The 284,749-nt window shown below is 47.6% G+C and overlaps 2 protein-coding genes and 2 non-coding genes across 4 annotated transcripts; all 4 read right to left on the bottom strand.

Annotated features, from left to right (window-relative positions):
- Nucleotides 1-31,262: 31,262 nt before the first annotated feature.
- On the bottom strand, nucleotides 31,263-31,354 carry LOC148443088 (Z30 small nucleolar RNA). Its single transcript, XR_015875750.1, has one exon. It is a non-coding gene; the product is annotated as a Z30 small nucleolar RNA (small nucleolar RNA).
- A 12,569-nt stretch (nucleotides 31,355-43,923) lies between these two features.
- LOC148443087 (Z30 small nucleolar RNA) lies at nucleotides 43,924-44,015 on the bottom strand. The gene has a single exon (XR_015875751.1). It is a non-coding gene; the product is annotated as a Z30 small nucleolar RNA (small nucleolar RNA).
- A 16,192-nt stretch (nucleotides 44,016-60,207) lies between these two features.
- Nucleotides 60,208-96,505, bottom strand: SDHB (succinate dehydrogenase complex iron sulfur subunit B). The gene is made up of 8 exons (XM_088463217.1): nucleotides 96,357-96,505; nucleotides 70,847-70,986; nucleotides 70,490-70,575; nucleotides 70,273-70,409; nucleotides 69,900-70,016; nucleotides 69,346-69,447; nucleotides 67,747-67,869; nucleotides 60,208-60,633 (listed from the first exon to the last, which is right to left on the bottom strand). Exons 1-8 carry the CDS (start codon nucleotides 96,420-96,422, stop codon nucleotides 60,556-60,558), a joined length of 849 nt encoding a protein of 282 aa, XP_088319343.1. The 5' UTR covers nucleotides 96,423-96,505; the 3' UTR covers nucleotides 60,208-60,555.
- An 18,817-nt stretch (nucleotides 96,506-115,322) lies between these two features.
- Nucleotides 115,323-173,546, bottom strand: LOC148443085 (protein-arginine deiminase type-2-like). Its single transcript, XM_088463248.1, has 16 exons — nucleotides 173,352-173,546; nucleotides 154,040-154,223; nucleotides 153,660-153,732; nucleotides 148,805-148,866; nucleotides 148,510-148,627; nucleotides 148,301-148,426; nucleotides 146,183-146,346; nucleotides 143,688-143,791; nucleotides 143,417-143,528; nucleotides 127,094-127,201; nucleotides 122,208-122,359; nucleotides 119,655-119,799; nucleotides 117,777-117,870; nucleotides 117,486-117,562; nucleotides 117,166-117,291; nucleotides 115,323-117,059 (listed from the first exon to the last, which is right to left on the bottom strand). The coding sequence occupies exons 1-16, from the start codon at nucleotides 173,447-173,449 to the stop codon at nucleotides 116,823-116,825; spliced, it is 1,980 nt and encodes a 659-aa protein (XP_088319374.1). The 5' UTR covers nucleotides 173,450-173,546; the 3' UTR covers nucleotides 115,323-116,822.
- Between the last annotated feature and the right edge of the window lie 111,203 nt (nucleotides 173,547-284,749).

The following is a 284,749-nucleotide window of genomic DNA, read 5'->3' as shown; positions in this document are numbered from 1 at the left end:
ACTGCACACAGTCACCACACTGCTGCCCTCCCCTTATACACACTGACCCTGTACAGTCACCACACTGCTGCCCTCCCCTTATACACACTGACCCTGTACAGTCACCACACTGCTGCCCTCCACTTATACACACTGACACTGCTGCCCTCCCCTTATACACACTGACCCTGTACAATCACCACACTGCTGTCATCCCCTTATACACACTGACCCTGTACAGTCACCACTGCTGTCCTCCTCTTATACACACTGACACTGGCCCTCATTCAGAGCCGCTCGTTAGCGGCAGTACGCTCGTTCCGAGCGATGTTTGCACATCTGCGCATGCGTACGGTTTTTAGTACGCATGCGCGAACCAGTCAGTGCGGCCGAAAATCGTTTGTACGCTATATAGCGAGTGCCTGCTATTTTGAGTGACAGAATGAGGCGTATGTGGGTGGTAACAGGGGAAGGTGCTTGAAAACGGGGAGTGGAGATCCGAACGCAGGCGTGCTTAAAGGTCAAAACGGGCGTTTTATGGGTGTGCATATTTAAAACAGCAGCGTCAGTGACCACATCACTGGGTTATTTTAGAGCCAGAACTGCTCGCAAATTTGTGGTAGCAAACACCAACCACAAGAATAGCGAGCAGTTCATACGCTGGTCGATGTACTCGATTAATCTAATAAATAGCGGACATGACGTATGGTGCGAGCGGCCAGGGGGCGTTTTTAACAAATAAACGAGCGTATGTTTTGCTCGCTCGTTCAGACTTAGAGGTGTGAACAGACTGCAATGTGCGTACGGATCATTTGAATAGCCACCCCTTGTTTTTAAACGAACGACCGCAAATAGCGAACGGCTCTGAATCAGGCCCTCTGCACAGTCACCACACTGCTGTCCTCCCCTTATACACACTGACCCTGCACACAGTTACCACACTGCTGCCCTCCCCTTATACACACTGACCCTGTACAGTCACCACACTGCTGCCCTCCCCTTATACACACTGACACTGCAGTCACCACACTGCTGTCATCCCCTTATACACACTGACACTGCACACAGTCACCACACTGCTGCCCTCCCCTTATACACACTGACCCTGTACAGTCACCACACTGCTGCCCTCCCCTTATACACACTGACCCTGTACAGTCACCACTGCTGTCCTCCTCTTATACACACTGACCCTGTACAGTCACCACTGCTGTCATCCCCTTATACACACTGACACTGCACAGTCACCACACTGCTGCTCTCCCCTTATACACACTGACCCTGTACAGTCACCACACTGCTGTCCTCCCCTTATACACACTGACCCTGTACAGTCACCACACTGCTGCCCTCCGCTTATAGACACTGACACCGCAGTCACCACACTGCTGCCCTCCCCTTATACACACTGACACTGCAGTCACCACATTGCTGTGCTGTCCTCCCCTTATACACACTGACACTGCAGCCATCATCACTGCTGCCCTCCCCTTATACACACTGACACTGCAGTCACCACACTGCTGTCCTCCCCTTATACACACTGACACTGCAGTCACCACACTGCTGTCCTCCCCTTATACACACTGACACTGCAGTCACCACACTGCTGCCCTCCCCTTATACACACTGACACTGCAGTCACCACACTGCTGCCCTCCCCTTATACACACTGACACCGCAGTCATCATCACTGCTGCCCTCCCCTTATACACACTGACACCGCAGTCACCACACTGCTGCCCTCCCCTTATACACACTGACACTGCAGTCACCACATTGCTGTGCTGTCCTCCCCTTATACACACTGACACTGCAGTCACCACATAGCTGCCCTCCCCTTATACACACTGACACTGCAGTCACCACACTGCTGCATTATACAGTCTGCACACAGTCACCACACTGCTGCCCTCCCCTTATACACACTGACACCGCAGTCACCACACTGCTGTCCTCCCCTTATACACACTGACACCGCAGTCACCACACTGCTTTCCTCCCCTTATACACACTGACACCGCAGTCACCACACTGCTGCCCTCCCCTTATACACACTGACACTGCAGTCACCACACTGCTGTCCTCCCCTTATACACACTGACACTGCAGTCACCACACTGCTGTCCTCCCCTTATACACACTGACACTGCAGTCACCACACTGCTGTCCTCCCCTTATACACACTGACACTGCAGTCACCACATAGCTGCCCTCCCCTTATACACACTGACACCGCAGTCACCACACTGCTGCCCTCCCCTTATACACACTGACACCGCAGTCATCATCACTGCTGCCCTCCCCTTATACACACTGACACCGCAGTCACCACACTGCTGCCCTCCCCTTATACACACTGACACTGCAGTCACCACATTGCTGTGCTGTCCTCCCCTTATACACACTGACACTGCAGTCACCACATAGCTGCCCTCCCCTTATACACACTGACACTGCAGTCACCACACTGCTGCATTATACAGTCTGCACACACTGCACACAGTCACCACACTGCTGCCCTCCCCTTATACACACTGACACCGCAGTCACCACACTGCTGCCCTCCCCTTATACACACTGACACTGCAGTCACCACACTGCTGTGCTGTCCTCCCCTTATACACACTGACACTGCAGTCACCACATAGCTGCCCTCCCCTTATACACACTGACACTGCAGTCACCACACTGCTGCATTATACAGTCTGCACACACTGCACACAGTCACCACACTGCTGCCCTCCCCTTATACACACTGACACTGCAGTCACCACACTGCTGCCCTCCCCTTATACACACTGACACTGCAGTCACCACATAGCTGCCCTCCCCTTATACACACTGACACTGCAGTCACCACACTGCTGTCATCCCCTTATACACACTGACCTGCACACAGTTACCACACTGCTGCCCTCCCCTTATACACACTGACACTGCAGTCAACACATAGCTGCCTTCCCCTTATACACACTGACACTGCAGTCACCACACTGCTGTCATCCCCTTATACACACTGACACTGCACACAGTCACCACACTGCTGCCCTCCCCTTATACACACTGACCCTGTACAGTCACCACACTGCTGCTCTCCCCTTATACACACTGACCCTGTACAGTCACCACACTGCTGTCCTCGCCTTATACACACTGACCCTGCACACAGTTACCACACTGCTGTCCTCCCCTTATACACACTGACCCTGCACACAGTTACCACACTGCTGTCCTCCCCTTATACACACTGACCCTGCACACAGTTACCACACTGCTGTCCTCCCCTTATACACACTGACCCTGCACACAGTTACCACACTGCTGTCCTCCCCTTATACACACTGACCCTGCACACAGTTACCACACTGCTGTCCTCCCCTTATACACACTGACCCTGCACACAGTTACCACACTGCTGTCCTCCCCTTATACACACTGACCCTGCACACAGTTACCACACTGCAGTCCTCCCCTTATACACACTGACCCTGCACACAGTTACCACACTGCTGTCCTCCCCTTATACACACTGACCCTGCACACAGTTACCACACTGCTGTCCTCCCCTTATACACACTGACCCTGCACACAGTTACCACACTGCAGTCCTCCCCTTATACACACTGACCCTGCACACAGTTACCACACTGCTGTCCTCCCCTTATACACACTGACCCTGCACACAGTTACCACACTGCTGTCCTCCCCTTATACACACTGACCCTGCACACAGTTACCACACTGATGTCCTCCCCTTATACACACTGACCCTGCACACAGTTACCACACTGCTGTCCTCCCCTTATACACACTGACCCTGCACACAGTCACCACACTGCTGCCCTCCCCTTATACACACTGACACTGCACAGCACAGTCACCACACTGCTGCCATCCCCTTATAAACACTGACCCTGTACAGTCACAACACTGCTGCCCTCCCCTTATACACAGTCACCACACTGCTGCCCTCCCCTTATAAACACTGACCCTGTACAGTCACAACACTGCTGTCCTCCCCTTATACACACTGACCCTGTACAGTCACCACACTGCTGCCCTCCCCTTATACACACTGACACTGCACAGTCACCACACTGCTGTCCTCCCCTTATACACACTGACCCTGCACACAGTTACCACATTGCTGTCCTCCCCTTATACACACTGACCCTGCACACAGTTACCACACTGCTGCCCTCCCCTTATACAGTTACCACACTGCTGCCCTCCCCTTATACACACTGACACTGCACAGCACAGTCACCACACTGCTTTCCTCCCCTTATACACGCTGACACTGCAGTCACCACACTGCTGTCATCCCCTTGTACACACTGACACTGCAGTCACCACACTGCTGTCCTCCACTTATACACACTGACACTGCAGTCATCACCACTGCTGTCCTCCCCTTATACACACTGACACTGCACAGCAGTCACCACACTGCTGCCCTCCCCTTATACACACTGACACTGCACAGCACAGTCACCACACTGCTGCCCTCCCCTTATAAACACTGACCCTGTACAGTCACAACACTGCTGCCCTCCCCTTATAAACACTGACACTGCACAGCACAGTCACCACACTGCTTTCCTCCCCTTATACACGCTGACACTGCAGTCACCACACTGCTGTCATCCCCTTATACACACTGACACTGCAGTCACCACACTGCTGTCCTCCACTTATACACACTGACATTGCAGTCACCACACTGCTGCCCTCCCCTTATACACACTGATACTGCACACAGGCACCACACTGCTGCCCTCCCCTTATACACACTAACCCTGTAGTCACCACACTGCTGCCCTCCCCTTATACACACTGACCCTGTACAGTCACCACACTGCTGTCCTCCTATTATACACACTGACCCTGTACAGTCACCACACTGCTGCCCTTCCCTTATACACACTGACACTGCACACAGTCACCACACTGCTGCCCTCCCCTTATACACACTGACCCTGTACAGTCACCACACTGCTGCCCTCCCCTTATACACACTGACCCTGTACAGTCACCACACTGCTGCCCTCCACTTATACACACTGACACTGCTGCCCTCCCCTTATACACACTGACCCTGTACAATCACCACACTGCTGTCATCCCCTTATACACACTGACCCTGTACAGTCACCACTGCTGTCCTCCTCTTATACACACTGACACTGGCCCTCATTCAGAGCCGCTCGTTAGCGGCAGTACGCTCGTTCCGAGCGATGTTTGCACATCTGCGCATGCGTACGGTTTTTAGTACGCATGCGCGAACCAGTCAGTGCGGCCGAAAATCGTTTGTACGCTATATAGCGAGTGCCTGCTATTTTGAGTGACAGAATGAGGCGTATGTGGGTGGTAACAGGGGAAGGTGCTTGAAAACGGGGAGTGGAGATCCGAACGCAGGCATGCTTAAAGGTCAAAACGGGCGTTTTATGGGTGTGCATATTTAAAACAGCAGCGTCAGTGACCACGTCACTGGGTTATTTTAGAGCCAGAACTGCTCGCAAATTTGTGGTAGCAAACACCAACCACAAGAATAGCGAGCAGTTCATACGCTGGTCGATGTACTCGATTAATCTAATAAATAGCGGACATGACGTATGGTGCGAGCGGCCAGGGGGCGTTTTTAACAAATAAACGAGCGTATGTTTTGCTCGCTCGTTCAGACTTAGAGGTGTGAACAGACTGCAATGTGCGTACGGATCATTTGAATAGCCACCCCTTGTTTTTAAACGAACGACCGCAAATAGCGAACGGCTCTGAATCAGGCCCTCTGCACAGTCACCACACTGCTGTCCTCCCCTTATACACACTGACCCTGCACACAGTTACCACACTGCTGCCCTCCCCTTATACACACTGACCCTGTACAGTCACCACACTGCTGCCCTCCCCTTATACACACTGACACTGCAGTCACCACATAGCTGCCCTCCCCTTATACACACTGACACTGCAGTCACCACACTGCTGTCATCCCCTTATACACACTGACACTGCACACAGTCACCACACTGCTGCCCTCCCCTTATACACACTGACCCTGTACAGTCACCACACTGCTGCCCTCCCCTTATACACACTGACCCTGTACAGTCACCACTGCTGTCCTCCTCTTATACACACTGACCCTGTACAGTCACCACTGCTGTCATCCCCTTATACACACTGACACTGCACAGTCACCACACTGCTGCTCTCCCCTTATACACACTGACCCTGTACAGTCACCACACTGCTGTCCTCCCCTTATACACACTGACCCTGTACAGTCACCACACTGCTGCCCTCCGCTTATAGACACTGACACCGCAGTCACCACACTGCTGCCCTCCCCTTATACACACTGACACTGCAGTCACCACATTGCTGTGCTGTCCTCCCCTTATACACACTGACACTGCAGCCATCATCACTGCTGCCCTCCCCTTATACACACTGACACTGCAGTCACCACACTGCTGTCCTCCCCTTATACACACTGACACTGCAGTCACCACACTGCTGTCCTCCCCTTATACACACTGACACTGCAGTCACCACACTGCTGCCCTCCCCTTATACACACTGACACTGCAGTCACCACACTGCTGCCCTCCCCTTATACACACTGACACCGCAGTCATCATCACTGCTGCCCTCCCCTTATACACACTGACACCGCAGTCACCACACTGCTGCCCTCCCCTTATACACACTGACACTGCAGTCACCACATTGCTGTGCTGTCCTCCCCTTATACACACTGACACTGCAGTCACCACATAGCTGCCCTCCCCTTATACACACTGACACTGCAGTCACCACACTGCTGCATTATACAGTCTGCACACACTGCACACAGTCACCACACTGCTGCCCTCCCCTTATACACACTGACACCGCAGTCACCACACTGCTGTCCTCCCCTTATACACACTGACACCGCAGTCACCACACTGCTTTCCTCCCCTTATACACACTGACACCGCAGTCACCACACTGCTGCCCTCCCCTTATACACACTGACACTGCAGTCACCACACTGCTGTCCTCCCCTTATACACACACTGACACTGCAGTCACCACACTGCTGTCCTCCCCTTATACACACTGACACTGCAGTCACCACATAGCTGCCCTCCCCTTATACACACTGACACCGCAGTCACCACACTGCTGCCCTCCCCTTATACACACTGACACCGCAGTCATCATCACTGCTGCCCTCCCCTTATACACACTGACACCGCAGTCACCACACTGCTGCCCTCCCCTTATACACACTGACACTGCAGTCACCACATTGCTGTGCTGTCCTCCCCTTATACACACTGACACTGCAGTCACCACATAGCTGCCCTCCCCTTATACACACTGACACTGCAGTCACCACACTGCTGCATTATACAGTCTGCACACACTGCATACAGTCACCACACTGCTGCCCTCCCCTTATACACACTGACACCGCAGTCACCACACTGCTGCCCTCCCCTTATACACACTGACACTGCAGTCACCACACTGCTGTGCTGTCCTCCCCTTATACACACTGACACTGCAGTCACCACATAGCTGCCCTCCCCTTATACACACTGACACTGCAGTCACCACACTGCTGCATTATACAGTCTGCACACACTGCACACAGTCACCACACTGCTGCCCTCCCCTTATACACACTGACACTGCAGTCACCACACTGCTGCCCTCCCCTTATACACACTGACCCTGTACAGTCACCACACTGCTGCCCTCCCCTTATACACACTGACACTGCACAGTCACCACACTGCTGTCCTCCCCTTATACACACTGACCCTGCACACAGTTACCACATTGCTGTCCTCCCCTTATACACACTGACCCTGCACACAGTTACCACACTGCTGCCCTCCCCTTATACAGTTACCACACTGCTGCCCTCCCCTTATACACACTGACACTGCACAGCACAGTCACCACACTGCTTTCCTCCCCTTATACACGCTGACACTGCAGTCACCACACTGCTGTCATCCCCTTGTACACACTGACACTGCAGTCACCACACTGCTGTCCTCCACTTATACACACTGACACTGCAGTCATCACCACTGCTGTCCTCCCCTTATACACACTGACACTGCACAGCAGTCACCACACTGCTGCCCTCCCCTTATACACACTGACACTGCACAGCACAGTCACCACACTGCTGCCCTCCCCATATAAACACTGACCCTGTACAGTCACAACACTGCTGCCCTCCCCTTATACACAGTCACCACACTGCTGCCCTCCCCTTATAAACACTGACACTGCACAGCACAGTCACCACACTGCTTTCCTCCCCTTATACACGCTGACACTGCAGTCACCACACTGCTGTCCTCCACTTATACACACTGACATTGCAGTCACCACACTGCTGCCCTCCCCTTATACACACTGATACTGCACACAGGCACCACACTGCTGCCCTCCCCTTATACACACTAACCCTGTAGTCACCACACTGCTGCCCTCCCCTTATACACACTGACCCTGTACAGTCACCACACTGCTGTCCTCCTATTATACACACTGACCCTGTACAGTCACCACACTGCTGCCCTTCCCTTATACACACTGACACTGCACACAGTCACCACACTGCTGCCCTCCCCTTATACACACTGACCCTGTACAGTCACCACACTGCTGCCCTCCCCTTATACACACTGACCCTGTACAGTCACCACACTGCTGCCCTCCACTTATACACACTGACACTGCTGCCCTCCCCTTATACACACTGACCCTGTACAATCACCACACTGCTGTCATCCCCTTATACACACTGACCCTGTACAGTCACCACTGCTGTCCTCCTCTTATACACACTGACACTGGCCCTCATTCAGAGCCGCTCGTTAGCGGCAGTACGCTCGTTCCGAGCGATGTTTGCACATCTGCGCATGCGTACGGTGTTTAGTACGCATGCGCGAACCAGTCAGTGCGGCCGAAAATCGTTTGTACGCTATATAGCGAGTGCCTGCTATTTTGAGTGACAGAATGAGGCGTATGTGGGTGGTAACAGGGGAAGGTGCTTGAAAACGGGGAGTGGAGATCCGAACGCAGGCGTGCTTAAAGGTCAAAACGGGCGTTTTATGGGTGTGCATATTTAAAACAGCAGCGTCAGTGACCACGTCACTGGGTTATTTTAGAGCCAGAACTGCTCGCAAATTTGTGGTAGCAAACACCAACCACAAGAATAGCGAGCAGTTCATACGCTGGTCGATGTACTCGATTAATCTAATAAATAGCGGACATGACGTATGGTGCGAGCGGCCAGGGGGCGTTTTTAACAAATAAACGAGCGTATGTTTTGCTCGCTCGTTCAGACTTAGAGGTGTGAACAGACTGCAATGTGCGTACGGATCATTTGAATAGCCACCCCTTGTTTTTAAACGAACGACCGCAAATAGCGAACGGCTCTGAATCAGGCCCTCTGCACAGTCACCACACTGCTGTCCTCCCCTTATACACACTGACCCTGCACACAGTTACCACACTGCTGCCCTCCCCTTATACACACTGACCCTGTACAGTCACCACACTGCTGCCCTCCCCTTATACACACTGACACTGCAGTCACCACATAGCTGCCCTCCCCTTATACACACTGACACTGCAGTCACCACACTGCTGTCATCCCCTTATACACACTGACACTGCACACAGTCACCACACTGCTGCCCTCCCCTTATACACACTGACCCTGTACAGTCACCACACTGCTGCCCTCCCCTTATACACACTGACCCTGTACAGTCACCACTGCTGTCCTCCTCTTATACACACTGACCCTGTACAGTCACCACTGCTGTCATCCCCTTATACACACTGACACTGCACAGTCACCACACTGCTGCTCTCCCCTTATACACACTGACCCTGTACAGTCACCACACTGCTGCCCTCCGCTTATAGACACTGACACCGCAGTCACCACACTGCTGTCCTCCCCTTATACACACTGACACTGCACAGTTACCACACTCCTGTCCTCCCCTTATACACACTGACCCTGTACAGTCACCACACTGCTGTCCTCCCCTTATACACACTGACCCTGCACAGTCACCACACTGCTGTCCTCCCCTTATACACACTGACCCTGTACAGTCACCACACTGCTGTCCTCCCCTTATACACACTGACCCTGCACACAGTTACCACACTGCTGTCCTCCCCTTATACACACTGACCCTGCACACAGTTACCACACTGCTGTCCTCCCCTTATACACACTGACCCTGCACACAGTTACCACACTGCTGTCCTCCCCTTATATACACTGACCCTGCACACAGTTACCACACTGCTGTCCTCCCCTTATACACACTGACATCGCAGTCACCACACTGCTGTCATCCCCTTATACACACTGACACTGCAGTCACCACACTGCTGCCCTCCCCTTATACACACTGACCCTGTACAGTCACCACACTGCTGCCCTCCCATTATACACACTGACACTGCAGTCACCACACTGCTGCCCTCCCCTTATACACACTGACACTGCAGTCACCACACTGCTGCCCTCCCCTTATACACACTGACCCTGTACAGTCACCACACTGCTGCCCTCCCCTTATACACACTGACACTGCAGTCACCACACTGCTGCCCTCCACTTATAGACACTGACACCGCAGTCACCACACTGCTGCCTTCCCCTTATAAACACTTACTCTGTACAGTCACCACACTGCTGCCCTCCCCTTATACACCCTGACTGCACAGCACAGTCACCACACTGCTGCCCTCCCCTTATACACACACTGACACTGCAGTCACCACACTGGCTGCCCTCCCCTTATACACACTGACACTGCAGTCACCACACTGCTGCCCTCCCCTTATACACACTGTCACTGCAGTCACCACACTGCTGCCCTCCCCTTATACACACTGACCCTGTACAGTCACCACACTGCTGCTCTCCCCTTATACACACTGACCCTGTACAGTCACCACACTGCTGCTCTCCCCTTATACACACTGACCCTGTACAGTCACCACACTGCTGTCCTCCCCTTATACACACTGACCCTGTACAGTCACCACACTGCTGCCCTCCACTTATACACACTGACACCGCAGTCACCACACTGCTGCCCTCCCCTTATAAACACTGAGCCTGTACAGTCACCACACTGCTGTCCTCCCCTTATACACACTGACCCTGTACAGTCACCACACTGCTGTCCTCCCCTTATACACACTGACCCTGTACAGTCACCACACTGCTGCCCTCCACTTATACACACTGACACCGCAGTCACCACACTGCTGCCCTCCCCTTATAAACACTGACCCTGTACAGTCACCACACTGCTGCCCTCCCCTTATACACCCTGACTGCACAGTCACCACACTGCTGCCCTCCCCTTATACACACTGACACTGCAGTCACCACACTGCTGCCCTCCCCTTATACACACTGACACTGCACAGTTACCACACTGCTGTCCTCCCCTTATACACACTGACCCTGTACAGTCACCACACTGCTGTCCTCCCCTTATACACACTGACACTGCAGTCATCACCACTGCTGTCCTCCCCTTATACACACTGACACTGCACAGTTACCACACTGCTGTCCTCCCCTTATACACACTGACCCTGTACAGTCACCACACTGGCTGCCCTCCCCTTATACACACTGACACTGCAGTCATCACCACTGCTGTCCTCCCCTTATACACACTGACACTGCACAGCAGTCACCACACTGCTGCCCTCCCCTTATACACACTGACACTGCACAGCACAGTCACCACACTGCTGTCCTCCCCTTATACACACTGACCCTGTACAGTCACCACACTGCTGTCCTCCCCTTATACACACTGACTCTGCACACAGTTACCACACTGCTGTCCTCCCCTTATACACACTGACCCTGCACACAGTTACCACACTGCTGTCCTCCCCTTATACACACTGATCATGCACACAGTTACCACACTGCTGTCCTCCCCTTATACACACTGACACTGCAGTGACCACACTGCTGTCCTCCCCTTATACACACTGACCATGCACACAGTTACCACACTGCTGTCCTCCCCTTATACACACTGACACTGCAGTGATCACACTGCTGCCCTACCCTTATACACACTGACACTGCAGTCACCACACTGCTGTCCTCCCCTTATACACACTGACACCGCAGTCACCACACTGCTGTCATCCCCTTATACACACTGACACTGCAGTCACCACACTGCTGCCCTCCCCTTATACACACTGACCCTGTACAGTCACCACACTGCTGCCCTCCCCTTATACACACTGACACTGCAGTCACCACACTGCTGCCCTCCCCTTATACACACTGACCCTGTACAGTCACCACACTGCTGCCCTCCCCTTATACACACTGACCCTGTACAGTCACCACACTGCTGCTCTCCCCTTATACACACTGACCCTGTACAGTCACCACACTGCTGTCCTCCCCTTATACACACTGACCCTGTACAGTCACCACACTGCTGCCCTCCACTTATACACACTGACACCGCAGTCACCACACTGCTGCCCTCCCCTTATAAACACTGACCCTGTACAGTCACAACACTGCTGTCTTCCCCTTATACACACTGACCCTGTACAGTCACCACACTGCTGTCCTCCCCTTATACACACTGACTCTGCACACAGTTACCACACTGCTGTCCTCCCCTTATACACACTGACCCTGCACACAGTTACCACACTGCTGTCCTCCCCTTATACACACTGATCCTGCACACAGTTACCACACTGCTGTCCTCCCCTTATACACACTGACACTGCAGTGACCACACTGCTGTCCTCCCCTTATACACACTGACCATGCACACAGTTACCACACTGCTGTCCTCCCCTTATACACACTGACCCTGCACACAGTTACCACACTGCTGTCCTCCCCTTATACACACTGACACTGCAGTGATCACACTGCTGCCCTCCCCTTATACACACTGACACTGCAGTCACCACACTGCTGTCCTCCCCTTATACACACTGACACCGCAGTCACCACACTGCTGTCATCCCCTTATACACACTGACACTGCAGTCACCACACTGCTGCCCTCCCCTTATACACACTGACCCTGTACAGTCACCACACTGCTGCCCTCCCCTTATACACACTGACACTGCAGTCACCACACTGCTGCCCTCCCCTTATACACACTGACCCTGTACAGTCACCACACTGCTGCCCTCCCCTTATACACACTGACCCTGTAGTCACCACACTGCTGCTCTCCCCTTATACACACTGACCCTGTACAGTCACCACACTGCTGCCCTCCCCTTATACACACTGACCCTGTAGTCACCACACTGCTGCTCTCCCCTTATACACACTGACCCTGTACAGTCACCACACTGCTGTCCTCCCCTTATACACACTGACCCTGTACAGTCACCACACTGCTGCCCTCCACTTATACACACTGACACCGCAGTCACCACACTGCTGCCCTCCCCTTATAAACACTGACCCTGTACTGTCACAACACTGCTGTCTTCCCCTTATACACACTGACCCTGTACAGTCACCACACTGCTGTCCTCCCCTTATACACACTGACCCTGTACAGTCACCACACTGCTGTCCTCCCCTTATACACACTGACCCTGCACACAGTTACCACACTGCTGTCCTCCCCTTATACACACTGACCCTGCACACAGTTACCACACTGCTGTCCTCCCCTTATACACACTGACCCTGTACAGTCACCACACTGCTGTCCTCCCCTTATACACACTGACCCTGCACACAGTTACCACACTGATGTCCTCCCCTTATACACACTGACCCTGCACACAGTTACCACACTGCTGTCCTCCCCTTATACACACTGACCCTGCACACAGTTACCACACTGCTGTCCTCCCCTTATACACACTGACACTGCAGTGACCACACTGCTGTCCTCCCCTTATACACACTGACCATGCACACAGTTACCACACTGCTGTCCTCCCCTTATACACACTGACCCTGCACACAGTTACCACACTGCTGTCCTCCACTTATACACACTGACACCGCAGTCACCACACTGCTGCCCTCCACTTATACACACTGACACCGCAGTCACCACACTGCTGCCCTCCCCTTATAAACACTGACCCTGTACAGTCACCACACTGCTGCCCTCCCCTTATAAACACTGACCCTGTACAGTCACCACACTGTTGCCCTCCCCTTATACACCCTGACTGCACAGCACAGTCACCACACTGGCTGCCCTCCCCTTATACACACTGACACTGCACAGCACAGTCACCACACTGCTGCCCTCCCCTTATAAACACTGACCCTGTACAGTCACAACACTGCTGCCCTCCCCTTATACACAGTCACCACACTGCTGCCCTCCCCTTATAAACACTGACCCTGTACAGTCACAACACTGCTGTCCTCCCCTTATACACACTGACCCTGTACAGACACCACACTGATGTCCTCCTCTTATACACACTTACTGCACACAGTCACACACTGCTGCCCTCCCCTTATACACACTGACACTGCACAGCACAGTCACCACACTGCTGCCATCCCCTTATACACACACTGACACTGCAGTCACCACACTGCTGCCCTCCCCTTATACACACTGACACTGCACACAGTCACCACACTGCTGCCCTCCCCTTATACACACACTGACACTGCAGTCACCACACTGCTGCCCTCCCCTTATACACACTGACACTGCACACAGTCACCACACTGCTGCCCTCCCCTTATACACACTGACACCACACACACAGTGACAGTGCAGACACACTATTGCCCTCCCCTTATACACACTGACACTGTATAAGTGGAGTGTGGATTCTGTGTGCACACAGTGACACTGCCCACAGAGGGCCTGATTCAGAGCGATGTTCGCACAACTGCGCATGCGTATGGGTCGTAATGCGCATGCATCAACCAGTCATTGCGGTCGGAAATCGTGCGCTCGTAAAACAGCGAGGGGCTGCTAATTTGATTGACAGAATGAGGCGTTTGTGGGTGGTAACAGGGGAAGGTGCTTGAAAACGGGGGAGTGGAGATCCGAACGCAGGTGTGCCTAACGGTCAAAACGCCGTTTAATGGGAGTGCATAATTAACACAGCAGCGTCATCGACCACGTCACTTGGTTGTCTTTTAGCCTGAACTGCTCACAGTGATAGCGGGAAGTAAATCCTTCCACAAGCACTGCGAGCAGTTCAGATGCCTTTCGATGTTCCCGATTAATCTAATAAATAGCGGAGATGCCGTATGATGCGAACGGAAAAGGGGCGTCTTTAGAAAATAGCGAGCGCATTTTTCGGACGCTCGCTCAGACATAGAGGAATCCACAGACCGCAAAGAGCGAGCGCTTAATTTAAATAGCTAGCCCCTTTTTCAGAACGACCGTCCGCAAATAGCGTCCGGCTCTGAATCAGGCCCAGACACCACACTCCCCTATACACACACACTACATGACTACTGCCCTCGCCTTATACACACTGACACAGACACCACACTGCCCTTATACACACTGACACTGCACTCAGACACCACACTCCTGTATACACAGTGACACTGCACACAGACACCACACTCCCCTATACACAGTGACACTGCACACAGACACCACTCTCCTATACACAGTGACACTGCACACAGACACCACTCTCCTATACACACAGGGACACTGCACAGACAACACACTGACCTCTTCCCCCCCCCCACACTACATGACTACTGCCCTCCCCTTATACACACTGACACTGCACACAGACACCACATTCCCCTTATACACACTGACACTGCACAGCCACCACATTCCCCTTATACACACTGACACTGCACACAGACACCACATTCCCCTTATACACACAGTGACACTGCACAGCCACCACACTACTGCCCTGCCCTTATACACACTGGCGCAGACACCACATTCCCCTTATACACACAGTGACACTGCACACAGACACCACATTCCCCTTATACACACAGTGACACTGCACAGCCACCACACTACTGCCCTGCCCTTATACACACAGTGACACTGCACAGACACCACACTACTGCCCTCCCCTTATACACACTGGCGCAGACACCACATTCCCCTTCTACACACAGTGACCGTGCGCAGACACCACACTGCCCAGAACTTTCTTCTAGGGGACTGGTTTATTCCCAAAAAGGGATATGTATAACCGTTGTCAGTCTCCTCCAGAGGGCTACAGATAGTTATTAGTTACCAGGCTAGTGTCCTCTGTCTGCGCCTAAGCTAGTTACCCCATCCCCCCATCGCTACAGACAGGACACCCAGCCAGGTTACACTATTAGCCACTGTTTTCTTCCCATGCCCAACAAAGACATCACATTATAAGCTCCTCCAAAGTTATAACCTTTTCACACAGGCTTAAAAAATATATGTAGCCTGCACCCCTGGGAGACTCTCCTAAAAGTATGTGTCAAAAAAAGTGTAAAAAAGCATTCAGGACACCTCAAAATAGTTGTTTTTTTTAAACCCCAAAGTTTTAAAGTACCAAAATTGATTCAAGGGGGGTCCCTATGTATGCGGCAGGTGTTTTGAAGAATACGGGTAGTAGCGGCTGGTACATTTTGAAGAATTTTAAAAATTCACTTTAGTGACTTAAAAATATGCTTGCAATCATTTTCATGTACCCCAAATTTGATGCAACTAGTTTTTTTTTTTTGCAAAAAAACCTAAGTGCTACTCTTCACCCCTTCTTCATAGGCGCATTTATGCTCCTGCCGCGGCTATTTAAAAACCCTGACTCCCTTCAGCAGGCAAAAAAAGGGGGTACCCGTAGTGATCCCCCATGTCTGGACATCTTTAGGGGGGGTCCCAGGAACATTTACCAAAAATTCCCTATTTTTTTCAATACCTACCTTTCCGCCGGGTCCCATTTTCGCTCCAAATTGAATACAGAGTCCGTGCTGGACTTTTCGCTCCACATCGGAGGTTTGACAGGGATAAAGTATCGGACGCGTTCCCGCTTTATCCCCGTAAAACAGCTAAAAACAAAACCCGGCGAAAAGTTATCGAAAAAAATAGGGAATTTTTGGGAAATGTTCCTGGGACCCCCTAAAGATGTCCAGACATGGGGGAATCACTATTGGCACCCCCCCCCCCCTTTTTGCCTGCTGAAGGGAGTCGGGATTTTCAAATAGCCGCATAAATGCGCCTGGAAGAAGATGGTGAAGAATAGCACTATTTTTTTTTTTGGGGGGGGGGGGGAAGGAAATAACTTTGGCCATCAAATTTGGGGTACATGAAAATTGGTGCAAGCATATTTTTAGTTCCTGAAATGATTTTTAAAAATTCTTCAAAAATGCACCAACCGCTATCACCCACATTGAAGAAACATACCTGCCGCAAACTTTGGAACCCCTCTGGATTTAATTTAGCTATTTTAGAAGTGTGTTCCCTATCTTTTTTTAACCCATAATGTAAAATTATTTTTTGGGGTGTCCCTTTTTTTTTTAACACACATTAATTTTAGGGGATATTCCCAGGGGTGCAGGCTATTTTTTTTTTTTTTTTTTTAAGCCTGCACCCCTAAACCCCAATTCTGCACTTTTTTTCGCCACTTATTCTGTGGTGAAAAGTTATCCCTGTTTTTTTACAAATATTTTTCGCACCGGCGAAAAGTCTTAGTAATTGAATACGGGGATAATTAAAATAGGTGAAAATGACGTCATCAGCGATAAATTATCGCCAATAACCGGTTTTCGCCTGTAATTGAATACGGCCCTATGTGTGAAAGGGGCCGACCCGCATCCCTGCTCATTTGCAGGGTTATTCCCTGGTTTACCCGGGTCGCCTGTAATATGAATCAAATGCCCGGGGTCATGCGTATAAGGCTCAGAGTGGCCATCTCAGTGGAGCTTGGAGATGACATCATCTCCAAGCTCCACTGAGACGGCCAATCAGAGCCTTTTAGGCATGACCCGGGTCATTGCATTCATGCTACAAGCGTCCACTGCCTGACGGAAAACCCGGGTCGTCACCCATGTGTGAATGGGGGTAAGTACAGAAAACTCTGGCTTCAACCTGGTCCGAGTCGGCTTAAAGGTACAGAAAGTTGACAGACAGAAAAAGGGAATTACAAATGCACTCAGCACCTTCTAAAAAATGGATATAAAACTACTTAATTGCTAATTCCCCAATTAACTTACAAAGTATCAGCTTAAAGGAAGTTCTGGTTACTATAGAGCAGATGTTCCCAAACATGGTCCTCAAAGTACCCCAATAGTTCAGGAGTTATGGCCCCCATACACTAGCGACGTATTCTCGCGATGCTCCAACCCGGCATCGCAGGAACGCAGCATCGGTGAAATCCAACATGTTGAAATATGATAGTGATCGGTGAAATTTAACCGGTCCTCCGGAAAACCCATGGCCGCTGGTCGGCATTTCCAATCCCATTGCAGGATGTGGCAATCTGTTGGCTTGTGTACGGGGGCCTATAGAGCTCTTCATGGTTGAGCACAGGTGGTTAAATAAAATGGACTGAGGTACTAATTAAGGGTTTGATTTACTATGGACCGCACTATTGCAACGATTGCAAGCCAAACCACTGCGATCGCAATGCACCTCAGCACCACATAAGGACGTCCACTTTACCATACGCACTTCCGTAATAATTAGCAGAATAGCAAAACCATCGGTACAATAGAGTACCATCGGGCACACTTGCACAAGCCCTGACCTTACTCAGAAGTTGCTAACAGCCACGCACACTATGAGTACTGCGTATGGCTTCGCAGGGGATAATTTATGCACGCCTCTGAAACGGCGTGCGAATGCACTGGCACGCCTGCATTTTAACTCACAGATATCGCATCGGACGGGCATGCTGGACAATCCGGCATGCCCGACCGAAGTTTAACCCTCGGTCACCCACACACATGCTACAATTATCGGGGTGACCCGCAGATATCGGGCAGATCTCCCCGATAATTGTAGCGCGTATGGCCAGCATTAGGAATATACAGTGCATCCGGAAAGTATTCACAACGCTTCACTTTTTCCACATTTTGTTATGTTACAGCCTTAATTCAAAATGGAATAAATAAATTTTTGTCCTTCAAATTCTACATACAATACCCCATAATGACAACGTGTAAAAAGTTTTTTTTGAGATTTTTGCAAATTTAATTAAAAAGAAAAAAAAAACAATAATCGTTAAAAAAATCATTGTGTGTGTATGCACCTTAAGAAATCACACATACATAAGTATTCACGCCCTTTGCCTTGAAGCTCAAAATTGAGCTTGGGTGCATCCTGTTTCAAACTGATTATCCTTGAGCTATTTCTACAGCTTAATTGGAGTCCACCTGTGGTAAATTCAGTTGATTGGACATGATTTTGAAAGGCTATATAAAGGTCCCACACTTGACAGTGCCTCTCAGAGCATAAACCAAGCATGAAGTCCAAGGAATTGCATGTAGACCTCCGAGACAGATTTGTCTTGAGGCACAAATCTGGGGAAGGTTACAGAAAAATATCTGTTGCTTTGAAGGTCCCAATGAGCACAGTGGCCTCCATCGTCCGTAAATGGAAGAAGTTCGGAACAACCAGGACTCTTCCTAGAGTTGGCCGGCCATCTAAACTGAGCGATCGTGGGAAAAGGGCCCTAGTCAGGAAGATGACAAAGAACCCGATGGTCACTCTGTCAGAGCTACAGCATTCCTCTGTGGAGAGAGGAGAACCTGCCAGAAGGACAACCATCTCTGCAGCAAACCGCCAATCAGGCCTGTATGGTAGAGTGGCCAGACAGAACCACTCCTTAGTAAAAAGCACATGGCAGCCTGCCTGGAGTTTTCCAAAATGCACCTGAAGGACTCTCAGACCATGAAGAGAGACAAAGATTGAACTCTTTGGTATGAATGCCAGGCGTTATGTTTGGAGGAAACCAGGCACCGCTCATCACCAGGCCAATACCATCCCTACAGTGAAGCATGGTGGTGGCAGCATCATGCTGTGGGGATGTTTTTCAGCGGCAGGAACTGAGAGACTAGTCAGGATAGAGGGAAAGATGAATGCAGCAATGTACAGAGACATCCTGGATGAAAACCTGCTCCAGAGCGCTCTTGACCTCAGACTGGGGCGACGGTTCATCTTTCAGCAGGACAACGACCCTAAGCACACAGCCAAGATATGAAAGGAGTGGCTTCAGGACAACTCTGTGGCTGTCCTTGAGTGGCCCAGCCAGAGCCCAGACTTGAATCCGATTGAACATCTCTGGAGAGATCTGAAAATGGCTGTGCACCGACGCTTCCCATCCAACCTGATAGAGCTTGAGAGGTGCTGCAAAGAGGAATGGGCGAAACTGCCTAAAGATAGGTGTGCCAAGCTTGTGGCATCATATTCAAAAAGACTTGAGGCTGTAATTGCTGCCAAAGGTGCATCAAGAAAGTATTGAGCAAAGGTTGTGAATACTTATGTACATGTGATTTCGTAGTTTTGTTTTTTTGTTAAATTTGCAAAAAAATCTTTTTACACATTGTCATTATGGGGTATTGTAGAATTTTGAGGACAAAAATAAATGTATTCCATTTTGGTATAAGGCTGTAAGTGTAACATAACAAAATGTGGAAAAAGTGAAGCGTTGTGAATACTTTCCGGATGCACTGTATGCAGGAATTTACCAACATGTAATTGACAAACATTGGGGTTTTTTTTCTGGTTCTCTAGATGAACAAATTCTTATAGGGTTAGCAGTATAGTGTTGTGCAGTTAATCGATTCTGTCTGAAGATTTATAACTCTGGGCCTGATTCAGAGCCGGACGCTCTGACAGCGCTCGCTCTGAATCAGGGCCGGCCCTCTGGTTTTTTTGAGCGGCCTCCTGGCCGCTCGCATAGCTGTGAGCGGCCAGGAAGATGGTCGCGATGGTCAAGACCATCGGACTTGCGACAAGACCCTTGTGGTAGGGTCTCGTTGCCGCAAGCCGCAGAGTGCTTTCTGCTCTAACAGAGCCGAAAGCACTCCCACTGACATCACTTGTGATGTCAGTGGGGCCGGCCCCAGACGGTAGACGTTCCCATGGGAACGCCTCCGTCTGGACAGCCACTCCCCCGGCCCGCCCACCAAAGGGGGCATGCTGTCACTCAACATCGACAGCACGCCCCCTTTGGTACGAGACCCGGAGCGACGGAGTGCCCGTCGCTATCCGGGTCTCGCGCATGCACACGACGGAGTCGGCTCCGTTGTGCGCATGCGCACTGGGCCACCATCGACCCGCCTGCTAGCGCATAGCGCTTGCGAGCGGGTCTGAATCAGGCCCTCTGTCCTCAAGGCAAAATTGTATAGGCATCCACTATACAATTTTCTGTCAGATATCAGTCCAATCTGGCTGGTTGGAATGAAAACCTGGTAATGTATGGGAGCAAATGACAGTCGATCATATGGTTTTAAACATTGAAAAAAAAAAAAAAAAAGGACAAAAAAAAATAATTTATTCAAATTGGTTAAATTCGTTTGTTTTAACCAATTTGGCTGAACATCCATTTTTGTCTGTTTTCCAGTTTTTGTGAGCAAACGGTCGATTGTCATTTCATCACATACATTACCAGGTTTTCATTCCAACCAGCCAGATTGGACAGATAATTGTATAGTGGATGCCCAGCTCTAAAACATCGCGCCACACTTGTACATCTGGCGGGGTATCACAGCTGTACCAAGCAGGGCCTTACTCTGATCTCATTGCTCCGCCTACAGCTCACATAACTACGCCATTACATATATCCAGGTAATTGCTTGTAAACATTATATATTGGTGTCCCTGTCATGTTGTTACTACATCTATTGTATTTGTATAATTGCCACTTACGGTGTGATGCAGAGCTTTGTGGCATCCTATAAAATAATATCTAGTAAATGGACCCAGTATATGCCAGGTCACCTCAACCATATCTGACCTATAACAGTAATATCTGTCCCTCATGTCTCCAACCGGTGCAGTATATATCCTATATAACAGCAATATCTGCCCCTCCTGTCTCCAGCGTGTGCTGTGTATGTGTCCTATATAACAGTAATATCTGCCCCTCCTGTCTCCAGCCTGTGCTGTGTATATGTCCTATATAACAGTAATATCTGCCCCTCCTGTCTCCAGCGTGTGCTGTGTATATGTCCTATATAACAGTAATATCTGCCCCTCCTGTCTCCAGCCTGTGCTGTGTATATATCCTATATAACAGTAATATCTGCCCCTCCTGTCTCCAGCCTGTGCTGTGTATACATCCTATATAACAGTAATATCTGCCCCTCCTGTCTCCAGCCTGTGCTGTTTGTGTCCTATATAACAGTAATATCTGCCCCTCCTGTCTCCAGCCTGTGCTGTATGTGTCCTATATAACAGTAATATCTGCCCCTCCTGTCTCCAGCGTGTGCCGTGTGTGTCCTATATAACAGTAATATCTGCCCCTCCTGTCTCCAGCCTGTGCTGTGTATGTGTCCTATATAACAGTAATATCTGCCCCCCGTCTCCAGCCTGTGCTGTGTTTGTGCCCTATATAACAGTAATATCTGCCCCTCCTGTCTCCAGCCTGTGCTGTGTTTGTGTCCTATATAACAGTAATATCTGCCCCTCCTGTCTCCAGCCTGTGCTGTGTATATATCCTATATAACAGTAATATCTGCCCCTCCTGTCTCCAGCCTGTGCTGTGTATATATCCTATATAACAGTAATATCTGCCCCTCCTGTCTCCAGCCTGTGCTGTGTATATATCCTATATAACAGTAATATCTGCCCCTCCTGTCTCCAGCCTGTGCTGTGTATGTGTCCTATATAACAGTAATATCTGCCCCTCCTGTCTCCAGCCTGTGCTGTGTATGTGTCCTATATAACAGTAATATCTGCCCCTCCTGTCTCCAGCCTGTGCTATGTTTGTGTCCTATATAACAGTAATATCTGCCCCTCCTGTCTCCAGCCTGTGCTGTGTATGTGTCCTATATAACAGTAATATCGGCCCCTCCTGTCTCCAGCCTGTGCTGTGTATATATCCTATATAACAGTAATATCTGCCCCTCCTGTCTCCACGCTACCCTGTGTATCTGACCTATAAAGTTAGTGTCAGCGACTAGAAGACTATTGTCAGTCAGCCAAAACACGGCAGCAGCCACCTCACTCGCTAGTCACATGGGGATGTGGGAATAATTACAATACATTCTCTGGGCTGAACTTCCCTAATTTCAGCAGCTGAGAGCTGGAAGCAGCACAGAGGGAAGCTGTGTGATTATCTTTGAGACATTGACTCTAAAGCCGGGTACACATTAGACATGTCGTCCACATCGGCCAGTGTGCATCAGCTCTGTCGCTGACTATGCACGCGTGCCCAGGCGCCATCAGCAACATTGTCCATCAGACCTACATGCAGGTCCGACGGGCGATATAGTCAATGGGACTTGCCGATGCTGGCACCCGGCCGAGTCCCGTAACTAACGAGGTCAGTACACACTAGACATGGTCTAGTGTGTACCGGCCTTTATTGCGCTGAAAAGGCGCACAAATATGCCCGCTCAGGTAACTAATCTAGTGCCAGTCAGAACGAGGACTTTTGACACTTCAACAGTTTCATCAATAACTCCGTCCCCGAAATAATAGAAAGGTGGATGATCACAGAAATAGAACACAGCTACACGGGCAGATTGAGATCTTAAAGTGGCCCTGCAAAAAAAAAAAAAAAAAAAAAATCAGTAAGATATTAATGTTAGACTAAGCATCACAGTGCCCACCTTACAGTATTGTGACCATCCCAGTGACCGCCATAGAGTACAGTGAGCATCCCAGCGACTGTCATACACTCTAGCGAGCATCCCAGTGACTGCTCAACCGTATGGTGAACATTCCAGTAACCACCATATGGTACGCCGAGCATCACAGTGACAATACAATACACTGAGTATCCCAGTGACAATATAGTACATGGAGCATCCCAGTGACCACCATTGCTATACAGTATGATGTTCAATACTCACCATTTAATCATGGAGACATTGTTACATTATAACTTACAACAAAGCTCTCCTGTTTAAGTGGGGACTTTTGAATTCATGTCGGTTATTACTCAATGTTAATTTATTACGGTTTTGTTCACAATTGTAAAGTCGTTAATAATAATTACCTAACAGTTACTTATATAAGAGAGGTGTCAGACGGGCATCTTTAATTGCTGGAATGGTGCTGGGCTCTTACAGGTCACATATCATAATGAGGACTTACAGCCCTTTATGCGACAGATCCCGCTCATTTCTAACATATTTCTATCGGAGAGTTATTCATTACGCACTTTCCTGTATTCCTCACCTGCCTCCACCCCTCCCCCCACACACACGCCTGGTAGTGTCTATCTTAGGTATTGGCATCTGGAGAGTTGATAACAGATAGTCACTAATGATGGTTTCACCCCCACTGATGGGGATCCCGGCCCCCTGGGATGTATCAGGGGCCGGAGCTAGGAGAAAAAAAAAAATAGAATAATACAAAACCAGATTGAGTCACACTTATTTGGAGCCTTGCAAAGTTTCACAGCACAGCCCCTTCTGGGTGTATAAATAGGCTGCCAGAACCCCTTCTGGGTGTATAAATAGGCTGCCAGAACCCCTTCTGGGTGTATAAATAGGCTGCCAGAACCCCTTCTGGGTGTATAAATAGGCTGCCAGAACCCCTTCTGGGTGTATAAATAGGCTGCCAGAACCCCTTCTGGGTGTATAAATAGGCTGCCAGAACCCCTTCTGGGTGTATAAATAGGCTGCCAGAACCCCTTCTGGGTGTATAAATAGGCAGCCAGAACCCCTTCTGGGTGTATAAATAGGCAGCCAGAACCCCTTCTGGGTGTATAAATAGGCTGCCAGAACCCCTTCTGGGTGTATAAATAGGCTGCCAGAACCCCTTCTGGGTGTATAAATAGGCTGCCAGAACCCCTTCTGGGTGTAGAAATAGGCTGCCAGAACCCCTTCTGGGTGTAGAAATAGGCTGCCAGAACCCCTTCTGGGTGTAGAAATAGGCTGCCAGAACCCTTCTGGGTGTAGAAATAGGCTGCCGGTAAGCTTCACCCTTTTTCTCACCACGACACAGGAAACGGAAGTCCCCGGCTATATAAGCATGGCTTCTGCATACTGTACTTGCAAATGATCAGTTTAATGTGCAGAAGTGTCTGACAATAGCCCCTATTTATGTGCAATTCTGTTTTTATTCTATTGTTTTTTTTCTTTAAATCACACCGCTATATATAGGTGCCTACACCTACCATCTGTGCATTTCTATACAAGTGTTGCGCTGTAAATTAGCTGTTAGAATGGAGAACTACAGAACGTGAACAAGCAGAGGGTGAATGAACGGTGGGATATACACAGTAGGCAGCAACTGACAAGCACAACTGACATCTCCTTGGTTGCCCACCAGCTGGCACCGTGCTAGGACGGGTGAGAAGAACACAGAATACAGCTGTAAGGATTTAACTGATGAACTTTATTTAATACTCAATTTCCATGATGACTTTGATGTTAAGCGCGACCTAATTCTAATACATACATTACGAATACCTTTCATATCTGAATGCCGGGTTACACCTGGGATTTTGTACACAAGTCAATCCCGGCCAAGACTTCTTTCAGACTGGCAGCCAGACCCGGCTTATTGCCGGGCCGATGACATCAACGCCATCACGTGCTGAGCCGCCTGAAATGCCAGGTCGCTCAACCCGGCCCTTTCACACTGCACAGTAACCCGGGTTATCGCTTGTCGTATAATAATATAAAAGTATCGTAAAAGCAGAATACTCATTTATTCTTTTAGCCACAACAGCATTTGAACGATATTTGCACCACTACCTCAGGGAATAAGGCACTATAGTTTAATAAAAAAAATCCATTATAATCTAGATAAGGAAGGATAGCAAGTCCTGAGATGGACATGCTTAGTAGTAGGGGGATACAGCTCCCACTGTGGGTTGGGGGTGTGGGGGGGGTGGGGGAGAAGAGAACCTGGACCAGAGCTGGCCAAGGTTGGCAGAGAGACCCCCAGTTGCTGGGTCCAATATACTGTACCAGTGTATGTAATTTGATAGGCTTTGTGTATACGGTTTACATGATACAAATGAATTTCATGTATGTACACTAACTATAAGGCCCAAATTATTGAAAATATTGTATTCGATGATCTGCAGGCTGTGTGTATAAGGTGTATATAATACATACATGCATTCTGGGGTTAGATTTGGGTTCCCATTCCCATGATATATCATTATGGTATGCTAATATTACAAAATACAGACTATTCCAATATCCAAAATACCCCTGGTCCCAAGCATTTTGGATACGGATGCTCATCCCGTCATGTAATTGATCTCACGGGTCTGCACAGAATCAGGTCATGCACATTGTGGCCCCCTGCAGCGATGGCTTGATGCACTCTCACACCTCCTTGAAGAAGGCACCTGTGCCGAAACACGTTGGAGACCCTCACATCAAACCCAACACCGATCCAGGCTGACCTCCACTAAAGATCCCCATCCCCACCAGTGCAGAAAGCTCTCAGCCCACCCGCCTGCTGGGCCGCACCGCTCACACCTCCAGTGACCGGCTCCACCCCGGACCAGCCTCTCTCCCCCCCCATGCTCCCAGGCGTGCTCAGCAACTCACTCCTGGCCAGGGGTGTCTCCACCGTCGATCCCCATTCCCACGAGGGACAGTCAGTGATAAGAGCATCCCTCACATCCGGCCGCAAGTCCGCCCAGCCAACATCGCCAGTGACCAGCTCCATCCCGGTCACACTTTCCACATCCCCCCTCCTCCCTGGCTTTTTTTGAATCAGTACCCCGGGCAGACCACCCCCCCAGGGGAGGTCCCAGCACACACGCTGCAACCCAGCCTCCCAGCGGCTCACCCATCCACACCTCTGGCTCCGCACCACCAGCAGCACGACCAAGAGCCAACTTCAGCTGCATACTCCGGTCGCTGACCTCCGCAGACCAATCAGAACAGCCGTGCACCTGCAGCACACCAGCAACACGCTGATCCAGCTCACCAACAAACCTGCAGCTTCCAACCTATCTGCAACGGCCGCAACGTCGACCTACATCACCATAACAAAAAACCTACCAGTAGGTAAGTACTGCCAAGACTCACACCAACACGCGGGAAGCCGCACAGGTGTTCCAACCCACTCTGCAAATCCCCCCACCCCCCGAGACTTCCTAGACTGTCAACCATAGGTCCAGCAGGGGTGACGTGCAAGGTCACTGAACCACACGGGAAAGAGCCCCCTAAAAGGGTCCACCTACCTCCCCAGTCTCATCACCACTCATCACTGAACCCCACCCACCTGCCCGGGATCTTAACAGAGCAGCATTGTGACTACTCAATAAAAGATTTTGCCCCAAATTACTGTGTCTCGTTGGCGTCATTTTTATCCTATTCCATTCCCCTTTTCACATTACTCCAAACTACACTCCATACCAAATCACACCCTCCTCACTCCCAAAACATCACCACCACCAGAAGAAACATTCTAATTAACACCACTCACAAACACACACAAGGCATCACCACTACTAGCAGGAAGAGCGCACCTTACCCCCCCCCCCCCCCTACGTTTTCAGTGCGGGAAAGGTACTCCCCACACAAAGGTGCAGCACCCCGAAACCACAACACACTACCCCCTGGTCAACGAGAGCGCAGTTCTACCGCCCATCTTTGATGCACTGGACGCCATCTTTGATCTGCTCCTGCATTACATGTCCTGTGCCAGTGCCCGTCTAAGAACGGCTATAAACTGTGGCTATTGGAAGCACAAGTAGACAACACACCTTACATAGGAAGAAATACCAGAAGTCCCTGCTGCCAGTGCTGCTCGTACCTTATCTATGGGAGGAGAAAGACTAGTCTATTCCATAAGCGATGCTCTATAGCTATTCTGAAATCTCATCCATTTGTGAAACACAGTCTTGGAAAGGCAGATTTCTGTTTTATCAGCACCGATCTAATCTGTGTAACACAAGGAATTGCTCAGTTGCAGTACAGCTTGCGGGGCTGACACTGGAAGACCACCATTTGTGCCTTGCTGTGATAGATCCGGCAAACATTCCAATTCCGTAGAGAAAGACGAGATCTACAGCCTAAATGCTAATAACTTTTTTTTTTAAATGAATCTTTACTACACAAAAGTCTTTTTATTGAAATACATATTTATATACTCATGTGTTCGAGAGGAATCTTTTGTGTCACTAGTTAAAGGGAGGCTGCGATTTATTGCCGCCCTGTCTTTGTGCGGTCTCAGCATGCAGCTAGTTATGTGGACAGTAAGAAGCAATGTACAGCTTACCAAACTCTTGTCATTTACTGGTTTTGACGCTACAAAAAGTAAATTAAGGGATTGATAAATATGCCGAAATGCACTTTATTTCAGCTAGATGTCATTAATTGTAGACATTTGTACAAGCCTTAATTCCAGGGGTTTTAGCTTATTTCAAAGACCAGAAACTGTTAACCCTTCCTTACTTCAACTTTTTATATTTATTTTATCCTAAAAGGTTCCTACCCATGTAACAATATTGCTAACGATCCGACAGATTCGAGCGATAAATCAGCAATATTGTTCAGTGTGTATGTACTATATCGTGCATTGCGCGCCCCTGCGGTGTCATCAGTTGCTTCGCCTGATCTTTCTGCATGTTCAAAAGATCAATACTTAGAAAAGATAGCCAATGGCGCTAATTAGAGTAAGAAGTGAAATAAACGACCCTCACGCAGCTGTCAAAATCAGGTGGCAAGCCAATAAAAAAAAAAAAAAAACTACAGAATAGAAGGCATAGACAGTGCATATAACCTAAACAAAAATAAATAAGCCCATATGTATAATAAAATTAACTAACATTAAAGTGACAAATTACTGTTCTAACAAATATAATGCTAAAATGTGTAAATACAGTTCACATTAAAAAAGAGAAAAAAAAAAAAAAAAAAAGGAAACATGACCTTTATGCAATTTTTACACATATACAGTATAATACATTGAATATACAAAAAAAATAATTTTTTGAGATAGCCACAACAGTATTAATAGGAGATTTATGACATTAAGGAAAATCCCTCAATATAATTATTAGACACACTGAGCTTAATGCCAGCTCCAATAGGCAGTAACAGTTGAAATACTCGGTCCCACGATGTGGACACACCAGATTTTATGGCAATATAATGTCTCGGTTTATATAGAAGTAGTGAACAACTGAATGTTCCATATAAATTTAGCCGTTAGACCGGAAAGGCAAAATGTTGTTGAAATTGTAACAATGTTCCAGTTTTTATGATTGGGAAAAACAAGCTGTTTATTATGCGCACTGCTGATGGTTATTAATAACAAACTACAGTATATGACGATGGGAAATGCTGAGGAAACCAGGTCTGTATCAGCTTGTGTTTAAATGAAAAAAAATTGCAGTTAGTGGTTATTACCTCCGTCTTTTATACGAAGGGAGACGCCTGAGTTAAACACTCAGTGTGCCTCTTATTCTCCGTTTCCGTCTATTCGGAGGAAGTAATTGACGGGACTCCTAATCTCCACGGATGTGTGGGGTGGTGGAGGGCGTCAAATAAGCCTTTATTTTAACAAGTTCCCAGTTTTGACAATTACTTTTAAAAGGGGCCTATTCATTACCCGACTTTGTGAACAATCCGACCGAAACCAGGAGGTTTTGGGCGCATTGTTCACAAAGTCAGGTAATGGATAGCTGGCAAGGACCAGCGATGCGCGTGCACGCTAGGTCCTTGCCGACCCCGACTATCTACTGAACAGGTCCGTCAACCTTACGACGCTTGTCAGGTTCGGCATGTTCAGAGATAGGAGGTCGGGATCCTGCACTGAAAGAGGTTGAGTGAACGCCATTCAGTGTGGGCACTGCACCTCGGCGACCTGAAGGTCTGAACGCTAGACATGGTCTTTCAGGTCGCCTAGTGGATAGGCCCCGTTAGCTGCGCCATAACTTTATTACTGGATTAAAGGCATTTTCCACCTTTAGACAGAATCTTGGTTGGATGATAACAGAGCCATATAAATTAGGAGACGGCTATCACTGTCTGCAGTTTATCCGATAACCTTCTCTTTATGACGTCCCCCTCCAAGCAAGTGTCGGAATAAGCTGCAATAAGGTGGAATCTCATTCATTACACTTCTACGTGATAAAGGAGTAACAAAAGGTTATATAATTAAACTGTTAACATACACAACATAACATTTTAAACTGAATTTCAATGTTAATATGTACAACATAAAGTAGCTTTTTCAACCTATTACAATAGCATGTATACTGTAAATTATTATCTATCTTCCCATCTCTCTCCCAATCTCCGGCCGGAGGAGAGAGCAGACATTGCGCACATGTGTAGTGTCAGCTCCCCCCTGGAGGTTCCTCCAAAATGCCGGGGAAGCAACTCGCAGGGGCAACCGTTTCCGATACAGCTGCCCTGTAAGTTTCACTTACTACATAGTGGGGCGATGTTAATTAAAATAGTCGCCACAAAACGGATACTTAATAATAGCAGTTCCATGATTACTAATACATAGGCCCCTAAATGTGTTAAAGTCCTCACCTGTTAAACAGACAATACAGGGTACACATTTACCTGTGTGACATTTATTACAACCACAAATGGATTTATCTGCAGTTAAATATCAGTTAACAGGTAAAACAGACTTCAGAGTCTAACATGCTTTTTTGCATGTCATCTACTATAGACACATGAGGAAAAAGCATACTGTACATATATTATCACAGCTCATTACAATTAGGTGTAATTGCCAAAACTACCCAGCAGTGTGCAGCAACGTGACCTTCAGGGTGGTATGTTATACAGAGACCACCAGATGGCGCACACACTGCCTGGACATCATTAATGAAGCATATTTCATCATCATAAAATTCTAGTGGGCAGATAATAGATACACAGGCCTACTTCCAGATTCCCAATAACTGCATGTGGTGAGGTTACCCAAACGTTGAACAAAGGGGATAAAAACCCTCACAATAACACATTAGTCCATTAAGGATTTAAAATCACGCACCCCACTCGCTTCCATGGTCCTAAATGAGAACAGACTCATACATCAGCTTTGTTATGTACATCCTCACCCACAGTCCATGTACAGACCCCCAGCCCATCTATACAGAGGGAATACAGCATTATACACCACAGGCCCCACTAATGGCGTTCCCAGCTCAGAGAGAAGATTATTAGATCATCTCCTGGTCAGAGTAGGCGCTGACGCTACAGTACCAGGTCACAATCATCTCACTCATCACTGCTGGGGCATTGCAGGGGCCGCTGCACTAAGGCGCATTACATCACTGCTGGGGCATTGCAGGGGTCGCTGCACCAAGGCACCTTACATCACGGCATTGCAGGGGCCACTGCACCAAGGCACCTTACATCACTGCTGGGGCATTACAGGGGCCGTTGCACTAAGGCGCATTACATCACTGCTGGGGGATTGCAGGGGCCGCTGCACCAAGGCACCTTACATCACTGCTGGCGCATTGCAGGGGCCGCTGCACTAAGGCGCATTACATCACTGCTGGGGCATTGCAGGGGCCGCTGCACCAAGGCACCTTACATCACTGCTGGCGCATTGCAGGGACCGCTGCACCAAGGCACCTTACATCACTGCGGCATTAACACCTTCTGCCCCAATAACCCACAGAACATTTATTCACCACACACCCACTGCCCATCACCCACAGGTAGGTGTTCTACATGCCAAGTACAGGAGAGGTGACCCCGTGCTCCTTCTCTTCCCTCTGAGCTCAGAGAGAGATATATATATATATGAACTAGTGTCACCGTAACAGCCCACCGCTGGCCCCCAAGCCTCTCAGCCAGAGATCTCAGTGCCCACCACCCTTTTAGCCATCAATGACAGGGGGAGCCCGGGTCCACCCCCAGAGATCTCACACCCTGAAAGGCAAACGGATAGGTGCGGGGCATAGAATGTGGGGTCTGGTAGCAGGAAATACATATATGCGCCAAGCTGCAGCTCCCAGAATGCTGTGTGTTAGACTACCCCATCTGTATCTCCCCCGTTTGTCTGCCCCTCCCCTTAAGAATGTAAGCTCTTACAAGCAGGGTCCTCTACACTCTTGTGCTTCTCCCAACTTTACTTTCATCTACTTCTTATCCCGCACTAGGGCACCTAACACTTGGTGGCTTATGCTGTTGCTTATCTGGGTGATATGGTCGCTAATGTAGCAATATAGATTATCCATGTCCTGTATTGTACTGTAAGTCACTGGTCAACTTGTTAATGTACTGTGTAAGGAGCTGCGGAACACTTGTGGCACCATATAAATTATTAATACTATTAGCTCACTGGATAAGTTACAGTCCTGTTAGAATAATCAGATATACAGTTTAATATCCAACAAGAAAGAAGAAAAAAAAAAAAAAAAAAAAAGGTTATAGCCACAGGCGCTGAAATTAGGATAACTGCTATACTCAATTATAATGACAAGGGGTAGAATACCACGCTGCTGTTTAAAACGTTGCGAACCAGAAGTGGAAAAACAAAAAGAAAAAAAATAAATGAAAAAACAAACAGCGCTGTGGACAACCCAAATCAATAACTATACACAATTGTGGTAATATATAGATGACCATATGCCAAACACAATATGTTAAGAATGATAAATCACCTAACATATGAAGAGAGAAAATTATAACTGTAGGTTTAGTAGAACAAACAATTATGCCATAAAACAATCAATAAATATATCAATTTAATAATGTGATATCCGTGTCAATGCAAATGAAATATTAAACAAACATAAAATAAAATAATGACACTGATGTGAAATGAATCGAAAATATTTGTACAATGAGAACAGCACAATGAATAAACAAAGGATAGTTCTATCGGAATGATCAGTCCATATCCAATTAGGCAAGACTGACAAAGATGATAAAAAGAAACAATGTTAATTCTTCATTATAATTAGCTGGTTTAGATGGTAAAGTTTCGTCAGCAAATAATAGTCTCTTTATAATTTGTTCTGATCCGCATAATAAAGGGAGACAACAGACTTGGGAGACAGTTAAGTTTGTGTCCAGATCCAAATCAGGCGATACCTGAATAGATGGTTGTTTATGGTCAGCGCTCAAAATGTTACCACCAGGTACAGTGATGTAGTATATCTAATCCTGAGTATTAACAATCACTGTGCCCCACACTCTCACTGGGGGCCAGTGGAATGTTTGGTAGGTGGGAAAAAAAAATTAAAAAAATATGAGATATGGTAAGAACTTACCCTTGTTATCTTTATTTCTACGAAGTCCATAGGGTTCCACAGGATATCTTGGGGTATAGGCGATGGCGGCAGACATCCAGGCACCACAGAGTTAAATTTTCAGCCTCCCAGGATGCACTGGGGTCCCTCTCCTATACCCCGCCCCCGAGCCTCAGGCCACTCAGTTTCGTAACAAGCCATAGGCCGGAGCAGGAGCAAAAAAAGAGAGAAGACAGTCTGGAACACACAAGAATCACATTCTCACCAGAAGGAGACGGAGAAACCGGTGACCAGATCAAAGCCCATCTGCAGTACAGGTGCGACAGGGCGGGAGTCCTGTGGAACCCTATGGACTTCGTAGAAATAGAGATAACAAGGGTAAGTTCTTACCATATCTCATATTTTCTACTGCAGTGTCCATAGGGAATCCATAGGATACCTTGGGGATGTCCCAAAGCAGTATCCTTTAAGGGTGGGGACGCTCCAGTGCTGTAAGGAGAATCCGCCGCCCGAAGGAAGCATCCTGAGAGGCGAAGGTATCAAAAACATAATACCTTACAAAAATATGGACAGATGACCACGTGGCAGCCAATCACCGCTGAAGCGCAACGTCGAGCTGCCCACGAAGGACCCACAGACCTAGTGGAAGAGCTTTAATAGAGGATGGAACAGGAAGACCTGTGAATCCATCTTGCCAAAGTTAGCGCAGTGGCAGGCCAACCCTTTTTATGGAAACCAGAAAAGGACAAAACCGAGAGTCTGATTTCCTAAAATGGACTGGTACGGTCAACTTAAATTCTTAGAGCCCGTACCACATCCAAAGAGGCCTCATCAGCAGAAAGGACTGGGGAAGTAAAGGCAGGTACTATAATTTCCTGATTGATGTGGAAACTAGACACCACCGTAGGTATAAAACCAGGGCAAGTGCGAAGCACTGCCCTGTTCCTAGGAAAGATGAGAAAAAGGGAGGTCTACATGACAGAGCCCCCCATTCTGAGATCCTACCGGCCAAATCAATGGCCAGAAGGAATACATTCCTAGCCGTAAGCCATTTAAAATCCACTGAGCCCCGTAGATCAAATGGCGGTCCTCAGAGAGCCCTAAAGACCACAGCCAAATCCCAAGGAGCCACAGGTGGAACAAAGGGATGCTGAATATAATGTATACCCTGCACAAAGGTGCGAACATCAGGAAGAGTAGCAATCCTGCGATGAAACCAACAGGGCAGAACCTGCACCTTCAGGTAAGCAAGGCGAAGACAGTTATCTAAGCCCACCTGTAGGAAAGCCAACACTCTGGATATCCGGAATACCAGAGGAGCAGAGCCTGTAGGGCGACAACTGAAAGAAAGTATGCCATACCTGATGGTAAATTCTTGCAGATAAAATCTTCCGAGCTCTTAGCATGGACATAGGCCCTGGTAACTATAGAGCTGGAAAAACTCCTAGACCTTAAGAGGGCAGTCTCCACCACCACACCGGCAAGGACAGACAACCCAGGTCTGGGTATCAGCCAGGATCCTGAGACAACAGGTCCGGTCGTAGAGGTAACAGCTTCGGAGTGTTAACTGAAACACTCCAAAGATCTGAGTAATAGTGTCGTCTGGCCCACGCACGAGCTATCAGCAGGAGCGCGCCTCCTTCTTGCTATTACTGGAGGAAGAAGGGATAACGGAGGGACGAGGTACACAACTTAGAAGATCCACTGGACCAACATACGTCTACCATAAGAGTCTCATCTCTGAAGGGCTCCACTTGTTCACCAGAAGATTGAACACCTCCTGATGAAGAGGACATTTCCCTGAATGCACGTCCTGACGGCTGGGAAAGCCTGCTTTCCATCTGAGGATTTCTGAATGAACACTGCCGATGACGGCAGGGATATAGCCTTCCACCCAAGCCAGAATTCGGGACACCACTGTCAGTGTCGTCTGACTTCGGGAACCACCTAGGTGGTTTACAGAAGCCATCATGATGGCGTTGTCAGACTGTACCTGCACGGTATTTCCGTGGAGGACCTGTCCTGCATGCTGGAGAACCTTGAATACTGCTCAGAGTTCTCAGATGTTTATGGGAAGTGCAAAAACTACTGGTGTCCACCTGCCCTGGAACAAGTGTGGACCCGTCACTGCTTCCTAGCCACGGATACTGGCGTCCGTTGAAGGACCCTGTCCGCAATCCCAAAGGGGGTGCCCCTTGTTTAGGTGAGCTTTCCGCAGCCACCAGGCCAGAGAGAGACAAACCTCCGGGGAAAGCACTATTGACTTTATCCTATGGGGCAACCCATCCCATCCGAAGATCAATTTTTCTAGAGGTTCAGAGTGACACTGGGTACTCTCCACCATGTCGAACAGCGACACCCTGGAACCCAGGAACCACATTGCCGAGTGAATAGACACTCGGCAACTCTGCAGGCAACTGCGTACCTTTGCCTGTAATGCAGAGATCTTTTCCTCAATCACAAAGATCCTCAGATGTTGGGATATGGAGCATCCTCTGAAGAATCAGAGAGGACCATTTCCAGTGTATCAGTCAGCCCTAACGTAGTAACGCAGATATTGTCCGTTGCAGATGGCACTGAAGTATCTCTGGAGACTCTGGTAACACCAGGAGGTCGCCCGGATTGGGTAACAAGCGGACCCCCTGCATCCGCAGGTGGGCTGCCATAACTGCCATGACCCTGGTAAAACTGGAAATGCTTATCGACCACTGCAAACCTGAGGAAAAACACTGGTGTTCGAAGAAAATAGGGACATTCAGGTAGTCACCCTGAATATATCCAACGACACCACAAAATTCCCAGGCTCCATTGAATGATGGAATGCAGGGTCCCCCTCCTGAACCAAGGAACCCTTAAGAATTTGTTGAAGGATTCGAGGTTGAGGATGTCCAGGTAAGACCCATTGGGTTTCTGTACCAGAAAGAGGATGGAGTAATACCTTGTTCCCCTTTGGGGCAACGGAATAGGTACTATAACTCCTGCCTGGAGCAGAGAGTGCAACACCCTCAAAAATTACAGGGCCTGGTCTTGAATTGACAGAAGACCTGTAACGAAAAACCGTCTGGGAGGCTTTTACCGGGAGGAGAGGACATACCTTCAAGAAAATACTTCTTACCCCAGTGTCCGTGGAGGTCAGACACCAGCACTGGACGAACTGGAGAAGCCGGCCTCCAACTCTGGGGTCCCCCGAGAGGAGGCCCGTCCCATGAGGCTGAAGGCTTATAGTCCAACTTGGGAGTAGGACGTCTTGTACTCCAAGCCTGTTCTTATGGTTGAGCAGATTTCCTGGCTACTGACTGTCTTGGAAAGCTATATTTTAGACTTACCCTGGCCTCACAGGGCCGAAAAGACGAAGCCCCAGACCCCGATGGGACTGTAGCCGATGGCAGACACGCAGACGTAGCTGCTGCCTGCAGGGCCACAATTGTGTCCAGATGAGGGCCAAACAGGACCTGTCCCGTAAAAGGCAAAGCATTCCAAATGGAATCTGCGTCCTCTTTCCAAGAGCGCAACCACAGGGAGCGGCGAGCCGCTACTGCTGCCGAGGAGATTCTGGAAAGGAGTAGGCTATATGCAAGACTGTCTCATTATGAACGTGGCTAAGTCTCTGAGAATTTGCCACTATCCACCTGCTCTGCTGGAGAGTCAGTGTGCCCAGCGCTCCATGGCTCTGGCCCCCCCTAGCCGGCCTGGAAGCCCCTCCAGCAAGGGAATAATTGGATTTTAGATATATTTGCACCTTGCAATGTGTAACCTCCTTCAAGGAGGGCCTGGACAACGTAGCACTCCTCACTAGGCGTGTAACATGAGAATCTACCCGTAAAGGTAACTCCCAATCCGCAAAGGGGTATGCAAAAGGTCAACCGTTTTTTTGAGGCTGGAACCGCTTACCCGGATTTTCCACGCCTCCTCTAAATGATCCACCTGACCAGATAGAGGAATTACAGTGGCAACACCCTTATCCTTAAAGAAGGCATATTTGGATTTAACCACGGGGGATATGTAATAACCAAAGCCGCACGGACTGCCCGTATAAGGCCAGGCATATAGACTTGAGAGAGATAAATGTATTCCCCAGACTTTAGACCCAGACTACGCCTCCTTTGCACTAAGGGGCACGTGTCTGAAAAAGTCAATAATGTCACCGTCATCAGACATCATGTCCTTACCCGTCTGAGACCCGTAAGGCCGTTTAGAAGGCCGAAATGGTGACTCCCCCTGTAAAACGTCCATCAGGTGCTATACCATTTGGACAATAAATTCACCCACACAGGCTCCTGCGAGACCTGGGGGGGCGAAAAACAGGATACACTGGGGAACCATCAACTGCCCAGGGACCCCTGCATGTGATGAGACCACCACTCGCTGGAATAACCCCTATGGGGAAACGCAGGGGGCGTTGCCCACAAGGGCTGTAAGCATCTTAGCCAGCCGACGGCAGTCCCCTTTTTGTGCAGGCACAGTGACAGAAATGGGGCGTGATATATAATACAACATGCCCTCCATAAACCCTCAGCGTCTACATATCCCTCCGCTAACTGCACATGATATCAGTACATTATAGCTGGAAGAGGATATCCTCGTTCACTTTCAGACATGAGGAGTGTGAACGGAGCGTATGTGACTTCCCACACAGTAAAACCACGTTTACTGTGAGGTAATAAACACCCTGCAACACCGCACCGCAAGGGCTGTAGCAGAAGAACAGGGATAGGAAAAAGGCTGACAGTCAGAAATGAAAGTACAGGCAAACAGCGCTAGCATTTAAGTCACATACAATGCACAGATAACATCCTGCATTACAAGCACTGCGATCAACTACACAGACCAGAGCCTGGTAGGAAACAGTGCTGCATACACTGACCTTAATTGAAGGAGAGGTATGCGGGGGACCCGGACCGCAATGGCATCTGTATCAGCTTCCAGCAGAGTGTCATTCCCAGTGAGAAAATGGCCACCGAGGAGCAGGGCCCGGGGGAGGAGCGCTGACACAGCCCGCTCAGACCGCTGTGGAATGGCACTGGGCAGCGGGGGAGACGCCGGCTGTGAGACAGGGAAGGCGTTCTCCCCTGGCCTGCCATTAACCCCTGGGATGCCGCGCTGTACCGCACATGCTGCGGTCCGCTGTCCCTGGTGGTCTAGTGGAAGGCGCAGGATCAGTACCTGGCCCCACGCGCAGCCGGTCCCCAGGGAGCCCCCCTGCCTGGGGACCAGAAAGGACTGTTACCTGCGGTGCCCACCCCGGATCGGTACCGGCGTTCTGGTACCGGCGGGGTGTAGGAGTGACAGCATGGACGTCAATACTGACTGTCCTATGCTGGAGCACTCTAGTTGTGCAGCCACAGCTGCTAAGAAATCTTCAGGGTCTTGAAAAGACCCCCCTCTGTACAGTGCGACTGGTCCGGCCAGGCACCGACGAAAACTGAGTGGCCTGAGGCTCGGGGTATAGGAGAGGGACCCCAGTGCATCCTGGGAGGCTGAAAATTCAACTCTGTGGTGCCTGGATGTCTGCCGCAATCGCCTATACCCCAAGGTATCCTGTGGATACCCTATGGACCCTGCAGTAGAAAAAAAAATAAAAATTACACTCGCCGCTGCAGCAGCAGCAGCTTATAAATAGAGGTCACTACCTCTCCAGGTATGCGGCCGGGAGCTCCCAATCTAGCCGGCAATATTTTTTCTCTCACCTTCTCTCTAGTGGAAGCGGTGGGGTGCGGGGAATCCCGCCTCCTCGTGTGGTAGTGTCCGCCAGCTCTCACCTGATCTCCAACGGTGGAGCAATGATAGGGGTCTGGTCTCCCGTAAATGACAAGGTCTGTCCATACTCACTGCGTCCTCAGACAGACTGCCAGTGTGAGGCGCCTGCCGTAAGTGGCCAGGCTACGTCCTCAATTAAATAATAGAGCAGTTCATAAGTCCATCTATATTACCACAATTGTGTATAGTTATTGATTTGGGTTGTATACAGTTTAATATGTCTGATCATTTTTAATATTTTAAAAGGAAATCACTTACACCACAAACTAGTAGTGTCATGTTGAGCTCTGCAAAGTTAATTAAATTTTATTTTTTACTTCCATAATATCCAAATGAAAGACTCAAATTCAGTATTTTTAAAATGTAAATGTGTGTGGATAGTTGGGCTCACACATACATACAGTAAGAGGGAACTGTACTCAGTAAGACGTTTCCACTGTATGACAGCTGGGACAGGCTGGATTTCAGTTCTTTAAATACAAAAAGGTTATTAAACACAAAAAACACACTCGAGACCATTGTTCCAATAAAAGGTTATTTATTATGAAAAGATGAAGTAAATGATTACAAACAACCGATTATATAAAATATAAGTAACCCACTAAAGATTATGAAGTATAACTGAAAATAGCAGGGTCAGCACGGGCGCCATCCACAGTGGGCGCGCTGATTTCCCCGCTGCCATTTTCCCTCTTGACTTAAGTGACCGGGAAGCGCAGGGCAGGCATGACCCCTTAAGAGGTAGCGTGTGATGTCACACACCGCGGCCGTCCCTGTCCGCGCACAGCGAGTCTGAGCCACCTGAAGCATGCATGGTGTGAGAGGGGTGGTCAGACAGTGTCAGTAACAGTGGCAGCAGGTGCGGACACTGACTACAGCGGCTAGCGGCGGGTGTGGTGCGGTCCACAGGACCAGCGGACTGTGCTGGACTGGTGAGTAGTAGCCTGACTGACTGCTGGAGAGGGGCCAGGAGGAGACTGAACTGGGGAGGGGGTAACTTATGGACGGTGGCGAGAGATGCCTGGAGAGCAGCATGTGTGTAGTCAGCAGCTCAGCTAGTCAGCAGGTACTGAGTCTGAGGTGGGAGGGGGGCTAGCTGAGGAGCACTGTGTGACTGCATTGGGCATTTGCTGAGTCTGAGCGCTGGGTGGGGATGGGGGGGGGGGGGCTAGCTGAGGAGCACTGTGTGACTGAGGTGAGCACCTGGAGTGTGTGATGGTGTGTAAGGTGAAATATAGATGTGACCCATCCAGATCAATCTATATATATTTCAGATTAATGCCCCTTTTCCACCGAGTGAAAAACCTGTGTTATTGCAGAGTCAAACCTGGTCGGGTCTCAGTTGAAGCTGCTCCCCAATAAAATAACCCCGGAAGCAAGCAGGGCTGGACACAGGTAGGACCTGGGTTAAGGGGGCAGTGTAAACGGGTGACCCGGGGCCCAGTTTACAGTATGGGGAAATCCCCATGATGATGCCGCCATCTCCAAGCGTTGGCAGAAGAATTACATGGTACGTGGGTGCAGTGTGAACGCGGCCGAACCGGCAATAACCCTGGTCAAAGTGCAGTGGAAGCGGAGTGTGAAGCCGGATCCGACCCAGGTTGGACCAGTGTTCAAAACCCTGGCTCGAACCCGGGACTTTAGTGTAAATGGGGTATAAAGTGTCCTCCATGATCGGCAAGGAGCAATAGACAATTGAGCTTAGAGGACAATGTGTGTATTATTTTTTCTGTGGGAGCATTTATAATTCATGGTGTTTTGTTATTATTCCTGGGGAGGGCATTAATAATTCATTGCATCAACGATTTGTCTTTTACCCTGAAGGGGCCAAAGTGTGTGTTTGTTTGTTTTTATCCTGTCAGCGTCAATGTGTGTTTGTCTTTATCCTGTGGGGGCCAATGTGTAGTTATTTTGTCCTGGTGGGGTTAATGTGTGTGTGTATGTTTTTTTACAATGTGGGGGCCAAAGCATTTTAACATTTTTTTTCTTAAAAATTGATTCCTTTGTTTGTTTGTTTTGTTTTTTTGTGTATTCATTTCTTTAATTAAAAAGATAGGAGAGGTTTTATTTTTGTTCAGTTAACAAAAGTATTACCGGGTGGGGGCACTGCAACATTACTGGCACAGGGTGCGCGTGGAGCTTGAGCCAGCCCTGGAAAATAATATCAACTTATTTATATACATAAATATATTGTTAAAACAAGTAAGAGTATTAATGAATACAAGTAACCCACTAAATATATTGTAACGATATTAGTAAAGCTCAAACAAAGAGAAACAATGCATTAACATAGATATTAATGCAAATATAAAAAATGTACAATGCCCAAAAACACTTACTCTGCTCTCCTCTGGGCACCGTGTTACTGCAAGTCACATGCTGGGTGCCCTCCGCTCGCTATGAGACCAGAGACCTCAGGCAGGAGATACACTGTGCACCAACGCTCCCCCCCCATAGGGCACTAACGATGACTCCAGGGACCCCTATTCCTGGCAACGGGCTAGAGATTCAAATGAGACACACTTAGTCCGATTACGCTCTTCCCACCAGGCCAAGTGGTTACACCTGTAAGACTAGTTTATACCCTGTGTAGTAGGAGTGTCAGGGATATCTCCCTAAACACGGTCCATGTGTTGGTACCCTACTACATCAACAGGGGGCGACATTGCCTCATTTATTAAGGGAATTTACTACTGGATTCTAGAGCTTCATGTATGACCTACAATGTGTACTAAAGGCTTATTGTTCTCTGTGCAAGAAAAGGTGTGTGAATAGCAACATTTAGTGCAGGGATGGGGAACATCCCCCCCCCCCCCCCCCCCCCCCCCCGAAATCATTTGGTCTGGGCCTCGGAGCTTTTTTTCTGCTAGCCTTATCTGGCGATCAGGGTGCCTAGAATGAGACACTGCAGCCAGAATCTATGCAGCAGCGCCACATGGAGCATCCTTAGGACGCTTCAGACAGTCACACGGCTGCCCTTACAGCTCCCCGGAGCATCCACAGGATACGCCGGTATTTGCTGTAATCACTGGCGATTGTGGCCTCTACCTGTGTGACATCACATGGAGGGGTGTGGCCTGCACCGGGCCCGCAAATGGGCCAAAGGACACATTCCCTCGCTGGTACAATTCATTTCTGTTTATATGCTTCTGAATGCGGACACATAAGTATGTCTCCTTGGCAGCCATTTTGTTACCCCATAACATCTAGAGCACAGGTTCTCAAACTCGGTCCTCAGGACCCTCACAGGTCATGTTTTCCAGGTCACCCTGCAGGTGCACAGGTGTAGTCATTACTCACTGACACTTTAAAAGATCCACAGGGGGAGCAAATTCACTTGATTCTGTGAGGAAACCTACAAAACATGCACTGTTTGGGGTCCAGAGGACAGAGTTTGAGAACCTCTGATATAGGGGAACATAATACTTGCTCTAAAGCTAACAAATACCTCAGAAAGGAGGTACCCATCGCTACTAACACCATGGCACCTACAAGCAAACTGACTAGCTAAGCTGCTCTGCGCACACACAGACTAGGCCAGAGCTTCCCAAACTACGCTATTACAGTGCAGGTTTTAAGAATATCCATGGTTGAACCCAGATGGTTAAACCAAATTGGCTGAGGTACTAATTAGGTCATTTGTGCTTGTAATGGCGGCGTTTGGGAAGCTCTGAACTAGGCTCATGTGTGAATAGATTTCTACTTGCACCATTTGCTGCTCTGATCAAAGTTATCTGCCAACACTATTCATTCTGATTAATACAAAATTACACTTTATATTATCCTGTGATTATTCCCAATGAGGAATACAAACCTGGCACCATAAAAGGTAATTACAGCAGGTAGGATAAATAATCATTCATACATTACATTTAAACCATCCTTCAAAACCCTTGGGACAAAAAAACTGTTTACTAGCGTTATATTTCTGTGCTCGGACATTCAATAATCAGCTGTGACCTACAAAGACTTTCCCCGCCGGGCAGATGCTGAATCCAGATATACTGTAGAATAAGAGACGTCCGTGCTTAGTATCTGCATCCACGCCGGGTAGCACACGCTCCAGTGATGAGAATATCGCAGCCACAAAGGACAGACCTGAAAGCAAACAAGTATTTATTAAGGCTACATATTATGACCTATGCAAAGTTACACTTTCTATTGCCGTTCTGTGTGTTACATCTTCATCTGCTAAACAGAAACAATACAGGATCCACATTTACCTGTGTGACAATTACAGCCTTAAAGAGGGATTTATCTGCATTTAAAAATACCAGTTTACAGGTAAAACAGCGGAGACTAATATGCTTTTTTTCCGTGTTAAGTACATTGTGAGTGGGAAACACTGTACATATATAAATTGCACATCTTATTAAAATTAGGTTTAATTGCCAAAACTACCCAGCAGTGTGCAGCAATGTGTCAGGCAGTGACCTGCATAGTGAGATGTTATATAGTGACCACTAGATGGCGCACACACTGCCCAATACATCATTAATGCAGTATATTTCTTCGTTATAACATTCTAATGGCCAGATGATTACACAGGCCTACTTCCCGCTACCCAAGAAACTGCATGTGGTGAGGTTATCCGAAAGTTGGACAAAGAAAAAAAAAATAAAAAAAATTAAAATACCCTCACGCTAAGGATTTAGAATCATGCACCCCTACTCTTTCCATGGTCCTAAATATGAACCAACTCGTACATCAGCTTTGTTATGTACATCCTCACCCACAGTCCATGTACAGACCCCAAGCCCATCTATACACAGGGAATACAGCATTATACACCACTGCTGCCCTGTATGTGTCACAGTCAGGCCCCACTAATGGCGTTCCCAGCTCAGAGAGAAGATTATTAGATCATCTCCTGGTCAGAGTAGGCGCTGACGCTACAGTACCAGATCACAATCACCTCACTCATCACTGCTGGAACCGCTGCACCAAGGCACCTTACATCACTGCTGGGGCATTGCAGGAGCCGCTGCACCAAGGCACCTTACATCACTGATGGGGCATTGCAGGGGCCGCTGCACCAAGGCACCTTACATCAGTGCTGGAGCCGCTGCACCAAGGCACCTTACATCACTGCTGGGGCATTGCAGGAGCCGCTGCACCAAGGCACCACACATCACTGCTGGCACATTGCAGGGGCTGCTACACCAAGGCACCTCACATCACTGCTGGCACATTGCAGGAGCCGCTGCACCAAGGCACCTCACATCACTGCTGGCACATTGCAGGAGCCGCTGCACCAAGGCACCTTACATCACTGCTGGCGTATTACAGGAGCCGCTGCACCAAGGCACCTTACATCACTGCTGGGGCATTGCAGGGGCCGCTACACCAAGGCACAGTACATCACTGCTGGGGCATTGCAGGGGCCGCTACACCAAGGCACCTTACATCACTGCTGGCACATTGCAGGGGCCGCTGCACCAAGGCACCTTACATCACTGCGGCATTAACACCTTCTGACCCAATTACCCACAGAACTTAATCAGCCCACATCCTTTACCTAGAGCAGTGTTGGCTAACCTTGACACTCCAGCTGTTATGGAACTACATAACCCAGCATGCACTGCTACAGTTTTGCTATTAGGGCATGCTAACACAGTGTGTGTGTGTGTGTATGGGGCCCCGTCTACTTAACACAAAACTGACCTGGTTAGAGAACATGAACGAAGGGAGAACGGGGGTAAAGTAACTTGCAATGAATTCGGCATATATTGTGACATCAGCGTTTAGGAGAGCTATAGGCCCGTGCTTCCTCAACTCAGGAGGGATCTTGGGTCACTATTTGGGCCACTGGGTGGTTTGGGTCACTATTTGGGCTTCTGGCATTTCTCAGGGAAAAGAACAACGTGCTGTAGTTGTAACTAATAAAGCTGGGTATATTCAGAAAAAAAAACATTAGCTATGTCCGGAGGTTAAAGGAGTTTCGAGCCTTGGTGGTCAGATAGGTACTTAATTATTCTGCTAGCAGATTGGGCTGTAATTAAGCAGCAAAACGTCTGCGACATGATAAAGATTTTCCCCATACACAAAACACACCCATGTTACTGTCCTCACGATGGTCACCTCATACACACACACACACAGTACCCATCACACCTACCCCCATGTTACTGTCCTAATGACGGTCACCCCATACACACACACACACAGTACCTATCACACCTACCCCCATGTTACTGTCCTAATGATGGTCACCCCATACACACTGTACCTATCACACCTACCCCCATGTTACTGTCCTAATGATGGTCACCCCATACACACACACTGTACCTATCACACCTAGCCCCATGTTACTGTCCTAATGATGATCACGCCATATACACACACTGTACCCATCACACCTACCCCCATGTTACTGTCCTCACGATGGTCACCTCATACACACACACACTGTACCTATCACACTTACCCCCATGTTACTGTCCTAATGATGGTCACCCCATACACACACACTGTACCTATCACACCTACCCCCATGTTACTGTCCTAATGATGATCACGCCATATACACACACTGTACCTATCACACCTACCCCCATGTTACTGTCCTAATGATGGTCACCCCATACACACACACTGTACCTATCACACCTACCCCCATGTTACTGTCCTAATGATGGTCACCCCATACACACACACACTGTACCTATCACACCTACCCCCATGTTACTGTCCTAATGATGATCACGCCATATACACACACTGTACCCATCACACCTACCCCCATGTTACTGTCCTCACGATGGTCACCTCATACACACACACACACTGTACCTATCACACTTACCCCCATGTTACTGTCCTAATGATGGTCACCCCATATACACACACTGTACCTATCACACCTACCCCCATGTTACTGTCCTAATGATGATCACGCCATATACACACACTGTACCTATCACACCTACCCCCATGTTACTGTCCTAATGATGGTCACCCCATACACACACTGTACCTATCACACCTACCCCCATGTTACTGTCCTAATGATGGTCACCCCATACACACACTGTACCTATCACACCTACCCCCATGTTACTGTCCTCACGATGGTCACCTCATACACACACACACTGTACATATCACACTTACCCCCATGTTACTGTCCTAATGATGGTCACCCCATACACACACAGTACCTATCACACCTAGCCCCATGTTACTGTCCTAATGATGGTCACCCCATACACACACACAGTACCTATCACACCTACCCCCATGTTACTGTCCTAATGATGGTCACCCCATACACACACACACTGTACCTATCACACCTACCCCCATGTTACTGTCCTAATGATGGTCACCCCATACACACACTGTACCTATCACACCTACCCCCATGTTACTGTCCTCACGATGGTCACCTCATACACACACACACTGTACATATCACACTTACCCCCATGTTACTGTCCTAATGATGGTCACCCCATACACACACACACACAGTACCTATCACACCTAGCCCCATGTTACTGTCCTAATGATGGTCACCCCATACACACACACAGTACCTATCACACCTACCCCCATGTTACTGTCCTAATGATGGTCACCCCACAAACCACATTACGTCGTTCCACATATTTTCCCTACACATTGGCCCGGGGTAGGTGACCATTGGTTCCTTGACTCTTTGAGCCATGCACAGGGCCGGGCACCGGGTGTTACACGCTATAATGCCATAGTGCACCGTGCGGGCGGGTACACAGCGCCTCTGTCCCCAGCAGCCGCCGCTCCCTCCCCAGCCACACACAGGGCAGCTCTCCCGTCCCCGCTGCTTCTACTCACCTACTGCTGCCGCCGGGGGGAGGTGACTCATGCGAGCCCGGGAGCACAGGACATCATGCTGCTGCTCAGAGAGCGGCTCTGGAGTAAAACCGGAAGCTCCGCAGACACACACCGGAAGCACTTTATGCGGTCCAAGGGCAGGAAGTGACTCCTCCGCGGCCGTGTCACTAGGATAGATCCTCTTCAGTAGATGCACCCTGACGTCATCTATTACTGGGTCACTAGGGTAGAGGATAGGTCCTCTTCAGTAGAAGCACCCTGACGTCATGAGTTACAGGGTCACTAGGGTAGAGGATAATTTCACTTCAGTAGATGCACCCTGACGTCATCTATTACTGGGTCACTAGGGTAGAGGATAGATCCCCTTCAGCAGATGCACCCTGACGTCACAAGTTACAGGGTCACTAGGGTAGAGGATAGTTTCATTCCAGTAGAAGCACCCTGACGTCATCAGTTACTGGGTCACTAGGGTAGAGGATAGTTCCCCTTCAGTAGATGTCATTAGTTACAGCAGGGGAGGGGAATCTTTTTTCTCCCGAGGGCCATTTTAATATATATAATACTATTCGCGGGCCCAGTGCAGGCCACGCCCCCTTCATGTGATGTCACTCGGGGACAGGGCCACAATCGCCAGTGATTACAACAATGCCCAACAATGCCTGGAGCATCCTGAGGATACTCCGGAGAGATGTAAGGGCAGCGATGTGACCATCTGAAGCAACCTAAGGACGCTCCAGGTGGCAGTGCTGCATAGATTTTGGCTGCAGGGTGCCATTATAGGCACCCTCCTATCCAGATGAGGCTAGCAGAAAAAAGCTCAGAGGGCCAGACCAAATTATCTTGAGGGACTTATATGGCCCCAGGGCCTAAGGTTCCCCATCCCTGAGTTACAGGGTCACTAGGGAGCCCCCACAGCCTTCAGTAGTGAGGGCGGAAGTGCAGTTATGCTGGCCATACACTAGGACGATTTTGGGCCGATTGCCCAATTTTCAACGCGCCGTACGATGAATCGTGTACAAATCGTATTGTTTTTAAAGAGGATACGATCCGATGCGCGCTCCCGCAGCTCCTAAAACATATCGTATGATCAGATGTGCAGCCCATATGATCCATCGTATTCGTATGCTGATCGTGCCGTGTTCTGCAGCATGCGATGCATCGTGCGTCCGAGCAACGTCATTTGTAAAAACAAAAAACTGATGCACGCAAGGGGAGATCCGTAATGCATTCATCTGTCTGTAATAAAATAAGCAAAGATGCAGGGATGGTTCAGTGAGAACCATTCATGCATCTGTGAAAAAAAAAAAAAAAAAAAGTTTAAAAAAAAAACACGTCATGCCCCCCCACCCAAAGAGCAACCAGCCCCGGGCTTGAGTGACCCAGTGCTGGTTGGGCAAACATACAGGGGATAAACGACGTAGGAGTCCCCCGTATGTGAGAACAACTAGCACCGGGTTAGTCAGAACCAGCCCTGATTGCCAAAATACGGGGGATAAACGACGTAGGGGTCCCCCGTATTCTGCGCAACCAGCACTGGGCTCTGATCCAGTCCTGATTCTGGAAATACAGGGCAAAAAAATTAGTAGGGTTCCCCTGTATTTTCCAGAACCAGCACTGGACTTTTTCTAACGGGGGGCTATAAAGGGCACGCTGGTACCTGTAGTTCACCTGTAAAGAAATGTTTAAATAAACACAGGGAGCACACACTGTACACAGTATAAGTTTATTAAACATACAGTACATGCACTCACACATGTACACACACATATACACATACTCTCCTATGTGTCCCTATAGCATCGGTTCACTTGTCCATGTAGAATATCCATAGGGTAGGTACCTATGAAAAAATATCCATACTCACCGTCTCCTATGTGAAGTTCAGGTCCTCTTCGGCCCAAAGTAGGTATCTCCGGACTTGGTAAAAAAAAAATAAAAAATGGAAATCGCGGAGCCACGAACTGAGGTACCGTTCTATAGAATAGAATGATAAATGGTGCTCCAGCTCCCAACTGCACAGACTTTTGACAGACAGAACTGGTCGCGGGTGGCAATGCCGGGCAGTGCTAGCGCCCCCCCGCACCGGCCGGCGCCCCTTGCAAGTGCCATCCTGGCCAATAGGAATATACGCCCCTGCATGCATGTGTATACTATGTGTATGTATACTATGTATTTGTATGTATGTACCATGTATGTGTATACGATGTATATGTATTGTGTACATACTTGTTAGTCTAATAAAAGTGGCATCAATTATTGCTACTATCAGGGGTGGATTGGGACAGCGGGTAAGTTCCCGCTGGGCTGGTCCCATAGTCATATACAGAAGTATAGACAGCGCTGGTAGACAAAAATTATTTAATACAATATATAATGAAAAATATAATCAACAAATCACAAAATTATAAAAAGTGCACTAAATAGAACAAATATGTATACAGATTAAAAATCTAAATATTAATTATAACAACCCCATATAAAAAATCTATAAAAAATCAATACAGATCTGTATATTATACGGGAGCATTTTATATCCTTTGCACACATGTGCTGCTTATATCACCTCCACTTTGGAGATATGGTATAATCTAAGCTCCAGGAATAATGGTCCCATAGTCCCCTCAGCCAGGCCAGCTCGCACTGCCACTAAATTACGACATCGTAATCGTACAGTCGTTCCTGATCCCCCCCTGTTGTGCCTGCACTGAACGATATGTCGCTCAGTGCAGGCACCCTCCATCATTCCTGAACATGGCCAATCTGTCGTTATTGGCAGGTTGTTGGCCGGCATGTTCAGGTGGTGAGAGATGTCGGAAACGACCAGGGGAAGCGCGCATCGCTGGTCGTTTCCGACATTATAGTGCACGATTACTGATCGATTGCATGATTACGATGTCATAATCGTGCAATCGCTCAGTAATATCGCCCAGTGTGTACGCACCTTAAGTCTCCTCTCCCCACCCCCTTCCCGAGTCCCCACCCCTTCCCTCTCTCTCCAGCTCTGCCCGGCCGGTCTGTTTCCCTTGCACGCTGCGACAGTATGTGAGGACTTCTCTTCCCTCACCCGTCCTGTCCCCAGTATTAATGTTATGCCCCACAGTGCCCCTAGATTGTAAGCTCCTAGGAGCAGGGTCCTCCTCCCCACTGTCTCACAGCCCTCTTCTCTAGCACTTATATGACAGCTGTCACCTTCCCAGCTGTACTGTGTGTGGAGAATTGTGTTGCTAATTGTTACTTGTGTTCTGTTTATAAGTTGGTTACTGTATTGTAATGTAATGTTCTGTGTACTCTTTACTGTATGTACGGCGCTGCAGATCACTTGTGGCGCCCTATAAATAAAATGTAATAATAATAATAATATTTGACACAATGTCCCCATTAATAATATTATGCCCCCACTATGCCACACTTCCTCTAGTATTAAATATCATGACCCACAGTGCCCACTTCAGTATAAAATATTATGCCTCACAGTCAGGACCACCGCCTTGGGGGGGGGGTTTGGGGGGGACTGCCAGGACTTGAGTCCCAGACTTGGAGAGAGGGGGGCCCTGCCTATTTTGTCAGTCCCAGGTCCAACAATTTCTAATGGCAGCCCTGGCTGGAACTGGAACTGAGGACCCCCTGACCTGCTACAAGTTGTGCGGTGCAGTTGAAATGTCCCAGAGCCCAGTATATCAGCAAGTGCTGCAGACAGGTCAGTCTTCTGTGGAAGACTGCGGAAATTATGTATGTTTTATATTTTTCCTGTGAGGGTTAATGTGTTTTTTTTCTTCTGTGGGGTCCTATGAGTTTTTTTTTCTCCTGTGGGGTCTAATGTGTATTTTTTCTCCTGTGGGGTCCAATGTGTGTATTTTTTTTCCTGTCAGGAGCTACTGTGTATGTTTCCCTATTGGGAGTCAGTGTGTTTTATTTTTTCCTATGTGGGACAATGGGGGTCATTCAGACCCGTTCGCGAGCAAAGGACGCTCGCAAACGGGTCGATGTTGCCCCACTGCGCATGCGCACAACGGAGGGAGCTCCGTCGTGCGCATGTGCGAGACCCGGACTGCGACAGCCAAGCTGTCGCTCCGGGTCTCGCACCAAAGGGGGAGTGCTGTCGATGGTGATTGACAGCACGTCCCCTTTGGTGGGTGTACCGGGGGCGTGGCGGCCAGACGGAGGCGTTCCCATGGGAACGCCTACCGTTTGAAGCCGGCCCCACTGACATCAGTAATGATGTCAGTGGGAGTGACTTTGGCTCTGATAGAGCCAAAATCACTCCTGGTCTTGCGGAAGCGAGACCCTACCGCAGGGTCTCATCGCAAGCCCGATGGTCGCGATGGTCTTTTACCATCGCGACCATCATCATGGATGCTCGCTATAGCTGTGGGTGGTCACCCACAGCTATACGAGCGTCCAGGAGGACGCTCTATTTTCATGGAGGAGGGCACTGATTCAGATCGAGCGCTCTGGTCAGAGCGTCCGGCTCTGAATCAGGCCCTATGTGTTTTATTTTCTTCTGTGGGGCCCAATGAGTTGTTTTTTTCCTGTCGGGGGCTAATGTGTTTTTTTTCCTGTCGGGGGCAAATGTGTTTTTTTTCTCCTGTGGGGGCTAATGTGTTTTTTATTTTCTTGTTGAGGGCTAATTTGTTTGTTTTTTCCTGCCAGGGGCTAATGTGTTTTTTGTTTCCTGTCGGGGACCAATGTGTGTGTTTTTTTTCCTGTCAGGAGCTACTGTGTATGTTTTCCTATTGGGAGCCAATGTGTTTTCTTTTTTCCTATGTGGGACAATGTGTTTTATTTTTTTCCTGTTCGCGGCCATTGTGTTTTATTTTCTTCTTATTGAGGCCAATGTGTTTGTTTTTTTCCTGTGAGGGCTAGCGTGTTGTTTGCTGTAGGGGCCAGTGTGTTTGCTTGTTTTTTTTTCTGTAGGGGCCAACGTGGGTTTTATCCTATGGGGACCAAACTGGTTTTTATTCTTATGTGATGTTATTAGTGCATGCGTCTGAGTTGCACCGCGCATGTGTCCCGATGGTGCTCATACAGAGTTACAATACAAATTCAGACAGATGCACTAAGAGGTGTATTAGAAATGCGTTGGGTATTCTTATGCTGGCCATACACCTACGCGATTTCGGGCCGATTCCCCGATTTTCGACGCGCCGTACGATGGATCGTGTGGAAATCATGTGCTTTTTAGGTAGGATGTGATGCGCGCTCCCGCAGCCATCAAAACATATCGTGTGATCAGATGTGCAGTCCATCTTCTCCGTCGTGTTCGTATGCTGATCGTGCCGTCTTTTTCAGCATGCGATGCATCGTGCGTCCTAGCAGCTTCATTTGTTACAAAAAAAAAGACTGATGCACACACGGGTAGTGAGAACCATCCGTACATCTGTGAATAAATAAAAATGTTGTGCACCAGACTTTTTCTAGCGGGGGGACTGATGCCACAGCCAGGAGAGCCCTATCACTGGACCCCCCCAGCGGCAGCATCAGCCCTGACCGCTAGTCAGCCCAGGCCGGGGATTCCTGTAGAGCTGGGGACCCCCCAGGCTGATAGCCCGGGGCTGTCCCCGCCACCTCTGGTGATCATGGGTGGCGGGTTAATAGTGTATAGGTGTTGTGTAAAAATAGATGTGTAAACATTGTCTTTACAAGTAGAACTGCAGGTCCCAGCAAGCCTCCCCCGCATGCTGCTACTTGGAGAACCACAAGTACAAGCATGCGGGGCATTAAGGGCCAGCTGGTACCTGTAGTTCACCTGCAAAGAAATGTTTAAATAAACACAGGACACACACCGTACACAGTATAAGTTTATTAAACATACATGCACTCACACATGTACACACACATAAAACATGTACACACAAAACTGTTTTGATCCTATGACTAAGCATTAGATGCGAAACGCGCGTCAGGAGACATGCGGCACTCGCTTGCTAGCGTGTGCTATGTTTTTAATACTCATGTGTTGAAACCACTGTTTGTTTGATAAGTGATGACATAGACGGAGGGTGTCTGTTAGACATAGGGACCTGCCAGAGTTAGGAGAGTAGAGGACACATTGTGTCAGCATGAGTGTGCTATGGATGCCTTATGATACACTGTTTCACATGATCTGACTCGATCCAACAATCAAGGTTTATTCTCACCCTTAGATGGAATAGTGGGCAATATATTCAGTATATAAGCCACAAACACATAATATCGGGGTATTAAACCCATATCCATGCAAATAATATCTTCTTTCTCATGATAGTGACAGTGAAAACACACTTTGGTTATGTCACACCGTGTTAAAACACATTACAGGGCATTTTCTAACATCTCCTTTAACCTCGTATGATATTACTGTAATCTATCAGAGCTAATAAATGAGGATATAAACTGCGTCAATATTTATATTAGGGAACGCCTAATAACACAACATTTTGAGATATATATCTCCCTTACCTTGATGATCAAAGGAGATAAATATATTCTGCTTTGAAAGACTAGGAAATCCTGGTAGCTATATAAGCACTGTCTTATACTACAGATCTTATTCAACAGATTCTATCTTTGAAATCATATGTATTCATATTGTCAGGCTGTGAGTGAATACAGTTGCTCTTTTATATCTGGAGTTTGATATTTACGTTAGATACACAATATTATGGGGTCTATTTACTAAGCAGTGTTAGGAGACAGAGTGAAATGAGATAAGGTGCCAGCCAATCAGCTCCCAACTGTCATCTCACAGGCTGTGTTCGAAAAATGACAGTTGGGAGCTGATTGGCTGGCACCTTATTATTATTATCCTTTCTTTATATGGCGTCACAAGTGTTCCGCAGCGCCTTACATAGCACATAAACAAATAATTTGACAACTTACTTACAGTACAAAATAGGACAAGGACATGGATAATATACATTGCTACATTAGTGACCATAACACCTAGATATGCAACAGAGCGTAAGCAACCAAGTCCTACAAACCACATATCCAGAGCCTCTCAAAATCCTGACGTTTCCATCTCAAAAATATTTCCAAGATTAGACCCTATCTCTCCCAGGATGCCACCAAAACCCTCATACACTCACTGATCATGTCAAGATTGGACTACTGCAACCTTCTTCTATCTGGCCTCCCCAACTCCCATCTCTCTCCTCTCCAGTCTGTGCTCAATGCTGCTGCTTGGCTCATCTTCCTCTCCAAACGCTCTGCATCTGCCTCCCCTCTCCTACAAGCCCTCCACTGGCTCCCCTTCCCTTTTAGAACCCAATTCAAGGTTCTCACACTCGCTTCCAAAGCCCTCACCCATTACTCTCCCATTTACATCACTGACCTCATCTCCCTCCACTCTCCTGTCCGCCCCTTCGCTCAACTAATGCACGCCACCTCTCATGCCAATTGATTACTTCCTCCCACTCCCGCCTCCAAGATTTTGCCCGTGCTGCTCCCGACCTTTGAAACGCTCTCCCTCTCACTATCACTCTCCTCCTCTTTACAATCCTTCAAACGGGCTCTCAAGACCCACTACTCCATCATAACCTTCCAGCTCTCATCCAAACTAGCTGCATCATGCTCCTTCCTCCCTGCCTACCCCATCTGTGTCACACCTGTTTGTCTGCCCCTCCCCTTTAGAATGTAAGCTCTTACGAGCAGGGTCTCTACCCTCTTGTGCTTCTTCTTACTTTACTTTCACCTACTTCTTATCCCCTATCACTTTTCACTCTGGGCCTGATTCAGAGCCGCTCGCTCTGAATCAGGGCGTGTTTTTTTTGTTTTTGTTGCGGCCTCTTGGCTGCTCGCATAGCTGTGGGTTACCACCCACAGCTTATGCTAGCGGCCATGATGATGGTCGCGATGGTCAAGACCATCGGGCTTGCGACGAGACCCTTGCGGTAGGGTCTCCTTGCCGCAAGCCCCAGTGGACTTCCTGCACTATTAGAGCAGGAAGTCCACCTACTGACATCACTAGTGATGTCAGTAGGGCCGCCCACAAACGGCAGGCGTTCGCATGGGAACGCCTCCGTTTGTGAAGCTACCCCCCCTGCCACGCCTACAAAATGGGGCGAGCTGTCGATCAACATCGACAGCCGCCCCTTTTGTAGTGAGCCCCGGAGAGAGTGCTTTTGCGCTCACTCTGGGGCTCGCGCGTACGCACTGGGCCACCGTCGACCCGCTTGCGAGTTGGTCTGAATCAGGCCCACTGTCTCCTAACACTGCTTAGTAACTAGACCCCACAGATCTCACTAACCTGGAAGAAGTGAGTGTGTGTTTTTGTCCCTTATAATACTGACACTCCATTGTGATAAACTCACAATAAGCTACTAAGCCATATGATGATGAATATATAATTAATGGTATAATTCAACATAATCAACAGTGGTCACACAATTTTTATTTACATATATATTTTCTCTTTCTTTTTCATTATATTTCGCAATACTTTATTTTAAACAATAGTCCTGATCCGCGAGTGCCCCATTTAAGGAATTTCTTCTCTCTTTTGTTCGGTGTTCCCATGCAAGGGGCAGAGGAGAAGGACATACAATGTGGTCCTTATCCCCTCAGCTGTTAAAAGCCCTGAGCAGATCTATGAAGCGGGCTCAGAGGAAATGCAACTGGAGGGGGGATTAGAGGAGACTCTGACCCGCTGGGGGATCAGGAGGACCCCACGGGCAGTATGCGGAACGAGGAGTTTGCTTAGAGCCAACCACAAGAAGCCCAGGAAGACTCATCGCTTCCCAGCTCTGTGCAGCTGAGGGATGAAGGATCAGGGGCAAGGACCGAGATACCAGTTGTCCAGCCCTGCGGTTATATCCCACCAGTCTCTCAGCCGGCTGGGCTGGGGGAGGAGACGGCGACAGAGAACCAGATGGAGAACACTCCAGGTAAGGCTCAGTTATTAATCCCCGAGGGGGTAGCAGAAGTAATTGGCCCATGGGAGGGAGTAGAGGCATTTGAGGGGGGAGCATGAGGAGAAGTGCAGAAACTCCCTGCTCCCCTGCTATTAATTGCAGAGCGAGACCCCCAGTCATGGCCTACCCCTGACAGGTTCCCTGATGCGGGCCTGGTGCCACCAATTATGCTCCTCTCTGATGCGCCAGAGGCGAAGGGAATGAGGTTCCCCAAAGAGGAGGGGGAGAAGGGACGAATCTCTGATGATGTGGGTTGCCCACCACTGAGGATATTACCCAGGGCAGAGGATTCTGGAGGGAGTTGTAATCAAAACTGTGAACTGCTGAGAGTCCAGACCCCTCCGAACCAGAAAAAGGAGAGGTGGGCCCAGATGGCAAATTGAGCCAGCAATTGTTTGACCGGAATCGGTATGCAAATACAGACAGCGGCAGCCCGGCGGGTACAAATCCTGACAGCAGCAGATAAGTACCCTAACCCTCCCTTCTGCCCCCAACCCTCCCTTAGGGGTGCCTAACCCTAACCTCCCCCCCGTTAGTGCCTAAGCCTAACCCCCCTCCCCGCACCCTAAACCTTAACCCCCCCTAGTGGTGCCTAACACTAAGTCCTCCCGGGGTCCATAAACCTAACCCTCCCCCCCACGGCTAGATGCTAAGACACCCGGCTTACCTGCGCTCAGTATGCCGGGTGTCGGGATTTAGTAGTGGGGCTAATGATAGGCATCAGGATTTCGACGCCTATCCTTAGCCCCATGTCGGGATATCGGCGGGCGGGATAGCGCCCACCAGTATCCTGACTGCATCCCGTTTGACCCAGGTGGACAAGGTGTGATCTGTACTCATGCCAATGGGGTAGAGTAATTTTTGGGACACTTACAAGCGGCGGCTGGAAAAAGTGGGGGAGGTATATGCGATGACCCAAGTGCCCCCCCCCCCCTAGCTTGTTATGGCTCGTCCCAAAACTGTGTACTTTATACAACGCGTTACTGCTTTCCAGTGTATAAGGGCAGATAATCAGAAGATTGCCCAGCTAGGGCGGCTCACTCTGAGCTCGATTCAGACCCACTCGCTTGCTGCAAAGGTATGCCAATCCGCAATCACACAGTAAGACATCAGCATGCCCACTATGTACTGGCATGCGATCGCGCTGTGTATGCAGACGCCCACCAGCCTGTCTTAAGAAGCCCACTTTCGCACGTCATCTCCAGGGAGAGTATGCAACCATCGGTAACATCGAATGCATACGCAGCACTTGTGGTTGACCATACCCTACCACCGCAAGCGCTTCAGGTGTGTAATTCAGCCAAGTGACGCTGCCTCTTAAATAATGAACACCTCAGAAACGGCGTTAAGACGCTCAGGCACGCCTGTGTTCGCACCTCCAATTCCCCCCGTTTCCACCGTCCAGCCCGTCACCACCCACAAACGGCTTTTCCTGTCACTCATTCTAGCAAGGTGGCTATGCTCAGCGAGTGATCGCATGGACTGGTTTGCGCATTGCTATGTGTACGCAGAATGCAAACATCGGCAGGCTGCGTGCGAACGCCTCCTAGTGAGCGGGTCTGAATCGGACCCTCGGTGCGAGTGGAACTTGGCCCATTATAATGCAGATGGGCTGTTTGCGCATCACATACCGCTGTGCACAGAACTGTGTATTGGACAGTAATAGGACCTTATATCAATGAGCCTGATCTTGTTGTATTACTGTGTGTGATAGGTAAACTGCATATACAAGTGTTTGTGCCTATCAGTGTATAATATCTCTATAGCCTGATATGTTACTTACAGGGCGCATACCATATGACATATATAATGATGTTATAATGTGTGGTAAGGATGCAGGGGGAGACATCCCCCCCCTCCCACTGGAATGTAGAGGCAGCCAGGTAACTCTGTATGCCTGCTAGTATCCCCCCACAGGAAACCATGGCCAGCTGAATGGGATGTGACTGGTTTTATTGCCCCGATATGCTAAATCCTCTTGTCAATGTGATGGAGTGGTCTTTGTCCAAAGGGATCTGTACCAGACACATGGGCACCGGAATCCTCACCTCTGGAGTGAGGCAAGACATGATCACTAACTGTATAGAGGACTCAACTCACCCAATAGCAGGGCCCAGGGGTGTCACCTCACGGTGGAAAATTCAGAGGCTTTAAAATAACAAACTGAGGGTTTTTAGGGAGAGATCAGAGATCTGAGTGGCAGGACTGGGCATAGAAGTCGGGAGATCCTTCGAGCCTGCCATCCACAGATCTGGCGATACAGAGAAGGTCTGGCGAAAGATACGCAGCCAACGTGTATGCTGCCACCGGGAACGGTCCCAGGTGTGCGGCTGGTGTGTGAGCTGGAGCTAGGTGAATGGCCGGCACGCCCAGCTCTTGGCGAGCAGAGGACAATCAGGCCGAGCGGCCGGGATCAGCAAGTCCAGGACGGAGAAGCCATTTCCCTGAGGAGCGTGGAGTCGCACAGCAGCCTCTCACAAGCGTAGTTTCCCCCAGCCCAGGCGGGTAAGCGAGACGGAGTGACTATCCACATTTCTAACACTAAAGGGCCCTCTGCTGTGTGTGGGGTCCCCAAAGTTCAGCTAAAACTACTGGCATTTCTGTATATACTGTATAATAGTCTGTACTTGCTGTTTTTACAGTGTGTATGTAAAATAACCTTGTACCTTTGCTATTGTGCCATTTCCTGTGCGTTCTAAAGGGACTCAGATAAAGGACCCGGGATACCGTCCGAGAGAGCAATAACCATTGTCATTCTCAAGGCATCGAACGGCGAACAGCAAAAATAACGCACATATACATCAAGTTTCTTCACATTATGTACATCACTGTGTATCCTATTATACGTCACCCTGCTCTCACTAACAGCACCGGCTCTATTCTCTGTACACACGTATAATAGAATACACAGCGATGTACGTGTGTACAGAAAATAGAGGCGGTGCTGTTAGTGAGAGCAGGGTGACGTATAATAGAATACACAGCGATATACGTGTGTACAGAGAATAGAGGCGGTGCTGTTAGTGAGGGCAGGGTGACGTATAATAGAATACACAGTGATGTACATGTGTACAGAGAATAGAGCCGGTGCTGTTAGTGAGGGCAGGGTGACGTATAATAGAATACACAGTGATGTACATGTGTACAGAGAATAGAGCCGGTGCTGTTAGTGAGGGCAGGGTGACGTACATCACTGTGTATTCTATTATACATCACCCTGCCCTCACTAACAGCACCGCCTCTGTTCTCTGTACACACGTACATCGCTGTGTATTCTATTATACGTCACCCTGCTCTCACTAACAGCACCGTCTTTATTCTCTGTACACACGTACATCAGTGTATTCTATTATACGTCACCGGCTCTATTCTCTGTACACACGTACATCGCTGTGTATTCTATTATACGTCACCCTGCTCTCACTAACAGCACCGGCTCTATTCTCAGTACACACGTACATCGCTGTGTATTCTATTATACGTCACCCTGCTCTCACTAACAGCACCGCCTCTGTTCTCTGTACACACGTACATCGCTGTGTATTCTATTATACGTCACCCTGCTCTCACTAACAGCACCGCCTCTGTTCTCTGTACACACGTACATCAGTGTATTCTATTATACATCATCCTGCTCTCACTAACAGCACCGGCTCTATTCTCTGTACACACGTACATCGCTGTGTATTCTATTATACATCACCCTGCTCTCACTAACCGCACCGGCTCTATTCTCTGTACACACGTACATCAGTGTATTCTATTATACATCACTCTGCTCTCACTAACAGCACCGGCTCTATTCTCTGTACACACGTACATCAGTGTATTCTATTATACATCACCCTGCTCTCACTAACAGCACCGCCTCTGTTCTCTGTACACACGTATATCGCTGTGTATTCTATTATACGTCACCCTGCCCTCACTAACAGCACCGGCTCTATTCTCTGTACACACGTACATCGCTGTGTATTCTATTATACGTCACCCTGCTCTCACTAACAGCACCGGCTCTATTCTCTGTACACATGTACATCACTGTGTATTCTATTATACGTCACCCTGCCCTCACTAACAGCACCGCCTCTATTCTCTGTACACACGTATATCGCTGTGTATTCTATCGTTCAACCGTTTGCAAAAATGATAGACATCTATCATCGGGCAAACCTGCTGGACAACATGACGATAACATCACGTTCAGCACGTTTGCGGATGATTGATGAGCCTGCACTGAATGATCAAACTACTGCATGATTATAATGTCTTAATCGTGCAGTCTTTTGCCTGTCTTCTAGTGGATGGGCAGAATTAGACATGTGGCTGTTTAGGAGTCAGTCAGTCACTCTCTCTCTCTCTCTCTCTCTCTCTCCCCCCCCTCTCTCCCTCTCTCTCATAGATGGGATTTAAATAAATGTTTAATTGACAAACCATTTTAATAGTCATTCCAGGTTTATATATTAATTAGCAGAGAAACACAGATGTTAACATATATTTTAGTTCAAGTAATCACGTCGCCGTGTCCCCGATCACAACATGACAGTGTCCATCCCGGTAACACAACCCCCTCTCAGTTAGAACAGAACGGCAGACTGACCATTTTAATGATGCAAATAATACAGAAGTGTACAATTCAACCAATGACTTCTTCATATCCTTATAGCGCAGCATATTAAGAGGCTTCAGAAACGCCTTGCAATTCACAACAGCGTAATGGGCGGAGTTCAGGAAAGTCCAGCATTTTAGGAGATAGGCTCCGCTATGCTGCAGCAGCTCTCTCCTTGTAGGTCGCCATCATTTTCTTAATTTCAGCAATAGCTTTGCCAGGATTTAAGCCCTAAAACAGAACAAAGCCAGAATCAGCCACGCAATATCGGCTATTTAAACCTCACCGTCACGGCTTCCTTATACCAGGGCAAGGAGTACGTCACCGAACAAGGAGCCGGTGGCCTCTAACAGACCAGTCAAGCACGTAGTTAGAGCTTTATTTCCCCCGATTAACGAAAAATAGACAAAAAAAGTTCTCCTGAATTTTTGCCATAGTCCCTTTTAGACAATTCGTACAGGCGGAAATATATGATCCCATTATGTTATCTCCTCAGTGATACCCGAAATATGTACTTTTCAAGTTTTGGAGCAGTTATAGAGTTGGGAACAATGACGTAAACTCCCCACACCCTTCGCACACAATGGTAAGACACCCCCATTTTTGGGTAGCAATAACAAGAGATATGGTAAGAACTTACCGTTGTTATCTCTGTTTCTACGAAGTCCATAGGGTCCACAGGGTTGACCTTGGGGTATAGCTGGATCTGGATCCACGGGCACCACGCAGTTAAAGCTTTGCTGCTCCCAGGATGCACTTGGGTCCGTCCTCCTCTATACCCCGCCCCGGCCACAGGCACCTCAGTTGGTAAGCAGCTAAGGCCGGAGGAGGAGACTAAACAGAGAGAAGGAAGACTGGAACACACAAGAAACCATACTCACAGAAATGGGAGACGGAAAACCGGTGACCAGCCACACAGCCCATTTGAAGCCAGGTGCGTCAGGGCGGGCGCCCTGTGGACCCTATGGACTTCGTAGAAACAGAGATAACAACGGTAAGTTCTTACCATATCTCTTGTTTTCTACTTCAGGGTCCATAGGGGGTCCACAGGGTTGACCTTGGGGATGTCCCAAAGCAGTTCAACTAAGGGCGGGGACGCTCCTGTGCTGAAAGGAGTACCCGGCGCCCAAAGGATGCATCCTGAGAGGCGAAGGTGTCAAACGCATAAAACCTCAAAAACGTCTGAATTGAAGACCAAGTAGCCGCCTTACACAGCTGAACAGCGGAGGCGCCACGTCTAGCAGCCCAAGAGGGACCCACAGAACGAGTGGAATGAGCCTTAACAGAGGCTGGCACAGGTAAACCCTCCTGCGCATAAGCCTCACAAATAACTGAACGAAGCCAACGGGCTAACGTTTGCTTGTTGGCAGGCCAACCCCTCTTGTGAAAACCGAAGAGGACAAACAAAGAATCCGACTTCCTAACCGAAGCAGTCCGGTCCACATAGATTCTAAGTGCCCGGACCACATCCAAGGAAGCCTCACCAGCCGAAAGATCAGGTGACTGAAAAGCTGGCACAACAAGTTCCTGATTAATGTGGAACTTTGAAACCACTTTGGGCAAAAACTCAGGACGCGTGCGGAGCACTGCCCTGTCCTGGTGAAAAATCAGAAAAGGAGGGCGACAGGAAAGCGCCCCCAATTCTGAAACCCTCCTGGCCGAAGCAATTGCCAGGAGAAAAATGGTCTTAAACGTCAGCCACTTGAGCTCCACCGACTCAAGCGGCTCAAAAGGAGGACCCTGCAAGACCCTCAGTACCACCGTCAAGTCCCACGGAGCCACCGGAGGCACGAAGGGAGGCTGGATCCTGAGAACACCTTGGAAAAAGGTGTAAACATCTGGCAGTGTAGCAATCCGTCGCTGAAACCACACGGACAGAGCAGACACATGAACCTTCAGAGAGGCCAGGCGTAAGCCGAGGTCCAAACCCGATTGAAGAAATTCCAAGATTCTGGAAACCCGGAACACCTGCGGATCATAGTTTCTGGATTCACACCATTGAAAATAAGTGCGCCACACCCTGTGGTAAATCCGCGCGGAGGCAGGCTTGCGTGCCCTAAGCATGGTACCAATCACTGAACTGGAGAAACCCCTAGACCTCAAGACGGCTGTCTCAAGAGCCACGCCGTCAAAGACAGCCGACCCAGATCCGGGTAAAGGCAGGGCCCCTGAGACAACAGGTCCCGACGCTGAGGAAGAAGGTACGGAGCGTCGATGGAGAGGCACCTCAGATCGGAGTACCAAGGACGTCTGGGCCACGCCGGAGCCACCAGCACGAGCGTGCCGCCGTCCTGCTTGAATTTCCGCAGAACCCGAGGAAGTAAGGATATCGGAGGAAACAGATACGCCAGGTGAAACGTCCATTTCACCGACAGAGCGTCTACCAGACAGGCGCCTGCGTCTCTTGTCCTTGACCCGTAAACGGGCAACTTGTGATTGTGACGGGAGGCCATCAAGTCCAGCTCCGGCAGCCCCCACCTGTCCACGAGTAGCTGAAACACCTCTGGGTGAAGCGACCATTCCCCGGGATGCACATCGTGACGGCTGAGGAAGTCCGCCTCCCAATTGAGGACTCCGGGAATGAAGACTGCCGAGATCGCTGGAACGTGACACTCCGCCCAAGCAAGAATGAGAGACACCTCCGACATTGCTGCCCGACTGCGAGTTCCCCCTTGGTGGTTGATGTACGCCACCGTGGTGGCGTTGTCGGACTGCACCTGAACCGCCCTTCCGTGAAGAGCGGGGCCGGACGACTGCAGGGCCCTGTACACAGCCCGCAGTTCCAGGATGTTGATGGGGAGAAGTGCTTCTTCCGCGGACCAACGACCCTGAAGCGATAATGAGCCGGTCACTGCCCCCCAACCCCGAAGACTGGCATCCGTCGTGAGCAGGACCCAGTCCGGGATCCAAAAGGGGCGCCCCTCGACCAGATGCACCGTCTGAAGCCACCAAGCCAAAGACTGCCGAACCTCCGCGGACAACACCAGCATCTGAGAGCGGATCCGGTGAGGTAACCCGTTCCATTCCGATAGAATCAGCCCCTGCAGGGGCCGGGAATGGAACTGGGCAAATTCCACCATGTCGAATGTCGACACCATGGACCCCAGAACTCTCATAGCTGAATGGACCGACAGGCGGCAACTGCTCAGGCAACTGTGTATCCGCAGCTGCAGGGAGGAGACCTTCTCTGGAGTCAGGAAAATCCGCTGCTGACGAGAATCCAGCAGGGCTCCCAAATGAACCATCCGTTGTGATGGAATCAGGGAGGACTTCTTCCAGTTTATCAACCACCCGTGTGCTTGAAGACAAGCAATGGTCAGGTGGAGATGTCGAAGAAGCACCTCCGGGGAGCTCGCCAGCAGCAGAAGATCGTCCAGGTACGGCAACAGACGTAGACCCTGACCCCGAAGGTGGGCAGCCATAACCGCCATCACCTTGGTGAACACCCTCGGAGCCGTGGAAAGGCCAAAAGGCAACGCCCGAAATTGGTAGTGATGGTTCAGGATAGCAAACCTCAGATACCGCTGATGTGCCGGTGCTATGGGCACATGGAGATAGGCGTCCTGGATATCGAGGGAGACCATATAATCCCCGGGTTCCATCGCCAGAATGATGGAACGTAACGTTTCCATCCTGAACCTGGGAACTCTGAGGTATCTGTTCAGAGACTTCAAATTCAGGATAGGGCGATGAGAACCATTGGGTTTCTGTACCAGAAACAGAGTAGAATAGTACCCCGTCCCGCGCTGAGACTGCGGAACGGGAACAATGACCCCTGCTTGTAGCAAGGATTCTATAGCTACCTGAATCTGACCAGCTTTGGTCTTGTCCAGAGAAGGACTCGTACAGAAAAACTGGTGGGGCGGCCTGAACCGAAAAGACAGGGCGTACCCCTGAGAGACTACTTCTCGAACCCAGGCATCCGTGGTGGTATTGTGCCAACACTGGGCGAATTGGAGAAGTCGGCCTCCCACTCTGGGGTCCCTCAGAGAGAGGCCCGTCCCATCAGGCAGCAGGCTTATCCTCCTGCTTGGAAGAAGGGCGCCGAGCACTCCATGCCTGCTTCTTGGGCTTGGGTGCGGCCTTGGTCGCCGAATGTCTCGGGAAGGACTGGCCCTTGGCCTTACCCTGAACCCGAAAGGACCGAAAGGCAGAGCTCCTCACTTTAGCCGGCGCAGAGGCCGAAGGGAGAAAAGCCGACTTGGACTTAGCCAAAGTATCCACTATTCTGTCCAAATCCGGACCAAATAGTAAATCACCATTAAAAGGCAAGGCCTCCAGACCCTTTTTTGAATCTGCATCAGCCCTCCAGGACCTCAGCCACGGAGCGCCGAGCAGATACCGTTGCAGCCGACACCCTAGAAGTGAGCAGGCTGGCATCCAAAGACGCTTCCCCAATATAGGAAGCTGCATCCCGCATCTGTCCCACTAACGCTCTCTGGATATCCGGAGCCTCATCAGGAAAGGTATCCTCCAAGGCATTGGCCCATGCCTCAATGGCTTTAGCCACCCAGGAGATAGCCATGGACGGGCGAGCCACCGCCCCGGAAAGAGAATAAATGGACTTTAAACAAGTCTCCACCTTCCTGTCCGTGGGATCCTTCAAAGAGGAGATAGACGGCAATGGCAACGTCGCGCTTTTGATCAAGCGGGTAACGTGGGAATCCACCGCCGGCGGAGTTTCCCATTTCCTGCAATGAGCTTCAGGAAAAGGATAGTTCGCCGCCAACCTCTTCTGTGGATGGAACCTCTTACTAGGTAATTGCCAGGCCGCCGCCATATGATCCGATAATTGATCAGACAGGGGGAACACAGTTGAGGTCACCTTGGCCTTTTTAAAATTAGGAAACTTCGACCTAGGAGCCGGCGCATCATCCTCAACATGTAGGATAGCCCGCACCGCCCTAACTAAGGCTGGAACATTAATGGAGGACTTAGCTTCCACCTCCTGCCCCATGACATCAGAGTCAGAGTCCTCATGGATTTCTCCATCATCTGAGGACACTTCCGAGTCCGACAACTGCGCAGCTAGTGAACTCACAACCGGACGTTTAGACACCCTTGGTGGCACATCACCTTGCAACATAGACTGAAACGCCGAGGATGAAGCCGCCAGACTCTGTACGGAGCTGGATAGAACATCCACCCAAGGCGGAGGAGCCGTCGGAGCAACACTCTGCAAAGGCACTACAGACTGACACGTCCCTGGGGAAGACTGCACATACACAGGCAGTCCCGAGTAAGGACCCACAGTCTGGGCCCCGGGGGAAGACCGCAACATTTGTGGAACCCTCGGGGAATGGGGGATGGTGGGCTGCGGTAACGCCCTAGAAGGGACCGCTGATGGGACCGATAACCGGTCCGCAATAGACGCCAGCACCTGTGAAAACATCGCCCAAGGAGGGTCCTGTGATACAGGGGGGTTGGAGGGGCCCGGTACCAGCTGGCACCGCCCGCACAGACCATCCTGAGATAAGTCCTCCCCATCAACTCCAGCAGCACAGCGTCTGCAGGAAAATAGCACAGGAGCCACAGAGCGCTCAGTCTCCTCATCCGACATGATACCGTAAATACACAAGAAATAGGTATCACCAGAGGAATTACGGTTTTAACACCCGCGCACTCACCAGTATGCGACACAACAGCCCAGATATGGTACTGTGTAGCACACAACAGTATGTGACTGACCCCACAAATACGTGTTTTATATAAGTGAGGGTCTCAGAAAAACGCCCTTCCCCCACACACCTGCCGGGCCGTAGGAGAAGGAAAGGGATAGTTATAAGCTGACAGTAAGGAGAATAAGTCACAGACAGGCAGCACTAGCAATAGTCACATACAATGCAGAAAAGTTATACTCACTGCACCTTCCGCTACAATCAACCGCCCAGATTCAGTGTCTGGGAGGGCTATAGCGCTGTGTACACTGTCCTTCAGCAGGGGAGAGGTACACAGGGGGACCGGTCCACTTGATACCGCCTGGGAGTCTGCGATGTGCCAGTAAAGATGGCCGCCGGAGACCTCAGAGGAGGAGTGGCCGAGAGATAAGAGCAGCTCAGCGACGCCAGACTCCTAGTTGAAAGGCGCGCTGAGCTGAGGGGAGGAGCCGCTAGACAGGGAAGGCTGCCTCCCCTGGCTAGCAATTAACCCCCGGGTTGCCGGTCCCGCTACCAGCCTGATACCCTGGTGGTCTAGCGGACACGCGGGGTATTCCTCAATTGAGGGGGAGCCCGCCGCCGCCGCTAGCGCCTCCGGTCTGTCCCCAGAGACCGGAGGCTCCTGACTGCATTGAAGTATCCGCGGGCCGCCGCACGCGGCGACCCGCGGCTTACCTGATCCCCGTCGCGTCCGGCAGCAGTCAAGGGAGTCCCCAGAGCCCGGCTAGTACAGGCTCTGGGGTCCCGCCGCGATCCCCAGAGCTGTACTGGCGCCGCGGCGCCAGCGGGGAGAAGGAGCGGCAGCGTGGACGTCCTAAAGGACAGTCTGATGCTGCCGCTCTAACAGTGTAAAAAAAGAAGAAAAAAATAAAAAATTTCTCTTTTAAAATAAAGCTTAGGGGCTGCTCCTGCAGCCCCACTGCGACAGGGTGACCCGACTCCGGCCGGGCACCAACTAAAACTGAGGTGCCTGTGGCCGGGGCGAGGTATAGAGGAGGACGGACCCAAGTGCATCCTGGGAGCAGCAAAGCTTTAACTGCGTGGTGCCCGTGGATCCAGATCCAGCTATACCCCAAGGTCAACCCTGTGGACCCCCTATGGACCCTGAAGTAGAAAGTCACCCGTTCAGTAATGTAACACTACGGTGACTACGGTTTTCTGGTGCCTCCCCTTAAATACTGCGCCAGAAGTTACCGCCCACAACACCGTACAGTTACCACAGAGGGGTTAATGTGTGGATTGTTTTTGTTATATTTAGTTGAGCATTTTCCCAACGTTAATCACTTATCTGAACATGACAATCTGGATAGTACTTTGCCCCCAGCGGCACTTTGTGTTACAATATAAGGGTTCCACTCTCTTGGCGATGTTATAGACGGAGAACTGACAATAGATATTATGTAAGCATTGGGTTCTATTTCAGTAGGAAAACAAGGTTACAACATGGCTGACAGTGTCTAGAACTGGTGTTGTGGCCTGGTGGTATCCGTGGCGTGGCAAAATGTGGAAGGTTATGGGTGGCCTGCACGCGGATTAAAGGTTTTCTAATGAATGGCGGACTGAAAAATGTATTTAAAAAGAGGGGGGTGGGCGTCTATTATAGGGTTTGCAGATAGCTGGACCCCAGTTATATAATCCCGCCCCTTCCTGCGAGAGTATCGCCCACAGATTACACAGCGCATCTCACCTTGGGACACGTCCTGGTGCAGTTCATGATGGTATGGCAGCGGTACAAGGAGAAGGGGTCCTGGAGCTTGGCTAATCGCTCCTCTGTGTAGTCATCTCTAGAATCAATCATCCAGCGATAAGCCTGAAATCCGCAGCAACGAGGAGAGTCAGTGACATTATACTCGCTCACCCTGCCCTGATACATGCGGGGATTACAGCCCCCTCCCCCAGGCACAGAAGAAAGGGATCAGCGAGACAGACATCTGATTAAACACACAGGAGGCGCTGGGAGTACTGTGCACTATAATGGACGGTTACATAATCAGATACAGTTACAGCGCAACAGGCAGAGTCCTGACTAAGACTGGAGCACAGCGGGTAAAGGAGGAGCAAACGAAGGGCCTGATTTAGAGAGTTATACACTGCTGCCGCGTCTGTGTACGCAGTGTATGAGCAACAATATGCAAATGTCGCAGACGCTTAGAATAGTATGGAGACACCCACTGGCGGCTTTGCAAATCCAAGCATCTGCGTATAAGGATGCGGTCGCAGATCCTTCAATAATCGGCATCCTGAGTAACATTGTGGTTGCGCAGAAGCTAATTTTCCTACGTATGAGATCGCAGACGCACACAGCGACATGCCTGAAAACAGTCGCAACACCACTGCGTTTTTGTTGCCCCTTGCCATTACCTTCCCCAAAAGCTGCCTGCCAGTCAATCACACTGAGAGCGACTACGATAGACTGACTTATGCGCAGTTTACGATAATCGTTCAAATGCAAAACTGTCAGCATAGCGTACATCCCTGAATCTCCATCATATCAGGGGCTGTCTCCGGTTGGAGCTGTAACTTTTGGGTGTAGTGTGAAGATGCTGAATCGTGTATAGCAAGCGCCTCTCTGACCAGGCAGCAGGGATGGCTCGCGTATAGCGAGCGCCTCTCTGACCAGGCAGCAGGGATGGCTCGCGTATGGCGAGCGCCTCTCTGACCAGGCAGCAGGGATGGCTCGCGTATGGCGAGCGCCTCTCTGACCAGGCAGCAGGGATGGCTCGCGTATGGCGAGCGCCTCTCTGACCAGGCAGCAGGGATGGCTCGCGTATGGCGAGCGCCTCTCTGACCAGGCAGCAGGGATGGCTCGCGTATGGCGAGCGCCTCTCTGACCAGGCAGCAGGGATGGCTCGCGTATGGCGAGCGCCTCTCTGACCAGGCAGCAGGGATGGCTCGCGTATGGCGAGCGCCTCTCTGACCAGGCAGCAGGGATGGCTCGCGTATGGCGAGCGCCTCTCTGACCAGGCAGCAGGGATGGCTCGCGTATGGCGAGCGCCTCTCTGACCAGGCAGCAGGGATGGCTCGCGTATGGCGAGCGCCTCTCTGACCAGGCAGCATGGATGGCTCGCGTATAGCGAGCGCCTCTCTGACCAGGCAGCAGGGATGGCTCGCGTATAGCGAGCGCCTCTCTGACCAGGCAGCAGGGATGGCTCGCGTATAGCGAGCGCCTCTCTGAACAGGCAGCAGGGATGACAAGTGTATAGCGAGCGCCTCTCTGACCAGGGATGACTCGCGTGCAGCCAGAGGTTATTGTGCTATGAATGCCTGGTAATTACAAGCATCTTACCTGCATGAGAACTGCAGGTCCGAGGTACTTGTCTCCATTCCACCAATAACTGGGGCAGGACGTGCTACAGCAGGCACACAGGATGCACTCGTACAGCCCGTCCTGTACACAGGAGAGAACAAATTAGAGGATCACTCAGTGACAGGAGGGTAAATCTCATACTTACAATAAATAACTACAAGCAGACAAATAGTCCCTAACATACGTAATATAGGGAAGGCAGCGAGACAAATGGAAGGAGTATGAGAACACACATTAATAACCGCTGTCCTCCAGGAATCTCTATCTTTATATAAAGAACAGAGAGTAACATTATATACACATGGATAATCACAGCAGCCTCGCACTACAGGGCCAGCTAGGTAATTGCTGTTATTCATGAGACAGGATCCAGGACGTTACCTCTGTGATTATACATCACTTATAAATGATCAATCGTCAGTGGCTATAACAGGTTATATAACCCGGGGCTAACAGGTAGCTGGGAGTATAGAGTATGACCCTTACATGCCCAGAGAGAGGGTGCGGGGACATTGTGTGCCCATCTCACTCACCAGCTTATCACGGTCCTCGATGGACTGGTAGTATTGCTCCTTCCCCTGGTTAGTCTCATCCTTCTTCTTCAGATAGGGCTCAATGGCTTTATACTGTGCGTAGAAGTTACTTAAATCCTTGTGGGAAGAAAAAAAAAAAAAAAGGAAGAAAGCACTGAAACAATCTGTATGTCAGCTGACTGATCAGAGGGAGAGAGCGCCCTCTTTCAGAGCATCAGGTGTACTGCGCCTGAATCCTCAAGGAACCAGGGAGGAGTGCGTTACACAGAATGACCACAAACTAACCAGAGCCCATCACCTCTTAGTTCGGCAAATACTCCCAGTGTTGTTGCCCCCACCCCCAATAAAATAAGAGTGTGGCTCCAGCACTTACAGGAACAAGGTCCTTCACAACATACATGTGAGGGAGGGGGTAGATTTTGGAGACTTTGCTCAGGTTATCGTCGATCCTGGTGGTGCAGGCCAGAGTGTTCCCCCCGTTAATGTTCATGGCACAGGAGCCACAGATTCCTGGGTGGAGGTAATAAGAGGGAAGAGGTCAGTGCACAGATACCAGGAGTCCCCAGCAGCCCCACCCAGGAGACACTCACCCTCTCTACATGACCTGCGGAAGGTTAGTGTGGGGTCCATCTCATTCTTAATCTTAATGAGAGCATCCAGGACCATCTGGCCGCACCTGAGGGCAACGGGGAGAACAGGGTAGTAGACCAGTTATGGTGATCGCAGAACATGACATTAAAGAGTTTGTCCTTTGCAATCGCTACGGTATGAGCTACTGTAACTGTCACTTGAGCTACTGTTACTGTCACTATAGAGCGCTGATCACTAGCACGTCAGTGCAATGCAACTTTTACGGTCTATACCCTGGAAAGTGCAAGGACAGATGTATAAAACAGAATAATAGCAGCGGTTACTCCAGCACCCACCAGATGTCGCTCAAAACTCACGTATTCAGGTCGATATCATAAGTCTGCATGCGCGGCTTGTCCCCGGGCTTGTCTGGGTCCCATCGGTAGATGGCAAACTTCTTGATGCGGGCTACCGCTTGGGAGGCTGGCGCTGCGGCTGTTTGAGCTCCACGAGAGGCCTGAGAGAAAGCATTCATCAGCATCTGCGCCTTGATACAATTCTTACCCCACAAAGTAACATAGGTACTAATACCTGCGACAGCGGGGATTACACTATGCAAATATTTAGCGTTCTCCGATTGGAGAGTCTGTACAACAAGTATACCGGCTCATTAAAAACAATACGTAACGTAAGATTTCCTATTAATTGATGGAGCCTAGACAGCATGGCAAATGACCTCGGGTGTCAAAGGCAGGTTACAATCTACAGTACTTGTACAATGCAAGAAACAAAGTTGTGCGCCACCTTGTGGCTGACGTATGGAAAAGGCGTTTATCCACTGCTTTCGTTTCGAGATTATTATCATTATTATTTTCCTTTATTTGTAAATAAACACACAAGAAAACGGATCACAGTAGCTCTTCATTACAGGTGGTCTTTCAAACGTTGGAGAAAATGTCTATTAGAAGTTCCCGGGGCGTGGCCAGGACGAGCTAGGTGAAGGAGGCCGATTTTACAGCTCCCAGGCCCAAATATCCGGAATCATTATCCTGCTCCCTCTGACTGGGCTCCCACTTTGGCACATTTTTGATTACTTACCTCTCCAAGCTCCTGAAGTCCATCGGTCTGCCAGTTCCTTCTGGTTGCTGTGAAGTGAGAGCAGTTTCTTTCCCCCTGCAGCGTCTCTTCATCGCGGGCGCCATCTTGGATTAGGGTGCGGCGGCTGCTGCAGCTCTTGGCCCAGGCGCTGATTCCATTACCCTCCTGTATGAAGTCCTGGGAGGGCGTGTAGTTGAAGGACCCTGCTCTGGCCAGTTCACGGCTCTCTGTGGGCTTCTGTGGACCCGCGACTCCCGGGCCTGGTCGCCATCTTGTACTCGGCCTGGATATCTGCTGATGCTCCCGTTTCCTTTGCTGGAATTCTCTACACGCTGGTCAGTGCTCTGAGTAGTCACAGAGGTGGATAAGTCTCTCCTGATGGTGTGTAGATTGCTGGTGATCCTTGTGAATCCGCAGTTTCTGAACCCTGCCACCATTTTGAAGTGTAACTCTGCAGCAGCGGGGGCTTGCAGGCTGAAGGAGGACTTTCTGTTGGCTATCCTGAGTATCCTGGATTGCAGTGCCTGTTGTTTTTGAACATCTCCAGTGAAGTATTGTATTATACTATTATCCGGTTTTCTGATACTTACCTGCTTTTACGATTATCTCCTGAGATGGCTATGCCTTCTATAAATAATATGGAACTTCTCCTTAAAGCCATCACCAACTCTGAAGAGAGGCTCATGGTTCAGGTGGCGAAATTGCACTTTGAGTTATCTCTTTCATGTTATGATTTATCACATTCTGAAGTTCAGAATACTGCAATGGAGGCCTGTGATCCCGAATTGGAGGGTGGTGATTCTTCAGGGTCTGTTTGCCTAACCACTTTCAAGCCTCAGATACCAATTGTCGCAAATATTGAGTGTCTTGCTAGTACCCAATTTTCTCCCTCTCCCCCTAAATGTGTGGACCTCACTTTGCCTGCAAAAAAGCAATCCCTGGATTTATCCTCCTTTGTGTTGGGTTGCCTTTCAAGTTTGACAATCTCTCTATCCCTGGATACTTTGACTTTTCAGCGACTCCTCGAGAAGTCTGGTATATATTCCTATTGGCTGTGATGGAGGGTCGTGATTTGCCATTACAATACTTTCTGCATTTTTAGGTTTGTTCTTGGGCGGGCTGGGCCGAGATTTTAATTTATTTTCATTACTTTCCAGGCATCTGAAGCTTGGCCTGATTAGCACATTGGAGATTATTATATTGCTGTGTTATTGACGCCTTTTCTGATGTTCATTGTTTAACTAATCCGCTGATACCTGCTACAGTATGTATGTTTATTTTTTTCTTATTTCTGTATATATACACATACGTATATCCGGTTGTTCTACTTGTTTAAAACTTTAGTGTTGTGCCTAGATTATGTCCTGCTTTACTATGTTTGAGGGATCTTATTCGCTTTTTGTCCCTGGGAGCTGGGCCATATCTGGCTTTTGGCCATATAGTATTTTGCCCTTGTCGGGTGGGGGGATGTTGGTATTTAGATAGGTTAGCTTAGTTAGTAGTGGGGTAGAGAATCAGGGGATCCACGTATACCTAGATTGGGGTTAGGTCATACAGGGTGGGGGGTTTAGGGGAGGGCTCATATATATTATTTAAATTAGTATATTGCCCCTGACATTTATATAACTATTATCCTTTATTCGGGTCCGGGGGGAGAGTTAGGTTCATTAGAGTAGTTCGTGGTGGGTTGGGAGTTAAGGGATCCAAGTATGCCTGGGTTGGGGATAGGTTATACAGGGTGGGGGGGTTATGGGGTGGTTTGATTTGGGTTAGGGGAGGGGTTTAGTATTTTACTTGCAATTCTATTTGATTTACTGGCGGATATGGTTTTATTTGTATATTTTAGTTTTTATATCCTGTTTTGTGATTTTTTTGTTGGGTATATAGTGTGCGGATATGCATCCAGTTCTCCATTAGATTTATGTTGTGCGGACCCAGATGGCGCCTATGGGTGTCCACGAAGATATCAGTATTATTTTGGAACTGGTTGTATGTGTTCATGTATACATATATGTTTTGATTTTAATGTCAATGTAATGTGTATATTGGCTTCAAGTCATTTCTATGCCTGCCATGAACGATATGCTGTAATCTTTATTTTTGTTTGGCTGAAATTTAAACATTTTCAATAAAAATTACTCAATTAAAAAAAAAAAAAAGTTCCCAATAAATAGTGATGTTATAACAGATTATTATTATTATTAGCTGCCAAACCCAGTACCCTCTTTATGGACTACATCCAGTATGTGCTGCTTCTTTATAGTCCACCCACAGCTCCTCTGTATATTAAACACTACTCAGGTTATTAGATGAGCTATACTATAGCCTTCATTCTTCATCAGCTGAGTGTGCTAGAAGCACCAGAGCACAGAGCGACACCCCAGGCAGGAAAGAGGAACTGCACGGGCTGTGACAGGTGTAGGGTGCTAGAATGAACACTAGGTGCCGTATATATGTTGTTTGTATGGATGGTATAGTAGTGGTGTGGTTATATTCTAAGGGTCCATGGAACCAAATCAGACCAAGGGGAAGAAGTACCAAGTCCTGGAGAAAGATGAAGTGGTGAGAGAAAGTACCAACCAATCAGCTCCTGTCACTCTACAGGCTGTGCTTGAAAAAGGACAGTTAGGAGTTGATTGGTTGGTACTATATCTCTCTCCATTTTATTTCTCAAAGGCTTAGTACATAGACCCCCCAAGAGGTGTATGCAAACATTACAGAGTATCAACAATGGTCACACATTACGGCACAGCCACGAATACACACCAGTACTATAGAGTAAAATGGCTACATATAGCCAATTCAATAAATGTTAATGCAGTATCTCATGATCACTAACTTGTGTTTCTTTATAGCTGAACTACAAGCCTCAGCAGCCCTTGCAAGTAGTTTGCTCATCCAAGGTAGCGCTGAGTGGTTTATACTGTACCCGGGGTCTCCTTTTCACTGTTTATGTATGGCCTCGCTGAGAACCCTGCTGCTGTGTATGTGCACCGGTCACATGTCTCACACACACACACACACACACACACTAACCCTGCGGCTGTGTATGTGCACCGGTCACATGTCTCACACACACACACACACACACTAACCCTGCGGCTGTGTATGTGCACCGGTGACCTGTCACACACTAACCCTGCTGCTGTGTATGTGCACCGGTGACACGTCACACACACACACACACACACACACACACACACACACACACTAACCCTGCTGCTGTGTATGTCCACAGGTGACCTGTCACACCCTAACCCTGCTGCTGTGTATGTGCACCGGTCACATGTCTCACACACACACACACACACACACACTAACCCTGCTGCTGTGTATGTGCACCGGTGACCTGTCACACCCTAACCCTGCTGCTGTGCATGTGCACCGGTCACATGTCTCACACACACACACACTAACCCTGCGGCTGTGTATGTGCACAGGTGACCTGTCACACCCTAACCCTGCTGCTGTGTATGTGCACCAGTGACATGTCACACCCTAACCCTGCTGCTGTGTATGTGCACAGGTGACCTGTCACACCCTAACCCTGCGGCTGTGTATGTGCACAGGTGACCTGTCACACCCTAACCCTGCTGCTGTGTATGTGCACCGGTGACCTGTCACACACTAACCCTGCTGCTGTGTATGTGCACCGGTGACCTGTCACACACTAACCCTGCTGCTGTGTATGTGCACCGGTCACATGTCACACACTAACCCTACTGCTGTGTATGTGCACCGGTCACATGTCACACACACACACCCTAACCCTGCGGCTGTGTATGTGCACCGGTGACCTGTCACACCCTAACCCTGCTGCTGTGTATGTGCACCGGTGACCTGTCACACACTAATCCTGCTGCTGTGTATGTGCACCGGTGACATGTCACACCCTAACCCTGCTGCTGTGTATGTGCACCGGTCACATGTCACACACTAACCCTACTGCTGTGTATGTGCACCGGTCACATGTCACACACACACACACTAACCCTGCTGCTGTGTATGTGCACAGGTGACCTGTCACACACTAACCCTACTGCTGTGTATGTGCACCGGTGACACGTCACACACACACACACACACTAACCCTGCGGCTGTGTATGTGCACCGGTGACCTGTCACACACTAATCCTGCTGCTGTGTATGTGCACCGGTCACATGTCACACACACACACACATCCTAACCCTGCTGCTGTGTATGTGCACCGGTGACCTGTCACACACTAACCCTGCTGTTGTGTATGTGCACCGGTCACATGTCACACACTAACCCTGCTGCTGTGTATGTGCACCGGTGACCTGTCACATCCTAACCCTGCTGCTGTGTATGTGCACCGGTGACACGTCACACCCACACACACATACACACACACCCTAACCCTGCTGCTGTGTATGTGCACCGGTGACCTGTCACACCCTAACCCTGCTGCTGTGTATGTGCACCGGTCACATGTCACACACTAACCCTGCTGCTGTGTATGTGCACCGGTGACACGTCACACCCACACACACATACACACTAACCCTGCTGCTGTGTATGTGCACCGGTGACCTGTCACACACTAACCCCGCTGCTGTGTATGTGCACCGGTGACCTGTCACACACTAACCCTACTGCTATGTATGTGCACCGGTCACATGTCTCACACACACACACACTAACCCTGCTGCTGTGTATGTGCACCGGTGACCTGTCACACCCTAACCCTGCTGCTGTGTATGTGCACCAGTGACATGTCACACCCTAACCCTGCTGCTATGTATGTGCACAGGTGACCTGTCACACCCTAACCCTGCGGCTGTGTATGTGCACCGGTGACCTGTCACACCCTAACCCTGCTGCTGTGTATGTGCACCGGTGACCTGTCACACACTAACCCTGCTGCTGTGTATGTGCACCGGTGACCTGTCACACACTAACCCTACTGCTGTATATGTGCACCGGTCACATGTCACACACTAACCCTACTGCTGTGTATGTGCACCGGTCACATGTCACACACACACACCCTAACCCTGCGGCTGTGTATGTGCACCGGTGACCTGTCACACCCTAACCCTGCTGCTGTGTATGTGCACCTCACATGTCACACACACACACTAACCCTGCTGCTGTGTATGTGCACCGGTCACCTGTCACACACTAACCCTGCTGCTGTGTATGTGCACCGGTGACACGTCACACCCACACACACATACACACACACACACTAACCCTGCTGCTGTGTATGTGCACAGGTGACCTGTCACACACTAACCCTACTGCTGTGTATGTGTACCGGTGACACGTCACACACACATACACACACACTAACCCTGCGGCTGTGTATGTGCACCGGTGACCTGTCACACACTAATCCTGCTGCTGTGTATGTGCACCGGTCACATGTCACACACACACACACACACACATCCTAACCCTGCTGCTGTGTATGTGCACCGGTCACATGTCACACACACACACACACACACTAACCCTGCTGCTGTGTATGTGCACCGGTGACCTGTCACACACTAACCCTGCTGTTGTGTATGTGCACCGGTCACATGTCACACACTAACCCTGCTGCTGTGTATGTGCACCGGTGACCTGTCACATCCTAACCCTGCTGCTGTGTATGTGCACCGGTGACACGTCACACCCACACACACATACACACACCCTAACCCTGATGCTGTGTATGTGCACCGGTGACCTGTCACACCCTAACCCTGCTGCTGTGTATGTGCACCGGTCACATGTCACACACTAACCCTGCTGCTGTGTATGTGCACCGGTGACACGTCACACCCACACACACATACACACTAACCCTGCTGCTGTGTATGTGCACCGGTGACCTGTCACACACTAACCCCGCTGCTGTGTATGTGCACCGGTGACCTGTCACACACTAACCCTACTGCTATGTATGTGCACCGGTCACATGTCTCACACTAACCCTACTGCTGTGTATGTGCACCGGTGACATGTCACACACACATACACACACACTAACCCTGCGGCTGTGTATGTGCACCGGTGACCTGTCACACACTAATCCTGCTGCTGTGTATGTGCACCGGTCACATGTCACGCACACTAACCCTGCTGCTGTGTATGTGCACCGGTCACATGTCACACACTAACCCTGCGGCTGTGTATGTGCACCGGTGACATGTCACACACACACACACTAACCCTGCTGTTGTGTATGTGCACCGGTCACATGTCACACACTAACCCTGCGGCTGTGTATGTGCACCGGTGACCTGTCACACACACACACACACTAACCCTGCTGTTGTGTATGTGCACCGGTCACATGTCACACACTAACCCTGCTGCTGTGTATGTGCACCGGTGACCTGTCACATCCTAACCCTGCTGCTGTGTATGTGCACCGGTCACATGTCACACACTAACCCTGCTGCTGTGTATGTGCACCGGTCACATGTCACACACTAACCCTGCTGCTGTGTATGTGCACCGGTCACATGTCACACACTAACCCTGCTGCTGTGTATGTGCACCGGTCACATGTCACACACTAACCCTGCTGCTGTGTATGTGCACCGGTGACCTGTCACATCCTAACCCTGCTGCTGTGTATGTGCACCGGTGACCTGTCACACACTAACCCCGCTGCTGTGTATGTGCACCGGTGACCTGTCACACCCTAACCCTGCTGCGTATGTGCACCGGTGACCTGTCACACACTAACCCTGCGGCTGTGTATGTGCACCGGTCACATGTCACACACTAACCCTACTGCTGTGTATGTGCACCGGTGACATGTCACACACACATACACACACACTAACCCTGCTGCTGTGTATGTGCACCGGTGACCTGTCACACACTAACCCTGCTGCTGTGTATGTGCACCGGTGACCTGTCACACACTAACCCCGCTGCTGTGTATGTGCACCGGTGACCTGTCACATCCTAACCCTGCTGCTGTGTATGTGCACCGGTCACATGTCACACACACACACTAACCCTGCTGCTGTGTATGTGCACCGGTGACCTGTCACACACTAACCCCGCTGCTGTGTATGTGCACCGGTGACCTGTCACACCCTAACCCTGCTGCTGTGTATGTGCACCGGTGACCTGTCACACACTAACCCTGCGGCTGTGTATGTGCACCGGTCACATGTCACACACTAACCCTACTGCTGTGTATGTGCACCGGTGACATGTCACACACACATACACACACACACTAACCCTGCTGCTGTGTATGTGCACCGGTGACCTGTCACACACTAACCCTGCTGCTGAGTATGTGCACCGGTGACCTGTCACACACTAACCCCGCTGCTGTGTATGTGCACCGGTGACCTGTCACACACTAACCCTACTGCTGTGTATGTGCACCGGTGACATGTCACACACACATACACACACACTAACCCTGCGGCTGTGTATGTGCACCGGTCACATGTCACACACACACACACACACACACACTAACCCTGCTGCTGTGTATGTGCACCGGTGACCTGTCACACACTAACCCTGCGGCTGTGTATGTGCACCGTGACATGTCACACACACACACACACACACACACTAACCCTGCTGCTGTGTATGTGCACCGGTGACCTGTCACATCCTAACCCTGCTGCTGTGTATGTGCACCGGTCACATGTCACACACACACACTAACCCCGCTGCGGTGTATGTGCACCGGTGACCTGTCACACACTAACCCCGCTGCTGTGTATGTGCACCGGTGACCTGTCACACCCTAACCCTGCTGCTGTGTATGTGCACCGGTGACCTGTCACACACTAACCCTGCGGCTGTGTATGTGCTCCGGTCACATGTCACACACTAACCCTACTGCTGTGTATGTGCACCGGTGACATGTCACACACACATACACACACTAACCCTGCTGCTGTGTATGTGCACCGGTGACATGTCACACACACATACACACACTAACCCCGCTGCTGTGTATGTGCACCGGTGACCTGTCACACACTAACCCCGCTGCTGTGTAAGTGCACCGGTGACCTGTCACACCCCAACTCTGCTGCTGTGTATGTGCACCGGTGACCTGTCACACACTAACCCTGCTGCTGTGTATGTGCACCGGTGACCTGTCACACACTAACCCTGCGGCTGTGTATGTGCACCGGTGACCTGTCACACCCTAACCCTGCTGCTGTGTATGTGCACCGGTGACCTGTCACACACTAACCCTACTGCTGTGTATGTGCACCGGTCACATGTCACACCCTAACCCTGCTGCTGTGTATGTGCACCGGTCACATGTCACACACTAACCCTACTGCTGTGTATGTGCACCGGTCACATGTCACACACACACACACACACTAACCCTGCTGCTGTGTATGTGCACCAGTCACATGTCACACACTAACCCTGCTGCTGTGTATGTGCACCGGTGACCTGTCACATCCTAACCCTGCTGCTGTGTATGTGCACCGGTCACATGTCACACACTAACCCTGCTGCTGTGTATGTGCACCGGTCACATGTCACACACTAACCCTGCTGCTGTGTATGTGCACCGGTCACATGTCACACACTAACCCTGCTGCTGTGTATGTGCACCGGTGACCTGTCACATCCTAACCCTGCTGCTGTGTATGTGCACCTGTGACCTGTCACACACTAACCCCGCTGCTGTGTATGTGCACCGGTGACCTGTCACACCCTAACCCTGCTGCTGTGTATGTGCACCGGTGACCTGTCACACACTAACCCTGCGGCTGTGTATGTGCACCGGTCACATGTCACACACTAACCCTACTGCTGTGTATGTGCACCGGTGACATGTCACACACACACACACTAACCCTGCTGCTGTGTATGTGCACCGGTGACCTGTCACACACTAACCCTGCTGCTGTGTATGTGCACCGGTGACCTGTCACACACTAACCCCGCTGCTGTGTATGTGCACCGGTGACCTGTCACATCCTAACCCTGCTGCTGTGTATGTGCACCGGTCACATGTCACACACACACACTAACCCTGCTGCTGTGTATGTGCACCGGTGACCTGTCACACCCTAACCCTGCTGCTGTGTATGTGCACCGGTGACCTGTCACACACTAACCCTGCGGCTGTGTATGTGCACCGGTCACATGTCACACACTAACCCTACTGCTGTGTATGTGCACCGGTGACATGTCACACACACATACACACACACTAACCCTGCTGCTGTGTATGTGCACCGGTGACCTGTCACACACTAACCCCGCTGCTGTGTATGTGCACCGGTGACCTGTCACACCCTAACCCTGCTGCTGTGTATGTGCACCGGTGACCTGTCACACACTAACCCTGCTGCTGTGTATGTGCACCGGTCACATGTCACACACTAACCCTACTGCTGTGTATGTGCACCGGTGACATGTCACACACACATACACACACACTAACCCTGCGGCTGTGTATGTGCACCGGTCACATGTCTCACACACACACACACACACACACACTAACCCTGCGGCTGTGTTTGTGCACCGGTGACATGTCACACACACACACACACACACACACTAACCCTGCTGTTGTGTATGTGCACCGGTCACATGTCACACACTAACCCTGCTGCTGTGTATGTGCACCGGTGACCTGTCACATCCTAACCCTGCTGCTGTGTATGTGCACCGGTCACATGTCACACACACACACTAACCCCGCTGCTGTGTATGTGCACCGGTGACCTGTCACACACTAACCCCGCTGCTGTGTATGTGCACCGGTGACCTGTCACACCCTAACCCTGCTGCTGTGTATGTGCACCGGTGACCTGTCACACACTAACCCTGCGGCTGTGTATGTGCACCGGTCACATGTCACACACTAACCCTGCTGCTGTGTATGTGCACCGGTCACATGTCACACACTAACCCTGCTGCTGTGTATGTGCACCGGTGACCTGTCACACACTAACCCCGCTGCTGTGTATGTGCACCGGTGACCTGTCACATCCTAACCCTGCTGCTGTGTATGTGCACCGGTCACATGTCACACACACACACTAACCCTGCTGCTGTGTATGTGCACCGGTGACCTGTCACACCCTAACCCTGCTGCTGTGTATGTGCACCGGTGACCTGTCACACACTAACCCTGCGGCTGTGTATGTGCACCGGTCACATGTCACACACTAACCCTACTGCTGTGTATGTGCACCGGTGACATGTCACACACACATACACACACACTAACCCTGCTGCTGTGTATGTGCACCGGTGACCTGTCACACACTAACCCCGCTGCTGTGTATGTGCACCGGTGACCTGTCACACCCTAACCCTGCTGCTGTGTATGTGCATCGGTGACCTGTCACACACTAACCCTGCTGCTGTGTATGTGCACCGGTCACATGTCACACACTAACCCTACTGCTGTGTATGTGCACCGGTGACATGTCACACACACATACACACACACTAACCCTGCGGCTGTGTATGTGCACCGGTCACATGTCACACACACACACACACACACTAACCCTGCGGCTGTGTATGTGCACCGGTGACATGTCACACACACACACACACACACACTAACCCTGCTGTTGTGTATGTGCACCGGTCACATGTCACACACTAACCCTGCTGCTGTGTATGTGCACCGGTGACCTGTCACATCCTAACCCTGCTGCTGTGTATGTGCACCGGTCACATGTCACACACACACACTAACCCCGCTGCTGTGTATGTGCACCGGTGACCTGTCACACACTAACCCCGCTGCTGTGTATGTGCACCGGTGACCTGTCACACCCTAACCCTGCTGCTGTGTATGTGCACCGGTGACCTGTCACACACTAACCCTGCGGCTGTGTATGTGCACCGGTCACATGTCACACACTAACCCTACTGCTGTGTATGTGCACCGGTGACATGTCACACACACATACACACACTAACCCTGCTGCTGTGTATGTGCACCGGTGACCTGTCACACACTAACCCTGCTGCTGTGTATGTGCACCAGTGACACGTCACATCCTAACCCTGCTGCTGTGTATGTGCACCGGTCACATGTCACACACTAACCCTGCTGCTGTGTATGTGCATCGGTGACACGTCACACCCACACACACATACACACACACACTAACCCTGCTGCTGTGTATGTGCACCGGTGACCTGTCACACACTAACCCCGCTGCTGTGTATGTGCACCGGTGACATGTCTCACACACACACACACACACACACACACACTAACCCTGCGGCTGTGTATGTGCACAGGTGACCTGTCACACCCTAACCCTGCTGCTGTGTATGTGCACCGGTGACCTGTCACACCCTAACCCTGCTGCTGTGTATGCGCACCGGTCACATGTCACACACTAACCCTACTGCTGTGTATGTGCACCGGTGACATGTCACACACACATACACACACACTAACCCTGCGGCTGTGTATGTGCACCGGTGACCTGTCACACACTAATCCTGCTGCTGTGTATGTGCACCGGTCACATGTCACACACACACACACACAAACACACACACACATCCTAACCCTGCTGCTGTGTATGTGCACCGGTCACATGTCACACACTAACCCTGCGGCTGTGTATGTGCACCGGTGACATGTCACACACACACACACACACTAACCCTGCTGTTGTGTATGTGCACCAGTCACATGTCTCACACTAACCCTGCTGCTGTGTATGTGCACCGGTGACCTGTCACATCCTAACTCTGCTGCTGTGTATGTGCACCGGTCACATGTCACACACTAACCCTGCTGCTGTGTATGTGCACCGGTCACATGTCACACACTAACCCTGCTGCTGTGTATGTGCACCAGTCACATGTCACACACTAACCCTGCTGCTGTGTATGTGCACCGGTGACCTGTCACATCCTAACCCTGCTGCTGTGTATGTGCACCGGTGACCTGTCACACACTAACCCCGCTGCTGTGTATGTGCACCGGTGACCTGTCACACCCTAACCCTGCTGCTGTGTATGTGCACCGGTGACCTGTCACACACTAACCCTGCGGCTGTGTATGTGCACCAGTCACATGTCACACACACACACTAACCCTGCTGCTGTGTATGTGCACCGGTGACCTGTCACACCCTAACCCTGCTGCTGTGTATGTGCACCGGTGACCTGTCACACACTAACCCTGCGGCTGTGTATGTGCACCGGTCACATGTCACACACACACACTAACCCTGCTGCTGTGTATGTGCACCGGTGACCTGTCACACACTAACCCTGCTGCTGTGTATGTGCACCGGTGACCTGTCACACACTAACCCTGCGGCTGTGTATGTGCACCGGTCACATGTCACACACTAACCCTGCTGCTGTGTATGTGCACCGGTGACCTGTCACACCCTAACGCTGCTGCTGTGTATGTGCACCGGTCACATGTCACACACTAACCCTACTGCTGTGTATGTGCACCGGTGACATGTCACACACACATACACACACACTAACCCTGCGGCTGTGTATGTGCACCGGTCACATGTCACACACACACACACACTAACCCTGCTGCTGTGTATGTGCACCGGTGACCTGTCACACACTAACCCTGCGGCTGTGTATGTGCACCGGTGACATGTCACACACACACACTAACCCTGCTGTTGTGTATGTGCACCGGTCACATGTCACACACTAACCCTGCTGCTGTGTATGTGCACCGGTGACCTGTCACATCCTAACCCTGCTGCTGTGTATGTGCACCGGTCACATGTCACACACACACACACACTAACCCCGCTGCTGTGTATGTGCACCGGTGACCTGTCACACACTAACCCTGCTGCTGTGTATGTGCACCGGTGACCTGTCACACCCTAACCCTGCTGCTGTGTATGTGCACCGGTGACCTGTCACACACTAACCCTGCGGCTGTGTATGTGCACCGGTCACATGTCACACACTAACCCTACTGCTGTGTATGTGCACCGGTGACATGTCACACACACATACACACACTAACCCCGCTGCTGTGTATGTGCACCGGTGACATGTCACACACTAACCCTGCTGCTGTGTATATGCACCGGTGACCTGTCACACACTAACCCTGCTGCTGTGTATGTGCACCGGTCACATGTCACACCCTAACCCTACTGCTGTGTATGTGCACCGGTGTCACCCTAACCCTGCTGCTGTGTATGTGCACCGGTGACCTGTCACACACTAACCCTGCTGCTGTGTATGTGCACCGGTCACATGTCACACACTAACCCTACTGCTGTGTATGTGCACCGGTGACATGTCACACACACACTAACCCTGCTGTTGTGTATGTGCACCGGTCACGTCTCACACACACACACACACACTAACCCTGCTGCTGTGTATGTGCACCGGTCACATGTCACACCCTAACCCTGCGGCTGTGTATGTGCACCGGTCACATGTCACACACTAACCCTGCTGCTATGTATGTGCACCGGTGACATGTCACACACACACACACACTAACCCTGCTGCTGTGTATGTGCACCGGTCACATGTCACACACTAACCCTACTGCTGTGTATGTGCACCGGTGACATGTCACACCCTAACCCTACTGCTGTGTATGTGCACCGGTGACACACTAACCCTGCTGCTGTGTCTGTGCACCGGTGACATGTCACACACTAACCCTGCTGCTGTGTCTGTGCACCGGTGACATGTCACACACTAACCCTGCTGCTGTGTCTGTGCACCGGTCACATGTCACACACTAACCCTGCTGCTGTGTATGTGCACCGGTGACCTGTCACACCCTAACCCTGCTGCTGTGTATGTGCACCGGTGACCTGTCACACCCTAACCCTGCGGCTGTGTATGTGCACCGGTGACCTGTCACACCCTAACCCTGCGGCTTTGTATGTGCACCGGTCACCTGTCACACACTAACCCTGCTGCTGTGTATGTGCACCGGTGACCTGTCACACCCTAACCCTGCTGCTGTGTATGTGCACCGGTGACACCCTAACCCTGCTGCTGTGTATGTGCACCGGTCACACACACTAACTCTGCTGCTGTGTATGTGCACCGGTGACCTGTCACACACTAACCCTGCTGCTGTGTATGTGCACCGGTCACGTCACACACTAACCCTGCGGCTGTGTATGTGCACCGGTCACACACACACACTAACCCTGCTGCTGTGTATGTGCACCGGTGACCTGTCACAAACTAATCCTGCTGCTGTGTATGTGCACCGGTGACCTGTCACACCCTAACCCAGCGGCTGTGCATGTGCACCGTGACCTGTCACACCCTAACCCTGCGGCTGTGTATGTGCACCGGTGACCTGTCACACCCTAACCCTGCGGCTGTGTATGTGCACCGGTCACATGTCACACCCTAACCCTGCGGCTGTGTATGTGCACCGGTCACATGTCACACACTAACCCTACTGCTGTGTATGTGCACCGGTCACATGTCACGCACACTAACCCTGCTGCTGTGTATGTGCACCGGTGACCTGTCACACACTAACCCTGCGGCTGTGTATGTGCACCGGTGACATGTCACACACACACTAACCCTGCTGTTGTGTATGTGCACCGGTCACATGTCACACACTAACCCTGCTGCTGTGTATGTGCACCGGTGACCTGTCACATCCTAACCCTGCTGCTGTGTATGTGCACCGGTCACATGTCACACACACACACAAACACACACACACCCTAACCCTGCTGCTGTGTATGTGCACCGGTCACATGTCACACACTAACCCTGCTGCTGTGTATGTGCACCGGTGACCTGTCACACACTAACCCTGCTGCTGTGTATGTGCACCGGTGACCTGTCACACCCTAACCCTGCGGCTGTGTATGTGCACCGGTGACCTGTCACACCCTAACCCTGCGGCTTTGTATGTGCACCGGTCACATGTCACACACTAACCCTGCTGCTGTGTATGTGCACCGGTGACCTGTCACACACTAACCCTGCGGCTGTGTATGTGCACCGGTCACATGTCACACACTTACCCTACTGCTGTGTATGTGCACCGGTGACATGTCACACACACACATACACACACACTAACCCTGCGGCTTTGTATGTGCAAAGGTCACCTGTCACACACTAACCCTGCTGCTGTGTATGTGCACCGGTGACCTGTCACACCCTAACCCTGCTGCTGTGTATGTGCACCGGTGACACCCTAACCCTGCTGCTGTGTATGTGCACCGGTCACACACACACACTAACTCTGCTGCTGTGTATGTGCACCGGTGACCTGTCACACACTAACCCTGCTGCTGTGTATGTGCACCGGTCACATGTCACACACTAACCCTGCGGCTGTGTATGTGCACCGGTCACACACACACACTAACCCTGCTGCTGTGTACGTGCACCGGTGACCTGTCACACACTAATCCTGCTGCTGTGTATGTGCACCGGTGACCTGTCACACCCTAACCCTGCGGCTGTGTATGTGCACCGGTGACCTGTCACACCCTAACCCTGCGGCTGTGTATGTGCACCGGTCACATGTCACACACTAACCCTGCTGCTGTGTATGTGCACCGGTCACATGTCTCTCTCACACACACACACACACACTAACCCTGCTGCTGTGTATGTGCACCGGTCACATGTCACACACTAACCCTACTGCTGTGTATGTGCACCGGTCACATGTCACTCACACACACACACACACACTAACCCTGCTGCTGTGTATGTGCACCGGTGACCTGTCACACCCTAATCCTGCGGCTGTGTATGTGCACCGGTGACACGTCACACCCTAACCCTGCTGCTGTGTATGTGCACCGGTGACCTGTCACACACTAACCCTGCTGCTGTGTATGTGCACCGATGACCTGTCACACACTAATCCTGCTGATGTGTATGTGCACCGGTGACCTGTCACACCCTAACCCTGCGGCTGTGTATGTGCACCGGTGACCTGTCACACCCTAACCCTGCTGCTGTGTATGTGCACCGGTCACATGTCACACACTAACCCTGCTGCTGTGTATGTGCACCGGTGACTGTCACACACTAACCCTGCTGCTGTCTATGTGCACCGGTCACATGTCACACACTAACCCTACTGCTGTGTATGTGCACCGGTCACATGTCACTCACACACACACACACACACTAACCCTGCTGCTGTGTATGTGCACCGGTGACCTGTCACACCCTAATCCTGCGGCTGTGTATGTGCACCGGTCACATGTCTCTCACACACACACACACACTAACCCTGCTGCTGTGTATGTGCACCGGTCACATGTCACACACTAACCCTACTGCTGTGTATGTGCACCGGTCACATGTCACGCACACTAACCCTGCTGCTGTGTATGTGCACCGGTGACCTGTCACACCCTAACCCTACGGCTGTGTATGTGCACCGGTGACATGTCAACTAACTACAAATTGCTGATAAGCCAGAAAAACCGCTCCGACCTCTTACAAGTCAGTGGGACGGATCAGGGAGTAAAAGGGACTGGTAATACCGTAGCCTTCGCTGAGTAACCACGTGCTGCACTTGGCAATAGAAGAATACAGTAGATACACGATATTTCCAAACCTGTTCTGCGCAATATTTGTCTCGTGCTGTATTCTGTGGCGAGATCTCACGCGCTTTGTCCGTCAGTACACAGCACAATGAGCCGAGAGCCTCCGTCCCGCTCTATCCATACATTATAGACTCCATAAACACCGTGCGGCATGAAAAAGCAAAGGCTGTATCGTCGGGACCAATAACTACTTTGTGCAACATCTGCTGAGATTGTGCTAATTTCTAGGCTATAAACCCAATAGCTCTGCAATTTCATTTGTATTTCAAGATGGCTCAGACGGAGCACAAGGTCCAGGTACCTTAAAGCCATCCTAACCCAGCTAAAATCCAAGACCATAAAGACTTTACCCACATCATCTGCCCCCTGCCTAGCTGCCTAACTCATGGGCATCTGCCCAGTCCTGCAAACACCCTCTGCGTGCCCATATGGCCGCCCCAGTGATAGCATGGTCCACAAAACTGAGGCCTGCACGTATCCATTTGGTCCGAGGGATGTGGATCCCTGACTTGAGATGATCAGCCCAGCCGCCCCTGTGACCATTTATAACTAACATCACCTCAGTGATCCTGGCCTGAAGCACCAGACCCCGTGGCCTCCTGCAGAAATGCACTTTAGTGTAGTATCCAAATCCTGTGGCTCATCTTGGAGCAGCATTTAGGTCAGTGGCCTTCCTCTACTACACCAGTGGCCTGCAACCTTCTACCCCGTCCCCCTCAGCCCAGGGACCCATGTGCAGGCTTCTCTCACAGTCATTGCCTCGGGTCTACCGGCTCTCCATCCTTTAGGCCGTGCCATGTCTTGTGCTGCGAAATTTGGATGAAATTGGAACCATATCATTCTGCATTACTGTCACGTAGTTCTCTGTAATTTCCGTATATCCTTTGCCGAATTCTTCTGACCACAGGAATTACTGACCATGTGATCAGACTGAGGATGGCACAGATCACACTAGGTCCACACAGAGATGGGATTATTTATGGCTAACTGGAGAGACTGCAGCCTGTAATGTCACTGGAGCATGAATATCGCTCACAAAGAGCCTCAGTCAGGTCACCAATGCTGGGAATATGGGTTCAGCCGCCTCCCCTGTAAGTGTCGTTAATGGCTGGAAGTACACCCAGAAATTAAAGACTTTCAGGCACCATTGTGTTCCATGTACATGCATAAAACACATTCACAGGGCTTAACTACTAAAATAATATACGGACAGTTACTCATGTTATATTTGTATAATAATGCTTCTTAGCACAGGGGTTTTATAGTCACCGGCAACTTAGGTTGTTGTGGAACTACAAGTCACAGTATGTCCTGCGACAGAGAGGTTAGTACTTTTAGCGATATAGAGAATATATATATGAGAGAGAGAGAGATAGAGAGAGATAGAGAGAGATAGAGAGAGATAGAGAGAGATAGAGAGAGATAGAGAGAGATAGAGAGAGATAGAGAGAGATAGAGAGAGATAGACATATATCCATACACACATACATATATCCATACACACATACATATATCCATACACACATACATATATCCATACACACATACATATATCCATACACACATACATATATCCATACACACATACATATATCCATACACATACATATATCCATACACACATACATATATCCATACACACATACATATATCCATACACACATACATATATCCATACACACATACATATATCCATACACACATACATATATCCATACACACATACATATATCCATACACACATACACACATACATAAAAGCAGGAGTCGCACACACTTTCAAAGCCCAGTCCTGGGTGCAATGTAAAATATATGCAATAATATGAGATATGGTAAGAACTTACCCTTGTTATCTCTATTTCTACGAAGTCCATAGGGTTCCACAGGATACCTTGGGGTATAGGTGTGACGTCAGTCGCAGGGCACCAAAGAGTTAAGCTTTCAGCCTCCCAGGATGCACTAGGTCCCCCTCCTATACCCCGCCCCCGGGCCAAGGCACCTCAGTTAGTTACCAAGCCATAGGCCGGAGGAGGAGAAGGAAGAGAGAGAACAAAGATCTGGACACATACAAGAATCACATTCTCACCAGAGGGAGACGGAAAACCGGTGACCAGAGCAAAGCCCATCTGCAGCACAGGTGCGACAGGGCGGGAGTCCTGTGGAACCCTATGGACTTCGTAGAAATAGAGATAACAAGGGTAAGTTCTTACCATATCTCATATTTTCTACTTCAGGGTCCATAGGGTATCCACAGGATACCTTGGGGATGTCCCAAAGCAGTATCCTTTAAGGGTGGGGACGCTCCTGTGCAGAAAGGAGAATCCGCCGCCCGAAGGAAGCATCCTGAGAGGCGAAGGTGTCAAACCTGTAATACCTCACGAAGGTATGGACAGAAGACCACGTAGCAGCCTTGCAGATCTGAACTGCCGAGGCACCACGTCGAGCTGCCCACGAAGGACCCACAGACCTAGTGGAATGAGCCTTCAGAGAAGGAGGGACCGGTAGGCCTTCATGAAGATAAGCTTCAGAAATAGCCATACGGATCCAGGCTGCCAAAGTTTGCTTTGAAGCAGGCCAACCCTTTTTACGGAAGCCAAAGAGGACAAACAAAGCGTCCGACTTCCTAAACGAAGAAGTGCGGTCAACATAAGTCCTTAAGGCCCGCACAACATCCAAAGAGGCCTCACCCACGGAAAGACCCGGTGAGTTAAAGGCCGGAACAACTATTTCCTCGTTAATATGAAACTGGGAAATAACTTTGGGAAGAAACTCGGGCCGAGTGCGGAGCACTGCCCTGTTCCCATAAAAAACCAAGAAAGGGGGTCTACAAGAAAGAGCCCCTAACTCAGAAACACGTCTGGCCGAAGCAATGGCCAGAAGGAAAACAGTCTCTCCTTGGAGAGCCCTCAGGACCACAGCCAAATCCCAAGGCGCCACAGGTGGAACAAAGGGCGGCTGAATGCGGAGAACACCCTGCATAAAGGTGCGCACATCCGGGATTGTAGCAATCCTACGGTGAAACCAGACAGATAGGGCCGAAACCTGTACCTTCAAAGAAGCAAGGCGAAGCCCATGATCTAGTCCCGCTTGCAGGAAGGCGAGAATCCGAGACAGACGAAACTCCCGCGGTGCATAACCTCTCGGTCGACACCACTGGAAGAACGTATGCCACACGCGATGGTATATCCTCGCGGAAGACGGTTTCCGAGCTCGTAACATGGTACGCACCACAGAGCTGGAAAACCCCCGGGACCTCAGCATGGCCGTCTCAACAGCCACGCCGTCAAAGACAGCCGAGTCAGGTCCGGGTGAAGGCAAGGACCCTGAGACAGAAGGTCCGGTCGTAGCGGCAACCGCAGAGGAATGTCCACGGACAGACCCTGAAGGTCTGAGAACCAGTGCCGTCTGGGCCACGCGGGAGCTATCAACAGGAGCGTCCCTCCTTCCTGTTTGAATTTCCGGATTACCCGTGGAAGAAGGGAGACCGGAGGGAACAGGTATGCGAACCGGAACGTCCACCGGACGGACAGAGCATCCACCAGAGACGCCCCTTCGTCTCTTGTGCGAGACCCGTACACCGGCAACTTGTTGTTGTGCCGGGACGCCATGAGGTCGATTTCTGGAAGACCCCACCTGTCCACCAGTAGTTGAAAAACGTCCGGGTGCAGGGACCATTCCCCCGGATGAACGTCCTGGCGACTTAGAAAGTCCGCCTCCCAATTGAGCACTCCCGGGATGAAGACCGCTGATATGGCCGGAAGATTGCGCTCCGCCCAAACCAGGATCCGAGAGACCTCTACGAGAGCCGCCCGACTGCGAGTTCCTCCTTGCCTGTTTATGTAGGCCACGGTGGTAGCGTTGTCCGACTGGACCTGCACCGGGCGACCCTGGAGAAACCGCTGTGCCTGCTGGAGAGCATTGAAGACCGCACGGAGTTCCAAGATATTTATTGGAAGCTCCGCTTCTGTCGGCGTCCACCTGCCCTGGAACAAGTGTGGACCCGAAACTGCTCCCCAGCCCCGAAGACTGGCGTCCGTTGTCAACAGGACCCAATTTGGAACCCAGAACGGACGTCCCTTGTTGAGGTGGGTCGTCTGTAACCACCACGTAAGGGACAGGCGAACCTCCTGGGTGAGCACAATCGTCTGGGACTTCAGAGACTGAGTCAGCCCGTTCCACTTGGACAGGATCAGGTGCTGCAGAGGTCTGGAGTGAAACTGGGCGTATTCCACCATGTCGAACACCGACACCATGGAGCCCAGTAACCTCATCGCCGAGTGTAAGGACACCCGGCGGCTGTGCAGACAACTGCGCACCCTTGACTGTAAAGCAGAGATCTTGTCCTCCGTCACGAAGATCCTTTGCTGTCCCGAGTCCAATAAGGCTCCAAGATGCAGAATCCTCCGAGACGGGATTAGAGTGGACTTCTGCCAGTTGATTAGCCAGCCGTGCCGTTGCAGCAGTGCAATGGTCAGGTCCAAGTGGCGTAACAGGAGCTCTGGAGATCCTGCCACCAATAACAGGTCGTCCAAATACGGCAACATGCGGACTCCCTGCAGCCGCAGAGAAGCCGCCATGACCGCCATCACCTTGGTGAAAACACGTGGTGCTGTTGCCAGGCCAAAAGGTAACGCCCGAAACTGGAAGTGGTCGCTGCTGATTGCAAACCTGAGGAACTGTTGATGGCGCCAAAGAATAGGGACATGCAGGTAAGCGTCCTGTATGTCCAATGACACCAAGTAGTCCCCAGGTTCCAGCGCCAGAATGATGGACCGTAGGGTCTCCATCCGAAACTTCGGGACCCGCAAAGACTTGTTGAGTGCTTTGAGGTTGAGAATCGGACGATATGACCCATTGGGTTTCTGTACCAAAAATAGATTTGAATAGAAACCCTGGCCCCTCTGGGAGAATGGAACCGCCACTATAACTCCAGCCTGGAGCATAGTGTGCAATACCTTCCGCAGCTCCGTAGCCTTGTTCCGGTCTGATGGGAGACCCGTGGTGAAGAAGCGAGCCGGGGGTCTGTGCCGGAAGGAGAGGGCGTATCCGTGGGAAACCACCTCCAGAACCCAAGTGTCTGTCGTAGTGGTCGACCAACACTGGGCGAACTGTAGCAGGCGGCCTCCCACCCTGGGATCCCCCAAAGGGAGGCCCGGACCGTCAGGCCGCAGGCTTGCCATCTGGCTTGGGGGCCGGACGTCTGGTACTCCATGCCTGCTTCCGGGGCTTGACCGATTTCTTAGGGCCAGCCTGTCGAGGAAACGACTGTGGTTTGGGCCTGCCCTGGGCCCTAGATGACCGAAAGGACGATGGTCCCGAACCAGAAGGAGCAGCGGCCGACGGGAGACAGGCAGATTTGGCTGCCGCCAGCGTGGCCACAATCTTATCCAGATCCGGACCGAAGAGAACTTCTCCGGTAAACGGCAACGCTTCCAGACCTTTCTTGGAATCTGCGTCCGCCTTCCAGGATCGCAGCCACAAGGTGCGACGAGCAGCTACCGCTGCTGAAGAAATTCTAGACACCAGAGTACTAATGTCTAGAGCCGCCTCGTTGATGTAGGTGGCCGAATCACGGAGATTGCCAATCAACTCCGCCTGATCGGCCGGACAGTCGGATTCAAAAGAAGCCTCTAATGAATCCGCCCAGCGCTCCATCGCTCTGGCAACCCAGCAAATGGCCATAGCCGGCCGTGCTGCCCCCCCAGCAAGGGAATAAGCGGACTTCAGGCAGATTTCTACCTTGCGGTCCGTAGCATCCTTAAGGGAGGACATGGATGGCATCGGCAATGTGGCACTACGGACAAGACGGGTCACGTGAGAATCCACCTGTGGAGGGGATTCCCACTTCGCAAAATAATTATCCGCGAACGGATAAGCCACCGCCAGGCGTCTCTGCGGCTGGTATCTTTTGCCAGGTTGTTTCCACGCCTCCTCTAAATGGTCCACCAACTGACCCGAAAGAGGAAAGACTGTGGCATCGCCCTTCACATCTTTGAAAAAGGCATACTTAGATTTAGCCGCTGGGGGAACTTCGTCCTCAATCACCAAGGCTGTGCGGACCGCCCGAATAAGTCCAGGAATATATACTTTGGACTTAGCATCAGCGTCCTTAGTATGGAGAGGTTCCTGATCGTAAGGATCTAGAATCTCCCCATCATCAGACGTCCCTTCGTCATCCTCATAAGGAGCGGACAGAGACGCCACCGGCCTTTTATGAGACCGCATCACAGACTCCCCTTGCAACACATCCGACAAGTGCTGTACAGAACTCGTCAGGGAGTTAACCCACGCTGGCTCCTGAGAACCCGGGAGCGGGGAAATAGGGAGACTGTGGGGTACCACCAATTGTCGTGGGAACCCCTGCATGGGTGACGACACCACAGACTGCTGGGACAAACCCATCGGAGTAAACGCGGGCTGCGGAGCTAACTGGCCCACTAAAGCTGTTAACGCCTGAGCGAAACAAGCCCAGGGCGGCTCCTGTACCGGTGCTGTAACCGTAATAGGCCGCGCCATGGACAAACACTGCCGGCAAAGGCCCTCCGCGCTACCCTCCCCCTCCGCTAACGGTACTTTGCACGTGGTACACTGTAGCCGGAGGGGAAAATCACTTTCAGACATGATGGCACCACGTATGTGACCTCTCTCACCAATTAAGTATTAAATAGGCGAGAGACCACCCTGCAGCACCGCACCGCAAGGGCTTTAGCAGAAAGAACAGGGACAGTAATAAAGCTGACAGTTTAGAGAAGAAAAGATTACAGGCAGCAGCGCTAGCACAGTCACATACAATGCAGAAAAATAACAATTCCTGCACTAACAGCGCTGATCACTCAACTACACAGACACAGGGCCTGGTAGGACACAGCGCTGCATACACAGACCTGACCACAGCGGAGGAGAGGTATGCGGGGGGACCCAGACCACGATGCTTCCGTCCAGCGCTTCCAGCAGCGTTCACCATGCGTTCTGGAGAAGATGGCCGCCGAGGAGCAGAGAGGAGGCTGGCCTGGGGGAGGAGCGCTGCCACAGGACCAGTCGGCAGCATGCAGAGAGGGCTGTGTGCAGCGGGGGAGGCGCCGGCTGTGAGACAGGGAAGGCGCGCTCCCCTGGCATGCATTTAACCCCTGGGACGCCGCAGCGCTACCGCTCTGCTGCGGTCCGCTGTCCCAGGGGGTAGTGGAAGCGCAGGTTGGTCGCCTGGCTCCACGCTGCAGCCAGTCCCCAGGGAGCCCCCTGCCTGGGGACTTAGGACCATGTGATCAGCGGGGACCCACCGCGGGACCCCGCTGCTTACCTCTGTCCCCCTTGAATCCGGCCATGGTCCGGAGCATCTGGGGTCACCGCTAGCTGTGACCCCAGACGCCCACCAGCATCCCCGGATCAGTACCGGCGTTCTGGTACCGGCGGGGTGTAGGGAAGACAGCATGGACGTCAGGACTGACTGTCCATGCTGTACATCCAGATGTGCAGCCACAGCTGCATGAAGAATAAGCTTCAGGGGCTCTTCTAGCCCCCACTCCAACAGGTGCACCCGACTCCGGCCGGGCACCAAACTAAACTGAGGTGCCTTGGCCCGGGGGCGGGGTATAGGAGGGGGACCTAGTGCATCCTGGGAGGCTGAAAGCTTAACTCTTTGGTGCCCTGCGACTGACGTCACACCTATACCCCAAGGTATCCTGTGGATACCCTATGGACCCTGAAGTAGAAATAAAAAAAATGTCCACTGTCGCAGCCTGGAATAGACTGCACTAATAGAAAAATACCAGCACTTCACATGTAATGCAAAAAATAGCCTTAGCCATGTGCCAATATAGTCAGCAAAAATACTTAATCTTGATATCGTTCCAAACAAATTCTGCTGGTTACAAGCCATGAAACAGACATAGTCCCGACAGCTGTGTCGGTGTTAAAACAACTTTCTCAAGAGACCTAATGGTCCCAGGCTGCAACAGTGTAAAATTTATATATATATATATATATATATATATATATATTATACACATACATACATACACTTCATACTGCCATCACCCAGGGTAGAGAGGGACATGAGGGTAATGTGTATAGTGGTTTTGAGTATACACAGCCCGGCCTCATACTGCAGGGTACACATAGGGATATGAGGGTGTGTATATATATATATATAGTGGTACTGAGTATACACAGCCCGGCCTCATACTGTTGTCACCCGGGGTACAGAGAGCAGCAGCCAATACAGAGTGGTACCGAGTATAACAGCTATGACCACCCTGTAGCTCTCACCTGTATGGCTCCCACAGTCCTCAGTAAGGATCCGCTACGTCTCAAGGAGACCACGACCGCCGCCATTTCCCTCCTGACACTTGTATACCTCCCAGCTCCCGACTCGCACCGCAGAACTGTCTTTTACACCATAGAGATGGAGAGAAAGTGACCTGTCAGAGCGGCCGCTGCGGCTAGAGCGCCCGTCCCCTCTCTCTCCCAGCGATCTATGGTCCATGTGAAGCCGCTCTGTCCAGAGCCCGGGACTCGGTGGTGTGTTGGGTAACCGCTGTGGCTGCCATGGTGACGGGCGGTAGATCACCTGACACTGCTGGGGGATAGTGATACTGCTGGGGGCCTGGACTGGAGCTGTCACTGTGCGGCCTGCAGACACACACACACACACACACACTGTATGGGGCATTTATCTGGATGGAGGATCAGAGGGGCAGAAGCTGCATCTGAATTTTATGGGCAATAAGGAAACATTTGGACACATCCCCTAAGAATCACCTTTTTATTCTCCCCCCAGTTACTACCCCCCAGTCACCATCACATGTGCCCCATTGTCTGAGACACTGCTGAGGTGAAGTCCTGGATTTCTGTGAGGGCAGATAATACCCTGCACCGGTACTTACCCGTCTGTATAACCCCCAACATTCACCCCACAGTAAACGCATGCAGAAAGCTGATGTGCCATATCCCACAGGGGCGTACTGAGCGCCACTCTCAAGCTGGGTACCCACTACCCACTTACATACGCGGATGCAGCTAGATTCCCTGCAAAGCACCCTAATGTCATCATTTACTATGCACGTGGACATCTATAGGGACTAGTAACCCGTGGCGAGCCCGTTAGAGTACATGTTTCTACATTAGGGACAAAATAACAGCGCATTCAGGGCATGAAACCGCACTTCTGCCCTCCCTCAACGTCACATCCGGGTCCATTAGCTGAAGGTGAACTAGACACAGCCAGTGGGGGTGCTGGCAGTGGTGATGGTCTTGATTTTATAAAAAAAATGCATAATAATAATAATAATAAATTCATAAAAAAAACATAAATAAGTGCATATACAAAAAAACATCCCATACTGTAGATATACACCGTTATTGATTTATACGCCACCACCCCTTACCTACCTTACTGCCACCACATGTTCACTTACCAACTAATAACCCTCAACAAACAGTCGTAACTAGACTTTTTGGTGCCCTGTGCCAGAAAGAGCATTGGCGCCCCCCTCATTTTTCAAAGGGGCATAATGCACCCAAAAAAGGACCATGGGTTCATGGGGAAGGGCCAGGGAAGAGATAGGGGAGGCCAGGAGATGCTGGGGATAAATAGGGACATAATATAGTGCACCTGAGAGAGGGCCATGGCCTCATGGGGAAGGGCCAGGAAAGAGATAGGAGAGGCCAGGAGATGCTGGGGATGAAATAAGAGGAAGCTACAAGAGAGAATGATAATAAACAGAAAATTGACAGGCCCAAACAGCGCCCCCGCCCTGTGGTGCCCTGTGCGATGGCATCGGCCACACTACCCTAGCTACGGCTCTGTCAACAGACACCAAACAAATATCCCTCCGCTGTTCACAGAACCCTTCACTAACATCCTGTTTTAAGCAAAGAGAGGATAAGCAAAGTTCCATCCAAAAAAGGATTCATTTGGTGGTGGTGAGGGCAGCAATGGTTGTGGTGCGGGTAGTTGTGGTGTTGCTGGTGGTGGGGATGGAGGAGTACTTATTAATCATAATATAACATTTTATTATCAATTGGAATATACAGGCTGAGAGGCTGATTGTAATTTCGGGTGTCATACTCCTTCATTGTGCCGACGGTACTGCAGCGGCAAGGAGAGAAGGACCGACTCCAGCTATGGCACCCACTTGGCATCATCTTTCGTGGGAAGAACAGTGGAGGCGGAGCCACACTAATGGAATGTGGCAGGCAGGCAGGCACGCACTCCATCCTAATGTGATAACAAGCACGCAACATCCCGCCCATTCCAGGCTATAACTACCTCCGGAGGAGTGTTTTTTTTTTCATTTTTGTTTTTACAACTAGCTTTGTTAGAGATGTATCTGGCTGGCTCTTGTAAAACCTAGTTGCCAGGACTAAAATCTTGGTCGCCATGGTGACCTAGTGCCCACGATTTGCTGAGCATTGCAATAGGCACAAGATTGTGATGGAGATGAGGTCGAAGAAGGGGTTAGTGTACGGTGGCCATGAGGCTCCTATGCTGGTGACAGGACTGTGCTAACTCAGCGGCTTAGTAGTCAGGAGCTCCAACAGTTATGTTGGGGGGAACCCTGCATCCTGGCTTATTTTATCTTGGCAGAGTTTTCGTCAAGTGAGACTGGATGGGCTTACTCCATCTTACATGGGGTATAGTGATTCTCTTTTATTGTCAGTAACCGCCTGCTACTGACTCCTCCTACTGCGTTGTAAGAGGATAAGCTGCTGCCACCGATAGGCTCCTGCAACGTCACCTGACACTGCTTCCTTTGAGGAATCTATGTGGTTGTGCTGCTGCTGTACCCCTGGTGACGGCCAGTTCCAACTAACCACTCACTACGGACCAGGTCTACTTTGGTAGCGAGCAGAAGGCAAGGTCGGAGACTCTGGGCTCAAACTCCGGCCAGCCAGAGAACGGATAAGCGTTTGCACTTAGGTGGTCACAGGATACAAAGCAAATGCTGGCATCTCAGAAGCGTGTAGGTGTTTATTAGCTGCAATACCGTCCTAAATAGGAGAGAATTCTCTGGTGAAAGTATTGGGATCCCTCTGCCCAGACAACATGCCAATTTGACATTCAATTACCTCCCTTGGGCTGGCACAAAAACAAGATGACTGGCAATACAAGAAGTGAGCGCAGCGCCAGGACTTTATTCCCTTCGGCGCTGGTATTAACTATTACAGCGCGGATGTGCCAAGTATTACATCTTATTATAGCTGTACATACATTAGGTGCACAGCACTAATATTTCCCCATTCATGGCGACCTAGCACCAGAAGTTTAACTTTTTCTGTGCAGTGGTAGCCAATTAGCCTGTGGCTTGGGTCCGTGACTACATGGTGTATTGATATAATTTTCCTGTATATCCCAATAAGGTACAATGCTGTTTGCAGAGATTCATTTTTCCTGAATCACTAAAGGAAGCAATCCTGACTGCAAGACCAACCTAGATACCGATATTAAATCTTCCTTATCTAGGAAAGGTCATTGAGACAGTGGTTGCAACCCAACTGGAAACAGTCTGTGAACCCATGATAATTATCATCCCTTCCAGTCAGGATTCAGGAGATGATATGGCACTAAAACGGCCCTGGTGTGTGCGCTTAATGATCTGATGGTGAGAGACAGAGGTTCAGTCTTAGGACCTCATTCAGAGGCGGTCGCACGGAGCGATTGAACTTAGCGAGCAATGTTTTTTTCAACTGCGCATGCGGGTACATGGCAGTGCGCGTGAGCAAGCCTGTCTTTCCAACCGCAATCCTCTTGCTCGCTAGTCACTATGAGGTCGTAGCTGTGATTGACATTTCGTGCCGTTTGTGGGTGGTTACAGGGGAAGGTGCTTGTGAAGGGGGGTGTGGTGGTGCGCACGCAGGCGTGGTTGACCTTAAAAAGGGCATTTTAAGGGGGTGCATATATTACTGAGCGAGTCATCACACACGTCGTCTCGTTGCAATAACGATGCTCCTGCTCGCAGTGCTAAAGGTAGCCCAGGGTCTACCTTAAGCATTACGAGTGCAGGCGATGGTTTCTGCCTCAACCGATGTCTGTAGGCAATTAACAATGTAACAGGTGTTAATCATTGCATTGGATTCTAGCAAAGTGGTTGCGTAAATTTGCATATTTTTTTAATAAAAGGCAATTGTTTTTGGTTTGTTTCTGTATGTGATTTTGCAAATACATTCGTTTGCAAAACATGATACATCAGTTTTTAAATCATAAGTTCCTTTTTTTGCACATTTGCAAAATACCTGTTTTAAAAGGTTTTATTTTTCTTTAAGTTTTGTAGGCCATAGGAACAATTTAAATTATAAAAAACAAATGTACACATCCAACATTTAGCTTAGAAAAACAGACAAAAATCATTTCATTCTTTTTTTAAAGTTTTTTTTTTGCTTTTGTGAACTCCACAACTGCAAAATATAGACTTTAAATTTTGGTATTTTATGGTTAAAATACCCAAACAAAACATTTGCATCAAAATAGAAAAAGAACCATCGAAAGCACAAATGTGACAACATCAATCGGCAATAAGATCACGATGCTGACATAGGTTGCCGCCTGCGACCGACTCTGAATTAGGCCGTAAGATATAGGAGGTGTGCTGTCATTGTTGTGGGTGTTTCCGCACTTACGATGTGCGTTGCGATTGAGTGCTCGTTTTGCATATTCTCGATCACTTTGGGTGCGACCAATCGCTCCCGAGCGACTGCCTCTGAATGAGGTCCTTAATCCTTCTAGATCTCTCTATAGAAAAAACAAGAACTCAGCGCCTACACTCCAGTGAACTCGATAAAAAAAATATAATATATAATGAAGGTGTAAGCAATAGATGAATACTTAGCAATGAGATGTGTATAAAATAAGCATATTTATTAGCCAATACTGGCACATAAAAACAATTATCTAGACAATGACAAAAAATACCATTCAAAAATGCAAACAATAAACACATAGTTGAACATATGTATATACCAATTGTTGGTGTGACTGAACACTGTGCTCCTTATTGCAAATGATACAGAGAAACGTTTGTCATAAGCAGCCTTATGTTAAACTTTGATACAAAGTGACTTCATGCTCCTATGAGCAAATGCTGCAGCAGATAGAATTTAGCTAAATGATCCAGAGAATCTTGATGATGAAAAAAGTATTGTGAAAATCAGACAATCTGTCCAAAATTATTCATATATGTTTTTTCAGCTTTCGGTAAAACAGTCTCTGTGGATTAAATCATAATGAAATGCCGGCTCCTATTAGTATATTCAGAAGCATGTGTTTTCAACTGTGCCTATTAACACTTCCACCGCTAATCAAAAGTAGAAATAGTTCTCTTTGCAGTGAATACAGCCCCTCAAGGCAAAGTGGTGAGTGTATTGTAGGCAAATATTGATTAAATGCAGGTCGTGCAGCTGGTCAAATCAAGTCTCCACCAAAGACTCGTGAATGAGAACTTTGACCTGGACCGTCCATAAAGTGGAGGAACTGTGAGTACTCACGATAAAGTGGGGGCCCCCTTTTTCCTCGGTCTTCTGTATTCCAGCGTATTCTGTCTAGTGCCGAGCTAGACTTAGAAGCCGATCCGCACACCACAGTAATATCTTCTGTGTCACAGGCGCCCGGAGCATGAGCCTGGACACAACGCCGGAGCGTGGATCTAATCGGAGCACAGGCAATCACAGGAAGCAACAGTGTATCAGTGAATAATTAGTGATGAGATGGTCCCGCGTAACGCGTTTCGTCACTTGGCATGTGACTTTATCAAAGGTAATAGGGAGATCTCCATGCTGCCTTTATATACCTGCAAACACAGGTGATTCTTCAGAAATCAATTAGTTAACCAATCAGTGGATTATTTTGGTCTGGTCATTGTAACAACTTATATTAAACATAATACATTTACATCTCATTGCATTCAAAAGAAAAAAGGAAAAGAATACATGAAACCACATAATAAATAATATATGTATATAAGAAAGTGGCCACATATATCTATATAACAGTATGGATAAATTGAAAGATATACCAGTAATAGATAGTATTAAGCATATCGTAGATGTGTTACTACTGATATATAACTAATGTTGTAAATTAATCTCCCAGTCATATAACCTAAAACAAACTAAAAATAATTATATTAATATACTGCCACTTTTTAAATGATGATAATAAAAATAAAAGTATATACAAAAAACAATCAAATCATATTAATATCCACAATCAATATGGAAAAAAATATATGTAAATATATAATCATGTTGATATTAGAAAAATAATATTGTTATATATTATGAACATTAATTATTTTGAAGAAAAAAGACAAAAACCTTATGAAAAATAAAATAATGAAAATAAATATAAATAAATCCCAATAAAATATCAACTAACATCAATAAAAATCCATAAAAAATAATAATGATTCATGACCGATCAATAGAGTAACGACATATTCGACCCAGTATTCTATTATAATACATCGCTCTCCTCATTGGGATCATAGGGACATTATATAAATTTTTACAAATTTTTTTTTAACAAGATAATGAGTTGTAATTTATAAAATAGTGTCAAAATATATCTTAACCACTATATTTAATAGAGGTGATATTGTAGCGACTAATTCCTACAGATCCCAATAAATATATATATATCCAGTTGGTACAAATATGCATAATTTAAGACAATCACCCTTAAGGTTTATGTGAGTCGTCAAATAAAAACATAATGACAATAAATATATATTAATAAGTAACAAATAGCAATATGTTATGTTGTACAGAGCATCAAAAGAAAACTCATTGTTAAGTTTTGACATCAAATAGATATTAAAAAATATATTAAAACGGACAATGCACAATAGATTATATAATGATATAGGGAAGGCGTGGTATAGACGGGGTGGCGGAAATATAGATCCAAATCCCTCCAGACAGAGGGTACCCGAAATCAAGTCCCACCAACCCTAATATACATCTGCCTAATCATTCAAAGAGCCATTAACAAGTGTCAATATGACTGGAGAGTGCACTCATCAAATCTATTTCAATGTTTTCATTAAACCCCTCAGGAGTAAGTGTACCCATTTTATGTATCCAATAGTTTTCTCTTAAACAAAGTTTGTGAAACCTGTCGCCACCTCTTGCTGTTTGTGGAATGTGTTCAATTCCTGTAACTTTGATGTTTTTAGGGTTGGAGTGATGTATATTCGTGAAGTGCCTCGGGACACTATGCATTATGCTGTTCTTCATAATGAGTCTCCTGTGCTCTAAAAATCGACACCTTAGTGGTCTAATAGTCCTACCAATATGTTGGGTGCCACAAGTGCACTCCAGCATATATATCACATATGTTGTATTACAAATTATAAAGCTCTAGATCTCTCTGCAGCATTTGATTCCTTGGACCATGGGATTCTCATTGAGCACCTGAAAATGCCTGTAGACTGGATGGCACAATCCTGAGATAGTTCATTGTTTCTCGCTGGAAGATCACAGAGTGTCTTCAGGAGTATACTCGGGCGTATTTATAATGGGTGCAGAGTGTGCGGTGCACCCATATTATACTTACCTCTCCAAAATCTCACGTCAGCGCTGGTGTCTGTGCTGTAAAAACGGCTGGAAAAAAATGGCCGCCACGGCCATTTTCCCATCGTTTTGCGCATTGTGCAGTACAGGGAAAATGGCCACCATGCCCATTTTCCCGGTGACCTGCGCATGCCTTATAGACTCTGGGCACACTCTAGTGCCCAGAGTCTATAAGTTCGGCACTGGCCGCGCTGCGCTCAGTGTGCTGCCGACCGCCGGACTTAGAGGAGGGGACCCCATGACGGAGACTGCACACGGGCCCCCTCCTCTCTAGAAAAGCCCCTGAGTATACTCATCACCAGTGCCACTGGAGTGTGATATTGCCCAGCGTTCTACCCTATCTCCCAGGCTATTTGCACTATACCTGCTACCACCGGGTGACATACTCATGGCCTGGTCTACCACTGCTATGCAGATGATACTCAGCTGTACCTGTCCTTTGCTCCAGGTACTGACAGCCCAATACCAACCCTAAGTGGCTGCCTAGCTGAGCTGTAGGAGCGGATGATGCCAGTTATCTGTGGCTCAATCCTGGTAAGACAGAGGTCCTCATGATAGGAGGCTGAAATATTAGGGATTTACAGCATACCTTACTCCGTTAGCCTAATGGGTTACTGATTACTCTGTGCAACTCTTTCCCTTTTTCCCAAATCTCCTTACACATCAGGTATCAGCTATGATCCAATCCTCATTCTTCCATCTGAGGACCACAGCCAGAATCAGGCACCTAATCCCTCGGAAGGTCTGCCTACAGTCATACATGTATATGTATCATCACGCTAATGGTGCGTACACACGGAGCGATCAGACAGCGATAACGATGTCGCTGTCTGATCGACCTGCACCCTCCCTGGTGTGCTGGATGATTGATATCGATCATCCAACACACCACCAACTCACCAACGGCTATAGCGACCCGCCATCAACGATCACGGATCCCTATTGTAACCTGGTCGATATCGCCCAGGCTGGCCTGCATGCACGGGCGATGGACGATATCGCTATTGTCCATACGTTCCCGCGCAAAGCAGGTCATTGGTGGGTTGGAAGGGACCAAAAAATTAACAATATGTTTGATATCGTTATCATTCATATCGTGCATTTAAATCAACTCCGTGTGTACGCACCATTAGACTACTGCAATGCCCTCTACCTAGGTCACCCAGCATAAGAATTGCACCTCATGCAGCTGGTGCACGATGCCAGCCCTGTTCCTGTCACATAACGCCCATTCTCTACTCCCATTACTGGCTGCCTGTAAGATGGAGAATCTATTTCACGAATGGGTTACTGACTTCCACCGCCCGACATAACCAGGGCCCGCCCAAGGGACCTGAAGCAGCTTCTGATGCCTTACTGCCCCATTCGCTTACTACGATCAGGGGCGCAGAGAGGGGGAGCGGGTACTTATTACCCGGGCCCAGGCTTGCTGGATGGGCCCGGGGCCGACGCCACCCCCCTCCTCTCTGTCAGCTGAGCAGCCCATCAAACGCTGCTGTGTGCTGGGCTGCAAAGGGAGACTGCTTGCTGCAGTCTCCTCTACTTGTGGGGGGAGCGATCAGGATATGCACTGGGCTGTGGGGCTCAAAGTGCCCCCCTCCCAAGTGCAGCGCCGCAACAATATTTTATTTCCTCCTTAAAGAGGTGTGGCCACGCCTACCGTGATTAGGCCACGCCCCTTTCACCCGGGCCTCGGTGCGGCTCTTGGCAGCCCTGACTACGATCTGCAGATGAAGGACTATTAGCAGGACCTAGAGTCTCCCTTATTTCATTGGTGGTCGAGCTTTTAGCTTTGCGGCTCTGACGCTCTGGAACTCAGGGCCTGATTTAGAGCCGGACGCTCTGACCAGAGTGCTCGCTCTGAATCAGGGCCCTCCTACCTCAACTTGGAGCGGCCTCATGGACGCTCGCATAGCTGTGGGTTACCACCCACAGCTATAGCGAGCGTCCATGATGATGGTCGCGATGGTCAAGACCATCGCGACCATCGGGCTTGCGACGAGACCCTGCGGTAGGGTCTCGCTGCCGCAAGCCCTGGAGTGATTTTGGCTCTATCAGAGCCAAAATCACTCCCACTGACATCACTACTGATGTCAGTGGGGACGGACTCAGACGGTAGGCGTTCCCATGGGAACGCCTCCGTCTGGCAGCCACGCCCACCAAAGGGGGCATGCTGTCACTCACCATCGACAGCACGCCCCCTTTGGTGCGAGACCCCGAGCGACGGATTCCCCGTCGCTCGCCGGGTCTCGCGCATGCGCACAACGGAGTTCCCTCCATCGTGCGCATGCGCACTTAGGCACCATCGACCCGCTTGCGAATGTACAGCGCTCGCGAGCGGGTCAGAATCAGGCCCTCAATCCTCACACAGTATGAGAGGCCGACTCTCTAGAGACCTTCAAAAAGACTCATGGCTTACCTGTGTACTTTGCATTTCACTAATGTCCCTTCAGTTTCTATTCTACTGAGAAGAATCACCTTTCTCACCCTGGGAGCTGACACAGCGGTCTAGGAGTGATCCCAGAAATGTGCAGTTACAACTCTGTCCCAACTTTTATCATCGTGGAAGACTTAATCTTTCCCAGGGTAAATCATTTGTTAATCTTCCCTATATATAGGGCATATTTATTAATTATTGGGTTTTAGATGCGATAATTGTAATTTCTTATCGCCACTTTACACAACAATAAGGATTATATACCACCTGAATATAACAATAACTCCCGCAGGGACAGGGGCTCTGGATGGAGCCCGTCCCTGCGATGTGCTCGGAGTGATGTGATCGCATTAGCAGTCTGTTCACTTCTCTATCAGGACTCCTGCAAATGTGCGTTCTACTGACCACGCCTGTGCTGCGGCCATTGCTGGGGAGGTTAACATTCATTTTTCTGAAATGTAGCACATAGGCTGCTATAGGATAACACCATCTGGAATTGGCGTTACTTATTGGGCTCAAACTCTTGGTAAATCTGACAACTTTGCAGCCCCCCATAAAGACCTATGGGGGCTGCGGCTCCAAAAATCTGCAGTTTCTCCTTCGTAAATACAGGGGGTTACACCCTACTCCAGGGCCGATTCACCTTCCTGGACAACGGCAGGATCCTTCCGCCGCATCGGGCAGCACAGGCCGACGAAGACATCGGACCAGCAGCTTCTTCAATGGGGCCGCAGTAGGCTCATTTAGTGTGCTTTATTTAGTTTGCTATTATCTTGTCAACACCTCCCCCATTTCCTTTCATTTGCACCTCCTGTTATGATTTTGGACTGTACCTGATTTGTGCCATTTGCTCCACTTGCAACATATAAATTCAGACTCTATCACCTATTTCTGCTAAAATTCAGTAATACTTTTGCTTACCATGTGCTGATACTGCCACCTACTGTCTTCCCACCTCAACTGCGCTTTCCCCCACTGCATGGTGCCCTTCTAAGGACTGGCCATCCTGCCCTCTGTAACCTATGTAGTGCGCCCTAAATAGTTGCCTCACCTGGTACTTTCAAGCGTAGGATGGGCAACCATGGAGATGCTTAATCAGTGTGTATTCTGTTGATTCACTGTTCATTTTATCCTTGCATGAAATATCTCCCAACTTTTAGGTCCCCTGAAGAGGGACAGTTCACGTGCAGAAAAGGGGGCAGAGCTTCAGGGAAAAGAGGTGGAGCCTCAGGAAACTATACGGAGCCTCACGGCTTCCCCTGTTTACGTCACTATGGGGGCGCTCTCCGTACACAGGTGAACAGATGCCCTGCTATGCAGAGCCGCGGTTTGTGCTCCCCCCAGCCCCTCCCCCCCCTGCGGAACATGGTGGCCCGCAGGTGGGACAGTCCCAGAAAAACAAGACAGTTGGGAGGTATGTTTATTGCTTATTTGCACATTGTGACCAATGTAGCGCACCCAAGATGGCTGCCTCGTCTGGTGCTCTGTGTAAAACGAAAAAATGCATGGCGCTGATGATCTTACAAGGATCTTGCTGTTTAACTTTATCTCACCCATTATCAGTCAGCAGTTTTGGGTATTGCCCAGTGTAATCCTATGTAGTGCGCCTAAAATGGCTGCCTCACCAGGATCCTTACTTTGGTAGGATGAATAGTCATGACACCTGATGACTCAAAATGGCTGCCACACCCTTTGTAGTAATTCCATGGTATCAGAATTAGAAAACTAATCCCCTTTATTGTTTTCAGTGTCTATGTACAGTATTGTATTTTGGGTCTGATTCAGACCCCCTTGCAAGCGGGTCGATGGTTGTGCATTGCGCACGCGCGGCGTGCGCAAGCCCCGTAGCAAGTGAGAAATTCACTCGCTCCGGAGCTCGCTACAAACGGGGCGGCTGTCGATGTTAATCGACAGCTCGCCCCGTTTTGTAGGCGGGGTGGGGTGGCTGGACAAACGGAGGCATTCCTGGAGGAACGCCTGCCGTTTGTGGGCGGCCCTATTGACATCACCAGTGATGTCAGTAGTGAGCTTCCGGGGGCTTGCGGCAGACGAGACCCTACTACAAGGGTCTCGTCGCAAGACCAATGGTCGCGATGTTCGCGACCATCACCTGGCCACTCGCAAAAGCTGTGGGTGGGCACCCACAGCTTAGCGAACGGCCAGGAGGCCATTTTTTTTTTTTTTTTAAAGCGGCCGCCCTGATTCAGAGTGAGCGTTGCTTTTTGCGAGCGGCTTTGAATCAGGGCCTTTGTTCCTACAATCTATTAAGCGCCGTGATTCCTATTGGAGAAAAAGATCTATATAAATAAAAGTATTATTATATTTGTGGGTATGCCCTGAAAACGACTGTTTCAGGGAATACCCCGCAAATATTATTTAATAGGCCCCTTAGGGAGTATAATTTGGCCGCATGTAGATAATGGATACGGATTGCATAATAACACACCTACATACTGTATACCTCATATTATTATTAGGAATAGGCCTCTAGCCCTGACACACCTTGCAGCATTTCCTTATATTAATCCCATTAATCTCCCAGACACAGCTAAAGATAATCCCTGATTACACATCGCGTGCCGGGCGCGGAGACTGACGGGATCAAACTGAAACCTTCCTCCCGCTACTCTTTATTCCTTCCCTTCATTTCCAGGCCTCATCCACAGGGAGGTCGGTCGCCATTCCGTTATCAGTGCTACAAATATAGGATAGGTTATCATATGATACATCGGACCCATTTGTACATTGTATTTGTGTTTACGTTTGTCTGACCAGAGACTTCTAATAATAAAGTTTTATTAATGTCATTTAACAATGTAAATACATTTGATGTCATAGGAGTTTGGTCTGACATAATGATGACCAGCTACCTGATTAAATGATGGGAGCCTTGTGGATCTGGACCGTTGGGGTGATTACGGTGATATCACTTGGACTAAATTAAAATATGTGAAAGATTCTAGTTCTATAAATTAATGTCTTACTCTTATTTTTTTTAATGATTGAAACGTATTTATATTAACGTCTTCAGTTCGAGTAGCGGTGTTCATACGTCTGTCTCTGCTCTAATCCTGCCATCATGTGACATCACCAGTGGCACCAAATTCATTTGCTGGACCTATATAAACCCTCCTCTGCCAATAGGAAACGTCTCACACCCTTTATTCAAAGCTCAAACTGGGTTCAGGTGGAGGCTAGCATTTAAATCCCCACGCTGGCTACATTTCAGTAATAATCTTATTTATATAGAGAATTTCTACCAATGGGACTCAAAGTGCTTAGTGGTTTATGATGTCCCACTGCACTGGTTGATATGGATAACATTGTGAAACATCTCAGACCTTACTGAAACCTTGTGCTAGATCCGTAGTCAGGATCCTGGAGGCCATAATTGCAATATCCATGAAGACATACTTCTAGGGCCTCAGGATGTTGCTACATGATACATTACTAACGAATACCCTTTTTCAACTAAAATCCTGGGCCCGACCTGTGTTTTCAAACATGGTTCCAACCCATGTCAGAGCCCGTTTACACTGCACCTTGGACCCAGGTTATTTCCTGGTCAGACCCCGTTTACACTGCACCTTAGACCCAGGTTATTCCTGGGCCGACCAGGTTTACACTGAATCCGGGTCTGCCGGTGCAAAATCTTTGTATGTCATTAGAAATGGCCTTTTTCAGGCTGACAAAGATGAGGTCATGAAAAAGTGGGTGGGGACATCTCACTGAAACTCCAATCAGCAGCTTTTCACATGACCCAGATCAGATAACCCAGGTCACGCTGTTTATACCGCACCATTACCCGGGTCCTTCCCGGGTTCGACCCTGGTAGCTATCAGGGTTGGATTATCTGGTCAGTCAACCTAGGTTACTCCATCCAAGCTTCCTTTTCGCACCTTGTGAAGTTACATAGACTAATTTAACATAAAAAGGACACAGGGAAAGATTTCTGCTCCTCCCTAAAATCCATGAGCTGGCTCAGTGATCTAGTAGTCCATGCTCCATTTACATTAATAAGGCGGCAATGGATCAGGGCGGCAGGAGGGCTCCTTTAAACAACCTCAAAGGCTGGACTGTAATATTAATGACCGTGAGAAAGGTCTCTTAGTTTACAAAAAGCATTATCTGGCTCAGTGGTTTAGGTGTTAGGCAGTCCTCTAGAAGTGGTGTTTAAGTCCCTGCATCAAATCCCTATGCACATTTTTTGTTAGTACCGGTTGTGATGTCGCATAGGGCCTGTTATATTTATAATATTGAGAAATTTATCGCTAATTTAACACATCATCAGCCGGCTTAGTAGTCACAGGGACACCCGTCTGGCCAAGATTGTGGAGTCTCTGGTTCATACCCCAATAGAGGAAACATTTTAGTACCTTTTGATGTTCTACCGAGATAATAGAGGAATTTCATAATGGAATCAAAATGACCAATCTTGGCTCATATCTTCAGCTGGTGCAGCAGGCAGGAGCCTTACTGGTAATGGTGGTGGAGCCACTGGTTTGGGTCCTCATCCAGACTTCCCTTTAATGCCGTATTATGCACCACCAAGACGGTTTATGATATACCCAACACGTTCTCCTTGAGGTGCTCCCTGGAATCGAAATCAAGTACCTCTGAACTAAGAAACTAAAGCGCCATCATAGAGTTTAATAAGCTGTAAAAGAAAATTAAATCTATTGATGAATTATTCTGATTTATATTTAGCATTTTGCTGGTTTCGTCGATGACTAATAACAGACTCCAGAGGAGAAACTGCAAAACAATAATAATTCAATGTATTTGTTTGTTAAATGAATATGTACAGATGAAGGGAGCGTGCACAAAGGTGTAATACTATTTAATAATAATTAGGAGTGTACTGTAACATGTACTGTGCATACATTAAATTGAATATTTCCCCTAGAGGTGTAACAAGTAAAAACCTTTTTCCATCTTCTCCAGTTTGGCCCCAATATGGCACAATGGCTGAGCCGCGCCACGAGGAGCCTGATAAGTACAATTTAATGCCGCACAGTGGAGGTTACGGGCACTTTTTAATAAATTGCTGTGATAAGGAATCTTTCTTTTCAGGGACAGACTGCAAACAACACATAATCCCCGTAGTATTACATTATATTAGGTACATTTACATCTATTTTGCTATTTTACACTTACTAGTTTATTTGTTTAATTGATATATTGGTAATTATGTAGCGTTAGGCTCTATAGTGGCTGTATTTATATTGTGTACAGTTATAAACCTGTTCACATATATAATTTAATCAGTTTGGTTATAAGGGTCCCTTTTTTGGCAAATTCCAATAATGAAAGGTACATTATGTGCTGAGGATCCCCACCTTGTCCTGTAATTGTCCTGAGTGGCTGAGAGTAAATACATTGAGGTGCTATGTAAAGTATTTGCCCCCCCTGATGATTATTGACACACAGCTAAGTCTCAGAAAAAAACCTTCCATTGGCCTCAGCCAATGTGCAGCAAGTGATTCCTTTGTGGGGCACTCTTTTATAATAAATTAATTGGGCTCTCAAGACCCACTACTTCATCAAGGCCTTCCAGCTTTCATCCTAACCCACCTCATGTTCTTTCCTCCCTATCTTCCCCTTCTGTGTCACGCCTGTCTGTCTGCCCCTCCCCTTTAGAATGTAAGCTCTCACGAGCAGGGACCTCTTCCCTCATGTACTTCTCTTTATAATATCTTATACTCCCAATAAGGGCACCTAACACGTGACTACCAACTCCCGGCTGCTTATTGTGAGTTCTTTAATCGCTATTGCAGCAATGTATACAAGTCGTGTCCTTGTCCTGCACTGTAGTGTACTGTAAGTTACTTGTTTCTTGTTCACTTATTTGTTTTATGTACTATGTACGGCGCTGTGGAACATTTGTGGCACCATATAAATAAAGGATAACAATAATAATATATAATTGATATCAGGAAATATACATAACTAGCTGGAGTACCCGGCGTTGCCCAGGATTTTAAGAATGTTTGTTTACACATCCTCCAACAAACCTCTCCTTAGGCAGGCCTCACGAAAAGTGTGACAAACTTCCCCATCCACAGTCCTAAGGTCTTTGAAGGAAGTAGGACCTGTAACGGTGTAAAGCAAACTTCGGAGATAGAAGCTTTCAAAATGTATCGGATGTACAGTGTAAACACGGCCAAGAGCTTCTGTTGCTCTGATACCAGGATGACTGTGTACTTCCTGGTTGCAGGATCGCACTATGAAATGCACAGCAACTACTTCCAGTTCCTTGTGCAGCTGTTTCCGGCATTCAGGGTCACCACGGTGTGTAAGATTCATCCAATTGGTTTTACCCTTCAGGGGCTGACAAAGGAATGAACCGGAAGTAGCCTCTGTGCGTTCCATAGTGTGGTCCAGCAACCAAGGAGGTAGACAAAAAAGTTTGGTCGCCACTGTTGACACCATCTAGTTGTGTAAGCTCATGCATGAGCAAGTATAAATAAAAAATTGTGCTGCAGAGCTGCGTTTTTGCATCCCAGTATAGTTGCCATCTTTATGGGCTTGATTCTAAATCAAATGGATCTCTCCTCATGGATGCAGAGAGCAATTTTTACATATTCAGACTCATAATAAGCCTGGCTTAATACCAATAGTGGTTATAAATTCATACAGCATTTAAAAGGTACTGTAAACTCCACACAAGAGCCATAGTAAATGATGTTCAGAGACTTAGATTATATGCTACAGAATAAAATTCCATAATTCCTTAGTATGTAGCAAAATGCAGGTTATAAAATCAAATTATGAAATGAAACAAAACTAACATTTTAACATTTATTGACCTTGCAGATGGCCCAAGAAGAAAACAGGACAATGCTTTTATTCTTCTTTGGTGTTTTAGGTGTAGAACCATGAGAGATCTTGGCTTGTAAACTGTGGATTTGTATAGAAAGACAGAAGGAAAAAATTTTGCTTTTATATAGTAGATAGTAGAGATAGAAAAGAAAAAATAGTAGATAAGCTAAATCCTTTTGTAATTCCCTACCTGACCTGTAGAGGGCGAATGTTATGCAAAAATTGTGGGTTTTTTAACTAATTAAAAATGAACGGCAATTAATTTCGATTTCAAATTTTTTTAGTTGCCTCCGCCATGTTTTAATACGCTCGTACGTAAAATTTCACGATCTTGGCTTGTAAACTGTGGATTTGTATAGAAAGACAGAAGGACATAATGACAGAAGGACAAATTTTCGCTTTTATATAGTAGACTAGCTGGAGTACTCGGCGTTGATCGAGCAGGAAGCTCCCCACTAACATCACTGCTGTCAGTGCGGCCGCCCACAAAATGGCATGCGTTACTTAGGGAACGCCTAAGTTTGTGAAACCACCCCTCCTCCCCGCCTACTAAATGGGGCGAGCTGCCGTTCAACATAGACAGCCGCCCCGTTGGTAGCGAGCCCCGGAGCGAGAGAATTTCTCTCTCGCTCCGGGGCTTGCGCACGTGCAGTGCGGCCGCTGCACGTGCGTAGGACCTAAACATCGACCCGCTTGCGAGCGGGTCTGAATGAGGTCCTTAGATTATATGCTACAGAATAAAATTCCATAATTCCTTAGTATGTAGCAAAATGTATGCTATAAAATCAAATTATGAAATTAAACAAAAATAACATTTTAATATTTATTGACCTTGCCGATGGCCCAAGAAGAATGGTGTCCAAATCTGCATCTAACAATAAACCAAACAGGACAATGCTTTTATTCTTCTTTGGTGTTTTAGGTGTAGAACCATGAGAGATCTTGGCTTGTAAACTGTGGATTTGTATAGAAAGACAGAAGGACAGAATGACAGAAGGACAAATTTTCGATTTTATATAGTAGATTACAATATTACTTTTAATCGGTTCCCTCTTTAAAGAGATTGGGGATTATTTTGACTCTGAGTGTGAAAATATGACTCTCTTTAATAAGCGAACCGATTAAATATAATTATATTATAATTATGTATATTTCCTGATATCAATTACATAAATTATATAAATTAATTTATTATAAAAGAGTGCACCACAAAGGAATCACTTGCTGCACATTGGCTGTGTGGCAATAATCATCAGGGGGCAAATACTTTACATAGCACCCCAATGTATTTACTCTCAGCCACTCAGGACAATTACAGGACAAGGTGGGGATCCTCAGCACATAATGTACCTTTCAATATTGGAATTTGCCAAAAAAGGGACCCTTGTAACCAAACTGATTAAATTATATATGTGAACAGGTTTATAACTGTACACAATATATATACAGCCACTATAGAGCCTAACACTACATAATTACCAATATATCAATGAAACAAATAAACTAGTAAGTGTAAAATAGCAAAATAGATGTAAATGTACCTAATATAATGTAATACTACGGGGATTATGTGTTGTTTGCAGTCTGCCCCTGAAAAGAAAGATTCCTTATCACAGCAATTTATTAAAAAGTGCCCGTAACCTCCACTGTGCGGCATTAAATTGTACTCATCAGGCTCCTCGTGGCGCGGCTCAGCCATTGTGGCGTATTAGGGCCAAACCGGAGAAGATGGAAAAAGGTTTTTACTTGTTACACCTCTAGGGGAAATATTCAATTTAATGTATGCACAGTACATGTTACAGTACACTCCTAATTATTATTAAATAGTATTACACCTTTGTGCACGCTCCCTTCATCTGTACATATTCATTTAACAAACAAATACATTGAATTATTATTGTTTTGCAGTTTCTCCTCTGGAGTCTGTTATTAGTCATCGACGAAACCAGCAAAATGCAAAATATAAATCAGAATAATTTATCAACAGATTTAATTTTTTTTACAGCGTATTAAACTCTATGATGGCGCTTTAGTTTCTTAGTTCAGAGGTAACGAAAGCCGGTGGTTTCTGGCTGCTGAAGGACTACAAGTCCGAAGAGGAACAGTAACCGACGTCTACTGCATAATAGTATACAAAGTATAGGTGCAAATACAATCAGAGTCTCCGATCATGATCTCGGGGCTCTCTTAGGGTTAGAGCCACTGATACATCCTTTAGTAACTTACAGGATATTGGAAATGGATAAACAGTAATAACAGATGCTTAAGGCTCCTGGTGCCGTTACACGGCTCATATTTTTACAATGGTTTATCTCATCCTGGGGATCCCAGTCTCTTTTCTGCTTCCACTCATGTCCCGTAGTAACATTCCCAGATTCATCTTTTGCAGCAATAAAGCAGCAAAAATGTTCATTCCAAAGATTTTATTACGTGTTAGTAGTAACATAGGATGATGGCTTGTCCCATGATACAGGCGGGGTTCACAAAACACTCAGAATTATGACAGGTGTGGGAGAAATGTAAGATGGTTCATACATAATGCATTAAGGCAAACAGGTTAAAGATATCATTCTATAGCACTATCCCTTAACAATAGCGTACACTGAATAGAGAGAGGTCTTGACTTTAAATCCTTTGCAGAGGAACCCGTTAGAGTGCCCTATACAATAATGTCATACCGCCACGCTGGCTGCAGGATGGTAATGAGCTCGTTCTGAGAAAAGGGAGGTAACCGAACACGGAAAACAAGGAGAGGAACAATGAAAGTACAAAATGTCAGTACAAAGAAAAAAAAAGAAGTTATTAGTGTAAAAAAACAAAAACTCAAAACCTTTTACAGGCAACATTGTCCCAAGAAAAACACGGCGAGAGGTTTTAATAAGCAAAGACTAGTGGAGAAAACTGAAAAACACAAATTGTTGGGATAATACATATATGATCTTATTAAAGCATCCCACCCACATGGCAGTGGTGGGAGAGACTTCTACTGCTGTCCTCTCCCAACACCTTCCTGACGGCAGAGTCTCTCAAATCCTTACCTCCAACCTGATCCATGACAAGGCGGAACGCGTCATGTACCAAGCTTAGACCATGGACGCCAATATAACGTGGTCCTCCCTCCTACACAGGGCCCATTAGGCACAGCTAACTTACACAGGCGACTGGGTGGTGGAATTAATCTCCTGACAGTTTGCAATAAGGAAACGGTGTGTCTGAGACAATGACTGTGTTTTCCTCCAAATATGACATTTACTCAGTCATTCCCAATCAGTCCATTCCACAGAACTAACATCCGAGAACCTCTCGCTCTCCAACAATCAAACATGCAGAAGATTCAATGGTATAAATTGGAGGTATGAGGTTGTGCAGGAATTTCCTCATTTCCCTAAACCAGTGTCCCTTTATATATGTAATGTGTTCATTATATGAAGTCAATAGGTAAAGACAGAGAGTGCATGTGTGTGTATGGCATGTGAGTGTGTGTGTGTGTAGGAAGGGGTATAGAGCATATGCCAATAAAACATGTATAATGGGACTTTCTGTGGCACATAGCGGATGAAATTGTGAGGAGAGAATTCTGTGACCCCCCCACCTTAGATTTGGCAAACAGAAAAGAAATCTCAAAATCATCTCTTAAATTTAAGTGAATGTTCCAAGATTTCTGCTGTATTTCCCCTAAAGTAGCTGTAAGATCTGTGATTTAAAAAAATAAGTGACAGTCTTCATTTTGACATAATTTAAAACCTGTGGAAGTTTTCCCCACTAGATAACAGTAAGTAACTGTCCCAGGCTAGATAGAATATGATTAAAAGGGTGCTGTTATACAATCCTAACAACAGAGGGCGCTCCGGAAGCCTAAACAGAAGGGGAGGATCGGCAGAGAAGACTAATTCTAGGCTGTCCGCAATCTAAGGCTCATCCATTTGCCACCACTTGAAAGTGAACGGCTTCCGGCGCACGTTAGTGCCGCAGTGCACCTCGCCCAGTTTCTTGTGGTAGGACACAATGTCATCAATGAACGTGCAGTTCAGTTCCAATGGCTTGAGTTGGTAGAGAACATAATCCTCGAGACAGCAGGTCTCATTAATGACTGGCCCATAGGGTTTGGGAATGCCGAGATCTTTTCCCAGAACAATCATATTAACCTGAAGACAGAAGGTGAAAGCATAGTTAAAAAGAGCTGAATGTAGGCGAATGCTCCGAATATTCATGCGTTCGGTGTCCTATCTCTCCTGTTCTCCAGAGACTCACCATGTTTGGGAAGAAAGCTAAGGCTTGGTCATTGCTCAGTTTGAACAATGCAGGTATATCGATGATGTCATCTTCCGTCAAACCAAGTTCCTGCTTCAGGATATCCCGATTCCAATCAATGCAGTGCTGCCAAGAAACAAATTACTAGCAACGATGGTTTTGTTCTACACAGCCCCTGAACCCTTACTAACTTTTCTACTGGTTACCAAGACCATTGGAGATAATTTAATAAGAATCCATCCTACATTCAAGCAAAGACCAGACAGAGAGTCACAAAGTCCTCTCGGCCTGATCTGTACAGCTATGTCCCAGTCCCTCACCTGCGCATAAGTATTCTCCATCACTACGGAATCTGTGGAGAGGATTTTAGTGACGGTCCAACGTTTGTTTTCAAATCCTACATTAACAGAAGAAGCGACACCCAGAAATAAACATTATAAAAGTTGAATATTTTAAAAACAATCCGCATCTATGGACAGTCAGTTGGTCCGGCAGAGGAGACTATACATAGAGCACCGGTCATCATTAATTGGTATCTTGCAGTGGAAGATGTTGGGGTTCTAGGCTCATCCCTCGGACCTCGCATGATGCATTAATGAAGGTGCACTTACCCTGGAACATTGTGACATCCCCATGTCCCTCCTGCTTCTTCTCATAGAGGATTCTGAGGCAAGTAGCTGGGCTGGCCAAGAGAAGCCGGAAACCCTGAAAGAGAATGACACCTGGTGAGAGGGAATCTTACATAATGATCCGACTGGTTCCTGCAACATGTCCTGTGTGACGCTCTAATCACAGGTGTCACACACTGGGTGTCTGAATTAGCCAGCCACCCCCCCCCCCAATGACGGATTATTGGACCTTGTTTATTAAAACACCTGACAGCGTTGAGAATGGGTTATACAGAACACGCCCACTTACCATCTTCAATCCGTGATACTTTAGTTCCACGGCAGTTGGAGAGCCACATGGTGAATACCCCTGAATTATACTTCCCAGCATGCCCTGCCACAGGTTTGCTATTAGGTAAGGCATGCTGGGTTTTGTAGTTCCACAGCAGCTAGTGGGCTGCATGCTGTCTTTACTGCAGGGGTATTTGCTCAACTCGCAAAACATTATAACATTTTTCATAACATGTACTTTCCAAAAACTTTGTGGCACAGAATATCTACAATTCTAAACTGGTTACAAAAAACCCCACAACTGTTTATTCCTAATACTAGCCAGCAGGTGGCGACACTGTACTCCTGACTGACCAGCCCTACTGTTGATCCCTTCTTCAGTCCTTTGTACATTTATTAAACAATGCCTCAGAATATGCCGTCTGCGCTCATTATTATAAGCCAAAAAGAGGCCGTGGTATGTTATTTTATTTATGACATTGTGAATGTTGACATAAGTCTTTTATTTGTTTTTTTAAGAATAATCTTTATTTTAAATTTTTTTTTATAACTTTCAAAAACTTGTTTTTCATATAGAACTTATTCACACTTTTTTATATATATATTTTGCCCAATTCATATACAATCAATTTAATACCTATATACAGCACTTCTATGGTTTTGTTTATAATATATTTATCAAGGTGTTTTTGATATTAGGAGCTGCTTACATACACACAGGTGCGCTTTGACTGCTGTATTATATTCAGAATGTTAACATGGCTTTATGTCGCCATATCCTAAGCCTAAATCTACTCCAAACCGCAGCCTAACCCAAGGCCTATACTGTTGATATTGTGTCAAAATTAAGTCCATGTCGGCATTCTGTATGACTACATACTCCACAAAGACGTTTAATGCAGTCAGTGTGCAGCAGGGAATGTATTCTGCAATTAATTCATTTAATACAAATCAGATTTGTACACTAGTCCCTCTACAGCAGCCCTCAGCATACCGTCTCCAGCTATTGTAGACCTACAAGTGCCGTAATGCCTGATCAGCCATAGGCAGAAGCTGTCAGGGCTTGCTGGGACTTGTAGTTGCCCATCTCTGCTCTATACCAATATAATAATACCAATGAGTAATTCCCTAGCATTGCACATCACATAAGACAATCACTTTGTGTACATAGAGCTCCAGGCAGTATGTATTCCTTCTTATCAAATGGTTTAAAATTGTGGAGACAGTCTTAGACGAGATACTGATTTGCACCCCCCATTCTCCCCTCTATTTGGAACCCCCCCCCCCAAAAAAAAACAACAACTTACAGTCAAAATAGTTACTACCAACTGTGTTCTCGACAACAGCTTAGAACCTATAGGCCTCCATCTTGTTACGATTTATGGCAATAAGCACAAAGATCCTATTGTTTGTAATTTCCACAGATAAAATCAGAACCAAGAGCCTAAATCCAAGCCCTGTGCTAATTACGTCCATCACGCATGGCGACTTCTTAAGAACATGGTGGATCTGCCTGACGTTTTATTGGAAGGACTATGTGGTCCTCATGACTTCCTGGGAGAAACACAGTACGAGGGACACACAAACTACCTTCTGATCCGGTGCTGGCACAAAGGTCATGAACTCATCCACGTGCCCCACGTACAGCCAATCTGTGAACAGCTCGATGGGCGACTGTACCCTCTGGGCATTCAGGAAGTCCCGTATCACCTTGGTCATTCTTCTCCCAGAAGTTCTGCGTGAGGGGGGATAGCAAAAAGGTCAAACACTGGACATTAGACCTCAGATTTAGGGCAAACACCTTGTTAGATGTTAAGTCAGAGCAGATATAGGGGATATTCAATGCTTGGCGATTTCCTGACTTATTGTTCGGCTGCGAACATCACCATATATATTATGGCAGCCGTACCGAAAATTTTAAATTTTCGATGTTCGAAAATCGTTAAGTACCTTTGCCCGACCATTCTGGGATTAACTTCGCACTCATCATGGAGAACTGAATCTCCTCCGCTCAGTGGAGCTCATTCAGACCCGGTCGCTAAGCTGCGCTCTCTCGCAGCTAAAAGGGGCCGGGTATGCAAATGATGCGATCGCACTGTCTGGTGTAAGGACGCCCTCTGTGTCTTAGATAGCGACGGCAGAGCGAACGCACGCCGGTATAAAAACGCCCACTTTTCTCACTTACCACACGTCATCTCCAGGAAGTGTATGAATAATCGGAAACATCTAGAGCCATCGGAGCTGCACGCAGCGCTTGAAGTAGACCTTACCCCGCCGCAAGCACTGCGATCACTGCAGGCTGAAATACAGCCAAGTGACGTGTACAATGACACTACTTTGCTAATTATGCACGCCCATAAGACGCAGTTTTAACGCCCAGGCACACGTTTGCACCACCACTCCCCCGTTTACAAGCACCTTCCCGTTTCCACCCACAAATGACACAATCTGTCACTCAAAATAGCGTCCAGTCTGTGTACTACGAGCGCACGATTCCCGGACGCATACGCAAACGTGCGATAATCGCCTATAGCATGCGTCCACAGCTCAGCGATCAGGCCTGAATCGGGCCCAGTGTCTGTAACCAGTTATCTAGGCACGCCATGCGGCGTAGACTGTTTACACGATATGTGGAACGTGCCTGGTTTTGTATATGATTTCAGCTCCACCATCAATGAGATGGTCACTTCAAGTTCTTACCACCTCCGCAGCTTTGAATACAGCACAACATTAAAACTGCCCTGGGAAGAGTTTGCGTATACACATAGAAATACACTGACATGTTCTGAATTCTAGAATCCGACACAACTCAAGTCACGCGATCCCTAAAGCAAACCGCGTAACAGACCTCGTATGATCTGTGTTCATGTTCCCAGTCCATCTGGCAGGCGGGGGGGGGGGGGGGGGGGGGGGGGGGCATTATTAGGTTTCAGAGGTGAGCGCAGCGTGGAGACCTCACGAATAGTTCTGCCAGCTAAGCAAGAATGCTGCCCCGGCCGAAAGGTGTTTACTGCCATTCATGTGACAGCTGACGCGCTATAATTACCCACTGTCCCCTCACACTACAAAGACAGAAGAGGGTTGAAAGAGGACACTGGGAGTATAGGACTGGTACCCCCAGCCTGACGCTAAGATGAGTACGGACAATGGAGGGTTAATGGAAACCCAAATTGCTCCTTCATATTTGTGGTCATTGTAGCTTTCCCGATATACATGGAATAATGATATGGGGATTAATAGTTGCTAATGAGAATTGGGTACGGGATACCGGTGCTCGGGATCACAGCGGTCAGAATCCCGACGCCGGCATCCCGACAGGGTTAAAATACTGGCAATGACCAGTAAGTACCCTAACCCAACCCCTACCCCTAAACCGCCCTCCCCGCACCCTAAACCTAACCTCCCCACCTAGTGCCTAACCACAAACCCTCGCCCCCCTAGTGCCTAACCCTAATCGACCCCCCCTAGTGCCTAACCACAAACCCTCACCCCCTAGTGCCTAACCCTCCCACCCAGTGCCTAACCCTAACCCTCCCCCTAGTACCTAACCCTCCCCCCCTAGTGCCTAACCCTCCCCCTAGTACCTAACCCTCCCCCCCTAGTGCCTAACCCTAACTCTCCTCCCCTAGTGCCTAACCCTAATCCACCCCCCTAGGGCCTAACCCTAACCCTCCCCCCCTAGGGCCTAACCCTAACTCTCCCCCTAGTACCTAATCCTCCCCCCATAGTGCCTAACCCTCCCCCCATAGTGCCTAACCCTAACCCTCCCCCTAGTACCTAATCCTCCCCCCTAGTGCTAATCCTAACCCTCCCCCCCAGTGCCTAACCCTAACTCTCCCCCTAGTACTTAATCCTCCCCCCCTAGTGCCTAACCCTAACCCTCCCCCCCAGGCCTAACCCTGACCCTCTCCCCCTAGTGCCTAATCCTCCCACCCTAGTGCCTAACCCTGCCCCCTAGTGCCTAACCCCCCCTTGTACCTAATCCTCCTCCCCTAGTGCCTAGCTTTACCCCTCCCCCCTAGTGCCTAACCCCCCCCTTGTACCTAATCCTCCTCCCCTAGTGCCTAGCCCTCCCCCTCCCCCCCTAGTGCCTAACCTTCCCATAGTATCTAGAATTTCATGGGATAATCTTTAAACTCTTACGTAGGGAAACTGCTCCCAATCAGAATCCGCCCCAGTGGGTACTTCTTGCCGGCAACAGTCACGGGAGGGCTCACTTCTAGATTCCCGAAGGAGTCCAGGCTGGTGACCTCTGAGGAGGCTGCGACTTTTGTTACGTAGCCAAAATCTGGTCCCTGTAAATATATAATACATATCATCAATACGGCATGAAGTCACCATATTCATTTTTAAAAATATTACTCTTTTATTTCAGCCATTCCTCAATAGTTTTACTCTACAGCTGTAGTGATATCTAAAGTGACCTTCCCTCCTGGCGAAACGCGCGTCTTTACACTCATGAGTACTCTTGCTTAGCGATATCGGGACACCCACACGGTTTTCTGTCTGCCCTGTCATCTACAGTATTTATTACTTTCATATACTATTGTATACTTTATTTTCTCTCACTGGAGGGATGATGCCTGACTGATACAATAGGGATCAGCACTGTCACACAGGGAAAGTGTAATCTCAGGTAGGGGAGCACATCTATCATTATATATATATATATATATATATATATATATATATATATATATATACTCAATCTACAGAAGTCCCACCTTTCCAACACAAGGATACCTTTGGGCATACAAAACTGGTCCAGTTCGATGACATTATGACCGTGGTTCTATTTTATTCATGTACTGTGCAAATTAACTGGACTCCGTCCTTTGTTTATACTTTTGCCCTTTTTCATCCATTTCCATATATGATTTTTCCTTCTCGGGCTCCTAATTTTGCCCTTTCGTCCCCGTTTTCACATATCCTGCACAATTTTTGTAACCATTCCGTCTTTGCCAGCAGACGGGCCTAAGAATTGTTTTTATTTGATGTTATAATTATCATTAACGACATTTAAAGCTGGGTACACACTGACCGATACATTGGCCAAGCAATTGATCAGCCAATGTATCTGCTGCCCGTCGGGCAGTGTGTACCCGCGATATGTCGGTGAACATTGGCGTTCACCGACATATCGCATTTGCTGTGCTGCACAGCCGATGGACAGATATGTCTGCGGATATATCTGTCCTATCTGTCCATCGACAGGTGTGTACGGGCCGTCTGCAGACCGCCTGTACGCACAAAGCGGCAGCCGTGTGGAGAGGGGCAGTGGACGAGGCCCCCGACCCGGCCGCCGGGTCCCGCTGCCTCAACCCGAGGGCACAAGCAGATGATGGCCATTCAGTGTGTATGAACGACCATCATCTGCAGATATATCTGTCAGGTGTGTACCCACCTTAAGTTCTAAGGCGCTGTTCTGAAGGGGGCGTGGCCACACCCACTGTAAATAAGACCCACTTTGAAGATTGTGCCGTCACATGCCAAGCCTGGGCCCGGGCTATTAGTACCAATCCCACCCTCCTCTCGAGGCCTCTGATCAGCACACCTTACACACGTTTGATCAAATACAGTGGTAATTAGGGCTAAAACCCTTTACTAGTGCCAGAGTGAGGGCACTGACTTCCAACATTTCAAAAACAGATCTGAGATCTCTTTTCAGGTCCAAATACATTGAATTTTGAAAAATGTTATGTAGCATCTGACCCGCAGTGCTACTAAAATGTTTTCCAGTTTTACATGTCCATCTTAATCCTATTAAATATTGTGAACATATTATTCTGGTGATAAACAAAACCGCAACTATTAATATATTGGGAGCAAAGTCTATTGCGTGCTTTCATGTACTACACATAAGCCAAATCTTACAGTATAGTTTTGGCAACTTTAAAATCTGTCATTCAGTAAAATCAGACTTAACTGCAGAGAGATCACCTGCTCGGACCCCCTACTGCGGGAACGGAGGCTCTAGGTCCCGTATCTCAGTTACAGAGGCGTCAAGGTGTTCAAGAGACACAAACATCCAGATTCATTACTATCACGCACTGACTACCCGCTCGCCATGGCAGCTGTTAAGCCAAGAGTACTGCTGGTACCGGGGTAGTGTTGCGTCCTGGCCCCAGACCCAGGAGTCTGACCCAAGCCGACCTTCCATTACAGATTGTGATTAATTGACTACCGACTTCTATTAAATTGTAAGACAACCTGTAAAATGCCCGGGAAGCTAGCCCAGACAATCCCCGACTACCGGAGTCTGCACATGATAACTCGGGTGACACATGACTCACATGAAAGAAACGCCCGTGGTTTCTAAATAAACATGGATCTGTCATTACTACGGCTTAATACGCTGTACTGAGCGAATGGAGCCCACAGCTTCGGAGAGATGAACGGCACAAAGTGACCGTGTTACATATATAATGTACAGTACGTGTAACCAGATATCAGCTGTTACCGTGGCTACGGCAACATGATGAAAGCCAAGATCTGATTGGCTGTTATTGGTAACAGGACATAACTGCTTCACACCCTGTTATTAAATAAGCCCCTGTGTGCTCATCTCTGTATAATGCCCCTCAAAGGTTTATTGTGGATTATTTATTAACAAAGTGCTACTGTTGTATCCCACAAAATTATAGATATATAAATGTGTAATCACTACCTGTACCGATATAGCCTATTGGGGGGATGGTCATATAATATAACGTGTAATCACTACTGATATAGGGCCTGATTCAGACCCACTCGCGAGCGGCTGTCCGCTCGCAAGTGGGTCGATGTTCTGCACTGAGCATGCGCACGACGGAGGGAGCTCCGTCGTGCGCATGCGCCAGACGCGACGAGCGAAGGACTTTCCTTCGCTCGTTGTGTCTGATCAAAGGGGGCGTGCTGTCGATGTTGATTGACAGCACGCCCCCTTTGGTGGGCGTGCCTCCCTGACGGGGGCGTTCCTAAGGGAACGCCTACCGTCAGAAGCCGGCCCACTGACATCACTAGTGATGTCAGTGGGAGTGATTTTGGCTCTGATAGAGCCAAAATCACTCCGGGCCTTGCGGTTGAAAACCTCAACCGCAGGCTCCGGCTCGCAGTTTCGATGGTCGCGATGGTCAAGACCATCGCGGCCATCAAACTGCATGCTCGTATAGGCTGTGGGTGGTGACCCACAGCTATACGAGCGTCCAGGGGGACGCTCCATAGTTATGGAGGACGGCCCTCATTCAGAGCGTGCGCTCTGCTCAGAGCGTACGGCTCTGAATGAGGGCCATAGCCTATTGGAGGGATGGTCATATAATATAACATGTAATCACTACTGATATAGCCTATTGGGGGGATGGTCATATAATATAACGTGTAATCACTACCTGTACTAATATAGCCTATTGGGGTGGTGGTCACATAATATAATGTGTAATCACTACCTGTACCGATATAGCCTATTGGGGGGGGGTGGTCATATAATATAACGTGTAATCACTACTGATTTAGGGACATATTCAATTTGAGGCGAAAAGTCGGAGGTCGGACTTTTCGCCATCATCGCCGTTTTTGCCGGGGATAAAGTATCGGGCGCATGCCCGCTTATCCCCGTATTCAATTAGGAATCGGCGAAAACGGGACCTGGCGGAAAGTTAAGTATCGAAAAGTCCTGTCAGTTTTTGGGGAAATCATGCTGTCACCCCCCCCAAAAAAGATGGTCTGAAATGGGGGGGATCACTATGGGTATCCCCGATTTAGTCTGCTGAAGGTAATTGGGGTTTTTGAACAGCCGCGGCAGGTGAATAAATGCGGCTTTGAATAAGTGGTGAAGAATAGCACTTAGCTTTTTTTTGGGGGGGGGGGGATAACTAGTCCCATCAAATTTGGGGTACATGAAAATGGGTGCAAGCATATTTTTAAGTCCCTAAAGTGTAAGAATTCTTCAAAAATCCACCTGTCGCAACCACCCGCATTCTAGAAAACACCTGCCGCATACTTCTAGATCCCCACTGAGTCAGTTTCGCTAGTTTTAAAGGTTGTCCCCCAATTATTTTTTTTCGCCCCCAAAATTAAACCACCTTTTTTTGGGGGGTACTATGCTTTTTTAAAAAAAAAATTTTGACACAGATTACTTTAAGGAGACATTCCAAAGGCTGCAGGCTATTTTTTTTTTATTCTACACCCTAAAACCCCATTTCTGCACTTTTTTTTGTGGTGAAAACCTATCCCTATTTTTTTACAAAGACTTTTTGCACCTGCAAAAGTCTTTGATATTGAAAATGGGGATAAGTGAAACTGGCGAAAATGACGTCATCGGCGATAAAATATCGACGATAACGGACTTTTCGCCTCGAATTGAATATGGCCCTTAGTCTATTGGGGAGGTGGTCACATAATATAACGTGTAATCACTACTGATATAGTCTATTGGGGTGGTGGTCACATAATATAATGTGTAATCACTACTGATATAGCCTATTAAAGCAAAAACCTTATCAATTGCTGTGGGTTATGTTATCCTCAGTGATGTCACTGGTTCCTAGTGAATGGATAGGCTACATACTAAGTGATGTCACTGGTTCCTAGTGAATGGATAGGCTACATACTCAGTGATGTCACTGGTTCCAAGTGACTGGATAGGCTGCATTCTCAGTGATATCACTGGTTCCAAGTGAATGAATAGGCTGCATTCTGAGTGATATCACTGGTTTCTAGTGAATGGATAGGCTGCATTCTCAGTGATGTCACCGGCTCCTAGTGAATGGATAGGCTACATACTCAGTGATGTCACTGGCTCTTACTGCATGGAATGGCTACATTGTCAGTGTTGTAACTAGTTCCTAATGAATGGACAGACTGCATCCTAAATTAAATCACTGCTCCCTTTGTGCGTGAGGTCACCATCTCCTAAATTAATTCATGCAAATTCTCCATTTCTGAAATCGATGTATTCTGGGCTCTGCCTCCCCATGCAGCCTGTGTATGTGGTCAGTAATTTCTGTGCAAAATAAGGACACACAATAGGAACTTTACAGCACTGAACTTACCAGCAATTCCCGAATGGGGAAATCCTTCAGCTCTCCGTCTCTAGGAGAATCCAACACAACTGGGAAAATTTTGTGAGGCGCATGGATGTACCCAAACTCCATCTCATCCTGCAATGAAATATACGTCCTCTTAAATCAACAGAGACACAGTCACAGCAGCGACACAGCCACAACAGCGACACAGCCACAACAGCGACACAGCCACAACAGCGACACAGCCACAACAGAGACACAGCCACAACAGAGACACAGCCACAACAGAGACACAGCCACAACAGAGACACAGCCACAACAGCGACACAGCCACAACAGACACAACAGAGACACAGTCACAACAGACACAACAGAGACACAGTCACAATGGTGACACAGTCACAACAGTGATACATTCACAACAGCGACACAGTCACAACAGAGACACAGTCACAACAGAGACACAGTCACAACAGAGACAGTCACAACAGAGACAGTCACAACAGTGATACATTCACAACAGAGACAGTCACAACAGTGATACATTCACAACAGAGACACAGTCACAACAACAACAGTCACAACAACGACACAGTCACAATAGTGATACATTCACAACAGACACAGTCACACAGTCACGACAGCAACACAGTCACCACAGCAACACAGTCACAAAAGCAACACAGTCACAAAAGCAACACAGTCACAACAGCGACACAGTCACAATAGTGATACATTCACACAGTCACGACAGTGACACAGTCAAGACAGCGACACAGTCACGACAGACACAGTCACACAGTCACGCAGAGACACAGTCACGACAGCAACACAGTCACAATAGTGATACATTCACAACAGCGACACAGTCACAACAGCGACAGTCACAATAGTGATACATTCACAAGAGACACAGTCACAGCAGTGTTACATTCACAACAGCGACACAGTCACAACAGCGACACAGTCACAACAGACACAACAGAGACACAGTCACAATGGTGATACATTCACAACAGCGACACAGTCACAACAGAGACACAGTCACACAGTCACAACAGAGACACAGTCACAACAGACAACAGAGACACAGTCACAATGGTGATACATTCACAAGAGACACAGTCACAACAGAGACACAGTCACAACAGTGATACATTCACAACAGCGACACAGTCACAACAGAGACACAGTCACAACAGAGACAGTCACAACAGAGACAGTCACAACAGTGATACATTCACAACAGAGACAGTCACAACAGTGATACATTCACAACAGAGACACAGTCACAACAACAACAGTCACAACAACGACACAGTCACAATAGTGATACATTCACAACAGACACAGTCACACAGTCACGACAGCGACACAGTCACGACAGCAACACAGTCACGATAGCAACACAGTCACCACAGCAACACAGTCACAAAAGCGACACAGTCACAAAAGACACAGTCACAACAGCGACACAGTCACAACAGCGACACAGTCACAACAGCGACACAGTCACAATAGTGATACATTCACACAGTCACGACAGCGACACAGTCACGACAGACACAGTCACACAGTCACGCAGAGACACAGTCACGACAGTAACACAGTCACAATAGTGATACATTCACAACAGCGACACAGTCACAATAGTGATACATTCACAAGAGACACAGTCACAGCAGTGTTACATTCACAACAGCGACACAGTCACAACAGCGACACAGTCACAACAGACACAACAGAGACACAGTCACAATGGTGATACATTCACAACAGCGACACAGTCACAACAGAGACACAGTCACAACAGAGACACAGTCACACAGTCACAACAGAGACACAGTCACAACAGACAACAGAGACACAGTCACAATGGTGATACATTCACAACAGCGACACAGTCACAACAGACACAACAGAGACACAGTCACAATGGTGATACATTCACAACAGCGACACAGTCACAACAGAGACACAGTCACAACAGAGACACAGTCACAACAGACAACAGAGACACAGTCACAATGGTGATACATTCACAAGAGACACAGTCACAACAGAGACACAGTCACAACAGTGATACATTCACAACAGAGACAGTCACAACAGTGATACATTCACAACAGAGACAGTCACAACAGTGATACATTCACAACAACAACAGTCACAACAACGACACAGTCACAATAGTGATACATTCACAACAGACACAGTCACACAGTCACGACAGCGACACAGTCACGACAGCGACACAGTCACGACAGCAACACAGTCACGACAGCAACACAGTCACAAAAGCAACACAGTCACAAAAGCAACACAGTCACAACAGCGACACAGTCACAATAGTGATACATTCACACAGTCACGACAGCGACACAGTCACGACACACAGTCACACAGTCACGCAGAGACACAGTCACGACAGCAACACAGTCACAATAGTGATACATTCACAACAGCGACACAGTCACAACAGACACAACAGAGACACAGTCACAATGGTGATACATTCACAACAGCGACACAGTCACAACAGAGACACAGTCACACAGTCACAACAGAGACACAGTCACAACAGACAACAGAGACACAGTCACAATGGTGATACATTCACAAGAGACACAGTCACAACAGAGACACAGTCACAACAGTGATACATTCACAACAGCGACAGTCACAATAGTGATACATTCACAAGAGACACAGTCACAGCAGTGTTACATTCACAACAGCGACACAGTCACAACAGCGACACAGTCACAACAGCGACACAGTCACAACAGACACAACAGAGACACAGTCACAATGGTGATACATTCACAACAGCGACACAGTCACAACAGAGACACAGTCACACAGTCACAACAGAGACACAGTCACAACAGACAACAGAGACACAGTCACAATGGTGATACATTCACAAGAGACACAGTCACAACAGAGACACAGTCACAACAGTGATACATTCACAACAGCGACACAGTCACAACAGAGACACAGTCACAACAGAGACAGTCACAACAGTGATACATTCACAACAGTGATACATTCACAACAGAGACACAGTCACAACAACAACAGTCACAACAACGACACATTCACAATAGTGATACATTCACAACAGACACAGTCACACAGTCACGACAGCGACACAGTCACCACAGCAACACAGTCACAAAAGCAACACAGTCACAAAAGCAACACAGTCACCACAGCAACACAGTCACCACAGCAACACAGTCACCACAGCAACACAGTCACAACAGAGACACAGTCACAACAGAGACACAGTCACAACAGAGACAGTCACAACAGTGATACATTCACAACAGAGACAGTCACAACAGTGATACATTCACAACAGAGACACAGTCACAACAACAACAGTCACAACAACGACACAGTCACAATAGTGATACATTCACAACAGACACAGTCACACAGTCACGACAGCGACACAGTCACGACAGCGACACAGTCACGACAGCAACACAGTCACGACAGCAACACAGTCACAAAAGCAACACAGTCACAAAAGCAACACAGTCACAACAGCGACACAGTCACAATAGTGATACATTCACACAGTCACGACAGCGACACAGTCACGACAGACACAGTCACACAGTCACGCAGAGACACAGTCACGACAGCAACACAGTCACAATAGTGATACATTCACAACAGCGACACATTCACAACAGACACAACAGAGACACAGTCACAATGGTGATACATTCACAACAGCGACACAGTCACAACAGAGACACAGTCACACAGTCACAACAGAGACACAGTCACAACAGACAACAGAGACACAGTCACAATGGTGATACATTCACAAGAGACACAGTCACAACAGAGACACAGTCACAACAGTGATACATTCACAACAGCGACAGTCACAATAGTGATACATTCACAAGAAACACAGTCACAGCAGTGTTACATTCACAACAGCGACACAGTCACAACAGCGACACAGTCACAACAGACACAACAGAGACACAGTCACAATGGTGATACATTCACAACAGCGACACAGTCACAACAGAGACACAGTCACACAGTCACAACAGAGACACAGTCACAACAGACAACAGAGACACAGTCACAATGGTGATACATTCACAAGAGACACAGTCACAACAGAGACACAGTCACAACAGTGATACATTCACAACAGCGACACAGTCACAACAGAGACACAGTCACAACAGAGACAGTCACAACAGTGATACATTCACAACAGAGACAGTCACAACAGTGATACATTCACAACAGAGACACAGTCACAACAACAACAGTCACAACAACGACACAGTCACAATAGTGATACATTCACAACAGACACAGTCACACAGTCACGACAGCGACACAGTCACCACAGCAACACAGTCACAAAAGCAACACAGTCACCACAGCAACACAGTCACCACAGCAACACAGTCACAACAGAGACACAGTCACAACAGAGACACAGTCACAACAGAGACAGTCACAACAGTGATACATTCACAACAGAGACAGTCACAACAGTGATACATTCACAACAGAGACACAGTCACAACAACAACAGTCACAACAACGACACAGTCACAATAGTGATACATTCACAACAGACACAGTCACACAGTCACGACAGCGACACAGTCACGACAGCGACACAGTCACGACAGCAACACAGTCACCACAGCGACACAGTCACCACAGCGACACAGTCACCACAGCGACACAGTCACCACAGCGACACAGTCACAACAGCGACACAGTCACAATAGTGATACATTCACAAGAGACACAGTCACAGCAGTGTTACATTCACAACAGCGACACAGTCACAATAGTGATACATTCACAACAGACACAGTCACACAGTCACGACAGCGATACAGTCACGACAGCAACACAGTCACGACAGCAACACAGTCACGACAGCAACACAGTCACGACAGCAACACAGTCACGACAGCAACACAGTCACGACAGCAACACAGTCACGACAGCGACACAGTCACCACAGCGACACAGTCACCACAGCGACACAGTCACAAAAGCGACACAGTCACAACAGCGACACAGTCACAACAGAGACACAGTCACAACAGAGACACAGTCACAACAGTGATACATTCACAACAGAGACACAGTCACAACAGTGATACATTCACAACAGAGACACAGTCACAACAACAACAGTCACAACAAGGACACAGTCACAATAGTGATACATTCACACAGTCACGACAGCGACACAGTCAAGACAGCGACACAGTCACGACAGACACAGTCACACAGTCACGCAGAGACACAGTCACGACAGTAACACAGTCACAATAGTGATACATTCACAACAGCGACACAGTCACAATAGTGATACATTCACAAGAGACACAGTCACAGCAGTGTTACATTCACAACAGCGACACAGTCACAACAGCGACACAGTCACAACAGACACAACAGAGACACAGTCACAATGGTGATACATTCACAACAGCGACACAGTCACAACAGAGACACAGTCACAACAGAGACACAGTCACACAGTCACAACAGAGACACAGTCACAACAGACAACAGAGACACAGTCACAATGGTGATACATTCACAACAGCGACACAGTCACAACAGACACAACAGAGACACAGTCACAATGGTGATACATTCACAACAGCGACACAGTCACAACAGAGACACAGTCACAACAGAGACACAGTCACAACAGACAACAGAGACACAGTCACAATGGTGATACATTCACAAGAGACACAGTCACAACAGAGACACAGTCACAACAGTGATACATTCACAACAGCGACACAGTCACAACAGAGACAGTCACAACAGTGATACATTCACAACAGAGACAGTCACAACAGTGATACATTCACAACAGAGACAGTCACAACAGTGATACATTCACAACAGAGACACAGTCACAACAACAACAGTCACAACAACGACACAGTCACAATAGTGATACATTCACAACAGACACAGTCACACAGTCACGACAGCGACACAGTCACGACAGCAACACAGTCACGACAGCAACACAGTCACGACAGCAACACAGTCACAAAAGCAACACAGTCACAACAGCGACACAGTCACAATAGTGATACATTCACACAGTCACGACAGCGACACAGTCACGACAGACACAGTCACACAGTCACGCAGAGACACAGTCACGACAGCAACACAGTCACAATAGTGATACATTCACAACAGCGACACAGTCACAACAGACACAACAGAGACACAGTCACAATGGTGATACATTCACAACAGCGACACAGTCACAACAGAGACACAGTCACAACAGAGACACAGTCACACAGTCACAACAGAGACACAGTCACAACAGACAACAGAGACACAGTCACAATGGTGATACATTCACAAGAGACACAGTCACAACAGAGACACAGTCACAACAGTGATACATTCACAACAGCGACAGTCACAATAGTGATACATTCACAAGAGACACAGTCACAGCAGTGTTACATTCACAACAGCGACACAGTCACAACAGCGACACAGTCACAACAGCGACACAGTCACAACAGACACAACAGAGACACAGTCACAATGGTGATACATTCACAACAGCGACACAGTCACAACAGAGACACAGTCACACAGTCACAACAGAGACACAGTCACAACAGACAACAGAGACACAGTCACAATGGTGATACATTCACAAGAGACACAGTCACAACAGAGACACAGTCACAACAGTGATACATTCACAACAGCGACACAGTCACAACAGAGACACAGTCACAACAGAGACAGTCACAACAGTGATACATTCACAACAGAGACAGTCACAACAGTGATACATTCACAACAGAGACACAGTCACAACAACAACAGTCACAACAACGACACAGTCACAATAGTGATACATTCACAACAGACACAGTCACACAGTCACGACAGCGACACAGTCACGACAGCAACACAGTCACGACAGCAACACAGTCACCACAGCAACACAGTCACCACAGCAACACAGTCACAAAAGCAACACAGTCACAAAAGCGACACAGTCACAACAGCGACACAGTCAGAAAAGCGACACAGTCACAATAGTGATACATTCACACAGTCACGACAGCGACACAGTCAAGACAGCGACACAGTCACGACAGACACAGTCACACAGTCACGCAGAGACACAGTCACGACAGTAACACAGTCACAATAGTGATACATTCACAACAGCGACACAGTCACAATAGTGATACATTCACAAGAGACACAGTCACAGCAGTGTTACATTCACAACAGCGACACAGTCACAACAGCGACACAGTCACAACAGACACAACAGAGACACAGTCACAATGGTGATACATTCACAACAGCGACACAGTCACAACAGAGACACAGTCACAACAGAGACACAGTCACACAGTCACAACAGAGACACAGTCACAACAGACAACAGAGACACAGTCACAATGGTGATACATTCACAACAGCGACACAGTCACAACAGACACAACAGAGACACAGTCACAATGGTGATACATTCACAACAGCGACACAGTCACAACAGAGACACAGTCACAACAGAGACACAGTCACAACAGACAACAGAGACACAGTCACAATGGTGATACATTCACAAGAGACACAGTCACAACAGAGACACAGTCACAACAGTGATACATTCACAACAGCGACACAGTCACAACAGAGACACAGTCACAACAGAGACAGTCACAACAGTGATACATTCACAACAGAGACAGTCACAACAGTGATACATTCACAACAGAGACACAGTCACAACAACAACAGTCACAACAACGACACAGTCACAATAGTGATACATTCACAACAGACACAGTCACACAGTCACGACAGCGACACAGTCACGACAGCGACACAGTCACGACAGCAACACAGTCACGACAGCAACACAGTCACAAAAGCAACACAGTCACAAAAGCAACACAGTCACAAAAGCGACACAGTCACAACAGCGACACAGTCACAATAGTGATACATTCACACAGTCACGACAGCGACACAGTCACGACAGACACAGTCACACAGTCACGCAGAGACACAGTCACGACAGCAACACAGTCACAATAGTGATACATTCACAACAGCGACACAGTCACAACAGACACAACAGAGACACAGTCACAATGGTGATACATTCACAACAGCGACACAGTCACAACAGAGACACAGTCACAACAGAGACACAGTCACACAGTCACAACAGAGACACAGTCACAACAGACAACAGAGACACAGTCACAATGGTGATACATTCACAAGAGACACAGTCACAACAGAGACACAGTCACAACAGTGATACATTCACAACAGCGACACAGTCACAACAGACACAACAGAGACACAGTCACAATGGTGATACATTCACAACAGAGACACAGTCACAACAGAGACACAGTCACAACAGACAACAGAGACACAGTCACAATGGTGATACATTCACAAGAGACACAGTCACAATAGAGACACAGTCACAACAGTGATACATTCACAACAGCGACACAGTCACAACAGAGACACAGTCACAACAGAGACAGTCACAACAGTGATACATTCACAACAGAGACAGTCACAACAGTGATACATTCACAACAGAGACACAGTCACAACAACAACAGTCACAACAACGACACAGTCACAATAGTGATACATTCACAACAGACACAGTCACACAGTCACGACAGCGACACAGTCACGACAGCAACACAGTCACGACAGCAACACAGTCACGACAGCAACACAGTCACGACAGCAACACAGTCACGACAGCAACACAGTCACGACAGCAACACAGTCACAAAAGCAACACAGTCACAAAAGCAACACAGTCACAAAAGCAACACAGTCACAACAGCGACACAGTCACAATAGTGATACATTCACACAGTCACGACAGCGACACAGTCACGACAGACACAGTCACACAGTCACGCAGAGACACAGTCACGACAGCAACACAGTCACAATAGTGATACATTCACAACAGCGACACAGTCACAACAGACACAACAGAGACACAGTCACAATGGTGATACATTCACAACAGCGACACAGTCACAACAGAGACACAGTCACAACAGAGACACAGTCACACAGTCACAACAGAGACACAGTCACAACAGACAACAGAGACACAGTCACAATGGTGATACATTCACAAGAGACACAGTCACAACAGAGACACAGTCACAACAGTGATACATTCACAACAGCGACACAGTCACAACAGAGACACAGTCACAACAGAGACAGTCACAACAGTGATACATTCACAACAGAGACAGTCACAACAGTGATACATTCACAACAGAGACACAGTCACAACAACAACAGTCACAACAACGACACAGTCACAATAGTGATACATTCACAACAGACACAGTCACACAGTCACGACAGCGACACAGTCACCACAGCAACACAGTCACAAAAGCAACACAGTCACCACAGCAACACAGTCACCACAGCAACACAGTCACAACAGAGACACAGTCACAACAGAGACACAGTCACAACAGAGACAGTCACAACAGTGACACAGTCACAATAGTGATACATTCACAACAGACACAGTCACACAGTCACGACAGCGACACAGTCACGACAGCAACACAGTCACGACAGCAACACAGTCACCACAGCAACACAGTCACAAAAGCAACACAGTCACAAAAGCAACACAGTCACAAAAGCAACACAGTCACAACAGCGACACAGTCACAACAGCGACACAGTCAGAAAAGCGACACAGTCACAATAGTGATACATTCACACAGTCACGACAGCGACACAGTCAAGACAGCGACACAGTCACGACAGACACAGTCACACAGTCACGCAGAGACACAGTCACGACAGTAACACAGTCACAATAGTGATACATTCACAACAGCGACACAGTCACAATAGTGATACATTCACAAGAGACACAGTCACAGCAGTGTTACATTCACAACAGCGACACAGTCACAACAGCGACACAGTCACAACAGACACAACAGAGACACAGTCACAATGGTGATACATTCACAACAGCGACACAGTCACAACAGAGACACAGTCACAACAGAGACACAGTCACACAGTCACAACAGAGACACAGTCACAACAGACAACAGAGACACAGTCACAATGGTGATACATTCACAACAGCGACACAGTCACAACAGACACAACAGAGACACAGTCACAATGGTGATACATTCACAACAGCGACACAGTCACAACAGAGACACAGTCACAACAGAGACACAGTCACAACAGAGACACAGTCACAACAGACAACAGAGACACAGTCACAATGGTGATACATTCACAAGAGACACAGTCACAACAGAGACACAGTCACAACAGTGATACATTCACAACAGCGACACAGTCACAACAGAGACACAGTCACAACAGAGACAGTCACAACAGTGATACATTCACAACAGAGACAGTCACAACAGTGATACATTCACAACAGAGACACAGTCACAACAACAACAGTCACAACAACGACACAGTCACAATAGTGATACATTCACAACAGACACAGTCACACAGTCACGACAGCGACACAGTCACGACAGCGACACAGTCACGACAGCAACACAGTCACGACAGCAACACAGTCACGACAGCAACACAGTCACAAAAGCAACACAGTCACAAAAGCAACACAGTCACAAAAGCGACACAGTCACAACAGCGACACAGTCACAATAGTGATACATTCACACAGTCACGACAGCGACACAGTCACGACAGACACAGTCACACAGTCACGCAGACACAGTCACGACAGCAACACAGTCACAATAGTGATACATTCACAACAGCGACACAGTCACAACAGACACAACAGAGACACAGTCACAATGGTGATACATTCACAACAGCGACACAGTCACAACAGAGACACAGTCACACAGTCACAACAGAGACACAGTCACAACAGACAACAGAGACACAGTCACAATGGTGATACATTCACAAGAGACACAGTCACAACAGAGACACAGTCACAACAGTGATACATTCACAACAGCGACAGTCACAATAGTGATACATTCACAAGAGACACAGTCACAGCAGTGTTACATTCACAACAGCGACACAGTCACAACAGACACAACAGAGACACAGTCACAATGGTGATACATTCACAACAGCGACACAGTCACAACAGAGACACAGTCACACAGTCACAACAGAGACACAGTCACAACAGACAACAGAGACACAGTCACAATGGTGATACATTCACAAGAGACACAGTCACAACAGAGACACAGTCACAACAGTGATACATTCACAACAGCGACACAGTCACAACAGAGACACAGTCACAACAGAGACAGTCACAACAGTGATACATTCACAACAGAGACAGTCACAACAGTGATACATTCACAACAGAGACACAGTCACAACAACAACAGTCACAACAACGACACAGTCACAATAGTGATACATTCACAACAGACACAGTCACACAGTCACGACAGCGACACAGTCACCACAGCAACACAGTCACAAAAGCAACACAGTCACAAAAGCAACACAGTCACCACAGCAACACAGTCACCACAGCAACACAGTCACAACAGAGACACAGTCACAACAGAGACACAGTCACAACAGAGACAGTCACAACAGTGATACATTCACAACAGAGACAGTCACAACAGTGATACATTCACAACAGAGACACAGTCACAACAACAACAGTCACAACAACGACACAGTCACAATAGTGATACATTCACAACAGACACAGTCACACAGTCACGACAGCGACACAGTCACGACAGCGACACAGTCACCACAGCAACACAGTCACCACAGCGACACAGTCACCACAGCGACACAGTCACCACAGCGACACAGTCACCACAGCGACACAGTCACAACAGCGACACAGTCACAACAGCGACACAGTCACAACAGCGACACAGTCACAATAGTGATACATTCACAAGAGACACAGTCACAGCAGTGTTACATTCACAACAGCGACACAGTCACAATAGTGATACATTCACAACAGACACAGTCACACAGTCACGACAGCGACACAGTCACGACAGCAACACAGTCACGACAGCGACACAGTCACCACAGCGACACAGTCACCACAGCGACACAGTCACAAAAGCGACACAGTCACAACAGCGACACAGTCACAACAGAGACACAGTCACAACAGAGACAGTCACAACAGTGATACATTCACAACAGAGACACAGTCACAACAGTGATACATTCACAACAGAGACACAGTCACAACAACAACAGTCACAACAAGGACACAGTCACAATAGTGATACATTCACACAGTCAAGACAGCGACACAGTCACGACAGACACAGTCACACAGTCACGCAGAGACACAGTCACGACAGTAACACAGTCACAATAGTGATACATTCACAACAGCGACACAGTCACAATAGTGATACATTCACAAGAGACACAGTCACAGCAGTGTTACATTCACAACAGCGACACAGTCACAACAGCGACACAGTCACAACAGACACAACAGAGACACAGTCACAATGGTGATACATTCACAACAGCGACACAGTCACAACAGAGACACAGTCACAACAGAGACACAGTCACACAGTCACAACAGAGACACAGTCACAACAGACAACAGAGACACAGTCACAATGGTGATACATTCACAAGAGACACAGTCACAACAGAGACACAGTCACAACAGTGATACATTCACAACAGCGACACAGTCACAACAGAGACACAGTCACAACAGAGACAGTCACAACAGTGATACATTCACAACAGAGACAGTCACAACAGTGATACATTCACAACAGAGACACAGTCACAACAACAACAGTCACAACAACGACACAGTCACAATAGTGATACATTCACAACAGACACAGTCACACAGTCACGACAGCAACACAGTCACGACAGCAACACAGTCACGACAGCAACACAGTCACGACAGCAACACAGTCACAAAAGCAACACAGTCACAAAAGCAACACAGTCACAACAGCGACACAGTCACAATAGTGATACATTCACACAGTCACGACAGCGACACAGTCACAATAGTGATACATTCACAACAGCGACACAGTCACAACAGACACAACAGAGACACAGTCACAATGGTGATACATTCACAACAGCGACACAGTCACAACAGAGACACAGTCACAACAGAGACACAGTCACACAGTCACAACAGAGACACAGTCACAACAGACAACAGAGACACAGTCACAATGGTGATACATTCACAAGAGACACAGTCACAACAGAGACACAGTCACAACAGTGATACATTCACAACAGCGACAGTCACAATAGTGATACATTCACAAGAGACACAGTCACAGCAGTGTTACATTCACAACAGCGACACAGTCACAACAGCGACACAGTCACAACAGCGACACAGTCACAACAGACACAACAGAGACACAGTCACAATGGTGATACATTCACAACAGCGACACAGTCACAACAGAGACACAGTCACACAGTCACAACAGAGACACAGTCACAACAGACAACAGAGACACAGTCACAATGGTGATACATTCACAAGAGACACAGTCACAACAGAGACACAGTCACAACAGTGATACATTCACAACAGCGACACAGTCACAACAGAGACACAGTCACAACAGAGACAGTCACAACAGTGATACATTCACAACAGAGACAGTCACAACAGTGATACATTCACAACAGAGACACAGTCACAACAACAACAGTCACAACAACGACACAGTCACAATAGTGATACATTCACAACAGACACAGTCACACAGTCACGACAGCGACACAGTAACCACAGCAACACAGTCACAAAAGCAACACAGTCACAAAAGCAACACAGTCACCACAGCGACACAGTCACCACAGCGACACAGTCACAACAGAGACACAGTCACAACAGAGACAGTCACAACAGTGATACATTCACAACAGAGACAGTCACAACAGTGATACATTCACAACAGAGACACAGTCACAACAACAACAGTCACAACAACGACACAGTCACAATAGTGATACATTCACAACAGACACAGTCACACAGTCACGACAGCGACACAGTCACGACAGCAACACAGTCACCACAGCAACACAGTCACCACAGCAACACAGTCACCACAGCAACACAGTCACCACAGCAACACAGTCACAAAAGCAACACAGTCACAAAAGCAACACAGTCACAATAGTGATACATTCACAAGAGACACAGTCACAGCAGTGTTACATTCACAACAGCGACACAGTCACAATAGTGATACATTCACAACAGACACAGTCACACAGTCACGACAGCGACACAGTCACGACAGCGACACAGTCACGACAGCGACACAGTCACCACAGCGACACAGTCACCACAGCGACACAGTCACCACAGCGACACAGTCACAACAGCGACACAGTCACAACAGAGACACAGTCACAACAGAGACACAGTCACAACAGAGACACAGTCACAACAGAGACACAGTCACAACAGAGACAGTCACAACAGTGATACATTCACAACAGAGACACAGTCACAACAGTGATACATTCACAACAGAGACACAGTCACAACAACAACAGTCACAACAACGACACAGTCACAATAGTGATACATTCACAACAGACACAGTCACACAGTCACGACAGCGACACAGTCACGACAGCAACACAGTCACGACAGCAACACAGTCACGACAGCAACACAGTCACGACAGCAACACAGTCACGACAGCAACACAGTCACAAAAGCAACACAGTCACAAAAGCGACACAGTCACAACAGCGACACAGTCACAATAGTGATACATTCACAAGAGACACAGTCACAGCAGTGTTACATTCACAACAGCGACACAGTCACAACAGTGATACATTCACAAAAACGGGATGTAGTTATGTGACTGACGGCAGAATGCCAGTTTGGGATACATGATAGGCATCGAAATACAAACGCATATCATAATCCCGATGCCGGAATCCAGCTGGACGCGGGGCCAAACGAGGCAAGTCCGGGGCTTCCGTCCTCTTAGCCGCGGGGTGGTTGGGGGGGGGTGGGTGGGATGGGGGAGTGTAAGGTTTAGATCAGTTAGCGGGGTTAGCGTCAGGTTTTTTTGGGGGGAAGGTTAGGGTAAGGCACCCCTAGGGGGGAGGTTTAGGGTTAGGCATCCCCAGGGAGAGGTTAGGGCTGGACACCCCCCTGGGAGGGTTAGGCACCCCTAGGGGGGAGGTTAGTGTTAGGCACTAGGGGGGGGGGAAGGTTAGGTACCACTAAGGGAGGGTAGGATACTTACCTGCCTCTGTCAGGATCTTCATGCTGACAAGCAGCCGCTGTCGGGATCTGAATCAGAATTTCAATCCCATTCCCACAAACGCGACACAGTCACAACAGAGAGCCCGTCACAACAGAGAGCCCGTCACAACAGAGAGCCCGTCACAACAGAGAGCCCGTCACAACAGAGAGCCCGTCACAACAGAGAGCCCGTCACAACAGAGAGCCCGTCACAACAGGGAGCCCGTCACAACAGGGAGCCCGTCACAACAGGGAGCCCGTCACAACAGGGAGCCCGTCACAACAGGGAGCCCGTCACAACAGGGAGCCCGTCACAACAGGGAGCCCGTCACAACAGGGAGCCCGTCACAACAGAGAGCCCGTCACAACAGAGAGACAGTCAGACATTATCAGCTCTTTGGAATTTCTAACATATTTTAAATTTTTCAAACTCAGACATTCGATCCTTTACCAGTTTGGTGTCTCTATCCCCGAAATCACCTTAAGTCCCTTTGGGGAGCTGTATTGGTACCCGGAGTCCTTTATGTCAGTATGATTAGGAGGTGATGACACAGACAGGCCAATACCGTATCTTCCATCATGCCTGATAATAACCTCATTGATTCTGATCATTATGAGGCACCGCACCCATTGTGTGCCTATACGAGACTATTATCGGGCTAATTACTCAGCACAGGCCATGAGCTCACCATACGAGTGTGGTCATCACAACGCTCAGGCTCTTGAAGGACATGCAGAAGCCATTCAAAGCCTTTTATGAAGGAATACAGAAGCCCATCCCTCGGGTCTACACCAGCTAACATACTATAAGTGCTTAGGTTCTCTCAGGGTATGGGGTTGTAAATAAACACATTTTCATACGTATCAAAACCAGGCCTTGGTAAACTGGAGATTCATCTACATGGGTCCTCAAGACCACTGTCCAGAGGCAGCAATGTCTATCTGGTTTACTAAATATAATCGAGAGGACCAACCTGCATCCAGCGATCTCCCCGATTTACGTATTCAAAACAGATCTTGATCTTGTATTTGGCCTCGCTCACCAGATTCTTGATCTCCTTTAGGAAGAGATAATTATCCTTCACGCTGTGGGAAGACGACAAACACAATATTATCTGTTGGTCATGGGGAATTTAGACAATTGTTTAGTCCACTCATTTAGGAGATAACAAGAATTAATCTTGTAAGACCAAAATGGGATATAAAGGCCCAACGTACCTCCCTCTACCATTGTGCCCCCGTTACCTGCAGACATAGACCTCTACGGGCTCCAAGGTGTTGGGCGTAACGATCAGCGGAGCGATACGGAAGGTCACCGTGTCTGTGAATATTGGGGTCTCAGGAATGCCCTGGGACAAAGCAGAACGATGACGATTCTACAAGTGCTCACAGTATATAAGAGAGAACAATAACAGCAGCAACAAAGGACGATCACAAACATGTGAAAACATCTGTATCTTGTAAAACATCTGTATCTTGTGCAGTTTCGTCTATGGGCCATATTCAGTTAGCAGCAAAATCGGCCACTTTCGCCGCCGCCACAAACGAACTCGCCCGATTTTGGGAAAAAAAAGAGTCAAAAACAGCCGTTTTTCGGCAAAAAACAGGCAAAAAGTTTTCTCCATCTCAGACCAGGAGAAAAAATAAAAAAAATTGCAAAATTCCTATTTTTGACTAAAAATGTGGGGATTTCTTTCAGAGCCATTTGGACACCCCCTCTAATAAAGTCACCCTAACATTTTTTTTAATGTAGCAGAATTTGGTAATTAACGCCCAGTCAAGTTTTTGGAGAGATGAAAAAAAAAAACAAGTTTGTTGAAACTGGGTTTAACATATTGGGTCTGGAATTTCGGGGGGCGATATGGATGCGTCAAGTCTTTTAAACATCGCACGTGGTTGCAGCAGGTGCTTTTTTTAAAAAATTTTTAAAAGTGCGCTTTTACGACACGAAAATATACTTGCACCTATTTTAACGTACCACCAAATTTCCGTGCAGCAGTAATTCCCAGGGAAAAATTAAACTATTTCTATAATTTAACGTTTTTTTTGTATACGCATTACCGGCAGCCAACGCAATTTAAGTACCGTAAGTACTTTTATCACGGTCAATAATGCACTAAATTATTTTCTGATGTATGTCAGCCATTTTTTTGGGGGGTACAGACGCAATTACCTGACTTTTTTGCCTGTTTTTTTGTCGCCATGATCCTGAAGGTAAGTATTAGGGATAAGGCTCTAGGGCAGGAATGGCCAACCTGTGACTCTCCAGCTGTTGTAAAACTATAAGTCCCAGCATACACTGCTTCAGTTTTGCTATTCTGGAATGCTAAAACTGTGGCAGGGCATGCTGGGATGTGTAGTTTCACAACAGCTGGAGAGCCACAGGTTGGCCAGGCCTGCTCTAGGGGGAGGGTTAGGCTGCGGGTTAGGCCTATGCTACGGGAAAGGTAGGTCAGGGTTAATTTACTTACCTGCAGGCATTGGCATTTTAACCATCAGGATTCCGGCGTCAGTATTGTGACTGCCAGCATTGTGTGCGCCCGGGATGGTGTACCCAACCCCTCTGATACACCCCTCTGCTCCCTCCAAACTGCTCTCATCTACACATCTTAAACACTCAGAGACCCCACTCGCTGCCGTGTCCCCAGACAGGTCCTCTAGAGTCAGCGAGTGAGGCTGGAACACTGGCTCCCATCCCACAGAGTCACTAATGATGTTGTGAGCGGCGGGAGACAGCTCAAAACAGGAATGAAACTAAAGCCCAGGACAATGCAATGGTGTCAGACGTCAGATCCCATTACTGGATGTAATCTGCCACCGGAGGCTCCTATAATACGGAGAGCAGACAGCAGGGAGCGAAGCACAGAAATATAAAAGCAAAATCAAGAATTTCCATAGAGAGAAAGCACTAACACTGCACTACGCAGGAGGCGGACATTTTGTAGAAGTCCTCCGGCCCTTGTAAAGGGACAGGCTATGTTTGTCATGGCATCAACGCATATTGGGCCTGATTCAAATATATACGAGTTGCCGATAATTGACGTAGTTGAGCAATTAACGGCTGACTGCGCGTAAGTCATGGTCGCACATTGCACGCGCCAAAGTACCTTAGCAAAGCCGTTAGCAGTGAGGATTTTTCTGCAAAGTTATTGGCATTCAGGGGTTCGATGGGTGGCTACGGGGAGTGGCAGCAAAAATGCAGGCGTGTTGCGACCGTTTTTTGGGGTGGGCGATCCCGTACACAGATAAAGTGACTCCGACGTCCCACCTCAGGCAGCCATTCTGCACGACCATAGGCTACTCAGGTGACCGAATGATCTGCGACAGCGACTGCGTATCTGTTCGCGGTTGCTGGGCTTTGCAATAGCCTCAGTGGGCGTCTCAATAAATATCCCAGCATCTGCGGCATTTGCATATTTTGTGCAGCTGCGAGTGCATTAATGTACATATCGGAATTAGGACCACTGATCCCTATTGCGTTTACCCCAATTCACCTCCCAGTAAGAACTGCATTGGATAAAGCACAGAGGCTGTTTTTTCACTGGTTGCTTCTCACGATTTATATTCCTATCACCTATACCTTCTAGACTGTACGCTTATTGGATCAGCCTGGGATATATATTACCGCAATCCACCAGTGCGTGTAGCAGGCCTGTAATTAGGATGTATCGATCCCCTGAGCCATAGTGAATAATACATTGTATATACAGAAGTCAGTAGTATATTACGGTCCTCCGTACCTCCACCTGAGACTCCAGCAGGCTGGCTTTGACCGTCACCAGCCCATTGAATCCCTCGTCTGGGAAACGCAATCCTTCCACAAAGAATTCCAGCTCGCTGGTCCCCGTGTACCGGGCTTTGTAGTACAGCTTCTCTCTCCCCAGGACGTGCGAGTACATCTTATCTGCCGGGAGAAATAGGCACACGGATAGGTCATCATTAGACATGGAGTAAAACTTCCCGGACACCGTTTATCTCATCCCCAAAAATCACTTTTCCCGTTTTCCGGACGGTTACAGCCGGTGCCTCCAGCAATAGGTGAGAGCAGAAGGGGTTAAGACCAGGCAGAAACATCTTCCAAGTCTGGACCAGCAGAATCTGGCGTCTGTAATCCCCTATGTGCTAATAGTTCATTACTGCAGCTTTTGTGACAAGCGTGAGGGCACTAATATACATTCCTGACCGATGCCAAGAGTCCCATTACATGCCAGGCAGGCCGCTGCTGTAATGGTATCGGGTGTCCGATGCCAATGAATGTTCCGCAGCCTCTCAGGGCGGATCAGGTTGGAGAGTTCGGCATTAGTGTAGAAGCCACTTCAAGGGGCAGATAAATTTGTCATTGTCAGTTTGAGTCTCAGCGTCCCAGAGAGAGGTGAACACGTTGCTAAATGCAGCCATCCTGAAGGTCCCTTCTCAGAACTTACTCAGAGTGCGGTGTGGGACTCATCTGAGGAACAAAGGGGACTTTTATCCACTGTTACTTCTACTGTAACATGGGAGACATGGAGGATAGGGCTTAAAAAGTAGAATTGTAATTATCCTCAATACTGGGACAGATGAATAAAAATGGTAGAAATGGGATATTCTGGGGGCACTACAATTATCTGCGATGCTGGTGATGTGCCATCTGAGTGGCATGGGAACGCTCGTAATGGCGGCATATAGCGACCGCAACATCGCTAATTTTATCTCAATCCAGTAAATTTGGCCATGATGCCCTCCCAAAATGATCAGCGATGTATCCAGCTACATGCAGGATGATTAAATTGCCCCGTATGTGTTACATGTCAGAGCCATGGGCCTCATTCAGCTAGGAACGCAAGTCTGCAATCGAACGCACACGCTCGCTGCAAAAAATATGCAAATGAATGCAATCACAATGCGACCACCGCAAGATACAAAAGACGCCCACCAGCTTATAATGCCGCCCACCTCCTATTACATACATCCTCAAGTCAGCGAAAACATCGGTAACATCGGACCCATACGCACAGTTGTGGTTGAGCTTGACCTGACTTACAAACTGCGAGGCTGTCGACATCTAGACCTCTGGCTGCGTATGACGTTGCAGTGGCTGAATTATGCACGCCCCTGTAACGGCGTTCAAACGCACACGCACGCCTGCATTCCTTCGACCACCGCCCCGTTACCACCCCCAAAACGGCACTTCCTGTCAATCATTTCTCCAAGTCTCTGCCTATGGGTGCATGCGCGAACATCGACCGGGTGCGTGCGTGCGCAGACTTGCGATCCAAGCTGAATGAGTCCCCAATGACATCACTGGTCCCTTTGCATATACTGTATTCGGCAAGTTGCATTATTATATGTGCAGCCATGAATAACACGATAAGGAATATAACAAAATAAGGCACTTTTCGAGAGTCACCTCAAATGAATAAATACATTACGTTGGCAATGAAATTAAACATCTAAATTAAACATCTAGTAAACAACTTTCTAAATATACTGCCGTATGACTAAGGTAGTCACCCCAGGAAGCACTAGAACACTAAAAAGATATGAAAACAGCACATCGGTTGTATATAATATATATCATTGAAAAAACTTTGTGGATATTAAATATATCTTAATTTTAAGCTCACACGGTTCTCTTAATAGACTGTTTATGACCCACAAAGATTTTCGATGATCTATATTATATACAGCCTATGCGCCGTTTTCATATCTTTTTAATGAATAACACAAGGGGGAAAATAGGAATATATATACCCACAGATAACAGCTATGGTTTGGTTACTAGTCACAATCTGGACTCCACGGCTAACTTGACTTTTACAGTAAGTAATAAGGTGGCCGGCACAGTAAAGCTCATCTTACGACAATCGCGCTGAACGTACTTTGGAAATGAAACACCCCCAGGCTCACGGAGTCCGTTGCAGAGATGTAGAGCAGTAGATGATAACCGGTTGGGAGTTTCTCTGGTCCCTGGATCCTGAGGACCATTCTAGACATGTCCAGGAGATCTGTGAATGGACGTAGAGATCATCAGGTCGCCTCTCGCGCACAGATACAATGAACCAGGGTGAGGGGGGGAATGATGGATTACCTGCCTTAGAGAGCATTATACTGTCTCCGCCATCGACCGTGCGGGAGAACAGACTGTCCTTGTCGCAGTTCACCAGCAGGATGGCGCCCTGGCCGTCAGGACCCCAGCTCCAGGAGGCCTAAATGAGAACAGGGTCAGAATACTCATCTAGAACCAAGGAGAACGCGGGCAGCATTGTATTTTAGCAAACTGCACTATTGCAAGGTGGTAATAAAATGAGAAAACAAGCAACATTATACCCCCCCCATCCCACCGCCCCTGTTACTTGGCCTTGCAAAACCCTTCTAGAAATTACCTTATGTGGGTTGTTTTTTTCTACAGATCCATCCCGGTCGGCGTCAACATCCAGGGACATCTCTGTTGTAAAAAATGACAGGGTACAAATCATAGAGATATGGGGACAACAGGCAATGGCATCTGGACACCGGGCAGCAACATAACAAGGTCACACAGGGATGAGGACAACACATTCTAAGCGCAGATAAAACCACTTTCAGTACCAGTACGAATGAATATAAGGCACAACTTAAGTATCAAATCATATACCTGCCAATTACACACACCAGGGGCAGCCATTTTGTGGGCTGAGCCATTACTCAGAAGAATTCTGGAACAAATTACATCGATGAGTCAGAGTCTTCTCATAAGAACTGGCTCCAACAAAATGGCGGCCACATTGGAATCATTGGTTCCTGATGAACAGACAGCCTTATATCCAATATCGGTCCAGTATAGCTGAAGATTTATCGCTTTTTAATATTACATTTTCCTGACTAAAAAAAGTTTCCTTTTTTGTGATTGAGAAGACGGCCTTTATTCAAATAATAATTATTCTGCCAAACAATGGTTGTTTCTTTCTTAGGTGATCGTGGCTTTATAGCACTTACTTGGTTATATATAGGACTATGACAATAGAAGGTAAGTAATGGCCTATGCAATAAGTAAATGTGCTGTGAGTTCAAAGCAAGCATCATAAATAGATTCCTGCCGTGCTTCTCATGTATGTAACAATTGATCCGTGTCCTAACCCGCACATGTTCTGTCCTTCTTAGAAGCAGCGGATCTCGGAGGACATAACTAGTGTCCGGTTCCTAATCACAAACCACACCAGCTGCCTCCCCCATTAGGGGACAGCCAGGGGGAGCTCAAATCAACCTGAGGACTTTGCCCCCCCCCCACAGTGCAACTGCATCACCTTCCCAGTTAGCAAATCAAGTAAAAGTTTTAAATATAGTCTGCAATCTGTAATATGTACTCTTGTACATGTGTCCCTTTACAGAGTGGGTTAATGTCCTCAGGTTATTTGTGGGAAGTAGATGTCTGACTCCTTGCAGGAACGGACGGACGGACGGACGGGCCGGCTCACGCACTAGTGCACATTCTGGTGACATAAGAGAATCCCCTCCCTTGTACAGGGATATTCCTGGGTCCTGCCTGACAGGCCATTTACAGTTTCCTGGAATCGGGAGGTCTCTTCCTCAGCCGTCCGCTCACTGTGACGAGTCCTATAGAATGGGGGGGGGGGGGGGGGGACATAATCCCCCCGCTTACAGCCATTCGGGACTAGTTTTACAATTTATTACTATAGGTTTTCAAATATAAATCACATCCCGGCAGCACTTGTCTTCAGAACAAGCGCTGACAACGGGATCGGTATGATTTACCGCCGGCCATAAATCCCGACAGAGGTGAAGATCCCGACTGCGCTAAAGGCAAGTATAAACTAACCTAACCCCCCCCCCCCATAACCATAACCCGCCCTTAGGGGTACCTAGCCCTAACCTCCCCCCCAAATGCCTAACCCTAACCCACCCCTCTAAGTGCCTAAACCTAACCCCCCTTCCCCGCCACCTAACCCCTAACCCTCTTGTGGGGCTGCCTAATCCTAAATCCGCCACGGGAGCCCCTAACCTAACCCTCCCCCCACGCGGCTGTCCGCGCCTGGCGCCCGGCTTACCTTCGATCGGGATGACGGGCGCCGGGCTCCCGGCGTAGGTAAAATGACAGGCGTCGGGATCTCGACGCCTGCCATTTAACCCTTGCCGGGATTAGACAGTCGGGAAGTCGGCGGTCGGGATTCCGTCCGTCGGCTTCCCCTGACAACAGCTGTTGCTTTGTTGTGTATTCACAGAGGGCGCTGTACGATGTCCCGGGTTTTTATCGGCCTTCCCTCTCTCTTCAGCGCTCCCCCTCTTTCTCTCCTCCCCCCCTCTCCCCCTCTTACTCCGTCTTTCTCCCCCTCCTCTGTTAATTTCTCATACGAGCACTACATGTTATCATACAGCAGGACCTTTATTCTCGCCATTGTTACGGTTGTGCTTTTTGGGACGTCCTCACCTTTTCTCTTCTACAGGGCGATCAGCTCTATGTGGGGCTGATTCAGAGCTGGAGGACAATGTAGCCGCGGCGGCCTCTTTTTACGCAGCGCGACTGCGTCTTTCTGCTGATGCCGCAGAGGGGGAACAGACGGGATTCGTGCAGAGACGAGCACCTGTTGCAACTGATATCCGCTACTTTGTGTAATAAGTCGCTCCATTGGACGCACATCGGTCCCATCATCGGACGTTAGAGCAGCCCGATGGTTGATCAGAATGAACATGCCCGCAGGCGCCAGTGCTACTGCGAATAAAGACGCAGTCGTGAATTGCCCACATCTGGCTAGCGTTACCACCCAGGAACGGGCACAGAAATTGTCTCTCTTTGGGCAGGATGTACTTTGGGCAAAAATGTGGCCAATCCCCCGAAAATGTAGTTTTTGGGGTTTGACCACATTTCTCGTATATACCAAGCTCCGGTGTACGATACATTCTGGAGCTTGGACGTTGGACCCCTAGCTGAGAGGGATCCAATCGCCGGGAGGGATCTGAACCCGGAACGCTCTCTATCGCAAAGGACAGATCTTATCGGGAGAGCTGTCCTTTGCCATTAGAATCACAAACCTAGGTACATACCGGCGTAATTAACGTTGGTATGTCCCCGATAAGTGGCGGAGTGTACAGCATCGCAAATGTGATGCTTAGTACATCCCGCCCTGAGCGTCTAAATTCATTCTGCGTACCCCAGCGGTAACTATCAGGGCGCATGCACAAACAGTAAAACTTCGGCTGCTTCAGGTCCAATATGTGCCCTGGGCATCCCTGTGCGCCTGTTTCCTATGCTGTTATACACATCTGCCTGTGGGTAATGCTGTGATATTGTCATTGGCTGATTATTAGGAGTGTTCTCAGCGTGAGGATGTGATGTGTAAGTATAGGAAGTAGCAGAAGTGTCAGCATACTGTACAAGTGCATTAAGCTGGTGCTCTCTGGAAGCAGACAGCTGGTATCATGTACAATACGGGATTTGCCGAGCGCAGGCATATTTGCTTTTATTAACAATATAACACACACACACACACACACACACACACTTCCAAAGCAAAATACGGAATAAAAGATACAAATCTCCGTTATTGAATATTGTCTGTCACTATTTTCATACACAGTTGAGTCACATTATTATAACCCCCTCCTGCATTTGACACCGGCAGCGCATAGCCCGTGAAGTACGTGACGTGACGTGCGCTGGCTTGGTGGGTATATAAGGTGTGTGATAGGCCGTCTGCACACATATCACTCGTTGCTGTCATGGGTAAAAGGGACGATTTATCCGAGTTACAAAAAGGGATGATTATTGGCTTTCGGGCCAATGGTGGTGGTATTTCTGAAACAGCGCAGTTTGTGAACTGTCCGCGTGCTGCTGTGGTGAAGGTATATCGTGACTGGACAAACGGCACCATTGTGAATAACCGACATGGAAATTGCGGTGCCATTGATGTGAGGGGTAAACGTCGGCTATGAAGGTGAGTGAGGGCCCTACCGACACGCTACAGTGGAGCAGCACACCATCAAAATGAACCTGGGGGCCACCAGACGTGTGTCTAAAATGGTCACTGCACCTGTGCTAACGAAGGTGCATCAGCGGAAAAGGCTCCAATTTTCAAGCCTGTATCGGAATTGGACCTCCGCTGATTGGCGAAGGGGTGTCTCATGTTTTCTGCTTCATCGAACGGATGGACGTTGGCGTGTCAGGCGAGAAACATCGGAGAACAAACAGCCTGCAACCATTGCTGGAAGAACACAAGCTGGTGGTGGCAGCGTTATGGTCTGGGGAATGTTTTCATGGCATTCTCTGGGCCCACTCGTCCATGTGGAAGGCACCCTCAACCGATTTGGTTATGAATCCATCCTTGCAGAGTACGTACAGCCATACATGCTGATTGTCTTCCCTGAGGCGGATGAGATCTTCCAGCAAGACAATGCGACATGTCACATGGCTACAAATGTCCGACAGTGGTTGGACGAGCACGACCCAGACTTCCAAGTACTTCCCTGATCCTCTAATTCCCCGGACTTGAACCCAACTGAGCACCTGTGGGACCACCTCGATCATTGTGTTGGCTTTATGGATACTGCACCACGCACCCTCCAGCAGCTGTGGGATGCACTGCAGTCAGCATGGCTCCAGATACCTGTGCCAACCTACCAGCACCTTATTGAGTCACTCCCAGCCCGTCTAGCTGCTGTCCGTGCCGCACACGGTGGTTACTCTGGCTATTAGCTGGTGATCATAATAATGTGACTCCACTGTGTATGCTGCCTGTGGTCACTTTCACTGTCATTTGTTTCTGAAATTCTGAAAATATTTGGCGTCAATTTAAAAAAAAAAAAAAAAAAAGTAGATTGACACCTTCAGACAACTTTAATTGCCTGGTTTGATTCACATTATCTGTCTTCTTTCTGAGTGTTTCACTAATACTGTTATACCATCCAGGCAGCCTTATTTGTGTCATTTGATGTTAGACTGGACACGCAACTTCCTGGCAGATACAATTTCATCCACTGAACAGAGTGTAGCAGGCCTGTGTCGTATTCAAGGTCAAATTAACAGCTCTAGGTGGTTGGTGGTTGACATAAACAGAGACAGAAACATAAAGCAACACATTATGTAACTACATACACATTAAAGTTGCCTGAAGGTGGGACCTCCTTCAAGGTTTCAGGCAGCCATTTGCATGTCAATTATATGGCTGACTACGCATCTCACCCTGTCCTCCAAATAGCCGCCATGTGGACCTGAGCTCCGCAGCCCAAATGTTCTGGGTAACTTACCGATACCGGTGAGGTAGATGCCGGTTTTGTCTACAGGCGCGTCTGATCCCTTTTTGAAGTATGCGAAGGTTATCTGCAAAAATAAATGTAAATCCAAGTTATCCCGAGCGCTAAATATACGACCACGTAAATGACCCATGCTCTTCTGCCCTGTTGGCGCTCTGCACACTACGATAAGACCAAGCTCGGGTCAGACAAGCCTTGTGCTTAATGAGGACATTTTGGAGGTTTTCTTCTTGGCCAACTTTACTACCCTCCCAGCGTCCTGCAGATCAGTCACCTTTTATTACCATCCATAAACCGCCAACACATTCAGTAACACATCCCTGAGGTTTTATAGATTAATGGGTCCACCAGCTCTTTCTGGTCTTCATGCTCACCTTGGTATCGTTGGTCTCGGCACTTGGTGACGTCATGGTAAGCTCCACCAGGGTCTTGCTAGACAGCGGCCACAACTTCTCTCCGTTAACCACTTTCTGCTTCTCCACTTCACTGTTGAGAACTTCGGCCTCAACATTCGGAGAGTGCTGCATGCTGAACCACTTGCAGTCCATCGGGGACGCTCTGTGTACAGGAGAGAGGAGTAACATCAAAGACTTGGAAAACACTGGATGAAATCTATTATTATTATCATCATCTTTTATTTATACGGCGCCACAAGGGTTCCGCAGCGCCTAAGTACAAAAACAATGTACAGAAACAGTACAGAAACAGTTGAACACATACAGTATAAGACATTGCAGGACAAGTACATGGTATATAAACATTGCTGCAACAGTAGCAGGATGGCAAAAGGCAAGGGTTAGGTGCTGTTATAAGGAGTATAGAGTAGATATAGAATAGATAACAATATAAGTAAAGGAAGGAAAAGCACATGAGGGTAGAGGGCCCTGCTCGTGAGAGCTTACATTCTAAATGGGAAGGGCAGACAGACAGGGGTGACACAGATGGGGTAGACAGTGAGCATTGGACAGAGGGTTAAGATGACAGATGGGTGGACTCCTATTTTACATTATTTTACATTATGTGAGCAAGTAAGATGGAGTAAGATTAAAGATTAAGGGGTCTATTTACTAAGCAGTGTTAGGAGACAGAGTGAAAAGTGACAAGGTGCCAGCCAATCAGCTCCCAACTGTCATCTCACAGGCTGTGTTTGAAAAATGACAGTTGGGAGCTGATTGGCTGGTACCTTATCACTTTTACTCTGTCTCCTAACACTGCTTAGTTAATAGATCCCTTAAGGTGCATACACACGAAATCTACACATTTCTGTGCAAATTAGGTTATTTTTAGGGCACCCAGGCAAGTAAAATCTTTCTTTCTATCTCATCGTTTTTTCTATTGTATGCCGGTCTCTTGAATTTATATATATTCAGATGATTTAGGGCCTGATTCACTACCGATCGCAACTACGAATTCAATAACGATTACGCACGCAGTTCAACTGCGATAGTATGCTAATCAACTGCGCTCGCTATGCTGCCGCAGCACTACATAAGGGCGCCCACTTTACCTTACACACAGGTAATGTTTAGCAAGACTGCAAAACGATCGGTACAATCGAGTACGATCGCACACAACCACAAGGTCAGACCATACTCCAAAATTGCTAACCTCAGCGCACGCTATCAGGCTGCGATGGGCATCACAGTGGCTTATTTATGCACGCCCCGGCAATGGCGTTCAAACGCACTGGCACCCCCCATCACCACCCACAAACGGCACTTCCTGTCACTCACTCTGCGATGGGCCTGCGTATTAGCATCTGCGGTCCTTGCTGAATGAGGCCCTTAGCCCACAAAAGTGACTTGTAAACTCCCAAATAATCTGTTCACTTTTAAACACCGTTCGCTGTGCGGATCGCTATATGCTCGGTAGATACGGTTTAAAGGGGGCAGTTCCCGTTAAGTGCAAATAAGTACATATTAAAGTTATCTCTAACCCATCTACTTGTGAGCTGGAGACTTTAGGAGACGTATCAAGTGAGCGTGAAAAGAGGTCTCATGTATTCATTACAATTCCGGGTACTTGTGTACTTTATGGACTCACTGCAGAGAGAACCCAATGAATGTTTTAAATTGTACTTGTGTTCTTTCCGTACACAAGTACCGAAAGTTGTCCCCACCTAAAGAAGATAGTTGTCCCTTCGCGGGCTCACCGTGCTCCCTCTATGCCCACTTGGATGGTAGGGAATGACGCTGGACACTGGCTGATGACGTCAGGGTCCTCTCCGTGAAGGGGATTTATTACCATGATTGATAATAATAATGAGTGTAGGACACTTGGGTTCTCTCTGCAATGAGTCCGTAAAGTACACAAGTACCCAATTCCGCAAGCCGACTGCAATTTATTTAATTAAATTGCAGCAATATAACGTCTCTCTGCAAGACAATAGACCCCTGGTTGCCGCACGGAGGTGGATAAGTGTATGGGGTCCATTCAATTAGCCACAAGTTTGTGGCGCTAGCAAGTGCGGCCATAAGGGGCCGCAACCAACAATCTGCAAATTAGCCTAGGCCCCCATTTACTAACGAGTTTTATCACCAAAACGAGTGATAAATGTCCATGTGTATGATAAATAGTGCTCCAGCCAATCAGCTTCTAACTGTCATTTTTCTAACAGTTGACAGTTAGAAGCTGATTGGCTGGAGCACTATTTATCATACACATGGACATTTATCACTCGTTTTGGTGATAAAACTCGTTAGTAAATGGGGGCCTCGGAGTGAAATGGGGGCAAAATGAGGTACCAGTGCCGGCGTTTCCACACTGCTGCAACGGCACTTTGCCCCGCTCGTGGCTAACTGAACTGACTCCCAGATGTTGCAACCACAAGATAGCGGAACACTGAATAAAACCGATCAGCGGCTGCAGCAAAAATATATTTTACGTGTAAAGATAAAAGTGAGTTTCGTAGCAGATTCTGGGCCTGATTCAGACCCACTCGCGAGCGGCTGTCCGCTCGCAAGTGGGTCGATGTTATGGACTGAGCATGCGCACGACGGAGGGAGCTCCGTCGTGCGCATGCGCCAGACGCGACGAGCGAAGGAAAATCCTTCGCTCGTTGTGTCTGATCAAAGGGGGCGTGCTGTCGATGTTGATTGACAGCACGCCCCCTTTGGTAGGCGTGCCTCCCGTCAGAAGCCGGCCCACTGACATCACTAGTGATGTCAGTGGGAGTGATTTTGGCTCTGATAGAGCCAAAATCACTCCGGAGCTTGCGGTTGAAAACCTCAACCGCAGGCTCCGGCTCGCAATTTCGATGGTCGCGATGGTCTCGACCATCGCGGCCATCAAAATGCACGCTCGTATAGCCTGTGGGTGGCGACCCACAGCTATACGAGCGTCCAGAAGGACGCTCCATTTTCATGGAGGCCGGCCCTCATTCAGAGCGTGCGCTCTGCTCAGAGCGTACGGCTCTGAATGAGGGCCTCTGTCTATTCCTTAGCTGCCAGGATTTTGCAGAAAGTAATAAGCACAGCTCAGGCCTCGGAGATTCCCAGTAAGTGACTCAGGAGGGACAGATCCTGTTCACACTACTCTCCCGTCCTGCACATACCTGGCATTGCTGCCTCTCATCCCAGCCTAAATATGGAGAGCCCTAATAATGTAATCACATAAATCTGTCAGCCAGCAGCCTTCCCCTCTGACCACACAGACGTCTAATGTCAGAACGCGGCTCCCATGACCACTGTTACAGGGAACAGAGCTGGCACACAGGGCATGACCCGAATGGCAATCCCATACATTAAGGAGATGCAGGATTTGACGGCTGAACACTGAAGTATCAGAAGTCCTTGGCCAAACCCTGCAGGGAATTCCCAAGAGGTGTCACAGAATAAGGTTATTTCCTATCAAATAAGGGGGTAGGGGGCTGATTCAGAGTTAGGAGCAAAAATAAAAAAAAAAGAGAAATTAACTTTGCACAAGGGCAAAAACCTGCCGTACTGCTGGAGGGGCAGATATAAGATGAGAGGGGCATGTCCTAACTCCGATGATCGGGAATCTGCACAGGCGAATGACCCGTTATGCCCATGTGCAGAACGGCTCTGCGATCCCGCACGCAAACTTTGGGCGGCGATGGCCTCAGTTTCCTGAAACGGAGGCATGTCACCGCTGTTGAGGTGCATACACACACACAATGATTTTTTTGAACGATTATTGTTAACGATATCGTTTATCGTTCAATCGTTGAAAAAATCGTTCACTTTCTGAGTGAAAACGATGAACGATTATCGTTCATGCACGTTCACGTTTGTAGTTCAGTCAGACTGACCAACTCAACGATTTTCATTAAGTTAATATGCAAAAATCGTTTGTAGTTCAAAAAAATCGTTCAATAGACTAAAAAATCTGACAGATAATTTGGCAGATAATTGTTCATAAATCGTTGGTAACTAAATCGTTGTGTGTGTATGCAGCTTCAGGGGGGAGGGAAGAGGCCAGAATCTCCGTCGGCTGACGGAGATTTCCTGGCCCCTTACTATACCGGTGGCCGGCTGCGGGACCCCATGGGTCATGCAGCCGGCCGATGGTCCACAGAGTATCTGATGCTGCGTTGGACAACGCAGCTCGGATACGTAATGCATCAGGAAGCGTGAGCAGCAGCCACAGCAGTCTCCTATGCCTGTGCGGGGGAGCGATCACACTGATCGCGTCCCCCCTGGCTTTGCGCCGGGCTGAGGGGGCTCAGAGCGCCCCCCCTCGCTGCAACTCTATTACCGGGGCCCGCAACGGCTCTTGGCGGGCCTGCGTGCATACATCATATCTATAGCCTGCATGCAGCTTCGCAATTGTGATCCTTGCTGAATCAGGCCCTCAAACCTAAATTGCAGTGTCAAAATAAAGATCTCCAGAATTTGTGATCAAACTAACAGCCTCTTACCCATATTTCATGTTTAGGTAAGAGGGTGTTTGACCACTTATAACTGACACTACCTGTAACAGTCCTACATTGCTCAGCCCCCATTTATGGAGACTAATACCCATTTCACACTGCCAGCAATAACCCGGGTTATTTCACGTGAACACGCAGCAACCCAGGCTATTGTGCAGTGTGAGAGAGCCACCCGACATTTCAACCCGGGTAACTAGCAAGGCTGAACACAGGCTCATCCTCGCTCGCGGTGCAGTGAGAACGGGTAATCCGAGTCGACGCGACCCAGGACCCGATCACCAAGCGCCGTCTCAGCACATGATAGCAGTGACGTCATCGGCCTGGCAATAAGCCAGGTCGGGCCGCCAGTCTGAAAGGGGTCACACCCGGGATGGACCAGTGTACAAAAGGGTGTGACCTGGGATAGCGGTGTGAGAGGGGTATTAGTGACTAGTTTTACATAGCAGAAGGGTCACAATTAACTTTTGATCTATAAAGTTCCCCTCTCAGCGCCGGAGATACTCGCCTGTTTACAATTACATGCAGAGGCAGCCAGTAATTACCATATAAATGTAATGTACCCTGGGATTGTCCATGTGCTATGTTACTTGCTTTATTTACTTTGCTTCAAATTCAGAATCAAGCTCAGTGCTGGGCGAATAAAACATCAGAGTCAAAAGTATATTTTTGTCACAGCAGTAACCTAGCTCCTGAGGTGTGCCAAGACATGGTGTTACAGTATATGTGCCCAATACCTAGCTCCTGAGGGGTGCCAAGACATGGCGTTACTGTATATATGTGCCCAGTACCTACCTCCTGAGGTGTGCCAAGACATGGTGTTACAGTATATGTGCCCAGTACCTACCTCCTGAGGTGTGCCAAGGCATGGCGTTACAGTATATGTGCCCAATACCTACCTCCTGAGGGGTGCCAAGGCATGGCGTTACAGTATATGTGCCCAGTACCAACCTCCTGAGGTGTGCCAAGACATGGTGTTACAGTATATGTGCCCAGTACCTACCTCCTGAGGTGTGCCAAGGCATGGCGTTACAGTATATGTGCCCAATACCAACCTCCTGAGGGGTGCCAAGACATGGTGTTACAGTATATGTGCCCAATACCTAGCTCCTGAGGGGTGCCAAGACATGGCGTTACTGTATATGTGCCCAGTACCTACCTCCTGAGGTGTGCCAAGACATGGTGTTACAGTATATGTGCCCAGTACCTACCTCCTGAGGTGTGCTAAGACATGGCATTACAGTATATGTGCCCAATACCAACCTCCTGAGGTGTGCCAAGACATGGTGTTACAGTATATGTGCCCAGTACCTACCTCCTGAGGGGTGCCAAGACATGGTGCTACTGTATATGTGCCCAGTACCTACCTCCTGAGGTGTGCCAAGATAGGACGTTGTATAAGCTCAGTACCCAGGGTGGGGCCAATGATATGACAGCAGCTCCTCCTGCACTTTTTGAACTTTACAAGATATCCTCTGGGTTAGAAAAACGCCAGTATGTCGGGACGGTTATGTGGGCATGCCCTAGTGACCCTCTGCAATTTCGTAGACAGCTGTAGAGGCCCCAGTGTCTTAGGTGAGATGAATACTCTGAGACAACATAGGGTTGCTCAGATATTCGATGTGCGACTGATGTTGCAGACGTTTCGTCTTTTGTACGCAAGCGGCGGATGGGAGACGCTGCTGAATATATGGCGCCTTATAAGTAAACAACGCCGACGATAAGGATACTGAGGGTATTCTCGGGACCCGGATCCCCCACTCACAGGCTAATCTTAGTCTCAGACTGTGACCTGTCTGTGGCACAAGCAGATGACACCGGGGCCCACAGTCCCTGCTGGTAAATGGTGTTTTCTAATTAGGGATCCTAGCCACTAAAGTTGCATACACACACACACAACGATTTTATGAACGATTTTCTGTCAGATTTTTTAAAGTGTAATGAACGATTGTTTTGAACTACAAACGATTTTTGCATATTCCCTTACTGAAAATTGTTGAGTTGACAAGTCTGATTGAACTACAAACATGAACGCGCATGAACGATAATCGTTCATAGTTTGAAAAAATCATTCACTTTCTGAGTCAAACGATTATCGTTAAACGATATCGTATAACGATAATCATTCAAAAAATCGTTGTGTGTGTATGCAGCTTAAGCCAACTCTTCCAACCTGATTACAGGGCCCGATTCAGAGCCGCTCGTAAGCGGCCGCTCGTTCGCTCCGAGCGATGTTCGCACATCTGCGCAACCAGTCAGTGCGGCCAAAAATCGTGTGCTCGCAAAATAACGAATGCCTGCTAATTTGAGTGACAGGATGAGGCGTTTGTGGGTGGTAACAGGGGAAGGTGCTTGAAAACGGGGAGTGGAGATCCGAACGCAGGCGTGCCAAAAGGTCAAAACGGGCGTTTTAAGGGTGTGCATAATTAACAAAGCAGCGTCAACGACCACGTCAGTTGGGTGTCTTTTAGACAGAACTGCTCGCATGATTGCGGTAGGAAAATGCAACCACAAGAATAGCGAGCAGTTCATTCGCCTTTAGATGTACTCGATTAATCTAATAAATAGCGGAGATGACGTATGATGCGAGCGGCCAGGGAGCGTTTTTTACAAAAAAACGTCCGCATGTTTTGTTCGCTCGTTCAGACATAGAGGCGTCAACAGACCGCAAAGAGCGAACGGTCAATTTAAATAGCCAGCCCCTTTTTCTGGACGAGCGAGCGCAAATAGCGTCCGGCTCTGAATCAGGCCCACAGACCTTACCAGGCCCGGATTTCCCACAAGGCAACCTAGGCGCTCGCCTAGGGCCCCACGAGTCCCAAGGGGCCCGTGGATGGGCCCCTTTTGACTCGCGGGGCCCTAGACGGGCCCCTTTTCCCCAAGAAATCTGGCCGGTCAAAATGCTCCTAGAGGAGCACTGTACAAGTACCGCGTGGCATCATGATGTCACGAGGACACACTTATAGAGTTCTGCTGCGGCACCACTGTCTGCATTGTCACAGAGTGACTGTGCATAAGAGGGAGGAGGAGGGTCACCAGCTCCAGCCCACCCCCAGCACAGCAGCCTCTGCCACTGACTGCCAGGCTTGCAGCTTGCCACCAGCAGCACGCATCGGTGGCACCCAGCAAGGAGCAGAGGGACAGGCCAAGGCAGAGTCTGGCTGAGTGAGACAGTGACCGAGGATCCAGATCTCAGGGAATCACAGCAGCCAGGCAGGTAGGGTCAAGTACTGTGCTATTCTCAACTACTCTAATATAGATTGAATTATGTAGGATTTATTTTTTATGGTAGATGGGGTCTGGGAAGTGGACAGCCCTGCCTTATATTACAAGCATATAGTAATATACATTATGACGACCATGATATTATTGGTACATCAATCCAGGATGATGGTATTTTCATGTTAGGTACTTGTAATATACTATACTATACTATAAAGCAGTCCTGTCCACTCCCCACCTACCATTACAAAAATAAATCCTATAGTGTACTTTAAAAAAAACGCGGGGGGGGAGGGGTGTAATGAAGATGACTTATCCCCATCATTGTACTCAGCTGAGCACAGTCACACACAATACTGGCCATGGCCACACCACAACCCCCACTGCAGATGCCACCTCGCAGCTACCTTCTAATCCTTAGCACTCCTCAGGCTTATGTGATGTATTTAATGGATAACGAGGAGTAAAACCTTAGGGTATTAGGTTTAGTTTGGGTTTTGGCATTAGGGATAAGGTATTAGGGTTGATGTATCAGTTTGGGTTAGGGTATTAGGGTCAGATTAGATGTTTGAGTTGGGGTATTAGGGATGGTGTAGGGTTTAGCGGTTAGGGTATTAGGGTTAGAGGTTATGGTTAGGGTCAGGTTTGAGCTTAGGGTTGAGTTAGGGTCAGGATTAGTGTAGGGATGCTTTGCATGAATCAGGAAAGCAAATAAAGTGCTATGGATTGTTTGAGGGAGGGGGGCCCCAAACTGGTATCTTGCCTAGGGCCCCATGAGGTCTAAATCCAGCTCTGGACCTTACTACACAGCAAATGGAAACCATAAGACGGGTTATGAGGCAGCAGAAGAGGAAATAGATTACATAGTCCCATATATGTATAAAAGGTTAAGGACCTCATTCAGAGTCTCTCGTTAAGGCACGCTCGGTCGCTGGGAGCGATAATCGCACATCTGTGCATGCGTATAATTCGCAGTGCGCGTGCACAAGTCATTCGTTGAGATCTGATCTTGTGGGTGGTAACAGGGGAAGGTGCTTGTGAACGGGGGTGTGGATGTGCGAACGCAGGCGTGTCTGACCGTCAGAGCGGCATTTAATGGGTGTGCATAATTGGCAAAGTAGCGTCTTCGCACACGTGACGGTTGTTTTTTAGCCTGAACTGCTCGCAGTGCTTGGGGTAGCTTAGGTCAACCCCAAGCGCTGCGAGCAGCTCCGATGGCCCTCGATGTTCACGATTAATCAGACTCTTCCCGGAGATGACGTGTGCTGCGAGTGACAGGTGGGAGGTTTTATAGTCCAGCATACGCTAACTGCCATCGCTCACTAAGACATAGAGGGCGTCCTTACAGCGCAAAGAGCGATCGTTTGATTTGCATAAACGGCCCCTTTTTGCAAGCGACCGATCGCATCTTGCGAGATACTCTGAATGAGGGCCTAAGTACTATTGAGCTAAATAATATACATGAAATGACGCACTATGTAGGTCCCCCCCCATGCTCTCTGTCTCTCCTCTGCAGCAGACTGCCATGCTATAGGGAGAATGAAACGTTTCTCTAACTGAATAGACAGTGGCCCTGATTCAGAGCCGGACGCTCTGACAGAGCGCTCGCTCTGAATCAGGGACGGCCTTCTTGTTTTTTAGAGCGGCCTCCGGGCCGCTGGAATAGCTGTGGGAGAGCGAGCGGCCAGGAAGATGGTCGCGATGGTCAAGACCATCGCGACCATCGGGCTTGCGACGAGACCCTTGTGGTAGGGTCTCGTTGCCGCAAACCCCAGAGAGATTTCGGCTCTCACAGAGCCGAAATCTCTCCCACTGACATCACTCGTGATGTCAGTGTGGCCGCCCCCAAACGGAGGCGTTCACATAGGAACGCCTCCGTTTGGGCAGCCACTCCCCCGGCCCACCCACCAAAGGGGGCGTGCTGTCACTCAACATCGACAGCACGCCCCCTTTGGTACGAGACCCGAAGCGATGGTTTGCCCGTCGCTATCCGGGTCTCGTGCATGCGCACGACGGAGCCAGCTCCGTCGTGCGCATGCGCACTGGGCCACCATCGACCCGCATGCGAGCGCATAGCGCTCGCGAGCGGGTCTGAATCAGGCCCAGAGTTAGAATGATAGCTTTGTAGACTTGCTTTCCAGAAACTCGCTGTGCAGATTGGTGGATTCACAACCAGGGCGGGGCCAATGATATCACAGCAACTCATCCTGCACTTTTTGAACTTTATGAGACATCCTAAGTCCAGTGACACTGTCCTAAAGATGTAGGAGAATTATTGTCTACTCGCCGAATGTCAGGGAGTACTGCAGGACTCCTGAGAGATTAGGCCGCCCTCCTGGATCTTGCCTCCTTTCCAGCGGACGCTGCGTTACACCATCTTGAGATGCCCCTTTCTACTTTCCATCAAGGATCCAAAAGTAGTCAGGCATTAGCCCCAGCCATTATGTTTCCTCAGAGGTGCAGCAGGATGTCAACGGGAGGGTGTGTGACCCATCAATCTCCGCACCGGCCACAAGAACTATCTCCGATAAACTGCAGCAGCAGAAACAGAGAGCGGGTCACTCTGAGGGGTCCGGGGCACTTAGCTGTGAGCCTTACAAATCCCTACAAGGTTATTCAAATCTATCCTTTAGCGCTCACATGTCTCCTAATATGCCCCTCTCAGGTGCTGATAGGCATCGCTCCACGGAGATTACAGGCTCACAGCTGCAGGGTCAGACATCGGAGAGGCGGCTTCAGCCCGGGCTCAGTTATACAGGGGGGGGGGGGGGGGGACATTAACCCTATTCAGCCTGGGCTGTTATACAGGGAGGACATTAACCCCATTCAGCCCGGGCTCAGTTATAGGGGGGGGTCATTAACCCCATTCATCCCAGGCTCAGTTATACAGGGAGGACATTAACCCCATTCAGCCCGGGCTCAGTTATACAGGGAGGACATTAACCCCATTCAGCCCGGGCTCAGTTATACAGGGGGGGTCATTAACCCCATTCATCCCAGGCTCAGATATAGAGTGGGGACATTAACCCTATTCAGCCTGGGCTCAGTTATACAGGGGGGACATTAACCCCATTCAGCCCGGGCTCAGTTATACAGGGGGGACATTAACTCCATTCAGCCCTGGCTCAGTTATACAGGGGGGACATTAACCCCATTCAGCCCGGGCTGTTATAAAGGGGGGGTCATTAACCCCATTCATCCCAGGCTCAGTTATACAGGGAGGACATTAACCCCATTCAGCCCGGGCTCAGTTATAGAGGGGGGGGGGGGTCATTAACCCCATTCATACCAGGCTCAGTTATAGAGGGGGGACATTAACCCCATTCAGCCCGGGCTCAGTTATACAGGGCGGATATTAACCCCATTCATCCAGTCTCAGTTATACAGGGGGGACATTAACCCCATTCATCCCAGTCTCAGTTATACAGGGGGGACATTAACCCCATTCATCCCAGTCTCAGTTATACAGGGGGGACATTAACCCTATTCATCCCGGGCTCAGTTATACAGGGGGGATATTAACCCCATTCAGCCCGGGCTCAGTTATACAGAGGGGATATTAACCCCATTCAGCCCGGGCTCAGTTATACAGAGGGGACATTAACCCTATTCATCCTGGGCTCAGTTATACAGGAGGGTATATTAACCCCATTCAGCCCAGTCTCAGTTATACAGGGGGGGCATTAACCCCATTCAGCCCGGGCTCAGTTATACAGGGGGGACATTAACCCCATTCTATAGACCCTGCTATGATTTCAGATAATAAGATTACCATTTGAAACAATTTTATGGATAAGATAAAAGATCCCAATTTCTTATCATTAAATAAAAGTCTTATTGGTTTAGACAAATAGAAAATAGTAGATGCACAAAATATTACAGAAAAACAGAGGGGTATAGATACAATAGGTCAGTTTTATAGTAAATTGGACCCACACACATCCATAGTCACCAGTCATGTAAGGAGAATAATGGTCTAGACCAGTGTTTCTCAAACCCAGTCCTCATGGAACCTAAACAGTACATGTGCGCGTACGGAGTGTCACAAAGTCTCCTCCGATGTGGCCGTGATGTACAGTAACAGGCAGGGACAGTGGTTCGCGCAAACTCTGGCACTGCAAGTTACTTATAATACATAACCGGGATACTTTACTTTCACATTAAAAAGTTCATCAGGGACTGAAAAAAAAAAATCACAGCACTTCCGCAATTTTTAATACATAGGCCCCATAGTCACAAAATATACAATGAGAGATTTCCAACTTTATGTTAATAAATTCTTCTTTCATGTTTTTCATTAGTGAACATAAACTACTGCTACAGCCCCATCCCCAAATGTTATTCCTCAGGAAACCACATGACACGAAGCACAGGACACCGCTCCGAGGACAAAGTTGGATGGCTACGTTAGTTAGACTGGGCTGATGGCTACTGCAGAACCTCCACATGTCACAAATGTTTATTTACACACAGCGAAAACTGGGCATTGATTGTTCATTGCACAAGTGTCCTTCAAAGTGTCTCCCCTGCTGGTCAGTTCTCCCATAAAATGGGGGATCCCCTTTCTGTGCAGGGTTCTGGATCTCCGTCAGTGAAAACCTCACATCTAAAGTCCAAGGTACTGACAGATTGTGAACCCCCACCCACTATTAATGTACTGTTAATCAGCCTCATTCATGTCCTAACTGAGCCACAAGAAAGACGGAGGGTATATCGGGTCGCTCCGTATTACACGCGTCCTACCTGTATAGAAATGTTCTTAGTACCCAGTTTGGGGCCAGCCTAGAAATGTCTGCAAAAGTTTAAAAGATGCAAAATGCGCCCGGTACAATGTAACGTATGGGGTAAATGAACGCTGTGTGCTCACCTGTAAATTAGGTAACTCCGCCCTGCAGCCCCTTCCCCACCCACCCAGCTCCTTTGAATAATCCTAAATTGCAAAATCAAATCAAATTTGTCCACTGTGCAGAACTAGGTGCATTTCCTAACGACCATCCCAGATCCTCCTAATTATAGTCTTCATTCTAGCACCCTGCATCAATCACACCCTGTGCAGTTCATCTATCCTGCCTGGGGTGTCACTCTCTACTCTGGTGCTTCTAGCTGATACAAAATGCTGAGATTCTGCAATTTGTGTTCTAGAAGCACCAGACAAGAGTGTGACGTGTTTTAACAGGTGCAGGGTGCTAGAATGAACACTATACAAGTACAACCTTTAACGCCCACAGAGGCGGCCATCTTGTACCACTAACCACGTACTTACCTGTAAAATTAGTGCTATTCAGACAGGCAGGCGCTCCCCTCACAAAACTTTAGTGCTGCACTATGGGGAATGACTTCATTATGCTTCAACCTGAACAGAATAAATGGAGCAAAATGCCCAAATCTGCTGTGATCCATCGCACCCAATTAGATATGTCTGTGATATGTCTAGATTTAAAAACCTCAAAAGCAGTGTAAGTTTTCTGGATCTCCTCATATGGGCACAGGCAAATATCAGTGGTTGGATTATTTCACCTGTGTTTCATGGAGGACAATATTAGTTTTATTATCAATATGGCGCCACAAGGTGAACGCAGCGACGTGCAATGATTACATAACACAATTATAGGCCTACATCAATGTGTGGCACAACAAACATCAACTTATTACCAAAGGCACAATATCTAGAAAACATGAACTGTTCCCGAGGTCTGCGCAGGATTGTAAGTTACTGATCAGTTGTCTAGGTAACAGCAGAATTGCGCAAAGATACGTTAGGGGATGGTCACGTAAAAGTTATCCATCAAACCGATAAATTGGAGACCACAGCCTACATAAAAAAATGGGGACTGCGGTATCCTGCATTACTTAAGTCAGTGTATCCCAACTCCAGTTCACAGGGGCCCCTAACAGTGCATGTTTTACAGATCTCCTAAGTATCACAAGTGAAATAATTAGCAACACCTGTGGGTCTTTTAAAATGTGTCAGCCAGTAATGAATACACCTGGGCACCAACTAGGAGATCTGGAAAACATGTACTGTTTAGGGTCCCTGAGGACTGGAATTAGGAAACACTGTCTATACCCCTGCTACACCGGAGCTAAAACCCGGGTTATTGCAGGGTTAACCCGGGCAGCTCCTTGGTGTATAAGGGGTGAGGGTTGGATCGCCAAGTCGAGTGACCCGGCAATCCAACCCAGGTAAATAGCAGGGTTTAACACGGGCATAGCCCGTGAAACCCTGCTGTGAGAACAGCGCACTCCGGGTCACGATGACCTGGAGTGTGCTGCAAGCCGGCCGATTGGTCCGGCTTCAGTGGCGCTTTGAGATGACGTCATCTCCAAGCGACCACTTTCACTCAGGAAAAGCCGGGGCTATGCAGACCTGACTCCGGTGTGAGCGGCGCCGACTCGGGAATATCCCGAGTCACGCGCCGGCTAAATTCCGGGTCTGATCCGCATAGGAACTCTGTTCCAACTCCGGGTCAGACCCGGAATTTTGGTGGAAAAGGGGTATTACATACATAACTCTTGTGTGATGTCTGCATTATTTTCAGGGGAGAATTATTATAGCTGCTGGTTCTTATTATCCTGCAATCTCCTTTAATAGACTGACGTATTCAATGTAATAATAATATATGTATAATGCAGAAACACCTGTCTCATCCATTACCTAGCTCAGCACAGGCGTCTGCAATCATTACTTAGGTGGGAAGTCCAGGAGCAGAGCTACTTGTACCGGGTGGAAGGGATCATGTTGGAGGGTAGGTGCATGTTTGTTTGTTAATTGTAACAAAAGGGGCCCATACACTAGGCGACAGATTGCACAATCCTGCGATCGGTAACGCAGCATCGCGACAATCCGTCGCTAGTGTGTGGGGGCCATAACTATTCTCAGAACCTGGCTCTAAATGGGACAAGGATGAGATTAACAAACTTTTGATTAGAGTCACATGACTTTTACTGGAACAAAGAGAAGCATATAAACAACACACCAGAGCCAACTGCAATGCAGCATGGGTAATTTATGTGTTCAGGTCTGTAAGGTGATAGCCTAACGTTACTGCTGCGACACCAGAACCCAGTACGCTGCCCCCATCAGCTCTGGACGCATGTTTATTGTGTTTTTTTTATATCATATTATATAGTGTATATATATATATATATATATATATATATATATACACACAGATCTCATTATACAGAGCAGTTTTGCAGCTGCCAGGAAGGATCTGTGGTTGCACAACACAGTGACTGTCAGAGAGAACTACTGGTTACGTTGCTTCACTCTCTACGTTTAACCCTTATTTCCCTGCAACTTATACCCCTTTCAGACATACGACCCAGGATATTTCCTGCTCAGACCCGGAAATTTTTCCTGTGCAAATTCCCAGGTATTTGGTTGAGACCCCCATTTCACACTACAGTGTCTACCCGAAAAATTCCCAGGTAGACCCCTTTCAGACATTACCCGGGTTTTTTAGTTTTTAATATTACCTGCCTCTCCTCTGCCCTTCCTAGCCTATCCCCTAACCGGCTGCCGCTGATGATGTCATCATCACGCAGCAGGCAGCCGACCAATCACTGCAGGCATTTTATTTTATTATTATTCATTTATTTAAATGTGCCCTGGTGGTGCAGCGGGAGTGCGGGCGGACCACTGTGGCAGAGACCCGCCGGCGCTCTGCGCTGCCAAATCAATGTAAAAGCTGCTTGGTGCATCCCGAAAGTAGTAAATTCCCAGGTAGCACCATTCAGACATGAGCAGGGTAATTTCCTGGTCGATTGAAGGGTCGGCTACCCGGGAACGTGTTCCCGGGTAGGTACGTTTCAGACATACGCGGCAACCCGGGAATTTGGCTGAGGCAGGCCAAATTCCCGGGATTCTCGGCATGTCTGAAAGGGGTATTACTGATGGGCTGGTATTAAACTGGGTATATAGACCTGTAACATTGTGTTGGTCTCAAAACTAGGAAAATCTGCCAACAGACCACAGCCATAAAAAATTCTCTACACCAAGGGTATTCAACATGCGGCCCTCCAGCTGCTGTGGAACTACACATACCAGCATGCCCTGCCACAGTTTTAGCATGCCCCAATAGAAAAACTGTGGAAGCGCAGGCTGGGACGTGTAGTTCCACAGCAGCTAGTGGCCCGCATGTTGAATACTCCGTCTCTACGCTGATTGCCTGCAGTGATTTCAGCGCTAATGTCCAGTTTTACACCTTGACAAAACCTCACTTCACTGACAGATGTAATATTGGATTGGCTGGGTGCTGGGGGGCGTCCTGTCTTAATTCTAAAAAATAAAGCTGCGCAGCATTTGCGGGGTACGTGCTAATGCCGCGGTGTATTCCTTGAATGCAAACGAATATCTTTAGATTTGCACCCTAAGCTTTGCACCCTTAACGATGTGTACCCAGCACGATGTCGTTGGCGGCAGGACCCGGCGGGGGTGCCGGCATCGGCAAGTGCATACACACTTGCTGGTGCCGGCAACGACGGAATGACGGTGGGGGCCGTGCTAATTTCGGCAGCATGGCCCTGGCTGACTATATCGCCCTGACAATGCGCGGGAGAACAGATCGTCAGCGACATAGCCGGTACACTCTGGCCAATGTGTACGATATGTCGTCCGATCCGTCGGACCGGACAACATATCGTCTAGACTCTAGTGCGTACCCGGCGTTAGATTTATTTGTTCTTAACCCTAAATTGTGCCCATTAAATTTTTAGAACACAGCAAACTGGAAAAAGCTTCATGGCCTCAGGGTATATGACAAACAACTGCCCCGTTTTACTGTCACAATACCAGGCTGTTGTACCGCAGCACGGGTAGCGCCACGCCAGTGACTATTCGCCAAGATGATTGTGCTCAAGCACAGTTATATCAGGCTCATTATTCACCATAAACTTTGAAGGTGGATAAAAATCTGCAGCGTCACGTTTCACATAACATGGGCGGTTATGTACTATGGGCAGATACATTACTGTCAGCCACGACAACCAATAAATACATTCAGGCTGAACTCACTGACTGGGGAAAGATAAAAATAATTCACTGATGTATAGTAACGCGAGCGCTCTCAGAAAGTCCGTGTGCGCCAGCCAGTCCCTCCCATTACTGTGTTGTAGCTCAGGGCCTGATTCAGCAAGCAATGCAATGCTGCGTTCACACGCACTCGACCGCTGCGTGTATATGCTAATCACTGCATACGCACGGCAATCGCAGCACAAGATATAAGCACCCACCAAAACACAATGCCGCCCACCTCTCTCTACGTACAGCCTGAGTAGTCCGCAAGACAGCGGAAACATCGGTAACATCGCAAACCATCGGACCCATACGCAGGATAGTGGTTGACCTGACCCTTCCGCAGACTTTGCAACATCTCCTGCACGAGGTGACAGCTCAGGCTGCGTAGGGTCTCGCAATGCCTAATTTATGCACGCCTCTGAAACGCACTGACACGCCTGCGCTCGCACGACCACACCCAGTCACCCCCCACAAACGGTACTTCCTGTCAGTCACTGGCTATTAGGTCTGCGTGCTGTCTGCGATCGCATTCCCCTTCGCAGCACCTACTTCGCGCACGCACACTGCATCTCATACGCAAGTTGCAAACATCTGCCGCCTGCGTGCGAACGCAGCATTGCATTGCTTGCTGAATCAGGCCCTCGGTCTCAGAGCATTTACTAGGCTTTACGGACAGGTTATAGGGCATGCTTGATTATAACGCCCATGAGCGCAATCCCTAGGCGTCTGTTCCTGGGGTATGGATAGGCGATACTCTGCAACACATATCTATAGATGGACCAGGGCAATGCTCTGCAGATCTCTAGTAATATTTCACATATGGGATAAAGAACACCTTACTGTAAATAATATGGAGATTAGAAGTCCCTGAGCAGTTCTGTGGCCACATACAAGCTTTAGGCTGACGTTCAAGTTGACGCCTAGGAGTACATTTACTAAAGTGAGAGTTTTTACAAGTGAGTTTTAGAAGAGATGTTGCCCATAGCAACCAATCAGATTCTGCTTTACATTTAACTAGCACCTTCTAGAAGATAATAGCTAGAATCTGATTGGTTGCTATGGGCAACATCTCTTCTAAAACTCACTTCTAAAAACTCTCACTTTAGTAAATTTACCCCCTAATATCTTTAATAGTCGGCAATCAGAGGTGCGTTATTCTCTATAACAAACTAGTTTTCCTAATGATAAACGTAAGAGCTCACTCATTACACATATTTACACTTTGCACACACAGAAACACTTGTGCATCATAAACCAGTAATCTGTAAATTCAGTGAAAGTGGGAACGCTGCAAAACAGGAAAGATGAGGGGTCTGGACCCTGCAAAGTTATATGGTCAATAAAAGTAGTCCCTTTATGGCGAATTGTGTACACCCTCTGCCAATCACAGACGTGTAATCCGAAACAGGGAATAGTAGTAACCTGCCTTTAGGTATAGCCTAATGCCAAGACCTTGAGAGCACCTAAGTGGGACATGGGCAAGGGGGGGGTGACACATAGATAAGGGATAGCTGCTAGTAACAGGTGGAGGTGGTACCACCTGAGGGGTTACAGACTGATATGCAAGATCTACGGTCAGGGGCGGATAACAGACGTGCTATAGATCAGTGTTTCTCAGACCCAGGCCTCAGGACCCCCAACAGATCAGGTTTTCCCGGGCTCCGAGCAGCTGCAATGGGGTATTCATCATAACCTGACACATTGTAAGATGCGGCACATTCATGCCTTAAGCTGGGTACACACTATACGGTATATTATACGATAAATCATTCCAATGTGGATCGCAACGATATATCGCACACATCATATAGTGTGTGCGCCCAACTGCGCGTTCACGGCGGTCATTGATCGCATCGTCCCATCTGCAGTGCTGCACAGCAGATGGGGCGATGCAATGAACGACGCCATGCAGCATGTAACGACACATCGCACCATGATACACCGGATCATGCAGCATGTGACGACACATCGCACCGTCGTACACCAGATCAGGCATGTGACGACACATCGCACCGTCGTACACCGGATCACGCAGCGTGAATGGCGCGCAATTTATCCTTACATCGTATCGTTCGGTCGACTGAGTCACACAACATATATTGTGTACCCAGCTTTACGGACACATCCTAAAGATCCCCAAGGGAGGTCTGGAAAACATGCACTGCTAGGGGTCCTGAGGACTGATTTAGAGAAACACTGATACGGGGTCACACTGAGATTAGGGCGACGTCTCATAAGGAAGAGCAGCCAAGATTTAAAAATAGGTCCCGGGTCATTTGGGAAGCGGAACCTGGAGCATACGGCACCGAAAGCTCAATGGACCTTGTAGCACTACAACTCCCATCATGTCCTGCTGACTAACCCTGCCCAGATGATAGGCTGCATATTGGAGACTTCTGCAATAAATGACTAATAATTAGCAGACAGGCATCTAACATACATACATACAGGTTATTGTACCATACAGGAAAGTAGGGACAATACTCTCTGGGACAGTCTGTAAATCCCCTGACAAGCCTGGAAATGAGGGGGGGGGGGTTAGTGTATTGGGGCTCACCCATTGACGTCTATGGTCAGGCTGGTGCCCAGCACACACACAGCCTGCAGCCTCTGCCCGTGTACCAGGCGCAGTGTCCGGCTCTGCCCATGCTGCATCCTGCCCGCTCTGCACCTGCTGCAGGTGACTCTGCGCTGCTGGAGACTAGTCACACACTGAGAGCAGCCGGCCCCGCCCCCCGGCACGTCAATCACAGCGGGAGGGGCGGAGCCAGGAGTGATGTGGGCGAGAGGGACCTCCCCCCTGCTGCAGGTGATTCTGCGCTGCTGAAGACTAGTCACACACAGAGAGCAGCCTGCCCCGCCCCCCGGCACGTCAATCACAGCGGGGGGAGGCGGAGCCAGGAGTGATGTGATGTGCACCCTAATCCCTGGGAGAGGGGCTAAGTATAGAAACTCCCAGTAAGGAGATGGCTGGATGGAGGGGGGATGCTGCTGGGACTGGTGAGGTGGGCTTGCTGGGGAGGGGGCTGCACCTGCTAATTGACAATAACACCATGCATCATCTTCCATTGCACAGAATAGCTGCTGCAGACAGAGCCTAATGATTAATCATATCATTATCCCTTCCTTGCAGAGTAAGACTGATTCTGGCTTCTGGATGACAGCCCCCAGGTCACAGGATTGCATGCTCCCCCCCCCCCCCCCCAGATGTGCAGGGCTCTATGTGTGGTAAGTGTATATACAGTATAGGGAGAGAGATGCTGATTCATCCAGCCCTGGCACAGAGTATAGATAACCTGCTGATGACATCACGCTGGTCCTCAGAGCTGACTGTCCGCTCCCCATGTGTCTAGTCTGGCTCTTATTATACTGACTTCATAGCATTAAATATTATTACTGCTGAATACAAAAATTATGTTCATGGGTCTTTGTCCTGCCACATAACTGCATTGCATCATATAGGGCACAAGGTCTTGAACTCGGTCCTCAGTCAGGACCCCAAACAGTGCATGTTTTCCAGGTCTCCTCATAGGATCACAAGTGAAATAATTAGCTCCACCTGTAGATCTTTTAAATGTGTCAGTGAGTAATGACTACACCTGTGCACCTGCTGGGTGACCTGGAAAACATGACCTGTGTGGGGTCCTGAGGGCAGAGTTTGAGAACCTCTGATATAGGGGCCAGTTAATCCCGCTGGCCGGCTTCCCGACTGCTTTATCCCGGCGAGGGTTAAATGACCGGCGTCTACATCTAGACGCCGGTCATTTTACCGACGCCGGGAGACCGGCGCCCGGCATCCCGATCGAAGTGATGCCGGGCGCCACTGTGGACAGCCGCGCGGGGGGGGGGGAGGGTTAGATTTAGGGCTCCCGGGGGGGACTTAGGGTTAGGCACACCCCCGGGAGGTTAGGTTTAGGCTAGGGGAAAGGAGGGTTAGGGTTAGGCACCCCCCGGGGGATTTAGGATTAGGCGGCGGGGGAAGGGGGGATTAGGGTTAGGCACTGGGGGAAAGGATAGGGTTAGGCACCCCTAAGGAGAGTTAGGGGGGGAGGTTAGGTTAGTAAATACTGTGATAGGATCACTGGTAAAGTGGACTGTGGCAGGTACATTTGTCCCAGATTCCTGTCTTATGTGTTTTAAACCCCCAGGAGAAAGTCTGCAGTGTAGCAGGCTTGAGTCTCGGCTTTTTGAAAAGCCGGTTTGGGACCTGGGGGTTGTGGGTGAGAGGAGAGGGAGGGCTCCACCCACGGCCACTCCAGGTTTTGGGCCTTGCAGCCTGGTAACAGGCTTGTTAGGGTTTCCACCTGAGAGTGGCCAATATAAGCCTAGTGTGTTTAGGGCTGAGTGTCTCACCTGGGAGAGCAGGCAGGGAGTTTGCTCAGAGACACTTGAAAAACCTATCCGTGAGTGTTGTGCTGTGCCTTTGTTGCTGGTGAGGGCATTAGGCCCTGCCAGGTTCTGGTAGTGAGGGAACCACCTATAAAGTTAGAGCCCAGCCAGGGCTAGGATTTATGTTTATGGTTTCTTTTTGTTGTTTCTGTTTTGCACAATAAAGACTGGCGCCGACCAGCTTGTACTCGAATCCAGACTGGCGTACTGTTTCCCAGCTGCTGTGTGTGTAAGGAAGGAGACCTCTACCCAGGAGAGGGACCCCTAATCTGACTGTGTCACAATACTTACCTGGGGACGATCGGGATTTTCACCCATGTCGGGCAGCCGCTGTCGGGATTTGAACCGCCGGACGCAAGTAATTCATACCGATTCCGTGGAGAGGGATCTGCAGGATTCCTCTGCAGAAAACATTGTGGCCCATAGACTACGATGGCTAGTGCTGCCTACAGATGACGTTAGCTATCAGGCCCAGGCTCCGGAAAGGTAGCATTGTGAAGCTTGGCAGACTGTGCCTATTTGCAGTCCCCATAGGAACCTGCAGGTACCACTTCTACAACCGGAAGGAGAGGGAGCACTGCAGATATCTTTGATCTCGGTTATCTGCTGCGGTGCCCCCTTTATTATACAGCCCCCATACTTAAACATTGCAGGGGATTGATCACAAAAATTTGTAACAGACAGTCCCCTTAGTGTCACAGCGTTCATTGTAACGCAGCTTGTAGCATATGGGCCGTATTCAATTTGGGGCGAAAAGTCAGTTTTGGCAATACTTTTTCGCCGATGACGTCATTTTCGCCAATTTCATTTATCCCCGTATTCAATTTCAGCGTCTTTTTGCCGGTGCGATAACGCAATGCAATGGGCGTAAAAGTTTCGCCTATGAACACCCAGCGGAAAAAAGTGCAGAATTGGGGTTTTGGGGTGCAATGTTTCGGGAACCACCCTGCACCCTTTGGACACCCCCCCCCCCGTTGCTAACTGCGTCAAAAACCCACAAAGGACACCCCTAAAAAGCACTTTGAAAAAATAGGCAAAAAAAAAAAAAATCAAAGCGGGTGTACAAGTTCAAAAACTAACGAAATTGCATTGGGGAGGGGTCTGCAAGTATGGGGGAGAGGTTTTTTGGATTGCAGGTGTTTGCCGAAGGTGCGTTTTTGGTGCTTTCTAATGCTTTACTTTAGCAACTTTAAAATATGCTTGCACCCATTTTCATGTACCCCAAATTTGATGGGACTACTTATTTTCCCCCAAAAAAGTTGCAAAATGCTATTCTTTATCACTTGCTTGAAGACGCTAAATAGCGCCTATTGAGACCATTGAAAAACCCCACATACCTTTAGCAGGGCTATTCGGGGGTACCCATAGTGATCCCCCATGTCAGAGCATCTTTTGGGGGGTGTCAGGCTGATTTCCCCAAAACTGTCAGAACTTTACACTGGTTTCAGTTTCGCCGGGTCCCGTTTTCGCCGATTTGGAATTGAATACGGGGATACGCGGGGACGAGTGCGATACTTTTTCGCACTGAAAACCCGCCATGACGGCGAAAAGTCCGGCAACTGACTTTTCGCTCCAAACTGAATACGGCCCATAATGGCAGATATCATACACACGCTGAGCTTATGGGTACACGTGTTAGGGATATACTATAAAATGGGACAGGCTGCTCTTGGAAATCCTGTTTGCCCTTCATATAGTTTCCATTCACCTGTAAGATTTACACATGAGATCAGCCACTGGTAATCCCCTGTCATTGCCCAGTTCAGTCCGGAATGTGTTAATGCCCGGAGGAGGGGGTACATGGGCTGCTCAGTAATGCTCAGACTTTGCTAAATATTAATGTCAAATAGTGTTGGCTTTAGGCCTATATCTGGAACCCATAGTCGGCATTAGTATAAAGGGTGACTGCCCTTTCATCTGCAAATGTGCCTACTGGCAATAATAGGGTTAACTGCAAGAACAATAAAAGCACCCTTGCTCCCCTGGGATTAATGCACTTGACAGCAAAAGTATTTCCTTGTTCCTGTGCAATATAAAGTACATACATTCAGAAGTGGCTTTCTACAGTCAGGTGCATAAATATTGGGACATTGACAGAATTTTCATATTTTGGCCTCTATTCACCACCACAATGGCTTTGGAATGAAACACACAAGATGTGCTTTACCTGCAGACTTTCAGATTTAATTTGAGGGTAATTACATCCAAATCAGGTGAACGGTGTAGAAATTACAACGGTTTCTATATGTGCCTCCCACTTTTTAAGGGGCCAAAAGTAAAGGCCCCCATACATCAGCAATCTGAAAACCACAATTGAACAATTTGAAGATTTATTGCCCGATCTTAGGATTTCCCAATCGAGCAATCTGCGCCCATACACTACAGATCTTTTTCAGTGATTTGCAGATCAATTGCAGCAAACACAGATCTGGCAATCTTGAAAGGCCCATCATTTTGCTACAAACGGTCTGCAGATCTGCTGATCATGTCCATACACTAGCAATCTACAGCCCCAATCCATCTGTGAAATCCAACATGTTGGACAATCTGATTAAACAATTCCAATCACTTTTTGGTTGCAATCTGCGATCTGTGAAGCCCATACATTGCAGATTTTTATACACAATCGATTGCAAATTGCACGATTGCTGCAATCCATCTCTGATGTATGGGGGCCTTAATGGGACTATCAACTCAAAAGCTATTTCATGGATAGTTGATTCTAGGTGTGACATTTGCATTTGGAATCAGTTGCTGTCGACTCTCAATATGAGATCCAAAGAGCTGTCACTATCAGTGAAGCAAGCCATCATTAGGCTGAAAAATCAAAACAAACCCATCAGAGAGATAGCAAAAACATTAGGTGTGGCCAAATCAACTGTTTGGAACATTCTTAAAAAGAAAGAACACACCTTAGAGCCCAGCAACACCAAAAGACCATGAAGGCCACGGAAAATAACTGTGGTGGATGACAGAAGAATTATTTCCCTGGTGAAGAAAAACCCCTTCACAACAGTTGGCCAAATCAAGAACACTCTCCAGGAGGTAGGTGTATACGTGTCAAAGTCAAAAATCAAGAGAAGACTTCACAATAGTGAATATAGAGGGTTCACCACAATATGTAAACCATTGGTGAGCCACAAAAACAGGAAGACCAGATTAGAGTTTGCCAAACAACATCTAAAAAAGCCATTACAGTTCTGGAACAATATCCTATGGACAGATGAGACAAAGATCAACTTGTACCAGAGTGATGGGAAGAGAAGAGTATGGAGAAGGAAAGGAACTGCTCATGATCCAAAATATACCACCTCATCAGTGAAGCATGGTGGTGGTAGTGTCATGGCGTGGGCATGTATGGCTGACAATGGAACTGGTTCCCTTGCATGTATTGATGATGTGACTGCTGACAAAAGCAGCAGAATGAATTCTGAAGTGTTTTGGGCAATATTATATGCTCATATTCAGTCAAATGCTTCAGAACTCATTGGACGGCGCTTCACAGTGCAGATGGACAATGACCCGAAGCATACTGCAAAAGCAACCGAAGAGTTTTTTAAGGCTAAAAAGTGGAATGTTATGCAATGGCCAAGTCAATCCTCTAACCTGAATCCGATTGAGCATGCATTTCACTTGATGAAGACAAAACTGAAGGGAAAATGCCCCAAGAACAAGCAGGAACTGAAGACATTTGCAGTAGAGGCCTGGCAGAGCAACAAAGTATTAAAAAGTGAAAGTTAGATTTAGGATTGTTTAGTGTGTCCCATTATTTTTGGCCCCTTAAAAAGTGGGAGGCACATATAGAAATCGTTGTAATTCCTACACCGTTCACCTGATTAGGATGTAATTACCCTCAAATTAAATCTGAAAGTCTGCAGTTAAAGCACATCTTGTTTGTTTCATTTCAAAGCCATTGTGATGTGAATAGAGGCCAAAATATGAAAATTCTGTCAATTTCCCAATATTTATGCACCGGACTGTATGTTCCTATGTGACAGGGTCCAAAACTAGAAACCAGAAAGGCTGCTAAATAGAGCTGGAGAGGAAACTACACTCAGTATGTTATAAATTATAATACATAAATAAACAGTGTTATACTCAGTATGTTATAATACAGAAATAAACAGCGTTATACTCAGTATGTTATAATACAGAAATAAACAGCATTATACTCAGTATGTTATAATACAGAAATAAACAGCGTTATACTCAGTATGTTCTAATACATAAATAAACAGTGTTATACTCAGTTTGTAATTCTAGAGACTTTCCGCTTGCTTCCAATTTTTCTCATATGTTCTGTATGATACCCCACTTACACCAGGGGCTTCCAATTCCAGTCCTCAAGTACCCCCAACAGGTTATGTTTTCATGGTTTCTATCCTTGAAACAGGTCTGATTATTTTACTGTCCCAGGAAAATAAATTAACTCAGAGGTTCCCAAACACGGTCCTCAAAGCTCCCCAACAGTTCAGGTCTAAAGCTGGGTACACACGTAAAGATTTTCTGTCCAACCATCCAACTAGTTGATTGGCTGGAATGAAAACCTGGTAACGTATGGGAGTAACTGATGATCAGCAATTTGCTCCTAAATGCCAGAAAACAGATGAAAATGACGTCAGACAAGTTTGTTAAATTTTTGATCTAAACAATTTGTTCAAACAACAGTTTTTGTCCATTTTCTGGCGTTTGGGAGCAAATTGCTGATTGTCATTTGCTTTCATACCTTACCAGATTGTCATTCCAACCAATCAACTAGTTGGATGGATGGACAGAAAATCTTTACGTGTGTACCCAGATGTCGTTATCGTTCAATCGTTCAAAAAAATCGTTCAGTGTAAAACGATGAACGATTATCGTTCATGCGCGTTCACGTTTGTTGATTGTAGTTTGTAGATCAGTCAGACTGGCCAACTGAACGAAAATCGTTCAACGAAAATCGTTCATTACTTACATCGTTGTATGTGTACGCACCATTAGACATATCCAGGGTTGACCACGGGTGGTTAAATCAAATTGACTGAGGTACCAATTAAGTGCTCAACCATAGATATCTCTAAAGCTGCATACACACACAACGATTTTTTGAACGATTATCGTTAAACGATATCGTTTAACGATAATCGTTCACAAAATCGTTCACTTTCTGAGTCAAACGATGAACGATTATCGTTCATGCGCGTTCTCGTTTGTAGTTCAGTCAGACTTGTCAGCTCAACGATTTTCATTAAGGGAATATGCAAAAATCGTTCGTAGTTCAAAAAAATCGTTCATTATACTTTAAAAAATCTGACAGATAATTTAACAGATAATTTAACAGAAAATCGTTCAGAAAATCGTTGGTAACAAAATCGTTGTGTGTGTATGCAGCTTAAAACCTGAGCTGTTGGGGAACCTCTAGATCACAGGTTCTCAAACTCTGGGGGTCATTCAGACCCGCTCGCGAGCAAAGGACGCTCGCAAGCGGGTCGATGTTGCCCCACTGCGCATGCGCACGACGGAGGGAGCTCCGTCGTGCGCATGCGCGAGACCCGGATAGCGACGGGCTCTCCGTCGCTCCGGGTCTCGCACCAAAGACCATCGCGACCATCTTTTTGGCCGCTCGCATATGCTGTGGGTGGCCACCCACAGCTATGCGAGGGGCCCAAGAGGCCGCTCCATTTTCAGGTAGGAGGGCACTGATTCAGATCGAGCGCTCAAGTCAGAGCGTTCAGCTCTGAATCAGGCCCTCTGTCCTCAGGACCCCAAATAGTGCATGTTTTACAAGTCTCCTCACAGAATCAAGTGAAATACTTATCTCCACCTGTGGAACTTTTAAAATGTGTCAGTGAGTAATGACTACACCTGTGCACCTGCTGGGTGACCTGCAAACATGACCTGTGTGGGATCCTGAGGACCGAGTTTGAGAACCACTGCACTAGTTTAACTCATTAAAGAATTACAGAAAATATGACATGTTGGAGGTACTTGAGGACTGGAGTTGAGATCTCCTGATTTACACTGTCTGGAAGGGGCCATTATTCTGTCCCGTTTGCATGAAGGTGACTGAGAAGAGCACCTCCTCTCCGCAAAGAAGACCCCATGAGGTTCCCACCACAGCAAACACTATGGCAGTGGTTCTCGGTCCTCACAGTCATGTATTTCAGGGCACCCAGCACGTGCACAGGTGTACTCATTACTCACTGACACATTTTAAAAGATCCACAGATAGAGCTAATTATTTCACTTGTGATTCTGTGAGGAGACCTGGAAAACATGCACTGTTTGGGGTCCTCAGGACCGAGTTTGAGAACCTGTGCTCTATGGCAAAGGTTCCCAATCTCTGCCATTACAGTCCATGTTTTCAGTATATATATGCTTGAGCACAGGCGGCTTAATTAGTACCTCAGTCAATTTGATTTAACCATCTGGACTCAACCATGGACATCCTTAAAACCTGGACTGTAATGGCGGAGTTTGGAAACCTCTGCTCTGTGGTAACTGCGGCATACTGTACATGGCATCTGACTGTAGCCTGTCTCTCTGCAGTATTAGTGTTACCTCCCAGTGCCCGGCCTTCTGTAGCTGGACAATAGGCTGCACTGTCTGACCGCCTGGCTCTGTGGGTGTGATGGCAGTGGGGGCTCTTGGAATGAATTGTATGTTGAATCTAGGCCAGGAACAGGGCTGTGTATTCATCTGGTGCTGCAATGTGGGCGAATATGCCCCAAATCATCATCTGTGCCCCACTTGTGCCCCCCACTAGCTGACACCCCTCCTTTTATGGGGATAAGAGGCACCAATAAATAATAATATTTAAAAAGGGAAATAAATAGATATAATGATCATAATCCCATTTGTGTGCTGTCCTAGTATATGATATATACAGCCCTGGGCAGGAAGAGAATATAACACTGCCTCCCGGTCCCACCCAAGCTGGCACCCGTATGCCATGTATGTGTGATTTATTCTTATAGCTGCCAATTGTTCCAATATGATCGCAGGATAATACGAAAAACCTGCAAAATTCGGTAAAGGGCCCGGTGATCCCAGTACGTTCTCCCAGAGCCCCGTCTGCCAACCTTCTACCTGATCTTGTGTGATTGTCCAGTAGGCACCATAACTACCGCCATAGCTGCCCACACCTTCATTTCCACTCTGAATCACAATAATTATCACAGAGGAACTAAAGACTAGACTGCGGGGCCAGTGATGTCACAGCAACCGCAATGCTTTTGTCTGCGTTGCAATTTCAGCTTTTTGTAATGATTGTGTCCTAAAAATGTAAATTACTTTAAAGATGGCATTGCCGTATATATTGGCATTTAGCTATATTTTCAAGTACACAGAGAGAAAGGAAAGTAAGAGGGAAGTGTCAGCAGGGGAAGTGAGGGGACCAGATAATCCCAGCTCTCTACAGTGCCTCTTGTCACAGATTAAAGAAAGAGCTGTCTGTGTGCCCTGAGGTGCCAGGCAGCGATGTCCCCATACAGCTGATGAAATCACCCGCACAAAGCAGAGCTGCTCAGGCAGTGATGGGCGCTGGTGGCCATGCTGCCTGCACGCTCGGATAATTCACAGGCATTAAGGGAATTGAACCACTGTCAGCATGTGCTGAGGTGATAACAAATGCCCCATACGAGGGACTGTGCCAGAATGTGCGAATATCCCACCATTCCTCTGCTGAGCACGCCTGACACGGCTCAGTGATACAGAGCGCCGCCCAGTCTGCGTCCGGGGGGATCTGTAGGCGACGACAGGAGCTTTAACCCTCTCACTTGCAATGAGTATCTTGGGGAACGCTTTACGCGTGTCTGTCTGAGCGCTGTATGTTTCTATATTATAAACCTGTAACCCTGGTTCTACAGTATATGTACAGCGCTGGCATTGGTGGGCACTTTCAGGGCAGGATATTCAGGGGTGCATCGGCCAAGAGGCATTGATACCGGAACTGATTGCATGCAAAGTCGCGGAAATTTCATTCATATGTACACTTAGAACTGCAGAGGTGGAACAGGGATGTAACGCGGCGTCTCGCATAGGCGAAGCTCAATGAGGGCGTGTCAGCGCAACTGCGCGCTGTGCGGCGTTGGACGTAAGCAAAAATACGTCTGTGTCTAAGGGGTCTATTTACTAAGCAGTGTTAGGAGACACAGTGAAAAGTGATAAGAAAGTGATAAGGTGCCAGCCAATCAGCTCCCAACTGTCATTTTTCAAACACAGCCTGTGAGATGACAGTTGGGAGCTGATTGGCTGGCACCTTATCACTTTCTTATCACTTTTCATTCTGTCTCCTAACACTGCTTAGTAAATAGACCCCTTAATGTATGTTTTGCTGCTAGTTTAGGGCAGGTGCAAAAGTGCACTGATGATTACGACTAATGGCAAACAAGGCGGGGACGGGCATATCGCAAACTGCGTACAACGCTGAATATGGGCAAATGTACGCATGCACATGGTAATATGTCTATCATCTATCTATATAATAATTACCCACGATAGGGCCGCACTCCGGCTCCCATAACAACGGCTAAGAACGGTCCATTCCGACGTTTCAATTTCTTCCATCAGGAAAATTAAATAAATAGAAATATTGGGATAATGTATAAGTTATAAGACCCGGAGCGTGTCCCTATTGTGGGTAATTGTTATAGATATCAGGAAGGGCACCTGCAGGTGCTTCCCTATTATATGATGAAAAGTGCTGGAGTCCCGGATTTATATATACATATATATAGAAGTGGAACGGAACGATAGATCGTGCGAATCGCATAGTGTGGTACGGACTATCTGCTTGCTCCCACGGTCGCATGCGATATCGTCTGGTCGGCCATACTGCACGGCTCAACCGGACGATATCGCATGCGGCGCCGTTGCAGGCAATGAAGGACAGAAGGAGGGATCGTACCGTCATTCATTACATCGCTCACTGTGTACCCACGGTACGATATGTCGGCCTATCGTGCCAACATATCATCTGGGTGCACATCGGCAAGTGTGTACCCAGCTTAACTTCTCCATGCTCCTATCTCTCTCCCCTCTGTGTCACCCCAGTGTCTGCCCCTCCCTTATAGACTATAAGCTCCCACTGTTCCATGCTACTATCTCTCTCCCCTCTGTGTCATCCCAGTGTCTGTCCCTCCCTTATATACTATAAGCTCCCACTGCTCCATGCTCCTCTCTCTCTCCCCTCTGTGTCACCCCAGTGTCTGCCCCTCCCTTATAGACCATAAGCTCCCACTGCTCCATGCTTTTCTCTCTCTCCCCTCTGTGTCACCCCAGTGTCTGCCCCTCCCTTATATACTATAAGCTCCCACTGTTCCATGCTCCTATCTCTCTCCCCTCTGTGTCATCCCAGTGTCTGTCCCTCCCTTATATACTATAAGCTCCCACTGCTCCATGCTCCTCTCTCTCTCCCCTCTGTGTCACCCCAGTGTCTGCCCCTCCCTTATAGACCATAAGCTCCCGCTGCTCCATGCTTTTCTCTCTCTCCCCTCTGTGTCACCCCAGTGTCTGTCCCTCCCTTATATACTATAAGCTCCCACTGCTCCATGCTCCTCTCTCTCTCCCCTCTGTGTCATCCCAGTGTCTGTCCCTCCCTTATATACTATAAGCTCCCACTGCTCCATGCTTCTCTCTCTCTCCCCTCTGTGTCACCCCAGTGTCTGCCCCTCCCTTATAGACCATAAGCTCCCACTGCTCCATGCTTTTCTCTCTCTCCCCTCTGTGTCACCCCAGTGTCTGTCCCTCCCTTATATACTATAAGCTCCCACTGCTCCATGCTCCTATCTCTCTCCCCTCTGTGTCACCCCAGTGTCTGCCCCTCCCTTATAGACCATAAGCTCCCGCTGCTCCATGCTTTTCTCTCTCTCCCCTCTGTGTCACCCCAGTGTCTGTCCCTCCCTTATATACTATAAGCTCCCACTGCTCCATGCTCCTCTCTCTCTCCCCTCTGTGTCATCCCAGTGTCTGTCCCTCCCTTATATACTATAAGCTCCCACTGCTCCATGCTTCTCTCTCTCTCCCCTCTGTGTCACCCCAGTGTCTGCCCCTCCCTTATAGACCATAAGCTCCCACTGCTCCATGCTTTTCTCTCTCTCCCCTCTGTTTCACCCCAGTGTCTGTCCCTCCCTTATATACTATAAGCTCCCACTGCTCCATGCTCCTATCTCTCTCCCCTCTGTGTCATCCCAGTGTCTGTCCCTCCCTTATATACTATAAGCTCCCACTGCTCCATGCTTTTCTCTCTCTCCCCTCTGTGTCACCCCAGTGTCTGTCCCTCCCTTATATACTATAAGCTCCCACTGCTCCATGCTCCTATCTCTCTCCCCTCTGTGTCACCCCAGTGTCTGTCCCTCCCTTATATACTATAAGCTCCCACTGCCCCATGCTCCTCGCTCAGTGTCCCTCCCCCGTGTTACCCTTATCTGTCTGTCCCCTATATATTGTAACCTCTCATCCTTACCCACTGCTCTGTGTACCTCGCTCACTGTCTCACCCCTCTGTGTCCCCCCTCATAGATTGTAAGATCTCAAGAGCAGGGCCCTCTTCCCTCACGTGGTTTTCCCTCCCATACTTATACCATCTTCTCCTCCCACGGTCAACACGAAAACTGTGGGATGAGCCGGCGCTGCTTTTGTTGGTACAAGGTCTATATATGTAATAATGTGTTTATATATACAGTATATATATATATAATTATTTTTCCTGAAACTGCCCTAAGAGATCTGTATATGGGCAGTTTTAGGGTTCATATTGCACCTCCCCAGTAATGATGACACACAGAGATGTACAAAGTGGGATAACAGCTGCAACATTTACACTGTCACAGAGTACGGGATCATTCCTGCCCTGGAATAACAAAGTTGGTTATTAAGAGCCTCTCACAGTCCGGAGGAACGATACAGATTCCTTCCCCATGACGTGTGCCGGAGAGACAGGCGTGAGGGTCTCACCGCATACAGACCCCAGAGTGCTGAGAGAACCTCTAGGACTCTGGGATTAGAGGGATCAGGGGGAGGGGAGTATAATACTGATGTGACCTGATTAGCTCATTTTTTCATATGACATACACTAATCCGTTACATGGCAGCATAGCTGTGTATATGAAGGCTTGCTGTATATGAGGGCAGAGGCACGTATGTGATGCACAGGTGGCAGTGTCAGGGATAACATGGAACGTCTGACATATGCCCACTGGTATTATGTTATGTTACCATGTGAAACCATTGATCACTTGCCTGATGTGGTGCTGAGGGCTTGGAAGCTGGGATTATAGCGGATCTACGTTTATCATCTGATAGATCCTTCCTATAGTTGGGGCAGCGGGTTCCGTTCCCAACAGTTTATAATATTATCCAGGAACACTTTGCTGCTGACCCAGCGCAGTCACACGGGTTACGTGCCACACAGGCATGTCATAACCATTTCGGGAGGGGGTGTGTAACATTCGCCAAATCCGATCCCGTATGCAGGGAATATGACTGAGACGTCTCGGTTCCCAGCGCTATTCTGCGGGATCGTAGGCTCACAATTGAGTGACCTACGACAGATGCGCCATCTTTGTGCGCAGATGTTTGGATTTGCAAAGCCGCAGGTGGGCGTCCGAATGCATCTCCTAGCGGCTGAGACTTTTGCATATTTTCGCATAGCAGCTGCGCACACATACGTGGCGGCATTAGCGTACATCTCTGTATCAGGTCCTTAGAGCACTACAATCCCCAGCATCTCATGCTTAGGGCTCTTAGGGGCTATAGTGAGCCTATTAGTGATAGGATTTTAGATTTATTTTGATAGACAGGACACAGTGGGGCCCATTTAGTAATGATCACATTTGCCATGCACGATATTAGCGCCCGTTACCGCATTGCAGGAAGCGATCATACCGCCCGGATGTATGAAATAGCATTCGCAGGGACAAGAGCCCGTCCCTGAGATGTGCTATGGGTGAAGTGACCACGTCAGCCATCTCCTCGCTCCTGCGCCGATGATCCGGTGCATGCGTGGTCTATTGAACCCTCTCCCGGCTAGTTATGCGATGTGTAGCCCATAGGCAACAGCGGCTTACTTCAAATGGCGTAAGTAGCGGGGACCAAGTGCCGGAAAGTCGCAGCTTTCTGGGACTTGGTCAATCTGACAGCGTCACATCTCTCATGGAAACCTACGGGGGCTGCGGTGCAAGCGGAATTGGGGGGACAGCAGCAGGATATAACGGCTGCGATCCCTCCATAATACATTCAGGGGATACTAAATGTTTTTAGGTATCCCCTGAAATTGGGTGTTTTCAGGGAATAAGCTGCAAATAAGTAATAAATTGGCCCCTATGTACATACCTTTAGTTCAAGATACGCTCTGTTAAGGTTACACCTGCAGGGGGCGTGCTACAATTACATGTACACACTATTGCTGTACTCAGCTTACACTCGCCCCCCTCCATTTTGCCCCCCATGGCTGCAAGTCTATCAGGCTCTACAATCTCATTAAGGGATGGATTTTGGTCACCATGCGCAGTGTGGTAATTACGACCCACAAATGGACTCACATACAACACTAAGGGCCTCATTTAGAGGTGAACGCAGGAGCGTCGAGGGCTGCGATGAGCGCGGAAAATATAAAGTACATGATGGATTTTACAGCTGCGGTCATCAATAAATAGACAGGGCTTGCTTTAAATGACCGCATTCATGATTTACTACTAAATGCTAATGATATAATCCATAGGGCTAATGTGGAGGTCCGTGCGCGTGCTCACCGCCCATCAACTTTATGACAGCCGCCACAATCATCATCATTAGTATGTGCACTTGTGCCAGACCCGTGCTAGGTGCAAAGGATCCGTCAGACGCGGGCTTCCCTGCCTCGTACCCTCTACTCAGTCGCGCGGACCTTTAAATACATTCCCATGGCGCTCCCATTGCAAGGCAGTTCGGTGCGCCTGTGTTGTTCCCTCCCCGAAATGCCCAATTTCACGGAAAGACAAATCCGCCCGAGTTTCGGCCGCACCATAATAGGACGGCCATACGCGAAATGCGTAAATTTGTATTGGTGCATGCACAAACTCACCTTTTGCAACCGCGCACACAGATAAGTTCTAATCAGGCCCAGTGTGTGCTATGTGAGAACTGCCATCTGCGATATGAGAGTAGCAGATCGTCCCTAAGGCTGAGGAATAATATTTCAAGACGTTATCTCAAACCTGTACATGGAAACGTGCGCGGATTACGTGACAATTTATTATCCAAAAATAAAGTGTCAAGAAGCAACTGGTAGATCTGGAGGGACTTTCTGGGTATCCTGAGGGGCAGGATATTAGTTCCAAGCTTTTTCTGGGCCATCAGGATCTAATCTCTTCTTTTAACAAACGTATCTGATGGTGGAACAGTTGTCAGGTATCTGTGTGACCTTTACGGAGGGCGACTGGTGTCCACAGCTCATCACAGTAATTTTACGGCTAACTAGCTCCATGGTCAGGTATCTGTGTGACCTTGTGTCTACACGGAGAGCGACTGGTGTCCACAGCTCATCACAGCAACTTTACGGCTATCTAGTTGCATGGCCAGGTATCTGTGTGACCTTGTGTCTATACGGAGGGCGAATAGTGTCCACAACTCGTCACAGTAATTTTACGGCTATCTAGCTCCATGGTCAGGTATCTGTGTGACCTTGTATCTATACGGAGGGGGACTGGTGTCCACAACTCATACCAGTAACTTTACGGCTATCTAGCTCCATGGTCAGGTTTTCAGAAAAATCTATATCAAAGATGTTAGATGTGTCTTCCCGATTACCAAACGGCAACTCAAAGTGACGCCTGAGCATATAACTCAGGTTGTCAGTGACCGCACAGAACTGTGGGGTGTTAATATAATAAAGAATTAAAATTACATAAATAATAAACAAACAAATGGAAAGGTGATGAAAAAAATCTGGTCCGTATAGTGCCATTTGGAGGTTTTTGGGGTACCTCATAGGTGAGTCAGCTCTTGGCTTATATATCTGCTGTTATCATGCAGTACATTAATTTGTAATCATATGACCCAGAGTGGGTGCTACTATTTTGTAGTAATAATTATTTTGGGGTGAGCGTTTGGGCGTGGGGCTCCCGGAGTGGCTCTGGCTGGGCCTTTTTCACGGCATCACCACTTAATTCACATAGACATTTTTTCATCACCTTTCTATTTGTTTGTTTATTATTTATGTAATTTTAATTCTTTCTTATTATATTAACACTTATTGATTATCTTGACACATCTATACTTTACACTTCACTATCACCTTTCTTCCATTTTTCATGTGATGCCATGGGAGTGGTCCTTGGCTGGGTTCTTTTGGGCTGCTCTGCACCTCGGATGTGAACCCCTTAATGTTAGGGACGCCGGTGTAGAGGAGCCTTGACGCTGGCCCGGCGCTTAATCATATATTTGCAAATGTATGCAACTAATACCTCTGAATTTCTATCATCATGTAGGATTCAAGTATTTTTGCTGATATTGCTGCAGTGTGCTGGAGGGAATCATCTTATACCTGTCTGCCGCCTGCCTCAGCCTCTGCCTGTTACTGACTATACCTGTCTGCCACCTGCCTCAGCCTCTGCCTGTTACTGACTATACCTATCTGCCGCCCACCTCAGCCTCTACCTGTTACTGACTATACCTGTCTGCCACCTGCCTCAGCCTCTGCCTGTTACTGACTATACCTGTCTGCCGCCTGCCTCAGCCTCTGCCTGTTACTGACTATACCTGTCTGCCGCCTGCCTCAGCCTCTGCCTGTTACTGACTATACCTGTCTGCCGCCTGCCTCAGCCTCTGCCTGTTACTGACTATACCTGTCTGCCGCCTGCCTCAGCCTCTGCCTGTTACTGACTATACCTGTCTGCCGCCTGCCTCAGCCTCTGCCTGTTACTGACTATACCTGTCTGCCGCCTGCCTCAGCCTCTGCCTGTTACTGACTATACCTGTCTGCCGCCTGCTTCAGCCTCTGCCTGTTACTGACTATACCTGTCTGCCGCCTGCCTCAGCCTCTGCCTGTTACTGACTATACCTGTCTGCCGCCTGCCTCAGCCTCTGCCTGTTACTGACTATACCTGTCTGCCGCCTGCCTCAGCCTCTGCCTGTTACTGACTATACCTGTCTGCCACCTGCCTCAGCCTCTGCCTGTTACTGACTATACCTGTCTGCCACCTGCCTCAGCCTCTGCCTGTTACTGACTATACCTATCTGCCGCCCACCTCAGCCTCTACCTGTTACTGACTATACCTGTCTGCCGCCTGCCTCAGCCTCTGCCTGTTACTGACTATACCTATCTGCCGCCCACCTCAGCCTCTACCTGTTACTGACTATACCTGTCTGCCACCTGCCTCAGCCTCTGTCTGTTACTGACTATATCTATCTGCCTCCTGCCTCAGCCTGTTACTGACTATACCTGTCTGCCGCCTGCCTCAGCCTCTGCCTGTTACTGACTATACCTGTCTGCCGCCTGCCTCAGCCTCTGCCTGTTACTGACTATACCTGTCTGCCGCCTGCCTCAGCCTCTGCCTGTTACTGACTATACCTGTCTGCCGCCTGCCTCAGCCTCTGCCTGTTACTGACTATACCTGTCTGCCGCCCGTTGTGAACTCTGCCTGTCACTGGTTATTCTTGTCTGCCATATGCCCCAACCTTGGTTTATGACCTCATTAATCTGCTAATAGTTACCTGACCATTCCTTGCCATGCTTTATGTCTGCTGTCACCTCGGGATGTAGTAAAAAAGTCGACAATGACAATTTCATAAGTATCCTAAACCTCCCCATAACCCTCCTCTCCCGCAGCCAGTGGTGTCATGTGGGGGGGTCCGGGCCGCACCTGGGTGTCATCCTCGGAGATGTGACACCAAAATGCCGGCTCCTCTGCAGTGACAGGACCTGAGTGCTGCAGTGTGACATTCTACTGCAGCACCCGGCTCTAGTCATGGAAGAGGAGTCGACAGTGCTGACAGCCCAGTCTCCGATGATGCTTGGCTGCCCTCGGTGTGATGTTATTGGGATCCCCAGCATGGCCACGTCCCCTTTATTTAGGCATGCTCCCTTTTCGGCCGGGCACCCCACGCCTCCAATAAGTGTTAGAGAGCAGTGGAGGCAGAAATACACCATGAAGAGCACTGATTTACACCACTCCCGGGCTTGGGAAACTTTCTGGGAATTTTTTCATAAACGTCCTGTTTGACGCCCCCCCCACATGTGATTCATCCACCCGCACCCAAAAATAACAGCGTGAGCCCTGTATACGGTGAACAATAGTCACAGATTCATTACGCTCAGACTAGAATTTGAGATGGTAGCAAGGGAGCTCTGCAGGGCACCAGCCCCACCTTATTGGTCCGATTTTGAGTTGCACCGGACAGAAACGGCGAGTTTCTGCAAACAGCGCCTGGGCAGAAGCCAATGTACGGATTTGTGCTCATGTCCATCCCAATCTGAGTTGGATGCGATTTGGCTGGGTCTGTCCTTCTATAGAATAGGGCGTTTTGGGCCGACAACCCTGACTGGTGGGAGTGCCATGGGAGTGTCGTGGTCATGTATGTAACACTCCGCGGGATTCTGAGCCGTGCGTACTGGGAAGCGAAGGCTGTTTCAGATGTATCTCCTGCACCTGGCATGTGTCTGGTGCAAGTGCCGATAGTACTGATGACAGTAACAACGGCCGGCGTAAGATAATGGGCGAGTTTCCACTTTTGTGTGTGACTTGCCCATTAAGGTGCACTTCCAACCCCCTGTGCTTGGTCCGTGAATATCCAGATCCCCTTCTTGGATTTACACATGACCCATGAGGATGTATCATGTGCTTCAGCCTTTGGGCCTGATTCAGACCCACTCGCGAGCGGCTGTCCGCTCGCAAGTGGGTCAATGTTATGCACTGAGCATGCGCACGACGGAGGGAGCTCCGTCGTGCGCATGCGCCAGACGCGACGAGCGAAGGAAAGTCCTTCGCTCGTTGTGTCCGATCAAAGGGGGCGTGCTGTCAATGTTGATTGACAGCACGCCCCCTTTGGTGGGCGTGCCGGGGGCGTGCCTCCCTGACGGGGGCGTTCCCACGGGAACGCCTCCCGTCAGAAGCCGGCCCACTGACATCACTAGTGATGTCAGTGGGAGTGATTTTGGCTCTGATAGAGCCAAAATCACTCCGGAGCTTGCGGTTGAAAACCTCAACCGCAGGCTCCGGCTCGCATTTTCGATGGTCGCGATGGTCGCGACCATCGCGGCCATCAAAAAGCACGCTCGTATAGCCTGTGGGTGGTGACCCACAGCTATACGAGCGTCCAGGAGGACGCTCCATGAAAATGGAGCCCGGCCCTCATTCAGAGCGTGCGCTCTGCTCAGAGCGTACGGCTCTGAATGAGGGCCTTTGGCCTTTGGCCCTCATTCAGAGCCGTACGCTCTGAGCAGAGCGGACGCTCTGAATGAGGGCCGGGCTCCATTTTCATGGAGCGTCCTCCTGGACGCTCGTATAGCTGTGGGTCACCACCCACAGGCTATACGAGCGTGCTTTTTGATGGCCGCGATGGTCGCGACCATCGCGACCATCGAAATTGCGAGCCGGAGCCTGCGGTTGAGGTTTTCAACCGCAAGCTCCGGAGTGATTTTGGCTCTATCAGAGCCAAAATGACTCCCACTGACATCACTAGTGATGTCAGTGGGCCGGCTTCTGACGGGAGGCGTTCCCGTGGGAACGCCCCCGTCAGGGAGGCACGCCCCCGGCATGCCCACCAAAGGGGGCGTGCTGTCAATCAACATTGACAGCACGCCCCCTTTGATCGGACACAACGAGCGAAGGACTTTCCTTCGCTCGTCGCGTCTGGCGCATGCGCACGATGGAGCTCCCTCCGTCGTGCGCATGCTCAGTGCATAACATCGACCCACTTGCGAGCGGACAGCCGCTCGCGAGTGGGTCTGAATCAGGCCCTTTGTTCCAAGGATGGATGACGCACCCTGGGTGGGCTCTTTGTTTACTGTAATTTGTCAAAACCACACCATGCAAATTAGAAGGCTTGGACCACACTTGGATCTTTGCGGTTTGGAATTTTTTCACTGCGAGTTTCTTCTGAATGTTATTGCCCTCAAATTTTAAATGTTAAAATGAGTTTTTCTTTTGAGCCAGGATGGATCTGTGTAACATTCCTCCAAGTCACTTCTGCACTCGCTTGCTGGGGCTGACCTTGGATATTTTAAGCAAAAGAAAATTAGTGTCAGACATCGCATGACCTTACAGAAAATGCGCTCTCTTAGGAAGACAGCGACAAAGAACTGACATCTGAACCGTCCTTTCTGCAAGGTCATTGGTAAATATAAAGTGGTGTAACGTGACACAATGGTTGCTTTTTATTACTGGAGCAATGTGTGGTGCGACAATTATACCTTTCTGCATTACGGATGTGTAAGATATGTTTTTGGTTTTTTTTGCTACTGCGTTTTGTTTTATATGTATGTATGTAACTTTCACCTTTACCTGGCAGTCGTGTTTTCAGAAGTTCACCTGTGGAAACTTACGCACTGTGGCAAATTGTTCAGAGGAACCTACATGACAGCGTATGTCGGCGATATTACTTTTTGCGCAATAGGAAAAAAAAACATGGATTCAACTTTTTTTATTTTCTTCTTGTGATTTAATTTCAGCTCAGAGTCGCCTCCAAGACTTGTAATGAACAAACTTGTTCTAATCACAGTTCAGTTGGGACGTAGCCACACAATCTGCCCCGTGCGATCAGAATATTCGTGTCATTGTTTGCGGTGAAGCCGCGCTGACTAAATCCTGTTACAGGCAAGCCATACACAGCGAAAATCACAATTCACCACTTACTCAGAGATCTAGTTAGGGCCAGCTGCGAAATACCCGAACGTCACGTCTCTAAATCCCCTCGGAGTGGAGCAATCACCAATCTTGTCAGCAGGAACATGTCCCTCCTAATTACCAAAGCAAAACAGCTCTGTCATCCAGACTCCCGTCCAACTGGCTGGATACCTCACCCTGAGCGATCAGCCACAGGCCGTCTACCCTCTGCTATCAATGAAGGAAGATCTTCCTGGCGCAGATATACCGGGAAAGAAGAAAAAAAAATATATAGTGTCTTCTTCCCAGATAGATTTGCGCCAAGGAGTCTTCTTTCAAGCAAATTATTCTGGATACCGCTCTACTACTCCTTATTAAGGCTGCAAACGTACAATTGGGATCAATCAGTACTATAACTTGGTGTAGAAGCGTGGTTCTCTATTATTATTATAATATAGGGGTCTATTTACTAAGCACTGTTAGGAGACAAAGTGATAAAGTACCAGCCAATCAGCTCCCAACTGTCATTTTTCAAACAGCTTGTGAGATGAAAGTTAGGAGCTGATTGGCTGGCACCTTATCACTTTTCACTCTGTCTCCTAACACTGCTTAGTAACTAGACCCCCATAGTCTTTTATTTTTATTTAAATTTCTTTTATTCAACAGAGCAATAATATAACATAAATACAGCAAAAAATAATGGTAAATAATAAATAGAACAAAGGCCCATTAAGGGCAAAAATATACAAATAGTACAGAATAAATACATAAAAATATTAGTCTTTTATTTTTAAGGTACCACAAAGTTTCTGGAATGCCATACAGATACCATATTAGGGGGTCTATTTACTAAGCAGTGTTAGGAGTCAGAGTGAAAAGTGATAAGAAAGTGATAAGGTACCAGCCAATCAGCTCCCAACTGTCATTTTTCAAACACAGCCTGTGAGATGGCAGTTGGGAGCTGATTGGCTGGTACCTTATCACTTTCTTATCACTTTTCACTCTGACTCCTAACACTGCTTAGTAAATAGACCCCTAGGAGAGGAAGGGGCCTGTGTGAATTATCCATATGGGTGCCGCCCCCTCTAGAGGCCGGTACAAGAGAGTAGACTCTAGCGCTGCACATATGCAGGTCTCCGAGAAAATGGCCGCCATACCATTTTTCCAGTGATTTGTGCAGCACCGCCGACACAGGATTGGGTGGGTGGGGGTGAAGATTAAGCATGGGTGTATCTGCCCCTGGAACTGCACCCTCCAGCCAGTATCACTGTGGCAGTACCGCCCAGAGTGTCATTTTGCTCGCTCTGAGTTTCCATGTACCCAGCTGCCTGTAAGTAGAGCCGCTCGTATGCTCCAGGTAGTGCTGCACTTCACAGTGTTAGCGGCCCCGTCTCCTGCATGCATTACATCATGACGCCACGCAGAGGAGGTCGGGCGCTCAGGACGGCACTGAACTTGACATAATTAATACAATACAGTGTAAAGTGACATATCTAGGAACACCACACAGCAATAAAATAATGGACTAGGCAGGACAAGTCACAGTAACCTGTAGGACGAGCGGTGGTGAGATCGCAGGGAGGGGAGGCAGCTGGGTACTCAGTCTGGGCCTGTACATAGAGTCACTGGAAGAACTCGGGGGTAAGAAACTCGGAGCACAGGTGGCACGAGTACTGCTAAGGGGAGTACAAGAGGAAAGAGGGCCCTGCCTGTGAGAGCTTACATATTATTTGACACAACATGCATAATGCTAGTATGCAGGATGATTCCTCCTATAAGCTTAGGGTCACCTTACCTCCTGGCTATTAATCTCCTCCCCCGGCGCTTCTATAACCTGCTGCGCTCTGCAGCGATTGATACAAATTAGTAAGGGGCCCATATATTAACAATTTAATTCGTAATGCGATCTGGGCACATTACTAGCGCCCATGTTCACATTGCAGGATACGATCTTGGCGCCATCATGCATCAAAGAGCCACAGCAGTGACACTGGCTCCGAAAGGTGCCCGTCCCAGCGAGGTGCGTGAAGAGACTGTCTTTTCACTCCTGTGCTGGGCATGCGTTGTCTACAGACCATACATGCGTCGCGACCATTTCCGGGCTAGTATTGCGATGTGTAGCCAATAGCAGCACAACGCCATCTTTAGATAGAGATATTTGCAGATATCCTCCGAAAATGGGCGTTTTTGGGGGGGAATATGCTGCAAATAGTTAATGATAAATGGGCACCTAAAGTGGGACCTGCTAATAAAACAGCCACTTTAGGACCCAATCATTCATTTGCTCCTGAAATACTGCAGGGTTTAGGGTTTACCTTCATCTGTTGTACATGTATCAGGACAGTGAGGGGGCTGGGGCCGTCATTATTACATCTCACACTTTTGAGCTTTGGTTGTTACCCCTAGAAATACCCTTGACCGCAGCAGTGCAACTGGAAGACGCAAAATGCATCCCATGAGAAATGTTGGACGTAAATACGAGGGGAGATTTTCCAGAAGCCAATGACTGAATCCCCCCAGGAGACTTCCCTCAGTAGAATCCCCCCCCTCCAGGAGACTTCCCTCAGTAGAATCCCCCCCAGGAGACTTCCCTCAGTAGAATTCCCCCCAGGAGATTTCCCTCAGTAGAATCCCCCCAAGGAGACTTCCCTCAGTAGAATCCCCCCCAGGAGACTTCCCTCAGTAGAATCCCCCCCAGGAGACTTCCCTCAGTAGAATACCCCCAGGAGACTTCCCTCAGTAGAATCCCCCCCAGGAGACTTCCCTCAGTAGAATCCCCCCAGGAGACTTCCCTCAGTAGAATCCACTGTTATAACGTAATTTAACCTTGGTACAATCCTTCCTATACCTTCTAAAATTGACGCTATTTGCATACGCAGTCATACAGTAAAATAAAAGCCTTCAGACATTGAAAATGTGTTTCCAACGCACAAAGTATATTATTTCAACATAAAAACAGATGGTTACACGCTGTGATCTAAAGACAATTTAGCGCACTGGAACCAGTTACCGGCATCTACAAGAAACCTCCATCAACAGCATCAGCAAGAAGACTCCAGATTGGAGTCTGCACGCACATTTATACCCTTACAGGGATAAGCAATACAATAAGCAAGTTTGGCATGATTCCATTGGTTCTCAGTCACGGTGCTTCTGTTACAGGACATTTAACAGGTCGATTCAAATGGACACAGGTCAGCCTCCAAAAGCTTGTTGTCTCCTTTTTCCCGCTGCATGCATAACTAAGCTGCTAACATTTCATAGTACATTTTAGTGTTTTAACTCTCTACAGTCCATAAGTTGAGAATGCATGCTGCGATCTTCTCACTGATGACACCGGAAAGCTGTTGAGAGAGAGTAGATCAGTACAACACCAAACACGGTTTGCTTATCATATACTAAACCTTAGATATCAAATAGTCTTTATTTCACAACATTAGTAATAAATGAATAAACCTTGAATATTACACTTTGAAGCTATGGAACCTTTTATGTGAGTGTGCAGTGTGTAAGTATTAGGAGTTTGGGAAAAGTTGCTAGTTAGATTTATGTGACTTGGGGCAGATGTACACGCATGCAGCTAATAAACAGCGTTCGCATGCAGGATATTGTACATTCGCTAATGTGCATATTTACTGTGCATATGGGATATGGGGAAATATCCCATATGCGTTCGCAAAATGCTAATATGCGATCTCACGATGCTAATTATAGCATCGCCGTATGTACTTAAGTGTGAGTTTCTCTAAGATGGCGCTGGATGGCCATTCGCAAAATGGCGTTGTGCAGATACTTATTTTTAAGATGGAGTCTGGTTGCCATTCGCAAGATGGCGTCGCTCCAAGCTAATTTTACACTGATTCTGTCTCAGCTACTAAACCAGCTTCGACACCCCCCAGGAGACTTCGCTCAGTAAAATCCCCTCAGTAGAATCCCCCCAGGAGACTTCCCTCTGTAGAATCCCCCCTACCCCAGGAGAATCCTCTGCGTGTCTCTGACAGTTCCCATGTAATATATGCGGGATGCTATACTATTTATATTTGCAGTCCCCCTCCCTCACAAATCCAAACACTGCAGTGAAAGGTCAGTTAAGCAGATTGAGTGATGAACTTTATTGTATCTGCCTAGAACTGTTGTAAGTACAAGGTGATAGGAAGCCATTTGCATCTGTTAATACCTCGCCGTACATTATAAAGACAACATAAAACAGGACAGTAATACCGATGCAATATGTCTCCTCTTCACTCGTCACCAGAGACTTCAGACTGTTCCCAGACGGCACCCCCCGCCGAGCTGTCCTGACAAACACAGCTGCCAGTCACTGCACCGGCCGAGTGAGGTTCTGGGTAAGATAAGGACTCTGGGAGAAACAAAACAACAAAGTTTGAATCATCAGACCTCTTGTAATACCCGGCATTGCACCCACCAGCATTGCGTCCTAGTACATGGCCCAACTCTTATCATATGATACAGGGGCATAATGTGTCTCTGTTGGTGTGAGCAGTGTAATGGAACTTGGCACCATCTGCGCTGTGTAGTGCATTATAACCTTAGCGGAGAGGCAGCCACTTGGGGGGGCTCAATCAATATTCATGGTGCCTCGACTCCAGCCTCATGCCACAGAGATGTCACTAGTTTCTAGGGAATTGATAGGCTGATTGTTGTTTCTGATTGGCACCTCTAGAGTGAGTACCAAACGCGGTATATGTCCTGCAGCTCAGGAGAATAGGGACTTTCCAAATAGTTCTAGGGTACAGGGACATACCTAGGGGTGTGAGTGGTGCCACCACACTGAGAGCAGTGCCCTGTTGGTGGCACCGTTGGTGCCCCATGGCACTCGGCATGGAATGGCACCCTGCAGCCACTAGTGCTACTGCAGAACCTACCAGATAGTCCCACACCCCAGACAGGCACCCTGCAGCCTTTGGAGCTGTACATAGCATCCTTAGGATGCACTGGACTGAGGGCCTGATTCAGAGCCGCTCGTAAGCGGCCGCTCGTTCGCTCAGAGCGATGTTCGCACAACTGAGCATGCGCAAACCAGTCATTGCGGTCGGAAATCGTGCGCTCGTAAAACAGCGAGGGGCTGCTAATTTGAGTGACAGAATGAGGCGTTTGTGGGTGGTAACGGGAAGGTGCTTGAAAATGGGGGAGTGGAGATCCGAACGCAGGCGTGCCAAACGGTCAAAACGGCGTTTAATGGGTGTGCATAATTAACAAAGCAGCGTCATCTACCACGTCACTTGGTTGTCTTTTAGCCTGAACTGCTCGCAGTGATAGCGGGAAGTAAATCCTACCACAAGCACTGCGAGCAGTTCAGATGCCTTTCGATGTTCCTGATTAATCTAATAAATACAGGAGATGACGTATGATGCGAACGGCAAAGGGGCATCTTTACAAAATAGCGATTGCATTTTTTCGGACGCTCGCTCAGACATAGAGGCGTCCACAGACCGCAAAGAGCGAGCGCTCAATTTAAATATCCGGCCCCTTTTTCAGAATGACCGTCCGCAAATAGCGTCCGGCTCTGAATCAGGCCCAGTGTTCTACTTACCAGAGCTAACAACCCTACTCCCTGGGTGTGATGTCATGATGCCATTGGTTTAGGTAGCGGGGGCGGCTGGCATAGGGTGGCAATGAGCCCTGTTACGGCGCTGCCAGGGTATACAACAAGATAGATTTATCTCCAGAAGCTGATGTTCCCCAAACAAAACGTGCTATCCATGAATAATTCAGGGTTCTAATTTCAAAGTAATTCTAATAACGTTTCAAAATAGGAGACACTAATTACTCGATTTCATGAGATATCAAACATTATGTCCTGAGGAAGTGACCGGGTGCACCGAGAAACGTGTTGCACAAGCCCTTAAAGTGAAAATGTAATCTTTTTATTTCATTTATGGTTTATTTTTATGTGTTTTTAAAACGTGTTATTTTTAGGCTGTTGATTCGGTGTAGCTACATGTGTTTTATTGTCTCAGAAACATTTTTACTTTTATATTCATTATTATACATTTTTACTAGAAGATTATTGTCAAATATTATTCATACCTCCCTATTGCAGCCTGTTTGCATTATAACTATATGCTGGGAGTGAAGGATTGAACACCCCAGTTACTGTACAAAGTGACCCTGTATTCTAAATAAATTATTACTTGATTTCTATTGTTTGATATCTCATGAAAATGAGTAATTAGTGGATCTCCTAATTTTAGACATTGGTTTATTAGAATGACCCTGAAAGAAAGTAGAGTCCTCAATTATTTAGGGTTTGCTTTGATCTTTTTGGGGGGGTGTATCATACATCTATCCTGTCATTTTTTGTGGGTCCCTTGACTAGCGCCTGAGATAAACAAATGTATCTTCAATGTTGGTTCAGGCCAATACAATGGCCACCTGCTCTGTATATAGGTGATGCATGCACTATACAGAGAACGCTGCCTCTATGGTGTATAGTAAACATTATTGAGGTGAGGAAATAGTACTAGTCAATAAATAGAACTCTATATAGCTCCATAGTCACCTGGGTATAACATTGTATTCTTCTAAATCTCCAACTCTTCTATATGTGCTGGTCACCGCCTATTGTTGTTGGAATACAATCCATCTCTGCTAGCATGTAAGAGGTACAGTAGCACAGTTTTTTTTCGGTGTGCCAAGCATGCCGTAAAAATAAGCTCTACATATCGTATGTATAATATTATCCCAGAGGTCCCAAAATACACTGAGACAACCATTGATCCAACGTATTTGTATCCTGTCTTGGGAAATCGGTATGATTTACAGCCGGGCGCTTGTCCGGCAGTTGGAATCCCGACAGCGGCTGCCCGACATGGGTGAAAATCCCGATCGTCCCCAGGTAAGTATTCACTAACCTAACCTCCCCCCAACCCTAACCCTCCTTAGCGGTGCCTAACCCTAACCTTCCCCCCAGTGCCTAACCCTAATCCCCCCTCTAAGTGCCTAAACCTAACCCCCCCTTCCCCGCCACCTAAACCTAAGTACCCCCGGGGGTGCCTAACCCTGACCCTCCCTCCCCCTAGCCTAACCCTAACCTTCTGGGGGGGTGCCTAAACCCTAAATCCTCCCCCCCCGCGGCTATCCCCGCTCAGTGCTCGGCGCCCAGCATCACTTCGATCGGTATGCCGGGCGCCAGTCTCCCGGCGTCGGTAAAATGACAGGCGTCTAAATTTAGACGTCTGTCCTTTAACCCTCGCCGGGATAAAGCAGTGGGGAAGCCGGCTGTCTGGATTAAGTCCGCCGGTTTCCCGGCTGCATACCCCTGTCTTGTATATCATGAAATAATTGGCAAATCTTAGTATGGTTATGACAAGAACCCAATCCGTGCAATGTTGATTGGAGAATGCTGTGATATATTCAGTAACGATGGAGCTAATTAAATTTGACCTGAATGTCCCTGGCTGGGGTCCATCGAGACCTTGCAAATGAAGAATGATGGATGAAGCATGTGGCACTTGTGTTTGTGTGCTGGACATGACGACCTGCGTGAACTGATCCTTGTAACGTAATAATAGTCTTTCACATTTTTTTTCCAGGTCTTCTAAATCTCTGAAGCGTGCTCGGAACCTGCCAAAGGGTTAATGTCAGTGATGGTTTAATAACGTAGAGCAGAAGCCTTGGCATCCACATCAGCGGGTACACGGCAGCGAACTGCCTGCTCGCACTTTTTACTTATCCCCAAAGAGCGTTCCAGACAGATAATGAGGTGCCAAGACTTTCTGCATGGTTTCAGGCAGTAGATATGTTACATGGATAATATTTCTGTTTACAGATCCCTGAAACACAGAGCTGCTCTCTCAATGTCACGGAGCGCAGGGAGCAGCCTGGCCAGGCATATGGAAACGGACATAAATGGTGATCTCCAGGGACCCCTGGACTCCACCAAGAAGGATGTCCACTGTTGGAGCTGAGAAAGACATCTGCCATTAACACTAGAACTTCACCATGGTGTTTATAGATGTGCCTTTCCCAAGATTATCACCACACTCACTGGGTTTTGGCAACGATTAAGAAGCTTTCTAAGCCGCGATACAACCTCGTGCTCCAAGACAGATGGATATTAAACACAGAAGAAGAAAATAAACATCTGGGTAATTACAATGTGTCACCCGGGTTTTATATTTAGATGAAACATATATGAGTATTATCCAAACTTTAATGTGTACTGTACCTGTCACTAACACACAGTGGAAGAAATCATTTTGTGGTCTAAACCAATATTTAGTGTCATGATTCACTGAATGGATAGACTGCACTCACAGTGATGTCACTGGATACTAATGAGAGGATAGGGTGCATTTTCATTCAGTGATGTCACTGGTTGCTAGTGACTGGATAGGCTGCACTTTCAGTGATGTCACTGGTTCCTAGTGACTGGATATACTGCCCTCTCAGTGGTGTCACTGGCTCCTAGTGAATGGATAGGCTGCATTCTCAGTGATGTCACTGGCTCCTAGTGAATGGATAGGCTGCATTCTCAGTGATGTCACTGGCTCCTAGTGAATGGATAGGCTGCATTCTCAGTGATGTCACTGGTTCCTAGTGACAGGATATGCTGCATTCTCAGTGATGTCACTGGTTCCTAGTGAATGTATAGGCTGCATTCACAGTGATGTCACTGACTCTTAGTGAATGGATAGGCTGCATTCTCAGTGATGTCACTGGTTCCTAGTGACAGGATAGGCTGCATTCTCAGTGATGTCACTGGTTCCTAGTGAATGGATAGGCTGCATTCTCAGTGATGTCACTGGCTCCTAGTGAAGGGATAGGCTGCATTCTCAGTGATGTCACTGGCTCATAGTGAATGGATAGGCTGCATTCTCAGTGGTGTCACTGGTTCCTAGTGACAGGATATGCTGCATTCTCAGTGATGTCACTGGTTCCTAGTGAATGGATAGGCTGCATTCACAGTGATGTCACTGACTCTTAGTGAATTAATAGGCTGCATTCTTAGTGATGTCACTGGCTCCTAGTAAATGAAGAGTCTGCATTCTCATTGATGTCATTGTTTTCTAGTGACAGGATAGGCTGCACTCTCAGTGATGTCACTGTTTCCTAGTCAGGGCCGGCTCGAGGCATGTTCGACCAGTGCGGTCGAACAGGGGCGCCACCCCATAGAGGGCGCACCCCTTCCAACCATCCTGATTTCACCGGGACAATCAAGTTTTTCGGGCACTGCCCCGCTGTTCCACCCGTGGGCCGAAGTGTCCCGCCAGTGGTCAGGAGGTTGAGTGCCGGCCCTCAGAGAAGAGGACTGGATGGCATCCATTCAGTGCAGGGAGAGGGCTGCTGACAGAATGCTGGGCTCGCCACCAGACTGAAGTTAAATGGGTGGCATGCCATATGGGGTGTGGCCCATGGTAATTATGCCACGCCTCATTTTCAGGCGCACACGGCGAAGCCGTGCAGGGTTATGGGGCGTCGGAGTCCCAGTCGTCACAGGGCGCGCCTCCTGCTGAAGCCAGCCCTGTTCCTAGTGATAGGCTAGGCTGCACTCTCAGTGATGACGTCTTACCGAGCCAAAGACGTGACAGGTCGGGATGCGACAGGTGTTTCTCCAATAGCGCATGAAGCCGTCAATGCGGTGAGACTGAGCGGATCCCGTCACAGAGCGACACCAGACCTCACCACTACACTGCTGCAGGAAGTTGCAGTCACAGAGATCTTAGGCAGATACTTCCAGGCTGTGCATATTGGGCCGTTACCAAACAGCTGGTCACAAGCTGGGGACGCGGTGCAAGAGGGTGGACCCTGCCGCGATGATACCGGGTGCTGTGGTGGCCATCTAAATGATATGTTAGGATAAGGCACTATGGGGTCTATGTACTAAGCAGTGATAAGTGACAGAGTGAAAAGTGATAAGAAAGTGATAAGGTGCCAGCCAATCAGCTCCCAACTGTCATCTCACAGGCTGTGTTTGAAAAATGACAGTTGGGAGCTGATTGGCTGGCACTTATCACAGACTTATCACTTTTCACTCTGTCACTTATCGCTGCTTAGTACATAGACCCCTAAATACTTCCACATTCCCCTCTTCAAAGGCCCACTAACCCATTTCAATGCTTTTTCACAAACTGTATATAGTAATGGAGTTATAGAATGTGTGCCTCACGGTTCTCCGTGTATAATGTGACAGCACCAGCACTAAACAACCTACCTCTATCTGCACCACTTCACTTCTCATCTCCAGTGACCACAGATGGACTATACTTACTAAGGGGTCTATTTACTAAGCAGTGTTAGGAGACAGCGTGAAAAGTGATAAGGTGCCAGCCAATCAGCTCCCAACTGTCATCTCACAGGCTGTGTTTGAAAAATAACAGTTGGGAGCTGATTGGCTGGCACCTTATCACTTTCTTATCACTTTTCACTCTGTCTCCTAACACTGCTTAGTAACTAGACCCGTTAGGTTTCAGACTTTTCTTTAAAGGGGAGGAGGACGCAGGGGAGGCCCCCAAGGACCACCAATGACTGCCAGCTGTGTGCAAACAGACCCACGTTTCTCTATAACAATGGGCCTGATTCATCACGTATCACTATTGCGATCGCAGCAGCGATTACGCACGCAGGTCCACTGCGCAAATATGCTAATGTTTGTAATCGCAAAACCATCACAGCCTTCTATAAGGACTCCCACATCCCCTTACATCCGTAATACTTAACAAAATAGTGAAACCATCGGTAATATCGAGTACAATCGCAGCCTCACGCACAGTTGTACAAGGTCTGACCTTACTCGGAAATTGCTAACTTCATTGCACGTAGTGGGAACTCAGGCTGCGTATACCATCGCAGGGGCTAAGTTATGCACGCCCTTGTAACGGCGTTCAAACACACTGACACGCCTGCGTTTCGCCAGCCAACCCCCCGTCACCACCCTTAAACGCTCACTTCCTGTCAGTCACTCTGCAATGGGTCTGCGTAGTGTCTGCGACCGCAGTGAGCTCTTTGTGCACACGCACTGCGATGCATGCGCAGAACGGCCGTCTGCGTGCACTATCGCAGTTGTGATCGGTAATGAATCAAGCCCAATGTACCAAACATAGAACATAAAACAGATCATATTTTCCAATCCACTCTCCTGCATTCAGCAGAAAGATAAACGCTGAGGTTGGCGCCTGTTTCTATAATGCTCGCAGCTCCCGTCCCATTGTTTGCTAAGCAGCAGTTGCGCGTAACCCACGTGGAGTAGTTTGGCGAGGGAGTGAGGATGGAGAAGGGGCCACGCGGGATCTGCACTGCCGGTCTTCCGTTGTCGGGATTTGAAGCGCCGGCCATACTGATCCCCAGCCCAGCATAGGCATACATGCCTACTCTCCCGGATGTCGCGGGAGGCTCGCGATTTTTCGGGTGAACCCCCACCCCACCCCCGGAAGAGTAGGCATATCACCCAATACCCGCCCACTTCCTAGTGAAGTGGGCAGTATGGGGAGATTTTCTGGGGAATTTTTCAGTCCGCAAGTAGGTGTCGGGGCAAAAATGACGCGAATCGCATAATTTACTCCCGTCCCCTGCTCATGGACCCGCGAATCGCATAATTTAGCCCCGTCCCCTGCTCATGGACGCCGCGAATCGCATAATTTAGCCCCGTCCCCTGCTCATGGACCCGCGAATCGCAGGCTTTTCCCAGTGGTGGAGTGGGGCCTAATGACATATACAGTCCGGCCCCCCTCATCTTCGGGTTTCGACCGGGGAGGAGAGTTAGAATGTCGGTAAGTATGTATAGGGACGCACACTGCTGCCTTCTCATATCTGTCTGACGACGTGCACCAGCGTAAACATCGGGAACATGGACGCACAGCGAGCAGTCGTACAGCATGCACGAGTGAGGCGCGTTTGACCTGCCGCAAACACTGCAGCTGTCCTGACATGCAGAGGGCTATCATGCTGCGCAGGAGATCACAATGGCTAATTTATGCACGCCCATGACACGGCGTTTAAACGGTCAGACACGCCTGCAAAATTCCGACTACTTGTCACTCACTTTGCGATGGATTCCTCTGTACGAGTGTATGAGAGTAACCGCAATGCAATCGCTGCGTGTGCGCAGTTCGCGGTCACTTATGCGCAATAGCAAACAATCGCTCATTCTGCAAAAATACAGGCATTGCGGGTCATCTCTGAATCGGGCCATAACAAGGCGTTACACACAAGGAAAGTTACCCTCTTCACTTTCTAAGGGGTGAGAAAATAATAGCTGGGAAAAGTCTTTTTTCAAGGCATGAAAACCTGAAGATTTGGATTTTATGTGGTTAAAAACTGATCATGATAAAAACGGGTGTGGATTAGGAGATAGACAGTAAAAAAGGTTGACAGTCAATATGTCAACTGGGACAAAAGGTCAACACACTAAGGAGCTTATTCAGACCCGGTCGTTAGCTCTACGTGCTCGCGACCGGGTCGATGTTGCTCCAGTGCGCATACGCACGACGGAGCCGGCTACGTCGTGTGCATGCGCGAGACCCGGCTAACGACGGGTGATCCGTCTTTAGGGGTCTCGTAGCAGACGGGGCGAGCTGTCGATGTTGAGTGACAGCTCGCCCCATTTGCCGGGCGGGCCGGGGGCATGCCCGGCCAAACGGAGGCGTTCCTATCGGAACGCATGCCATTTGGGGGCAGCCCCACTGACATCATCAGTGATGTCAGTGGGGAGCTTCCTGCTCAAACAGAGCAGGAAGCTCCCTGGGGCTTAAGGTTGACGAGACCCTACCCTAGGGTCTGGTCGTAAGCCCCGATGGTCGCGATGGTCTTGACCATCGCGACCATCACCTTTAGCGGTCGTTAGAGCTGTGGGTGTTAACCCACAGCCTAACGACCGACATGGAGGCGGCCGTTCAGGATGCAAGCGGCCGCCCTGTTTCAGAACGACCGCTTGCATCTTACGACCGCCTCTGAATGAGGCCCTAAATGTCGACATGTAAGAAGGTCGACAGGTACAAATGATCGACAGGGTCAACATGTCCCTGTCCCTGACAGGTTAAAAAAAAAATTGGTTGACACGTTTTTTTTTCCTAGCCCTAATTTTGACCCTAACCCTCCCTCCTGGTGTCTAACCCACCCTCCTGGTGTCTAACCCTAACCGTCCCTTCTAGTGCCTAACCCTCCCTCCTGGTGCCTAACCCTAACCCTCCCTTTGGTGCCTAACCCTCCCTCCTGGTGTCTAACCCTAACCGTCCCTTCTAGTGCCTAACCCTCCCTCCTGGTGCCTAACCCTAACCGTCGGGGTAGGTGCTTGACCCTAACCCTTCGGTAAGTTCCTAACCCTAACCAACAAAAAAATAAATAAAAAAAAATGTGTCGACCATTTTTGTGTCGACCATTTTTTTGTGTCAACATTTTGTCCCAGTCGACCTATTGACTGTCGAACATCTGGTGTCTAGACATTGTCGACCTTTTACTGGCTGTAGTCCAGAACTCAATGAAAATGGGAAGTCTAGAGCCCTGAGAGATAGGGGGGCCTATTTACCAAAGTAAATTGTTGTGATTTCCCCCAATAACAGCCAGGAGGATATCCACATATTTACAGTACCCCCTGTATATATCTAGGGGAAGATGGCAGCAGATATGGAAATATCTTCAGTCTCCTGACCTCACTAGCAGTAGCGAGCCCCATAGATTTCTGTGGGGGTTGCTTTTTTGCCGAATTTACCAAGCTCCGGTATGCGATGCAATCTGCGGCTTGGCCCCGATAGCAAACGCCATCTCCTAACGGCATTAGCCGCTGTGACCTGTGGACTACAGATCGCAAGAGTTACCGGCAGAGGGATGCGTAGGATGCTGGGTGATTGTGGGGTCATACACCTTGTTTATATACGGGTGTTAAGGGTGAACGCAATGAACGGAGCCAGCACCTACTGAGGGCGCCTGCCGCAGTAATATTATGACAGCCCTCCTAACGCCAGCTGTCCCTGTTTCTAGCTACTGACGGCTGGAATCACTGACCGTTCCATTCAGGGTAACTGGATCTGGTGTTGTTTATACATTGTAATGTCTAAGGCATTACACAGAGGCAGAAGCACATACAATTAATAGACAGATAATTGTCAGGACTCAGTTAATCCCCCCTCTTAAGTTAATAGCCCCCATCTGGAGAGCGGCCATCGCTTGTTTTGTTGTTTGACCTTTCCCGTAAATGCGCCGTTCATTCCAACAGTGACACAATAATCGCTACAATTAATTGCCTCCTCGGATTACACGTTATTGTCTGTTAGAACAAAAGCCGTTATATAATGCCCCCGAATTCCGGCCCTCGCAGATCCCGCTCCCCTTTGCGCCTATTTTTCAATCATTTCAAAATTGTGGAGATTAAATATTAAAGAACAAAATAGAGTCAAGACCATTAGTACGTTATTGTTGCAAAGGCGCAGACAGCAGTGGGGCTTATTCAGAGATGAGCACAAGTCGGGTTTGCAGAGGTATTTTATGTGTTTTCGTTAAGCGCAATTATGCTCTGTTTTCGCACGGACCTACCACACCAGGGATAGCGCTGGTACAAATGCGCACTGATTACAATGACGGCTACAAAACCAAGCATGGTCCAGCCACAGAAATGCGCACGACTCTGCAGACGGACAAATATACGCATTTGTTTATGTGCACGCAATGCGGAAGCAATTATGGCTGACGTGTGTCCCGCTACATCTGCCCCAGTGTCTGCTATTGTGGCACCACAAGTGCCAGTATATACTCTCACACAAGTACATGCTGGCGCATGTAGTGCCACTAAAGCAGAGACTGTATTTTAACATTATTACCTTGGATGTGAATGTCCAAAAGTGCCAGGAGGGGCCAGTGTTATTCATTGGGCCAGACCACTCTAGGTGCCAGGGCACAATCCTGTTTTCAGCCGCACCCTAAAGGACTGACTAGCACCAGCCTGTTACTGAATTCAGGGCCTGATTCAGAGCCGCTCGTAAGCGGCCGCTCGTTCGCTCCGAGCGATGTTCGCACATCTGCACATGCGTATGGGTTGTAATTAGGGATGTGCAGGCTCGGTTCTACTCGGTTCCGTTCGGTTCTTTTTACCGAATCTTATTGGCTATCCAAAACTCGTGACAGCTGAAACCCAATAAGATCCGGTAAAAAGAACCGAACGGAACCGAGTAGAACCGAGCCTGCACATCCCTAGTTGTAATGCGCATGCGCCAACCAGTCATTGCGGTCAGAAATCGTGTACTCGCAAAATAGCGAGTGCCTGCTAATTTGAGTGACAGAATGAGGCGTATGTGGGTGGTAACAGGGGAAGGTGCTTGAAAACGGGGAGTGGTGATCCGAACGCAGGCGTGCCAAACGGCCAAAACGGGCGTTTTAAGGGTGTGCATAATTAACAAAGCAGCGTCATCGGCCACGTCACTTGGTTGTCTTTTAGCCTGAACTGCTCGCATGATTGCGGTAGGAAAATGCTACCACAAGAATAGCGAGCAGTTCATACGCCTTTCGATGTACTCGATTAATCAAATAAATAGCGGAGATGACGTATGATGCGAGCGGGCAAGGGGCGTCTTTACAAAATAGCGAGCGCATGTTTCGGACGCTCGCTCAGACATAGAGGCGTCAACAGACCGCAAAGAGCGAGCGCTCAAGTTAAATAGCCAGCCCCTTTTTCTGAACGAGCGTCCGCAAATAGCGTCCGGCTCTGAATCAGGCCCTCAATTCGATTTGCTAGGCGAGCGGCAGGATGTGGGAGGGTGGCATGTTCCTCCGAGTCTCCAAGGTCTAGAAATTTGCATACCACACAAACAGCGGGCAGGCGCCTACCAGCTCACACTGAAACATAGGGCCTGACTCTGAATGGCCCCAGCATTATTACTGAACACTTGGAAAAGGGGCGTGGCCATGCTTTTAAGAGGTGTGACCACGCCTCACTGGGGCATGCTGCGAGTCACAGGGGCATGCTCCATCTCTCTGCATGCTGGCGTTGCTCAGTCAGGCTTTCAGATGGCAGGACCGGACAATCTGGCCATCGGCATTGCCAGACTGGCAGATCAGCATTTGCCACAAGTGCCAGACAGCCAGTCCGGCCCTGGCAACGCTCATTTTGAATGTCTTTAGTTGCTGTAATACCGCTTGGTGTGTTACTTTATAGATGCAACTATCGGTCACGTCATCAAAACTTCCACCAGACCCATTTTAGGTGCAGATTGTCGGTCAGAATAGCCTCCAATGTGAGCGTCCTTGCGTTTGAGTTAGAGATGAGCGGTTCGGATTCTGAGGAATCCGAACCGCTCCGAACAGGTGGAATCCGAGTCCACCCAAATGCAAGTTCAGGCGTTCTCGTCTGACTCGGATTCCACCTCGAGGCCGAACGTCACCTGGCTGACGTCGGATTCTCGCGAGATTTGGGTGACGTTCGGCCTCTATAAAAGGCGCGGCGTTTGGGACTCTGCGCCATTTTCAATTAGAGAGAGAGGTGAGGTGTTTAGTCGGTGTGACCTCCGTTAGTTAGTTACACGCTCCTTTACTGGGCATAAGCCCACTGCGTGTATTCAAGCTCCGTGACTGGGCATAAGCCCACTGTGTGTATACAAGCCTCGTGACAGGGCATTAGCCCACTGTGTGTATACAAGCTCCGTGACCTTACTGGGCATAAGCCCACTGTGTGTATACAAGCTCCGTGACCTTACTGGGCATAAGCCCACTGTGTGTATACAAGCCTCGTGACAGGGCATTAGCCCACTGTGTGTATACAAGCTCCGTGACCTTACTGGGCATAAGCCCACTGTCTGTATACAAGCCTCGTGACAGGGCATTAGCCCACTGTGTGTATACAAGCTCCGTGACCTTACTGGGCATAAGCCCACTGTGAGTATACAAGCTCCGTGACTGGGCATAAGCCCACTGTGTGTATACAAGCTCCGTGACTGGGCATAAGCCCACTGTGTGTATACAAGCACTGTGACTGGGAATAAGCCCACAGTGTGTATACAAGCACTGTGACTGGGAATAAGCCCACTGTGTGTATAAAAGCTCCGTGACTGGGAATAAGCCCACTGTGTGTATACAAGCTCCGTGACTGGGAATAAGCCCACAGTGTGTATACAAGCTCCGTGACGGGGAATAAGCCCACAGTGTGTATACAAGCTCCGTGACTGGGCATAAGCCCACTGTGTGTATACAAGCACTGTGACTCCTTGGGCCGTAGCCCTCTGTGTATACAAGCACTGTGACACTGCTGGCCGTACCCCACTGGGTGGGTGGGAGGGCCCAAAGACAATTCCATCTTGCACTACCTTTCATTTCTGCCACTGCTGTGTGGCAATGTGTCATAGATGTGCTTTATACTGTGGTGTCTGTGCTGCTACCCTGTCGCTTAGTAACCAGTCAGCTCACTGCAGCCTTTCGCCAATAACGGTGAAACTATAATTTAAGCTGTGAGGTGGTCTAAATTGACTGTAAATGACTGGAAATTAATGTTATTGAGGTTAATAATACACTAGGAAGAAAAAAAAGCCCAATTTATGTGATTTTAGCCTTTTTTGTAAATTTTTGAAAAAAATCCAAATCCAAAGCCAAAGCCGCAGTTTGGCAAATCCAAATCCAAAGCCGGACGACGAATTAGAACTTAGAACCAAATCCAGCAAAAATGGTCCGGCTCACTTCCCTAGTTTGAGTTCGCATCCAATACAGTGGTACGCGGGCGGCACTCCCATAACACGTCCATAAAACGGGCCATCTCCGCGCGTCCGCATTGCCACCTCCCAGTCACCACCCAGTTACCTCCACGAACGCCTGATACATTTTCAAGACATTTCCAAGGCTGCGAGTCTCAACCGCAACTGCGACTCCGTGCGCACAGAAGCATACGCAGTGAGACTTAGATGCATGTGCAGTAGAAAAAGATCGTTCAACTGCGTCTGATATCGATATTGCAGTGTTCCGCCAGTATTCAGAGCCAGCCACGTCTACGCGACCACATAGCCGCCCTCCAATCCATCAGCTGGTGTAAGAAGCCGCCATCAGCCTCGGCTCGTAGTCTCGCTGGCCCCGTGCTTGGCGTAGGAGATCCGTCTGAAGTCGGGTGGATCTCTGTGTGCGCTCATCTCTGAATAATGCGCAATTCTATTGACATGCCCAGGGAATACTCTTCCACCAAGCCGCCCAGTTACACCCTCTGAGTCCCACGTGGAGATCCGACCGACACGCGTACGACTGTGAATCACCCGTATTTGCTCCAAGTTACATATGCAGGACCCCCGACGCATGTGAAATCTGTAAAAACCATGAGACCCGTGCGCAGGCGGAATTACGTGCTGTTGTGAATAAGCCCCATCACCAGAAATCAAAATTCTAAAGATTTTGCCAAACCCACATTTTGTTAAAAGTCCTTTTTTTGCCAAATATCTAAACTGGACCCAGGATTGAATGTACCCATATTTGGGGGGAGCTGAGGACACAGAGGCACAATGTCTAACATGCCCGGCGTGCCATCCTATCAGCAGTATAATGTTGAATTTATCCCGAGGGCCTGATAGGTCATCAGCAGCAGGATAAAGGGTACATCTATCACACTGTAAACAGCATTAAGCAGCCTTAGTGTAGGAACACAGCTAGAGAGCCTCTTAAGGTTAATGAGCACCTAAGTGCTGCCTGATCCTGTGGCTCAGATATTAATTTGACGAGTGACACAGTAATGAGGGTGGTATTCATCAATCATAGGTCTAATGTGGGCTGGGCCGGGGCCAGAGGCTCTCAGAGACCAGCATCTGTTACTGAGGGGATTTCACAATAGAGGCCTGAAACAATCACACAGTAATCTGCAGAGACCGTTTCCAAGGCTGGGACTGGCCGAGGTGCCCGTGTCACCTGTCACTGCAGAGGGCTGCCGTCTTATTGGGGGCAGTAATAGGCAGCGAGTACCCGTTTCTGGTGATCGCTTCCTCATTTTCACACCATTCACCACCAGGGCCTGATTCAGGTTTGTGGGGGCCCTTCGGCAACAACCTTGTGGGGGCCCCTATCAATATAATTGTATTAAAAAAAGTAAAAACATATGTATATTTGTGCAGGAGAGCTGCATGGGCAGGCAGGCAGGACAGGGAGTGGGGGTAATTGGGCAGGTGCGCAGACACTGCCCCGACACGCCGGGATACGGGGGAGCACTGAGTGGCCGGGATCTCCATCTCCACGCTGTGGTCATCCCATAGCACGGATACAGTCAACAGGGGCAAACGCAGGATTTTACCTAGGGTAAATATATATATATAATATATATATATGGAAAAAATGCTGGATGGCACTCCGGAATCAGAATAAACATCAATAAGATAATCACAACACTCTGTGGGTTGTCCAACGTTTCAGAGGTTTGCCCTCTTTTATCAAGACATCACAAAATACTGATTTACACAAACACATATAAATAGACACTCACCTCAGTGCAGCACACCACGAACCCCGTTAAGGCGCGATGACGTCATCACTAGCGGACCACCGCCGGCGTAACAGCAACCTACAGGGGGCGTGGCCTACCATACGTGCCCATCACCATGGCAACTGTGACAACAACAGGACGTCAAAATAAGCCCATGACAAAAACAGGGGCTGTATATACAAATGCATGACAGTAATGGCTATATAGCTAAAGACCAGTGGCGTAACTAGGGTATTTGGAGCCCAGGGCAAATTTGAAAACGGAGCCCCCCCCAATATACCGATATGTGCGCGCGCCTTCAGCGAGCGCGGGGGAAAAAATGGGCGTGGTCACTTAAAAATGGGGTGTGTCGACATGACACACCCCTTTATTTTCACGCTGACCATTCCTATCCATATGCACCTTAACCCCAGTAGTACCCCTTATACAGTACCCCCAGTATTCAGTTGTGGTCCCTCTTATGCAGGCCCATAGTAGTGCCCCTTATACAGTATCCCCAGTAGTGGTCCCCCTTATACAGCCCCCAATTAGTTCCCCTTACTCAGTACCCCCAGTAGTGGCCCCCCCAAATGCAGTGTCCCACGTAGTGTTCCCCCTTATGCAGTGCCCCCAGTAGCAGTCCCCACAATGCAGTGCGCCCAGTAGCAGTATCCCCTTATGCAGTGCCCTTTATATGGTGCCCCCAGTAGTAGTCCCCCCCATGCAGTGCCCTTTATATAGTGCCCCCAGCAGTAGTCCCCCCATGCAGTTTTCCCAGTAGTGGTCCCCTTATGCAGGCACCCTGTAGTGATCCCCCCTATCCAGTGCCCCCTGTAGTGGCGCTTCCTATTATTGCCCCCAGTAGTGGTCTCCCGAGTGCAGTGCCTCTAGTAGGCCCCTTTTATAATGCCCCCAGTGGTAGTTCCCCCCCAAGTAGTAGTCCCCAGTAGAGTAGGTCCTCCCAATGGCGCCCCCAGTAGTAGCCACCCCTCCCCCAGTAGAGGTCCCCCCAGTAGTAGCCACCCCTCCCCCAGTAGAGGTCCCCCAGTAGTAGCCACCCCTCCCCCAGTAGAGGTCCCCCCATAGTAGCCACCCCTCCCCCAGTAGAGGTCCCCCCAGTAGTAGCCATCCCTCTCCCAGTAGAGGTCCCCCCAGTAGTAGCCACCCCCCTCCCCCGTTGTGCAGATAGGTTAAAAAAATATATATATATCTATAAAAATATACTTACCTGAATCTCTGCTCCTGGTCCTGGTCCTGCTCGCGACCCCGCTCCCGCCCGGGCGCGCACGCGCTCAGCATTATGGGACAGACGTCATGACGTCAGTCCCATTACGCACTGCAGGAGCCGGACGGAAGTGTGGATCCTTGCCTCTTTCTGTAACAATATACGGCCACGATCACCTCCTCTGAGACTAGGGGGTACCCAGTCAATCATTTTATAGCGCAGTGTGCTGAGATTGTGCTTAAAATCACGAAAATGTCTAGCAACAGGCTGCTCGGATGGTTTGCCGTCTATCGCAGCTCTGATGTTAGATCTGTGGAGGGCCATGCGCTCTTTTAGCTGCCTAGTGGTTTTACCAACATACAGGAGCCCACAAGGGCACCTGATGTAGTAAACCCCAAAACGACTGGAGCAGGTAAGGGGAAACCTGATCTGGAACTTTTTGCCTGATCTCGGGTGCACAAAGGTATCGCCAACCTCTAGGAAGCTGCAGGTGGTACAACCAGTGCAGCGATAGTTGCCGGCTTTACGAGTAAGGAAATGGCTGGTTTTAGGGGCCTTATAAGATGAAATGTCGTTATGCACGACATAATCTTTAATATTCTTGCCGCGCCTATATGCGGGCAGGATAGAGGAATTCTTAAGGACCTGTAGGGCGTCATCACTGGATACAATAGGCCAAAGTTCTTTGGCTGATTTCATGAAATCATGACTCAGAGGCCAGTAATCCTGTGTCCAGACTAATCTCTGTGGATTGTTCTTTTTGCTGGGAATGCGATTCAACGCATCAGTTCTACTGATTGACAGCGCTCTTGTCCTAGTCAATTTCAAGGTTTTAGGATGGTATCCTCTGGCCAGAAATGTATTTGTCATCAGGTCCATCTGCATGCTAGCATCTTCAGTGTTACTGCAGATCCTCATAATCCGTAAAAATTGGGAAAAGGGGAGGCCTTTTTTGGAGGACGGAGGATGATAACTGCTTGCCTCCAGATATTTATTTCTATCCGTCAATTTGGTGTAAATTGATGTTTCAATTGCCCCATCTGCATTAAGTTTAACAGCTACATCTAAGTAATGTACTTCTGTGTAGCTGCAATCAAAAGTGAATTTCACAGCCTCATCCTTCTCATTAATTTTGGGCATCAGCTCCAAAAACGATTGTTGGTCACCTGACCATAAGATAAAAATATCGTCGATATAACGGCAAAAAAAAGTGATGAATTGGGCAATTTTGGGATCTGCAAAAAAGATATCCCTTTCAACCTGAACCATGAATAGATTCGCAAATGACGGAGCCACACATGGTCCCATTGCACAGCCGGAACGTTGGTTATAAAACTTACTGTCAAAAATGAAATAATTTCTGGAGAGAGTTAGACCAAAAAGCATAATGAAAAAATCAATATCAGGACCATTGACCGTTGTTGATGAGGATATGTCTGATGGATTCCAAACCTCTATTGTGTGGGATGCAAGTATATAAACTCACCACATCTATGGTGCACATCAGATGTTGTGACGGCAGTGGCAATAAAGGTTGCAGTTTAAGTAAAAATGATGTAGTGTCCCTCAGACAGGTGGGTTCTTGCTGTACTACTGGTTGCAAAGAAAAGTCTAAGAATTGAGAAATAACATAATATAGAGAATCTCTAGCCGCAATTATAGGTCTCCCGGGCGGTTTCAAAGAGTTCTTATGCACTTTCGGGATGGTATATAATACAGGGACTTTTGGAAAGTCCGTCACTAAAGCCTCTTTATTTTTCTTAGAGATGATGCCATCCTCCACAGCTTTGTTTAGGATTAAATCTAGTTCCGCTTTGTACCTGATTGTAGGATCAGAGGTTAATCGTTCATATACTTGATTATCGGAGAGTTGGCTGTAAATCTCTTTTTTGTATGTATCCAAATCTAGGACCACCACACCTCCTCCTTTGTCAGCTGGTCGTACCACAATATCTTGGTAGCCAGCCAGATCCTTCAAGGCTTTACGCTCCGAATTTGACAAATTAGGGATCGGAGGTACAAATTTCTTGTGGCCTATATCAATATTGTTATTCATACGAGACATGAAATATTTGACAGCCTGATTAGTAGATGCAGGCTCGAAGGTAGAACGTTTCTGGAAAGGTGGATCATTGGTGGCCGTTTGTTCACCCACACCAAAGAATTCTTTTAATTTGATCCTTCGATTAAATTTATATAGATCAATTTTAGAAGATGCTGCCCATTCTGTAACACACTAGTTTAATCATCTGGTTGGTTAGCTTCCTACTACAGGACCTATCCCCTCATACCCATTGTCAGTTTCTTGCACCTACTTTATCCTTTGTATCACTGTTTCTGCAGGTGTTCTATAGACAGCACTGCGTATACAGTGCTTTATTTACATAGACTGATGTCTTTAGCTATATAGCCATTACTGTCATGCATTTGTATATACAGCCCCTGTTTTTGTCATGGGCTTATTTTGACGTCCTGTTGTTGTCACAGTTGCCATGGTGATGGGCACGTATGGTAGGCTACGCCCCCTGTAGGTTGCTGTGACGCCGGCGGTGGTCCGCTAATGATGACGTCATCGCGCCTTAACGGGGTTCGTGGCAGTGTGCTGCACTGAGGTGAGTGTCTATTTATATGTGTTTGTGTAAATCAGTATTTTGTGATGTCTTGATAAAAGAGGGCAAACCTCTGAAACATTGGATAACCCACAGAGTGTTGTGATTATCTTATTAATGTTTATTCTGATTCCGGAGTGCCATCCAGCATTTTTTCCATATATTTACTGCCTGTGCAGCAGGACGGGCACCCGGGCTGTTGTTTCTACTTGGTGTGAGTGCCGGGCATCTCTGGACTGTGATTTTATATATATATATATATCATATATATATATATATATAATATATATATATATATATATATACATACACACACCAGACAAGCATATATTTATATACTTACACACACATGCTACGTACAGTACATATAGATATACACACACATACATATATTCACACAGAAAAACATATATATACACCACACATGCATGTGTCACACATACTGGACATTACATACACACATGTGTATGCAGAGCCGTAACTAGACTTTTTGATGCCCTGTGCCAGAAAGAGCATTGGTGCCCCCCTCATTTTTCAAAGGGACATAATGCACCCAAAAAAGGGCCATGGCCTCATGGGGAAGGGCCAGGGAAGAGATAGGAGAGGCCAGGAGATGCTGGGGATAAATAGGGACATAATATAGTGCACCTGAGAGAGGGCCATGGCCTCAGGGGGAAGGGCCAGGGAAGAGATAGGGGAGGCCAGGAGATGCTGGGGATAAATAGGGACATAATATAGTGCACCTGAGAGAGAGCCATGGCCTCATGGGGAAGGGCCAGGGAAGAGATAGGGGAGGCCAGGAGATGCTGGGGATAAATAGGGACATAATATAGTGCACCTGAGAGAGGGCCATGGCCTCATGGGGAAGGGCCAGTGAAGAGATAGGGGAGGCCAGGAGATGCTGGGGATAAATAGGGACATAATATAGTGCACCTGAGAGAGAGCCATGGCCTCATGGGGAAGGGCCAGGGAAGAGATAGGGGAGGCCAGGAGATGCTGGAGATAACTAGGGACATAATATAGTGCACCTGAGAGAGGGCCATGGCCTCATGGGGAAGGGCCAGGGAAGAGATAGGGGAGGCCAGGAGATGCTGGGGATAAATAGGGACATAATATAGTGCACCTGAGAGAGGGCCATGGCCTCATGGGGAAGGGCCAGGGAAGAGATAGGGGAGGCCAGGAGATGCTGGGGATAAATAGGGACATAATATAGCGCACCTGAGAGAGGGCCATGGCCTCATGGGGAAGGGCCAGGGAGGAGATAGGGGAGGCCAGGAGATGCTGAGGATAAATAGGGACATAATATAGCGCACCTGAGAGAGGGCCATGGCCTCATGGGGAACGGCCAGGGAAGAGATAGGGGAGGCCAGGAGATGCTGGGGATAAATAGGGACATAATATAGCGCACCTGAGAGAGGGCCATGGCCTCATGGAGAAGGGCCAGGGAAGAGATAGGAGAGGCCAGGAGACGCTGGGGATAAATAGGGACATAATATAGTGCACCTGAGAGAGGGCCATGGCCTCATGGGGAAGGGCCAGGGAAGAGATAGGAGAGGCCAGGAGACGCTGGGGATAAATAGGGACATAATATAGTGCACCTGAGAGAGGGCCATGGCCTCATGGGGAAGGGCCAGGGAAGAGATAGGAAAGGCCAGGAGACGCTGGGGATAAATAGGGACATAATATAGTGCACCTGAGCGAGGGCCATGGCCTCATGGGGAAGGGCCAGGGAAGAGATAGGGGAGGCCAGGAGATGCTGGGGATAAATAGGGACATAATATAGTGCACCTGAGAGAGGGCCATGGCCTCAGGGGGAAGGGCCAGGGAAGAGATAGGGGAGGCCAGGAGATGCTGGGGATAAATAGGGACATAATATAGTGCACCTGAGAGAGGGCCATGGCCTCAGGGGGAAGGGCCAGGGAAGAGATAGGGGAGGCCAGGAGATGCTGGGGATAAATAGGGACATAATATAGTGCACCTGAGAGAGGGCCATGGCCTCAGGGGGAAGGGCCAGGGAAGAGATAGGGGAGGCCAGGAGATGCTGGGGATAAATAGGGACATAATATAGTGCACCTGAGAGAGGGCCATGGCCTCATGGGGAAGGGCCAGGGAAGAGATAGGGGAGGCCAGGAGATGCTGGGGATAAATAGGGACATAATATAGTGCACCTGAGAGAGGGCCATGGCCTCATGGGGAAGGGCCAGGGAAGAGATAGGGGAGGCCAGGAGATGCTGGGGATAAATAGGGACATAATATAGTGCACCTGAGAGAGGGCCATGGCCTCATGGGGAAGGGCCAGGGAAGAGATAGGGGAGGCCAGGAGATGCTGGGGATAAATAGGGACATAATATAGCGCACCTGAGAGAGGGCCATGGCCTCATGGGGAAGGGCCAGGGAGGAGATAGGGGAGGCCAGGAGATGCTGGGGATAAATAGGGACATAATATAGCGCACCTGAGAGAGGGCCATGGCCTCATGGGGAACGGCCAGGGAAGAGATAGGGGAGGCCAGGAGATGCTGGGGATAAATAGGGACATAATATAGCGCACCTGAGAGAGGGCCATGGCCTCATGGAGAAGGGCCAGGAAAGAGATAGGAGAGGCCAGGAGACGCTGGGGATAAATAGGGACATAATATAGTGCACCTGAGAGAGGGCCATGGCCTCATGGGGAAGGGCCAGGGAAGAGATAGGAAAGGCCAGGAGACGCTGGGGATAAATAGGGACATAATATAGTGCACTTGAGAGAGGGCCATGGCCTCATGGAGAAGGGCCAGGGAAGAGATAGGAGAGGCCAGGAGATGCTGGGGATAAATAGGGACATAATATAGTGCACCTGAGAGAGGGCCATGGCCTCATGGGGAAGGGCCAGGGAAGAGATAGGAAAGGCCAGGAGACGCTGGGGATAAATAGGGACATAATATAGTGCACCTGAGCGAGGGCCATGGCCTCATGGGGAAGGGCCAGGGAAGAGATAGGAAAGGCCAGGAGACGCTGGGGATAAATAGGGACATAATATAGTGCACCTGAGAGAGGGCCATGGCCTCATGGGGAAGGGCCAGGGAAGAGATAGGGGAGGCCAGGAGATGCTGGGGATAATAGGGACATAATATAGTGCACCTGAGAGAGGGCCATGACCACATGGGGAAGGGCCAGGGAAGAGATAGGGGAGGCCAGGAGATGCTGGGGATAAATAAGGACATAATATAGTGCACCTGAGAGAGGGCCATGGCCTCATGGTGAAGGGCCAGGGAAGAGATAGGGGAGGCCAGGAGATGCTGGGGATAAATAGGGACATAATATAGCGCACCTGAGAGAGGGCCATGGCCTCATGGGGAAGGGCCAGGGAGGAGATAGGGGAGGCCAGGAGATGCTGAGGATAAATAGGGACATTATATAGCGCACCTGAGAGAGGGCCATGGCCTCATGGGGAATGGCCAGGGAAGAGATAGGGGAGGCCAGGAGACGCTGGGGATAAATAGGGACATAATATAGTGCACCTGAGAGAGGGCCATGGCCTCATGGAGAAGGGCCAGGGAAGAGATAGGCGAGGCCATGAGACGCTGGGGATAAATAGGGACATAATATAGTGCACCTGAGAGAGGGCCATGGCCTCATGGGGAAGGGCCAGGGAAGAGATAGGAAAGGCCAGGAGATGCTGGGGATAAATAGGGACATAATATAGTGCACCTGAGAGAGGGCCATGGCCTCATGGAGAAGGGCCAGGGAAGAGATAGGAGAGGCCAGGAGACGCTGGGGATAAATAGGGACATAATATAGTGCACCTGAGAGAGGGCCATGGCCTCATGGGGAAGGGCCAGGGAAGAGATAGGAAAGGCCAGGAGATGCTGGGGATAAATAGGGACATAATATAGTGCACCTGAGAGAGGGCCATGGCCTCATGGGGAAGGGCCAGGGAAGAGATAGGGGAGGCCAGGAGATGCTGGGGATAAAAGAAGAGGAAGCTACAAGTAAAAATTATTATAAACAGAAAATTGAAAGGCTCGAACAGCGCCCCCTGCCCTGAGGTGCCCTGTGCGGTGGCACAGGTTGCACTACCCTAGTTACGGCCCTGCTTCGCGTAATGGATATTATGCCCCTATTTATCCCCAGCATCTCCTGGCCTCCCCTACCTCTTCCCTGGCCCTTCCCCATGAAGCCATGGCCCTCTCTCAGGTGCACTATATTATGTCCCTATTTATCCCCAGCATCTCCATGGCCCTTTTTCGGGAGATTTTTGTCCTCATTTGAAAAACAGGGGGGGCGCCAATTCTCTTTTGGGCATAGGGCACCAAAAAGTCTAGTTACAGCTCTGATGCAAAGCACTGTACACTATGGGCCTGATTCAGACCTGCTCACAAGCGCTATGCGCTCGCAAGTGGGTCGATGTTTGGCCACTGCGCATGCGCACCGTCGCTACAGGTCTCGCACCAAAGCGGGGCAGCTGTCGATTTTGATTGACAGCTTGCCCCGTTTTGGAGGCGGGCAGGGGGGGGTGACTGGCCAAACGGAGGCATTCCCGAAGGAACGCCTGCCGTTTGGGGGGCGGCTCCACTGACATCACGAGTGATGTCAGTGGGTGAGCTTCCGGCTCTAATAGAGCCGAAAGCTCACTGGGGTTTGCGGGAACGAGACCCTACCACAAGGGTCTCGTTGCAAGCCCCGATGGTCAAGACCATCGCGACCATCACCTGGCTGCTAGCAATAGCTGTGGGTGGTCACCCACAGCTAAGCGAGCGGCCAGGAGGCCGCACAAAACAAAAAAAAACGACCTGATTCAGAGCGAGCGCTCTTTCAGAGCGTCCGGCTCTGAATCAGGCCCTATGTACGTGGAGTCTTGTTCGGTTTATTGTTTTTTTTGACCAGGGGATTTCTATTTGGACGGAAGCGGAGCCCACCCATGGATCTGGTAAGTATGACTTTATTTATTTATTTTTAAAAAGTAAAATACCATCTCCTTCAGTGTATGCTTCCTGTGCTTATTTTAATATTTTCTCTACAGGGAGACTACAGGTACCAGCGGGCCCTTACTATCCAGGCATGCTGGCACTTGTTGTTCCACAAGTGCCAGCATGCTGGGGCAGGCTTGCTTGTACCTGTAGTCTGCCTGTAAAGAACATGATTACTTTCTATTTTTACACCATTAACCTCGTATCCACTGCCACCAGGGCTGGTAGTTTCTAAGGAGGGGGGGGGGGGGGCATATTATTTTTTTAGGTCCCCACTCTCTGAGGAATTCCAGCCCAGGGCTGACTAGTTTGGGGCTAGTTAATGTGATGGCTGAGGGGTCCCCCCGCTGTGTAGCCCCTGTTATGGCATTACCATCCCGGCAATGATGAATTGCTCCGGTGAGATTGCATCCACCGCCGCTACTCACAGCGAGTTGGATACTTAATTATCGGGGGGTGAAACAGCCCCCGAGAATGAATAGGCCCCACAGTGCGCGGCAGAATACAGAAAACAATTGTACACTATCCTACTCACTTTCTTTGTTACAGCCAATGAACTTACTGTACTGTACCTGCTACCTGTACCCTCCGTATACTTCATTCAAATATTCGTGCATCAATATTAAACATAAATACTGAGGACTAAGGGCCTGATCCAGCAAGGAACGCAGTTGCTAATACGCACGCAATCGTGCGACGGTTGCGTACTTCACATACGTATGCATCGCAGTCAGGGGCGTCTTAAGAGAGGCGGGGGCCCGTGTGCACTCCCCGTGCGGGGCCCCCTCCTCTCTCCCCGGTGGCTGGCAGCTGACTGACGCGGCTGGCCAGCCACCCGCAGTCTACTGCGCATGCACAGAACGCCGGAAAAATGGTCGCGGCGGCCATTTTCCAGCGTTCTGTGCATGCACAGTGGACTCTGGGCACTAGAGTGTGCCCAGAGTCTACTGCGCATGCGCAGAACACGGGAAAAATGGCTGTGGCGGCCATTTTCCGGTGTTCTGAGCAGCGCTGACACCCGACACGGGACCATGGACAGGTGAGTTTAAAATAATATGGGTGCAGGGTGTGCGGTGCGGGGCCCCCTGGACCCGGGGGGGGGCATTTGTGGGTGGTAACGGGGGGGGTGGTCGGCCGAATTCAGGCGTGCCAGTCACACATGCCTACCCTCCCAGAAGTCGCAGTAACGCTCACGATTTTTTGGGTAATCCCCCACACCCCCGGAAGGGTAGGCACTTCTCCCGCATTCTGCCCACTTCCTAGTGAAGTGGGCAGAATTTTATTGCAGATCGGTGGGTCCGCGAGTAGGGGGCGTGACCTAATGACGCGATTTTATGAGATTCACGTCATTTGGTCCCGCCCCTTATTTAAATATGCACCGTTCGCGTCAAATTACCGCCACGAGGACAGGGCTGAATTACGTGACCTGACCGGCCCCACCCCCTCACATCTGCGTCACCTCACCGGGCTTCTCCCTGGAAAGAAAAGGTAAATGTCGGCAAGTGTGATGCCAGTGCGTTTGAACGCCGTTGCATGGGCGTGAATAAATTAGCCACTGCGATGCCTTATGCAGCGTGAGACCTGATGGCGTGCTTGGAAGTTAGCAGTTTCTGAATAAAGTCAGGTGCAAGTGTGCGTGAGGCTGCGATGGTAATCCATTGTACCGATGGTTTTGCAGTCCTGCTAAACATTACGGATGTGTGTAAGGTAAAGTGGGCGTCCTTATGTTGTATTGAGATTGCATTGCGATCGCAATGGATTAGCATACCTTCGCAGTGAGACTGCGTGCGTAATCGCTATTGCATTCGTATCTGCGTTCCCTCCTGAATCAGTCCCGGTTACCTCTCATAATGTTCTGGTGCGTTTATATTGTTTTTAGTTATTATGTGCAGCGTCTTAATAATTTTTCTCGCTTGTGAATTATATATTCGGACACTTATGGTTCTGCATATTTTGAATGAATTAAGGGGGTCATTCAGACCCGTTTGCGAGCAAAGGACGCTCGCAAACGGGTCGATGTTGCCCCACTGCGCATGCGCACGACGGAGGGAGCTCCGTCATGCGCATGCGCGAGACTCGGAGAGCGACGGGCTCTCCGTCGCTCCGGGTCTCGCACCAAAGGGGGCGTGCTGTCGATGTTGATTGACAGCACGCCCCCTTTGGTGGGCGTGCCGGGGGCGTGGCTGCCTGACGGAGGCGTTCCCATGGGAACGCCTACCATCTGAAGCCGGCCCCACTGACATCACTAGTGATATCAGTGGGAGTGATTTTGTCTCTGATAGAGCCAAAATCACTCCAGGGCTTGCTGCAACGAGACCCTACCGCAGGGTCTCCGTCGCAAGCCCGATGGTCGCGATGGTCTTGACCATCGCGACCATCATCATGGACGCTCGCATAAGCTGTGGGTGGTAACCCACAGCTATACGAGCGTCCATGAGGACGCTCCTAAAACAGGTAGGAGGGCCCTGATTCAGAGTGAGCGCTCTGGTCAGAGCGTTCAGCTCTGAATCAGGCCCTAAGTCTCACTATACGTCTCAGCACAAATACTTCACAATTTATGTTTGTTTGTAATGTTTGTGTGTCTTCTAGTGGTAAAACGTATTAATAAAGGTGCATACACACACAACGATTTTTTTAACGATTATCGTTAGCGATATCGTTTATCGTTCAGTTTTTGGAAAAATCTTTCACTTTCTGAGTTAAAATGATGAACGATTATCATTCATGCGCGTTCACGTTTGTAGTTTGTAGTTCAGTCAGACTGACCAACTGAACGATTTTCATTAAGAGAAGTTAACGATAACGACATCGTTATAGTTAAATCGTTCCAAAAATCGTTACGTGTGTATGCACCTTAAAAGTTAGGTATTATTAATACTTATAAGAGCTCTTTCTCTTTCGGGGGACAGAAAGTGTGTACTTATTTTTGTGTCTGACCTGTAGTATTGTCTATTAGTTTGTGGGTGTGGAGATCGTTTTCTTTCAATAATCAGGAAGCAAATGAAATTATCTATTTATAGTTATACGCAGCATATTTAGGACAACTTCCCCATATCTCTAATCAAACAGATGGAACAATAAAGGTGACCTCCTGTGGTGCTGTCAGGCTAGAGGTAGTCAGTCACACCTTCCCTCTTCCTTAGTGAAATGCATACAGAGGGGGCGATTCAATTGTTTTTTAGGCGGCAATAATTAATGGGCGCCCAACAGATCAATTCAATTGTTGCTTCAAACGGGCACGAGTGCAGCAGGCGCCCACATTTCTGCCCCGGCTTTTGGGCACTCCAAACGGCACTTTTCGCTAAACATGGCCATTCATTTAGATGGGTTTAGCCATTTTGCCACGCTGAACCCAGTGCTTTTGGGCGCCCAAAACAATTGAATTGCGCCATCAGGCGACTGTTAATTATTGGCGCCTAAAAAAACTATTAAATTGCCCCATTTATGTTTGATTACTTCTCTCAGAGTGATACAAAAATTTATTGCGTTCTAAAATGGCAATACAGCGCAATACAGCACAATACAGCACAATAAAAATCCATTTCTGCAAGTGCGCACAGCGGTGTTAATGTTTCCCCTGTGATGCTGCAGCGAAGGAAACGTAACTTTTCCAAGTAGCGGTGGCCATCTTATCCGCGTGGCTCATGTCCCCGGCCGCAGTTAGAGCTTACAATAATTAGCAACCAGCACAAGATGGAAGTGTTTCGTCTACACCCCAACTGCACTTGTTACCCCAATGTGTATAGCCCCTGTTCCTGCACTGTGAGGACCCCAGGTGGGGAAGGAGAGATGTCACTGTGCTGGGCCCTGGGCTCCCCAGTTTCTGTGGGATAAAGCTACAAGCAAAGGTCACAGCGGCCCTGACGTTGACTCCAGTTGTTCGTAGAAGTTTTACTGTCTGTCTGTCATGTCCTATAGATACAGCGAGACAATGGCATGCACCCAGCCTGAGATATGGACATAGGACATTCCAGGCAAGTCTCTCACGCTCATCATTGTACATAACAGATGCAAACATCAGAACGCAGTGATATTCAATCAGTGCAACATAACCTGCAAGTGACTTAATCACTACACGGACCCCAAGAATGGAGTGGGGGGGGGGGGGGGGCTCACGTATAACTTCACTAAGCCGGACTGGGGAAGTATTTCTATAGGAAGGCATTCCTCGGGGGAGAAGAGACCCCGCTTTGAAATCGGAGCCTCTGTCAGCAGGTGGAGAATACTGAGAAATACGGAGCCAGGGATAATCTTTATAGCTGGAAGGAAGCACTTGGGTCTGTCCATAGGAATTATGGGCCCCCTGACAAAAATATTGATCCTGGGACCCCCTCTCCTTGAGAGATGAGTTTGAAAAATGTTTTATCTCACAATCTAATTAGTATAATAAAGTTTAGAACAATTTTATTATGTTTTGTGGGTGGGTGGATAAATTAAAGAAATGCAACAAGACAAAAATATTTATTTTAAACAGAGAAGACAAGAAAAGCCGCGCAGCTGGCCAGGACGCGGACGCAGCAGAAGATGAAGACGCCAGGATCCTGCAGCTCTAGTCTTCTACTACAGAAACTGACCTGAGAAGCTAATTCATGATCTATTGATAATACAGCCAAGTTGTTATGTCGCTCTTGTCCTAATATGGACCTGAGGTGGTTTTAAATTTGTCAGCATTCGCTGAGTCCCATTGCTCCAGTAATAGCGCTGACCGGCCGAGTATCGAACAGCCTAACAGCAATGCAGAGTTCTGAAAAAACAGTCTGTCATACATGCCGACAATCTGTCTGCCTTCTCCGGGTAGGGATGACCATCGATTATTCATAATCATCATCGATGGTTTATGGCCGATGACGAATGCTTTTACTATCGATGGTGGAGAACCAGATGGTTTCCCTCCATCGATGGAAAAGCATAACTGGGTTTTTAATTTTTTTTCAAAGTGCTGGGACACTGAGTATAGCTCCGTCCCGACATCTGTGAAGGCCAGCCTCCCAGTTCTGATTGCCCCACAGGCCAGTCAATTGAAGAACAGGGATGACCATTGGTTGGTGGAACCATCGATGGTCATCCATTGCATAGTTGGTCACCATTGATGGCTACTTGCAATAAAATGCCATCGATTGTCATCCCCACCAGCCAAGACTCACACCCGGGGGGGAGGGGCGGCGAGACGCAAGTTTGGAGATGGAGCAGGGGGTGTGGCTGCACCATCGCGGCCCCGCTACACATATTACCGGCATTGTGCAGCAGGGTGCAGGGCTACAATGATGCAATTCAGCATGAATCGCGTCATCGGCTCAACCTGGACCGCCCATTTGTATTATATAAGTGGGGGAAATTGGATACCGGCGAGGGGTGTGTGGGTGGTTAGCGCCACCCGGGAGACTTGCCCACTTTTCTAGGCAGTTGGGAGTGCCACCCGATTTTCCGGGAGGCACCCGCCCATTCCGGGAGAGTAGGTAAGTGTACCTGAGTTTGCAGAATAATTTGTGGATCTCATTCATTAGCTATTGGTAGAGCTTTACCCCCTGTCTATAGTCTTCCTACAAGGAGGGGAATGTTGCTGGGAATATGGACCTGAAGTGGTGGATTTCATAAATTACATTTTCAGACAAATCCTCAGAATCTATAGAGATAACTTAGTGCATGGAGCGGGCTGAATGCTCCCCAGATGAAAAGTTGATCCTCAGGATACCTCACGCACTGCTACAAAGCGGAGGTCGAGTTGCGGTTTGGCGTCATTTCGAAGACGGTCCTTATTGGCAGAACCTATGGCGTTAATAACGTTTGGTTTTGTATTTAATATTATTGCGCTGACCCACTGACAATCGGAGGCTAGGAAAAAGACGCTGCATAGTAAATACACTCCAGAATCTTTTAAAACTTTTTCTGCTATTCTTTTTTCTTTAAAAAAAACTTGGCTGTGCCCGTCCTCCTTTTCTGCTCTGTAAGGAAATGTTTATTTCCCTTAGTCTTTCTGGCTCTGGTCTGATACCAAAACCTGTAGCAATATTATTTCCCCCCATGTCGGTCTCATTTTCAATATCTGCTTTTAGAGTCTCAATATTGTTCTTCGCTACTTCTAGTGATATCAGGCTGCAAGGAGAAGCTTCTGTTGCTTATTATCCCTAGTACATGAGATGTGTCCTTATACACCGAGCGTCGTTACTCCATACTGCGCGAGACGGCCGGTGCAGAGGAGACGCTCCGAGAGGAGCTGACTGACGCATTTCTCTTTTAGTTCTCAATGTTAGTCACATCGCAGATGCAGCGAAAAGCCGCTCACAGTGTGCCCGAGGCGCTGGGCTGCAGCTAATCGCTCAGGAATTGATATTACACACGTACTAAGGGCTTCATTTAGAGCCGCTCGTAAGCGGCCGCTCGTTCGTTCTGAGCGATGTTCGCACATCTGTGCATGCGCACGGATTGTAATACGCATGCGCGAACCAGTCAGTGCGGTCGAAAATCGTGTGCTCGCTAAATAGCGAGTGCCTGCTAATTTGAGTGACAGGAGGAGGCGTATGTGGGTGGTAACAGGGGAAGGTGCTTGAAAACGGGGAGTGGAAATCAGAACGCAGGAGTGCTTAAAGGTCAAAACGGGCGTTTTAAGGGTGTGCATAATTAATACAGCAGCGTCATTGATCACGTCACTGGGTTATTTTGTAGTCAGAACTGCTCGCAAGATTGTGGTAGGAAAAACCAACCACAAGAATAGCGAGCAGTTCAGACGTCGTTCGATGTACTCGATTAATCTAATAAATAGCGGAGATGACGTATGGTGCGAGCGGCCAGGGGGCGTTTTTCCAAAATTACGACCGCAAGTTTTGTTCGCTCGTTCAGACATAGAGGCGTCAACAGACCGCAAAGAGCGAACGGTTCATTTGAATAGCCGGCCCCTTTTTCTGAACGAGCGAGCGCAAATAGCGTCCGGCTCTGAATCAGACCCTAAGTCCCAGATAAAGTACAACGGAACTTGGCATGAGGAAAATCCGCGGCCGCTGCATTGTAGCGCTTCTTACACAGATTCAGGCCCAGTCACACAGATGTGCGAATGTCGCACACGCCAGTGGTCAGTGTACGCTGACAATGTAGTTTTGTTGCTCCCAGTTGTTTTATGTATACAAATAATTTTGAGATAAAAAGTGTCTCAGGGTGGCTGAGTCGCGCAGGACCAGGCGCGCCGGGAGGGGCAGTGTGTGTACCGAGGGGGCTTGGCTAGTAAGTATTCTGGGAGCTCTCCACGACAGGTAATTGGGTAACTTTTAAATTTTTATCTTGGGCTTTACTCACAAAAATTGTATATTTTTGTTCATATTTTGCCAGGTGTTCAATAAGATCTAAAGCATTCCGACATTTGGGGCTAGTTTGGAGCTGCTCCCCAACAGCGTAACATCTAGAAGCATTCTCAGAAGTTCTAGCAAATATCCCCGTTCTTTCAATATTTGCCACGGAACGTTATCTACGCCCGAACCAGCCAAGCTTTTGTCAAGGTGTCTCCAAGAGAGACCTCATTATGTATGTGCATGAAACAGTCCTGCACTGTTCAGGAATAATGTTATACAAATATGTCCAAGACGTGTCTGAATGATCAGTTTCTGTTCAACTTTGGCTGCTCTGGAAACCTTTCTGCTGTCATGACAGAGCCAACAAGGGGGCGCAAGAAAGCTTCTGCCCCTTGCACCAAACTGACCAATCCCTATTTGCATCAAATTTCCCACTTGAGCACTTTTCATAAAGATGGTGTTTTGTGGACTTCCTGCTTTTTGAACTTTTTGAACCCTAGGGGTGGTGGGGGGGGTTATTTACTAAGCCGCTTACTGTGCTTTCCCTCCGCCAGCTGATATGCGGTAAGTAACCAGAGGCTACAGTGGCTAACACTATCTTCAGATGCTGGGGCCAATATCGGGAATGCTTTACATTCCGGATATTGGTAAATGTGGCAGTATCGCTTAGCCCATACAAACCTATGGGGGAGGCGGCTGCCGGTGGCAATGGAGGGTCCCTCCTTGATACATCCAGGGGATACTTAATATTTGAGGTAAACCCCCGAAAAACGTGTGTTTTCGGGGATTTTACCTCAAATATGAAATGATAAATGGGCCCCATGTTCTCATACATACACAGCTCAGGCTTGTCAAAGCCGAGCCCCGTCCTCACACAAAAAAGTGTCATTTGTACAGCAATTCCCACAGCTCCTAGCCCCAGCCTCTGTATGTGAGTAGGCTTGAAAACATTCTCTTGTCTAAAAGCGGCCGTACTGCACATTGTTAGATTTCACTGACCCTATTGCTGATCCACCAGTTATAAGTTATGACACAAAGGGGCCCATTTATCATTAAATATCTGTGGCTTATTCGCCGAAAACACCCATTTCGGGGGATAACCGCAAATATTTTGTATCACCCCCCCATGTATGAATGTACCCCCCATGTATCTCCAATACCCGCAGCGATCCCTCCATCCCTGCAGGCAGCCGCAGCCCCCGATGCTGCCAGATTTACCAACATCCAGAATACGATGCATTCCATATATTGGCCACCATAGGTAATGACATCTGTAGACGGCGTTAGCCGCTGTGCCTGTGTGCTGCACATCGCAAAGCATACCAGGAGAGTGTACTAGGTACTTAGCTTTAGTGCTTTGGCGCTGCCAAGTCGCAAAGTTTGTGGCATTCTAAACGGGGCTGTTTGGCGCGATTTTGACGTATGCATTGCAGACACATCTGTACATGAATCCTCCTGACTTGCGGAACAGAGTGTAACGTTCGGAGCTCTATCTCCCGCACAAGTCACAGCTTAGACCTGAACTGACTTCTGTAAAATAACATTTACTATGTGACTTTATCCAGCGGCCAAAAGGCAGAATAATAAAATTCTTGTTTCACTGTAATTCCGCCTAATGCAGCCAGAGCTCCTGGGGTCAGAGATTGGGACACAGGGCCTGATTCAGCAAGGCTCGCTATTGGAATGGCAGCTATGATTACGCACGCAGTTAAACTGCGATAGTATGCTAATTCCTTGCGATCGTTATACCGTCGCAGCACAGCATAAGGACGCCCAATTTACCTTACACACTTCCGTAATATAGGTAATAGGGAAGCGCTGTGTGTTTAACGTGAATGTATAATAGTATGTTGCAAAATGGTTGAAAAAATGATTGAAAGAATGTATATATGTGACATGGGGCGTTTCTAGAGAGGGAGGGAACCGGGTGCTGTCTCCGTCACAGGCCCCCTGCTCTCAGTCCGGCAGCCAGCAACGCACTGAGCGGTGTGCGGCCAGTACATTCTGGGCACTAGAATGTGCTCAGAGTCTATAGCGCATGAGCAGGTCACCGGGAAAATGCACGGCGCACGCGCAAAACGATGGGAAAATGGCAGCTGCAGACATTTTTCCTGCTGTTTTTACAGCGCAGACACCGGCACCAATGTGAGACTACGGGAGGTAAGTATAATATGAGTGTAGGGTGTGCGGTGCGGGCCCCCCCTGGACCCAGGGGACCGGGTGCACCGCACACCCTGCACCCATTATAAATACGCCCCTATATGTGATATATTTCATGCGTGTAAAAAGATGCGTGTGAGAAATTGGGTAATGAGTGAAACGGCCGTCATCAAAAATACAATATGAAAAAAAAACATCTATATACTGTATATATTTTTTTAAAAACTCTTAAAACCTACTTCTAAAAGTATAAAAAAAATGGGTGGAGGCAAAAAAAAAAAACCCCAACAATAAAACAAGTTAAAACAAGTTAAAAAAATCAGCAATTTGACTCCTAGGAAATGTACCATAGGTACAGTATATAGGGGTCTATGTACTAAGCAGTGTTAGGAGACAGAGTGAAAAGTGATAAGAAAGTGATAAGGTACCAGCCAATCAGCTTCCAACTGTCATCTCACAGGCTGTGTTTGAAAAATGACAGTTGGGAGCTGATTGGCTGGTACCTTATCACTTTCTTATCACTTTTCACTCTGTCTCCTAACACTGCTTAGTACATAGACCCCATAATGTTATAGCTCTTTTTGCGGGATGGTGAGATTCCTGCTGCTGTAGTGCAATTTCTCACACACATCTTTTTACACGCATGAAATATACCACATACATACATTCTTTCAATCATTTTTTCAACCATTTTGCGACATGCTATTACACGTTCATGTTAAACACACAGCGCTTCCCAATTACCTATTTTGTTCACTTCCTATTATTTATAAGAAGTAAGGAAGCAGCTGAAAACATTGTGCTATTATTATTTCTACTTACACATCCGTAATGTTTTGCAAGACTGCGAAAACATCAGGTACAATCGAGCACCAACGCAGCCTCACGCACAGTTGCCCTGACCTTACTCAGGAATTGCTCTCTATGAGTCCTCAGGTTGCGTAGGGCATCGCAGTGGATAATTTATGCACGCCCCTGCAACGGCGTTCAAATGCACTGGCACGCCTGTATTTCTACCACCACCCCTCCCCCCGTCACCACCCACAAACGGCACTTCCTGTCTATCACTCTGCGATGGGTCTGCGTTGTCACTGTAATCACAGTGGCCGGTTCCTGCACGCGCACAGTACGCAACAATCGGCCGGTTGCTTGCGTTTTAGCAACTGCGATCCAAGCTGAATCAGGCCCGCAGTTCTCATTGTATGCCCCAATACCTAGCTCTTGTGTCTATAGTTAGATCTCACAGGTCCCTAATGCCCGCGCTTATCACTTCATTATCAGAGCCAGCGCTGGCCTGTCGTCAGGATCTGTGATGATGAATAACCCTCTCCCAGCTGCTCTCTTGAATGCTGCACTATTTGTTTGAGTAATTACAGAAAGTACTTTTGGCGATGGAGGTGTCATTACATCAGCCACTAAGGACAAGCGTCAGATTTCCAGTAATCTCCCTGCTGGGACTCGGCTGCTCTCCGGCTGGCAGGGAGCATTCTGGACCTTGTAGTCAGTCTTCTGTTTCTGGAGCAGCAGATTACAGCTGTCTTTATGGAGAAATATCAGGAATTGCTGGGGGCATACATGTCCCCTTATGGCAGTACTGCAACTGACGGGTCTCATGTAAACGTTACCTACTCATACAGTGTCACAGGGGCTAATGCAATGATTCTTGCCACATATAATGTACACACAACTGCAGTATTCACGAATCCTCCCCTAGAATAGATCTACAATAAAGCAATGGTTGTAACTGGGATTTTCTACACTGTCCTCTGGTGGTCACAATTGGAACAACAGCATCTGCTTTTGTAAAAACATCATAACACCTTAGAAACACAATATATAGGCTATTAAGGTTAAGGGTGGTTGCAAGTATCTGTAGCTAAGGCCTGATTAAAAACCCATGGGGCCCTAGGTAACGTGCTGTTTTGGGCCACCTTCACCCCTTTCATTTGTCAAAAAATTAACAAATAAAAATGGGTTAAAATAATCCAGGTTTCTCACTGCTCAGTGGTAGGAGCCTAGATTGTTTAATGGACCTTCCAGCTCTGCCTGTAAATGATATGCAAGTGGCTGAGATATTGTATTTAGTAGAATAATGTATCTCTTAAGCAGCATTCCATGTCATGAGATCATTTGGCCACAGGGGGTGCTGTTCTACTGGCATCTATGGATTATTCTTAATTTAACCTGAGCCAAACAATCCGGCAGCTCCCACTAGTGCATTCAGACTGGACATATGGTTCTCTATGACTATAGCCACACAATATACAGAAACTCTTCTGCTCTATCTGTGGCCATGGACTGACAGAGTACGTGATCATTGGTTGGTCCCATATGATCCAACCACTCGGATCCGTATAGGACGTGTACAATGTAAACACAGATTCGACATTAAGATCCCCTGATGTAAGGGAACCAGATAGAGGGGTGATTGCAGTTTCATTCAGAGGATTACTAAAAACTGTTGTGCAAAGGAAAAAAAAAAGTTGTGAGTAAAACCTTAACTGAAATACATCACATGGACAAATGTTTGTTGATGACGCCCCCTCTTATTAGAGTGTTTGCCCATTTCAGCTGCAGGCATTGCTCACAGCTACATGAACTCCACCATACAGCCATGCATCTCCATAGTCGCCCAACAGCAGCAGAATGATTCATACTGAAGGGCTCAGTGACTGTCAGGGTGGTGCTGTCGTAGGACGCCTCTCCTCCAACATGACACTTCCTGCCCAAGTCACTGTAAGTGCTGTCATTGTGCCCTGGGAACATCTAGGAGTGTAGCGTGTAAAATAAACACTTGGGCTTTCCAAACTGTCTCTCGAAACGATGTCATCACAAGGACCGTTGGTCGGGAGTTTCATGGGTTGGGTTTCATTGGCCGAGCAGCTGTGCACAAGCCTCAGACCAGCCTGAACAAAGCCAAATGTCAGCTGGAGTAAAGCACACCGACACTGGGCCCTGGAGTGAGGAATCACGCATCTTCACCTGGCAGTCTGACAGATTGTCACACACATCATGACACTGCCACCGTGCCCAAAGCAAGGTCCATAATAGGATGGTTTGCAGAGTTTGTTGTGGAAGAACTAAACAGCCCTGACTTCAGCTCCATCCAACACATCAGGGCTGATTTGGTACTCTGATTGCGAGCCCGGACTTATCACCCAACATCGGTGCCCGGCCTCTCTAATGCTCATGTGACTGAATGGATGTAAGTCCCTGCAACCATGTCCTGAAATCTATTGGAAAGTCTTTGCAGAATAGTGGAGGCTGTTATAGCACCAATCCCATAGTAATACCTAGATGTTCAGGTGGCCTCATACGTTTGGCCATGTAGTGTATCTTCAGCTCCGATAACCTTCTGAAACCTTTATCTGTACCCTCCTCTTAAACCTGCGCTCATCTCTCCCTCCTAAATCCTGACTTGCTCTAAAACTACCACCCCATCTCTCTTCTCCCATCACCTTTCCACCTTCCTATCCTCACACTCTCCCCTTCCTGACTTTTGCTCCCTTCATTCCATGGAAACTGCCCTCACCAAGGTCCCCAACAGCCTTTTCACCGCTAAGATTAAGGATCACTTTTCCATTCTCATCATTATTGACCTGACAGCTGCCTACTTGCTCACTGTTCAGCATCCTCAGTCAGAGCCTCTGCTCCTTTGGGCTCCATGACACTGCCCTCTCCTGGCTGTCCTCCATCCTTTCTAATGGCTCCTTCTCTGTCTCTACCTCCCCCTCTCATCAGTTCTTTTGGTCTACAATATGGTACCACCTTTATGTGGATGATACACAAATCTATTTCAGCCCCCAGACCTCTCCCAGACCACCTTCGGTGTTATCTCCAACAGTCTCTCTTCTATCGCTCCCCTATGTCCCAGTGCTTTCTTAATCTCAACTTGTTTAAGACTGAGCTTATTGCTTTCCCCCCTACAGGATACCTCTTTCCTTCCATCTCACTCTTTGTTCCTAACAAAGGGAGTCCATAGAATATCCTCGGCAAAATGGCCACCGGAGACAAGGCATACGCTGTGTAAAAGAAGGGACCACAATAGACACTCTAGTGTCAGCAGCACACAGAGCAACTACTGGCTGTAATGCGGTCACATGTATAACCCGGAAGTGCGGACAGCGCTCGCACCGGCGTCCAAGACAACATAATGAGACACCCTATATAAAAGGACATACTGTAAAGGGCGGGCACCCTTGACAAAGTCCAGCTTATTGGATGAAACGCGTTGGGCCACGCCCCTCAGTGATAGGAACCAGCAGGAGACTTTGTGTGCATTTAGCACAATTTGGAACTTTTTTATAGACTTTATATATCCTGAATTAGGATGTTGTTTTAACACCCAGGGCCAAATGTAATAGGTAGTCAGTTTTAATAAAATTTTACATTCACGGTGTATGTTTGTTTATTTACGTATTTCTTTAGTTGTGGAACTACAAGTGCCAGCGGGCCCGTAATGCCCCGCATGCTGGTATTTGTGGTTCTCCAAATACCAGCATGCAGGGGAGGCTTGCTGGTACTTGTGGCTCTACAACTAAAGACAATATGGAAACTTTATTTTTACAGTTTACACTAACACTATCAACCCGGCACCCACGGGCATAGGGTGCCGGGGATAGCCCCGGGCTATCAGTCTAGGCCTGGGGTGCCCTGGAGATGGGTAACCCTTTATTGGGGGGGTACCCAACTCCCCAGGGATCCCCGGCCTGGACTGACTAGCGGTCAGGGATAATGCTTTGGCCGGGGAAACCGGTGAAAGGTTTTCCCTGGCTGTGGCATTATCCCCCCACTAGAAAGAGTTCAGTGCTGGTTCAGGAATTTTCAGGGGACCCCTACTCGTTTTGTCCCCTGATTTTCCAGAGCCAGGACCAGCTCAACAAAGCCCTGTGCTGGTTCTTAATATACAGGGGCCCTCTATGCATTTTGGCCCCTGTATTTTTAGAACCAGAACAGGCTTTATAAAGCCCGGGGCTGGTTATGCTTTTGGGGAGGGGGTGCACGTTTTTTTTTTTTAATTTAAAAACATTTAACATAAGTACACACAGAAACATGTACATATCTCATGGATATGTGCATGTTTCAGTGTTAATCTGACCTGCTCAGGATGTACTCGCTAGCCTGAAGCAGGTCTATTATTTGGGGACTTTTGGTCATCTTTTTTTTGCGAGTCTGAAACAGACCCTATTACTATTACATTGGGCGAGTTCATTGTTTTCAATGTGAAAACATCTGGATGCGAGTTTCAGAATGGAGAGTTTTAGTAACTCTGAAAAATGCGAGTTTTAGTGAACAGACCCCTATTACATTGGAGAGTTGAGAAAAATTGCGAGTTTAGCACCAAACTCGCAATTTACCAAAACAGACACCCTATTACATTTGGCCCCAAATATCAACTGTTGTTTATCTATTTGCAATAATAAAATTGTGTTGTACCTTTCTTCCTAATTGGTCACTGTGTCTGCAAAAGGGGATATCACTTATGGTGGGTACACACTGGGCGATATTACTGAGCGACTGCTCGATTACGACATCATAATCGTGCAATCGCTCAGTAATCGTGCACTTTTATGTCGGAAACGACCAGCAATGCGCACTCTCGCTGGTCGTTTCCGACATTGTCCATCGCCTGAACATGCAGCACAATCTGCCGACCTCGTCAGGTTGCTGCATGTCGGGGAATGGGGGAGAGAGCCCAGCGCTGAACGATATCGTTAATGATATCGTTCAGCGGCTGTGCTCAATGTCATGAACGACATTGAGCACAGCCTGCCAGGGACACACTACACGATATCGCTCAGGGAGCATATCGTGTAGTGTGTACGCACCATAAGGCTTGCCTCTCTGTCACGGTGTGTCCTACCTCAACAACGGGGAGATCGGCCACAGGGAGGCCTACCAAACACACCTGAACCTGGTGCTAGTGGTGCATCATTATAGAAACTTCCAGAGCATCACACGTGTAATTATGAAGTCATTTTTTTTCATATTCTTTAAAGTAATAAATGTATTCTGCCTACATTTATTATAAAGCATTGTCTTATGGTTAGCATTACTGCCTCACAGCACTGAGGTCATGGGTTCGATTCCCACCACGGCCCTACCTGTGTGGAGTTTGTATATTCTCCCTGTGCTTACGTGGGTTTCCTCCGGGTACTCCGGTTTCCTCCCACATTCCAAAAATATACTGGTAGGTTAATTGGCTCCCAACACAAATTACCCCTAGTGTGTATGTGTGTGAGCATGTGTTAGGGACATAGGCCCTCATTCAGAGCCGTACGCTCTGAGCAGAGCGCACGCTCTGATTGAGGGCCGCCCTCCATAATTCTGGAGCGTCCTCCTGGACGCTCGTATAGCTGTGGGTCACCACCCACAGCCTATACGAGCGTGCAGTTTGATGGCCGCGATGGTCGTGACCATTGCGACCATGGAAACTGCGAGCCGGAGCCTGCGGTTGAGGTTTTTCAACATCGACAGCACGCCCCCTTTGATCAGACACAACGAGCGAAGGACTTTCCTTCGCTCGTCGCGTCTGGCGCATGCGCACGATGGAGCTCCCGCCGTCGTGCGCATGCGCAGTGCACAACATCGACCCACTTGCGAGCGGACAGCCGCTTGCGAGTGGGTCTGAATCAAGCCCATAGAGTGTAAGCTCCACTGGGGCAGGGACTGATGTGAATGGACAAATATTCTCTGTAAAGCGCTGCGGAATATGTGTGCGCTATACAAATAACTGGTAATAATAATAAATGAATTCAGTTGATAGTATAGAACGTTGCAATTCTGTTCTCGTCATAAAACTTCCCCCTGCCCAGTGCCAGATTAAGGTCCACATGAGCCTGGAGCTGAAATTTACAAAGGGCCTAAACCCCATACTGTCTAATGGAACATTGCACACACACAACGACTACACTTACAAGGTGAGCTGGCGAAGGTGGAACCAAATACAATAGATGTAACACAGTTTTGCCCTATGCCGGCTCATTTTAACCCCTGCCTAAAAAGTTTAGAAATTGGAAAAAATTATGTTATCAAATCCAGTTTAGTAGATCCAAATAAAGTTTTACTTCCACCTCTACATATAAAATTAGGACTGATGAAACAATGTGTGAAAGCACTGCCTAAAGATGGAGAAACTTCAAATAACTTTGCACCAAATTCCCTAACCTATCCGCTGCTAAACTGAAGGAAGGCATTTTTATAGGCCCTGACATTAGAAAGTTAATAAAAGATGAACATTTCGGGCGTGTAATGAATATTGTGGAACTTTCGGCGTGGACTTCGTTCAAACAAGTGATTTCCAAATTTTTAGGCCATGTCAAGGATCCAAACTACAAAGAAATTGTCAGGGAAATGCTTCATAGTTACAGAAACCTTGGCTGCAATATGAGTTTAAACTTTAAAGGTACATTTTTTGAATTCCCATATTGAGCATTTCCCGAATAATCTCAGAGACTACAATGAAGAACAGGGTGAACGGTTCCACCAAGATGTTAAAGGTGTAGAAAGAAGATACCAGGGTCGTTGGGACGTCAGCATGATGGCTGTCTACTGCTGGATGATACACAGAGACGACACAGAAAAAGCTTATAAGCGAAAAGCGACAAAGCGAAGTTTGAAGACAAAAAAAAATAACGATTTTTTTCAATAATTATGTTTTTGTTTCTATTATTGTTTGATTTTATTGTTATTTTATTATGTAATTGAGACAAAAACACAGTGATATCAAACTACACTTCTCCGTGTTTCACAATAAATATGTCAAAAACAATTAAACTTCTTGCTTTTTTCTTAAAAATGTATGTAACCCCCTTATAGGTAAATGTGATGTGGTAATTTTTTTTAATATACTATTTCTTGATGTACACAGGAGTGTAATTAATTAAGAATATAAAAGTATTATTAAAAAAGCTTTCAATACCTTAAATTTTGCAGACCTGTGTAACCTCATCTTCCTGTCTCGTCATTCTGATTCTACATGTCAATTAGAACCCACCATCTCCCCTCACACTCTTACCTCACACCCGCTGTATACCTCACACCCGCTGTATACCTCACACCCACTGTATACCTCATACCCGCTGTATACCTCACACCCACTGTATACCTCATACCCGCTGTATACCTCATACCTACTGTATACCTCACAACCGCTGTATACCTCACACCCACTGTATACCTCACACCCACTGTATACCTCATACTCGCTGTATACCTCATACCAACTGTATACCTCATACCTGCTGTATACCTCACAACCGCTGTATACCTCACACCCGCTGTATACCTCATACCCACTGTATACCTCACACCCGCTGTATACCTCATACCTGCTGTATACCTCATACCCGCTGTATACCCCATACCTGCTGTATACCTCATACCGGCTGTATACCTCACAACCGCTGTATACCTCACACCCACTGTATACCTCACACCCACTGTATACCTCATACCCGCTGTATACCTCATACCCACTGTATACCTCATACCTGCTGTATACCTCACAACCGCTGTATACCTCACACCCGCTGTATACCTCATACCCGCTGTATACCTCACACCCGCTGTATACCTCATATCCGCTGTATACCTCACACCCGCTGTATACCTCACACCCGCTGTATACCTCATACCCGCTGTATACCTCACACCCACTGTATACCTCATACCCGCTGTATACCTCACACCCACTGTATACCTTATACCCGCTGTATACCTCACACCTGCTGTATACCTCACACCTGCTGTATACCTCACACCCGCTGTATACCTCACACCCGCTGTATACCTCACACCCACTGTATACCTCACACCTGCTGTATACCTCACACCCACTGTATGCACTGTTCACCTCCCAATTTTAGACAGTAAGCTCTCATGAACAAGGCCCTCATTGCCCTATCCTCATCTCCAGCGTTGCCCCTTCCCCTCACAGTCAGCGTCTTTGGTCCCTTTCTGCCCCAGGCAGGGGGTCACAGAGGGAATACATACGGATTACCGCTGGACACAAGTCCGGCGGTTCAAATCCCGACAGCGGCAGGCCGACACGGCTGAAAATCCCGATCATCCGCAGGTAAGTATGAACTAACCCTAACCTTCCCCCCAATGCCTAACCCTAATCCCCCCTCTAAGTGCCTAAACCTAACCCCCCCTTCCCCGCCGTCTAAACCTAAGTCCTCCCTCCCCCTAGCCTAACCCTAACCTCCCGCGGGGATGCCTATCCCTAAGTCCCCCCCGGGAGCCCTAGACCTAACCCTCCCCCCCCCCCGCGGCTGTCCGCAGCGGCGCCCGGCATCACTTCGATTGGGATGCCAGGCCCTGGTCTTCCGGCGTCGGTAAAATGACAGGCGTCTAGAATTAGACGCCTGTCATTTAACCCTCGCCGTGATAAAGCAGTCGGGAAGCCGGCTGTCGGGCTTATGTGCACCGGCTTCCCGATTGCATACCTCACAGGGAATTGGTATGAAATACCGCCAGCCGCATGGCCGGCGGTTCGATTCCCGTCAGCGGCAGCCCGACAGAAGCAGAGTGCGACGCAGCGGAAGCCCGACAGCGCTGGAAATCCCGATCGTGGATAGGTAAGTATCCACCAACCTAACCTAACCCCCCTAACCCTAACCCTCCTTAGGGGTGCCTAACCCTAACTTCCCCCCCAAGTGCCTAACCCTAATCCCCCCTCTAAGTGCCTAACCCTAACCACCCCCTTCCCCGCTGCCTAAACCTAAGTCCCCCGGGGGGGTGCCTAACCCTAAGTCCCCCCCGGGAGTGCCTAACCCTAACCCTCCCCCTAGCCTAACCCTAACCCTCCCGGGGGGGTGCCTAACCCTAAGTCCCCCCCGGGAGCCCTAAACCTAACCCTCTCCCCCCGTGGCTGTCCGCTCGCGGCGCCCGGCATCACTACGATCGTGATGCCGGGAGCCGGTCTCCCAGCGTCGGGGAAATGCGGGCGTCTATATCTAGACGCCCGGCATTTCACCCATGCCGGGATAAGACAGTCGGGAAGCCGGCTGCCGGTATTTAGGCAGTCGGCTTCCCGATTGCCTCCCCCTCACAGAGTTCTCCTGTTATTACCTGTCTTATTTTACTGTATAATTAGATCACTGTTTGTTTTTACCCCTAAGGACCTGTTGAATTGATGCTTTATATACTGTACTGTTTTTTTACCCTATTGTACTTTTTCATGTACGGTGCTACAGACACTGGGTGGTGCCATTATAAAGCAAAGATAATAACAATATCTGAGCATGTGATTAGTAAATCTTGTATATAAGGCAGCTTCAACTGCGGATCATGGCCCTCATTCAGAGCCGTACGCTCTGAGCAGAGCGCACGCTCTGAATGAGGGCCGGGCTCCATTTTCATGGAGCGTCCTCCTGGACGCTCGTATAGCTGTGGGTCACCACCCACAGGCTATACGAGCGTGCTTTGTGATGGCCGCGATGGTCGAGACCATCGCGACCATCGAATTTGCGAGCCGGAGCCTGCGGTTGAGGTTTTCAACCGCAAGCTCCGGAGTGATTTTGGCTCTATCAGAGCCAAAATCACTCCCACTGACATCACTAGTGATGTCAGTGGGCCGGCTTCTGACGGGAGGCGTTCCCGTGGGAACGCCCCCGTCAGGGAGGCACGCCCTCGGCACGCCCACCAAAGGGGGCGTGCTGTCAATCAACATTGACAGCACGCCCCCTTTGATCGGACACAACGAGCGAAGGACTTTCCTTCGCTCGTCGCGTCTGGCGCATGCGCACGACGGAGCTCCCTCCGTCGTGCGCATGCTCAGTGCATAACATCGACCCACTTGCGAGCGGACAGCCGCTCGCGAGTGGGTCTGAATCAGGCCCCATATCCTTTAATAATTATATTTACAGCCATTCTGGTTCATACACTTAAAGACGTTGCTTTATTTATAACAGGGTTTCCAGTCATAATTGTGGCTGGTTGTGAGCGAGGATGGTGATAGCACCAAAAGAGGTTATTACATGGAATGCCCACCACATATATCCAATAGGGGGTTACCTGTATTAGAGACCACACTACAAACTATCCATAATGCTGCAAATGGGCTCTGTCCCAGCACTAAGAGACCATCAGATCCTATTCAGGAGCTGGAAGTGAAACACTGGCTCAGTTACCAGTGGGGGCCCCTACCCGAGGGGCGAGGAAGTGAGTAAGGGTCTGCTGTCTGCAGTTTTTCTTGTTTTGCCCAAACCCCCAATTTCTTATTCATTACATTTTAATACTATAATTTGTAGATCACAAAACATTAAATACTAATAATTAGGGATGTGCAGGTTCGGTTCTACTCGGTTCCGTTCGGGTTTTTTTCCCGAATCTTATTGGGTTTCAGCTGTCACGAGTTTTGGATAGCCAATAAGATTCGGTAAAAAAAAACGAACGGAACCGAGTAGAACCGAGTAGAACCGAGTAGAACCGAATAGAACCGAGTAGAACCGAGTAGAACCGAATAGAACCGAATAGAACCGAGTAGAACCGAGCCTGCACATCCCTACTAATAATAAATGCTAAGCAGATCCATTGTTAGCGAAACCGATGTAGAAATTATCTGTTGCTGGATATAGATATAGACCCCCCCAAATGTACACAGATCTGCAGAACCCCTCTGACCACCTCTGTGTATAGCATTATGCGTTACTTTATTTTTTCCCATTTCTATATGATTAGGCTTCTCGTACTATCCCTTTACTCATGAATTACACAGGTTATGTGAATGATTAATTCCAGATGACATGCAGCCAGCCACAGAACCTGTGTAATTCATGTGTCCCGGATTAAAGGGATAATATGGTAAGCATATGTATATATATATATATATATATATATATATATATATATATGTATATATATATAATGTGTATGTCATATAAAATACACTATGCAGCATCAGAGATTAATTGACTGACTTTGGCCCAGATTTATCCACGAGTGATATTCTTGTTATCACTCGATACTAATCTTAGATGGTGCTCCAACCAATCAGCTCCTGTCCTGTGTTGCTGATTGGTTGGAGCGCTATTTAATATTAGTAATGAGTGATAGCAAGAATATCACTCGTTCATAAATCTGGGCCTTTGTCTCCACCTACTGGAGATCTGAAGGTAATGCAGAATCCAGTAGAAGTTGCCTGTGGAGCAATATACACATTTCTTTACTACTAAACTGAAAGTACAGGTGAACCTACTATGGAAACCTCTTGCCTCTGCTCCTTCTGGCCACGCGGCCATCGGATAACTCATCACTAGCTCATTCCCAGGACACAGATAAATCTCAGTTGCCGTCAGTGCTGATAGGCTCCTGAGAGGTGGATTTGTTCAGGTTACTAGCAGTACTCAAATACAGTCGGACCTGGATAAGTGGAATCTCAAGGGACGGCATGTTTGTTCTCACTTAGAGGTATCTCACTTATCCAGTTCTCACTTATCCAGGTTCAAGAAGTGTTTGTCTCACTTATGCACAAACGTCTACTCTCCCGGAAGTCGCGGGAGTCTCCCCATTTTTCGGGTGTTGTGAGCAGAATGGGGAGCGTTCTTTGATAATAGCGCCATTTATCCCTGCCCCCTACTCAAATATGCGGGAATCGCTGCATTATACCACGAATGGGCGGGGCTTAATGACGCTGATCGTCTGGCTCCGCACCCCATAACAGTCCACCTGCTTCTCCTCCCTGGCTTTCTCCCGGGGAGGAAGTGTCAGAAGTTGGCAAGTATGCTTCTCTCACCCCTGTAAGTCCAGGTACAGACAGAGACTTGTCAAAACCTGTACTAATCCCAGTTACAGAGGTTCTAAAGGCGGTCGTCCCATTTGCAGAGGTTAATAAACTACACTAATCTCACTTACAGAGGTCCTAACAGCAATCGTCTCATTTTTAGAGGTGATTTATTCCCAATAATCGAGAAAAATCAGTCTCAGTTAAAGAAGTTTTTTGGTGCAAAAATGCAGGGACCTCACAATTAGTCCCTGTAATAGAGGTTTCCCACTTACCTAGGTCCCACTTATCCAGGTTCGACTGTAATAGTATTTTAATGCTAATTACCTACTTTGTAGATATGCTCCTGCAGACTGGTTCAGAGGGTGGGGAGGGGCTGGTAACGTTGCTGGTCCGCGATGGGGGGCGGAGCTAAATAATGCAAATTCTGCCGTTTAGCCCCGTTCTCCCATCACGGACCCGCAAATTACCCACTAGGAAGTGGGCAGGATGTGGGAGATCTGCCTACACTTCCGGGGGTGCGGGGGCTAAGCTGATGCGCTGTGTACTCAGGCAGGGATCGCCGGAGGGGGAAGTTAACGCTCCACCTCTCTGGCCAATGAGATGTTCATATATCTCATCATTAGTGCTTCCTGCTTCGCCTCGGTAAAGACATGAATCAGGAAACTATATAGCGGCACTTAGTAAAGAGGCGAAGTAGGAAACTTAACGTGCCGCTATAATACATCTCCCCCATAGACCCCTATGTGACAAGATGATATGGTTTTACAATTAGATGTAGTGTTAGTGACACCTAGTGGTCATTATCATGAAATCATTATACACTGGGGCCCTGATTCAGAGCCGGACGCTCTGACCAGAGCGCTCGCTCTGAATCAGGGCCCACCTCCATTAATATGGAGCATCCTCCTGGACGCTCATATAGCTGTGGGTCACCACCCACAGCATATACGAGCGTGCAGGATGATGGTCGCGATGGTCTTGACCATCGCGACCATCGAAACTACGAGCAGAAGCCTGCGGTTGAGTTTTTCAACCGCAAGGCCAGGAGTGATTTTGGCTCTATCAGAGCCAAAATCACTCCCACTGACATCACTAGTGATGTCAGTGGGGCCGGCTTCAGACGGTACGCCTTCCCTTGGGAACGCCTCCGTCTGGCAGGCACGCCCCCGACACGCCCACCAAAGGGGGCGTGCTGTCAGTCAACATCGACAGCACGCCCCCTTTGATGAGACACTCCGAGCGAAGGAAAGTCCTTCGCTCGTCGGGTCTCGCACATGCGCACGACGGAGCTCCCTCCGTCGTGCGCATGCGCAGTGCGGACCATCGACCCACTTGCGAGCGGACAGCCGCTCGCGAGTGGGTCTGAATGAGGGCCTGGGTGGGCATAAATAAACTTCTCCTACTCAGAGCCATCTGTAGTTTGATCTAACAGTCCATCGCCTAATGTAGTAGGGAGACTAATTAGGACACGGGAAGCAGGATTCCGCGGAAAATATTTTAGTGCAAAATATCACCCATAGTGGGAAGACGGCGCTGTACAATGTAAGCACAGGGTGAGAAAGGACAAATGAATAACGAGATCAAACTGTAATGAGCAAATAATTGCGTCATAGACTAATGAGAACACAGCAGCAGAACATTTGTCCATCTCACACTGGTTTCACATTGTACATATTCCCCTATCAGCGACATTTTGCACTTACAGAAAGTACACTGTACTAAGACATGGCGGAGCTCTGGCCAATCATGGGAGCCGGCGAATCTACCAGCCAGAAAGACAGGTTATTATAGAGGAGGAGGTGACAGATCTGTGTCCTGTATATGTCCTAGTACAGATTCATACCTGCTCTCATCAAACAGTGCAGGCACTACATACAGTATATGTAATAATACTAATGACAATAGAGATAAGGTGCGGCCTCCAGCTATTGTTTTGGGGAAGCCTGTATGACACATAGCAGCTCAGCACCAGGTGAGACAATGGCTCCCATCACTGCCCACGTTATTACCTTGTGTGGCAGATAGGAGGGATCGGGATATCATGGGTGTGTGTTATACATGTATTACGTGACGGCAGCGTCTCCCACTTTCCTAGTAGGAGCAGTGCCCGGTCACTGAGTCTAAGTACAGACGTCATCCACTTATAATACCAATAATTGTTTTCTCTATGACTCGTTACTTTAATGAGACGTAAAGTGACAGGTTTGGATCCATCTTGTGATTACATGTAATTGTCCGTTGAAATACCTGGACCCAGATATCACTAAGACTATACCATGAGTAATGTGTCTCATACTTCCGATGGCATCGCAGCTATGGGAGCACAAGGGGGAGACTGCGGAACTATATTTATTACTTATGGAGGAGTTTAAGTAGAGGAACTTTGGGCCTGATTCAGACCCACTCGCGAGCGGCTGTCCGCTCGCAAGTGGGTCGATGGTCTGCACTGAGCATGCGCACGACGGAGGGAGCTCCGTCGTGCGCATGCGCCAGACACGACGAGCGAAGGACTTTCCTTCGCTCGTTGTGTCCGATCAAAGGGGGCGTGCTGTCAATGTTGATTGACAGCACGCCCCCTTTGGTGGGCGTGCCGGGGGCGTGCCTCCCTGACGGGGGCGTTCCCACGGGAACGCCTCCCGTCAGAAGCCGGCCCACTGACATCACTAGTGATGTCAGTGGGAGTGATTTTGGCTCTGATAGAGCCAAAATCACTCCGGAGCTTGCGGTTGAAAACCTCAACCGCAGGCTCCGGCTCGCAATTTCGATGGTCGCGATGGTCACGACCATCGCGGCCATCAAAATGCACGCTCGTATAGCCTGTGGGTGGTGACCCACAGCTATACGAGCGTCCAGGAGGACGCTCCATGAAAATGGAGCCCGGCCCTCATGCAGAGCGTGCGCTCTGCTCAGAGCGTACGGCTCTGAATGAGGGCCTTTGTCTGTACATTCTCTTATTGATACAGTGCATCCGGAAAGTATTCACAGCGCTTCACTTTTTCCACCTTTTGTTATGTTACAGCCTTATTCCAAAATGGAATCAATTAATTTTTCTCCTCAAAATTCTACACACAATACCCCATAAAGACAACGTGTAAAAAAATTTTGGGGAGATTTTTGCAAATTTAATACAAAAAACCCTAAGAAATCACAGGTACATAAGTATTCAAAGACTTTGCCATGAGGCTCAAAATTGAGCTCAGGTGCATCCTGTTTCCACTGATCATCCTTGAGATGTTCCTACAGCTTAATTGGAGTCCACCTGTGGTAAATTTAGTTGATTGGACATGATTTTGAAAGGCTATATAAAGGTCCCACACTTGACAGTGCATGTCAGAGCACAAACCAAGCACGAAGTCCAAGGAATTGTCTGTAGACCTCAGAGACAGGATTGTCTCCAGGCACAAATCTGGGGAAGGATACAGAAAAATATCTGCTGCATTGAAGGTCCCAATGAGCACAGTGGCCTCCATCATCCGTAAATGGAAAAAGTTCGGAACCACCAGGTCTAATAGAGTTGGCTGGCCGTCTAAACTGAGCGATCGGGGAAGAAGGGCCCTAGTCAGGGAGGTGACCAAGAACCCGATGGTCACTCTGTCAGAGCTACAGTATTCCTCTGTGGAGAGAGGAGAACCTTCCAGAAGGACAACCATCTCTGCAGCAATCAGGCCTGTATGGTAGAGTGGCCAGATGGAAGCCACTCCTTAGTAAAAAGCAAATGGCAGCCCGCCTGGAGTTTGCCAAACTGCACCTGAAGGACTCTCAGACCATGAGACAACAAAATTCTCTGGTCTGATGTGACGATATTAAAATGAACCTCTATATACCCCTGCCTGTACCTTCTAAAACCCTTCCTATAAACCTCTAAGGATGCCATTCGCAAGATGGCGTCTTTCAGGTTTTCTAGATTGCAAACAGATTCTGTCTTACCCAATTATCCGGTTTCGACAGATGAGACAAAGATTGAACTCTTTGGTGTGAATACCAGGCGTTATGTTTGGTGGAAACCAGGCACCGCTCATCACCAGGCCAATACCATCCCTACAGTGAAGCATGGTGGTGGCAGCATCATGCTGTGGGGATGTTTTTCAGCAGCAGGAACTGGGAGACTGGTCAGGATAGAGGGAAAGATGAATGCAGCAATGTACAGAGTCATCCTGGATGAAAACCTGCTCCAGAGCACACTTGGCCTTAGACTGGGGCGACGGTTCTTCTTTCAGCAGGACAACGACCCTAAGCACACAGCCAAGATATCAAAGGAGTGGCTTCAGGACAACTATGTGAATGTCCTTGAGTGGCCCAGCCAGAGCCCAGACTTGAATCCGATTGAACATCTCTGGAGAGATCTGTAAATGGCTGTGCACCGACGCTTCCCATCCAACCTGATGGAACTTGAGAGGTGCTGCAAAGAGGAATGGGCGAAACTGCCCAAAGATAGGTGTGCCAAGCTTGTGGCATCATATTCAAAAAGACTTGAAGCTGTAATTGCTGCCAAAGGTGCATCAACAAAGTATTGAGCAAAGGTTGTGAATACTTACGTACATGTGATTTCTTAGTTTTTTGTTTTTTTTACAAAATTTGCAAAAATCTAAAAAAAAACTTTTTACACGTTGTCATTATGGGGTATTGTGTGTGGAATTTTGAGGACAAAAATAAATTTATTCCATTTTGGAATAAGGCTGTAACTAGGGGTGAGCGGGTTCGGATTTCTGAAATCCGAACCCCCCCGAGCCCCCCCGATCCGAGTCCGATCCGAGTCATGCTCGACTTTTCCCGCCTGACTCGGATCTGAAATCGAGGCAAAACGTCATCATCCCGCCTTCCGAGTCTCGCGGGTTTTGGATCCTATATAAGGTCCCCACGTCGGCGCCATTTTCTCACTCGGCTGTGGACAGTGAAGAGGGAGGGTGGGAGTTAGGGCTGTGTAGTGTAGTGTAGTGTAGTGTAGTGCTGCTGTTGTCCACTACTTCAAAGTCCATAGGGGCTGGCTGTGTTGTGCTGTGCTGCTGTTGTTAATAGGGGCTGTGTCCACTACTTCAAGGTCCATAGGGGCTGGCTGGACTGTGTTGTGCAGTCAGTTCTCCATAGGGGCTGTGTCCACTCCAAAGTCCTGTGCAGTGTCCCAGTCCTAAAGAGGTGCTGTAGTGTTGTCCAGGGGGTGCTCTGTCCATCAGGGGTGCTCCCCCCAAGTGCTAAAAAAATAATATATTTTCTGTGTTTGTGAATTGTGTGTGCAGTAGCCGCACGTGCATCAACAAAGTAGTGCCAAGCGTGCGCCTGTGTCATAAGTAAAGGGCCGGCTGGCTTGACCGTTAAAGGGTGCTGTAACCCCCGAAAGTACACTCCAGTCCAAACCAAAAAAAAATTATTTTCTGTGTTTGTGAATTGTGTGCGCAGTAGCCGCACGTGCATCAACAAAGTAGTGCCAAGCGTGCGCCTGTGTCATAAGTAAAGGGCCGGCTGGCTTGACCGTTAAGGGTGCTGTAACCCCCGAAAGTACACTCCAGTCCAAACCAAAAAAAAAATTATTTTCTGTGTTTGTGAATTGTGTGCGCAGTAGCCGCACGTGCATCAACAAAGTAGTGCCAAGCGTGCGCCTGTGTCATAAGTAAAGGGCCGGCTGGCTTGACCGTTAAGGGTGCTGTAACCCCCGAAAGTACACTCCAGTCCAAACCAAAAAAAAAATTATTTTCTGTGTTTGTGAATTGTGTGCGCAGTAGCCGCACGTGCATCAACAAAGTAGTGCCAAGCGTGCGCCTGTGTCATAAGTAAAGGGCCGGCTGGCTTGACCGTTAAGGGTGCTGTAACCCCCGAAAGTACACTCCAGTCCAAACCAAAAAAAAAATTATTTTCTGTGTTTGTGAATTGTGTGCGCAGTAGCCGCACGTGCATCAACAAAGTAGTGCCAAGCGTGCGCCTGTGTCATAAGTAAAGGGCCGGCTGGCTTGACCGTTAAGGGTGCTGTAACCCCCGAAAGTACACTCCAGTCCAAACCAAAAAAAAAATTATTTTCTGTGTTTGTGAATTGTGTGCGCAGTAGCCGCACGTGCATCAACAAAGTAGTGCCAAGCGTGCGCCTGTGTCATAAGTAAAGGGCCGGCTGGCTTGACCGTTAAAGGGTGCTGTAACCCCCAAAGTACACTCCAGTCCAAACCAAAAAAATTTTTATTTTCTGTGTTTGTGAATTGTGTGCGCAGTAGCCGCACGTGCATCAACAAAGTAGTGCCAAGCGTGCGCCTGTGTCATAAGTAAAGGGCCGGCTGGCTTGACCGTTAAAGGGTGCTGTAACCCCCAAAGTACACTCCAGTCCAAACCCAAAAAAAATTTATTTTCTGTGTTTGTGAATTGTGTGCGCAGTAGCCGCACGTGCATCAACAAAGTAGTGCCAAGCGTGCGCCTGTGTCATAAGTAAAGGGCCGGCTGGCTTGACCGTTAAAGGGTGCTGTAACCCCCGAAAGTACACTCCAGTCCAAACCAAAAAAAAAATTATTTTCTGTGTTTGTGAATTGTGTGCGCAGTAGCCGCACGTGCATCAACAAAGTAGTGCCAAGCGTGCGCCTGTGTCATAAGTAAAGGGCCGGCTGGCTTGACCGTTAAAGGGTGCTGTAACCCCCGAAAGTACACTCCAGTCCAAACCAAAAAAAAAATTATTTTCTGTGTTTGTGAATTGTGTGCGCAGTAGCCGCACGTGCATCAACAAAGTAGTGCCAAGCGTGCGCCTGTGTCATAAGTAAAGGGCCGGCTGGCTTGACCGTTAAAGGGTGCTGTAACCCCCAAAGTACACTCCAGTCCAAACCAAAAAAAAATTTATTTTCTGTGTTTGTGAATTGTGTGCGCAGTAGCCGCACGTGCATCAACAAAGTAGTGCCAAGCGTGCGCCTGTGTCATAAGTAAAGGGCCGGCTGGCTTGACCGTTAAAGGGTTCTGTAACCCCCAAAGTACACTCCAAACCAAAAAAATATATATTTTCTGTGTTTGTGACTTGTGTGCACTGTGGCTGCACGTGCATCAACAAAGGAGCAGCGCCAAGCGTGCGCCTGTGTCCCATAAGTAAAGAGCCGGCTGGCTCATTTCTTAAAGGGTGGTGTAACCCACAAAGTGCACTACTCTCCAGCAAAAATAAAAAAATATTTTCTGTGTTTGTGTGCGCTTTAGCCGCACGTATATATATCAATATAACATAAATGGAGGACCAAACTTTCTCTGATAAAAATAAAATAGGGAAAGATCAAGAACCACTTCCTACTAGTGCTGTTGCTGCTGCTGGGAGTTGTTCATCATCCCAGAGAGGAAGTAGGAACATCACTACTTTTACTAAACAATTGACCCTCCAACAGTCCCTAGCGATGAGGATGAAGTACGACAGCAGTCATCCTGAAGCAAAACGTATAACTGAGGCCTTGACTGCTATGTTGGTGTTAGACGTGCGTCCGGTATCCGACATTAGTGCAGTGGGATTTAGACAATTGATGGAGGTAGTGTGTCCTCGGTTCCAAATCCCGTCTAGATTCCACCTGCATCCTCAAAGCAGCAGCGACAAGCGTGCGTCTGTCTGTTAAAGGGTGGTGACACCCTCAAAGTGTGCTACACAAACAATTAAAATATTGTTCTTTTTTTTCTGTCTTTGTGAAATGTGTGGGCTGTAGCCGCACCTGCATCCTTAAAGCAGCAGCGACAAGCGTGCGTCTGTCTGTTAAAGGGTGGTGACACCCTCAAAGTGTGCTACACAAACAATTAAAATATTGTTCTTTTTTTTTCTGTCTTTGTGAATTGTGTGGGCTGTAGCCGCACTTGCATCCTCAAAGCAGCAGCGACAAGCGTGCGTCTGTCTGTTAAAGGGTGTTGTAACTCTCAAAGTGCTCCAAAAAATCAAAAATTTTTTTTTAATGTGTTTGTGACTTGTGTGCGATGTAGCCACACTTGCATCCTCAAAGCAGCAGCGACAAGCGTGCGTCTGTCTGTTAAAGGGTGGTGACACCCTCAAAGTGTGCTACACAAACAATAAAAATATTCTTCTTCTTTTTTCTGTCTTTGTGAATTGTGTGGGCTGTAGCCGCACCTGCATCCTTAAAGCAGCAGCGACAAGCGTGCGTCTGTCTGTTAAAGGGTGGTGTAACTCACGAAGTGCTCCAAAAAATAAAAAACTATTTTTTTTATGTGTTTGTGACTTGTGTGCGATGTAGCCGCACTTGCATCCTCAAAGCAGCAGCGACAAGCGTGCGTCTGTCTGTTAAAGGGTGGTGACACCATCAAAGTGTGCTACACAAACAATAAAAATATTCTTCTTTTTTCTGTCTTTGTGAATTGTGTGGGCTGTAGCCGCACCTGCATCCTTAAAGCAGCAGCGACAAGCGTGCGTCTGTCTGTTAAAGGGTGGTGACACCCTCAAAGTGTGCTACACAAACAATTAAAATATTGTTCTTTTTTTTCGGTCTTTGTGAAATGTGTGGGCTGTAGCCGCACCTGCATCCTTAAAGCAGCAGCGACAAGCGTGCGTCTGTCTGTTAAAGGGTGGTGACACCCTCAAAGTGTGCTACACAAAGAATAAAAATATTCTTCTTCTTTTTTCTGTCTTTGTGAATTGTGTGGGCTGTAGCCGCACTTGCATCCTCAAAGCAGCAGCGACAAGCGTGCGTCTGTCTGTTAGAGGGTGGTGTAACCCTCAAAGTGTGCTCCACAAACAATAAAAATATTCTTTTTTTTTTTCTGTCTTTGTGAATTGTGTGGGCTGTAGCCGCACTTGAATCCTCAAAGCAGCAGCGACAAGCGTGCGTCTGTCTGTTAAAGGATTACATCGGTGACAGCATCCAAGTAGGCATGTCAGACAGTCCGTACCTGTACTGGCAGGAAAAAGAAGCAATTTGGAGGTCCCTGTACAAACTGGCTCTATTTTACCTGAGTTGCCCCCCCTCCAGTGTGTACTCCGAAAGAGTGTTTAGTGCAGCCGGGAACCTTGTTAGCGAAAGGCGTAGGAGGTTGCTTCCACAAAATGTGGAGAAGATGATGTTCATAAAATGAATGATCAACTCTTCCAGGGAGACCAGCCTCCAGAACGTACAGAGGGACCTGTGGTTCCAGCAGGGACGAATTAATACTCTGTGAGGATGAGGATGTACATAACACTGAAGAGGGTGAGGAATCTGTGGATGAGGAGGATGAGGACGACTTCTTGCCTCCGTAGAGCCAGTTTGTGCAGGGACAGATTAATTGCCAGCTTGTTTTGTGGGGGCCCAAACGAACCAATCATTTCAGCCACAGTTGTGTGGCAGACCCTGGCGCTGAAATGATTGGTTTGTTAAAGTGTGCATGTCCTGTTTATACAACATAAGGGTGGGTGGGAGGGCCCAAGGACAATTCCATCTTGCACCTCTTTTTTTTCTTTGCATTATGTACAGTTTGGGGCCTAGTTTTTCAATGCCATCCTGTCTGCCACTGCAGTTTCACGCCTAGATGGGTCACGTGTTTGTGCCGCCCACTCGTGTCGCTTAGCATAGTCATCCAGCTACCTCGGTGCAACCTTTTGGACATAAAAACACTATTGTGAGGTGTGAGGTATTCAGAATAGACTGGAAATGAGTGGAAATTAAGGTTATTGAGGTTAATAATAGCATAGGAGCAGAAAAACCTACAAATTCTGTGATTTTAGCTGTTTTTATGCTTTTTTTCAAAAAAATACAGATCCAAAACACAAAACCCAGAACCCAAAACACGGAAGGGTGGTTTTGGCAAAACCAATCCAGATCCAAAACACGAAGAAAGATCCAGATCCAAAACCAAAACACAAAACACGAAAAGTGGCCGGTGCACACCCCTAGCTGTAACATAACAAAATGTGGCAAAAGCGAAGCACTGTGAATACTTTCTGGATGCACTGTACACACCAAGGGGTATATGTACTAAAGGTCGAATTTAACAATTTAAAATGGATGAAAATCGATCAACATCGATGTTATGTTTCTGGGCTTAATCACACATTTACTAAAACTTAAAAAAAAATAATCAAAAATTGTCTGTTAGTAAATGTGTGATTTAGCCCCAGAACCACATCAATGCTGATTGATTTTCATGTATTTTAAGTTGATCAAATCGATTAAAATCAACCTTTAGTAAATATACCCAGGTGTGCCACAGCCCTAATCGGCTTCACATCTCATCCTACTGGCTTAGGAATTATTAATATATCATGTGTAGATGATAAATGTATCAGGATCAGCCTGTAACAGGATCAGTGGCGGGCTAACAGGGCCATCGCCCGGAGCACCGGCCGGTAGAGGGCGCCGTTGGGTGCCCAGGGAAAAAACTGTCTGTAGCTGCTTGCCGTGGCCAGGTAGTCATCAGATGTTGACTGATCCGGCGTCTGCATCCTGCGGGCGGCAAGTAGGTGGGCAGTGATGTCACGTGGGCGGAGCTTAGCAATGTCACTTCCAGGGTATTGCTAAGAGTGCTGCAGTCTCAGCCCCTCATTCGTGACGATTTTCTAATAAGAGCGGTTTCTTGGGGTGGCTTAGCTGGACCAGTTTTGGGGTGTCCTGCGCTTTGGATTTGAATCCTAGTATGTTAGGGACCTACCCGCAAGAGGTTACCCGGATGTGGTGGGTAGGCCCATAACCATGGCCAAGATTATGCCAAAAACCTCTATTCAGTGCAAAAATTTATTTATATACAATCAGTTAATTTGGAGTTGAGCACGTGTATCTCTTTTTGTGTATATATCAATTGTCACCACAGGTAGCACCTCCAATTATATTATATATATATATTCAGGGTGTGCAGTCTGAGGCCCATTTTCTATATGTATTTAATATACCAATAATCAATAAATAGGGAAAATAAAAAAAAATCACATACACGTGTAGCCACAAATTAAAATACATACATAAAAAAATTCAATAATAAAATAATATAATATATATAATATATATCATAGTACAATACAAAATACCACTTAAATCAAATTATGTTGAAATGGAATTAAATTTAAAAAAAAAAAACAATAGTTAAAAACAAACAAAACAAAAATGCCTCTATTCAGAATATCTCAATAGTTATTAGAGTTGTGTAAAATCAGGCAGGCACAATCTCAATAAAAAAAAAAGAGAGCACAAAGAAAACAGCCCATTAGTTATTTGTTTTATTATTTATTACCAGTTATTTATATAGTGCACACATATTCCGCAGCGCTTTACAGAGAATATTTGGCCATTCACATCAGTCCTTGCTCCAGTGGAGCTTACACTCTATAGTCCCTTCCACATGCTCACACACACCAGGGCTTATTTTTGGTGGGAGCCAATTAACCTACCAGTATATTTTTGGAGTATGGGAGGAAACCAGAGTACCCAGAGGAAGCCCACCGCAAACACAGGGAGAATATACAAACTCCACACAGTTAGGGCCGTGGTGGGAATCAAACCCACGACCTCAGTGCTGTGAGGCGGTAACGCTAACCATTACACCGTCAGTGCTGCCCATTAGTTTCAAATCTTGTATAAATGCCTGCTAATTATAAAATAGCCACAATGTATTCAAAAGTGAGCTCACATAGCCTAAATATTCACAGTATTGTGTTTTTTTGTTAAGGATTAAACATCTTTCCTGTGTTTCCGGTAAGTGTCCCCTGTGCATATGCAGCGCTGCGATCCCCGCTCAAGGGGTGAGATTCCCCTTTAGAATATTTCGCCTTGAAAATAAATACTTCGGAGTTGGCGAGCAGTGTAGTTCAAATATGGATGCCCTGTGTTAGTACGTATGCAGGCCTGCAAATCAAGAATGCCTGACTCGTTCTAGGCCATTAAATCGCGGCTGTTTCTTCAGAGGGAGTGAAGGACTAACCCTGTTGAGATGCCGTTGTCGGTATTCTGACCGCCCGGATCCTGAGGTCCAGGATCCCGTACCCAGCCTGTCTCACCTTATCAAATTGCTATTAATTAAGCTTTTCCTTTATATTAATTAAACAGTTGTCCCTCAACTGTTTACATTTTAAAGGATAAAAATCCTTGTAAGTCTAATTGATATGTTCTAACATAAGAAGGGGAAATGAGAAACATGAGGCTCTCACACCTTACAGGAGCTTGAGATGATTTATGTTACTTATCACAAGCAATCCTGTGATACATCACCCATCAGATGGCATCTCAGGGTAATTCCATAATCACAGTCCGGCTAGTTTGTCTTTGGAAATAAATTGGATATCACCTTCCAGCAGACCAGCAGCGGAATAAGGTCCCTTTACGTGTCCTGTATGGATCATACCCCCACATGAAATTTAATGATGTCTAGTAAATCATTTCCAGCCCCTGCATTGGTAGATATAACACACAATGAGGTGGACGAGCCATGCAGACACTTTATAGTTCCAGATTGGAGCAAAGACTAAATACCGCTGCAGACCGCAATTCCCATTATTATAATTATTATCAATGGGGACTGCAGTCTGACCACTACGTATGAAACTCCAAAAGGCAAAGCTTTTTGAAGTTTGGTCCCGTAGGTTTATGCCATCCTCAGATGGAGGCATATTTGGAAGAGAGGAAATACTGGAAAGGCTTACAAGGGGAGATATATACACCCCAAGTGTTTAGCGTCTGTCTGGTAAACAGAAGCCGATTAGCAGCCTTGATTGCTAGACCACCTGTGAGAGGCTGATAAAAAAGTGGGTCAGTTTCTCTAATATGTCTGGTCATATCCCAGCATCGTACTACCAACTTTAGATGCAGAGATTGATGACTTCACTTCCCACTGACCAAGGTGTGTGTGGGGGGAGGGGTTGTAGTTGGGAGGTGCTATGCTTTCTAGGGTGCCCCAGAATGTGCGCTGGACCTGAATATCCGTCTATCGGGGGTCAAACACGTGCTGCAATATTTAATTTACTTCCAAATTTCCAAATCCCCCAACTCCTTAGCTCTTTAGGGGCCAGAAGGGCCCCTTGAGGCCCAAAAGCCTAGCTGAGCAGCTCTGCCTCTTGGCTCTGTGCTCAGCCATCATGCAGTGAGGCATGGCTACATCCACATGATGTGTGGTCACACCCTTTTACCATGTTGGCTGCTTCTCCATCATAGGCGTGCTTACAAAGGGATGCCAAGGGTGTTCTAAAGCCCTAGTCAGTCCCTGGCACTATGTGTGACTCTACATATATTAGGCTTGGCACCAGGTATGGCTCTGTGTATCAGACTTGGCACCAGGTATGGCTCTGTATATTAGACAGATGTTGTTCCATATATTGTAGCTCTATATATGACTTGGCATAAGATATGGCTCTGTGTATTAGACTTGTCATGGGTTTGGGTCTGTATATTAGACTTGGCACTAGGTATGGCTCTGTATATTAGACGTGACACCAGGTATGGCTCTGTATATTAGACGTGGCACCAGGTATGGCTCTGTATATTAGACAGATATTGTTCCGTATATTATAGCTCTATATATGTCTTGGCATAAGATATGGCTCTGTGTATTAGACCTGTCATGGGATTGAGTCTGTATATTAGACTTGGCACCAGGTATGGCTCTGTATATTAGACAGATGTTGTTCCGTATATTATAGCTCTATATATGTCTTGGCATAAGATATGGCTCTGTGTATTAGACTTGTCATGGGATTGGGTCTGTATATTAGACTTGGCACCAGGTATGGCTCTGAATATTAGATAGATGTTGTTCCGTATTATATAGCTATATATACTGTATGTCTTGGCATAAGATATGGCTCTGTGTATTAGACTTGTCATGGGATTGTGTCTGTATATTAGACTTGGCACCATGTATGTCTCTGTATAATATTACACTTGGCACCAGGTATGGCTATGTGTATTAGACATGGTACCAGATATTATTCTGTATACTATAGCTCTGTATGCAACTTAACATTTGGAATGGCTCTGTATATTACACTTGGCTCCAGGTATGGCTATATATATTAGACGTGGCACCAGGTATGGCTCTGTATATTAGACAGATGTTGTTCCGTATATTATAGCTCTATATATGTCTTGGCATAAAATATGGTTCTGTGTATTAGACCTGTCATGGGATTGAGTCTGTATATTAGACTTGGCACCAGGTATGGCTCTGTATATTAGACAGATGTTGTTCCGTATATTATAGCTCTATATATGTCTTGGCATAAGATATGGTTCTGTGTATTAGACCTGTCATGGGACTGAGTCTGTATATTAGACTTGGCACCAGGTATGGCTCTGTATATTAGACAGATGTTGTTCCATATATTATAGCTCTATATATGTCTGCATAAGATATGGCTCTGTGTATTAGACTTGTCATGGGATTGGGTCTGTATATTAGACTTGGCACCATGTTTGTCTCTGTATAATATTACACTTGGCACCAGGTATGGCTATGTGTATTAGACATGGTACCAGATATTATTCTGTATATTATAGCTCTGTATGCAACTTAACACTTGGAATGGCTCTGTATATTAGACTTGGCTCCAGGTATGGCTCTATATTAGACATAGCACCAGGTATTGTTCTGTATATAGTAGCTCTGCACACGACTTGTCATGGGGTATGGCTCTGTGTATTAGACAAGGTATAAGTTATGCCTATGTACATAAGCTTTGGCATGAGATATTGGCCCTGATTCAGAGCCGGACGCTCTGAGCAGAGCGCTCGCTCTGAATCAGGGCCCACATCCATTAAAATGGAGCGTCCTCCTGGATGCTCGTATAGCTGTGGGTCACCACCCACAGCATATACGAGCGTCCAACAAGATGGTCGCGATGGTCTTGACCATCACGACCATCGGACTTGCGAGTGAAACCCTGTGGTCAGGATTCTCAACCGCAAGGCCAGGAGTGATTTTGGCTCTATCAGAGCCAAAATCACTCCCACTGACATCACTAGTGATGTCAGTGGGGCCGGCTTCAGACGGTAGGCGTTCCCATAGGAACGCCTCCGTCTGGCAGGCACGCCCACCAAAGGGGGCGTGCTGTCAATCAACATAGACAGCACGCCCCCTTTGGTGCGAGACCCGGAGCGATGGAAAGTCCTTTGCTCGCCGGGTCTCGCGCATGCGCACGACGGAGCTCCCTCCGTCGTGCGCATGCGCAGTGGGTAACATCGACCAACTTGCGAGCGTACTGCCGCTCGCGAGTGGGTCTGAATGACCCCCATAGATCTGTATATTAGGTAAGGCTTGAGATATGGCTCTGTGTATTAGACTTGGCATTAGGTATAGCTCTGTATATTAGACATGGTACTAGGTATAGCTTTGTATATTAGACCTGGCACAAGGTATAGTTCTGCACATTAGGTCTGGCACAAGGTATAGCTCTTTATATTACACCTGGCACAAGGTATAGTTCTGCACTTTAGGTCTGGCACAAGGTATAGTTCTTTATACTACACCTGGCACAAGGTATAGTTCTGCACTTTAGGTCTGGCACAAGGTATAGTTCTTTATATTACACCTGGCACAAGGTATAGTTCTGTATATTACACCTGGCACAAGGTATAGTTCTGCACTTTAGGTCTGGCACAAGGTATAGTTCTGTATATTACACCTGGCACAAGGTATAGTTCTGTATATTACACCTGGCACAAGGTATAGTTCTGCACATTAGGTCTGGCACAATGTATAGTTCTGTATATTACACCTGGCACAAGGTATAGTTCTGTATATTACACCTGGCACAAGGTATAGTTCTGTATATTACACGTGGCACAAGGTATAGTTCTGCACTTTAGGTCTGGCACAAGGTATAGTTCTGTATATTACACCTGGCACAATGTATAGTTCTTTATAGTACACCTGCCACAAGGTATAGTTCTGTATATTACAACTAGCACAAGGTATAGTTCTGTATATTACACCTGGCACAATTTATAGTTCTGTATATTAAACCTGGCACAAGGTATAGTTCTGTATATTACACCTGCCACAAGGTATAGTTCTGTATATTACACCTGGCACAAGGCATAGTTCTGCACTTTAGGTCTGGCACAAGGTATAGTTCTGTATATTACACCTGGCACAAGGTATAGTTCTTTATATTACACCTGGCACAAGCTATAGTTCTGCATATTACACCTGGCACAAGGTATAGTTCTGTATATTACACCTGGCACAAGGTATAGTTCTGCACATTAGGTCTGGCACAATGTATAGTTCTGCATATTACACCTGGCACAATGTATAGTTCTGTATATTACACCTGGCACAAGGCATAGTTCTGCACTTTAGGTCTGGCACAAGGTATAGTTCTGTATATTACACCTGGCACAAGGTATAGTTCTTTATATTACACCTGGCACAAGGTATAGTTCTGCATATTACACCTGGCACAAGGTATAGTTCTGTATATTACACCTGGCACAAGGTATAGTTCTGCACTTTAGGTCTGGCACAAAGTATAGTTCTTTATATTACACCTGCCACAAGGTATAGTTCTGTATATTACACCTGGCACAAGGTATAGTTGAGCACTTTAGGTCTGGCACAAGGTATAGTTCGTTATATTACACCTGCCACAAGGTATAGTTCTGTATATTACACCTGGCACAAGGTATAGTTCTGTATATTACACCTGGCACAAGGTATAGTTCTGCACTTTAGGTCTGGCACAAGGTATAGTTCTTTATATTACACCTGCCACAAGGTATAGTTCTGTATATTACACCTGGCACAATGTATAGTTCTGTATATTACACCTGGCACAAGGTATAGTTCTGTATATTACACCTGGCACAAGGTATAGTTCTGTATATTACACCTGGCACAAGGTATAGTTCTGCACATTAGCTCTGGCACAATGTATAGTTCTGTATATTACACCTGGCACAAGGTATAGTTCTGCACTTTAGGTCTGGCACAAGGTATAGTTCTGTATATTACACCTGGCACAAGGTATAGTTCTGCACATTAGGTCTGGCACAATGTATAGTTCTGCATATTACACCTGGCACAATGTATAGTTCTGTATATTACACCTGGCACAAGGCATAGTTCTGCACTTTAGGTCTGGCACAAGGTATAGTTCTGTATATTACACCTGGCACAAGGTATAGTTCTTTATATTACACCTGGCACAAGGTATAGTTCTGCATATTACACCTGGCACAAGGTATAGTTCTGTATATTACACATGGCACAAGGTATAGTTCTGCACTTTAGGTCTGACACAAAGTATAGTTCTTTATATTACACCTGCCACAAGGTATAGTTCTGTATATTACACCTGGCACAAGGTATAGTTCTGCACTTTAGGTCTGGCACAAGGTATAGTTCGTTATATTACACCTGCCACAAGGTATAGTTCTGTATATTACACCTGGCACAAGGTATAGTTCTGCACTTTAGGTCTGGCACAAGCTATAGTTCTTTATATTACACCTGCTACAAGGTATAGTTCTGTATATTACACCTGGCACAATGTATAGTTCTGTATATTACACCTGGCACAAGGTATAGTTCTGCACATTAGCTCTGGCACAATGTATAGTTCTGTATATTACACCTGGCACAAGGTATAGTTCTGCACTTTAGGTCTGGCACAAGGTATAGTTCTGTATATTACAACTGGCACAAGGTATAGTTCTGTATATTACACCTGGCACAAGGTATAGTTCTGTATATTACACCTGGCACAAGGTATAGCTCTGTATATTACACCTGGCACAGGGTATAGTTCTGCACTTTAGGTCTGGCACAAGGTATAGTTCTTTATATTACACCTGGCACAAGGTATAGTTCTTGTATTACACCTGGCACAAGGTATAGTTCTGTATATTACACCTGTCACAAGGTATAGTTCTGCACATTAGGTCTGGCACAAGGTATAGTTCTTTATATTACACCTGGCACAAGGTATAGTTCTTATATTACACCTGGCACAAGGTATAGTTCTGCACATTAGCTCTGGCACAATGTATAGTTCTTATATCACACCTGGCACAATGTATAGTTCTGTATATTACACCTGGCACAAGGTATAGTTCTGTATATTACACCTGGCACAAGGTATAGTTCTTTATATTACACCTGGCACAAGGTATAGTTCTGTATATTACACTTGGCACAAGGTATAGTTCTGTATATTACACCTGGCACAAGGTATAGTTCTGTATATTACACCTGGCACAATGTATAGTTCTGTATATTACACCTGGCACAAGGTATAGTTCTTTATATTACACCTGGCACAAGGTATAGTTCTGTATATTACACCTGGCACAAGGTATAGTTCTGTATATTACACCTGGCACAAGGTATAGTTCTTATATTACACCTGGCACAAGGTATAGTTCTGCACTTTAGGTCTGGCACAAGGTATAGTTCTGTATATTACACCTGGCACAAGGTATAGTTCTTTATATTACACCTGGCACAAGGTATAGTTCTGTATATTACACCTGGCACAAGGTATAGTTCTGTATATTACACCTGGCACAAGGTATAGTTCTTTATATTACACCTGGCACAAGGTATAGTTCTGTATATTACACCTGGCACAATGTATAGTTCTGTATATTACACCTGGCACAAGGTATAGTTCTTTATATTACACCTGCCACAAGGTATAGTTCTGTATATTACACCTGGCACAATGTATAGTTCTGTATATTACACCTGGCACAATGTATAGTTCTGTATATTACACCTGGCACAAAGTATAGTTCTTTATATTACACCTGGCACAATGAATAGTTCTGTATATTACACCTGGCACAAGGTATAGTTCTGTATATTACACCTGGCACAAGGTATAGTTCTGTATATTACACCTGGCACAAGGTATAGTTCTTTATATTACACCTGGCACAAGGTATAGTTCTGTATATTACACCTGGCACAAGGTATAGTTCTTATATTACACCTGGCACAAGGTATAGTTCTGTATATTACACCTGGCACAATGTATAGTTCTGTATATTACACCTGGCACAAGGTATAGTTCTGTATATTACACTTGGCAAAAGGTATAGTTCTGTATATTACACCTGGCACAAGGTATAGTTTTTATACTACACCTGGCACAAGGTATAGTTCTTATATTACACCTGGCACAAGGTATAGTTCTGTATATTACACCTGGCACAAGGTATAGTTCTGTATATTACACCTGGCACAAGGTATAGTTCTGCACATTAGGTCTGGCACAAGGTATAGTTTTGTATATTACACCTGGCACAAGGTATAGTACTGTATATTACACCTGGCACAATGTATAGTTCTGTATATTACACCTGGCACAAGGTATAGTTCTGTATATTACACTTGGCACAAGGTATAGTTGTTATATTACACCTGGCACAAGGTATAGTTCTGTATATTACACCTGGCACAAGGTATAGTTCTGCACATTAGGTCTGGCACGAGGTATAGTTTTGTATATTACACCTGGCACAAGGTATAGTTCTGTATATTACACCTGGCACAAGGTATAGTTCTTTATATTACACCTGGCACAAGGTATAGTTCTTTATATTACACCTGGCACAAGGTATAGTTCTGTATATTACACCTGGCACAAGGTATAGTTCTGTATATTACACCTGGCACAAGGTATAGTTCTTTATATTACACCTGGCACAAGGTACAGTTCTGTATATTACACATGGCACAATGTATAGTTCTGTATATTACACCTGGCACAAGGTATAGTTCTTATATTACACCTGGCACAAGGTATAGTTCTGTATATTACACCTGGCACAAGGTATTGTTCTGTATATTACACCTGGCACAATGCATAGTTCTTATATTACACCTGGCACAAGGTATAGTTCTTTATATTACACCTGGCACAAGGTATAGTTCTTTATATTACACCTGGCACAAGGTATAGCTCTGTATATTACACCTGGCACAAGGTATATTTCTGCACTCTAGGTCTGGCACAAGGTACAGTTCTTTATATTACACCTGCCACAAGGTATAGTTCTGTATATTACACCTGGCACAAGGTATAGTTCTGTATATTACACCTGGCACAAGGTATAGTTCTGTATATTACACCTGCCACAAGGTATAGTTCTGTATATTACACCTGGCACAAGGTATAGTTCTGCACTTTAGGTCTGGCACAAGGTATAGTTCTTTATATTACACCTGCCACAAGGTATAGTTCTGTATATTACACCTGCCACAAGGTATAGTTCTGCACTTTAGGTCTGGCACAAGGTATAGTTCTGTATATTACACCTGGCACAAGGTGTAGTTCTGCACTTTAGGTCTGGCACAAGGTATAGTTCTTTATATTACACCTGCCACAAGGTATAGTTCTGTATATTACACCTGCCACAAGGTATAGTTCTGCACTTTAGGTCTGGCACAAGGTATAGTTCTTTATATTACACCTGCCACAAGGTATAGTTCTGTATATTACACCTGGCACAAGGTATAGTTCTGTATATTACACCTGGCACAAGGTATAGTTCTGCACTTTAGGTCTGGCACAAGGTATAGGCCCTCATTCTGAGCCGCTCGTTAGCGGCAGTACGCTCGTTCCGAGCGATGTTCGCACATCTGCGCATGCGTACGGTTTTTAGTACACATGCGCGAACCAGTTAGTGCGTCCAAAAATCGTTTGTACGCTATATAGCGAGTGCCTGCTATTTTGAGTGACAGAATGAGGCGTATGTGGGTGGTAACAGGGGAAGGTGCTTGAAAACGGGGGAGTGGAATTCGAACGCAGGCGTGCTTAAAGGTCAAAACGGGCGTTTTAAGGGTGTGCATAATTAATACAGCAGCGTCATTGACCACGTCACTTTTTTTTTTTAAACTCAGAACTGCTCGCAAAATTGCGATTGAAAAAACCAACCACAAGAATAGCGAGCAGTTCATACGTTGTACGATGTACTCGATTAATCTAATAAATAGCGGACATGACGTATGGTGCGAGCAGCCAGGGGGCGTTTTTATCAAATAAACGAGCGTGTGTTTTGCTCGCTCGTTCAGACTTAGAGGTGTGAACAGACTGCAATGTGCGAACGGATCATTTGAATAGCCACCCCTTGTTTTTGAACGAACGACCGCAAATAGCGAACGGCTCTGAATGAGGGCCATAGTTCTTTATATTACACCTGCCACAAGGTATAGTTCTGTATATTACACCTGGCACAAGTATAGTTCTGCACTTTAGGTCTGGCCCAAGGTATAGTTCTTTATATTGTACCTGCCACAAGGTATAGTTCTGTATATTACACCTGGCACAAGGTATAGTTCTTATATTACACCTGGCACAAGGTATAGTTCTGTATATTACACCTGGCACAAGGTATAGTTTTGTATATTACACCTGGCACAAGGTATAGTTCTGTATATTACACCTGGCACAATGTATAGTTCTGTATATTACACCTGGCACAAGGTATAGTTCTGTATATTACACTTGGCACAAGGTATAGTTCTTATATTACACCTGGCACAAGGTATAGTTCTGTATATTACACCTGGCACAAGGTATAGTTCTGCACATTAGGTCTGGCACGAGGTATAGTTTTGTATATTACACCTGGCACAAGGTATAGTTCTGTATATTACACCTGGCACAATGTATAGTTCTGTATATTACACCTGGCACAAGGTATAGTTCTTTATATTACACCTGGCACAAGGTATAGTTCTGTATATTACACCTGGCACAAGGTATAGTACTGTATATTACACCTGGCACAAGGTGTAGTTCTTTATATTACACCTGGCACAAGGTACAGTTCTGTATATTACACATGGCACAATGTATAGTTCTGTATATTACACCTGGCACAAGGTATAGTTCTTATATTACACCTGGTACAAGGTATAGTTCTGTATATTACACCTGGCACAAGGTATTGTTCTGTATATTACACCTGGCACAATGCATAGCTCTTATATTACACCTGGCACAAGGTATAGTTCTTTATATTACACCTGGCACAAGGTATAGTTCTTTATATTACACCTGGCACAAGGTATAGCTCTGTATATTACACCTGGCACAAGGTATAGTTCTGCACTTTAGGTCTGGCACAAGGTATAGTTCTTTATATTACACCTGCCACAAGGTATAGTTCTGTATATTACACCTGGCACAAGGTATAGTTCTGTATATTACACCTGGCACAAGGTATAGTTCTGTATATTACACCTGCCACATGGTATAGTTCTGTATATTACACCTGTCACAAGGTATAGTTCTGCACTTTAGGTCTGGCACAAGGTATAGTTCTGTATATTACACCTGGCACAAGGTGTAGTTCTGCACTTTAGGTCTGGCACAAGGTATAGTTCTTTATATTACACCTGCCACAAGGTATAGTTCTGTATATTACACCTGGCACAAGGTATAGTTCTGTATATTACACCTGGCACAAGGTATAGTTCTGCACTTTAGGTCTGGCACAAGGTATAGGCCCTCATTCTGAGCCGCTCGTTAGCGGCAGTACGCTCGTTCCGAGCGATGTTCGCACATCTGCGCATGCGTACGGTTTTTAGTACACATGCGCGAACCAGTTAGTGCGTCCGAAAATCGTTTGTACGCTATATAGCGAGTGCCTGCTATTTTGAGTGACAGAATGAGGCGTATGTGGGTGGTAACAGGGGAAGGTGCTTGAAAACGGGGAGTGGAATTCGAACGCAGGCGTGCTTAAAGGTCAAAACGGGCGTTTTAAGGGTGTGCATAATTAATACAGCAGCGTCATTGACCACGTCACTTTTTTTTTTTAAACTCAGAACTGCTCGCAAAATTGCGGTTGAAAAAACCAACCACAAGAATAGCGAGCAGTTCATACGTTGTACGATGTACTCGATTAATCTAATAAATAGCGGACATGACGTATGGTGCGAGCAGCCAGGGGGCGTTTTTATCAAATAAACGAGCGTGTGTTTTGCTCGCTCGTTCAGACTTAGAGGTGTGAACAGACTGCAATGTGCGAACGGATCATTTGAATAGCCACCCCTTGTTTTTGAACGAACGACCGCAAATAGCGAACGGCTCTGAATGAGGGCCATAGTTCTTTATATTACACCTGCCACAAGGTATAGTTCTGTATATTACACCTGGCACAAGTATAGTTCTGCACTTTAGGTCTGGCCCAAGGTATAGTTCTTTATATTATACCTGCCACAAGGTATAGTTCTGTATATTACACCTGGCACAATGTATAGTTCTGTATATTACACCTGGCACAAGGTATAGTTCTGTATATTAGACCTGGCACAAGGTATAGTTCTGCACTTTAGGTCTGGCACAAGGTATAGTTCTTTATATCACACCTGGCACAAGGTATAGTTCTGTATATTGCACCTGGCATAAGGTATAGTTCTGCACATTAGCTCTGGCACAATGTATAGTTCTGTATAATACACCTGGCACAAGGTATAGTTCTGCACTTTAGGTCTGGCACAAGGTATAGTTCTGTATATTACACCTGGCACAAGGTATAGTTCTTTATATTACACCTGGCACAAGGTATAGTTCTGTATATACACCTGGCACAAGGTATAGTTCTGTATATTACACCTGGCACAATGGTATAGTTCTGCACTTTAGGTCTGGCACAAGGTATAGTTCTTTATATCACACCTGGCACAAGGTATAGTTCTGTATATTACACCTGGCACAAGGTATAGTTCTGCACATTAGCTCTGGCAAAATGTATAGTTCTGTATATTACACCTGGCCACAAGGTATAGTTCTGCACTTTAGGTCTGGCACAAGGTATAGTTCTTTATATTACACCTGCCACAAGGTATAGTTCTGTATATTACACATGGCACAATGTATAGTTCTGTATATTACACCTGGCACAAGGTATAGTTCTGTATATTACACCTGGCACAAGGTATAGTTCTGCACATTAGCTCTGGCACAATGTATAGTTCTGTATATTACACTGGCACAATGTATAGTTCTGTATATTACACCTGGCACAAGGCATAGTTCTGCACTTTAGGTCTGGCACAAGGTATAGTTCTGTATATTACACCTGGCACAAGGTATAGTTCTTTATATTACACCTGGCACAAGGTAAAGTTCTGCATATTACACCTGGCACAAGGTATAGTTCTGTATATTACACCTGGCACAAGGTATAGTTCTGCACTTTAGGTCTGGCTCAAAGTATAGTTATTTATATTACACCTGCCACAAGGTATTAGTTCTGTATATTACACCTGGCACAAAGTTATGTCTGCACTTTAGGTCTGGCACAAGGTATAGTTCGTTATATTACACCTGCCACAAGGTATAGTTCTGTATATTACACCTGGCACAAGGTATAGTTCTGCACTTTAGGTCTGGCACAAGGTATAGGCCCTCATTCAGAGCCGCTCGTTAGCGGCAGTACGCTCGTTCCGAGCGATGTTTGCACATCTGCGCATGCGTACGGATTTTAGTACGCATGCGCGAACCAGTCAGTGCGGCCGAAAATCGTTGGTACGCAATATAGCGAGGGCCTGCTATTTTGAGTGACAGAATGAGGCGTATGTGGGTGGTAACAGGGAAGGTGCTTGAAAACGGGGAGTGGAGATCCGAACGCAGGCGTGCTTAAAGGTCAAAACGGACGTTTTAAGGGAGTGCATAATTAATACAGCAGCGTCATTGACCACGTCACTGGGTTATTTTATAGCCAGAACTGCTCGCAAATTTGTGGTAGCAAAAACCAACCACAAGAATAGCGAGCAGTTCATACGCTGGTCGATGTACTCGATTAATCTAATAAATAGCGGACATGACGTATGGTGCGAGCGGCCAGGGGCGTTTTTAACAAATAAACGACGGTATGTTTTGCACGCTCGTTCAGACTTAGAGGTTGTGAACAGACTGCAATGTGCGTACGGATCAATTTGAATAGCAACCCCTTGTTTTTGAACGAAACGAACCGCAATAGCGTACGGCTCTGAATGAGGGCCATAGTTCTTTATATTACACCTGCCCACAAGGTATAGTTCTGTATATTACACCTGGCACAATGTATAGTTCTGTATATTACACCTGGCACAAGGTATAGTTCTGTATATTACACCTGGCACAAGGTATAGTTCTGCACATTAGGTCTGGCACAATGTATAGTTCTGCATATTACACCTGGCACAATGTATAGTTCTGTATATTACACCTGGCACAAGGCATAGTTCTGCACTTTAGGTCTGGCACAAGGTATAGTTCTGTATATTACACCTGGCACAAGGTATAGTTCTTTATATTACACCTGGCACAAGGTATAGTTCTGCATATTACACCTGGCACAAGGTATAGTTCTGTATATTACACCTGGCACAAGGTATAGTTCTGCACTTTAGGTCTGGCACAAAGTATAGTTCTTTATATTACACCTGCCACAAGGTATAGTTCTGTATATTACACCTGGCACAAGGTATAGTTCTGCAATTTAGGTCTGGCACAAGGTATAGTTCATTATATTACACCTGCCACAAGGTATAGTTCTGTATATTACACCTGCCACAAGGTATAGTACTGCACTTTAGGTCTGGCACAAGGTATAGTTCTTTATATTACACCTGCCACAAGGTATAGTTCTGTATATTACACCTGGCACAATGTATAGTTCTGTATATTACACCTGGCACAAGGTATAGTTCTGCACATTAGCTCTGGCACAATGTATAGTTCTGTATATTACACCTGGCACAATGTATAGTTCTTTATATTACACCTGGCACAAGGTATAGTTCTGTATATTACACCTGGCACAAGGTATAGTTCTGTATATTACACCTGGCACAAGGTATAGCTCTGTATATTACACCTGGCACAAGGAATAGTTCTGCACTTTAGGTCTAGCACAAGGTTTAGTTCTTTATATTACACCTGGCACAAGGTATAGTTCTTATATTACACCTGGCACAAGGTATAGTTCTGTATATTACACCTGTCACAAGGTATAGTTCTGCACATTAGGTCTGGCACAAGGTATAGTTCTTTATATTACACCTGGCACAAGGTATAGTTCTTATATTACACCTGGCACAAGGTATAATTCTGCACTTTAGGTCTGGCACAAGGTATAGTTCTGTATATTACACCTGGCACAAGGTATAGTTCTGTATATTACACCTGGCACAATGTATAGTTCTGTATATTACACCTGGCACAAGGTATAGTTCTGTATATTACACCTGGCACAATGTATAGTTCTGTATATTACACCTGGCACAAGGTATAGTTCTGTATATTACACCTGGCACAATGTATAGTTCTGTATATTACACCTGGCACAAGGTATAGTTCTTTATATTACACTTGGCACAAGGTATAGTTCTGTATATTACACCTGGCACAAGGTATAGTTCTGTATATTACACCTGGCACAATGTATAGTTCTTTATATTACACCTGGCACAAGGTATAGTTCTGTATATTACACGTGGCACAAGGTATAGTTCTGCACTTTAGGTCTGGCACAAGGTATAGTTCTTTATATTACACCTGCCACAAGGTATAGTTCTGTATATTACACCTGGCACAATATATAGTTCTGTATATTACACCTGGCACAAGGTATAGTTCTGTATATTACACCTGGCACAAGGTATAGTTCTGTATATTACACCTGGCACAAGGTATAGTTCTGCACTTTAGGTCTGGCTCAAAGTATAGTTCTTTATATTACACCTGCCACAATGTATAGTTCTGTATATTACACCTGGCACAAGGTATAGTTCTGCACTTTAGGTCTGGCTCAAGGTATAGTTTGTTATATTACACCTGCCACATGGTATAGTTCTGTATATTACACATAGCACAAGGTATAGTTCTGCACTTTAGGTCTGGCACAAGGTATAGTTCTTTATATTACACCTGCCACAAGGTATAGTTCTGTATATTACACCTGGCACAATGTATAGTTCTGTATATTACACCTGGCACAAGGTATAGTTCTGTATATTACACCTGGCACAAGGTATAGTTCTGTATATTACACCTGGCACAAGGTATAGTTCTGCACATTAGCTCTGGCACAATGTATAGTTCTGAATATTTCACCTGGCACAATGTATAGTTCTGCATATTACACCTGGCACAATGTATAGTTCTGTATATTACACCTGGCACAAGGCATAGTTCTGCACTTTAGGTCTGGCACAAGGTATAGTTCTGTATATTACACCTTGCCCAAGGTATAGTTCTTTATATTACACCTGGCACAATGTATAGTTCTGTATATTACACCTGGCACAAGGTATAGTTCTTTATATTACACCTGGCACAAGGTATAGTTCTTTATATTACACCTGGCACAAGGTATAGTTCTGTATATTACACCTGGCACAATGTATAGTTCTGTATATTACACCTGGCACAAGGTATAGTTCTTTATATTACACTTGGCACAAGGAATAGTTCTGTATATTACACCTGGCACAATGTATAGTTCTGTATATTACTCCTGGCACAAGGTATAGTTCTGTATATTACACCTGGCACAAGGTATAGTTCTTTATATTACACCTGGCACAAGGTATAGTTCTGTATATTACACCTTGCACAATGTATAGTTCTGTATATTACACCTGGCACAAGGTATAGTTCTTTATATTACACCTGGCACAAGGTATAGTTCTGTATATTACACCTGGCACAAGGTATATTTCTGTATATTACACCTGGCACAAGGTATAGTTCTGTATATTACACCTGGCACAAGGTATAGTTCTGTATAATACACCTGGCACAAGGTATAGTTCTGCACTTTAGGTCTGGCACAATTTATAGTTCTGTATATTACACCTGGCACAAGGTATGGTTCTTTATATTACACCTGGCACAAGGTATAGTTCTGTATATTACACCTGGCACAAGGTATAGTTCTGTATATTACACCTGGCACAAGGTATAGTTCTTTATATTACACCTGGCACAAGGTATAGTTCTTTATATTACACCTGGCACAAGGTATAGTTCTGTATATTACACCTGGCACAAGGTATAGTTCTGTATATTACACCTGGCACAAGGTATAGTTCTGCACTTTAGGTCTGGCACAAGGTACAGTTCTTTATATTACACCTGCCACAAGGTATAGTTCTGTATATTACACCTGGCACAAGGTATAGTTCTGTATATTACACCTGGCACAAGGTATAGTTCTGCACTTTAGGTCTGGCACAAGGTATAGGCCCTCATTCAGAGCCGCTCGTTAGCGGCAGTACGCTCGTTCCGAGCGATGTTCGCACATCTGCGCATGCGTACGGTTTGTAGTACGCATGCGCGAACCAGTTAGTGCGGCCGAAAATCGTTTGTACGCTATATAGCGAGTGCCTGCTATTTTGAGTGACAGAATGAGGCGTATGTGGGTGGTAACAGGGGAAGGTGCTTGAAAACGGGGGAGTGGAATTCGAACGCAGGCGTGCTTAAAGGTCAAAACGGGCGTTTTAATGGTGTGCATAATTAAAACAGCAGCGTCATTGACCACGTCACTTTTTTTTTTTAAACTCAGAACTGCTCGCAAAATAGCGGTTGAAAAAACCAACCACAAGAATAGCGAGCAGTTCATACGTTGTACGATGTACTCGATTAATCTAATAAATAGCGGACATGACGTATGGTGTGAGCGGCCAGGGGGCATTTTTATCAAATAAACGAGCGTATGTTTTGCTCGCTCGTTCAGACTTAGAGGTGTGAACAGACTGCAATGTGCGAACGGATCATTTGAATAGCCACCCCTTGTTTTTGAACGAACGACCGCAAATAGCGAACGACTCTGAATGAGGGCCATAGTTCTTTATATTACACCTGCCACAAGGTATAGTTCTGTATATTACACCTGGCACAATGTATAGTTCTGTATATTACACCTGGCACAAGGTAAAGTTCTGTATATTACACCTGGCACAAGGTATAGTTCTGCACTTTAGGTCTGGCACAAGGTATAGTTCTTTATATCACACCTGGCACAAGGTATAGTTCTGTATATTACACCTGGCACAAGGTATAGTTCTGCACATTAGCTCTGGCACAATGTATAGTTCTGTATATTACACCTGGCACAAGGTATAGTTCTGTATATTACACCTGGCACAAGGTATAGTTCTTTATATTACACCTGGCACAAGGTATAGTTCTGTATATTACACATGGCACAAGGTATAGTTCTGTATATTACACCTGGCACAAGGTATAGTTCTGCACATTAGCTCTGGCACAATGTATAGTTCTGTATATTACACCTGGCGCAAGGTATAGTTCTGTATATTACACCTGGCACAAGGTATAGTTCTTTATATTACACCTGGCACAAGGTATAGTTCTGTATATTACACCTGGCACAAGGTATAGTTCTGTATATTACACATGGCACAAGGTATAGTTCTGTATATTACACCTGGCACAAGGTATAGTTCTGTATATTACACCTGGCACAAGGTATAGTTCTTTATATTACACCTGGCACAAGGTATAGTTCTGTATATTACACCTGGCACAAGGTATAGTTCTGTATATTACACCTGGCACAAGGTATAGATCTGTATATTACACCTGGCACAAGGTATAGTTCTGCACTTTAGGTCTGGCACAAGGTATATTTCTTTATATTACATCTGCCACAAGGTATAGTTCAGTATATTACACCTGGCACAAGGTATAGTTCTGTATATTACACCTGGCACAAGGTATAGTTCTGTATATTACACCTGGCACAAGGTATAGTTCTGTATATTACACCTGGCACAAGGTATAGTTTTGTATATTACACCTGGCACAAGGTATAGTTGTGTATATTACACCCGGCACAATGTATAGTTCTGTATATTACACCTGGCACAAGGTATAGTTCTGCACTTTAGGTCTGGCAGAAGGTGAAGTTCTGTATATTACACCTGGCACAAGGTATAGTTCTGCACTTTAGGTCTGGCACAAGGTATAGTTCTTTATATCACACCTGGCACAAGGTATAGTTCTGTATATTACACCTGGCACAAGGTATAGTTCTGCACATTAGGTCTGGCACAAGGTATAGTTCTGCACATTAGGTCTGGCACAAGGTATAGTTCTGCACATTTTGTCTGGCACAAGGTATAGTTCTGTATATTACACCTGGCACAAGGTATAGTTCTTTATATTACACCTGGCACAAGGTATAGTTCTGTATATTAGACCTGGCACAAGGTATAGTTCTGCACATTAGGTCTGGCACAAGGTATAGTTCTGTATATTACACCTGGCACAATGTATATTTCTGCACTTTAGGTCTGGCACAAGGTATAGTTCTGTATATTACACCTGGCACAATGTATAGTTCTTTATATTACACCTGGCACAAGGTATAGTTCTGTATATTACACCTGGCACAAGGTATAGTTCTGTATATTACACCTGGCACAAGGTATAGTTCTGCACTTTAGGTCTGGCACAAGGTATAGTTCTTTATATTACACTTGCCACAAGGTATACTTCTGTATATTAGACCTGCATCAAGGTATAGTTCTGTATATTACACCTGGCACAAGGTATAGTTCTGCACTTTAGGTCTGGCACAAGGTATAGTTCTTTATGTTACACCTGCCAGAAGGTATAGTTCTGTATATTACACCTGGCACAAGGTATAGTTCTTTATATTACACCTGGCACAAGGTATAGTTCTGTATATTACACCTGGCACAAGGTATAGTTCTGCACTTTAGGACTGGCACAAGGTATAGTTATTTATATTACACCTGCCACAAGGTATAGTTCTGTATATTACACCTGGCACAATGTATAGTTCTGTATATTACACCTGGCACAAGGTAGCGTTACGTATATTACACCTGGCAGAAGGTATAGTTCTGTATATTACACCTGGCACAAGGTATAGTTCTGTATATTACACCTGGCACAATGTATAGTTCTGTATATTACACCTGGCAGAAGGTATAGTTTTGTATATTACACCTGGCACAAGGTACAGTTCTGTATATTACACCTGGCACAAGGTATAGTTCTGTATATTACACCTGGCACAAGGTATAGTTCTGTATATTACACCTGGCAGAAGGTATAGTACTGTATATTACACCTGGCACAAGGTATAGTTCTGTATATTACACCTGGCACAAGGTATAGTTCTGTATATTACACCTGGCAGAAGGTATAGTTTTGTATATTACACCTGGCACAAGGTATAGTTCTGTATATTACACCTGGCACAATGTATAGTTCTGTATATTACACCTGGCACAAAGTATAGTTCTGCACTTTCGGTCTGGCCCAAGGTATAGTTCTGTATATTAGCTCTGGCACAATGTATAGTTCTTATATCACACCTGGCACAAGGTATAGTTCTGTATATTACACCTGCACAAGGTATAGTTCTGTATATTACACCTGGCAGAAGGTCTAGTTTTGTGTATTACACCTGGCAGAAGGTATAGTTCTGTATATTACACCTGGCACAAGGTACAGTCCTGTATATTACACCTGGCACAAGGTATAGTTCTTAGATTACACCTGGCACAAGGTATAGTTCTGTATATTACACCTGGCATAAGGTATAATTCTGTATATTACACCTGGCACAAGGTATAGTTCTGTATATTACACCTGGCACAAGGTATAGTTCTGCACATTAGCTCTGGCACAATGTATAGTTCTTATATCACACCTGGCACAAGGTATAGTTCTGTATATTACACCTGGCACAAGGTATAGTTCTGCACTTTCGGTCTGGAACAAGGTATAGTTCTTCATATTACACCTGGCACAAGGTATAGCTCTGTATATTACACCTGGCACAAGGTATAATTCTGTATATTACACCTGGCACATGTTATAGTTCTGCACTTTAGGTCTGGCACAAGGTATAGTTCTGTATATTACACCTGGCACAAGGTATAGTCCTTATATTACACCTGGCACAAGGTATAGTTCTGTATATTACACCTGGCAGAAGGTATAGTTCTGTATATTACACCTGGCACAAGGTATAGTTCTGTATATTACACCTGGCACAAGGTATAGTTCTGTATATTACACCTGGCACAAGGTATAGTTCTGTATATTACACCTGGCACAATGTATAGTTCTGTATATTACACCTGACACAAGGTATAGTTCTGCACTTTAGGTCTGGCACAAGGTATAGTTCTTTATATCACACCTGACACAAGGTATAGTTCTGTATATTACACCTGGCACAAGGTATAGTTCTGCACTTTAGGTCTGGCACAAGGTATAGTTCTTTATATCACACCTGGCACAAGGTATAGTTCTGTATATTACACCTGGCACAAGGTACAGTTCTGTATATTACACCTGGCACAAGGTATAGTTCTGCACATTAGGTCTGGCACAAGGTATAGTTCTATATATTACACCTGGCACAAGGTATAGTTCTGTATATTACACCTGGCACAATGTATAGTTCTGTATATTACATCTGGCACAAGGTATAGTTCTGTATATTACACCTGGCACAATGTATAGTTCTGTATATTACACCTGGCACAAGGTATAGTTCTGTATATTACACCTGGCACAATGTACAGTTCTGTATATTACACCTGGCAGAAGGTATAGTTCTGTATATTACACCTGGCACAAGGTATAGTTCTGCACTTTAGGTCTGGCACAAGGTATAGTTCTTTATATTACACCTGCCACAAGGTATAGTTCTGTATATTACACCTGGCACAAGGTATAGTTCTTTATATTACACCTGGCACAAGGTATAGTTCTGTATATTACACCTGGCACAAGGTATAGTTCTGCACTTTAGGACTGGCACAAGGTATAGTTATTTATATAACACCTGCCACAAGGTATAGTTCTGTATATTACACCTGGCACAAGGTATAGTTCTGTATATTACACCTGGCACAAGGTATAGTTCTGTATATTACCCCTGGCACAAGGTATAGTTCTGTATATTACACCTGGCACAAGGTATAGTTCTGTATATTACACCTGGCACAAGGTATAGTTCTGTATATTACACCTGGCAGAAGGTATAGTTCTGTATATTACACCTGGCACAAGGTATAGTTCTGTATATTACACCTGGCACAATGTACAGTTCTGTATATTACACCTGGCAGAAGGTATAGTTTTGTATATTACACCTGGCACAAGGTACAGTTCTGTATATTACACCTGGCACAAGGTATAGTTCTGTATATTACACCTGGCACAAGGTATAGTTCTGTATATTACACCTGGCAGAAGGTATAGTACTGTATATTACACCTGGCACAAGGTATAGTTCTGTATATTACACCTGGCACAAGGTATAGTTCTGTATATTACACCTGGCAGAAGGTATTGTTTTGTATATTACACCTGGCACAAGGTATAGTTCTGTATATTACACCTGGCACAATGTATAGTTCTGTATATTACACCTGGCACAAGGTATAGTTCTGCACTTTCGGTCTGGCCCAAGGTATAGTTCTGTATATTAGCTCTGGCACAATGTATAGTTCTTATATCACACCTGGCACAAGGTATAGTTCTGTATATTACACCTGGCACAAGGTATAGTTCTGTATATTACACCTGGCAGAAGGTATCGTTTTGTGTATTACACCTGGCAGAAGGCATAGTTCTGTATATTACACCTGGCACATGGTACAGTCCTGTATATTACACCTGGCACAAGGTATAGTTCTTAGATTACACCTGGCACAAGGTATAGTTCTGTATATTACACCTGGCATAAGGTATAGTTCTGTATATTACACCTGGCACAAGGTATAGTTCTGTATATTACACCTGGCACAAGGTATAGTTCTGCACATTAGCTCTGGCACAATGTATAGTTCTTATATCACACCTGGCACAAGGTATAGTTCTGTATATTACACCTGGCACAAGGTATAATTCTGCACTTTCGGTCTGGCACAAGGTATAGTTCTTCATATTACACATGGCACAAGGTATAGCTCTGTATATTACACCTGGCACAAGGTATAATTCTGTATATTACACCTTGCACATGTTATAGTTCTGCACTTTAGGTCTGGCACAAGGTATAGTTCTGTATATTACACCTGGCACAAGGTATAGTCCTTATATTACACCTGGCACAAGGTATAGTTCTGTATATTACACCTGGCACAAGGTATAGTTCTGTATATTACACCTGGCACAAGGTATAGTTCTGTATATTACACCTGGCACAAGGTATAGTTCTGTATATTACACCTGGCACATTGTATAGTTCTGTATATTACACCTGGCACAAGGTATAGTTCTGCACTTTAGGTCTGGCACAAGGTATAGTTCTTTATATCACACCTGACACAAGGTATAGTTCTGTATATTACACCTGGCACAAGGTATAGTTCTGCACTTTAGGTCTGGCACAAGGTATAGTTCTTTATATCACACCTGGCACAAGGTACAGTTCTGTATATTACACCTGGCACAAGGTATAGTTCTGCACATTAGGTCTGGCACAAGGTATATTTCTATATATTACACCTGGCACAAGGTATAGTTCTGTATATTACACCTGGCACAATGTATAGTTCTGTATATTACATCTGGCACAAGGTATAGTTCTGTATATTACACCTGGCACAATGTATAGTTCTGTATATTACACCTGGCACAAGGTATAGTTCTGTATATTACACCTGGCACAATGTATAGTTCTGTATATTACACCTGGCAGAAGGTATAGTTCTGTATATTACACCTGGCACAAGGTATAGTTCTGCACTTTAGGTCTGGCACAAGGTATAGTTCTTTATATTACACCTGCCACAAGGTATAGTTCTGTATATTACACCTGGCACAAGGTATAGTTCTTTATATTACACCTGGCACAAGGTATAGTTCTGTATATTACACCTGGCACAAGGTATAGTTCTGCACTTTAGGACTGGCACAAGGTATAGTTATTTATATTACACCTGCCACAAGGTATAGTTCTGTATATTACACCTGGCACAATGTATAGTTCTGTATATTACACCTGGCACAAGGTATAGTTCTGTATATTACACCTGGCACAAGGTATAGTTCTGTATATTACACCTGGCAGAAGGTATAGTTTTGTATATTACACCTGGCACAAGGTATAGTTCTGTATATTACCCCTGGCACAAGGTATAGTTCTGTATATTACACCTGGCACAAGGTATAGTTCTGCACATTAGGTCTGGCACAAGGTATAGTTCTTATATTACACCTGGCACAAGGTATAGTTCTTATATTACACCTGGCACAAGGTATAGTTCTGTATATTACACCTGGCACAAGGTATAGTTCTGTATATTACACCAGGCACAAGGTATAGTTCTGTATATTACACCTGGCACAAGGTATAGTTCTTTATATTACACCTGGCACAAGGTATAGTTCTGCACATTAGCTCTGGCACAAGGTATCGTTCTGTATATTGCACCTGGCACAAGGTTTAGTTCTTTATATCACACCTGGCACAAGGTATAGTTCTGTATATTACACCTGGCACAAGGTATAGTTCTGCACTTTCTGTCTGGCACAAGGTATAGTTCTTCATATTACACCTGGCACAAGGTATAGCTCTGTATATTACACCTGGCACAAGGTATAGTTCTGTATATTACACCTGGCACAAGGTATAGTTCTGCACTTTAGGTCTAGCACAAGGTCTAGTTCTGTATATTACACCTGCCACAAGGTATAGTTCTGTATATTACACCTGGCACAAGGTATAGTTCTGCACTTTAGGTCTGGCACAAGGTATAGTTCTTTATATCACACCTGGCACAAGGTACAGTTCTGTATATTACACCTGGCACAATGTATAGTTCTGCACATTGGGTCTGGCACAAGGTATAGTTCTATATATTACACCTGGCACAAGGTATAGTTCTGTATATTACACCTGGCACAATGTATAGTTCTGTATATTACACCTGGCACAAGGTATAGTTCTGTATATTACACCTGGCACAATGTATAGTTCTGTATATTACACCTGGCACAAGGTATAGTTCTGTATATTACACCTGGCACAAGGCATAGTTCTGCACTTTAGGTCTGGCAGAAGGTATAGTTCTGTATATTACACCTGGCACAAGGTATAGTTCTTTATATTACACCTGGCACAAGGTATAGCTCTGTATATTACACCTGGCACAAGGTATAGTTCTGCACTTTAGGTCTGGCACAAGGTATAGCTCTGTATATTACACCTGGCACAAGGTATAGTTCTGCACTTTAGGTCTGGCACAAGGCATAGTTCTTTATATCACACCTGGCACAAGGTATAGTTCTTTATATTACACCTGGCACAAGGTATAGCTCTGTATATTACACCTGGCACAAGGTATAGTTCTGCACTTTAGGTCTGGCACAAGGTATAGCTCTGTTTATTACACCTGGCACAAGGTATAGTTCTGCACTTTAGGTCTGGCACAAGGTATAGCTCTGTATATTACACCTGGCACAAGGTATAGTTCTGCACTTTAGGTCTGGCACCAGGTATAGTTCTTTATATTACACCTGGCACAAGGTATAGTTCTGTATATTACACCTGGCACAATGTATAGTTCTGTATATTACACCTGGCACAAGGTATAGTTCTGTATATTACACCTGGCACAAGGCATAGTTCTGCACTTTAGGTCTGGCACAACGTATAGTTCTTTATATCACACCTGGCACAAGGTATAGTTCTTTATATTACACCTGGTACAAGGTATAGCTCTGTATATTACACCTAGCACAAGGTATAGTTCTGCACTTTAGGTCTGGCACAAGGTATAGCTCTGTATATTACACCTGGCACATGGTATAGTTCTGCACTTTAGGTCTGGCACAAGGTATAGCTCTGTATATTACACCTGGCACAAGATATAGTTCTGCACTTTAGGTCTGGCACAAGGTATAGTTCTGTATATTACACCTGGCACAAGGTATAGCTCTGTATATTACACCTGGCACAAGGTATAGTTCTGCACTTTAGGTCTGGCACAAGGTATAGCTCTGTATATTACATCTGGCACATGGTATAGTTCTGCACTTTAGGTCTGGCACAAGGTATAGCTCTGTATATTACACCTGGCACAAGGTATAGTTCTGCACTTTAGGTCTGGCACAAGGTATAGTTCTGCACTTTAGGTCTGGCACAAGGTATAGCTCTGTATATTAAACCTGGTATGAGAAAGCTCTGATCCTAATGGGTTTACCCGCAGATTACATAACAGCGGTGACAGCCGTTTACCTCCTCTGAATCACTATGTATAACTACAGCCATGTTATGTATGAATACCTGATAATCTTTTTACCCAAATGTCGCTATTTAGCGTTGTTAGTCGCACAATAAATAATTGTTTTCCAGACTTTGAGTGTGGTTCTAAAGCACAAAAACTTATTATTCACATAAAAGAATGCAGTTACACGCCTTGATCTAAATACAATTAGCGCAAAAGATTATACATAACAACGTACAGTCGATACATACGCAAGCGCTCTGGATCCAGATTTCCTGGCTTCAAAGGTGAAGCCTCCATCAAAAGAAAGAATATGATGACTAACTACTGGACATAGAGAACTTGAATATATACCGTACAGAGAGTGGGCAATACAATAGAAACGAGTTGGCATAATCCCATTGGTTCTTCCTCTTGGTTCTTCTGTTACGATATAGTTCATAGGTCAATTTGTACAGTAGTGGTTCAGCCCTCCAACGGCTCTTTGTGTGTGTTTTCCCGCCGAATAACTTAGACACTACATACAAAGTACATTCTATCACCTAATTCTCTACAATTCATAACTTGCAGATGCATGTTGCGATCTCCTTGCCGATGGAACCGGAGATCTGAAAATAAACAGTGGTTTAGAATGGTACCAAACACGGTCTGCTTATCATGTACTAAACCTTAGATATCAAACACATTAATTTCACAACATAACTGATAACGAATAAAACTTCTAACATTAACCTTAATGCTGGGGAACCTTTCAGTGTAAGTGTGAGGATATTAAGTAAAGGCGCTAGTATACGTTGTGCGTCTACGTGTTTGTGGAGTACACCATGGTACGTGCTTTGCTAAATAGCGCAACTGTGCGCTGTGCGTCTTGTATATTATATGTATGATTTAATGTGCGTATGGGTTATGGTAGGACTTTTAACAGTATGCGGTAGCAATGCAGTCGCACAATGCTAATAATAGCATATTAGCATTGCACACAATGATTTCATGCTGACGACGCAAGATGGCGTCGCCAGGGGCAACATAAGATGGCGTCGCCCGACTTGAGATCTGGTCTCAGCCAATCATTCCGGTTTCGACATATGTTTCACATTTAGGACCTCATTCAGACCCGTCGCAAGCACCGATGTGCTCGCAACCGGGTCGATGGGTAGCCCTGCGCACGCGCAGCGGCCGCACTGTGCGTGCGCAAGCCCCGGAGCGAGAAACTCTCTTGCTCCGGAACTCGCTACAAAAGGGGCGGCTGTCGATGTTGATCGACAGCTCGCCCCATTTTGTAGGTGGGCCGGGGGGTTGGTTACACAAAACGGAGGCGTTCCTGACGGAACGCTTGCCGTTTTGTGGGCGGCCGCACTGACATCAGCAGTGATGTCAGTGGGGAGCTTCCTGCTCGATCAGAGCAGAAAGCTCCCAGGGGCTTGCGAGGGCCCAGACCCAACCTTAGGGTCTCGTCGCAAGCCCCGATGGTCGTGATGGTGATCACCATCGCGACCATCACCCTGGTCGCTAGCTAAGCTGTGGGTGGTAACCCACAGCTTAGCTTGCCACCAGGAGGCCGCACAAAAAAAAAGAAGCGTCCGCCATCATTCAGAGAGAGTGATTGCTTCTTGTGACCGCCTCGGAATGAAGGCCTTAGTGTATACCCGGCGCTCAACAGTGCTATATGTATGTAATCAAAAAATTCCTAAGTCGTATGTTGTAAAAAGAAACTGAATTTATTAATAAAAATTCTTAGAGTATGAGTAAATTTACTTGGTTAAATAATATAATAATACCATACTGTGTTAACAGTATACAATGCAAAAAGACAGAAATTGTTTAACATATAGACAGAACATAATGGATCACACTGGACTTTACAGAGGGGGGGGTGTGTGGGGTAAGTGTGACAGACTGGAACATAAGTATATAGTGAAGGGTAAGGGTAGGTAAGAGGGATAGGTTAGGATTAGGTCCTAATCTCTTGGATGAAATATATATATATTTTTTAATGGACTTAATATAGCGTTAGATGCTCTTAAACAATACAGTCCAGCGTGAGTCTCATTCTCTGAAGCAATGGTCCCGTGCGGAAGCGTAGTAGCTGGCACGGAGGGAGTCCCCGTGTGTCTCTTGGTTGTGATCCGGTGTTTGTGTGCAGGCGTTGCGGCTGTGCTGTTAGCTGGACTCGGCTATGTGGACCTTGCGGCACTTACCCTTTCCACGTCGGACGGGTTGTAGTTGTTCCTGTGCCTGGGTCCACTGCTGATGTCGGCTTGTCTTGAAGTCGCGTCTCCTCCCCGCTGTTCTTTCCGTGTGCCACGTGACCTGTTTAGCTTGTCCGTGTCGGCATGTAGGTCTACTTCCGGCGCTTGCTCCGTAAGCGTCGCTTCCCGTGGATACCTCCGTATCAATGTGTTGCGGGGTTAGCGGGGTCCCGATTTCAAAGTCCAGTGGGGGTGTAGCTAATTCAATAGAGTATGCAAGATGTACCCAACGCGTTTCGGCTTGACGCAGCCTTTTTCAAGGGTCCCTTCGACAAAAAAATTAAATGTAGCCCCCACTTCACTACTGTCACCATTACGTGGCTTATCAGCATGTCTCCCAGCTATTTCCTTTATGGGAACTGGGACAGCATGACTGCAGGTCATGACATTGGGCCACCACCATACCCTAAAATATCCATTACATGTCATGGTTACCTGCCCCTGGTATGCGGAGCACTGAGAGGACATCTGCAATGGGGCATAAGACTCCACATCCTGGAGACAAATTCCCTGATCTACAGGATGGTGGGACAGACCCCAATCAGGACAGTAGGTTACTATCAGGCATTTTATGGCATTTACTAAGGAACCAGCTAGTCTTTGCTGTAACTGATGCCTATCTTTTCCTTTCTTTCTGTTTCCTGCTCCAGAATCATAGTTCTTACCCTCCGATCCCTACCATACGTTACATATTTTTAATACCTGAACCTAGAAATGTATGGTCCATATAATCTGTGCTGGAAAGTGAAGGGGGTATTCCATGCTAGGTATAACCCAAGGCCTTCTTTCAATCAGCTCTGCAGTTTCTACCATTATGAATATACAAATTGCAGATACTACCATTTTATCAGCACCTGCAGGGGTGAGTTCTCAGGAAGAACATAGGATCCAACTTTACTCCACACTCGTACTTCTTACACATCCCTCTGCTTTCCCAGGTGCTGTTCATCCAATACGATAGGGATGACCATCAACCATCGATTGTTAAGAACCAACAATGGTTAACTACCAATGGACTATGGGCCTGATTCAGACCCGCTCGCAAGTGAGTCGATGGCCGGGCAGTGCGCACGCGCCAACCCCGCAGCGAGTGAGAAATCACTCGCTCCGGGGCTCGCAACAAAACGGGGC

This window comes from Taudactylus pleione, unplaced genomic scaffold (genome assembly GCF_031769625.1).
Source record: "Taudactylus pleione unplaced genomic scaffold, aTauple2 ptg001334l, whole genome shotgun sequence".
In the NCBI taxonomy this organism is placed as follows: Eukaryota; Metazoa; Chordata; class Amphibia; order Anura; family Myobatrachidae; genus Taudactylus; species Taudactylus pleione.
The sequence above is the reverse complement of the archived record's forward strand: the minus strand, read 5'-3'. Positions and strand labels throughout refer to the sequence as shown.

Coding starts and splice junctions, on each gene's coding strand:
- LOC148443085 (XM_088463248.1), bottom strand. CDS start 173,449: ATGCAGCATGGGCAGAGCCGGACACTGCGCCTGGTACACGGGCAGAGG. Junction 148,628..148,804: donor AAAAAAACAACCCACATAAG/GTAATTTCTAGA, acceptor GTTCTCATTTAG/GCCTCCTGGAGCTGGGGTCC. Junction 122,360..127,093: donor TCCCCATTCGGGAATTGCTG/GTAAGTTCAGTG, acceptor ATATATTTACAG/GGACCAGATTTTGGCTACGT.
- SDHB (XM_088463217.1), bottom strand. CDS start 96,422: ATGGCGGCGGTCGTGGTCTCCTTGAGACGTAGCGGATCCTTACTGAGG. Junction 70,017..70,272: donor TTGTGAAGGACCTTGTTCCT/GTAAGTGCTGGA, acceptor TCTTCCCACAAG/GATTTAAGTAACTTCTACGC. Junction 60,634..67,746: donor GCACCAGGACGTGTCCCAAG/GTGAGATGCGCT, acceptor GTTCTGTTTTAG/GGCTTAAATCCTGGCAAAGC.